The sequence below is a fragment of the Actinia tenebrosa genome, unplaced genomic scaffold (genome assembly GCF_029948245.1).
Source record: "Actinia tenebrosa isolate PJP-AT-01 unplaced genomic scaffold, QUT_ActTen_1.0 PGA_scaffold12__29_contigs__length_12842862, whole genome shotgun sequence".
Taxonomy (NCBI): Eukaryota; Metazoa; Cnidaria; class Anthozoa; order Actiniaria; family Actiniidae; genus Actinia; species Actinia tenebrosa.
Window position 1 is genome coordinate 509,648 of NW_028292572.1, and position 229,778 is coordinate 739,425.

A 229,778-nucleotide genomic window follows, 5' to 3' on the forward strand; every position below is an offset into this window, starting at 1 on the left:
AAGAAAGAAAGAAAGAAAGAAAGAAAGAAAAAGAAAGAAAGAAAGAAAGAAAGAAAGAAAGAAAGAAAGAAAGACTAATTACCGTTCACATTACGACCAAACCAGAGGTATAAATACCATCGACTGTGTCTCATTTTCTCACTGGACTCTGAAGATGACTTCCGCTCAGGTTGTCGAAACGTCAGTCACCACCAAGAACAGCCTTTCTCAAGACTACACTTACCCGGACGATCACATTTCACACATTTCACACACATTTTATCTGGAATTACATATTTACCGTTTACCCCTATTTCAAAAAATGTTATATCAGTGGGAGATCTGAAATTTCGAATCTGAGACCCATCGAGTAAACTCTATGACAAAATGTAATATATTGACAGTCGAACAACGTAGTTTTCTTTTAGATTGGAAAATAATAAAGCATGACCTTTGAGTTAAAAATGTGATTTTTCGTATTTTTCCCAGAAACTATTTTTAAAAAGCACAAAATTTCCGTACGTTCTCAGATCGCTTATTTCAGATCTCCAACCGACAACGTTTTTTGAAATAGGTGTAATTCGTATATAAGCTGAGGAGATCCACTTGAAGTTTTTCTGCGAAAAGATATAGAACACTATGATTCGATTAAAATTTGTTTAGAAATCGTCGAAGGAAAGGAAAAAGCTCGTGTAACATTTGTTTCCTAACCCTCCCCACCCTCCTTAAAGCCTGCAGTTCTACTCAATATACTAAAAACCCCTCCTTAAAGTCCTTGAATTTTCTCTACCAAGATGTATAGATCACTATGATTCGATTAGAATTTTTTTTTAGAAATCGTCAAAGGAAAGGAAAAAGGCTCGAGTAACATTTATTTTCTGACCCTCTCCACCCTCCTTAAATTCACACACCTATATCATCTGATCTCTATTATGTCACTTCCGGTTTTCAAATGATGCTCTAGCGTTCTGATACAGACTGATTTAACTTCTGTGTTATATTGCTTATACTGACGTAACGTCGACGGCTAGAAAGCAGTATGAAGAATTTATTGACTTTTCTTGTGTTTGTGACTTTAGCTGTATGTAGTTTGACTACAAATCCTGGGATTCGTCTTCGCTTGACAGATAAAGGGCTTTCTTATGGTATGTAAGGCGATTTAGCAACTTCATTTTAAGAATTATATAGGGGTAAAAATATAAGAATTTCTAATTTCAGTGGTTCATGAATCCAATCACTTTTCATATTTATAGAATTTGACAGGGTTTAGAGTCAAAAATAACCTATTTATGAAAGCGAAATCTGTTTGTCATGATTTTGCTCATTTGCCCGTTCCAAATCACTTCACACAACACGCGGCTCAAACAATGAAAGGCTAGCTACTCAACAATAAACTTTAGATAACAATTAGTAATTGAGGGACAACGGGGACTGCAATTTCATTGTATGGGTTTTAGTGTTTGGACATTATGAGTACTCTGCTCATTGCTTTAGATTTCGATAACAAATGGTTCGGTTTACCGGGTCAGGTTTGTGCAGATTTTCCGAATCTAGAAATCAAATGATTAAAGGGCTTTGTATTTGCCAGGACACGTTGAAATAAATCTTTAACGAAAAATTAAATATAGATATAGGATACTTAATATTTTAAGTGCGTTAAAGGAATAGAAAAGAATAAAATAGATTTTTCTGAGCCAGACGTTGTTCCAATCTTCTTTCATATAATATTTTAAGTGTTAGTTATTTTTGTAAGAGTGGTTTTCCATATTATTTTATTTTCCAATGCATTTAAAAACATTTTTGTAATTTTTTTCCTACAAACGTAAACATGACTCGAAACCGTAAGTTTATAGTATGGAAAGCATACGTTTTACGATAACTTACAAATTGGGGATGGGAGTTAGGACCACCCTAGATATAAACTCTCCTAACATTTTATTGATGCCGAGTCTAGGAATCTAACTCAAACTGGCGCATAGGTGAGATGTGCCGGATGCTTTACCGCTACCGCTACACCACCCCTGGTTCTCTTTTTTAGCTCTCCAAAATGTCTAAATATCACATTTTATTTTTTCAGTTGCGAAAATAGCTGTTGAGGTCTTGAATGAAAAACTCAAGACTATTAAGATTCCAGACGTTTCAGGCGATGAAGACACACCCGTGGGACATATCAGCTACTCCTTATCAAGGTTGGTAGGTTTGAATACTTCTACATGCTTGGCCCACTACTAGAAGCACCCATTTCCCATACTGGGTATATGAGCCAGCATATTACCAGATCAAGAGCCCATTACTATAGCAGCATCCATCTCCCATTCTGGGTCTGAGAGCCCAAATATTCCCAAATCAGGAGCCCATTACTAGGAGCATCCTCCTCCCATACTGGGCCTGTATGCCATCATATTCCCAAATCAGGAGCCCATCACTAGGAGCATTCATCTCCCATACTCTTTCTGTAAGTCATCATATTACCAGATTAGGAGCCCATTACTAGGAGCATACATCTCCCATACTGGGTCTCTGAGCCAGCATATTCCCAGATCAGGAGCCCATCACAAGGGGCATTCTAGTCCAGTTGCTTAGGCCCAAAAAATGCTAAAATCGTGACCGAGGTGACTAAAGCACCAAACTTGGCAAAGAACTTCGTTTTGATGTAACAAACGATTTCAGAAGGGGTGCCCAGTGAAACGAGGTCGGGGGGTCTGATTTCACTCCAAACGGGGGAGGGGTGGGGTATTTCTCTTAAACTCGCTATATAAAGTAGTAAATATATAAATAAAAGCCATACGGTAATGATAAAGTTGATGAATAGTCTTCCTCATTAAAATAAACAATTTAAAAGGGATATCCAGTGGTTTGGGGATGGGAGGGAAGGGGTAATGGCTTTTTGGGGGAAGGGGTGGGAGAGTTTCTTCAGGAAGGGTTTCGTATAAGTACTGCTAAAGAATATTTATTTTTACAGTAATTTCTCTTAGAATACATCAAGCTATTAAATGTTTTCTTGGAAAAAAAGCCTTAAAAATTATACTGCAAATTAAAGTTATGAGTATTTTTCATCAAATAATGTGAAGCTGCAGTAAACTGGTCAGCAGAGTTTCTCTACAAATCACAAACTAAGGCGGCCATTTTGTCTTTTTAACTGATCGTGATCGTCACTACACAGACTGTAAAGTTTCAAAATTAACCTTGAAAAATTGCTCGTGTTAGAGCATTATTTTCATTAAACAATCTCTTATTTACTTCTAAGGTAAGATACATAATTTTTGGTTGACTCGTTTAAGAATTTGACATTATTTTTTTGGTCAGACTACTTTTAGCAGACGAACTTGAAAATATTTTTTTGCACCTGATTGCATTTGCCTAGTTAAATAAGGTAGAGTGATTGCACTTAACCTCTTAAATAATAATTGATTATTAGTGTGTAATAGCTTAGTGTAATCACTCTAAATGAATAGTTCCAAGTTAATGCTGACAAACCAGCAGAATTATTATAATTTATTGATATTTTATCCAGCAATTCATGCCTGTATGGACTGGTCATTGTGTTGCATATGTCAAGAAAAACGGCCTTCAGAGCCACTACGATGCCCTCTTAATAGCTTTCATGATGGCACTGCTTTGAATGCATATGAAACATTTCTGTATACCGTATCTCAGTTTAGAGAAGCCAATTCCTTACCTATAAAATTGGCATTCAAAGACGATGATGAGAATGCCCAATGCCTTATTAACAACAAAGCCAGTTGGCACAAATCATGTCATTTAAAGTTTTCAAAAACAAAGCTGGATAAAGCTTTGTCAGCACAGAAAAGAAAAAGTGACGATGGTGGCGCCGAAACTGACAGAAGAGCGTCAAAACGTCATGCTTGTGACAAGGATGTCTGTATCTTCTGTGGAGATGGAAATGAAGACCTCCATCAAGTGACGACTTTTACAGTAGATGAGACAGTGAAAATGATGGCCACAGAGCTTGAGGACGTCGAGCTGTTATCCAAATTGGCTGGCACAGATATGATTGCAAGCGAAGCGAAATATCACCGAAATTGCATGAGGTCTTTCAAGAACCGATACAGGTCGCTGCTGCAAAAGGGTACTGCTGAAAATTCCTCTGGTGAAAGCGAATTAATTGCTGAAGCACGAGCATTCTCGGAACTGATATCATATATGGAATATTCAGCAGAAAATGGCGTTCGTATCTTTAAGCTTTCTGACCTCCATCAGCTCTATGTTAAGCGTCTGCAGGCATTCGACATCGTCAAGACTGTAAACAAGACCCGTCTGAAGAATCAAATTCTTGGACACTTTTGTGAAGATCTCAAGGAGCAGTCAGATGGTAGAAATGTTATCTTAATTTTCAGTGACGCTCTAAAATCACTTTTGAAAAGGGAGCTAGAATCACGAGACTTTCAGTCAGAGGCCCTGGATTTCACGAGTGTGGCAAAACTAATCAGAAGAGAAATGTTTGAAAATGATGGTTTTCAGTTCTCAGGGACCTTCACGCAAGGATGTCAATTTGACAGCGTACCACCCAACTTGTCATATTTTGTATCCCTGCTCTTAAATGGGCCTAACATCCAAGATCAACCCTCAGATGTTTCACAAGCATGTCTAACAATTGCGCAGATGATAATTTTTAATTCCAAGAAAGGCGCCTCTCAAGCAAGTAAAAAGAAACGCCATTCCAGATCACGAGAACCGCCACTCCCTATATATGTGGGTTTGAATATTCATACTCTTACCAGAAGTAGAATGCTGGTTGATAGCCTGTACCAATTAGGCCTAAGTGTTTCCTACGACAGGGTTACAGAGATTATAAATGGATTAGCATCATCAGTTTGTAGACAGTTTAGAGCTGAAAACATTGTTTGCCCCTCAAATCTACGTCATGGACTTTACACAGTTGGGGCACTTGACAATATCGATCACAACCCTTCTTCGACCACATCGCAAGGTTCTTTTCATGGCACTGCTTTAAGCGTGTTTCAATTTCCAACTGAGGGTAAACCAGGGATATCGAGACCTGCAGTATCTCTGTCAGAAGAAGATCTTGAAAAAGATTTTACACTTCCTGACAACTATGCGACGGTGCCAGCAGTTAATATCAATACTTCCAAAATTACTCTTAACACCAGAAATAACAATCCACATGAAACCAATGGAAACCTCATTGGTGAAGTTCAACAAGAAAAGTGCTGGATTGAACAAAGTATTTCTCTCTTAGAAAGCAATCTTGTCAAGGGTAGCTTTGTATCATGGTCAGGCTATCACGCTGCGCTAATAGAGTCAAGCAAAGAACACCCTGCTATATCTAGTCTTCTACCAATGTTCAATGAAAAAGCCGCATCGGTATCAATGATAAAGCATGGTATGGATCTCTTGCGTAACACAACATCGTTTCTTAATCCAGACCAGGTTCCTGTACTGACAATTGATCAACCACTTTACGCCATTTCAAAGTATATTCAGTGGCAATGGCCGGACAGATATGGCGAAAATATGTATGTAACAATGCTAGGCGGCCTTCACATTGAAATGGCTCTGTGGGCCCTATGCGGCGATCTACTCGATGGGTCTGGTTGGACCAGTGCGCTAACAGAAGCCGGAGTTGCGTCGTCTGGAACGTCAGAATCCTTCTTAAAAGTGTCTCACCTAGCACGAACGAGACATGCTCATCAGGTCACAGTGGTTGCTCTTTTCAAGCTGCAGAGAGATGCATTTCGATCAGCAGAAGATTTTGATGATGAAGATTCATTTGCGTCATGGAGGTCCAATATGATGAAGAAGAGTCCTACCTTTCAGTTCTGGGATATTATAATGCAACTGGAAATCAAGATCCTGGTGTTTATAAAAGCTCACCGCGAAAGGAAGTTTGATCTTTTTGTAGAAGTACTGGAGGCATTAACCCCGTGGTTTTTTGCGTTAGACCATGTGAACTATTCCCGATGGGTGCCCGTCTTCATTCAAGATATGAAGTTATTGCCAGATGAAATCAAGCAGCAGCTGTCACAGTTTTGGGTTATCCAGAAAACTGCGAAGAAGTTCTCTTCCATTCCAGTTGACCAAGCACACGAGCAAAATAATGCTCTTGTTAAGGGTTCTGGGGGAGCCGTTGGGTTGACAGAAAACCCTGGAGCCTTTGCCAGATGGATGGTTTCAGGTCCTGAGCTGGCTAGACTTCTCAAGGAGTTTGAAGTAGACCTGCCTTATTACGATGATAATGAAGAAGAAAGTAGCTACGCCCATCATGATCAAGGCCTCTCCTCGCAGAAACTTTTTCAAAAGCAAGTGAAAAACCTCTCTGCCACTATCTCTGAAATGGGTAATCCCTTCATCGATGATTCTCCTGAACTTATCGCTTTAGACTCTCGCGACTGTGCAAACGAATCTGTTGCGATAACTGTGCGCACAATCGAAGATATCGGATCCGCGAAATACAAGGATTATGTCCACAATGTGATCGTAGAGAAGAAGGTGTCTATAAACGACCCGATCAAGAAGAATTCCTTACCTTTGTTCAAGCGCCAGAAACCAAAAACCTCCTCCAAAACATTGAAGGAATTGTCTGTACTTAAAAGCGATTGTAGCTTGTTCAGTCGACTATATATTGCCAGTCAGAACCGGGATGGAGACCTTGAAGATTTCTTCAAACACGAGAACCAGCCATATCCACCATCATTGTCTCAGTTTGGTAAAATGCGCTTCGGCAAGAAGTCAGATCTTCTAAAATGCCTTGAAGTACCATCACAGCAAGACCCGCCAGCCAGTTATGATACAAAAATCTTTGATGGTGCTGCTCTTGTCCATGCATTGCTACCTGGGCCGGCGTCTACGTTTTCACAGTATGTCGAAAGAGTATTTTTACCTTTCTTAACTCGGGAGCTTCATTCGTCAAAGCGAGTTGATGTCGTTTGGGATGAGTACCGTTCTGATAGTTTAAAAGAGGCCACACGAGAGAAACGAGGTCAAGGCAGAAGAAAGAAAGTTGGAGGGAATACCAAACTTCCTCGAGACTGGAAAAACTTTCTTCTTGATTCGACAAATAAGGAAGAACTCTTTGCACTTTTGTCAGAGCGAGTTGGAAGCTTTGTTTGCCCATATGAAGGCAAGAAGATCTATATCACCTCAGGAGTGAATGTCACGTCAGGTGGGGAGAGTGTCATGCAGGTGTGTGACCAGGAAGAAGCTGACACGAGGATAGTTGTACACATCCTGGACGCCCTAAGAAACGGCGAGAAATCCATTTTTGTTCGCACAGTCGATACTGATGTTATCGTAATCATTGCTGGACATTTTTATCAGTTGATGAGAAGTTATGGCCCTCTTGATATTTGGGTTGGCTTTGGCATGGGAAAGTACTATCGGTGCTACCATATTAATGCTATCTGCGAGAAGCTTGGTGAGAGAAAGGCTAATGCCCTACCACTCTTCCATGCCTTTACAGGCTGTGATACGACTTCATCGTTTTCTGGTAGGGGGAAGCAGACTGCTTGGGGGGCTTGGAAATCATATGAAGAAGCAACCGATGCATTCATTCATATTAAGGAGAATCCATTTGATGCCATCGACATAATGTCACCCCATTTCAAGACTCTTGAACGTCTCACTGTGGTCATGTATGACAAATCAAGCTCAACCAGTTGTGTCAATGAATCACGGCGTCACCTGTTCACCAAGCAAAACCGAAACTTGGAACATATTCCACCAACACAGGTAAGAAGACAAGTACAAGAGGTTTTGCTGCTCGTAACTGACTAGCTGCATTAGTTTTTGAGAAATACATCACTTGGTCTTAAATAATTAATTTGACTTTTAATCATATTAAGGAAGCGTTGTTACAGCACACACGAAGAGCTATTTACCAGGGAGGGATTTGGACAACTTGTATGGAGGCCCAGCAGAACATTCCCCCGCCAGAAGGCTGGGGGTGGACCATGAAGAAGACTTGGGATCCTGTTTGGAGTGCACTGCCCGATGCGTCAAAAGCCTGCGCCGAGCTGCTGAGATGTGGATGCAAAAAAGGCTGCAGTAACCGATGCAAATGTGTGAAGTCGAATCTCTCGTGCACAGAGCTTTGTTATTGCTCCGCTGGGTGCACCAATACTAGCTAACCTGTAATATGATGAGGTAAGCTTTCCTTCTCGATCTAACAGGTCCAGATCATATCCCTCCAGCCATGCAGCATGTCCCGAATGCTTCACAGCAAATAACATTGAGTGATATGTAAGACCCAAAACTATCTTGCGTTGAAAAGATATCTTAATTAGTAGATTGAAAAGGTATATTTCAAGAAGAAAATGTCTCATACCCTCCCCTCTAAAAAACATTCCCCTCCACTCCCATCCCAAAACCAATGGATATCCCTTTTAAATTGTTTATTTTAATGAGGAGCTATTCATCAACTTTATCATTACCGTATGGCTTTTATTTATATTTTTACTACTTTATATAGACAGTTTTAGGAAATACCCTCAAACTTTTGGAGTGAAATCAGCCCCCCCCCCCCCCCCCCGACCTCATATAACTAATCAGTCCTTTGTAAATCGTTTCTTAGATCAAAACGAAGCTCTGTACATGGAGTTGAGTGCTTAAATTACTATTTCAAAGAATTTAATATATTCAATTTACTTTATATAGCAAGTTTAAGAGAAATACCCCACCCCTCCCCCTTTTGGAGTGAAATCAGACCCCACGACCTCGTTTCACTGGGCACCCCTTCTGAAATCGTTTGTTACATCAAAACGAAGTTCTGTGCCAAATTTGGTGCTTTAGTCACCTCGGTCACGATTTAAGCATTAAGCTACTGGACTATTCCTCTCCAATACTCTTTCTGTAAGCCATCATATTATCGGATTAGGAGCCCATTACTAGGAGCATACATCTCCCATACTGGGTCTCTGAGCCAGCATATTCCCAGATCTGGAGCCCATGATTAGGAGCATCCGTCTCCTTACTGGGTATGTGAGCCAGCATATTCCCAGATCAGAAGCCCATTCCTAGGAACATCCATATCCTATACTGGGTTTGTGAGCCAGAATAATCCCATATCAGGAGCTTATTACTAGCCGTTCTGTCTCCCATACTGGGTCTGTGAGTCAGCATTTTCCCAGATAAGGAGCACATCATCAACAGCAGTCAAATTGTCCGTATTCGTATTAACAGGGTAGAGTTGATTTATAGATGTATATATTACTGGGAAACGAAAAACAAGCGTCCGATAGCGGGCGATGTCCCTTTAAGGGAGTAACTGTTGTTTGTGTGGTTCGACGGTATTTTTCCTTTCCTTAGCATTGAAGTGAGCAGCCTCTCAATACCGACGTACTCCCTCAAGACCAAGGTTAATGTTGGGCTCGAGATGTCTGTATCAAGCGTGTCTATGAGTATGAGTGGACACTGGCATTACCGAGAAGACCACTGGTAAACTTTAAACTTGTTCTTAATACTCGGATTTCGTGTTGACTGTGACGGCCTAAACCTTAACCTTATTTATTTCTCTGGAATATAGAGTGGCAGAGTGGCAGAGTGGCAGAGTGGCAGAGTGGTAGAGTGGCAGAGTGGCAGAGTGGCAGAGTGGCAGAGTGGCAGAGTGGCAGAGTGGCAGAGTGGCAGAGTGGCAGAGTGGCAGAGTGGCAGAGTGGCAGAGTGGCAGAGTGGTAGAGTGGTAGAGTGGTAGAGTGGTAGAGTTAAAAAATCTATTAAATTAGTAAAAAGGGGAAAATCGCAAAAATCTCCAAGTAGTAGATAAACAAATGTATATTTGTCTTTGAAGAAAAAGTTTGCAAAAGTTAGAGTTAAATGCAGGGAAACCATTAAAGCATGGTTCTGCCGTTAAAAGAAAAAACCACAATGCTTAATTTGCTCATTTAATAGGCATTTTTACGGTACACGAGGAGTAAGACTTAGAAGACTCAAATGTATGGCCGGAAATATGGACTAGGTTTCACGTCCACGAATAAGATTTTCACTTGCTGTCGCCGTAGCCTGCCTCGCTATATGCCTATGTTAAAAAGGCTAATGATAGACAACGGGGCCAGCCAATATGATCTAACCTTCGTTTCAATTTCAGGCCTCATATAAGTGACAGTGGAAGCTTTACGTTATCAGCAAGTGGTATTTCTTTTGATGTTTCTATTAAGATCGGTAAGCACCCCCCCCCCCCCCCCCTATCTGATGCTCTTCTAATATAGCATCCATTCCTATGAGAATAAAAACTAAGAAGTGACTAAGAAGTGGGTGCTGTATTCGTTGACATTACAAAAGAAACCAAGACCATTTTTGAGATAGCGATCATAGAGCGCTTAGTTTCATTTTCTGGTATATTTTCCAGGAGCCACGTCTGACGGACACCCAACCATCGCAGCTGCAGGCTGTTCAGCAAGTATTGGAGGAGTCAGCATTCACTTTTCTGGTGGAGCAAGGTAAACGCAACTTACGACCCCTGTTATTCTAACTTCGCATGCTCGACGAAATGAGAGAGACTCTATATGGGAAACCCTAGCGCGAGGTTACGACAAATGTCCTGACTTGATATGTAATGCGCATGAGTTAGAATTTTAGCTAGAGAGCGCTAACCCTTAATTGGCGTTTGTTTATTTATGTTATTAATAGATTATTCTATTTTATCGACCCTTAAGGCAATTTTGTATTGCAAGGGCACTTGCTTTTGCTAGCGCGGTTTTTCCATCAATATCGTATCGATATCCAAAAATATCGTAGCTAATCACAGCTTTTGAAATCCTGAAGTTTCCCAGCGTCTTTTAAATTTCGTCGAGCATGCGCAGTAAGAATGACAGAGCCCTGAGGTCGAGAGTGAGTGAAGTTAAGCTGTTTTTGCCATATTTTTCCGGCTTCGTATTCAATATATTGTAATTCCAATAGGACATTTGCATGATTGCGTCATTTGACTCTCACTACCAGGATGCTTCGCGAATTTTCTTTCTTATATAAATTTGTATTGCTTCGTGAGAATAGTGGTGCTAATTAATGATTCCCGTAGCCATCATACAAACGTCCTATTCGATTGTAGAATCAAAGGTAATGCAATATACAGTACTGGAATTTTAACTGTTTGTATTTTTGTTCATGGCTTTAGCTGGTTGTACAATTTATTTTCAAGTAAGATCGAAGGCGTTATCAAAAGTTCTCTTAATTCTGAGGTAATTAGCAAAATATTTTGACTTCTATATTTTAATTTTTACTCCAAATTAGCGTTGATTATTTTCTAAAATGTATCCCACATGGAAAGGAGTGCTTAGCCATTCAGCGCCTAAGAAGTCACGGCTAAAAATGCCTACTTTCAATGTTACTGCAAGATTTGCAAGAAAGGAAAGTATGGATGGAGTGCACTGTAAATGCGTCGCCTCTTATCAATACATCACGGTTCGAGTCCTGCCGGTCTCGGTGTCGTGAGTAGAGATGTTTGCTGGACCTCTCCCGTGCTTTGATGGTTTTCTCCGGGCTCTCCGATTTTCCTCTCTCTAAAATCAACTTTTAGATTCCAATTCGATCTCTGGGCTTTCACCTAATTTGGAGCCTAGCTCGGTCGTGACTGTCCCACGCTGTGATACAACAGCTAAAGCTTAATATGCTTTTTTAAACATTTCTAGTTTTATGGGACAATAAAATTTATTTTACATTATACATATTATACATTATTTTTTAGCTGTTTCATCATTTTTTCTCTACAGCTGTGCAAAGCTGCAACTTCAGCTATCAATGATCAAGGCGCCAAAGCTGTGGCTAAATTTCCTGGTATAATATTTTCGGTAGTTTTTCATGTTAATAAGACATGGTAACTTATCTATGTAGCATGGAGCATTATTTATATTAGGTGATGCACAAACTAAAGCACTGTGGGAATTGCAACAGCATTGTGCAATTGATTGTGTAAATATTGTCATTGATTGATAAGACAGACCTCATCACGTTATTTTCAAAATCTTCTCGACTTAGGAGAATATATTGGACTCGAAACATATTGGGGAAAAGCAAGCTAGTAATATTAAACAATATACTTCTTTACCTTGGATGAAATGTTTTCCCAGTCATGTTATCGCTATTCACCATCGCAAGTACCTCCTTTTTTCGTTTCCTAGAGTATCATTTTTTGTTTAACGAATGTGCATGAGAAGACACAAAACTATGGATAGGACTTAAACAACGAATCTTATTCTCAAGAGAATGACACGTGTTCTGAAATGAGAAAACATTACGCCCAAGGTAAAGAGGTCTATTCCAGCCATGAAACTTGCGCATTAAAACTCAAGCAAACAAATGTTCGTTTTTTTTATTTCTAGTTAAGAAACAGCTTGACAAGTACTCCTTGATAGACTACGCTCTTGTTAAGACACCAAACTCCTCCTTTTCTTTCCTGGATGTCTTCGTTAAGGTTTGTAGAGAACTCGCGCTTTTGCGTAAAATGATTATAATCCTCCAAGGTTTTACTACTTTACTTCCGTGTTTAAAAAACTCTCAATATAGTTCCTTTCACAGTTCCCTGCGCCATCTTGATAGATTTTTGTTAACATATTGGACAATTATTTATAATATCTCTATCATTGTAAGCTCACCTTTTGTCTCGCTTCGATGCAAAGGCACGGATACCTTTCAAAATGGCGCAGGGAACTGTGAAGGGGACTATTGACATTTTACAATCAATTCACCTTTTGCCTGAGGCCCAGCTTTGGTTGTGGCATTTTTTTCTTTCCAACAGATTGATTTTTTCAGTGGATCAATGCTTCGTCTACGTGTAAATTATTTCCATATATCCAAGTTTTCGGCTCATTCAGCCATTATTAGGGAATGGTTGCAAAAATGAACGACGACTGTTTACAAATGAGATGTTACCATAACGAAAAACAAACAGAGTGATCTAACCAATAGTGTAAGGCGTGAGCGAAGTTCGTTAGCTCGCTCTGTTTGATTTTCGTTATGGTAACAAAGACACATTCAATTCAAGATCGATTTTATTTCTTAATTTCTTTTAGGGCGAGTTCGAATCGGTGGCTCATCCGAGTGAGGCACCTTTCACTCCAGTCTCTCTTCCAGTAGACTCTGAATCAAGCAGTATGGTATACGCGTGGATCACTGATTACGTACTCAATTCCGCCAGCTTTGTTTATATGCAAGCTGGTTTCATGAACCGGACAGTGACAAACGATGATGTAAGTAATATCCATGCATCCATGCATCTATCCAGCTGACTCTGAAATAGTGACACACCGAAATGAGTTCAATGCAAAACCGAAGTGTCATGAAGCCTGCAAAAATTGATGACCGAAAAACGAAAACATTCTCGCCATTGTAATACAAATATAAAACTCATGAATTATTGTGTCACTGCCGTAAGGTGCGTATTAGCAACGTTAAATTTTTCATTTGGTGGCATAGAAATCCCCGATTTCAAGAGGAAAAATGACACCTAACTTTTGCAAATTTTCACGAAATTCTGACTTTCTAACATTTTTTCTCAGATCAGCTGGGTGCTTCTATCAATCCATACGTCTATCGATCCATGCATCAGTATCCATCCATGCATCAACCCATCCTTTCACTGGCTTATTTTGTCGTATTTATAAAATATAAAATGACTAACAAATTTACCTTTTTATTTTAGCTTCCGAAAAACTTTTCTTATGCCCTGAACACGAAGACCTTCAAGCTTCTTATTCCACTGGTATGGTAAAAAAATCTTACTGTCGGAAAAGCCTGATTATAAAATGAAAAATAGATAACACTGAATTAATGTTTATTTTTCAGCTGTATTACAAGTACCCAGATCGCCCAATGAAGCTCAAAGTCTATCCAACAGAAATCCCAACCGTGTCTTCACTTGCTGCTGGCATTGATCTATCGATTATTGGAAATATTGAGATGTATGTGGATTTGGCTAATGGATCTTCTGTGTACGCGTTGACCCTTGGACTGGTAAGTTTATGATGGTAATTATTAGCTTTCCCGTATTTTTGATAATATCTTTTAAAATATATTCAATTTTCCAATAGAAAATCTCAAGTTCAGTGAAGATTGCGGTCAGAGAGACGAACCTAACTGTGCATTCAGACTTTGTCAAGTATGTATTGTTTGGAAAGAAAGAACTTTAACTGCTTGATCCCCTTTTATTTAAGAAAATTCTGTGACTAGAGCCTCTTTATTTATTTATTTTAAAATTGATTGATGCTAAATGTCTGTTAAATAATGTTTGTATTGCTTCCTTTTAGACTTAAGGCAAGGCTTATAGACTCTGCCATCGGTAATATCTTGGTAAGTTGTATTAATATATATACATGGTTGATCACGTGCAGATGTCACAATGGTTGTAGTTCGTCACATTAAGGCGAGGTGCACGTAACCATGATGCATAGTTGATCACGTGTTGGTAACCATGGTGAATGGTTGATAATGTGCACGTAAACATGATGGATAGTTAATCAGGTGTTGGTAACCATGGTGAATGGTTGATCGCGTCAACGTAACCATGATGGATAGTTGGTGACGTGTAGGTAACCATGGTAAATTGCAGTATTTTTACACTAACTACACTGAGTTTTATTTCTTTTAGCTTAACATCAAATTGCTACAGGTGTTTCTTGACGTCTTTGTTGACAAGCTGGTCATCAAAGAAATCAACGGTAAGGATCCTCTAGCACACTGTCTATCTGTCTGTCTCCACAGGTATTTTTATAATTTCAAAATAACTAAGTTCTTTACGCGCGCTCTTAGTAAGCACCATTTCAGACCTTCGTTGTTTAATTCGAGGTTATCGAAAATACCCACGTTTTTCTTCTACCAACATACGGCCAACGAAGAAATACAAATACATATAATTTTATTTTTTGTTACGCGATTTACCATAATTTTTAAAGTCACTCTTAATAAATCAAAACTGTAATGTAACTTTATCTAAAGCTTACTAGTGGAAACAAAAGCGAAAGGAAACATAGCTTTAGTGAAATACTTTTAAATTTCAGATAAAATGTGAAATGTTTAGGAATCGTAGCCAAAATTTCCTTTTTACTCAATATGCCTAACGAATGATTCAGACATTTTTTTGATATCATAAAAAATCATAAGAAAGAAAATACTTTTAAGTTTCTTTGAAAACCATGTAGCGAAAACAAAATTATGAAATTAGCGAAAGTACGTTTTGGCGAAATCTTGGAACTCATTAATAAAGAATACGTGCTTCATATTAAGAATAAATGCATTTTTAAAAGCCTTTTATATTTTCTGTTTAGAATTTGGTGACAAAGGATTTCCTTTACCAGTAATTGATGGAGTGTCCTTGGAAAATCCAAAAATTAGTAATGGAAAGGTTGGTTTGAATCCCTATATACTTAATGGAGTAGATTTACCAACGTGATAGCTGATTAATAATATCCAGCAGCGTTTATTTGTCGCAGTTAGGCAGATAAAGAATTCTTTCCGAACAATAATAACGGCGAGAACTAAAATCCCACTCAGTTGTGGCTGTGAGGGCGTATTGGCGCCAACATTTCCGCTTAATTCACAGCCACTTTGTGAATATTAGACATCAGTATGTTCAATTAGCCACTTAGGGATTAACAGCTATCCCAAGTGTGGAATAAAGTAGGTTTTCTCAGTGTAAGTCCGTCCTAAGTGACTAGACTAAATACTATTTAAACCTTATCCAGTTGCACTTCCCTATGAGTTCCCAGTAATTTAGTGGCAAGAGCACTTGCAGTAGCAGTATTAGCACTTGACCGGCAACGAGAGGGGGATTCGGAATTTTTCCCGAGCATATTTACATATTTAATAAATTCAAGCACTAGCTAACGCCTTTCGGTATCCTTCCTGGCAAATTCAAAATAATTTTGAAAATTTTAATTAGTTTATCGATTGGATTAGCGTTTAGGAACAGGTGAATACAGGCTTTTTGCATTATTCTACTTCAATCCTTTTTTGTTTTGAAAATCTTTAGCAATGTTGCAGCGTTTGAATGCAAAGCTACCCCAGCTTGTCATCACTGAAATCTGAAAAAAAAAAAGAATAATTGATTTTATACTGGTTTTATACAGATTTTTACTACTGCTACTGCTACTGCTACTGCTACTGCTACTGCTACTGCTACTGCTACTGCTACTGCTACTGCTACTGCTACTGCTACTGCTACTGCTACTGCTACTGCTACTGCTACTGCTACTGCTACTGCTACTGCATTTATATATTCTCGATTTTTCCCAGTCTTTTACTCTAGTTTCTGCCGATGTGAGCTACAAGCCGAATAATAAAGAAGATGAAGCTCATAAACGATATCTTCAGCATGAAAACCAAGCACCCAGGAAATCAATTCGAATCGTCTAAAATCATAAAAAGGGAGAACTATTATGATAATAATAATAATATGACCATCAAAAATTCTCGATTGTGATTGGCCTGCTATACCAGTTGATTTTTTTGACATCACTATGCAAAGATTGATGTAAAACAATTTTTTTTTTTGAAAATTTAAAGATTTTCAAGAATTATATCTTTTCGTGTTTTGTGATTATTTTCAGGATATTTTCAGTCTAAGGTAGAAAATATGATTTTGAATTGGAAGGTTCATGTCAGATTTATATTTTACGCATCTTGTAATATTTACCTCTAATTTTTGAAAAATTCAACTGAAAGGGAAATCATTTGGAAGGGCTCAAAATCCACCTCTTCTAGACAGGAAATTTGCATAGGCAATCGTGTGAAATTAAGAAAGATATGATGACACAAAACGAATTGTAATTTCCTGACCTTTACTTCAAACAAATTGTTCTCGTTCAATTATGATCTGATCTTAAATCTGAGAAAACAAGGTCATGCAGGTATGTGTATCCTCAGCATGAATAGTGATGAGGAATTCTTAGTAGTCTGTATATCTATAATGATTATATTCATGACAAATTATTTGGCTGAATTCCATTCGTGAAATTTTATCCAGAAGCATGTTAGCGGTTAAACGTCCCTCGGCAAACAATACCTCCCAAGGTGATTATGTAATAATTTTCTAGAATTTATATTATCAATGGTCTTGATATTTTCGTTCGTGTCTTCTGTTTGTGTACTGATGACCTGTTTGTCATGTGTATTCAGTTCATATAAAAACTTAAAATCACAATACGTCTCGTTTGTTTTAATGGGACGGGGAAAAGCCTTTTCTTTTAAAGCTCACAAACCAAAGAAAGTCCAGGAAAAGAAGCTGCTGTCATGCTTAACGTATTTTAGTTTATGTAAACCCTAAAAACCACACAATAAGGCTCGTCTTGTCTTCATGGGACGGGTGAAAAAATTGCTTTAAAACACTCTGTTATAAGCCATATATAAATCTCACAAAGAAGCTGCTGTCATGCTTTTAATACAATACGGCTCTTCTGTCTTAATGGGACGGCGAAGGAACGCTCACAATCCATTCACATGGAAAATGCATGAAATGCAGCTGCAAGCGTTTTAAAAGCAGTAACAAAAAAGGGTTTAAGAACTTTGGTTCACAATAGGTAGGGGATGCACCTTGCCCTTCCCAATAAATCTAAATTAGTTCATGTGTTGATAATTTCCCGGGCGAAATCGAAAATAGGAAATTACTAAGACAAAAACGGGCTTGTCAGTTCGGCAACGGAAACGTGGAACATTTTTTTGAAACAAGAAACATCATATTTTAGAACTATTCTTCTAACAACGGCAAACTTCTTCGTTCACTAGCAGTCGTGGTCTTCCTCCATTCGCCGCAAAGAATTTTCAGTTCACATTTGAAACTTCTGCGTATCTTTCAGTGAAAAATGAGCTCTGAAATATGTGATTCAGATATTTTAAGCAGCATGCATGAGTACATTCCACAGAAATTTCTTCCATTGGTAGTACTTTTTATTTTAGCTTCATTATCAGGGAGTGTTCTAAATCTTCTAATCATGGCAACAGTCTATAAAACTCCTTCCCTACATACGCCATCCAAGATTCTTCTATGTTCTCTCTCGTTAACAGACTTGATCACTGGTCTTGTCTTCCAACCAGCCATGGCCGTTTTTCTCCTATCATCAGCATTCAACAACTGGCCCAATGTGCATTGCTTTTCATGGGCTGTCATATATCGAGTTGGATACACGATCGTTTATGTTTCCTTCATGATGCTGGCAATAATGAGCGTGGACAGATGTCTGGCCGTCAAGTTGAAAAACAAGTATAAATTCGTGGTTACCCGAAAAAGAGCATTTACGTTGGTTTTGATCTTGTGGCTGTTCGGGATTTTTCTTGTAAACGTTGGATTCAAATTCCTTAATGAAACTGCACAGCGTTATTTCATTATTATATTTGTTCTAGCGCTTCTGTCAACCATTGTTGCATCGTTCTTGACAGCTTATTGCTCTCTGAAGAATGTTCCTCTGCAAGCATCCTGTTCAAGACAGCCGATTTTCGTTGAAGGAACTAGTCGAGAAAACCTGCCAGCATTCATCTATCGACCATCAATACGAGAATCACAATTATGCCAAGAGCAAGTGACATCCATTCAAACAAAACCAACAGAAAATCCAAGGGATCACCAAGTGAGACCGAATACCATTTCACACAAAACAACAGAAGAAAAACAGTCATGGCAAGAGCAAGTGACATCCATCCAACCAGAAACGACTGAAGATCCGAGGGCTGGCCAAGCTCGAAAGATATCTGTATCACCAGCAACAACTGAAGAACCCCAGCCATGCAAATCCCAGATATCATACATCCAACCAGGAACAACTAAAAATCCAAGGTCTGGCCAAATAAGATCGATATCCATCTTATCAGCAACAACAGAAGATTCACAGTCATGCCAATCCCAAATAACATCAATCCCATCAACATCAACACAAGAGCCAAAGAACAACCAGTTACAGGCAACACCCATCCAACCAGCAACAACAAAAGAACCCCAATCAGAACAAACATCCTTCCAACAAGCCTTAGCTACAGTTCCACCAGTCGAGCTTCCCGGGGTGTCCAAATACAGGCATTCCCTTAACACTCTTGTTTTGGTCCTAGTTTTAAACGTCCTAGTTTACTTTCCATTGGTCTGTTATATTATCGTACGACTTGTAACTCAGATACCACATTACTATGTTTTAGTAGTCCATCAGTACAATTCTTTGTTTATAACTTTAAATTCGACGATCAATCCCATCTTTTATTTGTGGAGAATGAAGCATTTGCGTAAAGCGGACAAAAACCCTATTAGGGTCTTAGATCTTTGTTGTTTGAGAAATCAAGGGAGGTTTGGTGGTAGTGTATATAAATTTAAATATATAAATAAATAAATAAATATAAATATAAATATATATATATATATATTCGTCGGAGTAAAAGAGCGACTTTTCCTCTTTTACTCCGACGAAAGACTAGCGTCAATAAGTTTTTTTTTATCTTTTCACGGTGTAAAATATACCCTTTTATCATTACTGTTTCATTAGAAACACCGACGCAGCTAACACTAGTTTTTAACTAGTTATCTCCTCTCTCTCTTTCTCTCTCTCTCTCTCTCTCTATAATTTGATAAAGTATGACAGTAAAGCTTGCATTGTAAATACACGACTTGCACTAAGAGGTCACGTGATGAAATCCGCCATTGTGGTTGGTATTCTACAGGATTTTAGGTATGTGAGAATGTAAACAAAGATGGCGGACTCGGGTAGTTTTTTTTGGTGATAATAAAAGCACTTCTCGAGAGTTGACAAATATTTGACAATTTTTGACAAGAAGTCGCTGTTTTTAGGTTCATGAAGCCGGCGAAACAAGATCATTGAACATGACTGCGTAGTTCATCACATATCATCGCAAAAAATACCACATTTGTTTTCTCCTCTTGGCGAGTTAATAGCAAAAAACTTCATTTTTATTATTGAACAGCTTAAATATGTTCATGGGAAAAAAAATCCAACGTCAGATATTTTTAAGATTTTGCATGATGAAAGTACATCATACTAGAAGTAGAATAAGCAGATACAAATGGGGGGCTACCGACATCATTTACTTGTCAGATTGCATGGAATTTCACTTTTTTGAACTGTAGAAATAAGCGAACATACGAGGCAAGCATTGAAAGTTGTCAAAAATAAGTCATTTTTAACTGAAAAAAATCTAATGATTACTTTGCATTTAAAAATTGTATTGAAAACTCGAAATGTGAAATGTTATTGAGCTACACTTGAAGTGTGGACTTGAAGCCTTCGCCTTACGTGAAATTCTTTTCTAATTATCCACAAAGCATGTGATTTCGATTTCAGATTTTTCATCATCAGATATTTCCACTAAGTTAAATATTATGACTATGGCATTCATGGAGCTCCCCTTTGTAAAGGCGATCATGTATTTTACGCTTAGTATAGAAAGAAATTGATTAAAATTTATCCCCTTTAAAATCCTGGATTGGTAACAGCCTTTGGTCCAAAAAGAGCGCTATGAATAGTATTTGTGGTATGGTGAATTCGCTTGTGTTTCCTTTTTCCTAGAACGATGCATAGCACAATGTATCTAATACGTCCTTTAAGTGATTGAATTGTCATCATTATTTAACTAGTCGTCATGAATGATATTATTAAATATGTTTTAAAACCAAATCTTTGGTTCGAATTGTGAGTTTGAATATATTGTTGTTACCGTTTGAATATATTGTTGTTACCGTTGTCACCTGCATAGACTCTTTAAATTTCGATAACCGGAGGAAATTAAGTATTTTTTCACAAGACCTTGAAATATCCAAATAGACGTTTTTACTGATACGGCATCCACCTTATAGTATGAGATGCTCAGGGAGCAAATGTAAAAATATTTACAAAGCTTAGAGTGGCGAAGTTACTTTATCAAATGACTTTGGTGTTTGGTGTGTTTTACACATCGCTCCAACTACCTGTAAATTCAATTGGCTTTTAGATGTATTTCACATTGGATGACGTCAAGTTATATCAAAGACACTTTCACAGCTGTGCTGTTCATAAATGTTCCAACATTGTCTCCCTCAGCATCCCATAATCTCTTACTGAAAACAATAGAATTCAAGATGGTCGCCGTATCAGTAACAAGGTCTATTAGGGCGCTCTATAGATAACAAAAAACAATAACCGCCAATCACTATCGCATCCTCGGGAATTCAGGGATAAAGCTCCCAGAAAAAAATAGCCCTGGGCATGAATTCTGAGAGAGCTTGTTCCAGAAGTCCAAATTCAAAATAACGCCATAACATGTTTGATTACGAATACTTGATGCTTATTGTTGGTCGACCGCAGCGGGTTAACCAATCAGTAAAGAGATTAATTCGGACTTCCGAAACGATCTCTAACAGACTTCGTGTCCAGGGGTATTTTTCTGGGAATGTGAAACCCCTGGGTTAGGATGTCGCTATTAATGCGCGCATCATCGGTCAGGCGGTGGTCCCCATCGGTCTCAGTAGCTTTTCGGTGACGTTATTTTAATAAATATATGCATCTAATTGCAAAGAGGTTGTGATGTAAAAAAGTAAATTACAAATTGCAAATTAGGATATTAGCAATGTAGACTTTATCTTGCATATTATATTCATCTCCAACTACTCAGCCGTAAAATAAAAGCTCCCCTGAGCAATTTGCAATCCAAGGCTGTACACGATTAATATGTCTAACAAGAGTTATCAATTTTATTTATATGAAGATATAAATTGATTCTTATTTGATATTTTAGTATGATTTTGCTAATTCCATCTGACAAAGTTCTTGCAAAGAGATGTGTGGGAATGTGAACGAGGTACAGACACAGAGGATTTATGCACAGAGCGCCAATGCGCACGCGTGACGAGAGATTAAGCTGCCGAAGCGGCGTTTAAAAGGTTAGGAATCTTTCAGAATGCCGCCCTGAACGTAACATCTGCTACAACTAAGCTGTATGTAATACTCAAAAATAAAAGTAGTTACGAGATAAAAAAAAGTTCTGTAGTTGATCTTCAATTCTCGGTTAGATTGGAGATGCCCATGCTCAAATAAAGCACTCTTTTGATTATCAACCATGTAGCGGCGCTTACACATGACATGCATTACATTGCTCCTACCAGCAAAATCTTCCTTTTACACAAACGTGACTGTAATAGCGCGGTGGCGTTACAAGCAGAGAAGGTGTAATTACTATACCACGTACGTAGTCACTGAACTCACTCTATGTTTGGACGAGAAAACGTCACGTAAAGGACACCAGAACTTCACGACTCCAACGACTAACCCTTTCAAAATTATCAGGGATGCCAAAGAACAGGGCCTGGAAGAGGGGGTTCCAGATTCCGAATCACGCACTATCTTTCCCGAAATCTCGCGTTCCGCAGCATTTTGCCATCGACGACTACATTTAACATATTCAAAGGCGTTTGAATTTTTATTTTAATTATTGTTTCCACGTTTTTGCCGAAAATCAGAAAGCAAAATACCTTGAGTGATTTCCGGTTATTACAGAATATCTTAAAATAATGTTACAGATATTCTGAAAGAATAGGTTCGGGTCAACTGAGTAGTTAGACTAACCGAGAAGATGGCCCTTTGGAAACCACATCCCGGACATTGAATCCAGCAATTCCCGAGTCATGGCCGATGCCAATATCTCGAATCAAGTGTGTAAGAAATTTTTCTAGTTTCACGGATCCCGCGCTATATTTTATCCGTTTCCTGGCTCCTGCGAAAAACCTTTCAGACTACTCTGAAAGAAATTCTCGATGGAATTTTTGCCATGTTGGGGTGACAAACTTCGCGGTTGCTCTAGATCAGATCCTGATCCTTTAAATTGTGGGAAAAGTTTGGCGGGCGCCACCATGTTTTTTCTGTACTCCGTTGTATGTGTTGTATGATGGCATTAGTGAATATATTTTGATGTTCGCACGAAGCTACCGATCAAGAAACACCAGCGGCACTTTGGCAAATTGCCTAATTGTTGTTGGCAATTAATTTGTGCCAAATTCAAATTATTTCAAGTAATTACTCTAACAGAAAAGCAAAGTAAATCAGGGAAAATATGAATAAAGCGAGCAAAACAGAAATTGCAAAATTTTTATTCGATTTTTTTGGATTTTATTTCTAATGAAAAGCTAAAGAAACAAAAATGAACTTGTTTGTAATTAAAAATTGGCAAATTATAAGGTTGAAAATGAAACAAAATTAATAATAGTAAGGGAAAAAAGAAATAACGTAAAAAAAATGACAGGCAGACATGGCTTGAAGAAGGGAAGCAAGCAAGCAATTGCTAGCAAGCACTGAGCAGAGAAAGAAGGAAGATAGGACGAAAGGAAGAAATCAATGGAGGAAGGAAAGAATGTGAAGCATATAACTTACAGTGTTGAATTGTAGCTTTTGTACTGAACCAAAGCTACAGGAAAACAACTATCGGGTAAATATTTGACTTTCATATGGTATGATCTCTTTTTGCTGATACCTAAACATCCCTTGATGGTCTGACTTATTGGTCGGTAACTTAAGACTACGGTACAAGGATTTAAAACCGTATGCAAAGACAATAAAGTATAGCTTGTTTTAACGATATCAATGCTAAATGACATCGGGATACGTACGCAAATGAAAGTAATAAATACAGCCAGTATTGAGAGTTGCAGCAGCACGGAAAAAGCTATTCGTTTGGTTAAGGATGTAGTTCCATTTAAAGCTTTTACAGGGTTGTTAAATGTGAACATGTTTGTGTCTTTTACGACGCGAAGATTTTTTAGTATCAGTAGACTGGTAACTAGGGTGACCAATATTGGGAGTAGGACAACGATGATGAAATATCGTTTGACTGGAAAGTTTAGAGAAGAAATGAAGATATAGCTTGGAGGGCAGTTTGTCGTTGAAAACTTTCTTGTCAGAGTAATAGCATCTGGTATTGAGAGGAGTACGCAAATCATCCAAATTCCAATTGCTATTGCTTTTAAAACCGCAGTCTTAGCAACGCGGAGCGGGAAAATCATGCACCAGTAGCGTTCCACTGTTGTGAATGCAATCTGATAAAAACTAACCAGCATTGAAAACTGGAGGACTATGCAAGCGCTTAGAGATATAATAGCCGCTCCAGAAGTACCATACAACATGTAAAAATTCATTCCCATGAGACTTGAACTTTCCACTGCATTGGAGATCGAATGGTGGATTATGAATACGTAGGTAATGGAGTGAGAGCGCACCAAGGACCTTACTGTATAAGGTGTGCTTCGTCTTCCCTTGGCTTGTCTCTGTGCTTTGTTATTCAGCCTAAGGGCTGCAAATCCTACCACGATGTTTAAAACTGTTGCAGCGATACCAAGAAGTATTCCAATATAGCTTGGTACGATGGTTGTGCCACTATTGGAATTACAGCGAGAACTATTATGCATGGACTTATTGGTCATGGTTTCGCCTGCAAGAATCAAAGAGAATTATGACTTCCAAGAAATAAAGTATATTTTAAATAGTAAATTCAGATGCTGTAGATCCGTTCTCAAATCTACGGTTGTTTTATTCAGGTTTAGATTCAGCTTTTTCTCCAGATCATGCTAAGAAAAAGCGGCTTACTTCGTGGCTATGCAAAGAAATCAAAATTGTTTGAAATATAAAGTTAGCTTCAAATGGCAAAGCGGCAGAGGAATGAATGACTGACCTTTTGATCCAGGCAAAATCGATGCTTTGCTTGTTCGATCGATGTTGTTACTGTCGGCATTTAAACAACTGCACTTTCATCCCTTGCAAACTCCATATAATAATTAGACGTCACTACATCCGTATTATTTTTTAACTAGCTTCGTTTAAGACAATGACGCATTAATTGGTAAACTAATTGCGTCAAGAGCACTAATTCAGCAGTTTTTTTTAAAATTGTTATTTGAGTATTTTCTTTTTCATTTCTCTATTTTTTTAAATCAAATGTAACAACATTCCAACATTTCGAAGTTAGCCTGTGTTTATAATTTGATTTTTCCCGAAATTCCTTTGCATAAATTTTTTTATTGATTATTCTATGTCATGTAATCACAAGTAATTAAGAAAAGCAGTAAAAAGGGGCCGATCGACTAGTCAGGCGTGTTTGTATCTGCCGATCTGTTAGATGCATTTGTATTTGCCCTAGCAACCCAATTTTGTATATTTTTTTGCCCGCTAATCCATGCGTGAAATTTTCAAAGCATGAAAGGCTGAACCAAGTGTCTTACTTAATTCCATTAAGATGTTGCATGGTTATGCCATGCCAGGAACTCCATTCCTCAACCCAGAACACAATGAAAAAAGGATTATAATAAAAACACACAAATAATAAAACATAAATTGAAATAAACATTGCTTGGAATCTTCATTCTGTTCCAAAATCCTAGCCAAGTACATTCAGATTTCGTTGCCAGGACAACAAGATAAATCAACACTAAGTGATCGTTAAATGGGTAAGTTTTAAAGCTTAAATTAGTGCGATGTGTTACCAAGCAAAGAATGCCAAGAATGGTTTGGTTTGATTTTGTTTCCTCTTTTTTCTCTTCATCAACAGCATCATCATCATCATTATCGTCATCATCATCATCATCATTAATATCATCATTAATATCATCTTCATCATTATCATCATCATCATCACCATCATAATCATCATCATCATCTTCATCATCATCCTCATCCTCATCATCATTATCATTATGATAATCTAGAGAAAATGCCTTACTACACACTTATTACTTATTATTTACTTCAAGCGAAAAGACACGACTTTAAGAATGGCAATAAATGTCGCCGCTAAATTTTTAAAACAATGTTAGTCGCCCAAAATATATGTGAAAGCAAAGGCGAAGACGAAAACGATATTTAATATTTTTTTATTTAAAGAGGGGATAATATTTTTTGGGGGAATTAGTTTTTACCTCCACGGCTCCGCTCTCTATGAGCATGCGCCCGTGCAAATTTAAATTTAAAGAAACTAAGCATTTGACGCAACTTTAACTAATTCAAACGATTTATCGACGGTCTTGGGTAGTCTTCCTTGATTTTGACCAATCAAATACCTGAAAATGTCCCTTTTTATGGCATGTTCACCTGCTTAGTGACCTTTCGGAAAAGAACACAGCTACAACCAGAACAATTTGACGCACTTTAATGAATAATGTATTTGAAGACCTACAAGGCTACACAGCCAAGTCTGATAAAAAACGAACAAGCCGGAATATAAACAGCCACCTTCAAAAAAATCGCTCTTATTTTTTTAATTTAATGGCAAGAACAATTGAGGTTGATTTCCTACTTATATCATAATAGGTAAGCCATGAAAAATTTACTAAGTTATATTTATAATTCAGCCCTTTTTGTTTTGGTTTCAAGGACACTTGCAATTTCAATTGGCACCTTTTATTTGGATATATTATCACATTTGTTCGTCTAACAGTAGAATTTGGAAAAAAAAAAAGATTCTATTTCGATACCAGTTACGTCAGGGCGTTCCAAATCAAAAATATGAAATTGGAGAATAAATCAATGTCAAGGCCTTATCAGGCATCCTAGAAAAAATACTTATTTTCAACATACACGACATTAATTTCATAATCAAATATATCATGTCAAATACCTCGCAAAGGATAGAGTGCAAACCATACATCAACGAAATAGTACAAACTAATTAGTGCAAAATAGCACCAATGAAACAATTGAAAACAAAAGAAATAGATTTATTAAATAGATAGCGATTAAATAGATAGCGATGAAATACCAGGTTTTCTCTAGTGTCGAAAACTTGATATCTTTCACCGGTGTAAGATATCATATCTTTCACACGTGAAGATATCGCTGTTGAATCGGCTTGCTATTTTAATAAAGAATTTTTCTGCTTTTGTTTTATTTAAGTTTCATCGATATCTATATAATAAACAGAACATTACATGGCCGCTTGGAGATACGAATTTTATCTATATTTTATCTTCGCTGCGCTCACTCGTGAGATATCAATTGAACACTCGAAGATAAAATTCGTATCTCCGCGCGCCCATGTAATATCCTCTATGTGTTTAAGGTGGCTGACTACTTTTCAACATTCGATTTGAGCCCACGATGTGCGCGCTCAAAAACCGTTGACTAATCTTCACGATTTTATTGAAGAACCATACACGTTTTGAACCTCAAGAGGACAAAACCCTCAAATTTTGCACGGAACCATAATGCTATTTAGTTTTTATTCTATTTTACGGATATATGGATTGCACTCTAGGTCGTAGAGCAGCTTTCGCATGACTGTGAAGAGCTCAGTGCCGTAAGCTTGCAGTAAACGTGATGTTTCCTAGAATATGAATTGGCTGATTTTTTTCTCGTGCAATTTGATTGCTCTGGCAGTGCCGTGACCTTGGTGTGATCGTGTCCGCGCCGTGCTCATTTCGTGTTTCGGGTATTGGATTGGATATAGAGTAATTCTCGAGCATTTTGATTGTTCTGGCGTATCCCTTGCCGTTTCACTGCCGTGTTCGTGCCTCCGTCTTTTCAAAGTCATACGAAAATTCTCTAAGTTAGTCATCGTACGATATATAGTTAGTCTATTGGCTGGATATTATGTCATGATTTAGCAATAGAAAACGAGCTCTTTTTTCCTCTCCTCTGACATAAAGAATCTGAATGCTGGAGTAAGAGTTTGGGTGTTAAACTGAAGACTGTTCTTATTGATATACTGTTTTCTGATTGTCTAAAAAACAGTAAACAACCAAAACATTAAAACCCACACCAATAAACGCCGTTAAGGTTTTCCTCATTTCCTTCTAAACTCCGGTGGAATACAGGAAGAGAGATTGTTTTGTGACGACCCCAGTAGAGATATTCCAGATTGTCCTAGACTTTGATTAAAGCCTAGGATTCGTTTAGGGATCTCTTTATTTCTTCGGGCTTGCCAAATGAAACGCGGATTCTTAGTGATGGTACTGCAGCTACTGTGGGCTTAAACATGCGCTTTAATGATCATGATACACTAATACAAGCATGTTGACATGGGGGCTTAGATATTTCGAAGAAACGAAAGAATTACATTCATAATTATACAGTTTCTCATTAATCCCATATAGGTAACTGTCCAATTATTTTCTTTATAGTACACTCAACAAAATTACTCGACTCTGATTGGTCGAGAGGAGTACAATTATAGCGTTAATTGTACTCCGTAGGAGTACCGAATTAAGTCGCTATGGCAACAAGGCCAAAACAATGTCAAAACAATTATTTTCTATCATTTTGTACTTAAAAAACATAAATAAAATTTTAAAGCCGTAAGAACTAATCTTTTTTATGCATTTCAGTTGCACGATGGACTGAAAATCGGCCGCCAAATAGACAAAGATGAACGGCGTCGCTTCGAATTTTTTACTGAAATTTTGTTGAGTGAACTATAAACAAAAAATCACACGATCTTCTCGTACAATTTGGAATTAATAGACACTCGTATTGTTTTGAAAGTTCTTTAATTGCACTCGCCTAAAGGCTCATGCAATTATAAGAACTTTCAAAACATTACTCGTGTCTATTAATTTCCAAATTGTACGAGAAGATCGTGTGATTTCCTATACTAATTGGACAGGTCTTGTTGATATGGGATTAATCAGGCAGCTATATAATCAACAGGTAATGGGATTTCATGCTCTCCAATCAAGAAATAGTTAGACTCGAAAAATCCCTCTGAATGCCAAATTAGTGGACTCGGCCTACAACCTCATCCAATTTTGTCCGGTCCTCGGAATTTTCCTCGTCCAATTATTTCTTAATTGGACAACATGGAGTCTTATTACATATACTAAACAATATTTTTTTAATATCAAAAATTGTACCTTTGAGTACCTTTAAAACATCTTTTATTTTATCGATATCCTGAATGAAGCAGGCTCTACTCCCGCCACGCCACCCTTGAATCTACGCATGTACAAGTAAGACAACCTATATCTCTGAAAACAGAAACAGCAACCTAGATTAATTTAAATTCATCCGTTAGCTTCCTAACGCTTCAATATAAACGATCGATTTCCTGGAAAAAAGCTTTGGTCTGATCCATGTCAGGGCACAACTAACTTACAGATGGAAGAAGGAAGGCTGAAAATAAAAAACCACCAAAAAAAAAGAGATCAATGAAGAGACCCAAAAATCTCCACTGTCATGTAATGCAGACCCATGTAATAAAGACCCAGAGAGTGGCGAGTGTGCATGTACTACCGCTACACGACCTTTGTACAAGTAAGACACACACCCCCTGAAAACTATATACCAGCCTACATTTACGGCACTTCATGGGACAGTTTCGCATCGCTTTTTCATAGCTAATGGTGGTATTTAATTTCATTTTACATCTCAACATAATTGTTTTACATTTTACTTTAGAGTGGTTCCACTTGAGTTTTGAGCACTTTAATACGTCGTCTATGATCAATAAGAGGACCGACAATGGAAATCTATTAGTGCTTTGTTATTTACACACGTGCCACTTATAGACCTCATAGATAATTTCCTCCCACACCCGGCTGAAGGAAAAAACAGGAATCGACTGTCAAGAGTCCCAGTTCACATGTTAGTGTTGTTTCTCAAGACATTCAGTTCTTTCTTCTTTTTGTCTTTCAGGGTTTGGTTTTCATTACATCTATCATCAATTATTTTCTAGTTGAGTTAAACAATGTTATTTATTATCATCGTTAATCTGTTCCTGTCGTTCTTCTCATTCGGTAAGTGAATTACGATTTTGGTTCCTTGATCTTTAGAGAAATTTCACGAGAGCAATGTTATAGGCCAGAAATAAACTCGATGTTTCTTAAAAATCATTTTTCAAAGAACGGGAAATATCTGTTGCTTTGTCCTTTAAAATCGCGGCGAAACCTCTGGATACTGGATTATTGTTAAAAAAAGATATTTTATCAATGACGGTATCAAAGTAAGTTTTAAGTCACTTTTGCATAAGTTAATGAGGGGTTGGTCCATGAGACTGACTGGAGCAAATGGCCCATTGCTTGATATTAATCACCTGAACGTAATGAATTTCATGAAAAGAAATACCAACCCACATTTTAACGGCAAATACTGCTCTCAATCATCCATGTGCATTTATATGATGAGTTTGCCTTTTAGCCGGTAAAAATTTAACACGAGACCGAATTAAAATGACAGCTATTAATAGCAACATATTTGCTATTTCAAGTTTAATTGAAAAAACTGGATCGAGTTGGCATTGCAGCGCATTGTAGGACTGTTTTAACTCAAACCAATGCCTAATATCATAGTACTAGTCGTGCAATCTGTCACTGACTATTGCATTTTTTTCACAGCTAGCTGCCAGGATGGTTTTGACACAAATTGCCTAGATGCCCACAATGAATATCGTAAAAAGCATGGATCTCCACCACTGAAATGGTCGGCATCCTTAGCCGCTGATGCCCAAAAGTGGGCAGACCAGTTAGCGAAAGAGGACAAATTTGAGCACGATATGAAGTCGGTGACGTCGAAAAACCAAGGCGAAAATCTGGCTTATTTTTCTCCTCCCAAGAAGAAATGCATGGGGGCTAAAAAAGATGATTGTGTTCAGTGTTCAGAGATGGTAGCCGATTGGTACAATGAAGTCAACGATTATGATTTTAATACGGGGAAAGCTAAAGCTGGAGGAAAAGTATACCTTCATTTCACGCAGGTACTGTTGAAATACATCGGGACTTTAGAATTTCGGTCAGCTCTAGCAGTTTTAGATATTTTCAAATCGAAAAAAAGAACGAAAACTCGAGTAAAAAAATTGATGAGGTCAGCCATCAACTCGACTCGACTTCAGTAGTATTTTGAATACCCATTTTTTCCCACTGGGCCACGGTTCCAATGAATTGGTTCAAATTAGAAGCGAAAAGAGAGCACCGGATATAAAGATTATGTTCCACTTTAGTTCGAAGTCGAAATTGCGGGATAAGTGGCAGGTGCGGTCTGGGGGCCAACTAGTCTCTCCCCTTATGCTTTCGGGATAGATCATTATCCTGCATAATCCGTGCGCTCAAATGCTGTCTGAGAGCAATTTACAAGCTATGAGGTCTCTCAGCTCTGCAATATCTCTCCATTTTGTTTCACGTCATCTGTATGTTAATGGCTGTCTACCCAGTGTTACCCAGACTCCGTGTGACAAATGTGTGCCCAAACCTCACTCATTTCTTTCAAGGGATATCCGAAAGTTTTTATTATTTTTTAGGTTGTATGGAAGGCGTCAGTAGAGTTGGGTGTTGGCGTTGGAATCAGCCAGACGTATGGGTTTATCACAGTTGCTCGATACAGTCCCCGAGGCAATATGGGCAGCGCAGAAGATTTTAAAAAGAATGTATTACCAGAAGGTTAGTATTTTCTAAACAGACTCTCAGTTTGTGGCTAAATAACAAAGATTAAAGAGTGCAGAAGAACTATTAACAATACAATAGCCCTTTTTCCAATACTGCTGTGACCCTCAATTACAGAGTCATTCGCACAAGTTTAGTCTCTCGATAGCCTCGTTTTTAAAGAGCCCGGAAAAGAATGTGCAGCTCGAACAATACCAATGTTTTGAAATCTCAATGCCTTTTAATAGTATTTATTAATAGCTGAATTATGAACGAGGCCTAACCTGTGCAAATGGGTCTGTTGCTCATCAAAACGAGCAACAGCCAGCCAGCTCACAGTTTGGTAGACTCCAGCCTTGCTTGGTTTTCTAATCCAATCAGTGGCTTGTGTTTATGTTTGTGGGCGACCCTTCTGGTATAAATCTTCAAAGTGTCGTGCTTCGATATGATTCAGCGTTGGCCCTAAACGAAAAAATATTAAAAATCATTATCAGTGTGGGTGTTTGTCATGATTCGAAAGTTTTAACTACTTCAGCAACCCCCAACGCACTTTCTCTTTTCATCTTTAATGTATCATTTGTATAACTAAAACTTATAGTTTGTAATTCTTATCTAAGTACCATGTAAATTAATTAATATGTGTAAATAATAAAGAATCTTAAGTCTAAAAGTTTAAGAGTCACCAATCCTACAATTAGCTGGATCTTCTTTCCACAGGAGCAGTTCCTTCTAGCGGACCAGGCACCACTCCTCCAACTACGCCCAGTATGACAAAAACCCCTTCTGGTGCAACAGGTACGATATCATGCTAATTTTAACCTCACATAATTTACGTCATATCATGATCACGCGTCACATGGCTGCCATCTTGGTAAAAAGATTCGTTGCTTTTTGTTAAAGCAATCTTAAATGGGCCACAATAACAAACCATGAAAACAAATGCAGTTCTTTCAAGTTCAGTTTTTTAATCAACCTTAGTCCAAAATTTGAAAGATTAAAAGTAAATTGAGTATTGATGCCAAAAACGTCATATTCAGATCCTTGAATGCATCTCATGTGACAATGTTAGACTCGGATGTTGCTATTGCTTTAAAGTCTGTGCCAACTTCAACTCCAATTCCAATTTTCCAATATTAACTGATTTTGTAGTCTAGAAAGAAATGAGGCACTGAAAACGATCCTACGATGATTACATCGCTACCCAATGATGTCTCGATAGTCAGTAATTTTGACGTGATTTCTGCAAACGGTTTTCATAAAAGCATGTGCGTCTGTGCGGACTGGTTACAGTAGGAAACAAATCCCATAATTTGTAAATGTTTTCTCGGACAGGAGGAATGACATCATCAACTCCCGCAGGAACAACTCTTTCAACGACTTCAAGCACAATACCAAGCACATCTTCATCCAAGAAGCTAGGTAATTCAGGAGATAAAACGAAGAGACGAAAGGGAGAAGTCATATAGCTTAAAAATAGATTCAATAAAAGAATGGAATGGAAGTGGAATTATGGAAAAAGAAGGAAGAAAGGTTTGATGGATGAAAGATGCATGGATCGAAGGCAGATGAATGGATGGAAGGATTGATTAAAGGGTGGATGGGTAGAGGGATAGATGGACGAAGGGAGACAGAGATGGGGGGAGGGATCTATTGAGGAAGAGACATGGATGGATGGAGATAGGGAGGGAGGGAGAAAGCGACGGAGAATAGTAGGATAGATAAAGATGATGGCTTTTTTAAGAAAGCATTTGCTATTGTATTTCTCATCGAAGGAAGCAGTAATTGTGAATATTTAATAATAACAACAGTAACCAAGCAACAGAAGATCATTCAGAGTAAGTTGCAAGATTATATTCTGTAATATACAAACTTACACAAAATAGAAGGCTTGACAGTTGTAAAGGCATGGCTGGAGTTGAGCTTTTGTGAGATGGTTAAAAAACCCATGGCCTTTACGCTGCTATCCCTTAATCTTGTATCCCATTATCGTCTTAAGGCGCGATTATATGGAGCAATTTTCTCTGCAACTTGTCTTGCAAAAAGAGTGTACGCGGAGAAACCATCGTTGCCAAAAGTAGAAGCGAATTCTACTTCTTGTAACGATTGCGCAGTAGGATACACGTTGCAATGCTCCAAGCAACTTGTGTTGCAACGCGAAACAATTTGCAGAGACAAATTGCTCCGTGCAATCGCTCCTTTAGAATCAATGTCATCTCGTAACATACACTTGATGAATTTCGTGCATTCCTTAACCTCTTTAACAATGTTTTCACAGAGTGCAATGGAAAACCAAACGTGACTTTCGTTCCTTTATCAACAGGTATATTATTCTCTGCATTAATGCTAAATTCCTTTGATCGTGATCCCGTTTTTCAAACTTCCGTTCAATCTAATTACGTTCACATATTTTTACCCCACACTATCGTGTATACTTTGCAATAAGACCTGTTTACTCACTTCACTGATAGATTAGAAATAAAACCAAAGTTTGAAAAACAAAGGATTGTGATGAATAAATAAAATAAAATCGACTTTATTTATAATGGGGGTGACAAGTAACACTAGCAACTGATAAACTTGTGGCCCTCTACTTTCAACGTTTTTGGATGGGACGGCATCGCCATTTTAAGTAATAATGCAAGCCACATGAGGTTTTGACCATTAAAACTAATTTTTAGAACGAAGGCAGCAGCTTCTACTCAGTTATTTTAAGACCCTGAGATGTTACAAGCAGCGAGGCTTAAGCCACGATCTTCCGCACAATAGTCCGGTTCCCAGCAAGTATACAAGTAATTTCACAATAATAACTTCACAATAATAACTTAATCGTATTTGTTATATCTTAACTGATCAGCTGTAGGTGTTCCTCACCCTCCAACATCTCGAAGTACTTCGAGGCTTCCCACAACGGCTCCAGCACCCAACGCTACATCATCAACCAACTCGCCAAACACAGTTCAAACAAATGCCACAACAGCACTTGAATCGACTGCTTCACCAACTAAAATCCCAACAGGGGGGTCAACCGGTCCAACCACACCAACCCAATCAGTAGCATCTTCGGGTTCAACTACACTTACCCCGACAGGGGGAACGAAAGGACCATCAGCAACATCATCTGGTTCAACTACACTTACTCCGACAGGACCAACAGTATCCACAACAGGTCAGTTTGCCACACATTACTGTTTCTTAACTTATATTGATTCTAAGGATTCGGTTCTCTTACGTTCTGTACGTACGAATGATTTAAATAACTAATCATTATATTTCAGGTCCCACAATTCCATCCCAGAAGCCTAATAAAGTGGACAAAGACCAACATGACAAATCTCTCATGCTGATAAACCTTTATAGAGCAATGCATGGCTCAGCGCCATTATTCTGGAACGAACAACTGGCAAATGAATCCCAAGCTTGGGCAGAGAAGCTTGCTCAGAAAGGAACACTTGACCACGATACGTCAATGACAGACGGAGAGAACATTGCTAAGCTACCAGCAAGTAACAGTGATGTGATGAACGCGATAGATGCTTGGTATGAAGAGGAAAAAATGTTTGACTATAAAAACCCTGCATTTAGTAAGGCAACTGGACACTTTACTCAGGTAAACAGTTAGTACAGCTACAAAATCTAAAGCCTGCTCGAATAAAACTTTCATAGTTGGAAAGCACGCTGATAATGCGCCGTCCCTCAGCACTGTAGTTAGTGTTACTTGTTGGTTCTCTAACTGTGCTTCAAGGTGTTGCTCTCTAAGTTTTTCTCCTAACTTTAAAAAATAAATCCTTCTAAATTTCCAACCCGTTTATAGAACTAGGACCGGGGGTTTGTGAGTCACCCTCATAAAAGAAAGACAGTTTATTTTTATAAAATAACTGAGCCCTAACGCGCGAGCTGATTGGTCAACAATTAATGCCATTTTAGATAAGTGTATCTAAAAAGCTTACGCCTTTTTTTCATAAGAAAAATAAAACAGCATTTTTCGTTGATTTATGTGCTTGATATTACATGAAAGAGACATAAAACCGTTGTATATTTCTAAAATAAATTTTGTTAATATGTATTCCCCAATACAATGACAGATGCAGTTACAATGGTCATTCAATTTGAAATTTACTTGCAGCTTGTGTGGAAAGGTTCGAAAGAAATGGGACTTGGAATCGCTCCATCAAAAGACAATTCTGAGTATTATATCGTGGCACGGTTCAGACCATCAGGCAACGTACAAGGAAAATTTGCTGTGAATGTTGGACCCAAAGTATTGATGTGAACTGGGAAGAAATTAAGAATATTATTTCTTGTAGATACAGCAGTTGTTGTTGTACTTTTTGTACTGTATGGTTTTAAAATGAGCCTGGTAGTTGTAGTGTTGCCGCCGTGCAATATACTAATATACTTTGTTAATAAAATTGAAATAAATTGAAAAGAGTATGCAATTCACTTATTTTAAATCACTGTTGTTGCTTAACCAACAACCAATGGAGGAAACAGACAGACAGACAGTCAGGTTGGCAGGAAAACAAACAGACGAGATGGACTACTCGATAAATACGTTTGCAACGTAAATGCTTATAATAAAATACTAGCTAATCACATTTGAAAGTAATTTGTGGCCAGAGTTCTACATGCAACAATCCTTATTATCCCATCCAAAGACTACTAATTAAGTGCAATTATTTTAATAGCTTTTTGTAATATAGATAGTGTTTGATGATTGAGTACTGTATGGTTTCAAAAATATTATTTAGATACACTGAACAGATATGTGATATGTGCCGCAAGATGATCATGTGTTTTTCTTTCGTCGCTTAGATAACGCTTTAATAATTGATAAACATTTCTAAGAAATCCACAAACGAGTCAAAACGAATATGACATGACTTCCGGGAAATGTTCTTAATGTTAAAGGGGACTTCTTGTCGGGTTAACCTCAATCAGTAGAAATTTGCTGCGTTCGATGTGAAAAAATAAAATAAATATTAAGAGAAAAATATCATACGCCCACTACACTACAAGCACGTTGGAAATGCGTACGGTCACTGAATTATATAAGGAAACAGTCATTTTGAAATTGTTATTAAGGAAGAGGCTTCTTTACTTCGACTTTTTATTATAAGGTGTTCAAGCTCCTTATATACATTCCCGTCAATTATTTATGCTTTATACACAGAAGCAGCTCAAACAAGTTTACTTTCACGTTTTTAATTCCTCTTAAGAAATATGATATCTTTTTTCCCGTACGACTCCGTAGTATGTATGAAACGATGAAAGGATAAGCTTTCAACTATTAATGCTGTAAAGGTAACGTGTAGCTTAAGGCATAGAAAAAACTGAGCTATTTGGAAAACAAAGGAGGTGTTTGCTGCTAATGCGCTGCTTCTTACCGCTATTCATGGTCATGGCCTCGATCGATCGATCCACGAACACGCCATCATATTTGAACCTCTTTGGGTAGAGTTGACTGTTGCACGATGGCTTTCCGGTTCCCATATTTGCGAAAATCAACTCAACTTCTAAGTTTTAATCCGGCCGAGGCGTCTAACACTTTAGGCATGAGCCTCTGGATCGAGAGACGCAGGAAATCTATTTTGATTATGTCTTCCTCTTCTTGCTAAATTACGGATCAGAATAGACAGCCCTTGCATGTTCCGTTCTCAGGTAGAACACTTTTGAACCAATCAGAGCGTGATTATATAATAATATAAAAATAGTCATGGATTATAGCATCATAATGATTATTTTTATAATTTTTATGGGCGGAAGACAAAACAGATACGACAGGCCACTGCACTAGGTAAATCTACACCTACAGTTCCTTACAACAGATATATTTTCTAACGATTATTTTGCTAGGGCGTTGTTTCGGAGACCAACAGGAATGCAACGGATGCATAAGAAGTATTCAATAATGTGTGTTACTTATGTTGCGCCATTTTCCATTCATAATATGATCAAATGATCAGTTTATCATATATACCAATAAAACGTTGGTACATATTTTGAAGTAATAGACCCCTTGCAGCACGTCGGAATGCAGCTTAATTTGGAGGGCATAACAATATGTTTCCAATTCTCATGAGATTGAAATTCTTTTGCTTTGTCCTCAAAATTGAGCTGCTTTGAGGTCACATGCAAGGGGTTTATAATAAACCTCTTTACCTTGGACGTACTGTTGTTCATTTCAGACCACGAGTAATTTTTTTTTCTGGAATGAGATTCCCATGCGCAAACGTCAAGCAAGGGACAACACTCATCATAGTAAAGAGGTCTATTCTTGCTACTCGCAAAATGCAGGGAAACTGTCATAGCAATGAAGGAGATACCACTTCCTTTAATTCTGTATGAGTGCAATAGTCTAGTCTAAAAATAACTTGAGTATTCGGTAGGCGAATAGCGTAATCAGAGTTTCCTTTCATTTGATACTGATACATATACATATTAACCATCATGGTGATGAACAATTCTTATGAAGGGTGAAAAGACGGGAAAATCCTAAACAATAAACAATAAACCAATAAACCAATCAATATCGCAGCGTGTGTTGAAAGGCGAACATTCTGCGTTCTTGTTTTATAGTTCCTGGAAGAGGTGTTTGTTATGAAAAGAAAGGCGCTTCTCACTTGTGGTAAGGTGGGTGGAGGTGACCCTTTTAACGAATGGTACCCGAATTTGCCATGATAACAGACATTTTGCATGATGGCGACATTTTACTACCACTAGCAGAATGCTTCAGGAATATTATTATTCATGAGAATGCAAAGACAATTTATGCTAATAATAAAAAATAAAAATAAATAAATAAATAAACAAAAAAAAAAAAAAAAAAAAAAAAAAAAAGGAAGAAGGAAGATATAATACAGGGGTATCTGTGATTGGTGATGTTAAATGATAACCGTTTTCATGCATACCATGTTTATTATTAGAAAAATTACATGTAACCAAAAAAATGAAGTTCGAGTTTCTTCTAGAATTTCCTAGAATTCAAATCAAACCATTATGGTGTCGGTTAATCCAGAGATGGATCAGGCTAGCGTCGTACAAACATGCCTCTCTCAATCTACGACACCCTAGGGTAATTACGTCATCACATTACCATAGTAACATCACACGTGATATATGGCCATAGGTTGTTTTTCTGAAGGTTTCATAGATAAATAAAGATTTTTATCTTCCCTATGTAATCATTCCTCTTGTGTATCTAGTTACTGTTCAAGTATTCAGTATTTTAAAATTACTAGTCAAAATGCCTTCCTTATTACAAATATTACTGTTTTTGCGAGCCTATTTTGGAACCCATGCAGTTTACATTTCCTGCTTCAAAAACACCAAAGGAAAATCATTTCCTAATAGTTTCATAGATAGTTTTAAGCCTGGTAAAATGGGAATTGCAACTTGGTTATTTTTGCAAGATGGAATTGATCCACTCAGAAGGGAACCACTGCAAAAATGTGGCCCATTTTCTTACCAGTTCAAAACTCTGAAGAATTAAAGAAAATCAAGTTAATTAGAAAAAGCATTCTAGTCACTTGCTGGGACTAATTTCGTGTGGATTCCTAGTCAGCTAATCTAAACATGTGAATTAAATTGTGATCAAAAGACATGAATTTTGCTCAGTAAAACCTACACGAAAATGGTCAGGGATTTCGACCATTCTTAACTTCCTCCCTAAGATGAAGGGGTTTGTGTAAGTGTGGAGAGGTGGCGGACTAAACTCGAAAAAGAAAATTCAAATATTCCGGATGGGAAATTATAAAAAGAATCGAAGATGGAGTTGAAAAGAACAGAATTCTGATTTTAAATTTTAATGGCAGTATTTCGAAGTAACCTGATCAATCGCAATTGGATTCAAGGGTCATTGTCGCTTAATTTTAACAGAGAATAAATTTTCAAAAATCTTGTCTTTACTTTGCTGCCCAAAAAAACGAAGAGCCGGACTATTTCCCAAAAGTGTTTCTGGAACAAGTAAAACACATCTTAACACAATTAAATTTCATTACTGGTTTGTATAAAAAGAAGCGGAAGGGTTGACGTATGTAATTATGACAGACGAAAAATAATAAGGCCAAAGTTAAGGGGTTTAACTGCATGGCACGTGCATAAGTACCACCAAATTGATGTCTGCACGGGCTGTGTGTGTGTTCTAAACAAACGATCATTTCTTCATCACGTACACTATACTCCAACGTCCTTAACACTGAGAACAAAGGTCAAAGCTAATCGCTGTCTCATAGTCTATCAGAGATCATCCGAGATATCGGAGTTATTAAAAAACAATCTGATTTTTGAAAGTGAGCTGCAAACTAAAAAAGGGGTATCTTGCATGCGATTTTGAGGAAAGGAAGTAAGAAGAATCCAGATTAAGACATTTTCTTGCGTTTTGGTAATGAAAAGAATATTTTGAGATGTTTTGTAAGTAAACATAATTGAGGACAAAATCCTCGATTGACGTCATCATGAAATTATGATGACTTTCTAATTTGTCAAAGTTTCATCAAATTTTATAAAAGTTTAGCGGAAGCTAATCTATTATGCGAATATTTTCCCCCCGATCTCTTTCTTAAATTTACTTAACTTCCGTTCAATAAAATGTATCAAAAAATTCTTATTCGCTTTGACTGCTGAATCTCAGTTTGAGACAACCAGAACAAAGCAAAGCTCCCACTTTTCGAGACAAATCAAAAAGCTGTATTGGAAGTTAATGTTTGTGGAGCAAGGAAACTCTACTCACATATGAACATATGATGGCTCCAAGCCCGAGAAATAACATTAGCAGTGCACACAATCCGTACCAGAAGCTATAAAACGGTCTTGCTTTGACTAGAATTCTGTTTGTTCTGATATGACCAAACTTAAAAGTAATAGATATGTATATGTGCATGCCACTAGTACATTTTATCCATTATCCACACTGACTACCAAACATACATTAGATCAGTGATGCTTTGATTACACTGCACAGGTCAGTGGTATGTCGATTACTTGGGGAAGAAAAAGGAATGTAACGAAAAGATGAAAAGAAAAACTGCAATCGTCTTGCATTATATCATATACTCTCAACAAATATGCTACGATCAGTGTCTTAGTGTAGTAGGAAGGACAACAAAAAACAAATGACACTAAAGGATAGATTGTTTATGAGCAATGTAAACTAAAAATCTGTATTATTCCAGTTTGATCCCTGACATGATGTTTGTAATGAACAAGGATAATAAAATCTATATGAACTGCTCGGTGTAAAGATAACATATAAAAACCATGAATGTTTAGTACCTTAGAGGAAAAACGTACTTAACCTACTGACGTTTCGGAACTTGTGTATATTTATAGGCTTTGGTTGAGGTCGGCGAAGGCTAAAAAAATGATAAAAAGCACCCCTAACTCTAAAACAAAATTGCCGGTTATTTTTGATGCCTTATTGGACGTATGAGTCCTTCAATGGAGCAAAAACTTATAAACCCCTTATGAGTTTCTGATATTAGATAATGTTTTATTTGTATACCAAAATATACACAATGCAACGAGTACAAAGTCACAATATTTGGCATATAATCTTACAAGAAATATTATGCAGCACACATTTGACCCTCTAATTCTAGTTATAATAAATAGACAGTATACAACGACCGGCAAATCACTAAACAGTTTTGTGAAGTAAATTGTAATACTAATTCATGTGTCCTTCTAGCATGAAATAGAACTAACCTCTGTAGCACAACATTTCAATTTTGGAGGACAAAACAATAACATTTTACTCATGAGAAATAAAATTTATTGTATAGTTTTTGATATTGAGTTGATGCGGAGATTGTTTCAAAGGGCCCACCATATCAGATGTACTGTCTTTAGGCAAGAAAAACTACATTTCACTATAATAATCTGCAGCTTTATTTCCTTCTTTGACTGAAGATGTAGAGAAATTATGGCAATGATGGCTCTTCTTTTCCACACTTTTGAAGGAAAATCTCCAGGATTTGCTGTAAACTTCCCAAGTTACCGAGGCACAGGACATTCTTGTATTGTTAAATATGAAAAAAAATGATTTTATTGAGCTCTTTTTACTGAGAGTAGAGTTGAGTATCGTTGAGTATAATACCAATGTAATGAAAGAGTAGTAAAATCACTAAAAACTGATGCGGTAACAACATGAAAAAGAATGCTGTGGACGTTGTTGCATACTCAAAAAATGAGGAAATTCTGAAATTCTGGAAAAAGAACAAAATATCTAAAGTATGCCAAACAAGAATTAAGATGTGAATTACAAAGCACTGCCGAAGCCTCGCCCTTGAACTGTATTTACTGAAAAAACAGACATCAAATGTTTGACTATAGGCTCGGATGCCAAGAGAAGAAGTATAATGTGCTATTCTTAACCGCCGCAAGTATGGCATACTAAGAGTTAACGATATAACGACCGTTTAATGACCTAAAGTGGGATGGCGCTTTAACTCTTAAACTTAAAGAGTGGAAATAGAAATATTTTTTAAACTATGAAAAATCTTAATTTACTGTTAATCCATGAATAAAATCAAGAAAATTCATTTAGAGGTTGTTTGACTCTGAAAGTTCTAGTTCCTTTTTCAACGGCACCCCATGGAGGGGGAATTTTTTGACATGTCAAAAATCGTGGAAAAATCGATGAATAATTATTCCTTAACTCTGAGAAGGGAGTGTATATGATATTGTGTTAATCAAGTCGTCACGATGAAGGAAATAGAAATTCATGGAATGAAATAGCCAAATTTCAACATCCCAGAGTTTTTATCCGCTTTGCTATGGTTTTTATTTTAAGACTTTTACGCCATGAAAAAAGCAACTGCAATCCCAGGCGTAGAAAAAAGAAGAGTATATAAACTGAACAACGAAATGGAGAGAAAAGTAGCATTCAGCCAGAGCTAAGAAGAAGCCAGGAGTAACCCCTCAAACAACCTGTAAAATCTCTACCAGACGATTATACCTGACACACCAACTCTAGGTAAGCAATAGATTACCGTCTTCAATCTGATTAAGCTACTCTGATTTCTTGAAAAATATTTAACTATCATTACCGCTGTATTTATTGTTGAATATTTCAGCTAACTTGTCTGTACAAGTTTTGAACCTGTGCCAATTTTAAGCACCTTTTTCTTCTGAGGAAGGAAATGTTTTTAGTTTAAGAGTTGATAAATCTCAGTTCATATACTTTGTAAATTTCAAGCTAGGAAAATAATTCTAACCTCTTGCTTCATATGTTATTAATTTTGCTAACAAAACAATGTGAGATATTGAAACGTTTTTAACAGCAGTGCATACTAGTCTAGATCTCGGTTGATTGGTCTATACTCTGGCCCTATAACTTTTCTATTGTTTATCGTTGTTTCCTATAATTGAAAGATTCTTTTTTTATGTCCCTGTAACTCGTTTTGATATCACTGGTAATTTTTGGGGAAATATCTCTAAATGTTTTCGATCGAACCTATGTCCACATTGGAGCACTTTGTCCTCATCGGACCACTTCCTTGAAATACGTTGCTGGCTTTTGCTATGCCTTAATGGAGCACTTGTTGCTTTATTCCTTCCTACGAAGCAAAATATGTGATACAAGGACAGAAAAAACTCGCAGATTTTAAATTTTTTAACGATTCTTTCTCAAAATAAGGCCCAACCGTTGCTTTGTTTTATAAATCTATTAAGCTTTAGCTGTTGTATCACAGCGTGTTATCGATCACAGAAAGGGCACTCTTTACTTTTTAGTTTCTTACTTTAACCTGGAAAATCAACTTCCAACGTCGACACAGTGTCGTCATACAAGCTACTTGAGAAGAAAAATCAAGCATCGACCTGAGATAGAGCAAAGATGCTCAGTAACAAAATCATGTAAACAGCCTGGACTGCGCATGCTTCTTATAAACATATATAATCTTGTTATGCTTGGGCGTTTTCGGGATTCCAATTTCGAAAAGCAAATTTCTTTTAAGGTTTTATCGAAGATCATATCTTTTTGGTAAAAAGGAGACATGGCTAAAAAAGGAAAACTAAGAACGTGAGTCTTTAACAGAATTAAGAAAAATAATGATGAGATCTTTTATTGAGAATTTGTATGTACATTTCGATCTCATTGCAATGTCGTATTTTGAAAACATGCCATTATAATGTCCAAGAATTAAACTTGTGAAGTTTGCAGTACAAAAGTACTGCAAAATGCCAAAACTTTTCTCTTACTCTTAATATTTTCCCCCGTTTTTCCTAGAACTTAAAACCAACGCATCCTTAATGGCTTTCCATCACGAGGCAACTTTCTTTTGACAAAAAAGCGAACGTTAATCATAACAAATGATTTTTGTTTCTTAGAGAAATGGAATTGAAGAAAGTTCTTGTTTTCATGGTGATGGGCATCGTGCTTACAACGGTCATTGCTGCACCAACAACGCGTCAGACTGTAGTGACTGCGTCACAAAATCAAACCAGTACCAATGCTGTTTTGGTCAATCATTCTGGTGTCCCTCTAGGCCGCATGATGGTGAGGACAACTGGTTTTCAATTGCAATTCAGATTGATGTTGGACAATGCGAAAACAGCAAAAACTTTGGTGGGTACTAGAAAGTGAAATCTTTTGTGAATTAACATAATTAATCCTAATGCATAAATTCTATTTAAGAACTCGTGATTCTTGGACAACTAAGGCAATATTAATATAAACATTAGTTGAGGTTGGCGAAAACCAAATTCCATACATTAAACCACGGAAAAAAGCACAGGCCATGCACGATGCTATTCACCATTTATTGCTTGCCTGCAAGAAACCAAACTTTGGTTGTTTGCAGTTACTGGGATCTTTTTAAACTATCTTGCTTATTGGCTTTGGCCTAGCTCTTGAAATCAACATTTCCTTCTCGATTTCGTGTGTTGGAAAAAAGCCAGTACCGCGAATTTTCCATAAATTGCTTGAAGTTTGATAATGGAAGGTGGCCATAAGGCATTTAGTTAGTCCGTAACAATTTTTGAAAACGGGATGGGAAACTAAAACTTGGTGAGGCAGCGAGGAAAATGTATTGCTGCTTGTGGTGTTTGTTTGGTATGTACTAGAAAGTGAAATCTTTTGTGAATTAATAACATAGATAATTAATCCTAATGCGTCAGTTCTATTTAAGAACTCGTGATTCTTGGACAACTAAGGCAATATTAATATAAACATTAGTTGAGGTTGGCGAAAACCAAATTCCATACATTAAACCACGGAAAAAAGCCACCCTCCCTTTCACAGGCCATGCACGATGCTATTCACCATTTATTGCTTGGCTGCAAGAAACCAAACCGTAGTTGTTTGCAGTTACTGGAATCTTTTAAAACTATCTTGCTTATTGGCTTTGGCCTAGCTCTTGAAATCAACATTTCCTTCTTGATTTCGTGTGTTGGAGAAAAGCCAGTACCGCGAATTTTCCATAAATTGCTTGAAGTTTGATAATGGAAGGTGGCCATAAGGCATTTAGTTAGTCAGTAACAATATTTGAAAACGGCATGGGATACTAAAGCTTAGTGAGGCAGCGAGGAAAATGTATTGCTGCTTGTGGTGTTTAAGATAAACTCCTCATGATGTGCCTTTGAAACGGAAGGAGAATATAGGAAACCGGCGGAGGAAATATTCTCTTTCACTGATTCAAAAATTGTCGGTCTCAAAACACGGTTGGAGTATACCCATTTTAATTAAGCAGGATGTTTCAATAAGGAATTACCTATATTGACATCATATACAAGGAACTTAGTTCATTCCAGTGAGATACATAGATTCAAATTCAATACAACAAACAAGAATAAAGGAAACTAAGTTCTATAAATTTCCTGCCGGACTGAACAAATGATAAAGAGGCAATGTTCGATCCCCAAAGAGAATTCGGTATCTATACAAGGCAAAGTACTTAGGAAAGAAAGAGCAAATCTATAAGAGTGAAAAATCATGCAGAATATCATTCATGATTAACAATTTTTATTTACTCAAAAAATGCCCCCTTTTCTTTTCCTCGTTGGGAGAGAGCTATCCAAAACATGGACCTGAATCGTTTGCACTAATGTTATGCAGCAACTGACAGTGTATTTGCCAAGTCCAATTTTGGTTGCGATACAATCATTTATGAATCATTATCTATGGCAACTAAACAATTTCAGTTCTGTGATGTTTTACACTACACCACAGCCGTTTTTACTAACTAAAACTGTTGCATTTCTTAATTCAACAGCTTCTACAAAAGTATCCATTCATAAACAGGCAACATCTGAACCCTCCCATTTACCAGCTGCGTTTGATAACTCTTTCCTCGAAGGTTCGTCTTTGTCCTGATAAATCGGTGAGTATATTCACGTATTATTGTAGACGTAAGAGTTTCGATTTTAATAATTTCGTGTTATTACTGCCTAGATTTCCTTTCTTTTGGCTAGCCCTTAATAGTAGCTGTGCCAGAATAATGATCTAGCTATAGTGCCTTAATAGGACAGTATATCATGCATAAAATTGTAATGGCAGTTCAAATGTAATACTTCGCCGTATAACTACTAGACAAGTAACAACTCAATACTAGTGCATTTTTGTAAGATGCTCCCTAAACGTGACATTAATAGAGAGTTAGACTTTTCTAGTTTTGTTCCAAGTGAACTTGCGATAGCAATTTGGCTCAGCTTCTGAGCCAAAAAAATGGCTCGAACGCAACGCTTAGATATTTTTTAGGGCTTAAAAAGTTTCACGCATGATGCTTGAAGGAATCTTACTTGGCTTCTTGATTTGACAGCAATGTGACAGCGATCCAGTAATTTACGAGAGATTTAATGCGACTGAATTAACTTTGCTTTTCCTTTCCTCCACTGGAAAACTTCACAATTTTGTTTTGAACTCCTGCATAGCCGTTGTAAACCAGGAATAGTTTCTCTTCATATGAATTTATTTCCTGTAAAATACCAATGTTTTGCAACTCAAGGCTTCCAACTGTGCAATACGAGAGTTTCATATTACAAGCTTGTTTTGTCCACTCTTGCGAGTTTTTCAATTCTTGGAAGTCAGTCTAATATTGGTATTGCATTCGGATATCAAACAGGAAACTCAACCCCAGATTTTGGGAATTCCCCTCAAGTTTATACAGATTAAAGTCGGTTGAGAGAAGATTTAGTTGAATTTTCTGGATTTTCAGGTACCTTACTTTTTCTGGTTCGCACTTTTACTTTTTTTTAACTTATTGACGTCGTTAAGTACTTTTAAACTCTCATTAATCTATCCAATCCATTAGCAATTACCATATACTTTGAAAGCAATACGATCGATCAGTGCATTTCTAGTTAGCTTCCTCGGAAAATCACCTTTCAAAAATTAGATGGAATACCCCGGATTGATCAAATTTAAAATTATCTTCTCTTTCTTGCTACTGCCCTGTTTGTACAAAACGGCTGCCTGATGAAACGTGTCATGTCGCAGTCTGATTGCCATATTTTTTAAAACTTTTCCTAAACGGAGGTCTGTATTTTTGTTTCAGATGAATTTCAAGCTTGCAATCCTTCATCCTCAGCTCGCTACGTTCCAATATCCCTTCGACCTAGTCTACAAATACGAACTCAATCAAAGCCCCCAAAATACTAAGCTGGTTCGTGAGTTGTACAGTGGCAAGAGCCATGTTGATGAACTTGTGGCACGCATTCGTAGGGTAAGAGAATGTCAAATTGTGCTAATATTCTAGAACAAGCAAAATACGCCCATCAAAAGCGCATAATTAAAAATAAACCAAAATATTACATCGTGAAATCACTCGTTTGTTGATGGAGGAAAGAGAGGACCTAGAGAGCCCAGCTGTACATGAACAAATAAATCAATAAAGTACTCTGGCTTTCCTGTGTTGAGATTCGAAAAAAGACGCTGAAGCGTTGAATTTCCAGTAATCGTACTAACACCAACTTGAGTGACCTTGTAATGACGTGAGACGTGAATAATTGTCCAAGGTGTTAAATTCTATCAATGCGAGCTCACCGTTCGTCTCGCTTCGATGCAAAGGCACGGCTACTTTTCAAGATGGCGCAGGGAACTGTGAAGGGGACTATTGCTTCTCAAATATAAATTTGATCAGGCAATTGAAGATTATAAAACAATCGGTGCTTTTTTAACGTTCGACCTTCATGGAATACAGATACATGCACACGGAAACTATACGGATATAAAGAAATATTTAAAAAGGAAACATCGATCAATAATTTATTTACTATTCTTAAACAATGTTTCCGCGGCTCATCTGATCCTATTTTTAAAGTCAGTTCAGCTTATGACAGTTTTTTTTATGTAGGCATATCCGAAAAGTCTGACACTTCCAATGGGCAGGAAGTTGAATGAAAGTGAACTAGACGACCAAGCGAAGACGTTACTTACTACGGTCCAACATCTCACGGTATTTACCCTTTTAATTAAAGTTGTTTTCAAAAGACTTTTCAAGCACACTAAACTTAATACTGTAAGCGGATCCCTAGCGGATCTATAGTGTTTTGGGAGTGAGTCAGTCCAATGGTGAAACAGATGTTGCACGTAATAGGGTGCAATATTTTAGAGATGAAGAGGCACTTCCCGCATTTTAGAGACATTCCCGAGACCGGGACAGTAGGAGGGATACAGCGGCGGCTCCAGGGGTGGTTCCGTGGGCGGCTCCATGGAAGCCCCCCTTTGGTAAAATCTTAACCAGCTTTTGTGTGATTCTTATCAGCTTTTTCTGTGTGGCAGCCATTTTGGAATCCCCCCCCCCCCCCCCATCCCCCCATCTTTTTAAAATCCTGGAATAAATACCCATTATGACATCTCTTCCCCTAGGTTCGTAGGTTTGGATTTGCTTGATATGAATTTGACCGTCTACTCATGTTCTCTTTCAGCATGTGGCTCCCACTCCTGCTAATGTCAAGATCTACCGAAACTTTGTCATCGTCAACGTGTTTATAGAAGCCATCCGAATGATAGATCCCTGTATCCCATGAATGGATGATTACAACCAAACGGCAGCACAAAAAATGACACAAGAAATTGCTTCGACTTAAAGACGTTTGTCATATAAAACTGCAGGATTTTCGGATCTCTTCTGATGTATCGGGCATAGTGTATTTCTCTTAATACAGCATATTTAGATGTCACAGTTACCGGATTATTAACACTGGCAAAACTTGCAGGCTGATGCATGTGGCTTTGGCAAATACTAATTTTAGATGAAAGTGCTTCAGTGCTTCAAAGGGGGTAAGACTATCTAGTTTTCGCTGTAGCACAAGCACCAGCATAAGAATCAAAGCAACTTCAGTTCCTTTGCAGATGGGAGAAAAGACAACTGGCTTTAGTTATGACCAATGAATTGTTTCTGTGCATGTTACCAAATTATTCTTGTGCTTGTGTTCCAAGTGAAAACTGGACAAAATAGCTCATTGTAGTTCATTTTTAAAAATAATTTTATGCAATTGTATGCAACACTAAAAAACTAGTTCATTTCTTAGAAAAGACCGTAAACAGTCGACCACTCCCCTCTCTTTCCCTTGGTCATTGTTCGATATTTGTATTTTCCTTTCGCCACTTTCCACGCCCCTCCCCTGGGGATATTAGACTAGCTATAGTAATCCTCACTCGGCCAAATCAACCAAAGCAAATACCAAGCAATGAGTCAGCGCCAAGGGAAATATAGGGACTGTTCGCAGTCTAGTCTACGAATATTAGGATGCACCTATCCCCAAAAAGGATCCATTTTTTGAGTCAAATGAGATTGGAGATTGAAGAACGAATAACAAAAAGTGCTAAAAATGGCTTTACCCTGAATTCAATCATTCCCAGAGGAGTGAAATAACAAAAAAAAAAAAAAAAAAGGCGGCTATGTTGGATGATATAACATAGACAAATCTTTTTTTTAATTCAACCAAGATGGTGGCTATGAAGTCATGTGCAAACGACGAATAGCGCAGATGATGTAACGAATTTACGCAGAACAATCCTATTGGGTAGAATAATCCACTATGCAATCTTCCATAGTTTCGTTAGGTTCAGAGAACCTTTTTTGGAATAGGTGTATATATAAAAGTCAAGTTATAATCCCAAGGTTTTGATTGACGTGCCTTTTGCAAAGGCGATAATTTAACGCTACTGAATTCTCATTCCGTTTAGCACTGTAAAAAGTTATTGCATGCTTTAATATGTTAGAAGCAAAAGGTAGGCTGAAACAGCCGAGTTCCGGGGGATCCTCTCATTAATACCCCGCAGTACAACAGCGAGACAAGTTGCATGGAACATTGCAGCGTGTAACCTACAACGCAATTTGAAAAAAAAATTACACTCTGTTTATGTGCATGATACTTAGAAATTATGGACATTATATTTAGCAATTTTTTCCCGCGGAAACAAAGGAATAGAAGCATCTTAATATCGAATAGTTAAATAACAAGTTATTTCATGAGAATTTTCTGATTTTTGATGTTCCCTTACGTGTTGGGATCACACTATATTTTTAAGATTTTAAAGGGTATAAAAGATTGAGTAAAATTCTATTTTACTATAAAAATATTTTTGTAGATTATTTAATATATAAGCTTTATTTTATTGTTGTAATGATAAGGGTGTCTAGAAATAAAGGCTGTTTCTAAAAACTCGTTGAAATGTTTCTTCTTCGAAGTACTTGGCTGTTACAAGACATTCGAGAGGGAAGAGGGGGGTTGGCAACACATCCCAAATTTTCAGCTTGATGGACCCAAATGCAAATAACTCAAAAAACTTCGTACTAATAACGGTTTGAGCATTCGCATTATCAGCCACTTATTTTTTGGAGGACGTACCAGATATCCCTAGATAACAGAGACCACAAGGGAGAAATTGGAATGAGTATACCATGATTATATAGAATACTACTGATATGTTGCTTCCTTAAAAAATCCTTTTTCGTTTTGAGAGAGAGAAATGGCAAAAAGAAAAGAAAAAAAAATTGGAGATATTGCATTTGAAAATAGCTTTCGTCTAAAGGAAAGCAATTTTTAGCTCGTTATCTCGTTAGTTGACTCAGACAATAGCAAAGGCACCTTTCATTAGACGTTTTACCAGTTGAGTTAAAATCCTGTCCCACAAACCACATAGTATCTATTTTAAAGAGCACTACAAGGGTTACGAGGCAATTTTCTTTTATTTTCACAGATTTGAGTACTGTCCTGTCCTAACTATGAATTTGTTGAGCTTGTGTGACATAGCAACGGTAACTAAGGGGATTCCGAGCAACGAATTCTTTTTCAGTAATGTGGTTCTTTTTTAAAGAGAGAAAGAGAGGCAAAGAAAGAGAAAGTGAATATTCACACAGGCTAAGCCAAACAGGCCATCAACAGGGTTTAAGATCAAACACCTAATCCATCAGTCAGACATGGATGATTTAACTTGTCACATTCAATATATCCAATATAAATATCCTCTCGTCAAATGGCATTAAAACAGCCAACGTGCATATTTACATTATCTATGATTTTGAATTATATAAATAATATAATATCTGAAGGGTGATTTATTTTGACTTCACAAACCAAATCGTGTGCAATATGTTTTTGTTGTTGTAAGAATTCAAAAACCCTAATTTGGAATGCCCATAATTATTTATATCAGTCCGTTGAATTTCATGTATGAATCTACACGACGAAAAAAAATTTAGGCAAGCTGCTTTTAAAATCATAAGCTGCTCAAAAATTAATAATGATAGAGAAGAAGAAAAAAATTGGGAAAATTTTTGAGGCTTCGTAGGCTTTCACACGAAAATTTCCATTGAACGATAACAGGTTTTTGACATTGATAAAACTTCTTTATACTCTTTGATTCTGTTCGCTGCATACTCAGCAAAGTTAGCTCCAGCCTCTATTAGTAAGATAGCACACTTCCATTTCCCTTTACGTATCGCTGCATGTAAGGGACCCCATCCACGACAATCCTTTATGTTGGGATCCGCTCCGTGTTCAAGCAACAGCTGAACGCATTTTAAGTCCGCGTTTCCAGCTGCTATATGAATTAACGTCTGACCGCTTGGGGTTTGCACATTAACATTGATATCGCAGTCGGATTCTAATATCGACTTCGCCTCTTCGTAAGACTTTTCTGTAACAGCCGCAAATAAAAGTGTATTCGGACTGAATGAAATCCTTTTTCGAGACTTTAAAGGCTTTAGAGTTTCTTGTGACGACAAACTTTCATCTCCAGAGCTCTCCCCAATAGAATTCAAAGGAGAATTTGTTAATCCTATTGGAAGTCTTTGACATATGAAGGATCCATTTGGATAGCGTTGTCTGAGCCATACAATAATTTTCATGAGCATAACGACAGTTTTCGTCACTTCCACATCAAGGTCGATAGTAAATCCACTTGCAGTATGTACAGTAATAGTATTAATCCTTGAAGGACTACTACTGCTCGAGTCGCCGTGAATAATTTGTTGATAGACGTAAAGATTAGTATCCGAGTCGCTAGAAGATGTGTTTAGGGACTGAACATCAGACTCTCGGGAAAGGTCAGAAGATTGCGAATAAGCAGAATCTGAATGTGAATCGGTAGAGTCGTCAAACTGTGAAAATTTCTCTTGACTTAACCGATAAATTTTATTATTTCTGTATACTGTTCCTTCTTGTCTTCTAGCTCCTCTGTCCTTATCGATGCTGCTTATTTTCCCCCAAACAAATAACTTGTCCTTCAGATCTGTCTCTGACCTCGTAAAAGAAGGTACAAGAGCTTTGTTATTGTTGACCGTTTTGTGGTTTGTATCGTAGGAAGAAAGTCTTAAAGCATCAAGCATTTTAATCACTGAAGAGGTTTTTTGTTGTCCATCGATTTTCTTGCCTAAGCCATGCTTCTTTTTGTTTAAAGATTCATTTTCCTCTCGTGGAGAATAGAAATAATCTAATTTCGAGTGATCAAACTTTCGCTCATTCGACATAATACATTCGTGCAGTTTCACAAAACTTCATCAAAGAAATACAAGCTTTTTTGTCCCAAAGACTGAAACCCGGACGTTAATAATTGCCCAACGACTTGCTAGAAATCGGCTGTAGACCTTGACAATATCTTTAACACCAACTGCACGAACTCGTTCAACGAATTATCACTGGATCAAACAGAATCTTCAGATGTTTTGAATGCCAAGAATAAGTACTTTCATCCTGAGTATCTAGATGAAAAACGGTTTAGAGAATGACCTAACAACGGTCAGTCGCGCAGTAGGAACCAAGTTACACGTCTTTATTCCACGAACGTATAAACAACTTCTAAATTGTTTAATTTATATGTAAATTATTTGTTATTACGTCTTGTCTTGTGCCTATTGTTCTGTAACTGTGAAGCTTTTGTTTCTTTATGGAGCGTGCATAAATCTATAAATGTTATTCTTGGTAAGAGATATATACTTAAAAGTCCCCCTATGTTTAGTTATGACAAACCCAAAAATCTTCATTTAGTTTCCTTTGGATTAGCTGATTGGGTATTTTTCCTTCTCGACATAACCAAGCCAAGAGATCATCAAGTTTTTCTCCACTTAGAGTCGAAGTCCGGCTTCAGTGAGTCAGACTGGCCGACGTTTAATTTCTTCCCTGCCAAAAATTCCCAAAATATATTCGTTATATCAAACACGTTTCGTTTCGAATATCTAGTGAAGCAATTCCGATTATCGAGTAAGTGCAATACAAATATATTTTCTGAAATATCTGTCAAAAAAGATCACCTTAGGTATATATGTATTTATACAACTGCGTTGAGGTTCAAGGTCATATAGCGTGACGTTAACGACAAGAGGTTGACTCGATGCTCAAGTACTCTCTACCGTGCATGCTTTTTATTACGCGTGTTAAAGATAATTTAATTAGGGCACGTTTTTAGCCACCAGAAGAGAGATCACAAATGTACAAGCCTGGAAGCGAACACGAAGCTCTGGAACTCTGTTGTCTTGGCAACGATAAAAGATGAAAATGGTTCAAATCTCTTTATCTTAATATACGTGGGCTCGATAATTTTAGATACGGATTAGTTTATTTTGTTATAATTTGAAAACAGGGAGTTATTGCTCCGTTTCCTGAGCCAGAGGCTTATGACTAAAGCTCTCAAAGCCACATTGAATGCGAAGTTGATTTTCGCAGAAGAAGCCCACGAAGCTCGAAGCACAGAAGACAGGCAACGAGAAAGTTTTTTAACATATGAAGCCAGGACTGAGAACCGATGACCACATCGGCGAGTGAGGGAGCATTTGCAGTTGCCTGGTGTGACACAAGTTTAGACACGAGCAACAGTAGGACATCGAACAGAGTTTGAAGGCGAGTGAGGGAGCATTTGCAGTTGCCTGGTGACACAAGTTTAGACACGAGCAACAGTAGGACATCGAACAGAGTCTGAAGTCATAAACTAGGCCTGTGTGTGTTATAACATTCAAGGGTAAAAGTAAAAAATCTGATAAAAAAAAACATTAAAAACATTTTTGAGTGCAAAATTTTCTTTTATTTCACCTAAAACTTAATTTTATTTCGTTCCTAACAAGCTTCGTAAACTTGTGTATGATTAAGAGCAGAAGTTTTTTCTGCATGAACAAACAAGATCTATAGACCATGACGTTTATAAATTTGGGCAAATATCGTAAATATTATTCCATACGATGGCCGGGACGAATGGAAAGAATAAGTTGGGACTGCGCATGCTCGTCGTTGTCCATTTGACAATAAAATTACTCAATCGTATTCAATTTTTTTTAGTGAATAGTTTTGGCTACGCTGTGATAGCCATCTTTGTCTAATAAAGCGTCTAAAGTCAAACAATGAAAACCACTCCTACAATAAGAAAATTCAATAAGAGACGCACAATCGCTGGTCTACTTATGGTACAATATAGTCGTGTTGTTATTCAAAAAAAAATAGAGGCTCCGGGAAAACGATAGAATAATTACGATAACATTTTTTTTCTCGAGCCGACTTGAAATGTTTTTGCGCTTGACCACTCAACTAGAAAATCGGAAGTTGACTATTATAAGCAATTTCGAGGATATTTGCACTTGAGAGTGAGTGTTACTGGACAAAAATATGCAATACGTACCTGTTATAATCATAAGCTATCTTTTGCTATTTTAATGATTGCCTTCACTCTATCGCAACTCGTAGTTTTGATTTGGAATTCAGATGGTCGAAGAGCTCCACCCATAAACACGTGACTATTTCTGTACTCCATGAGTGATGTAGACGATTCACGTGCAGAACAATGAAACTCCTCTACACCAGTTCCCTGTAGGATACGCTCTAAGTTACGTTCTGTTATTCCACCTCCTGGGAAAGAAAGTAAATATTGATACTCGCATATGTGATGTACTTTGAATGAAAGCACTAGGGAGAAGGAGGAGGAAGAGGAGAATAAGAAGGAGGAAGAGGAGTAGGAGGAGTAGAAGAAGGAGGAGGAGTAGGAGTAGGAGAAGAAGGAGTAAGAGAAGAAGGAGTAGGAGAAGGAGTAGGAGAAGAAGGAGTAAGAGAAGAAGGAGTAGGAGCAGTAGGAGTAGGAGTAGGAGAAGGAGTAGGAAAAGAAGGAGGAGTAGGAGGAGGAGGAGTAGGAGGAGGAAGAGAAGGAGGAGGAGAAGGAGTAGGAGAAGAAGGAGGAGGAGAAGAAGGAGGAGAAGGAGTAGGAGAAGAAGGAGGAGGAGAAGAAGGAGAAGGACAAGAAGGGGAAGGAGAAGGAGGAGAATAATTAAAAGGAGGAGAAGGAGAAGGAAGAATAGAGGAAAGAGGAGACATGACATACCTGGTACAATCGTTATTCTTTTATTTGCCTAAAAAGAGAGAGAATGAAAGGGATTACTATGGTTATCCAATTTAAAAAATTATCATGAAAGATGGGGGGGGGGGGGGGGGGGAATTTCCTCGCACCTGCGTATTTAGTTCTTTAATGACTGGCAGCCCATCTAAAACTGTCGAATCTAATCCACTTGTTAAAACCCTTTCAAATCCAATGTGTATCAGATCTTCAAGGCTTTCCTTTGGATCCTTCACCATGTCAAAAGCTACAAGACAAAATATAAACAACATGTTAACCGGTCTACACTTTAATCTGCATGATTGGGTGGTTCTGGTCAGCAAAGGAAGATATGGGCAGGCTAACCTGAGTATAGGGCTTTCCCCTTCCGCTCCCCCTCCCTTTTACCTTCTCCCCAGCCTACCCCCTCCTAGGCCTGATGCTCGGGTTATAGGCTGGCTAGCAGCATGGCACTTTCGTTTTCAGAGAGTCGCTTTCTGGATGGCTTTTGTATGAAGCCAATTGACCAGAGTTCGCTTAGTGGCGCATGTAAGTAGACTTGCTAGTTGATTCTTGAAGGTTTTCTCCGGGTTCTCCGGTTTTCCTCCCTCCGCACAAAAATAAACTTATTACATTCTAATTGGAATTTCAATGGAGAGAGAGCCACTCTGTCTGTGGAAAGCCACTGCTTGATCTCATTTACAGTCAAACCAACTCATGCATTCTTGTCAAGGTTCGAATATTCAGTTTATTATTCAAAGCCTGATTTCCATCTTGCTTTGAAGCTTGCATTAATGAAACTAACATTGGGAATTTGAATTCTGGGAAGGGATTCAAAGTATAATTAGTTCTTCACGGATCCGTGCAAAGCCAAAATTATTTCTACAATAGCGCAGCGCACTGATTCTAAAAATAGCTTAAAGATTCGGACAAACTTTGCATTCTGTTTAACCGCTACGAGGATTATACGAACCGATTTTATTATTTTTACTTAAAGTTACAATAATAACTCATGTAAACTAAGATCAACTGCGATCGGCTGTGAAAATTATCTGCTGAAAGTAAACTTGTAAGTTTGTTTGTCCGAATTTCCCCTTTGTCTTCGTTTTTATGAAGTCACGGCTGCGCTGCGCTATTGTAGCTACTTATAAACTGATCTGTGACGTGTGATGTTTTGTTCAAAAAGTTCTTTCACAATTTTGATGTTTTGAGGTAAAGACCGGGATTGAAATTTACGACATTAATTTCATTATTGTAAGTTTTAAAGCAAGATGGAAATCAACCTTCGAATAATATACTGAATCTTTGAACCTTGATAGGAACGCATGAGCTGGTTTGAATTTAAAAACAACGCATTAACATCCTAAGCCTCTTTTAAATGCATGATGATTGGAGGGTGTTCGTGCAATAATCATTAGGATGAAGTAGTATTTCAGCCTAAATTACCTCTATGGAAAGTAACAGGAAGAGGTCTTGATAGTTCTGCGGAAATAATAACAATAATAAGTGTATTGAATTTTGGGATCTGGCTGACCTTTCGTAAAAAGTGTTCACCTCTTGTATTCCTGGGGGGCATCGACCTGGAGCAAGTCTAAAAGTTCCGTAACACATTTCCTTAGCGTAGGCATTTTTTTATACCAAGCAAATGAGCCAGCGATTTCACCCAAACCGCCGGCTCACCCTTGTCCTTAGGGGCTCTCTTCGTACACGGTGTACGTAATTTCGTAATTCCAAGTCGGACTTTAAGGTAAACTTCCATGTTGACATAAAACAGTTTTCGTATGACTGTGAAGAGATCACAGCACGAACACAGTCGTGAAACGGCAAGGGGTACATCAGACCAATCACATTGCCTTGTAATTTACTCTCAAACCAATCAGATACCCGGAACACGCAAGAAACAAGGCGCGGACAAAGTCACACCAAGCTCACGGCATTGCCAGACCACATTGCACGACCAACATGGTAGCTATGACGTCACAGACACCTTAATCATTTTGATGTAAAGCCTCACTCGTAAAACCTTACATAACTTGGATAAGAGTCAAAACTGGGATCACTTACCTAGTAATTCTTTATTTCTTGAAACATCAATTTGACCTTTTCTGAGAAAAAGAAACCAGTAAATTATATTACAGTTTGTAAAACGATTTAGGTGCCATTATGGACCCCGAGCCACGTGAAGGTCTAACCATTTGCAGATGTAATTACAAAGGCAGCACCTTCTACTTCTCAATCATTTCAAGATCCTGAGTGTTGGTCCGGCCGGGGCTGTAAACACGACCTCCCACACAACAGACCGAGGCTCTAATAGCAGATATCGGGGTTACACTCTATTGCCTTCAGACACTTGTTACATTTGGGTCAGTTTCTATACATTTCATTGTATTGACCCAAATGACTCGTAATTTAAAAGAATTTGAATTTTTTACTGGTCAACTGACGTTTCACGTTTGCCGTGAACGTAAATCTAAAACTCTCTAATAGAGAGTTTTAGATTTACGTTCACGGCAAACCTGAAACGTCAGTTGACCAGTAAAAAAATTTTTTTAAATTACTGAAAAAGAATCGCAACAAAGTCCAGTAGTAGAAAAACAAAAGAGTATTTGCGCTTGGTGAGAAGGTTTGTAAAAGGTAAAGTAAAATAAAGGAAAACTATGAAAACGTGGTCACGTTTGCCGTTTGCGGGGAGGGAAAAAAGTCAATCTAAAACTCTCTATTATCTTGAACTTTTCCCTAGCGAGAGTATATAAGAACTAGCAACCTCTAGGATCTAAGCTTAAGATTAAACTTAGATATAAAGGTGGAGCTTTGGAAAAGTTAACAGTAATGTCATAATCATTAGCTGTCGCAGCGCCATGAGTCGCAAAAGGCCTTAACCTTCTTTATGCAATAGACCTTTGTCGAGTTCCAAATTACCGCTGTGGCTCATAATAGTGTAAAACGCAGGGTTAGCCTCTAATCAGTGTATGACAACCAGGTGATCTTACGCACGCACTTCCGGTTACTATTAACCAATCAGAAGCATTTTTGTTGTATCGCCAAAAGTTCCATGTTGAATTTCAAAATGGAGTCATATCTCGAGTTAACTTTCTCAAAATACGTCCTGAAATATAACTTTGCATCGAAAAATCCTGTTACATGGACCACAAAAGCTCCCTCTTGAACTATCAGCAATAAAAAATATGAAAACAAAGCATAAATGTAATAAAAATAAGCAAAATGAACGTTAATGTTGTTGTGTTAATTTTGATTACCGTGAGATATTATGAAATAGGAAACTGGGTATAAGAAACTGTTCGCTTTGACAAAAAATCCTTTGCGCGCTTTGATGCGAGAGATCACCTGGAAATACCAAAGGTAAAGTTAAGAATGCTCAACTTGAAAAATAAAAACACGTTGTAAATACGCGGACCACCCTTGGTAGCAGCGATACAAGAGCATACAAAAGTAGACTAGGAACCTTTTTAGCCATGTTTCATAGAATCATAAAGGAAAAATGAAGCAAATTTGAAATAAGTATACATAAAACTTTAAAAATATATATACTCACTCATTGAGGATTCCAAAGACAATTCCATCAGCTCCATGTTTTTTCAAGCATTTTAAATCCTCTTTCATCACATTGAACTCTTGCTGTGAGTAAAGATAGTCTCCTCCCCTGGGTCTTATCATGACAAACACTGGTATTGAAACATTTTGTTTAATAACTGCAAGCATTCCTGAATAAAAAGAGGCCATACACTAAGAAACTGACCAATGATTGTTTTCATGGGAGGGGGGTCTTGGGTTCAATTCCTTGAACTAGAATCACACTTAAAAAGAGTTTTTTTAAGGTCACTTGCTTGATTCAAGGGCCTTATTCCCCCAAGTAATTAAGTTACTTGCTCCCTCTTGAAAACCCAACAATATGCTAAAATGATATATGCACTATAGCTGTACTCTGATTAGTCATAGGCTCTTGTAAAAAACTGAAAATAGTTTTTGTTGTTAATAAACAGTTTATTTGCATGGGTAGCATGGATGGTGTTTGTGGCTTACTTGTCATTTTTCACATCTGTGAGTCCAGTGGATTGGGTTGCTGGTTCGAGCCCTGCGGTTACCACATGTGAATTGAGTTTGTTTGATATGTTGTTCTCTCCTATGCTACGAGGGTTTCCTCTGGGCTCTCTGGTTTCCTCACTCCGTAAAAATCATACAATATTGAATGAAGTGGTAGTGCATGTGAGCGAAAAGTGTCCCTAATTAGTGCGAAAGTGCTAGAACGACTAGACTTTTATTTAGATATTTATTTATTTATTTTAACCACAGGCATGTTTGACCAGCCAAAATCAAAGTACAGTGTGACCTGACAAATAATTGCCAAGTGGTAATTAATTACACTAGACTTTTGTTCAATAATATAATTATTTTCCCTGCTAGCAGAGCCTATTTTCCTTTTGTTTTGGTTGAGAGTGAAAAATAGACTCTGCCGATGTAGGACGTTATTTCTGTCGCTCATGCATGGCTGAACTTAGCAATGTTGTCATGGTTTTGACAGCCGTTCTCATCAAACAATGTTTGGCACCACAGTGTGTTACAATTGCTCATGCGCACTACATGCAATCGGTTAAAGGCAAGGCAAAGGTAAGGTAATAGTTTTAAAACTCTACATTGGCAGAGTCTCCTTCCTCCCGCCTGAAAGAAGGGAGAGAAAGAGAAGAGAGACTCTGCTAGCAGGAAAATAATTATCACTCTCTGTATTTTACCTGGGGTGGGAGTGGTACCACCTTCCATCAAATTACCACACAACTCCAGTCTTTGGGCACCTGCATGTAGAAACTCAGATTATATGTACAGATTGGGTAGCATGGGTGGTGTTTGTGGCTAACAAGTAGTCTTTCACCGCTGTGAGCCCAACGGGTCACTGGTTCGAGCCCTGCGGTCCCCACATGTGAATTGAGTTTGATGTGTTGTTCTCTCCTATGCTACGAGGGTTTTCTCTGGGTTCTCCGGTTTCCTCCCTCCGTAAAAATCAACATGTGAGTTGAGAGTTGTGTGTATAAAATATTCAAATGTAGTAGGGATTGTGTATGGAGGATACACGGCCCCACAAGCTCTTAGCTTTAATGCCTACTGTGTATAAATAAAAATTATATATATTTCTTATTTAAATTTATTTTATTATACATGCTGATTAGTGTTTTGTTCTACTGTACACTTTACACTTTACACTGTCAGTTTAAAAATGAGTTGAAAATAGGGTAGCTCTTGGAGTGAAAAGTAATCTACACTGTGCAAATCACTGAGGTTGCTCATCGATCCACTCTTGTTATGTGAGGCTAATTGTTATTCCACGAGAAATCACTTCATGCTGGTGGGATACATGGGTGGGCAGGAACCATTAAAACTTTTTTTCTAAATTATAGGTGTTCTGAATATATACAACACGAAATAAAAAGAAACTTAAACAAAGAGTAAAATAGTTGGTAACTGGTGTCGGACAAACGCAGACCACAGACTGCAGACCGCAGACCGCAGACTGCAGACTGCAGACTAGATATATTTGATAATAATTATCGTTTTGAATTTGTATCAATTTGTATTGTATTTTCCCCCCCTTACAAACCTATTATATGGCAAATTATATAATAAAAATATAAAAGTATATAAAGATACCGAACTATTTGTGTGATTGAACACTGTCGCCACTGTTGTCTCGTTCAGCGCGTTACAATGAAAATAGTCGTAAGTATACATCTCTAAAATACATGTTCATTATATCATGTTCTATATACTAGTAAAGATGTTTATATATTTTCTTCTTTGCCTGGCGATATGGCTTATGATTTAGCCATTGTTATGTGGTGACTTCCGGTGCTTGTATGCAGGTAATGGGTCTGGTTTGTGTGGTATGATTTGTTTTACCATATAAATTTGAGTTCAATTGACCTTATAAAGGTCATGTCATTAAGAAAGATAATAATTATTGTAATTGACCGTACGAATTGTCAACGAAAAGCAATATACTATCTCTTTGCTTTTCCTAAGTATACACCTTTATATAGTACATGTTCATAGTCTTGGTGATTATTTTCTATACTTGGATTTGCCTGGCAAAATGGCTTGTGGATTTACTTAATTCAGTAAATCCATTACAAAAAAATACGTGTGATTAACTCGATCCAAAGGTATTGGTGGTGTCTAATGTGTAACTGAACTTACAACCGTAGTAAAACTCACAGCCGTCAGAGCTACCGAGAGCGTTGTCACTACGCTAGTATATCAAATAACAGCTGACAAAGTAACAGATCAAACATAAACCAGACCCATTACCTGAATTAAGTAAATCCACAAGCCATTTTGCCAGGCAAATCCAAGTAATGAACGAGACAACAGTGGCGACAGTGTTCAATCACACAAATAGTTCGGTACCTTTATATACTTTTATATTTTTATTATATAATTTGCCATATAATAGGTTTGTAAGGGGAAAAAAATACAATACAAATTGATACAAATTCAAAACGATAATTATTATCAAATATATCTAGTCTGCAGTCTGCAGTCTGCGGTCTGCAGTCTGCGGTCTGCAGTCTGCGGTCTGCAGTCTGCGGTCTGCAGTCTGCGGTCTGCAGTCTGCGGTCTGCAGTCTGCGGTCTGCATTTGTCCGACACCGGTTAGCAACTGTTCAGATGTTTGGGTGTTAAAAGACCTTCGTCGGAATGAGGTTTTTATACGCTGTTTTTATACGTCCCACTGCCGCACGAATAGCAAATACGAGTCGGCGTACGGCTACCGTACGAATAGCCACAAAAAAATCCATTTGAATCCATTCATTTAGAATTCATAAAGTGGAACGATACTGAACAGTCGTGTGATATTTTCCTCAAAAATATCCTCTAAGAACGTAAAACTTACCACCCTTTTCTGCATTCATGGCAGATTCAACAGAATCTACGCAAACCTCCATTAACACCATCTTCATGGATATCTTTGGCGCTAAAAACTGAAATATTATCAGAAAACACGTTTTGAGCAGGCGTTCCAAACCAAAGCAGAGAAGGACTGTTATGGGTCAGTGGTCGCCTCGTGGGCTCAAATCCAAGATGGCGGCCTTGAGTGCTGCTGCAAGATTGACAAGAAGACTCTATGGATTTCGAGTTTCTTTTGCAGCCATTAAGTAATATTTGCTTTTACTGGACTTCTTTAGGTTATAAGGAGTTTGTAGGTGCAGTTAGAATGAAGATATTTGGTACCTTTTGGTAGACACGTGCATTCAAAGCCAATACAGTTTTGTACACGTGAGGCCGTACCAACTCAGGAACCTTCAAATATCGATACTTTGTAACAACCTCTGGTCTGAACAAAGAAAGTTGGGGTTGGCTCAGAAGGCCTAAAATTAATTAATCCACCAGAGCTATCAGCCCAGTGTTTTTTTCGGTGTAAAAAATGTAGTTGGGGGGAGGGGGTGGTGTGTTTAGACCAGCTATGCTGAATAGAATTAGCACAATTGAGGCATTTTTATCATCCCAGTATTGTCTCAAAATTTATTATCATTGGAATTAATTTAATATAGGTGTGTTGCTACAAACTCTAAGATGTATGCAAGTGACGAGCAAAACGTAACTGAAGGTAATAGCCGAAATATTCAAAGCAAAGGTTTCAACATGCAGTTACAGGTTGTGTTTTCACTATAAATGTTAACTTGCATAAAAATCCCTGGAGGTGTTTTAATCCGACGCCTACCTTTCAAGAATAACACTGTCTTTGGCCAATTTATTTGGTAGGACAACTTTAAAAAAAAGAAGAAAAAAAAAGAAAAAAGAAAAAAAAAGCCATTTTGCTAGGTAGTTTAACTTTGCCTTACTTCCGGTGTTGTATTTAAGCTAGTTTAAATTGCCCTAGTGAAAACACAGCCACAGTACTTCTCATTATTTTGTTACTTAAAAAAGCTTACCCACAGACACACACATAAGGTTAACTATAAACGATATTTACAATGATAATAATAATAATATGATGATGACCATGGTAGTGGCAATGACATTAGCTCATAAAGCTAATGATGTTTATAATGAAGGTCAGATAATGAGAAGGATGATGATAATGATATAAAATATATAATTAATTTGTAGTATAAACAAGCTACATTTAGTTGCTTGTTGGATGCCATCATTCTGATTGGCAGCTACTCATTGTCTATTTCTCATAATGTTTTTCATTTTGATTTTTCCGTTCAGATGGAGAGAAATCAACAAAAAGGTAAAAAATATCATGACAAATCATTAATCATTGCAAGTGAATAAGCACAGGCCTACAGTAGTATGTTGGGGTGGTGGTAAAATGCTTGTCTCATATCTTTTGAGTTTAAGGCTTTAAAACCTAGTTGCCCAATGTGAGAGTGGCGCTGGCTGTTTTTTTCTAACTCCAAGGGTCTTTGCGCTCTTTGGTTTTCCTCTCTCTCTCTCAATCGACCCTAACTACTTTAAATTAGTTAGAGCTGTGCCCCGGGTTCATATGGGCTGTAATAGCTGCTGCCAAAAGCACCTTCTCATTGCTTCCCATAAAGCTGCGCCAATTGCTATACTTGCAGTATTGCATAAGTGTTGGCCGCTGCAGATATGCCTTCTTATTACTCCCAGTGCTACCCTCATTGAGCTGCACCACTGCTGTACTTGCAGATGGTGAATAGCAATAATTTTTTTACCAGGAAAGTCCATGGAAATGTGCAACTATTTTACAAAATGAATAATTTGAATATTCTAATTAGTGATTTGTTGATTAAATTTAACACCATTTCTTTGCCCGTTATTTTATCTTTAGGGACCCTTTAACAGTACTAAAAGTCTTGGCCGGCACAGTACAACCAGTAAGTAAGACTACTATCAGTGACTCAAAGTCAAGCCAAAAGCACAGGGTGACCATGCCAATTTAACCTGACCAAAGCTCATTAGCAGTAGATAATTGCCTTGAGCTCGTTGCACTTTTTTTTAGTTTGAAAAACATGGTACATTGTGGTCTAGCTTGTGTGGAGACCACAACACATAAGTTCCATATCACAACATGATGAAGAAGAGATGTTTGCACCCAAGATAGACCACGATGCACGGTTTTCAATCTCTGAAAGCATAAATGCATTTTCTAGGTACAACTCTCAATTCAATCTTGGGGATAGGTACACATTTTGGTATTAATATGAGTTATGGGTGGTCATGCAAGCCAAAAATTGATCAAGCCAAAATTTATTCATTCAGGAGTAGACATTTAACGTGAAGTAACAGTGGATTTGACAGTCTAGTAGCTCTTCATCCATGGGATTTCAATTTGGAATTTAGAAGTTGGTTTTTATGGAGGGAGGAAAATTGGAGAACCCAGAGAAAAACCCTCAAAGCACAGGAGAGAACCAACAAGCAACTCTTACTCACATACTACATCAAGCCTAGCAGGACTTGCCATGGGGTCTGCATATGCAATTCTCCCTGAGGGGCTCCTTCATGTCCAAGGCAAATTTAAGAAACGCCTTTAGGTTATGCTGCTCATGTTTATGTTTATGACTGATTTTTTCCCCTGTTTGGAAACCTAGACAGCACTAGCACCACCTAGAGAACTTTTTGAAGATTTTGGTCTATACCTCAAGTCGCCAAGGAAAAGGGTAAGATATTGATATTGTTACATTGATGTAAGAACACTTTCTATCGAAACCTCAAAGTGAAGGCCAAAAGTTAGATAACTCACTGGGTTAATACATCACCCTCTTTAAATAAGGTTTGTTGATTGATTGATTGATTGATTGTCAATATCACTTATATACAGATCCACTACTCATATCGTATATCACTTACTAATGATGCTGGTTTTATTTGTTGTATAGGAAGAATGTAAAATAGCCCGAACTTCAGGGTTCAAAGCAGCAGACTTTATCCTGCACAAATATCCACAGTTGTTTCCCATGAGAAAGGCTGAACCAGTAAGTATTTGTGAGTTAAGAGTTGTGTTCAATAAATGCCAAGCTCATTAATTCTTTTTACTTGTTTTTACCACTCTTTTCGTTGCTTTGCGCTGACCGAGACAGCAGCCGCAACAGGGAAATTGAGCAATACACTTCCGTAAATCAAATAAATTTGTTGGTACCTTTATAGTATGTTCTCTGATTGGCGGCAGTGTATTGCCCTATTTTTCTGTTACGACTGTTGTCTTGATCGGCACGTAGCAGTGAAAAAAGTGGTACTGTAAGAATGGCATAATAGTTCCACAGAGTGGATCTTTATTCATTGAATTGCAATTAGAATTTAGAAGTTGATTTTATTTGTGGTGGGAGGTAAACTGGAGAACCCAGAGAAAACACAGCACGAAGCACACAGAGAAACAACAAGCAACTCTTTTCACATTATGACTGTCAGAGATGGAAGAGTGAAAATATACGAGAAGGTTTCGTTTTGACACTGTAGATAATAGAAAATGCTTGGAAATTTTTACTGTGACCAGTTAACGATGCATCAAATCCAAATCATTGGTAGTGCCCTAGAGCAGTAGAGGCAATGTATTTCTGAATATATATAACTTAATAAAAATTAATCAAATAAGATAAATTTGAAAAAAAGGATGCATGTGCCTAACAAAGATGAAAATTTCATTTGAATTAAAAAGCCTTTCTTCTGAAAAAAAAACCCGACTTAATATACGATTAAACTGTATGAATTATTACAGTACTTTCGCTACCATTACTTTCAATACCATATTACGTTCACTATCAATCATGGTACTTTTACTAACACCATGCCGAAGTCTGTTTGCATAAGGAATTACAAACCAACAACATAAGAAACTTATTACACTGTAATATAACAGGTGTGTGTCTGACATTTGTAGGACTGGCCAGATATGAACCAGGGTGGAGCAATAGAAACAGAACAGGATCTAAAAGGTATTTTTTATCATGTCATGAATACAGGTATATATTTTTTTCAACTGTCTCATTTATCCTATGGCTACTACACTGGTTAGTACCAACCTCTGTCTAGTTCGTGTGATATAGTGTCTGTTATGAATTCTGTTATAAACTGATATATTTATAATAGCTGTTATAAATCTTGTTTTGTGATTGACTGGTAGCACATGCTTTATGAGAGCACACAGTATACACACACACTTTTATTGCATCATTCGCATGTAAAATAATGGTTGTCATTTGTATTTTATAAACGAAAATAATAAAAAACTTGCTTGCTGTGCTAAACAGAGTTTTAAAGCACTTGGAGATTGGCAGACGATCCAGAAGTGTGAAGAAGCACTCCACGACATGTTGTGCTTCTCCTTCTTACACTTCTCTCATGTTCTGCCAATCTCCCCATGCTTTATAACTGCACACAACACACACACATGTTTATTTCTTCATTTTATTGCAAATATGGTACTACATGTAAATAAAGATTGATTGATATGTATACATGTATGGAAATTACAGTACAAGAATGAAGGAAGGAAATAGGGAAAAAGGGAGGAAGCGAGAGAGCTTGGATGAAAGGCAAGGCTTTAGGAAGTTGGTTATTGGGGGTAGGGGAGTAGGGGGGTAGGGAGCAAACGGTAAGTGTACTGCTGAGTAAATGGATAGACAAAAACTTTTTTCTCTGTTGTAGACATCATTGCAGAAATGAAGCCACAAGAAGCAATCACTGGTTATGAAAAGCTCCTTAAAGATGGTAAGCTATAAACAAAGCACACTTACACTACAGTATTCACAGGAGTCTCTGTTCTTTTATTACTTTGTTGTGCTTAGGATCCCTGTGTAATAAATGAGGGGGGTTGGTAAAAAAAAAGAGAGTAACCCACCACAGGTAGCCCACCAAAGAAACAATTAAAAAAAAAGGTGCATAGTGCTGAGAGCGCTTGCCTCTCACCAATGCAACCCGGGTTTGTTTCTTGTACTCTTTGTATGTGAGTAGAGTTGTTTGATGGTTCTCTCCTGTGCTTCAAGGGTTTTTCTGCAGGTTCTCCGTTTTTCCACCTTCCAAGAAAATCAACTTCTAAGTTCTAATTTGATCTAGAAATTAAGAGCCTGGACAAAAATTAATTTTTGTAGAATTCAAGTTAACCCATTACATTGTGAAGTTTTTTTTATTGATTATATTAAAAGTTAGTCTGAAAGATTTTATATTCAATATATTTTCTCAGGAGTCCCTGTTTCACTTCAAACTAGAAATGATTTGTTGGATCTGGTTGGTTACTATGGTACTATTAGTGCTGCCGAACCTGTAGATACTGTGGTAGGTAATAATTGGCGTCGAATTGAGAGTAGGGTTTATGCATAGCATAAGGCAATGCTATGATATGGAATTAATGAAGTTGTTTAAACCAATAAGTCAGTAAAGTCACTACTGACCATAATAATGTTTAGGAACCAAATTTGATTAGTTGGGTGATCATGAGTCTTTACAATGATTGAAAATGGTTGTTGTCATCGTCATTGCCCTCATCATCATCATGATTATCAATAATGTTATCAATAATTATAATTGTATTCAATTTTATCTAGTAAAAATGTTTAACTAGAAGCCTTCTGTGTTTATTTTATCAGAAAAGTGGCAGCTTAGAAGGGGAGAGTTCTTCAAGTGAATCTTCCGATGAGAGTTCTTCTGATGAGGAAGAGGTGAATACTTATATCCTCTTTTGTTATGTATTTACATGAGATCTTTCCCATTTATTTTCCCATTTTTTCTCCCTTCCTTTCACTTTCAAACCCTCTCTCTTTCATCTACGTCATCTCTTTTTCTCTCGCACTACCCCTGTTCCCTTTTTTCTTTTTTAAACTCCATTCTAGATTCTCTCCCATTTCATTTCATTCCATCTCTCTCTTTCTTTTTTATTTCCTTCTTTCTTTCCCTCTCTTCCATTCCTCTCATATTCATCAACTCTTCCACCCTTTACGTTGTCTATCTTTCATCCATTCATTCAGTTCATCTTTCCATTTACTTCTCTTACTATTAACCAATTATTACGACAAACCATTCATTCCCCTGCCCTTCCCCCCCTTTTCTTAATCTCAACCCCACGATACTGGCAAGGTTCAGGAAAATCGTTATATTTTTGCATAATCATTTCAGGTAGAGAATGTGAGGCACAAGAGGACATGGAGGTACAGTTAGTAATGGATCATTTTTTCATTATAAGTTGAAGTATTTTGTGCACATTTTATGTTTTATGCAGAAGAGGGGATGGGGGGTTGTTTCCCACTACTTCCCCTAGATTCCCCAGTGATGGCCCAACTAATCTTATATTGTAATAATTTTGCTATCAGTATGGATAATTATGCAGAGAAGTTATTCAAAAGTATGGAAGACAAAAACTCAAGATCTTATGATGCTATGATTCTTGCTTTACTGAAGGTAAGTCCGTGTGTGTTCAAGGATCACAGAAATATTTACTGAATGAGATGAGAAACTGTAAATCGGTTTCATATGACGTGACAGCTACCTTATTGGTGTACCTTCGACAATGATAACTTTGTCATTAGTTTCTTTTGTTAGGTACATGTACACCAAATGTAGCCGCCATCTTGTCAGTTAACTTTCTAGGGGCCGAGTTATTAACGGTGTATTGTATTTGATATTTTGATGAAGAAATGAATGAATGGTTGAATGAATGACTGAGCGAGTGCGTGTCAGAATAAAAAAATGGATGAATGAATGTTTAAATGAATAGACCTTATTCGTGGTGTGACAATGTTTTCCCATTTGAACGTGACAAGCCTCTAGGGGAATGAACAGCTATTGTTTTGAAACTCTTCAGGATATCATCGTTATTCCTTTCGTATCCTTCAGGATACTCACAAATTTTTTTAAAGAATAAGAACAAAAGAAAATGAATCTCCTAGAGATTTCTCACGCTGAAAACATTGTCACACCAGGAATAAGGTCTACAAATGCAGAATGGATAGATGAAAATACTAAATGATATAATGATATATCCATTGTCAAATTAATTAAACAAATCTATTCCCTTGTTTAGCACAATTATCATGAAAGAGCATTTGAATTATTTGAAGATATGAGAGAACAGAATTTTCAAGGTACTGGAAGTTCTAGAATCCATAAGGCAAAAGTATAGCGTGAAATATTCCAGGAGCACTTGATGTATTGTCTGTGTTTACCTCACCTAAAGTATGCACTTGCCTTATTGCAAAAGTTGAAATTTTATGTTATTTAGAAGGAAAAAAAGAAGTGAATAATCTTTAAATTTTCCTTTTTCAAATGCCATAAAAAAAAGTAAAAAACAACAACAACAACAACAAACAAACAAAAAAGAAAGAGAAAGGTACAAAACTGAAGAACCCTGAAAAAGCCATGGCTTGTGACAAGGGATAGAACAAACATCAAAAAAATTCTAATCACAGGTGTTTTATTGCAATCTATATGTCTACATAGTGGTAAGAAACAGAGCCATTTATTGCAGTGCTTGCCACCTTATACTTTTGCTTTGTTGTTTAATTCTAATTGTCAGTGTTTTCTGTGTGTCTAACTTGCACCTTTTTTGTTATTTCACTACAGCTTCTATTTATACGTACAATGGATTAATCAACAAAAGCTATGTATTTTATGGATATGGAGAAAAATTGTGGAGTGCTGTATTGGTAAGTCATCAATTCCTGATGCATTGCTTAAGAATCATAATTTCATCTTTTTTTCAAACATTATCTACCTGTGAGGCTTCAGTTTTGTTTTGTGCCAGTGTGTTAAAGTAAATAATTTATATTATTGTTTCTGTCTTTTTACTTTTCGTGTGCATTCTTCATTCTTGTACTGCATTCATTCTTGTACTGCATATCGTCAAGTCATAAACAAAATTTTAAAAAGATTTTAGCATAAAAGGTTTTGCCAGGGGGAGGAAAACCAGATAACCCAGGGAAAAAAATCCAATCAAGGGAGAGTTCGGACAAAGTCTATTTATTGTGTTGGGTCCAGGAATCAAACCTGAGATCCCAGAGGTAAGGAAGTGCAGGAATATGCTAGCACTACCACTGCACTAACCTTCAGTTTATTCCCATCAGCATTTGTTGTGCTGTCTTGATACTTGTGCCCTCATGTTTTGGCATTTTTCACTAGAACTTGATTGAACACATGAAGCAAGAACCTGTTGTTCTTCCAGATCTCTGTAAGTGTTCTTTGAATACTCTAGTTTTTAGTTCTCTGTTGCTTCCCTACTAGCAGAGCTTCCTTCGTTGGCTTCACAGGTCCGTATTATTTTGTAGTGTTTTAAATTGGTATTTGTGAATATCTAGACACTGACACAAGGCTTATGCTCATTAAACGAGTCTAGTCATCAAGGAAAAAAGCGGTATTGTACAAATTCAAAAACGATCTATTCTGACTTTGTACTCCCAAAGGCACCATGGGCTTGTCAGTGGTAACCAAATAAAATGATCAAATATAGACACTTCTACGACAATAATTATTAACTTCATTTAGAGAGGGTAATGTGTGACAGTCTCAACTGATAAACTTGTGGCACTCTACATTGTATGTTTGATGTCTCTAAGTGAGAATGGACTGCCATTTCATAAGGTCATCCAAACAACGGCAAAGGTCTAATCATGTGGTTTCATGGTTCATGCATGGAGAAAGCAAGAGGTATAACTAGAGTGCCTGGGCCAATAGACTTGCTACAAATTTTTAGTTTAAAAGTAAAGCTTCAATTATAGTCTACTCTGAAAGAACCACTGCATTGACATTTATAATTTAATTCAGTTAGGCTTAATAAAGAAGAGAAGTTACAATTCATTGAATTTATACATCCTCAGATACTTATAATGAGATTTTAAAGCTGTGTGCTCTTATTCCTAATGGTTCTGACAAGGCTCTTGAAGTGTTTAGAGATATGTGCAGTAAAGGAATTGGTAAGACAAATTATAATATTATAACTAGAATGAAAAGTATAGAAAGCACAGCCACGATATATATTTGATTAATAAATTGATTTACATCCTTTCATTCGACATGTAGCCACCAATCTATCCTTGCCTTCTTTCTTTTTTCTATCTATCCATTCAACAATCAATTTTCCATCCATCCATCAACTGTCCATCCTTCAATCCATCCACTGTCCATCCATCCATCCATCCATCCATCCATCCATCCATCCATCCATCCACCCACCCACCCACCCACCCATCCATCCATCCATCCATTCATCCATCCAAACATCCATCCATTCATTCTGTTCAATCTTTCATGTACATGTAATTACAAGTTAATAAGTAATTTCCAATTTCAGAGCCATCCTTAGCTACATTTAGTCGTGTTCTCAGAGCTGAATACTACAGAGACAGGAGCATGGCACTGTATGAAAATGGTGAGTTCATTAAAAGCATCTCCATTTGGGCACACTTAATTAATGGTCTTGCTTAGTTGTGTGACCCTCACCATACATTTAACACCCTTTTTTAGTTTATTGTCTTTTATTTTAGTACAAGTTGGAAGTTATTAAAATAAGTAAACAAACAAACAAACAAAAAAACAAACATACATACAAATGAACAAACAAATGAAAAAACAAAGAAACAAATGAATCATCCTTTTCTAGTTTATTGTCTTTTATCTTTCATGTAGTACATGGTTGAAGTTATTAGATAAATAAACAAAGAACAAACAAACAAACAACTGAACAAACAAACAAACAAATTGATAAACTAATAAATCAAAATAGCGTCAATTAAACTCCATGGTCTAAATCTTGATTTTTTATCAGAAGATGAGGGAGATTTAAAACTTAAACAAAATACCAACAACAGTGTCCTTCAAGCCATTATCAGCCACTTGGAAACATATGACAAGCTACCAGGATTGAAGCATTCATCTGATAGTATGTATTTTAATACTCCAGATTTGAATTCCTTGTTGCTCAGGGTTACCCTCGACTTGTGTAGAATATTCATGTCTTCCAGGTCTATGGAATGTAATGGAAATGCATTGATTGATGTCCATCAAAACCTACTTTGTCACGATGGCAAATTGTATGATTTCACTTGTGTGATTGAGAAGCACTGTAAAAGTTGTACATTCTTTACCTTGCTGTTGAGTATTAATTTTGTGAATATTTATACACTGGTATGAGGCTAAGCCTGAGCAATTAAGTCGATAATCAAAGAACACAGTGGTAACTTGCAACTCAAAAAAGGTCTGTTATCATCATACCATGAGTCGGGGGGGGGGGGGGGGGGGGGGAGAATACAGTGCATGTACAATGTGGTGGAGGGAGGGGAGGGAAGGAGAGGGAAGAACAAGAAAGAAATGGAGAGGGGAGGCATGAGTTGTCGAAATGAATGGCAAAGAAAGTTCTAAAAATTAATGTGATGTCAGGAAAAAGATAGATGGGAGAATGTGTTGTAATGGTAAGTGAAGGGAGTAAGGAGATTGGAGTCAACAGAGATTTCACACAAGAATTATAGAGTCATGTGAACACTTCATATGCAAGTTAGGCATGCTGTTTATTAAGTAAACAAACACTTACGCAAAAACCTTCACCGCTTTCTTTCTTTTCATTTTTCAGTCAAATTTTTCAACACTGCCATGGGATCAGTAAGTTTAACTACGAAACAAAATGTTGGTTGGAGATCTGAAACCTAAACCTGGTGGCATATTTAGCTATTGCTTGTTGGAAGTACTAATTTTTAAATAAATTGTTAAGACCTTCCTTCATATCTAAATTCACAGCTCACAGCCCAAAACTCATTAATTTCAGTCTCAGATTTCAAATCTCTGACAAAAGCATTTTTTGAAATAGGACTGGTGTAGTTTCTTCAGTTGACATCGTTCTCTAGATTTATGAATCAGCCTTCACAATTTTGATTTGTTCTTATCATTCTGTTTATAGGCACTTTTTTGCCAAGATGCTAATGCAGCTCACAGACTCTATGCGTTGGCAGAGACCAATGACAAAACTCTGCTAGGACAAAAAAGAGGATTATTCTAGTAAGTATGTTAGAATAATTGCTTGATTCTGGCTCAAATTAACCATGAAACCTCTCTTCCCCCTACTAAATAGACCCCTTGCAACTCAATGCAGCTCAATTTGGGGGGCAAAACAATAGGCTTTCAATTATCTGGTGATTGAAATTCTTTTGTTTTTTCCTCTGAACTGAATCCCTTTAACGTCAAGTGCAAGGGGTCTATACATTCCAGTTTTTAAGTAGGTTTTCTGTTGCTCAAGATTGTGTGGAATTTCAAAGTAATGCTGACGTTGTGCATTTTCATGAGCAATGTACTCAAGGATCACAGTATTACTTACTAAATTTGAGCAGTGACTTTTTTCTGTTTCTCATTTCCATCTCATTTTCTCTCATCAGTGCAACGTTTTTAGTAACATTAGCCCAGTCAGAGAAAAGTGCTGAGATTGTCTATCACATGTACAAGGAGCTTGTTCCTGCGGTAAGTTAAACTTTCCACTCATTTTTCCATTTCTGAAAATTTGTTTTGCACCACGACATGGCTGACGTACATACTGTATGCGGTCAGCAATACACTGTGTTGTTGCCTTTTCCATCAAACTAAGATGCAAACAAGTTTTGAATTAAATTTCAAGTTAATGTTTTCATTTTCAAAGCTTGTGGCACTTTGCTACTATTAGGCTATAACGTATAGCTTAGTAGTAGCTCATCCAATCAGAACGCAGCATTGATAGACCACTAGTTGGATTTGACGAAAATATAAATTAAGTATATCATTTCATCAACAGAAACTCATCCCACAAAGCTGGGTCTACAGTGAACTATTTAGAATGGTAGAAAGAGAAAAGATGCCCAGACTTGTTCCAAAACTTTATCAAGGTAATGTTAAAGCTGTACAAATGAGAGTTTAGTCATAAAACACACCATTATTTTACTGATTGAGAAAAAGCTTAAAGGACTATTGAATCGAATTTAGCATTATCATGGGATTATTGCAGGGGGACCAGAAAACCCTGTGTAAACCTCAATGGTGATGAGGAATCCAGGAATGTAACTCAAGACCCCAGAGGAGAGGGGTCAAGTGCAGTTACCACTAGTCTTGTCTTGATTCTGCTTCAAAAATCCTGCCTAGGGTTAAACCTCGATTTTATGTATAAGATTGAATAATTCTTTTGTTTCAGTGAAGGTCTGTGTTCAAAGTTCAACTGTCGATATCTGTAATTTTATTTGAAATGAGGGTGACCTCAAGTAAGGGGATATTTTATGAATTTAAAAAAAAGTCTATTTACTTCAATGCAGTTTTTTTATCCATCCCAGACATGAAGCGTTATAGAGTACCAATCAATGAACAAACTTGCAGAGGAATATTTTCAGCTTTAGCAAGAAGAACATCTCCCAAGGTATGACAGAGTACTGACAGTAGATTGAACCTCTTTTAAGCAGCCACAGTACTTGGCAAATAGTCTACTCAGATTGTCAATGAAAAGTAATAATTGGGTTGACATACTGTATTTGAGGTATAAATTACTGCAAATACCCTCTTTGTGGGTTTGATTAGTGGCTGCTAAAAAGAGTTGGTTCAAATAGAGGGCGTTAGTTAGTAAATAGTCACCCATTTTGGGGAAAAATGGCTGCTTTAAAATTTAGAATCTAAGCACTTCTATTAGTTAAATTAATTAATATGTAAAACCAATATTTATACCTTTATATTTTTCATTATTTCAGAATCACAAGCAGTATATAGAAATTATGACCGATGTGTTTTTCTGGATGAAAAAATTTAATATACCGTAAGTAGGCTACTCTAACTTATATTATTATAAGTTTTTTAACTGCAATAAAATCTAACAATGATCATAGAATCAGTACTCTGCTGCAGGGAGCTCGGCTCAGAGATGTTACACATATTTTTTTCATTTGCAATCAATCAATCAATCAATATTTATTTAGTACATCATTCTGACATCTCCACCATGTTGTTATTAATACTACCAACATGGCCACCATATCTTTTACCATTTTCATGTTATATCATTCTGACATCTCCACCATGTTGTTATTAATACCACCAACATGGCCACCATATCTTTTACCATTTGCATGTTATATCATTCTGACATCTCCACCATGTTGTTATTAATACCACCAACATGACAACCATATCTTTTACCATTTGCATGTTACATCATTCTGATATCTCCACCATGTTGTTATTAATACCACCAACATGGCCACCATATCTTTTACCATTTGCATGTTACATCATTCTGACATATCCACCATATTGTCATTAATACCACCAACATGGCCACCATATCTTTTACCATTTGCATTCTATATCATTCTGACATATCCACCATGTTGATATTAATACCACCACCATGGCCAACATATTTTTTACCATTTGCATTCTATATCATTCTGACATCTCCACCATGTTGTTATTAATACCACCAACATGGCCACCATATCTTTTACCATTTGCATGTTACATCATTCTGACATCTCCACCATGTTGTTATTAATACCACCAACATGGCCACCATATCTTTTACCATTTGCATTCTACATCATTCTGACATATACACCATGTTGATATTAATACCACCACCATGGCCACCATATTTTTTACCATTTGCATTCTATATCATTCTGACATCTCCACCATGTTGTTATTAATACCACCAACATGGCCACCATATCTTTTACCATTTGCATGTTACATCATTCTGACATCTCCACCATGTTGTTATTAATACTACCAACATGGCCACCATATCTTTTACCATTTGCATTCTACATCATTCTGACATCTCCACCATGTTGTTATTAATACCACCAACATGGCCACCATATCTTTTAAAAATGCCATGTACATCACTACAGATTATGTAAGACAGTCAATAGTAATGCTTCCCTTTATTCCTGAGTTACAATCATATTACATCATGACAGCGTACAACTTACTGCGTTTTGACTAAATCAATAAGCCCCCCCTCTCAATTAAGCCCCCTCTCTCCAATAAGCCCTCCCTCAAACTTGCCTGAAATAATTAAGCCCCCCGGGGGCTAAATAGAGGATTTACGGTATGTTAAGTTTATTACAGCTCATGTTTTTAGTCAGGCATTCCTGTAGTGATGATTGGTTAATTAGTCTGTATGCAAACACTGCTTTGCCCAGAAACTTCCTACTTTTAACTGAACTAAAATTTTCTTTGTTCAGAATATCTCCCTATATGATTGGTCAATTAGTACGGCAGTACTGTGCTGGAGGACACCTGAAACAGGCTTGGTAGGTACAACCTTGTATCAAAAAATAAAAGTGCTGATAATGATCACTGTCTTTCAATACAGTGAGAGCTGAGGCAGTAGCAAAGGTAGTGCATGGTCGTCAAACTAGATGTCCATGGTTTAATCCTCAGGATCTCCATGTCTTTTTCAACCTCTCTCTAATCTGTGTACAGTAGCTCTAGCTTTAAATACTCTTAAGACAGAACACTGGTGGAGAGAGAGAGAGGGGAAGGTAAAGTGTGCATTGTCAGCTCCTTGGAGGACCAGTTACCAGCAGAAGGAACACTGACATTAAATAAGGCCTTTACCTTTTAATTTATTGTGAGAGTTCTATACTCAGATCTGTTAGTAGGGAGTTGAGTATAAATCTCCACTTTTCGTGACCAGTAACTTCTCTAGTGCGATTGGGTAGGCAAGGGGGAGAGGGGGGGCAGGGGTAACACTCGACATACTCTCTCCATTAAGGCATTTTATACCAATTATGTGTACTCTTGATATTCTCAAAGAACTTCAGTCTTGTTTAGCTATTACTGACATTAATTTTATTTGAAAATAAACTTGGTTTCTTATTCTCTAGGAAAGCAATGGAAATGTTTGATGAATACAATTTCCACCCAACGTGAGTGATAAAAATATTTAAAATAAAACTCTCTTTACTTGTGTCTGACTAGTCATTCTACATTTAGCGCTTTCGCATTAATTGCAGACACTTTTCACTCGCACACACTACCACTACATTTGATGTTCTTGGCTGAGATTGTGATTGGCTGAGGTCTCTATACAATAGAAATTTTGCTTCTCCTGATTGGCCAAAAAATATTTTATCTCAAATTTTGTTCAAGTGGTACAAGTTAGTGTGTCTGCATAATAATGGAGTAGAGTTTTGACCATGAAATGACATGGAATGGTACGAAAATGATGACCTCCTGTTAACCAATCTCAACACATGAAATAAGTCACTAATTATTCATAATAAAAATGCTAGTACACCGTCCCAGTCATGTCTCAGCATGTCTCAGCACCTTCCATTATTATTTTTTACTTTCACAGTTGTCTGATGCTCTAAGAAACCAATTGAAAGTTTTTTGGTTCTTAACTCTTTGTGTGCTTTTCTTCAGATACGTGGCATTAATGCAACTTCTTGAATGCTGCAGCGTGAATAAAGATCGTGAACAGGCTATGGTATGCTCAACTTACAATATTATAACTAGTATACTTTCAGAAGCTAGACTGTCGGTATTTAAATTCACATTTTAAAGAATCGTTTGTGTTGAAGGTTTTGTGCGATAAAATGACCAGAAAACCTCTGTTGACCCCTCATACAACTTATATTGAGATCAAAGTCAGGGCACTGAAACAACCTCTGGGCTGATCAGTCAGGTCATGGCTAACTCACGGATCCAACCCTGAAACAACCTCTGTGCTGATCAAAGTCAGGTCACGGCTAACTTACAGATCAAACCCTGAAACAACCTCTGGGCTGATCTAAGTCAGGTCACGGCTAACTTACAGATCCAACCCTGAAACAACCTCTGGGCTGATCAAAGTCTGGGCATGGCTAAATCTCACAATGTATCAAATTTGTCTTTATTTGCAGAAAGTATTTGAGATCTTGGCCAAGTATGGCTATGTTATTTCTAAGAGAAAGCAAAGCAGTATATTTGATAATACACAGATGCCATTATCCCATAGGTAAGCTTAGGCCATGGCTAAACGGGGAAACATGTTTTTTTCGCGCACGTTTCCTCGATGTTTCCCAGTTTAGCCATATGTGAAACATTGCTGTGTGCAACAAATTTTGCTTCCAAGACGCAAAAAAAAAATTTTTTTTGCTGTGCGGCAGAAACCTTTCATGTTTTTAAGACACATGGAAACATTGTTTCCCAATGTTCCCTGACAGTTTTGCCACCTTAAGAAACATTTAGGGAAACATGTTTCCTCATTTAGCCAGGGCCTTAGAAATATGAACATATCCAGCCTCTCAGCCCCATCCACAGCCCACAGCAGAGACGGCAGAACCCCACTTTTTGTGAAATTTTAATACATTTTCACTAAACTCAGCCCCTCCACCTTGCCATACAATGTCACTATTGAGCCCCCCCAATCAAAAAACTGCTCCGCTGTACCTGCACAGTGGAGGTACAGTAAAAACACCAAAGAGTCAATAAGCAGATTTAATTAATTCACTGTTAAGGACTTTACTGATAAAGACATTGCAAGCAACTTGAACACTTGAAGAGATTAGCCAAGGATATAATTATTATGTTGCTAGATTTGCTACCTGAGAACATTGTTTCTAAATTATTGTTAATTCAAGTTATATCTAAGAAACTTGTTGGGGGATGTAGTATTATAGGTATAGACCCCAGACCCTAACCAGCTGAGCTGTGAATTTTGTTTTTGCCAATCACAGCACATTTAGCTGTTTTGCCGCTGGCCCTTATTTCCAAGGTTCTTCTTACCCAACTTTTGTGTATTTTTCTGTTTTCTTCTGACTAAAATATGATAATTATATACATGCCTACTTGCAAGAAGGTTGTCATACGATGTTAGAACACTAGTAATTTAGTGAGAAAGGAATACATTAAAAGACAAAAGAAAAAGTTCAGCTTCAGTAATCTTCTTTTGTTTTTTAATATAATTCCTATCCCACTAAATCACTAATGTAGTTCTATTTTCGTATGACAACGTTCTTGCGAGTAGGTGTACATGCCTACAAGAAGCAGAAATATGGAAAGGAAGAATAAAAACAATTTCACTTTACTGCCATGTTTTCTTCTTTCAAGCTTAGGGCTGGTCATTTTGTCCAATCATGCTTTGCGCGCTGTGTTCACAGCTCAGCTGGGAGATGCCCATTGACAGCTTGTAGATTTTACCTCAACCTTGTGTTGTTGAATAAAGGAGCCGACAATCTCATTCCAGTAACCTTTCCATTCCATATAGAACCTCTAGAGCAGGTGCATGTTACATCATAACCGCCATCTTGGTTGACGATAACAAAGCATTCCTCATTAGCTTCTCTTATTAGATCAACCAACATGGCGGCTGTTTCATTTTATTTATATCTCAAAGGATTTTGAGTCACATGGTTGCACACACTCTATAGTCATGGTTTAATAATCACCTTGTTGTTATTTGCCATAGGTTGTACATAAATGGTTTGTTTAAAAATGCTGAGGAACTTGGTAAGTAATAATGGTGGAAAAATCTTTTTTCTTTCTTCTTTCATTCTTCCCTCCTGTCTCCCTTCCTTTTCTTTTTTGCTTCTTTAATTCATAACACTTCTTTTGAGTATTTCCTTTTTTTTATCCATTCTCATTTTTATTTCTTTACCTCCCTCCTTTCTTTGTTCCTGTCTGCCTGTCTCGATCCAAGTGTTTCTGTTTTCAAGAATTATTGTTTATATTAAGTCTTGCAAAGGATTAGAGTGCAAACAATACAACCGTGAAACTTTAGTAATACTAAATAGCACAATTTCATGCAAATTCCATTGTTTTCTATTGTTTAACTAGCACTATTTTGTACTATTTAGTATAGTGTTCCACGGATTCAATTGTTTGCACTCTAGTATTACAACTTCAGTTATTATTCATACTATTTTTAACTGTTTGAATAACAGATAAGCGAAGGGCTAAATACAACATGCCAAAGCAGCCAGAAGTTTCCAAGGTACCATATAATTATTTTTTAGAAGGGTATATTGGTGTCTTTTTTAAACATGATTCTAGATTTGCCAAATTTGGCCAATTATAAAATTGCAACCAAATTATATTTCCTTATTTGTTTAGAGCTGCTTTCTTACTAAGAAACTGTAATTATGCAAATTAATTACTTCAATCATAGGATTTACACTCAAGCACTAGCTATGAAATTTCAAGTACATCTGTAGCTTGCAACTTGTAACATACCTTGCGATTTTTGTCTCACTTGTATAACTTCAGCTTAACGAATCAATGTAGTAAATATATATTCTTTATTTTGTTTGATAGAATGAAGAGATGGAGAACTTGTAAAAATTTGTCAATGGCAGCAAACAGAGGGGGGAAATGGCAGATACACACTTCAGTTAGTTTTTGATTGACAAACTCGGACAGACTGTAGAGCTATTATGTTGTGAACTTGCACAGTCATTACATGACATGAGGTGAAATATTATGACGTTCCCCAACAGGGCCCGGTAGATTTAAGGATAGAGTGGTATATCCGACAGATTTATCCAATGAATAAGTCAATGTAGTTATCCAATCAATTTCTCCACTTTTATCTGTTGAATAGACTGCTATCTGTAGACCCTTTATATGACTAGGCACAGTTGTTAATCTGTCACTGGACTGCCGCAAAAAACAGTTGCACTATGTATCTTAGCTTTTGAAAGCTAGATTGTTATTTAACAGAATAAAACAAAATTAATACAATGGTAAAGAGTTCTGAAACTGTTTAGCACTTCATATACTGTAGGGTAAAATGATTTTAGAATAGACCCCTTACAGCACTTTGGAATGCAGCTCAATCTGGGGGACAAAACGATAGGTTCCAATTATCAGGAGAATGGAATTCTTTTGGGGTCTATAGGAATAGAGAAGCAAGGTTGGTGAGTGCATTGCCTCTCAGGAGGCTCAAGGATTTTTCTTCAGGTTTCTGGTATTATTAACTCCACAAATTTCATTATACCTCTTTAGTTTGGGTGTAATGGTTTCCCATTTCCTACCATATGTCATTCATAGATGCATGATTGGTTTTGTTACTTTTTATTCATGACAAGGATTTTTATCCAAAGTTCTAATATTGTTTCAGGTGGAGATTAAATCATTGAGAACATTTTTCCTTCATTTTTAATTAGTGGTTTATTATGAGCGGTCCACAGGCAGCCCAAACAAGGTTCCTGTGTATGGTTGATAAACAGTTCTGGCGAAGTTTCAGCGTGATTTGAGATTTTATTGATGGTTTTTTTTAGAGGAGCGGATTTTGGAGAAACCCACTAAACGGCCTCAAATCGCGCTGAAACTTTTCCAGAAGACTGAACAAAGTAAAAGAAACAACTGCAGCAAGTTTTGAGGCAAATTGTTGATTGAAATATTTTATTGTCATGACTTCATCATAACTCCCATACATTCCCTCATAAACCATACACAGGAACCTTGTTTGGGCTGCCTGTGAGGGGTCATACCCAGAAATACGTCACAACTAAAAGACTCTATATGTATAATAAGGATAGAATTGAAAACATTGCCCAGGCTAAAAATAGGTTCATTTGTGCTACAAGTTACCCAATCTGCTTCCACTCAGCTAGCTCAAACATTTCCTTCAAAATTAGTTAGCTAAAATCTTGGTATAAATTTTTAAGTATTATTTACTACATTATACGTTATATACATGTACATACATTAGGGAATAATAATTATTGTAATTTCTATGGGTTATTGATAATTACACACTTCCTATTGGCCCATATCAAAATCTAGCCTGGTATTTATCACAGACTGTAAAAACAAATTGAAATGAGATCTACTAACCAAGATGGACTATAGCAATAATTGAAAGCATTTTTTCTAAGTTTTCTTGTGGATAGAGAATCTCTGGTAAACAAGGGTGGTGTTTATTGGCAGATCAAGAACAATTTCAAGGGGGTAACTGTTACCTAGAAGGGCATCGCATAGCACCCTATTTAGATCTTATTATAATCATTATTTTTATTTTACTAATGTTTTCAACTCCAAGGAGGGATAACAACTCACCCAATAGATGACTTATTAGTAGGGTAACTGAGCTCATAATAAGTGAAAAAGAAGAAATGGCATTAAAAATAAATTTCAATGTTTTGTAAGGATGTGTATGGGGAAATGTGCTGGATGGCAAGAAGTTGCCACCCAACACTTCTCCCATACAAATCCTCATAAAATGTCTGATTTTATATTTAATGCCATTTCTCCTATACTGTAGTTTGCATTATGAGCTGAAACTTTGCCCTCTTACTAATGTTGAGCTGCTCTTTTTATTTGTAAAGTTCATTTTCACACAACTGCTGGTTTTAATGGAGGTACTACAGGTCACCTGACCTGTTAGTGCAAGTTGTCTATTCACTCCCCTGGATCTGCCCTTGAGTGTAGTAATAGTTAACTTGCCTTGCCCATGGACGTAGTATTATTATGTGCTGGTTAGATTAGTAGTATAGGGAATGGGGGTTCCAGCGCAATCTCAACACGGGCAAGACCCGTGTCAAAAATCCACCTACGGAAACAACCCACTCCAAGTGTGGTTGGGGGCAACAGCGCAAATATGTTAGTCTATATATGGAGTGCGAAGATTGTAAAGAGTTTGTTTATGATTTCTGTGTAAAGTGCTTGAAACCCAAGTTTGTACCTACTAAACCAAATAAGTATATTTGTTGTGGTAAGAAAATGCAAATAGAAGACGACACGTCAGCACAGTGTTACGAGTGCGGTAAAAATATTCGTAATGCCGTGCCTTGTGCTACCAGGGAACAATATTATTCCAACGGAGGTCGTAAGAAGACGCCATACAAAAGAATAAAATACTTTAGGGACTGGATGAGTCATATCCAAGGTTATCGACCGGTATATTTAGACAACGAAGTAAAGAAGAAAATCATAGACCATTTAGAAGAGCCAACCCCACAAAGTCTACGGAAGACATTGAAAAAATTAAAACTAGGGAAATATTACAAAGCTATTCCCTATCTTTTGTCTGAAATTACCGGTAAGTCTATTCCCGAGGTTTCTGATATGACAAAAGCCGAGTGGATGTTTTGTCGGCTGAATAAGGATATTCCTTATTATCCTGATGTAATTTACGAAATATTTTACAAAATAGACCCCAACCACCCCCTGTTAGGATGGATTCCGAGAAAATAAAAATGCAAAACTGGCGTTTATTTTGCCAGAAACCCCACTGGGGAATGCATCGCGCAGAACACCAAGCTATCCCCAGTGGGGTTTTTTGCATTTTGGGCTTACGGGGCTTATTTCATCCCGCGCCAGAGGCCCTCTAGTACGTACACATATATCTTTCTTACGACCCACCAGAGGGTGAACTCCGGACAGCGTCCCGAGACACCCCCTGACTTTTCCAACTTTTCCTCACGAAACCCCCCATCGCGGGGTTGAATCGCACTTTCTACCCCTCCCCCCACGGTTGCTGTGAGTGTGGGGAGGCTTTTTTTCCACTCACAGCAACCGGTCCAAATGCGTCTACAGCGAGGCTCGAACTCGGGACTTTAGGCCTCCCCAGCTCCAAAGTCCCACGATCACGAGCGAACGCCAGACACATCTGGACGCTTATGTATGTGAAAATTATTATATTTAATCTGCATAATTTCTAGACTGACGTTCGATATGTAAATAGAATCCCGTCACGCTCTTTTCGAAGCAGATGTTTACTGAGCAAGCTTTCTTTGAAGCTCTTCTTTCGCTTCTTGATAGATCTTTTTGCGAGATTCCTCGGAAAGATCTCTTACGACTGTTTTTTTATTCCTTATGTCAGTCTTTAATTTCTCGTACTTTTCCTCTTCGGCTAAGATAAGCGAGAATTCTACGTCGTCTATCTTTCTGTCACGCAAAGCCTTTGAGACAAGGTCAGTGATCGTATTTACTTTAGCCCTTGACAGAGCTATTGTTGTATCGTGTTTTGATATTTTGCTTGACAACTGTTTCATGATGCCCGTAGCAACAGCCGAGATAATACCACAGGCTGCCCCAACGCCGGCCAAAGGAACTCCAACGATTATTCCCGGCCCAGTAAGCGAAGTAGCAACGCCAGAGCCCGTTAACACAACAGATATGGATCCTGAAGTTATCGCAATCTTATGTAGCGTACTCCGGGCTCTAACGTACTTTTTTCTAACTTTTTCATAGTGTTTTGCCTGCCCTTCCAAGTAAGCCAGGATTAAGTTCGCTTTATTCAGACGAAAGTTTTCGGCGTTTAGTTCATTAGGTGTAGTATAGGGAACATCTGGGTACAACTGAGGTGCTGATGGTATAACATCCATTATATATACTAATGTACGACGCTTTTGGGAATGATATTGAGGAGCAGCCACATCATGACAACCGGGATTACTGGAATTGGAGAGCATTTAGGAAGATGTTTCCACATGCAGACCCTAGTAAGTTCGAAAGAAGACCCGATGGGATTTACTATAACGGCTCCAGAATGTACAGCAATGCAGACTTGGAGCAAGTAGGTGATCAGGTGCAGCGATTGACGATTGTACGCCCCGTTCATAAAGAAAGGCCACCAAAACCCGAGCATAAAGCACCTAATTTTCCTAGAAACTTATTGTTAACCACGGAAGATTACCCATTTTACGATGCTGAAGGTGGTGTAAACAACTTCGAAAAGCTGGTAACGCACCTGAAGATTTCAGTGGGTAAACAATCATTTAACGTAATACTAAGAAATATCTATAAGAATACGATGTTGAAGCATACGTTGGGTAAAGAGGCCAGGGAATGGTTAGCAGGGCCCAATATGCGGTATTGGCCGCAGCAGTTAGACTTTGCTATTTGGGCTGCCACTAAAGGTTGTGGTGTTGCCGCGGACATGTTTCACATTCCAATTATGCAGTTTCACGTTGCCTTTACGGTAAGGAGGTTGTTGAAGGAGCTTAACGCACCCCTACCAGGAGATGGAGCATTTAATCCAATGAATAACCGATATGACGCCGCAGCCCTGGAAAGGTTAATTAATGAGTTCAAACCACAGCAAAAAGACTTTCGTTATAAGGAGGGTAAGACGCATGGGCTGGGTATAGTTTACGTTTGGGGTGCCAATGGTGAGAAGCCGGCTGACTACGGACATCAGGAATACCCAAGTAATGAGTTAGAGTTCGGTGATATGGGCGGCGATAAGGGTAATAATTCATTAATTACTAGAATTCAAATAAACTACCCCGGCACTTGGGATCCGTTCGTGTTAATGAAAGGAAAAGGTTTAAGGAACCTAGCCAGGATTAACCGTAGCATTGAAGCATTCGTGTACTGCATCCTGGGAGCGCAGGTAAATACCCGCAACCCCATTGTTGGATCCCAAGGCGCTTCACAGGAAACGCAACAAGAATTCCTAACTTTATTTGAGTCTGCAATAATAGAGAACAACATATCCAAGTCGGTGCAGAGATATCAATTAGCGGTGCAGCAGTCTAAAGTGCGACTGGATTACGCTTTGTCGCCTGGTTGTTGGTTAATGCCAAGTAATTTAGTTATTAACGCCAATTCCGTTGTGGGTTATAACAACAAGCTGCAGCGAGCTACTAAGGATATGAAGTTTGGGGTGAACGACGTGAACTCTGACACTCTTAGGAACATTCCTCACTTCGTAGAGAAGCCAAAAAAGTCACACGAAGCGAAGCTACCCGTAGTTAAGAAACCATCGAAGAAGGCCCATGTTATGCCTACGATACCCGAGGAATACGACCATAACTTACTAAAAGCCAGCTTAGCAGCCGCGGGTGTTGGTCTGAGTTATTATATATGGCGATGAACAACCCCTACGTAGCTGGAGTAGATTGTGTTTATACGACTTACACAGGTGAGAAAAAATACACCCAAGCATCTTGGGTTGATGTCACGGGCATGTCCGTAGACCTGAACTATTCAGGAAAGAAGTTAATCCTTTGTAGCATTTGCCTTGGCTCCGCGAGTCATGCTAACATTGGGTTTCGATTTTGTGATGTTAACGGCGCACTACGGCCAATGCGCGCGAAGACGAACAACAGGGAGCCAGCACACTTTTCCGCAGAACCACCGACGAGTAGCGCTGAAAATTTATCGGTTTGGACTTTACACATGGTTGCCGATTGCCATGGGGAGGTAAAGCTGCAGATACGCGTAGACGACACCGGGAGCGTTTGCATAAATAGCATAGAAGATCAGAGAAATAAGGCTTATAATCACATGACAATTAGCACTCTTACGGTGCTTAGCCTTTAAATATATGAATCCACATTTAAGCGAAATGCGTTACCTCCACTACCTAGGGTCAGAGAGTTACAACAAACATGAGTGGTTCGATGTGGGGATGTGGGCTGAAGTTGGAGGTCCTGCGTTAGTCGTTTGCACCGTTAACGTCGGTACGTTGGTAAGCGCAAACGTGGGGTTTAGGCTTGTTGATGAGAATAACGAGCCTTTAACTCCCTATCGAACTTCCTCGAGCAATAGGAGAGTAGCTCACTTTTCGATGGAGCCAAACAAGTTTAGCGGTGAAAACCTAACACCAGTTACGTTTCACGTGGTAGTTAACTGTAAGTATGCTAAGCTGCAGGTGTTTCCTGACGACGTTACCAGCGACGGATCAAACTTTGGTTATGTAGTGATAAATGGTGTGTATAAAAACGACGATGCCGCCTGGAACCACAAACCCATTAGCACCATGAGCGTGCTGCCGTTAGTCCCGCATTATCGAGGCGGCGCGAATACTATCTTTACTTATCCCAAGCCGAGAACACCTCGGGTACCCGACAAGGATAAGCCCCCAGTAACGTACCCAGATAAGGTTAACCCTGAATCTTCTTCAGGAGTACCACTCCAATAGCGACGACCAAGATCCAAACGTTATTCCCCACGAACTTTAGCAGTTCTCCGCCGGCCCTAAGTGCCAAGGAAACAACCGAACCCAGCAGCCCAGGAAGACCGGCTGCCATCTTTTTTCCCAAGCCCGTTAGTCCATTGCCTAATTTCTTTACGCCCGCGCCTGTAGCCTTAAGCGCGGATAGGATAACTCCTACTACGCTCGAAATAGCGACCGCAAACGCCAGCGGAATACCATACTTCAAAAGGGCTCTTTTTATTTTTTCCTTGGTAGTAAGCCCCAGCTCCTTTTCCAGGTTTTCCTTTTGAGCCCGCAATTCCGCAAGGCGTATTTCAAGGGCCTCCACCTCCTTTTGAGCTGCTTCCCTCTCCTCTTCGGGGCGAGTTTGGTCATCGATTATTTCCTGCTGCCGCTCTATTTGCCCCTCCAGGTCTTCAATAGCCTGATCTCTTTGCCGGATTTGTTCTTCCTTAGTGTTGATTTCGGCAACCAACTGCCGCCGTTCCTCTAAAGAGCCGGTTATGATGATATGCAAGTTTTTAGCTTCCTCTTTTGTCAGGTCTAGCTCCTGTGAGGCGAGGTCGAAAGCCCTTTGGGCTTGGTCTCTATCGCGTAGGGCATTGTCTCTTTGTCCTCTAATTTCTATTATTCTTTGGGTTTTGTCGTTAAGTTCTCTCTTTTGAGCATCGAGAAGTAGTCGGTTTTGCCTCATGTATTCTGCCTCCCTTTCTTCCAACGTTTCTTGCAGTTCCTCGACGCGTTTTTCTAACGCAACCCTTTCATTTATGTTTTCCAATCTTTCTAACATGCTTCTAGTGGCACGCTGGAAGCCTTTTAATCTTGCTACGTCACCCCTAACTTCACCATTGTCGCCGAAAAGGGGCTGCGGTTTTGTCCAGCGGTCTTTATCAGGAAATCTCAGGTCTTGAACGCTTATGAGGACTTTGTTTCCGCGTTCTGTGAGCCTTACGTCGTCAGCATCGAAGTGGGAATAGCGCTGCGTTAGCTCTTGCGTTGCCCACTCTACAGTTTCCCGCGCGGCTGCCTCAGGCTGCTCTATGTTTTGAAGCTCCAAGTACTCAGGGACGGGGCTGCCGTGGTTTTTTGATTGCCACATGCGATTCAAGGCGGCCTTGAAGCTTTTCCATCTATTACCATACTTGTTTTCTAGAGCCATATCGTAGATTAGGGGGTCGGTTTCCGCGCCTTTAGTCCATGCGTCGTATTCTTCGTCGTTAATGTCTACTTGACCTTCTTCGGTGGTGGGGCCAAAATCCGTTCCTTCTACTTCCATTATATATGATAAGCTCAAAGTTAAACCCCAACATATTACCTAAGCAGGTTGGCGGACTGAAAGCAGAACGCACCTTTCACCGGGTCACCTTTACCCCCAGCAGCGCTAGACCTGGGGAAACCCTGTACGTAGGCGTACCCCGCCTAACGGATAACCTAGTGTTGGTTCCTGGCACCCTAGCGCTAAGGTTTGACCTAGCGGTGCAGCCAAGCACTACGGATGAAAGGTGTTGCGTCAATAACGTCGGCCGTAACCTCGTCTCTAAGATGAGAATCAAGTTTGCCGGGGAATCACTTTTGGATCTAAATAGGTACGATCTGTATACCACCTATAAGGACCTATGGTTGACAGCCTTCGACCGCGCGCAAAGGATAGAACAAGGAATTGGTAGTCTTATCCTGCGTAAAGTCCGCACGCCTGTTAAGACACAGCCCACGGACTCCAGCGGAGAAACCGCAGTAGCAGATGCGAAGCGAATAAAGACGGCCTATGGTAGTAAGTATATCATCCCGTTGGACTTCGAAGTGATTACGAGTCATGGCGCGTATTACCCGAGGCAGTTAAGTGAGTTACAGTTCGAAGTAACCTTGGCCGATACGACCAACATCCTTGGAGAGATGTCCACCGCAATTAGTGGAGCCGTTCACCCATACTCTATTACCAACTTAGAGCTACAATACGAAACGGTATACAGTGAAGAGCTGGCCCGTAGCGCCGGCATGGAATACAGCTCCGGAAAGGCGTTCCTTTACGACCACGTAGTGATGTATAAGACATTTAGCTTCTTGGATAAGACGGATGAGGTTATCAATCAAAGCATTAACCTCCCCCGAAGAAGTCTCACGGGGTTAATGCTGGTGTTTGCTAAGCCCTATGAGGCTGGTAAGCGCGACTCCGAGGCCTTTCACAACCCCAACATTACTAACGTCGGCGTGAATATTAACGGCGTTCCAAACAAGGTCTACTCCCAGGGGATAAGGCCCGCAGACGTGTACAGAGAGGCCATGCGTAAGTTTGGTGACCAAATTAGCCCTGAGGAATTCTTCAATGATAAGTATGCGCTGTGGATTGACATGCGCACCATTAACGACGAAGATCTACATGGCCAGGGTTTACGGTTGGTAAATACGCAGGATGGCATAACATTGGAGATCAAACGCACCAAGAACACCAGTGCCGGCGACAGCGATAAAATAAACTGCTACGTCTTCGTCGTGTCTGACGCGCAACTGAGTGTAGAAATGAATCAGCTAAAAAGCGTTGCCTACTAGGCTCGCGAAAGGATAAAAAAAAAATATCCCTTACGTATAATATGCTCCGCGTATTCGAAAACAACGAAACTAAACTGCAATGCATAGTGCAAGGCGATAAGCTGTACTTTAAAGCAAAGGAGGTAGCAAAGGCATTAGGTTACGCAGACACCAAAGATGCTATTAAAGTCCACGTGCGGGATAAGCATAAGAAGAGGCTTAGCGAATTTAGAATAGAGGTGAATCGCCTCCCTTCTGGTTCGCACCCACAATCCCTGTACGTGACGGAGTCTGGTTTGTATCAATTGATATTCAGCTCCAAACTGTCAACGGCAGAGGCATTTCAAGATTGGGTCTTCGAGGATGTCCTACCAACGTTAAGGAAGACAGGAAAGTACTCGTTGGATGGTCCAAACAAGTTAGTCTTCAAGATCGAGAACGAGTTCGACCTGCACAAGAAAGTCGTAGATTACATGCGTCGGTTTCACCCTACGCTGTTATTAGCACCTGGACTCGGGGAATTGCAAGATACCACCAGTAAAAGGATAACGTGCTGGCAAAAGGGCTACCAGGCAGGTCAACCCGACATCCTAATTCTTAACTCCCATAAAAAATACAATGGGTTATGTCTGGAACTGAAGACGCCAAAGGGTAACGGCGTATTGTCCGACAAGCAAAAAGCGGTATTGACGCAATATGAAATGAATGGTTATCTTACGATGGTAAGCAACGAGTACGATCTGATCTGCAGGGAAATCGACCGTTACGTCGACGGCATTCGCATACCTTGTCCTGACTGCGTTAAGGCTTTCAAGTCACAGGAGACGCTACAAACGCACCGAAAGATATTTCATAAATATAATGATAGTTGAACAAACTTACTGGCGCGAATTAATACAAGGCATTTCATACAAAATAAAAAATTACGTCGTCTTCGAGGACATTAACCGCTTAAGGTTAGTCCTCTTAGACGGCAGCCAAGAGTACAGTTTATGGGCTCCTGACTGCGTACGGTACGTACTGCAAGGCGAAGAGTACACTCACATACGTAGCTATGGTAAAGTCAACGGCCGATGGAAGTTCGACGTTGAAAGAAAGGCGGAGGCTAATCCATTGTGTGATTAGTCATCCTCATGGGCTTCTAGGTATTGGTCTGCTACGTCGGACCTCATTTTTTCCGACATGAAATCAATCGATATCGTAATCAAGGCTCCTCCTGTGAACGCTGCGATGTAAGGTAACATCATATATTAGACCATTCTTTTCGTATTGCAAGGTAATGGTCTAAAGGCTTGGGACCTTCGTACAGGCAACACCAAATATGTTGACCGCTGCGTTGACAACCACATTTATCGCAGATGCCGTCCCAGTGTTCTCGGTTCTCCCATCTTACTCCTTCGTAGTCGTCAAAGCATACGAAATCTTGGTCTATTTCTTTTTTACGCAGCACTAAAGCCCGGCTGGTTTCAAGGGGGCAACATCGCTCTGCTAAATCGCCGTGGGTCTCGCAGACCACATCTGTGAGGTCATAGCGACGGCAGCGGTACTTATGCCAGTTTTCTTCGAAGAGGGGTTCATCGCATCGGCGGCAATGACCTTTAAGGCAGACTCTATGCTCGCGGTGATATCGTAGGGTCTGTACTGTGGACAGTTCCTTACCGCAGTCACCGCAAACAGTGCTGATGGTCTTCTGACAGACTTTCTTGGAAAGATGGTATTGCAGTCGCTGCTTGCTACTAAAAGCTCTATCACATTGCACGCACTTCATTATATATACCTTATTTTTTATTGTTAAATTGTTAAACCCTGTAAGAGGGTTTTAGGATAAGGTCTATTATTTCTTGTTATTTTGTTAAGCCCCCATTAAAAGATGAGGTATCATTCTTTCTCATCGTTGAAACCAGCAAAAAGATAATCATGTTAACCATTCTTCGATTACGATGATTTAACAAAATAACAATAAAAAATAGGTCCTTACTTGAGACCTCTTTGCAGCATTTAACAAAATAACAATAAAAAAGAAAGACCTATGCTAATTCCCCTTGCCGGGGCTTAGTAAGATCTTCTTTGCGACCTCTTACTCTTCTCGAGCGTCGTCTAAAGTCCTTTGTGCTTTAGTATCCGCGGGACACCAATGTCCAACGAAGTCTTCTTCAGAGAATACCTTATTACAGTGACGGCAGGTGTATTTTTTACACGGTTTGGGTATCGGTGTTTTGGGGGGGATTATGCAGTCAGCAGGTAGTTCGCACGTAATGCAGTCCATATATCTATGGGGGATATCGAATGAAGTCCTTAATGGACTCCTTAGCCCACGTCGCCATTGTCAAAAGCGCACCAAACCGTTCCGCGCGCTTCAGACCACACATTTCATCGTACAATTCCTGTACGCGCTCTTTTAACCGGTCTATCTCCTCCCTTTGCATTTCTATGGTGTCTTTTTTATCCTTTGCGTCGGCGATGATCTTTTGCACTGCTTCCACTGGTTCCATCTATATATGAACCCAGATCACATGCCTTGTAACGCTCTGATAGTAGGACCCACCGGCTGCGGAAAGACCCAGTTCGTGGTAGAGCAGCTATTAGGACCCTTTAGATACCGCTTCGACTACATAGTGCTATTATGCCCCACCTACGTGAATAACCGCACCTGGGCGGGTATAGGAGTGAAAGATGACGACTTCTTCGTAGATATTTTAGACCCTAACGAGTTATCCAGCCATTTGAAGTTCTGGCACAAGCAATTCCCTAAAGATACGCAGACACTCCTCATACTGGATGACATCGCCTGCGGGGACGACGTAAAAAGACGCACCTCCGAATTAGTGAAGCTCGCTTTCAGCGGCAGACACGACAATATCAGCGTTTGGTTGCTTTCCCAGCAGCTTACCAGTGTCTCTAAACCCTTTAGGGAAAACATAGGCTCTCTCGTAGTATTTTATACACCCAGTAAGTCTGATCTGGAAACCATCTTAAGCGACTACGGTGGTGAGATAAGCAAGGAACAGTTGCATGAATACATGCGGCATTTAAAGACGCACCAACATTCCAAGATGATCTTCTCTTTGAGGTTTCCGTACGAGGTTGGAATCTATGATTCCTAATGTATATGGACATTGAGCAGTTGATAGATGAAGTCCCCACACAGTTAGATGAAAGTAACCTCAAGGAACAACTTAACATCCTTGTGTCTTCTGGGAAGTGCAAAGAAATGATTGGTAAGGAACTTACCCATGAGCAGGTTAATAAGTTGTCAGAAGAGGAGGTTAAGAAGTTCCATAAGAGGTACGAGGCTGCCCTCGCAAGTAAGACCACGGACGCCGTAGCAGACTCCGCTATCCGACTTGCGACTAAATTGCTTGGACTTGCACTGCCCATAGACGACGTGGAGCAACTACAGAAGGACATAAGAGATGACTATGTCATCGCCCAAGAACTTAAGATAACCTGTGGGTGGTTGTCTTTGAAGTGCGGTAAGTTAATGGCAGTCGCCTCTGCGGCTTTGCACGTGGCTCAGCACGTCGACTTGAAGGAAGTACTAGGTTCCTTAGGAACATCTTGGAAGGACTTCAAGAAGGACAGAGAAGTCGAAAAGGTATTCAAGGTGGCACTTGCTGAGGTACCTAGTCAAGTACCTGCAAGTGACTTATCAAGTACTTAGTCAAGTCGTTCGCGGGAATTACCCAGGTCGCCTCAAGTACCTAGTTAAGTACTTATCAATTCCTTCAAGTCCTTAGATATAAATGAGTGAAGCTGAATCGAAGGCGGAGGAAACCCCTCAAGTAGAGGAGCAACGAATCACCAAGGCTAAATCTCCAGGCAGAGTTGCTGCCGGTAAGAAGCTCGCGGAGATGAACAGGAAGAACAAAGCAAAGAAAGAAGAAAAGGTGGAGGAAGAGGAATCCTTCATTAATCCTGGGTACGTCATTGGCGCGTTAGGAGTCGCTATAGCAGCAGGCAGCTTTTACTTACAATGGCGGGTAACGAAAAAGGTAGAACCACCAACGTATCACACACCTGTGGAGGTTAGAAAAAGTAAGATCCCTGAAATGGAGTAATAACCTTCTCGCTTTGTAATATAATGTCAACCGCGTTGTTGAAAACTGTTGAAGAAGCAGCTATCATTACTTCCATCGTTGCGGGTATTGGTTGGGTAGGTAAGAAAGTGCTCAAAGAAGACTTTACTGAAGACCCAAGCAAGAGCTTCGCTAATTTTGCTAAGATGACCGCTGCCGTTGGCGGGGCTATCATGCTAAAGGATTACCTACGAAAGGAAAAGTACCTGCCTACGGCGTAATATATAATGGCTAGCTTAGTCGCAGGTGGAGTCATTGCAGCTTTAGCATTCACTGGAGCTAATTATGGTGGTCAATATTTAGATAGATTAGTTAGAGGCGACAAAAGCGGAGATTTAGCCGCTGAGAGGAAGAGACACGACTTAGCGCTGGAGAAATATCAAAGGGACGTGGCGGCTTGGAATGAAAAAAGGCAAGCTTACAGGGATTGGTTGGACAAGAACTACCAAGACAAAATGCAGGCGGATAAGAACTTTGAAAATACAGACTACGCCTTTAAGCTCTATGCACAAGCACACCCCGCGGCATTAACGGGGTTGAGAAAGCCTCAGTTTAAGAATTACTACCAGCCTTCTAAGAAACAAAAAGATAGCGAGTTGGTATTCGTGGGAGTTGCAGGGCTGGCGGGAGGCGTAGCCTTGGCGTATCTGCTCTAACGAAGGGGACTTGTCCCCTGTAATATATGATCGTCTTTTTGGAAAGCGACAAGAATAACTTTACCACTTATCTGAATCCCCCCATCAAAGCCTGTAAGGTTCGGCTGGTTAGTTGCTCTTTGTATAATTCTTGGTATAATTTAATTAATGGCTTTGTCATCGGAACTTCCGGCACCAAACCAAAAATACCAGATTCCCATTACACCCCAATAACACTGGCTAAGGAGCTAGCGAAGCATGGATACACTCTTACCACAGGATTGCCCCATGAAATGACATTCAAGAAAAATAATGGGAGCGCTAATTTAAAGGACAGTTCATTGGTAGAACTCCTGGGCCTTACTAGTACCACAATAAATAGCGGCAATACATATGATGTGAAATGGAAAGTCGCATCCTCTTACGAAGTCTATTGCGACTTGGTTCATAGTTACAACAATGGAGAAAAGTCTTCTCTTATGTCCAAGTTTCTGCCCCAAGGTAATCCATTTGACCCAGTAGAATACACTCCCATTTCTTTGAGCTATGACTTGTCTAATTTGGTAGAAAGCATAAACATCACCATTAAAGTGGACGGAAAGACGGTGGATTTTAACGGACGTAAGATCAATCTTGTTTTGGAATTCATATAATGGGCCGCGTAGAGGACAAACTTAAAAGGATTTACTATGGGCCGGAAGGCTATTGGAGAGGAGCGTCAGCTATCAAGAAACTCGCGACCGCGGCCAGGGTATCAGACGAAACGGCTAAGAACTGGTTGAAAAAACAAACCCTCTGGCAGGTTTATCTTCCCGTGCCTAAGTACATTCCCAGGCCCAGCTTCACCGTAAATACCCCCAATGAAGTTCATCAGGCGGATTTGCTTTTCTTGCCGCACGATAAGGTGAGAAAGAAGACCTATAGGTACGCTTTGACCGTAGTTGATATCGCAAGCAGATATAAGGACGCCGAACCTATAACCAGCAAGGATTCTGGGGAAGTCGCAGAAGCCCTAGGTAGGGTTTATAAGCGCGTCTTGAAATGGCCTAAGCTGCTGCAAGTGGATGCGGGGACGGAGTTTATGGGCGTGGTTACCAAGACCCTGAAAGACCACGACACTAAAATTAGAAGAGCTAAAGCAGAGTACCACAGGGGTCAAAGCATTGTCGAAAGATTCAATAAGACCCTGGCCGAGCGTCTCTTTGGATACCAGTATTGGAAAGAGCTGGAAGATCCCTCCAAACGCAATAGGGAATGGGCTCAGAGGCTCCCCCAGGTCGTCGCAGCTTCGAACAACGAGGCGGCCAGGGCTACGGGAATGAAACCCAGGGATGCCATAAAAAAGAAACACGTGGAACACAAGTCCTTCATCAGAAGTTCGAGGGCGGTCTTCCCCCATGAAAAGAAATTAGGTAATGTCACGGTTCGATATCTCTATGAGCCGGGTGAATTAGAAGGAGGATCCAAAAGAGCTACGGATCCTAATTGGTCTTTGGAAACTTACCAGATCCGAAGTGCGATAGCTAAGAAGGGTCAGCCCATCTTGTATTATCTTCATGATGGTCCCACGCGTGGGTTCGTCAAAGAAGAACTGCTTATCGTGTGATGTCCGAATGCTATCGTATGCACTCCGTCATCACACATCCATCGCTTACCGTCAAATGCAGACAGCGACACCTTCTCCTGCGTGACGTTATGTATCTGATGACCATAGCTGCGCAGGCTGTTCATCTTATGCCGCTGTTCCTTCCGTGTTCGTAATACGTTGAGGTAGGACTCGTGCGTAATGTCCTTCTTAACCACGTACTTTTTTACGCCTTTAGCTTTCTTTTCTACACCGTCTAACTTTAGCACGCTGTACATCTTTGGTTTCAGACCCACGTATTCCACGATGGGTTTTCCTAACATTTCGTCTTTCATCTTCCCAATTACCTTCTTATTCTTCGCAGAGTAAAGGAAGTGCTCCTTCGGGTAACCGCTGGTGTCGTACTCGTCTATGTCGGGGAGGCAGTCTTTGTAAACGTCTTCCGTTTGCACTTCTAGAATTAGGGAGTCGGTGTCTGTGTACAGGAGGCGACAGCGGTCTCCGTACTTTGGCTTAAGCTTATCGTAGTAGAACTCGTACATAAGCAGCTTCGATAGATCCAGCACCGTAAAGCCTGTGTAAACGGGCTTGTTTAGTAAGAGGTTTGCCCTTTTCATGTGAATCACGTAGAAGTTCAGCATTTCTACGTATCTAACGAAGCCTGGCTGTGACACGTATGCTTCTGCTTCCTCTTTGGTGCTGACTATTTTTACGCTTACGCGCTTGCGGATGTTCTCCATTGTCTTTCCGAACACGCTGTTGTTCATCAGTTTGAAGAGGTTTTTCTCGAAGTCATTTTTCGCTGCGGTACGCTTTTGCGTGTTAAAGTCAATGTAGGGGCGCATCCAGGGTTCCTGCGTGAATTTTAGGACTCTGTGGATCTTCTCTACGCGCATTCCGTGTCGCACGTAGAACTGCAGGTTGCGGTAATGTACCACATACTTCTTCTTATCCATCAGGTTCATAGTTAGTTTCCTGTACGGTTTGTAACCAGGGCACATTTGCTTTTGCAGCGGACTTAGCTGCTTAAATGGTATCTCTATCGCTTCTGGTGCTAAGGGGAACTCATTGTGTTCGTCGTGCAGGCGCTCTGGGTACTCCAGATCCACTTCTAAAACGTAACCCTTGTCTTCCTCCTTTCCTACCTGCATGTAGAAGTCTATCGGCTTCACTGGATCCCATTCGAAGTCTCTCACAGGTAGGTACTGTGACATTGCCCAACCATAAAGGTTATTCGCATCCAGGTAGTAAATGTATGTGGTTGGTTTCTCTGGGTCGTGCTCTACTAAGGGGTTGTTTGCGCGGGCGTAACGTCGGCTGGGCCCGCATACGCCGCCGCGGATACCGTCTTCCATAAAGCGGTACATGTCGTATTCCGTTAGGAGATCCAACTGCGCATTTGTCTTCTTTAACAAAGCACTCCAGCTGAGCCCAGGAGCCGTGTAGAAATTAGCGGGATCCAATCCGTAATATTCCATGGCCATCTTTCTGAAGCTTTGGAAAACATCTGCAAGCAGCACTACGTCAGACCTTAGGTAGATGTCGTGGTAGTCCCCCATGTTCTCACAGGAGTACTTTTCCCACACGTCTAACGCATGCTGGTACTCCTCATCCTTTATGCCGGACTCGTTTAGGGTGCTGTAGAAGCGATCTTTGGGTGGTAGGGGTTCTTCGAATCGATCCCAGGAGTCCATGTACTCGTATGGGTACACTCCTTTCCTTTCCGCGCCGTATTGGCTGGAAATGGGAAAGTTGGTGTTATACTTTACGAGGTTTGCTAAGGAGTCCGCCATAAACTGCTGCGAATCTAAGAACTTTAGCTTACCCACAGTTACGGACATGTAGCGCTCTTTGTTATTGGGTATGCATTTGACGTCGGAGCCGTCTGTTCCTTGTAGTAGCAAATGGGAGTCGTAACCGCGGAGGTTGTGAAAGAACACCGGAATCTCCATGTCTGGATTTACTTTGAAGTTTATATTGCATTTCCAATGAGCCGCTCCTCTGTATTTACCCGTGATGTGGCAGTGATCCCTAACCTTATCCACATAGAAATCCTCAACAAATGCTTTGTGGCAGTGAATGCAGTGCGTGGAGGGCTTTCCCGGCTTCTCACCTTTCTTAGCATACTTCCCGCATTTAAAATGAGCTTCTCCTAGATACTTTCCATCTTCATCCCACGCTTTCTTGGCTCGTCTTCCAAACTGAAGAAGCGTATGTTGACAAATGTGGCATTTTTTTGCCTTGTTAAAAGCCTCCTGGTTCTCTTTGGTAAATTCCATCTTCTTTGGACATCTTAATTGTTCTCTAATCTCTCCCTCCTCTTCTCGCAATGCTTCTAGAAACTCATTAGCTGCGTTCTTACCTCGGTAAATCACAGGAGGGTTTGCTTTACCGTCTGATCTGACTACTATGTAACCAAAGGAGCAGATCTCGTGTAATCCTACCTTATTCGTGGCGCCACGTTTCTGCTCTTCCTTAGTTATCAACGCTTCGAAGTCTGCATATATCACGTAAGGCACTTGCATCTGCTTTTGATGGTCTGCGTATGAAAGCTCTTTGTTGGTGGGCATCTGGATCCGTTGTGCCACTTCTTCGACTCCGCGGCAGATCTCATCGTGTTTCTTTAGGGTATTTAAGGATGTAAATGACAGCAAGCAGCAGTCACAGAAGTACTTTTTGCCTTTGTGCTTAGTATGTCTGTAGAATAGTCTGCTAATGTGTTTAACCCATGAGTAGTGTCCGCCGTGGTAGAATAAATGTACGCGCTCTCCTTTACTTTTTGACAGAACTAACGGTACTATCGTCTGCTCTCTGACTCCGTAAACGTTAATTGCTAGATCGTTTATTTCCTCAAATATGGGGATGTCTATCAACTGCATGGGAAATTCCACACCATCCCACTCTAAATCATCTGTGGGATACTTACTTGTCCTACAGGGATCCTTCTCTGCTGGATACAGTGCAGACCTGATTGCCCACATAAAGCATCGATTGTCTTCATTCTTCACGTTTACAATAGCCTTCTTCCTTTCTACCCACGTTGGTAGCGGTACGTAACTCCCCCCTCGTATGGGTACGTACCTGGCCATACTTATCTCTATTCCTTCAACCTCCTCTACTGTCCAACCCGATCCTTCTTTCGTGTAGTTAGACAGCGACTCCATTATTGCTTCTAAGGCTTCACTGAGTGACCTATCCAGATTCGTGGATTCTAATATCACTAACGACTTTGATCGCAACATTGCTGTCGTCATTACCTCGTCTTTTGACAAACTTACTTCTACCATTATGCTCGCTTTCAGGGCTCCTAATTCTTCTATACCTTTTCGGAGAGTCCTTTTAACCTTCCTTTCTGACTGACGCCAAAACTGTCTAACGTCAATCTCACCGTTACCGGGTATTGACACCGTGCTGAAGTTGCTTTGGGATTCCATCTATATAATAGGAAATATTTTATACCTAATACCAAGCACTTTTTAAGTCGTCGTAGTCGTACTCACAGTCCTGACAATGCCAAAACAATTTAACCTTAGTCTCAAACTTCTTACCACATCCACAATCATAACTGCTCATACACTTCGTCTTCATTTTCAAATGCTTTTTCAAATCCGCTTCTTTCTTAAAAGTTCTCTTACATTCTTCGCACTCCATATATAGACTAACATATTTGCGCTGTTGCCCCCAACCACACTTGGAGTGGGTTGTTTCCGTAGGTGGATTTTTGACACGGGTCTTGCCCGTGTTGAGATTGCGCTGGAACCCCCATTCCCTATACTACTTAGATTTCAATGCTATACTAGTGCTATATGTACACTGTGACCCTAGAAGGCCCCACCAGGGCTAAAATAATGTCTTGTCATTCGCTGGCCATGATTACTGGCCAAATTAGTTTTCAGCTCAATTTTCACCTTATTTGTTTCTGGATCAATGTTACTGGTCATGACCAGCAAGGCAAAGATCTGGCCAGGCAAGTATCAGTTCTGACTGAGCATTGGCTGATGACTGGCTGTTACAGTATTTACATTTGTCAACTCTACTGTAATAGGAGTATATATCAACAAATGTGCAGCAAGTTTTTACATTTCTTCAAAGAAGTCACTGTATACAACCTCCTGTGCAGATTGACAGTCCTTAACCTGGTTGAAAAAGCTGCGTAACCAGGCCTTCATCTTCCTGTCAAGTGGATATTTCTTGTTTTTGATCTTGTCAGTTAGGTAGTGCAGCCATTGGACATTAGTCGCTGGAGTAAATTTCTCCCAGTCATCTCTGAAAAACAATACATTGTAACATTAGAAGCATAAGTAAAGTACCAGTGGTAGAGAAGACATCTAACCTGCGCAACACCCATGCCTGCCATTTTGCAAGAAAAATACAGAATCAAAATGACTGCGATTTTGGATTTTCTACAAACTTGGTAGTTATGAGCTGCAAGCGGAAATTTGGTTTTTGCTGCCATCAGTCAAAAATAATTGGTACCTTTTATGTTCTTGACTGGATTCAGTGAAAAAAAAAAACAATTTCACAACAAGCTGTTGAAAAGTCTGAGTTCACAGAATATTGAAAATTGCAGCAATTATTGTTACTTTAATCAAGTGATTATTAATTACACTTTTATTTCATTTAATGGTTGCCTGGAAATCCATAATTTCAAGAGGAAAATTGGCACCTCACTTTTGCAAATTTACAATTCTGATTGGCTAACATTTATCAGATCAGCTGCATGTGATTGGACGAGGTCCCTATGCTATTGACTGTACTCTCTCCCAATTGGCTGCAGTTTTCACAGTACAGTACATATGATGATGGGTTAAATGTAAGAGTCGGAATAATACAAGAATTAAATCAATGCGAAGGACACAAGTTTCTACTTACTCATTTATCTCTCGCATTTGACGATATATTTCAAACTGGTAATCCCCTTTACCAGTGAAGAGTGACTCATCTTCAGAAAGATTACAAAATACAGTGACATCATCTATGAGGGATATATCTTTAGTTAGTAATAGACCTATGTCAAGACCATGAGACATGAGCCATTTCAGACCATGAGTGATTCCCTAATGTATCATTAATGGTTATGCAAGACATGAATATGGATACGTGAACTTAAATGAAGGATCTGGAGAGAATGATACATGGTCTGATATGGAAAAACATAATTTAAGCTAAAAGTATAATCTTATTCATTATGAATTTAAAGGAAAAACCTGCACAAATTTACATGGTCCTTGCAAAGTGTTTGATTGGATTTCATAAAATTCCAAAAAGTAAACTTAAGAAAAAGAAATCAGCACCTTACTACAATCATGTAGATTCATTAACAGTGATTTTGTGAATTTGTACTTATGGACTTTTAAAATGCCGACATTCAAACATACTTGCCTTTTCTCAGCCGTGACAGTGTGAAATCAATAATGCTGACATGCACCCCATAACTGTTTATTTTTATTGCTTGTCCATTTAGACAATAGTTTACTTCTTGTGTGTCATTGCGAATGATTAAGACATTCCCCCAGTGTAAGTCTCGATGTTCAAATTCAAGACTGCTTTCAGCTACGGCAAGGGATAGGGTTATCTGTTGTAACACACTGATGGCTTCAGAACAGGAATTGAATTCAAAGTGTTCCAAGTCTTGTCCTCCATTAGCAAATTCAAACACTAGGAAAAACTGGTCAGAAGGGAATATATCTGTAAAGAAATCAAGATAAAGGGATGAGCCTTGCCAGATTATCAATAAATATACATGTTTACAGTAATATCATTATAGCTACACTTTCTAATAACTGCTGCAAAATATATCTTTTGGGAGAAGACCAGAATTTAAAATGACTTTCTTATTTACTTCTGAAACAGATCATATTAAATAGTTTAGGATACAAGAACTTTGCATGTCAAGTACTGAGCAATCAAAAACATGCTGTAAACCTCTTGCACTGAGTCCCGAGAGGAATTGCTCTGGGGGGGCAAAGCAATAGGCCATCTTTTCTTATGCAAAAAAATGCATTGTTTTGTCTCCCAGAACAAATTCTCAGGGACTCAGTGCAAGGTGTCTACAGACATGTGACTACAATGAGATTACCAGGTTTATCATTTTCTGATTGGTTATTTTTGTCCCATTTAATCCATTCTCTGATCAGGTGAGCTGGATACTTGTCTTGCACCAAACTAACTCTGAATTAATGAATAAAAAAACATTATCCACAACAAGTGTTAGAACATGTACCTTAAAATACAAATAATAATACAAATTGATAAAAATCCATTTTGCTATAACTTGATCAGTAACATAGATATGAGTATTGTTATTGGGCTTCCTGTGGATAACACAGATAACCCAACTGTACATTTTGAAGATATACCTGTTTACATCTATGAAATTTGGAGTTGAATTTTCTTGTAATTCTTCCTAAAATTAAATTTCAGTTATTAATTAACCAATAGTAATTTATAAAACTAAAATTGCTGTATATTTTTTCAAGCACAGCAACAGAGATGGGAATATAAATTAAAGTAAAATCATAATTCAATACTAAAATACAGAACTTACAGAATACTTCAAAGCACTCAGCTCCCTAGAAGATCAAAGAATATGAATTTAGATTTATTGACTAGAAAAAGCATTTTGATAAAATAAAATTTAAAAAATGTTAAATATTAGACATTGGATGTTGTTGTATGGTGAGTTTTGTTATGGCAATATAGAGAAAATTGAAAAAGATTTGTGAATATCAAAAAATAAATTGTTGCTTCATATATATTAGTAACTGTGCAGCTTCTGGGATATGACTGCCTTATAATGTTATATCATAATCATTTGTTAATTTTGTTTCATTCTTCAGTTGTTAATAATCAGCCATATTCCCTTGCAATTGCTTTACATTTTCATAATTATTTTAGTTCCTTTACTATTACCATTTTATCTTGTAACTAATGATGACAGAGGCACTCTGTCAAAACATACTTTTTGATAATAAATTTTGATAATAAACGATACAATATGTATTAACATATAAACTTACTTGGATATTATTATTTCAGGGAGGATTTCTTCTGAAGATTTTTGAGGCTCTCCATTTACCTCAAAGTCACCGTTTATAGGGATAATCTACAAGAAACATTCAAATTACTATAAATGTTTGCTATTAATATGGTTTTTGGCAACTTGAACAGGTCTGCAGATTTTTCTCAAATAATTGTAAATACTTATAAATTGTGTGTGTTTAATATCTATTTTTTATATTATTTTCTGTAGTTTTGAGTTTTTTTCTTCGTGTACTGACATAAAGATTATGTACACATATCGCTTTGTATTGTATTGTATTTTATCATATGACACACTCAATTTCCTTTGTATTACTAACAACCATTTTTTTGAGTGCAATTACAGAGCAATAATACACGGTCTGTGAACTGGTTTTGAATGAGTTTTTTTGCTGATGTCAGTGATTATAGCCAGACACTTGTGAAGCTGTATTTTTTCTCGCTAGAGGGCTCGAAAACATATGGCTGCTTTCACTAGTAAAATTATCCAGCTGTAATTTACAGTACTGTAACAGTGCAATAACCTTTTTTGTAATGCATTGTATTGTAAGGTGTAGGCAAGTGGTCAATTTATATGTACTGTTTTCCAAATCTCTTCATAACATAAATTACATGATATGATATGTATTTATTATGATATGTATACATATAATAAGATAAGTAATATAATACAGTATGTAATATGTGTAGTACATTGTAGTAACTGACCCTTCTTGTTAGTACTGTACAATTACCTTTAGAGCTACAGTCTGTTTGTATTTATTGATTGTCTTGAACACCTCACCATAGACACCTTCTCCAATCTTGACACATTTTTTCATCAAACTAAGGAAGAATATAATCATGGACAAAGACTGTATTAGAACCTTGATTGTACTTGATCATGTCATGGGTACCATGCAGATTACGGTATTACACAGCACTGCTAATCAAGCAGCAAAATATGGTTAATCTGATAAGCTGGAAACCTAACTTCAACATTTTTTCAATTACTATTAAAATATCAATCACTTTCGGCACAATTTTTCATTTTCGGCCTTATAGGAAAAAGCGTTTTATGAATAAAAAAAGTTTGTTATTGGTCTCAAGAATTTAACTTGAGCAGCACTGCATAATTACAGCAATGAAACAGCATCAAGTTGGCATTGTGTACCTTGGTTTAAGATATTCACTAAATTTCATAGGTGCATCCTGTTCACATTCCAGCAAGAGTTTCTGGTAGGCAGACAGTTCTATTGCAGATGGACTTATTTTTGCAGGAGTCAGCGCTTCCTATAATGATAAACCAAAAGACATTAATTAGATGTGTAGCTTGAGCCTTGTTTCTACATCATAATGCAGCTATTTCAAAATAAAGCTTGTTGAAGGTTTTGTTACATACTCTACATATTGCTTTCCAAGCTTAAGAATAAAATATGCAGACAAAGTTTGGGAAAATTCCACGTCGTTGTGACTTTTCACTGATGGTATTCACATCGCCCATAGTGCATTTTGAACTTGGTATGCAATATTCATCATCAAAAATGCGACATGAAACAAATTATTCATTAATTTTTTATGTGGTTAAATTTAAGCAAAGTTAACTGGGAGTGGAGTGCTGGCCAGCGGTGTGAGACTTGCGCATGCGCAGTTGCTGCCTAAGGCCTCGTGGTTGCTGTAGCTGAGTTGCTGTTAGCCATTGCCTTCATATCGCGGTTTTGCCCCGCCCACCCTCCTCTGGTTGGACAAGGTAAGTAGTTTACTTCCACTGTGTAAGCAGTGTGACAGGTGCCGAGGTTGACCCGTGGCTTGGTTGCCATGGTTACCTCTTGCCAGCTAGTTGCCATCGCCTACCGCTTTGCCAGGCACCTACTCTCCATCGTAACGACAAGTTAATTTGTAATAGCTGTATTTTACAAAAAAAAAAAAAAAAAAAAAAAAAAAATTCCATGTATTTTAATGATACACATGATTTATTGTGTTCAAAAATGAAAATAATGTTGGTGACAGAGAATTCAGAACTGTAACACACTAATTATCCTTTTCTTTGGAACACTGACAACTTTTCTTTAGAAAGAGTAGCAATATGTCTGATAAACTTGCAAAAGCTAAAATAGCTCTCATTGCATTAGTATAGGAAATTGTACAGGGGCGGAGTATAATCAAAGATTTATTTCATGCATGAACTAATAAGAAAAAGGGAAATTAATCCTCAATTTCACAAAAAACCATACTTTGTTTATGTCACAAAGCGAAAAAGGGCAATTTCAAAGCTTCAAAAACACTAAACCATATGATTACCCGTTTATCATATACCCGGCAAAATTCAACGAAAAAACCCTTGACTTTAAGAAAACAATATGTAGAGCCCTGGCTTGCATGTAAATCATCCTGAACTATTATATTAAATGGATGGTTCCAAAGAATTTCATTCAGAGTTAAAATTAGTTTCTTCACTACACTGTGCTCTTTTCTATCAAAACTTTGGACAATAATAATACTTCGAGATTTCATTTTCTAGTAATTCAGCCCTGAATTACAGAAAAAAGCCCTTCTTTATTAGCCAATCAGCATCTAGTATTCAATTTTGCCCTGTACTTATGAAAAAAATTCACATGCTTGCACATATAATTGCAGATCAACATTTTCAGCCTTATAATCTAATAGCTGTGTTAATTGCTAGAGTGCATATTATTTGAAACCCATCTCCCTTGTCTTCCCAAACCTTTTTTTTTAATGCAATCACCAATGTCCATACATTGCTTCACTGGTCATACAAAAAGCATTCACTTGAAGCTACAAGCTAAGGTAGTTTCAAAGGACTAATATTCAAATTTCAACCTTGCAGAAAACTGATGCATGGAAAATGGTGAATAAACCGTCAGCCCCTGTTAAAACTAAACAACAAATATATAAACTCAGTTAAGAAATATGGTAAGTTAATTGTTTCTTACCACAAAAGACATGCGTGAAGCTTGTTTTCTGGGTGGAGTTGAAGGCATGAACAGGTCATCTGATGAAGCGCTAGCATAGCTACTGTTGCATGAAACACTGAAAGTCCCAATTGGTCGTTTTCTTCCCTCTTGTCCAATCAAAGGAGAAAGTTTTAATTTTTCTAATGAAACTACACAATCTCTAACCATTACATTTGTGCTTCCACTACTTGAAGAAATTCTTGGATTTTTTTTAGTTTCTTGAATTTCACTTTCAAAATTTGGTGCATCACTGATTTTCGACAGATCAGATTCAGGAGACCCCTTGGTTGAATAAACAGTAAAATAACTGCTTGTTGATGTATTATTATGATTCTCAAGGGATAATCTAGCTGCTTGGTACTGTTCTGGAGTGAGTTTCATTGGCTGCACAAAGACCTGACAGTCTGAGAGTGAAAAATCACTGTTTGGATTGGAAAAATATTGTTGCTTTTTTTGGCCTCTTAGAGTCACTAGCTGAGAGTTCTGCGAGTTAGCTCTGATTATTGGAGTACTAGTCGAACAAGATGGATCACTGCTAAAACTATTACTTGTTACTTGTGAAGCTCGTAATGGTTTTTTGGCAGAAGATAAACACGTATTAGACCCAAAGGACGAATAAAGTGGAGACACACTGCTTTCAGTCTTTAAAATACTGCTTTTGCTTAACTTTATACTTGAATTGGTTAAGCTCTTTCGAGACAACTTGGAATTTTGGTAAAAATAACTGGAATATTCTTCAGAAGGAGTATTTGTACCATTTTCTTGATTGACTGTAATCAATTCGGGAGTTTCAGGAATGAAAGATTTTGGTGCATTGCTTGAATGTTTCTGAAGAATAACATAGGATTCTTCATCTACACTCAAATCCTCTGGTGAAGAGGTCGATAGGCTTGAAAAGAACCCTGCTGAGGCATGCTTTTGTTGCAGGATAGTTGGCGTGGAATGAGAGTTCTTTTTTGAAATATTTGAAATGATCTTCCCTTCTTTATTCTGTTCATTTATTGGGGCATTTTCTTTGTCATCATTTGAGGGGATTTTGTGTTTTGGAATATTCCAGTGTGATTTGGGAAGATTTGTAAAGGTTGTTATAGCAGTTTTTCTGAAAGAAAGAAAGGAATTTTATAAATGTTAAAATTTAGTAATTGATGGTTTTCACAGATGTCATGTTGGTTTAATTTAAAGTGTATATGACATGAAAACATTTCATCGTTTAAAATGTATAGTTTGTTAGTAATAATATATCGTAATGAAATTTGTTCCTAAAGCTTATTTCTTGAGATATGTGAGAAAATTAAGCCCAATTTGTGACGTCATTTTGTTGACACGTACTCTAGATTGGGTAGTATTAAATGCACTAAAATTAATATAAATTGTAATTCGTATAAAATAACGACAAAAGGCATATTCCATTCCGCTTCATTTGATAGCTTACGTAGTACTCTCCAAATGTTGGGAAACTGAAAACTGTACTACCTGAAATTAAGATTCTACATTCAAACATATTTCGTGTATTTGGAACTAAAACTGGAGGCTTGTAAACAAAATGACGTCACAACTTGTGCTAAGTTTTCTTGAATTTCTAGAGAAATACGTTTTTAAAACGAATTTAACTGTGATATTCTTACTAATGCCAATAAAATACATATTTTTAACATTAATTTTTTTTCGTGTCATATGCATTTTAACAAAAGACTTAGTCTTAGTCTCTTTCGTTATATCATCCAACATGGCCGCCTTGTCTTTTGTTATCTCATTCTCTTTGGAATGATTAAAAGCAAGCAATTTGTAACTTACATTAAAACTTGATTGTTTTTTTAAAATTCATAGATGATAAATAAAAGTATATTGAAAATTTACTGAATTTTTTAACTGTAAGACCGCCTCGTTAGAGTTAAACTTACAGTATAAGCTTACTATAATCTTATCTAGACGTTTTTATCATTTTGTTAAGCTTGTTGTTTATAACACTAAAAATAAAGATTTATTGGCTACAGTATACTCTTAGGACTGTTAAGAGAACTAAACTGGTAATGAAACGTAATAATAAAATCGTTTTGCACTAAATTTACGTCTTACCGAATAGTCGTTGGAGTTTCAAAGCTTTTTTCTTTCTTCGAAACTGGTGAACGAAAAACATCCTCTGGAGAAACCCAAGGCGCTGTTCTCACCGTTCTGAACTTATGACGGCCATAAGTTTTGATTAACCCAGCCTTACGAGGCATTTTGGTTACGGAAACTAAAAAAAGGATGCTTTTTGGAGCCTTTTTCGTGTTAACTGAGCTACCGCCATTTTGTTTCTTGTTCTATTTTCGAATTTACCACCGTTTGCCATATTTGGAAAGTTCGTACTCAGGCTTCCTCTTTTAGGAACGAAGCATTAGAAAAGTGATGGGGGGGGGGGGGGGGGGGGGGCAAAAGCAAAAAATAAATTGAATTATTTGTTCGTCCCTTATGAAGCGTCGTATAAAGTTTCGTTATATTATTGTGATAATTTCGTAGTGTCATTGAGTTATCGTGTTATTTTCGTCTTAGTATCGGAAGGGGTATTTTTAAGTCGAGAAATCAACTTAACTCCAAGGTTTATACTACTCACCACCACTGCACACTTTATTAATTGTAATCTGTTTCATGCTGTGGGCAATGTAATGATAGCTAATGCACTGATTGCAACTGGTGGGGGCTAATGTAAAATGAAGGCATAAGAGAGATTAAACTCTCGAGCAATATGATAGGTCGGGCGATTCCCTTGCCGTGTCACGACGAGCTTTTCGACAGTCATACGAAAACTGCTCTAGTGATCGATACGTAGGAAGTATGCTCACGTGGTCCGTGATGAAAGTAGTTCTAGCGCGCGAGTGACACATGTCAAATCCCTTTTGAAATTCTAGAAACTACTAATCCATGAGCTCCAAAACAAAAGGAAAATAGGCTCTGCTAGCAGGGAACATCCAAACTAAACTATATTCTCGAAGAGTCAAACCTCTCGTTTGCCGAAAATATTTGGATTTTCGTGCTTAACTTTGAAGCCAAAAAGATGCCATTAACCATATTAAGACGAATATTAATACGTTACGTTCTCGTTTTTTAAAAACCAATACTTGGTCTCCTCTTACAAATTATTCACTAACTTATATTCTCGAAGAGTTATGGCTCGTTTGACAAATATTTGGATTTTCGTTCTTAATTTGAAGCCAGAAAGATTCCATGTTTAAAGGAATAATACGTTAATTAAGTTCTCGTGTTTGGAGAACCAAAACTTGGCCTCTTCATAGAAATCATTCACCTTCAAAGATGGATGCAGAAGGTCAACGAAGCATTGAAAGTCTCAAATTAGCCGACGTTTCATCAAGCGATGAAAGGTGAAATTTGTTAATGTACATAGATATTTTTGAAACTGATTTCTATTATTGTAAGTATGTTTTTAAGAATCTTTAATAAAATTATTATAATATTATTAATATTATAAAAATAATAATGTTATTAATATTGTCATTGTCATTGTCATGATAATAATAATAATAATAATAATAATAATGATAATAACAGCAACAACAAAAGCAACAGCAACAGTAACAATAACAACACTAATAATACTTATAACATTAATTATACAAATACTACTAATAATTATTATCATTATTCAGTTGATGATGATGTGAAAAGTTAGGATTTATATTTTATGCCCCCCTTTATGTATTAACTTTATTCAAATATTTATCAATAAGAGAAATAATTTGGAAATTGTATTCAAGTGATTAAAAACTGTAAGATCCCAACTCTTGTGTGCTTTGTGTGATTTACAAAGGATTATCGATGACAACTATTTTATTATATCAACTAGAATGACCACCGTGTCTTTTGTTATTTCACTGCTTTGGGAATGATTGAAAACCAGCAAGAGGGTGTCTTGTTACCTAAGTGGCGTCTAGACTAGGTACTCGGTTGGGGGTATCACCAGTCACAAAAGTTTACTAGGGCTACTTATAGACTTCGCTCCAATAAAGAAAACTCCTCGGGAGACAAGAGAGGTGGACTTGGAGCAATTCTTGGCTACCTATTATGAACTAGGCAAAATATTCTAACGAAGTCTTGTTCCGTTGTGAATCAAAATGAATATTTTTAATTGTTGTAATATATTCCGTGATGAAAATAGCCCGAGTAAATGTCAATTGGGTTGTTTTCAACTTTAAAAATAAAAATAAGTACTCTCACAACTATTTTCGCTCAAGGCTGCTTGTCATTATTCAAGCTTGACTTCCGTGTTATTCCTTGTCGGTGTGCTGTTAGTTGTGAGCGTACTTATTTTCATTTGACTGCCTTAAAAGAATATTTGTAAAAGATACATCTTTCAGTGACTTCATTTAGAAAAAAATCGTTCGACGATTTTTTGAATGCCGCTTTCATTGATATTTTCTATCGCTTTTGACAACAAATGGGGTCATTTAGCTTCATATCAAAAAATCCATAACGTTAGAAAGAAAGTCACAATTTGATTCATACTCAATAAGGACAGTGTCTATATCCGTACCTACATTCTAGCTACTAAAAATATTTTTTCCCGATTTTGAGGGTATAAATTTGACACGCTGGAAATAATAGTAAAAGTCCATGAAAATATTCACCGCGTAATATTTGGAAAACGCTTTCATACATTTTTTTCATATTGCAATATGTTAGGTGCCTTGATGAATACTATCGACTGGTGCAAGTCGCTTTGAAAGTTTAGGTCTAGTTTTCGAGAAAATAAGCGGTAAACGATTTCTATGATGTCATCATTACGTCATAATGAAAAGGCCGCTTTAAATTAATTTATCATTTTTGAAACCTTTAATCCTTTCCTGGCATTGTGTGAAAAGCGCTTGCAGATCGAGTTATTCAAGACGAAGTTGTAGCCGTTTCAATGTGGCTAGGTGTGCCATACCAAAACTACCCAGAGCCTCGCTCCTTAAAAATCGTTCATGAAGCGACGTTGCTGACATGCTTCGTGTAGCACAAACACTGCAATTCGTTTTTTGCGATAAATTCTTTCTAGATATTGCAAATACCTGAAAGCACTTTAATTAAACAACACTTGACGCATTCCACGAAACCTGTGTGCCTTAAGCTTGTTCCAAAAAACAGATAAAATTCACTACAAAAATGGGTGCGATTTACCTCGTAGAAATCACTGAACCCTCTACCGAATCATGGTTTGAAAACGTTGGTCAAACGTTTCCCAGACCATAATATACATTTAGGCACTGCCTAAAAGTGGAGCTCCCGATACGAAATTAGGGAGCCGGGGAGCCCAAATTGAATGAATCTGAAAGGTATTTTACGATTTTACCAGTTTTCATCTGTTTTCATGTGTGAGAAAGATACGGAAATCACGAACGACAAGAGTTTTTTTCAAAGAGTTTATATGGGGAACAAAACGGGAACTTCAAAAGGTGATCGATCGCATACGGGAGATGGTCGCTACGAGAGTGGTCGTTCAAAGTGAGTCGACTGTATATTTTTCGCTAGTTAAATAGGACATGAAGTATATCTCGGCACACTGGATGGCATAGTGTCTACTGCTTATTAATATGCAGTAGACACAAAAAACAATGCGAGGAGATTCTAAAAATAGGATATTACACAACCGATTTTATTATTTTCACTTAAAGTTAGAACAATAATGCAATTAAACTAAGATCTACTCCGATCTCCTATGAAAATTATCAAGTTATATAAGAAACGAGTGAAAAACTAAGAACGATTGCAAAGAAGTTATGATCAATCTTATTGAAAAAGTATTTCCATGACAAGAAAGGGTTGTATCGTCGTGTACGGGAATTGTCAGGGGAATTCTATTCAAATTCAAATTTCGAGTAATCGGCTAGTAGTCGTACCCTACGATAGCATAAATTAAACTATATTAAATATTTATGTACACATGCTGATGATACATCGTTTAAATATGACTAAAAAATGAGACCACCCAACCGAATTCGCTTCGTGGTCTAGGGGTTAGGTTTAGGGTTAGGGTTGGGGTTGGCATTGTAGTAGTTCTTTGGTGCCGAAGGTACCGAGTTCGATTCTTGGTGTCTTCACTTAATTTTTTTTCTAAGTGAGGAGAAGCAAAATTTCTAAGTCACACTCGTGTGTTCGGAAACCTATGACGTACTTCGTTAATCCGTACACGACGATAGTACCCAAGAAAGAGCACATCAAAATTAACAGGTTTCAGCAGTACGTATGGCTTCGATTGCCATTTCTTTGTAATTTTTGAGATGTTTGGGAGGTTAATCGTTGCTACACCAAAGATATGAAATCGAGCATCTTGAAACTCCAGAAATTTACTATTTAAATTTAGATGATTTCTTGTTAAAAACTCGTTCCCAGTCTTATGACGTCATTCTTATGACGTGTTGCATTATCAGTAGAATTCCAAATATAGGTCGAAGCTTCTCGAAGCACAGGTAGCCCAAGCTTGGTTTCTGTGGTGTCCTGTTATAAGGAAATGTATGGGGAATCATCAAAAATTTCAATAAAATCATCAAAACGTGAAATAAAGCCTCGAAATTTTACCCTATCATTGAGAAATAGCGCTTCTTTCGCTCTGCGTGGTTATTTTTTGAATTTAGCCCGTTTTAAGATTTCTTACTGGTGGGGGAAAAAATTCTTAAAACGGGCTAAATTCAAAAAATAACCACGCAGAGCGAAAGAAGTGCTATTTCTCAATAATAGGGTAAAATTTCAAGGCTTTATTTCACGTTTTGATGATTTTATTGAAATTTTTGATGATTCCCCATACATTTCCTTATAACAGGACACCACAGAAACCAAGCTTGGGCTACCTGTGCTCGAAGCCATGAACTTTGTTTGTGAAAGCTAAAAGCGTTCAGTTACATTTACGTTTGAATAGACAACGCTTTCGCATCAACTCTAACCATGAAACGACGAAAGATTCGCTAACTATAGTTTGAAGAATCGAATCCTCGCTTCTTTGTGGTTTCAAGATGCATCGAAGACACAAAGGATCGAAGGCGGAAATACGCATAATCAAGCTTATAATGTTAAGAAAGAAGCGATCTTAAAAACCAGTATATACGATGGAGGCTTGGCAGAGCATTAACAAACATAAGAAAGACAGTACAACTGAGTCGAAAGAAAGTATCGATCTTAGGGAATTGTCTCGTCTCAAATCACGAATGCAGGCTCGAGAAAGCACTGAGAAACATGAGCAACACAGCACAACTGAGTCGGAAACAAGTATGAAACCTTTCAAATCGATCAATCCCAAAGCAATCAAGCATGATGTTAACAATTCATCAAGTGACGCATACGAAGAAGGCTTACTTGCTAGTGATAGCTCATCTGGTACATCTACAAGTTCAAGTTCTAGAATTGTCATCAAGTTATCTGCCGAACGTTTAATTTCGCAAAAAGGATTGAGGAAAGACTACCTTAAGGAATGCTATACTAAATATAACGGCTTTGAACTTCAAACTTCGTGCTTGGAATTTCGTGTGGATTTAAGTGAGCTCGAGCACGAGTTTGGTAAAAAAGTAGCAAGGCAAAAAACAAGTATTTCAGAATATTCTTTCAGTCACATTCGCCAGTCACTGCTAATAGGACGATCATTTACTTTTTCTCTCATGGTAACACATACTGAAAGAAAATGTTCGGTTTCTGATTGGACCATAAAAACGTTAAGTGAGTTATTATACCATTTGAGTGAATTAGCTCACCTCGAAAGCGTAAATGTCTCTAATTGTACATTACCGACTCAAATTTCTTTACTGCCTAGATTATTATCAGCATATGACATGAAGATGTCTTGCGTGAAAGTTATCTGCAAATTTTCTAACGATTTTTTGTATTTAAAACAAGACGAATTTATGGTTATTGTAATGCTGGCAAAGCCATTGGTCGAAAAAGGTGCAGTATCAAAAGAGCAATTCCAAGATCTAATTAATTTTAGTTTCATGTTACTGCAGGGCCGTGTATACAATGAAAAGTTAATCTACTATGCAATAATTGAAGTTGGTGCTGATGTCAACAAAACTGATAAGGATGGCAAAACAGCTTTGTTCTATGCTCTATCGAATGATCATGAAAAGGTAGCCCATGCACTGATTGAATCTGGTGCTGATGTCAACATAACTGACAAGGATGGCAAAACAGCTTTGTTCTATGCTCTATCGAATGATCATGAAAAGGTAGCCCATGCAATGATTGAAGCTGGTGCCAGTGTAAACAAGGTTGACAAGGATGGCAAAACAGCTTTGTTCTATGCTAAATGGAATGAAAAGGTAACCCATGCACTGATTGAAGCTGATGCTGATGTCAATATAACTGATAAAGATGGCAAAACAGCTTTGTTCTGTTCCATATACAATGAAAAGGTAACCCATGCACTGATTGAAGCTGGTGCTGATGTCAATATAGCTGACAAGGATGGCAAAACAGCTTTGCTCTATTCTGTATGCAATGAAAAGGTAACCCATGCACTGATTAAAGCTGGTGCTGATGTCAGCAAGACTGATAAGAATGGCAAAACAGCTTTGTTCTGTTCCATATACAATGAAAAGGTAACCCATGCACTGATTGAAGCTGGTGCTGATGTCAATATAGCTGACAAGGATGGCAAAACAGCTTTGCTCTATTCTGTATGCAATGAAAAGGTAACCCATGCACTGATTGAAGCTGGTGCTGATGTCAACATAACTGATAAGGATGGCAAAACAGCTCTGTTCTATTCATTATACAATGAAAAGGTAACCCATGCACTGATTGAAGCTGGTACTGATGTCAACATAACTGATAAGGATGGCAAAACAGCTTTGTTTTATGCTAAATGGAAAGAAAAGGTAATCCATGCACTGATTGAAGCTGGTGCTGATGTGAACATAACTGATAAGGATGGTGAAACAGTTTTGTTTCATGCTGTACGGAATCATCATGAAAAGATAGCCCATGCACTGATTGAAGCGCGTGCTGATGTCAACATAACTGATAAGGATGGCAAAACAGTTTTGTTTCATGCTGTACGGAATCATCATGAAAAGTTAGCGCATGCACTAATTGAAGCGCATGCTGATGTCAACATAACTGATAAGGATGGCAAAACAGTTTTGTTTCATGCTGTACGGAATCATCATGAAAAGTTAGCGCATGCACTAATTGAAGCACATGCTGATGTCAACATAACTGATAAGGATGGCGAAACAGTTTTGTTTCATGCTGTACGGAATCATCATGAAGAGGTAGCCCATGCACTGATTGAAGCGCATGCTGATGTCAACATAACTGATAATGATGGCGAAACAGTTTTGTTTCATGCTGTACGGAATCATCATGAAAAGGTAGCCCATGCACTGATTGAAGTGCATGCTGATGTCAATATAGCTGACAAGGATGGCAAAACAGCTTTGTTTCATGCTGTATGGAATGAAAAGGTAACCCATGCACTGATTGAAGCTGGTGCTGATGTCAACATAACTGATAAGGATAGCAAAACAGTTTTGTTTCATGCTGTATGGAATGAAAAGGTAACCCATGCACTGATTGAAGCTGGTGCTGATGTCAACATAACTGATAAGGATAGCAAAACAGTTTTGTTCTATTCTGTATACAATGAAAAGGTAACACATGCACTGATTGAAGCTGGTGCTGATGTCAACAAGACCGATAAGGATGGCAAAACAGCTTTGTTCTATTCCGATTGGAACGAAAAGGTAACCCATGCACTGATTGAAGCTGGTGCTGATGTCAACATAACTGATAAGGATGGCAAAACAGCTTTGTTCAATGCTAAATGGAATGAAAAGGTAATCCATGCACTGATTGAAGCTGGTGCTGATGTCAATATAACTGATAAGGATGACAAAACAGCTTTGTTCTATTCTGTATCAAAATACAATGAAAAGATAACCCATGCACTGATTAAAGCTCGTGCTGATGTCAACATAACTGATAAGGATGGCAAAACAGCTTTGTTCTATGCTAAATGGAATGAAAAGGTAATCCATGCACTGATTGAAGCTGGTGCTGATGTCAACATAATTGATAAGGATGGCAAAACCGCTTTGTTCTATGCTGTGGACAATGAAGAGGTAACACATGCACTGATTAAAGCTGGTGCTGATGTCAACATAACTGATAAGGATGGCAAAACAGCTTTGTTTCATGCTGTACGGAATGAAAAGGTAACCCATGCACTGATTGAAGCTGGTGCTGATGTCAACAAAACTGATAAGGATGGCAAAACAGCTTTGTTCAATGCTGTGGACAATGAAGAGGTAACACATGTACTGATTGAAGCTGGTGCTGATGTCAATATAGCTGACAAGGATGGCAAAACAGCTTTGTTCAATGCTAAATGGAATGAAAAGGTAATCCATGCACTGATTGAAGCTGGTGCTGATGTCAACAAAACTGATAAGGATGGCAAAACAGCTTTGTTCAATGCTGTGGACAATGAAGAGGTAACACATGTACTGATTGAAGCTGGTGCTGATGTCAATATAGCTGACAAGGATGGCAAAACAGCTTTGTTCAATGCTAAATGGAATGAAAAGGTAATCCATGCACTGATTGAAGCTGGTGCTGATGTCAACATAACTGATAAGGATGGCAAAACAGCTTTGTTCTTCTGTGTATGGAATGAAAAGGTAACCCATGCACTGATTGAAGCTGGTGCTGATGTCAATATAACTGACAAGGATGGCAAAACAGCTTTGTTCAATGCTAAATGGAATGAAAAGGTAATCCATGCACTGATTGAAGCTGGTGCTGATGTCAACATAACTGATAAGGATGGCAAAACAGCTTTGTTCTTCTCTGTACGGAATGAAAAGGTAATCCATGCACTGATTGAAGCTGGTGCTGATGTCAACATAACTGATAAGGATGGCAAAACAGCTTTGTTCTTCTCTGTACGGAATGAAAAGGTAACCCATGCACTGATTAAAGCTCGTGCTGATGTCAACATAACTGATAAGGATGGCAAAACAGCTTTGTTTCATGCTGTACGGAATGAAAAGGTAACCCATGCACTGATTGAAGCTGGTGCTGATGTCAACATAACTGACAAGGATGGCAAAACAGTCCTTTTGCATGTTTTTGGTGAAGAGATTTTAAACAAATTTATTCAGACCAACGCAACAGTACATTTCATACATCTAATCAAGTTGCTCTTGGTAAATGGAGCAAGCTTATGTGACACAACAATGGAAGAAGATTCTGTTTTCCATTTTATTCTGAAACTTTACCAACAAACTCTTTCAACTGCAGATAAAAATCCCAAACAATCTATATTGCTTGAACTGGTGGAAATTTTGAAACTGTTTTCCCAATCAAGAAAGAGTGAGGTGGCTGTGAATAAAAGAGACAGCCAATTAAATTCACCACTCCATCATTGGGCATCACTTGAATTGGTACTGTCCAACAGGTATCAGGAAAATGTGTGTGATGGCTACAGTTTTGAAAACCTATTAAAAGAGATCCTTGATTTGCTTCTCGAGTGTGGAGTGATACTGGATGATATCAATGAAAACAAACAGACACCTCTACACATGTGCAGTACGTGGACAGCTGTCAAACTCTTGTTAGATGCTGGAGCAGAGCCAGATGTAAAAGATTCATCAGGGTGCTCGCCTCTTCTTGCCGCTGCAAAGAGGAACCCTTGCCTCAAAAATGGTTCAGAACATTTCTATCCTGATGTTGATCAAATCCGGGCCAAGGAGTTCTGGCAAGAAGTGCTTAACAAAAGACTTGATCCATGGACTGCTGATGATAATGGAGATTCAATTCTGAGCATTCTGATCCAAAAAGAAGCTAACTGCCTTGCTGAAGCCCTGATCGAAGTCGCTTGTGAGCTGAAGTTTGTACACTCGGATACAATTGGAGTAGCTCTTCTCATTACTGTTTGCAGAGACAAGTCCATGGAGAAAGTAGGGAAAGTTAAACTCGTTAAGACATTGTTAAGATATCGAATTAGTCTTGCACAAGAAAGCTTGAGCACCAAAGACACTGCTTTGCATTTTAGTTTCAGGAACATGATCAAATTATCTGAAGAAAGTGTTAAGACGTCTGTGCATTGGACAATTGCTCAGCATCTAATTTTGTGCGGAGCTGATGTTGAATTCGCTGATAAGGAGGGCAAATCCTGTTTGGACATAGCAAAAAGCTGTCCAGTTCTCAAAGACCTTTTGTCAATGCCTGTCAAGATCGAAGAAGTGCCTCCTCTGATTGACTTATGGAAGGCAGTTTCAGAGAAGCATCAAGGCCAATTAGTAAAGGTTTCAAGAGGCTTTAAGTGTCAGCAAACGGAGACAGTTTATTATTTCAAGGAATCCTTAGACAGTGGCACGTTTGGTCTAGTATTTGTGGGAATCAACGCACACGATGGAAAAGAAGTTGCTGTTAAGCGTGTTGAAACATTGAGGGTAGATAAGGAAAACATCACAAAAGAGATTGAAGATCTTAAAACGCTGAGCTGCAATAAAGTTATTCAGTGCTTGTTATGTACCAACGATAAAGATTTTTTGTATGTGATCTTGGAGCTGATGGAAGGGAATCTTGATGATCTACTCTCTGAGGAGTACAATTTTGGCATCACCAATCAACAAACAGAGTTTTGTAGAGATATTTGCACAGGACTAGACTATTTGCACAACCATGGCATCATACACAGGTGTATAAAACCAAGTAACATTCTCTACCAAGTGCTTGATTCAGGAATAAACCTGAAGCTTGCTTTCTTTGGTTTAAGAAGCCAGATGTGTAAGGAGCAGCATAACTTTACTTTTATGGATACATATGAATATCTAACTAAGGTGAGATGCTGGATGGCACCAGAAGTGTTGCAGTCACAGAGTCATTCGAAGTCTTCTGATGTTTTCTCATGTGGACTTGTGATCCATTATCTGCTTAGCAACAAAAAGCATCCTTTCGCCCCTGGTGGGTCCAGCAAAGAAAGCCCACTAGCAGTAAGTATTGAAACCGTTGATAACATTGCCCAATATAAGATAGGACTTGAAGGAACAATCTCTTCTGATGCAATTAACCTTCTCCAAGGAATGCTTGATCATGACACAACCAAACGTATCAGTATTTCATATGCATTGGAACATCGGTTCTTCCAGTCAAAGTCAGGAAATGTTTATCAGTAAATTCTAAATCTAAATTTTTAATCGGTAAAGGTTTGCCATCACTACAGATATATTACTACACACGTAAATAAATTCATAGATAAATTAAAGAGGGGGGGGGGGGGGGCATTCCAAGACATTATAAGATGAAATTACTCTTGAAATACAGAAAGGAGCTGAGATAGGATGAGTGTAAAGGATTGTACAAATGCCTCATATATCTGCTATTTAGCGCCTATTTTGAATATTGATATATGCCTATTATTATTGTTATTATAGATTTTTTTTGTTGATCTTGTTAAGTGCCTCATTACATCCTTGTGACTAAATAAGGAATTACTAGTAAATCTGAATAAAAAAGTTGCAGTATAAAAAGGATTTTAAAAATCCATTGATTCAGGAAAAAAGCGTTGGATGTTTACCAGGAACTAAGCTAAAAAGTAATAATCATGGAGTTGAACTGGCCAACATTTACCAGAGGCGAATATAATTATTACAAAATTTACCAAAAAAATACACATTTTAAAATTTGCAATCAGGATTCATATTATCAATGGTATTTGTTTCTTGGGTTGGGAGGGGGGGGGGGGGGGGAGGGTTGAGGAGGTATTTCAACATGCTGTTTTCTTTCACTACAGATACTATTGATAGAAAAACATGTTATTACTACATCAATTTTCCTTTTTTAAATACGTGATTTTTAAAACTAAAAAAAAAAGATTAATAATTTAAAATGGCTGTTAATCATTTTGATAGTGCACACAGGCTGTAGCCAGGGAATCTTTAGAGAAAAAAACATTCAAAGTAGTTGATTCCTCATAGTTGACAAAAAGTTATGTAACATTGGCCTGTTTTGATAAGTAAATGTCTTAATGACTACTTGTACTCAAAAACATGCAAGTAAAAAAAACTTGAGCTCAAGATTATATATAGCATTATAGATAGATTTGTTTTTATGGAATCATTGGAGCAACATTAATTTAAAGCAATGAAGTCCAAAACTTGAATGAACTGGATATTACTTACAAGTATTAGATGGGTAGATATTAACCACAAATCTATTCTTGACTATCTTATTAGTGAAAATAAAATTTGAATATATGATTGTACTTAATTTTTTTCAATTTTTAATTGTGTCACAAGATGATGTGCTTCAGTAAAAATAAACCTGCCATTTAATGTGTCAAAGTAATCATGACTTTTATTCTGGCTTTTGCTAATACTAAGCTAGCACTTATACTTTGTAAATATTCAGTTGTAAAATATACTTATAAAATAACTGTTCCAAATCTTGCGTTCTTATTGCTTGGAAGCAAGTGCTTTATGAGAGCACACAGCATGGGCGCACACCTTCAGTTTTATCATTCCTCTAATTTGTATTTTATATAAAAAAAACTTGCTTGATGTGCTGTTTGGAGTTATAAAGCAGTTGGGGTTTGGCAGAACACTTGAGAAGTGTTGAGAAGCACTCCACCACGCGTTGTGCTTCTCCTAACACTTCTCTCATCTTCTGCCAACCCGTGGGTGCTTTATAACTGCCATATATAATTTTTGGGGGTGAATTGTGAATGGGGACTTCTATGGGTGCAAGATTCATATAGCCACATCCAGGAATCAAGGTGCCTATATTATGAAACTACAGAATGAAACCATCCTTTTCCTCAATTTTCTCGGCTATTGCAAACCGTACAGTTGACTGCAACAATTAAGGTAACAATAAAGAGGTTATAAAGAATTGGCGTTTTGAGGATATTTGTATACTTTACAAGGTTACAAGGTTTTTTATTTCCACTTACAACAATAAACCATAATCCAATTTTACATGGGGCAAAGAAAGATGTCTATTTGATTCAGAGCAAGTATTGTAGCTGTGAGAAAACTGGAGTTTTTTAAAGTAGTATTTGAAAATGTCGGGCAATTGTTGATTTACATGCCTATATGCAATTTCACAGAGCTGAAACTTAACTATATCTCAAAGATGTTTAAAATTCCCAGTTTTGTAAAAAGGTGCCTACTGGAAGTTCTTGGGCTTGAGAAAGTAATTATAGGAAGGACTTGTTTTGGTAAAATATGAATAGGCAGTACTTTTGTTTTATAATTACTTCCCCATATTAATGCGCCATATTATAAATACAAATAAATAAAACTATAGTACAAACTTTTCAAGATATCAAGATTGATATGGTGTCTGCATTTATACAAGATTCCAATTGATTTAGCAATTTTCCTTGAGATATACTTAATGTGTGAATCCCACGACAAGTGTTTGTCTAACAACAGCCCTAAAAAACTTTGTGCTACTGGTTCTACCAATAGATTGCATATTTTTGAAATGCAATAAGTCTTAGACATTGCAAGTCATAATACTCTTAAATTTTTGGCGAGAACCAAATATGAGATATTTTGTTTTTGTTTTGTTGACCGTTAGTTTATTATAAGCCTGAAACCAATCAAAAAGGAGAAAGAGAATTTTGAAAATGCTATCAGTTTGGACAAAAACAGCCAGAGGTTTCATGGTTTGAAGGTGCCTATATTATGAAACTACAGAATGAAACCATCCTTTTCCTCAATTACTCAGCTATTGCAAACTCTGCATGCAGTTGACTGCAACAAGGTAACAATAAATGTAAGAGGTTATAAAGAATTAGCGTTTTGGGGATATTGTTATACTTTGTGAAAAAGAGTTTTGAAAATGCTATCAGTTTGGACAAAAACAGCCAGAGGTTACATGGTATATTTTAAGAAAATGGAGGAGGGGGGGGGGGGGGGGGGGGGCTGGGGTGGAAGTCATAATAGTATTGTGACCGGCTATTAGAGTTATGTAAAAGCTTATATTTTGCTCACCTCTTTTTAACCAGTTTTCAAGGCATTTTTCATTTTGGGGGACATTATGTTCATCTCGAATTTAAAATATTAATATTAATATTTGAACACCCTCCCCCCCCTCCCCAATGTTATTTTCATCTTACAGTTTTATCTAAATTGGGCTTCCTGTTACTATTGGAGGCTCCACTTTTAGTTATTGTGTCATTGAAGAGGTTAGAGATCCACAGGGAACAGTTGTTAGTGAAGGGGAAAAAATGACAACAGCGGCTGAGAAAACAAATGGGAATGTTTTGTTTCCTTGTACATTTCAAAAACATAGGAGTGGAATGGGGATTTTATATTTCTAAGCTAGTCCCAACCTTGAGAATGGATTGGGAATTCACTTCGGATACAAAGTACCACAGATCGAACTTGTGCCATATTTAAACTATGGAGAAAGAAATTAAATAACTACCTCCAAACTATCCAGTCACCACCTAAAATTTTTATTTACAACTGTATATGACGAGTTTACTAGAATATTGTAAATATTGTATTCATGTACAAATAAAGTTGTTGTTGTAGTTATTGTTGATACTAAATGAGTGCCAGAATTGGAAATGTTACCTCGAGGTTTAACTGTGAAAAATGGAGACATGGTTTTAAAATATGAAATCTGCTTTTAAATACTACTTTTAAAAGAATAATGCTATTTTCAAAGCTTTTTATTTCCAAATCATCATGGCCAGAAATTCCGAATGGTACTGCGCAGTAGGTCTACTAGAACTTGAAAGACAAGCTTATGAATAAATACAGAAAATATGTAGGTACTCACAGGTTTTGCAGTTTTTTCTCGATGCTCAAGATCTTAAACTTCTCATATGCATGTCATTTGGCACAAACCTTTGTCCATCGAAGAGTATTATTTTATTGATTTTGTGCTAAGTAAATCCCTTTGTACGCGTATGCATGTCATTCCCGACTGACAGTTCAGTATCTTGTCCCCAGGGGGGGGGGGGGGGGGGTACTCTCCTATATTTACTATACGGGTATGTGCCGCCCTATTAGGGTATGGTTTTTCGGCTTTTGGGTCTGGGGTAGGGTATAATTTTTTGACATTTTGTCTGGGCTAGGGTGTCATTTTAGTCTATGATAGGGTTAACGATTTGGTCGTTTTTGTCTGACGAATAGGCTACGCTTTCTGCCGACACAAAAACAGGAGGCAGTAGCCACAAAAATGTTAGTAAATATTGATTGCAATCGATCGTAAAACCGTATTTTCCGTCTTTTAGTCTGGGATAGGTTGTACAATTCTTAGTTTTAGTCTAGGGTAGGGTATGTAAAATCAAAATTTTAGGTCTGGGATAGGGTCAGGGTTTTGAGGTCCTGGCGGCACACCCCTACCCAAGTTGGGGTGGTAGTACCCTCCCCCCCCGGGGGTCTTGTCCACATTTTCTCCAAATATTACTCCAAAAATCAAAAGATTTCTTTCGGTTTTACAATCCTCAACTAAAGCTATCTTTTATTAGCACTTTTATTAAGCTTCAGCTTTCTGACAACGAAAAAGAGAACCTGAAAACTTCATTAAAACTTTCCTTCTTTACGCCTTTTCAAGAATATGAACTAAGAAGTACATTTTCTCTTGATTCGATTGATCTGCGAAAGATAACCAAGAGCTTTGAGATTTAGAACAATCGGACATTCGGTTTTTGGAAAGTTGCAAATCGCATTTCGCGCGAATTTTACCCGGTTTTCGCTCTTTCGTTACCAGGCTGGTATCTGCCATATGCAAGAACGCCTTGAACAATTGAGTAGGATAGAAATGGCGTAAAGAAGGAAAGTTTTATTGATAAGTTTCCAGGTTCTTCTCCACCAGTAAGAAAAAATCTTTAAAAGGGCTAAATTCAAAAAAATAACCACGCAGAGCGAAAGAAGTGCTATTTCTCAATGATCGGATAAAATTTCGAGGCTTTACTTCACGTTTTAATGATTCTATTGAAATTTTTGATGAATCCCCATACATTTCCTTATAACATGACACCACAGAAACCAAGCTTGGGCTACCTGTGTAAAAATTAGAGAACTGGAAACAGATGATTATACAAAAAAATTAAAGCAATCAAATTAACGATCGATTTGTGTGTTACTAGCCTGCGTTCAGCCGGTATAAATTATACGCAGGCTATGTGCTACCAGAGTCTTCCGTGATTTATCCGCAACTTATCAGTCTCTTTACCTCATAATTTTTTCACTTCCGTTCTTATTTTACTAGCGGCAATATATTTTTTGTTGGTAAACTGTTTAGCACGCTAGAGTGCAAACAATATACACCTAATTGAAAAAACGTAGTCGGGTTCGAGAAGGTCATATCAAAGAAGCTAAGACCGAAAAGGATTTTGGGTACTCCGAAATGTGTATTATATTTGCATATAGACAAGAAAAATGCAAAGTAGAGCGAAAGTCGGTCGACCTAGATTAACAACATGCCAAATCCATGATACATGAGATGTGCACAGGAAGGGAAAACTGAAAAACGCATGAAATTAGCAAAATTGTTTGTCTTCCCATGCTCCCCTTCGGTCTTAGCTTTGATGATATAACCTTTTTTTGAACACGACAACGTTTTTCAAATAGGTGTATACGTGAAATATTAGTAATACTAACTTACACTATTTTATGCTAATTATATTGTTTTCTTTTGTTCAACTAGCACTATTTTGAACAATTTAGTAATTAGTTTTTCACGGATATATTGTTTGCACTCTATATAGAAACATTTTTCTCCTATTTTTCCTTTTGCCATTTTGAAAATTGCAAATCGAGAAAAGTAATTGAGCCAATAAGAATACAGATATCAAAATATAATGATTGACGTTAGTAACTTGATGACGTACTAAGCTCCTCCTATAGTGATTCGGAATTTCCGGCCATGGCTTGGATTTTGTGATCGAGTGTTAGTAAGTTTTTCTTTACTTGAATAACCAATGAATCTATCTGGAAAGAGTTGGTGCAAAATTAAAAACTCGTAAATTCTAAACTTTTCCGGGACTTTCACACCACGAAAAGTACAACCATGCCAGGCGTTCCTTCGAATTGATCGCGTAAGACTGAAGTGAGGAAGAAGCGATTACTTTCACTTTGGCGTTGTTTTCGTTTGCTTCCTAAGAACGGCGCCATATAATTTCATAATTTTCATGCCGTTTTGAACATCTGTTTGCTCATAATGAAGTACCTCGTCTTTGTGACTTCCTACGACTTTGCTAGATCGTCGGAAATATTGTCAAACCCTGCGTAAATGCACCTGAATACCAGGCTGAAAGTGGAGTGCTTCCTGTTTGCTGTGTTTGGCATTCATCGTCGTGCTCTGTCCCTTGGAAGACTACAAGAGATAAGTACACACAAGTTATATTTAATCTTAGCAAAAAAAGATGAATTAGATCCACTGCAATTTATCTGAAGCAACGAAGTGCTGTGAAATCAATTAATGGTCATGTCTATCTTTGATGTTGATCTAGCTACTCTGCATAATGACTGCAACATAAGGCACACATTAATCTCGCTGCCCAACGTCACGCTGTCTCCGAATGCCCTCAAAAATCTTTTGGAAGAAGATTGCTTATGCACCTTGAGGGAAATAATATTTCAGTCAGATTTGGAAAGCATAGACATTACACACTGTAATAAAGAAACCCAGCTTCTATTTTTCACACGGTTGGCGTCTGAGCGCTTCATCTCGACATGCTTTACTGACTATAATAATACGATTTGCATAAAATGCTCGATGACTCCTGACCTCGAAGTTGATATTTCAAATTGGAATGTCGAAACGCTTAAAGAATGCGCTTCCACATTTATGAATGAAGCAAGTCAAATTCCTGTTGATATGAAACTGCATCTTGCTTGCCTTGCGAAAGACCCTCAATGTGTCGATGGTTTACTAAAAGAAAAACATTCTACATATCCCAAGAAAAAGAAAAAGAATTGGTTATTCTATGGTATTTCCTGTTTAGAGATCGTAGATGTTCTGATCAAGAGTGGTGTCGATGTCAATGTAAGAGATGCTCGCGGAAGAACCCCTTTATTTTATGCCTTTATAAGCTCCTTGGACTCGGCGAAGAAGCTCCTTGACAATGGTGCCTCGGTGACTAAAACAGACGATCGTCGTGTAAGTGTCCTAACATTTTTTACAGATTATATGATAAAAAACCATTTGCCAGCCGATGTCAAATATGAAGGAATAAAGCTTTTTTCTGAGAAATTAACTCGAGATCAGATGGCCAAACAAGTTGTAAACTTGATTTTGTGCAAGTTTATCCAAGTTCTTGGTACTATGCAACATGCGTCGAATCCACATAGTAATTATATTAATCCCGACAAACTGTGCGAAATCCTCAAGTTGATTTGGAGTCACACAAACGATGACACACACGATGATAACAGAAACAGCCTAATTAGCCAGCTTCAAAGTATGCAAGAACGCGTTACTCCAGACGACTTTGCTGTATCTGATGTGCTCCAAACCTTTTATGACCTTGGCGCAGAATCTTCAGCTCCAGATTCGGAAGGAAACACTTGTCTTCACTATGCAACCCAATTGCTGTTCTATGGTGTGCCTGAAGAAACAGTGACTAAGCTTTGTCGTGTGCTCATAGAACACGATGCAAAATTGGACAGGAAAAATCACAAGGAGGAGACACCGCTTTTGTTTTGCTTGTCATCCAAACATCTGATAGCGTCCACGGCAGCACGTAATTGGTCCGGATGTCTGCAGAAGGTTTGCGAAGTTCTTATGGAAAATGGGTCAAAGTTGCGTGACACAAATCATAAAGAAGAATCTGCATTTCATCTGATTATCAAAATTTTCCAATACGCCATTCTTTTACAAGATAAGCACCAAAAACTTCGTATTTTTGAAGAAATGTTTGAAATATTGTCAGGGTTTACTCTAACCGACCAAAAACAAACTGCTGTTGGTAAAAGAGATAATCATCATCACTCCTCGCTTCACCTTTTGGCATCACTGGCTCTCAAGCCATCCGATCTTTACAATGAAAATGTGTGTGATGGCTACAGCTTTGCAAATCTCTTGGAAAAGATCCTTGATTTGCTTCTCGAGTGTGGAGTGATACTGGATGAAAACAATAAAACAAACCAGACACCTCTACACATGTGCAGAACCTGGACAGCTGTCAAGCTCTTGTTAGATGCTGGAGCACAGCCAGATGTAAAAGATTCATCAGGATGCTCACCTCTTCTTGCTGCTGCGAAGAGGAACACATGCCTCGAGAATGATTCAGAACATTTCTATCCTGATGTTGATCAAATCCGGGCAAGGGAGTTCTGGCTAGAAGTACTCAAAAGAAAACTTGATCCATGGACTGCTGACAAGGAGGGAAATTCAGTTCTCAGCATTCTAATAAAAAAAGAAGCTAACTGCCTTGCCAAAGCCTTAGTTGAAATTGCCTGTGACCTAGTATCACAGATAGACACAATTGGTATTCCTCTCCTGAATGCTGTCTGTAAAGACCAATCGAGCGAAAACCACTGGAAATTGGACCTAGTAAAGTTATTGGTAAATTCAAGGAGAAGTCTCGCACACAGTACTCTGAGGGGCAGCAATGACACAGCCCTTCATTTCAGCTGTAGGAACATTCTAGAGTTACCAGATAGCAGTGTTGAAACGTCTGTGCATTGGAAGATTGTCCAGTATCTTCTGTTGTGTGGAGCTGATATCAACGCTTCTGGAGAAGCTGGCGAATCCTGTCTTGCTTTGTCAGATAATTGTGCTGTTCTCAAAGATCTACTATCAGCTTCAGTGGACCACAGTGCACTTCCTTTAGTTCTTGACTGGACACAGTCTTCCCAGATTCACGCCCAGAAACTGTCACTGGTTGCAAGAATGGTCAAATGTCGACAAGTCGGAAGTATATATTTACACCAAGAGCCTTTAGACGAAGAAAAGGGATCAGGCGGTTTTGTCTTTGCTGGCATCGACAAGGAAGGAAGAGAAGTAGCTGTCAAGCGCATACCTATGTCAAACACGAAATGTTCGGAAAGTGTTCTTGTGCCATCAGCGCAATGCAAGCAGATTGTTCGTGATTACCGTTGCTTAGAAGAGGGAAACTTTCATTATATTACTTTTGAATTGATGGAAGGGAATCTCGAGCATTACCTTGATATGGCCAGTAGCGCAGGCGATTCCACCAAGCTTTGCAAAGACTTATTAATGGGCTTGGACGTTTTTACAATCTCAAGGTATAGTTCATGGCAATATCAATCCAAGAACCGTGTTTTACCAAGCTAAACCAAGCTTATGCCTTAAGATTGGAAACTGCAAGACAAATAGCCTAATAATAGGATGGGTTGCATCAGAAGTCTTGAAAGATGGAATTCCCTTTTCCAAGCAGTCTGATATCTTTTCCTGTGGGCTCGTGCTTCACTATCTTTTGTCAGGCAAAAAACACCCATTTGCTCCTGCAGACTACGCAACGAAAACACCACAGGAAGTCCTCAACGAAACATACAGAAACATTTGTAATGGCAATATTGTGGAGATTGATGAAGCTACCCTCTCTCCTGAAGCTACTCATCTTGTACATCTGATGCTTGACAGTGATCCCAGACATCGGCCCTCTGCAGTCGATGCGTTGGTTCATCCTTTCTTCTGGGATAACGAAACAAAGAAGAAGTTCCTTCATGTTGTAGGAAATGAGCCAGAGATTGCAATGAACAAAAGACCACTTCGTATAAATGCGTTTGAGAGTGAACTACAGGGGCAATTCAATGTCATTGTATCCAGAGGTACAACATGGAAGGATTCGCCACCGTACGACAACATGGGGAATACTTTGGATGAAATGAAAAGAAAAAATTACGACTTCAAGACCGTTGCTGGATTAATTCGCTTCATTCGTAATGCCTACGAACACATTGATGAACTGCCAGAAAACATTCAAGAATTGTGGGAAGATGATTTTGTTCTAAATGATTATTTCCCAAAATTGGTGATTGAAGTTTACAAGGCTTTGACGACAAGCGAGTTCCATCAATTGCACAAGGAAAGGAAAGGCATCAAGAAATTCTTTAGCAATCTAAAGTGACAAATGCAAATAAGGTCTGTAGATTATTTAATGAGCTTTAAGGATAGATAGAAACGGAAACATTAGTCACAATGCCATATAATTATTATGTCCCATGTCATGCAAAGGATTTCCTCAGAAAATTAACATGCAACAGAACCTGGGGTGCCTATTATTTAAACCAATCCTTCCGGTTGGAAATTCGTTTGCTAATAGAGTAAAAGAGCTGGAAACTTTGATTTGAGGTAAATGCATGCGTCTAGTGAAAGAACGAAAATAAAGGGAAAAGTGAATTACTTCAATCGGAAGACCGAGTTTTCCTTAACTTTCTGTTCGGAATAAAAAATATTTGTTTTCCAACCGGAATTTCCCGTTTTTGCTTTTGGGTAAATGATAAGCACCCTGGTTGCGCATCTGTTATCTGGATCTGAACAAAAAGACGGCCAAATTCCATGGGTGCCGGATTCTTTCGCTTTTGGGGGGATTTCAGGCCCGTAGCAAGGTCTGGATATACATGTATGACCAAAAATATCATTGTCATTTTGCGGTTGTGTGACTGATTATGTTGGTGTTGATGTTATGTAAAAAACATTGGCCCCCAGCCCCTCCTCTTGCTACGGGACTGGATTCTTGATGTGAACATTTACAAGTAGAAAAGGGGGTTATGGGGACAGCCCCAACCTAATATACTTTGGTCACAGTGTTATTTTTATGATTAACTTGTATACTAAGCCCGTGAGCAAAGTGCGCAAAAAGGCTCTTTATCAATAAATAGTATCTATTTAGGACTTTAGAACTCATTTGGGACCTTTCAATTCAATTCTTAATTTTCCTAGAATAACTAATAAAATAGGTATTTTTTAAGTCTAGAATTTGAATCACAATTCATAGATTAGCTTAGTGCAACAGGAGATCACATGTTATTTCAGATATCTTAAAGGCCACACCCCTTTTATGATACTTTATGTTCTGTATACAATCGATACCAGTATTATCGTCGTCACGCATCTTTCACTACCCACAGTTGGGCGTGCTGCGTAGCAGAATATACCAGCACGAAGTCATATCAAAGTTATATATTCATTTACAAGGGCGGATCCAGCCAAAATTTTAGGGGGGGGGGGGGGGGGGGGGGGACTAATTGAGTCTCGTCCGTCAACACAACGGAAAACAATAAAAAAAAAGTATCTAGTTCTTCAGTGTTGTTATTTTGTGGTTTTTTTTTCTGCTGAAGGGGGGCTAAAGCCCAGCTTTGCCCCCCATGGATCCGCCCTTGATCTAAGTATCTTGAAGTATATTTAAGAAGAAGGCTCTGAGAAGAAGGGATTAAAAGCCTGAGTAGTATAAGTTTCAGACAGGTAATGGACCCCTCTAAAAAGTGTCGTGGATGCGAGGCTACATGAAAAAATCACAATTTTTCTCGATGGAATTTGTGATATATATTTTTTTAATTCGAGGTTACCCTTGCGTTCAAGACAATATTTAGAAGGGCTTATTGCTTTTTACTTGGTACTACAATAATTGTTCATGCTGCCCAAAGGGGCGTTTCCCAACCCCGTTTCTTTCAAGGGCTATTGCTGGCTTTCACTTGACGTCATTTCCTGACTCGTGCGGAATGTTCATCAGGTGAATCACAAGTTTTCAATAGAATTCTTTCTGGCTGAAAGCACATGGTGGTCAGTGTTTGACTACTATGTGGAGCAGATAATAAGATTTAATAACTTTTATTAGCTGAGTGAAAGCCAGCAACGTATTGTTATTAATACAAACCATTGTTCTAAAAATCTGAAACACTGAGTTGAAAAACGGGGGAAAAGTAAATACCTCATGTAAGTATTAAAGACTGAGTACTTATAGTATATATCATTCCCTAGTCTATTTTTTTCTTATTTAGTATATAAATAAGCGGAAAACCAGAGTCGCGCGACAAATTTCGACCGCACTGACCCTGCCAAAAGAGCCAATCAGAACGCAAGAAATTATAACAATTAATTTCGATGATTCTACACACAATACAAACTGATACGCAAACATAATATTTGCAGAGTTCAGAATGCCTTTTTGACCTCTATATTTAAAAATGAACCTTAATATCGGATTTTAACAAATAATTTCGAGGTCTCTACACATAATGGTAGTACTGATTTCATTATGCCTATTGCATATTGACGTCCACATTTAACAAACGATTTCGAAATATAACGACTGATAGGTTTGGATGTCATCTGTGGAAAAGCACTCGTACATGCAGCCACTAGGTCACTAAACAATGTTTTCTTCTCATACACTTCTAGAAAGTCGACTCGAGGGCTTTGATCAACTAATGACGTTGCATCGTTGACGTCATTCTTTGGTATTCAATAGCCCTTCTATATTTTAGCCTTTGATATTACTTGTCTTTGAACTGAACTAGCAGCATTCTCGTATATGGTCTGCGAAAATAGATTGAGATGAAAGGGGTTAGTTTATAAGTGGTCATATTGATCGGTATTTCTCTCACATCTACTGCTTGTAAAGGAAAGGTAAGACTTGCTAACTAGTTTATCTTGCATATGTTTTAGAAAACATTTTCTAGACGTTTTTTTCCCGTTGCATAACATCTGAAATACTGCCAACACGTTTCCCTGCTAGCAGAGTCTTCCTCGCTGGCGATTCCTAGCAGAGAAAACTCTCTGCCACGAATCGCCAACCAGGGTCATTCTGCTAGCAGGAAAGCAACACGCATGTGTTCGTGTGAGAAATATCGATGATATCCTAAATATTTGAGAGATATCTTGTCCAAGCGCTTGTCCGAGGCTATTGTGACAAATGTAATGAGACCAACAAACATTCTGTTTGACTTGCAAGCGGATCCAGGATGATAGAAATCCTGTGAGATGCTGTAAACACCTGTCCATAGAACTGCACGTGGATTATGAGGATTTATTCATCTTGGAAAGGTTACTACAAATGACTCCACTAGCCACACTAAATGAAGCTTTATGCGAGTAGACTATTATATTTCAAATATGCATTTTTTTGTTCGTAAAAAGGCCTGGTCCGAGGCAGGACGGCGGCTTCTTTGAAAACTTAGTGTCCCGCAAGACTTACGCACATTGATCGCCACTATACTGAGGCAAATGATGACAATTCTGTCAGATTTTAAGCTTTAAGGGCGAAGATTGGCAAAAGATCTCATCGTCAATTTTTCTTCAAATTTTGCATGATGAAAGTACATCATGCTAGAATAACTGAAAATGAGCAAATAAAAATGGGAGTAAACGGCTTCGTTCGAATCGTATGAAGGTATAGGGCAACCCAAAGCGCAAACCCCTTTATTTTTGTTGTCCCCTGAGGAAAGCGCAATTGAATGGCAAACCTGTCCCTAGCACCAAAATTATCCTACATTCATGCAAATGGAACCTTATAATTAAATTCTGTACTGTTTCTCGAAAAGCACCAAAAAAGAATGCCGGTAGTCCGTTGACCACACATGTTCTGGACACTTCTGCCGGGATTCCCGCGAGACAGTTACCAATCAAAGTCTTTATGAAGTGGTACAAAATGGCACCAGTACATGGAAACCTCTTGCTTCTAAGTAAGTTGTAGTCTATCTATTAGACGAATAAGTGTTTCAGAGGTAAAGGGAGGTGAAGTAGCAGATCTTCCTTTCCTTATTGATTTGTTCGTTCGTTATCTTCCTGCCTTCCATCCCTTCTTCCTTCCCGCCTTCCTTCCCTCCTTCCATCCCTTCTTCCTTCCCGCCTTCCATCCCTTCTTCCTTCCCGCCTTCCATCCCTTCTTCCTTCCCGCCTTCCTTCCCTCTCTTCTTCCTTCCCTTCATCCATCCCGCCTTCCATCCCGCCTTCCTTGCGCCTTCCTTCCCGCCTTCATTCCCGCCTTCCTTAAATTTATTTTTAGCTTTAATCTTATACGATTTAATCTTGAGTTGGACTAAAAATTAAGGAAACAACTCATAAATAAAATGAAGACACATACGTACCAAAACAAAAACCAGGTGGATTGGGGAATGTGCGATGTACCTAGGGATCGACACCCCCTTGATCCGCCCCTGACAATTCTTTGAAGATTATCTTTGAAGCGATGAAAGCGCTAAAGAAATGGGACGAATCTCATCCAGGATGAACGTGATTTTTTTAACATACTTTCCTGTTAGCCTCACAGCTCGCTTTATTTAAAGGGGTTGCAAGAGTGAGAGAAATTGCAGAACGTATAATTTCTCACAAAAGCACGGGGAAACTTAACTTGGAACGTAACATTTTGGAATTTGTATTCGTACTGAATTTGCACAAAATCTAAAATTTATTAAATGTATCAAAAGCTTATGTTCGAGCAAAATCCCAGTTTCCCTGCTGTGATAACATTTAGAGAGATTCGAATTTCATGTTAGTGTATTTATAAGTGCATCTAGTTCTTTTATTTCTATTAAAAGAAACGTCATATTTTCCTCTTTACTGCGCATGGTTAACTACATGCAAGAGCATACGCAGGGCACATAATTTTAGGGGCTCATCATTTCTACGTTATTTTATTTGTCTCGGGCGACTACCTGAAGCCGTCGAGCGATGTCAATCAAAACAAAGGAAGCTCAAGCAATTAGGTACTCTCTTACTCATAGGCCTTACTAACACGGCAGATAGTCATCTTTATTCTTGCAAGAAAATAAAGACCTTATAGCCATCGTCATCTTTAGCCATCGTCATCTTTAGTCATCTTTACTCTCGCACCCCCTCTCGAGGCAAATAGTCATCTTTATTCTTGCAAGAAAATAAAGACCTTATAGTTTAGCTTCCATTGATTCATTCTCATACATTTGAATGCCAGCCAGTACGCGTGGGAAACTCTATTGTTCCATTTATACATGGCTGCCGTGTGAGTAAGGCCTAACGAGATTGTCAAGTGTAGTAACTATATTTACATGTTTTCTTTTCCAGGTCGTTTTCATTATCAATGACCCTTCTCAGCACTATCATGTACCACTACTTCTGAGCCCATTTGGGTATTCCACTTACCGAGGAAGCTAGGCGATATATAGAGCGATCGATGTCGTGGAGTCATACATGACAATACTATCATGATATGTTGAAACAGTTTTTCTTGACTCTCTTTTTTTTATTGACTCTCTTAAATTATGATTTTAGCAAATTAAAATGTATGGAAATACATTCTTTTTTTGTGGATTTTTTCTTAGTGTGGCCAATAGACATCGGCTCGTGCGAAATGTTTTCCCAGTGTCATTCCTTTGAGAATAAGATTCTTTGTTCGAGTTGTATCCATGTTCATGTGTCTTCTCGTGCTCAACCGAGCGCAAACTGTTAAACAAAGAAACGATACTCTAGGGAATGATAAGTGGTCTGAAATGGGAAACTTTACGCTCGAGCAGAGAAGGTCTATGTGTATGTAGTCTGCGCCGTGCTATACCCCATCGTTAACACCGTTGAAACAACTCACTGCATTATGGAGTGGAAAGGATTGTTAAGCGGGTAATCGTACATCACGTACATTGACGATCGATAGTAAGCAGTGGACTTCAGATCAACTTCATAGCCGGAAGCTACCGTCATTCACTTAATTGCTATATTATTTATTAGTTTCCTCTTATCGAGGAAATACCTTTTCAATAGTAAGTTACATGTCGCATTTCTTTAATTCATGTCGTTACATGCAGCCACGAGTCCTACTTTGTGGTTTTTCTGGTAATGAAGAGGTTTCCGAGATTGGGGTCGATGTAAGATGACTTCTCAATAGGTCAATTATTGTGCACGAATTGTTAGAACTCTGTCTCTTTCTTTCATGAAGGGACATTGCACAAACCAAGCTTAGGAATGCCGGTGTTTCCTTGCCTAAGGTCTACCTTTATATTTGAAAACCTTGATATTTTATCCATATTCTAAGAAAACCTCTGGGTTATCAAAATCAGGGCACGACTTATTACAGACCGAATTGGAATTACCTTGTTATGTTTAAGGAGAAGGCGGAAAACCGGAGAACCTACAGAAAAAACCTCGAATCAAGGGAGAGACACAGCAATTTCTACGATACTTACATGTGATATTCCGAGTCCAGGAATCAAACCCGAGACCACACCACGCTAAACCTCCCTGGACTTATAATAAAATATTAATACTAGACTATGCGCGAAGAAGTTGGGACTATTCATGATTGTTGGCATATTTTCAACGATTGGTGTAAAGATTTTTGGTGGCATTTTTTTTGTTGTCTAAATCAAACTTAGGAATTTTATCTGATAAGATTGTACACCGTAACAGGAAAACAGTTTGTTGAGAACAATGCTATCGAAAACTCGACCAGATTTTGAGATATTTCCTATGGGAAGTTCTGTGTCGGTTATGCAACGAATTGTCTGGAGTAAATGACGGGGAATTTCAAAGGAAACTCCAGAGACATCATTCCTACAAAAATTTCCATTTTCATGAGAGTAAGGATCATCTAATTTTAAAACAATTGTTATCTTACGAAAACAGATTTAGATAAGATTGAAGGGGAGGGGGGTTACATGAGTACCCATCACCTCTGGAAGTGAAATCCTGGAAATTGTCCACAAATAACTCTGAAACTAAAAGTCATCATATAAAGTATTGTATCGTTTTTTATCGTTTTCATCGCAGAATAAAAAGTACTGTTTGATTGTATGTTTGTTAAATAATACATGTTTGTATAGGGGGAAACAGTCACTACGCACGCCTAGTATTTCAACAATTATCCAAGCGGGCAGAAGAGGGGACCCTACTCCTACTGTAAACTCGGTAAACTCTATTCGCACTTAATTAGCGCAAGCCGACGCAAGCAGAAGCGACTCTTACTATGAAAAGAAGCAACGCAAGCGCAAGAGAACGAATGATTAATGTTTTGCGCTCGTGTTTATGCTTGTGTCGGTTTGCGTCGCTAGTGACAAAAGGCTTGAGAGTGCCTCGTAGTATTTTTCATGGTCAGCACACTGACCAAATTCAATAATGATTATTTCCTATAAACTTAGCTGAATTAGTTTCCACTTGAGGAAAAATTAACGCGGTTTGAAACACTCCCAAAATTGAAGAAACCATGTTAACTATAAAACAAATTTCGAATTTACTAAAACAGTTTTCAAAACTTTTTTAACCCCATGGTGTAATTCTACGTTACACGACTATTTCTGGTATACATAGACCGCGAGCAGTCTTCTTGGATTAGGGCCAAACCCCCGAGAACCGAAGGGAGTCTATTTCTAGCACAATCGTGGCATCAAACCCGTTAATAAATATATATCGAACATGCAGTTTATAGGTTACATTTCAAAATTATCTTCGATGCTAGCAAGGCTAACAGGAAAATACCAAAGAAATGGAACAAGCCCCTTCGTGTGATTCCTTTCGTATTTTTCGTATGCCTCGCATTCAAAATATAATCTCGAAACGGTTCTCTATCTATAGAACCCTTGCAGCATGTCGGAATGCAGCTCAATCTGGGGGACAAAACAATAGGCTTCAATCGTCTCAGGATATTGGAATTCTTTTGTTTTCCCCCCGCCAGATTGAGCTGCTTTGACGTCACATGCAAGGGGCCTCGTCACGTCAATTCTTTACCATCTTCATCACTACCTATAACTATCAATGTATCTCCGTCCGGCTCATTATTTGTTGAGGATTAGCTTGAATGTATAAACATCCGGCGGACATTTTTACTTGTATGTCTAAATAACGAGACGACGGTGTGGTAATGGGCCACGTTCCTGTGGTCTATTAATGGAGGGGGATTAGCGAAGGAGGCCGATAGGATAAACTTCCGGCGGATCTCTCTGGTTAACTGAGGTTTTGTTAGCGGTAAGATTACAAATTCTCACATATTTTGTTAATGTTATGTCGCGCGCACAATATGCGTAATTCACCGGAGAAACGTGGTTTGAACTGATGTGAACGACATTATTACGCCCATCGACCAAAACGGTCTGAAACCAGAAACACATTATCGCTCACTGCAAGTCCCTGTCCCTCGGTCTAATTGCATACTACCAGAATCCCCTTCGAATTATTATATTTTCAACTCTTTCGCTGATGTACACTGAATTAGAACACATATTGTTCTGCAGTGACCAGCGAATGACTACGGCCTCTCATACACGTGAAAAAGGTTTTATGTCTCTTCGTGAACACGAGGCTAGTCAGTCTCTAGTCAGTGCTGAACAATAATCAGTCATTTAAATTATGGTTGCCATATTTCCATTCGGTGTATAGTCGCAAGATAATGTTGTTAATTAGGCTAAGAAAACAAACTTCTTAAAGGTTTCCTTTACTTAGTGGTATGAAGATTAATGTAATAATGGTGACTTAAAATTGACTTTGTATAAATATGTTAAATTATGTTGTGTATATTAATGGGAGCGGGGGAGGGGGGCGTTATGAGAGTATGGTAGATGTAGACTGTACCAGTCAGAGATCTCCCGCACGAGAAACGAGTCATGTTCCCCTCTCTGTCTTCTCTCTGGGGCGTCCTCTGAATTCACCGTTCATCTCCATTGATTTAGCGAGTGCGACTCGGCGCGCGCATATTTGACGTAACAGAACTGACCCCCACACTAACGACTAACTGAACATTCGATATGAACACTTCGAATAGTAAAGGCTGCTTTAGTATTTTATCTAGAGATGGATCTTTAGGGGGTAAAACCCCAGGAATGATACAATTAAAAGGGGTCCTAGGAGTTTCTAGAGTAATGCCCCCATTGAGTTTACGATTTCTGGTACACGTGGATTTTCGATTAGCAAGCAATAATAGTCACGATAGAATACTAATTATAGATTCTTCAAAGCGCGTTGAACGAGAGTCTCTGTATATGCTCGTTACAATAACAACTTTTAGTCTTATGCAAATTCGACTTATTTAACTATCTATATAGGTAAAAATAATCAGTTAGAATAATGGTACAATGTTGGTCTACTTCCCACTAGGAGCGCTCGAACCAAACATGGAGAAGAAGAAGAAAGAGTGCAGAATGCACGTGAATAGAGTTTGTTTGATGTGGTGTTCTGTCCCTTGCCAAGAGTTCTCTGGCTTTCCTTTCTTTAAGTCTTCCATAACGTATATAACTTAAAGAAACTGTGAGTTGTAGAAAGAAGATAGATAGATAGAAGTCTACACTTAGTAATTTATATTTTAACGAAAATGGTTAAAATATTCCATATTCCATATTCCAAGTAGAGTATCTGCTTATTCCCTTCCTTCCTTAATACCAAAGAAAAATGAACTTTGTTGAGGGGATGGCTACTGAACACACAAGCACTTCTGTTTGCATGATTGTAGTCACAGGCGGCACAACCCTTTTTCCACCCCCTACCCCACCCCACCCACCCATGAATATAGCAGGCGTTACTGCACAAAATCAGGGAAATTAAACTTTTCCAATAAATCAATTTACATCATACAATTTGTTTTTACAACGGATATGTGAAGCAAAATAGGCATATACAGAAAGAGTGGAAGATTTTTAAATCAAAACTCCCCTAGAGACTTTTGAATGGAGAGACGACACGTGCAGAGGCATGTAATGACATGGGTTGTCTAGCACAGTGTAATTTGCGATCGATCTGTGAATTGAGTTGGTTTGTTTGATATGTTGTTCTCACCCTTGCCGAGAGTTTTTTTTAGGGTTCTCCGGATTTCCTTCCTCCGTAAAAATCAACATGTAATTTGAGTGTTGTAAATAATGAATGCAGTGGTAGTGCGCTTGGAGCGAAGCTCTGGGAAGAGCCCTTCACGTGGAATGGTGTCATAAACTATAGATATGAATTCAAAGTGCGAACAATGCTCCACAATAGAATAAATAGTGTTCTGCCTATTTTTAATTGCTACGCAAGGCTGCATATTGAATAGATTATGTATCGAGGCACTGATCTCGATTTCAAAATGGTGTGCGTTCTTTTGGTGAGATAAAGACAGAAATTCGAGCCCGATCGCGCCGGCATTCGAAATCGCGAGATCCTTATCCGGATACAACCTCCTACATTGAAAAACCTGTAGTGATGAGAGCTATGTGATTGAGTCGGCAGAATTAAGTAATTTGATCGATAAATTGACGAAATATAGTATGCCGGAACTAGATCTTTTAGGAACACACATACCCATGTACAAATGTCTTCAATTCTCGTTTACCAAAAAAAAAAAATTTTTTAACATGTTGCTGTTTAGGATATAGAAGGGTGGTCTGTTTTTAAACTGAATGATACAAAGGAAAGGAAATAGGAGGTAAAAAAAAAATAGCAGTTAGTTATAGCGCGAGTCAAGCTGAGACTACATTCATTTATTACGTACCGAGAGGATCAGACACGCCACAAAACTCTTTACTTCATAGGATAGGAGAAATATCGTTGATGGTCGATACTCGCAATTCAAGTATAGAAATATTGAGGTACGAAATGTTTCGCAACAATAAATCCTAATTTTAGTACCCTGGGCTGCAACGTACCGCCGGGGATATCGTGTACCGCAAAGCGGCGGCCGAACCGTTTGATGGGTGGCCTGACTAACACTTGAAATATTTGATACACCCCAGACGTAATTACAACTTACAAGGTTACACCAATTATGAATTACTTATAAAGAAATCCAAATCAAATTCTAAAAAAATATTAAAAAATCATCAATAAAAATAATAATAATCAATACATTGAAAAATTGTGTCAGGAGAAAATGAGTAAATCTGCCGATAACTCGTAGAGATGTCACTGGTTTGAATCTAGGAATTATAAAGGCTGCCAAACGCCTCACGGCTAACTAACCAAACTTCGTACCTCTACAGACTAGATATCTACCAGTGCCAGACTTTTGGCCCAATTCGTTCAAACGGTTTACGAGATCTAGAAAATGAATCGTACGATTAATCACTTCCTGCATGATCTGAAAATGTCGGCTACTCAGAGGAGGGTTGTCAAAGGCGCGTGGAGCATTGTGGGTTAAAAGTTTCATAACGCTTCATTTGCGTCTGACCGTCGTTGTGCGAACATCTCCTGGCGAGAAAGTATTATGAATGCCAAATATGTCTCACCGGTTTGGTGTGGATTTTCTTGCAGTTGGTGATTTCCTATATCTACACTGTGTAGTTTTTCAATTTCTATATACTTGTACAGTAAAGTCTCTGTCATTTATGTCGATGAAACTAGTTGGGGCCATGTTAGCTTCATTGACATCCCTCGCGAACGAAGGATTGTTTTGTTTCCTGACTGCCAAAAAATCCGAGAACAAAATTAGGAAAGCTGGCCTTTGACCATAAAAACTGTTATTTGCTGCAAAATAGTGCTAAGTAGCGGATATTTAATTTGATAATTTTATTTAAGCGCCATTGATTGGGAATTAGAACATCGAGCATCCAAACAACCGATCCTTTTGAAATCACATACCCGGTGACTAAGATGACAAAGCTTGAACCGATTTTTCTCATTAAAAAAAAAAACACCTTAAAACCATTCATTTGATTACCAACATTCATTTTGATTATTTCTTGTCAAGCTGAGGTTCTTATCATTGAAAGTTTTTTGTTTGGAATAATTATAAAGCTTCTTGTTGTTTGGGGTCAATATTGAAGTGTAAAAGTCGAATGTTTATGGATTTTGCACCTCTTTTGAAGGTTATGATAAACTGATAAACTTTGCATTGTAAATTTAATAGTTTAGTTAGTTTCCATTATAGTTATATTCCGCGAACATGACAGTATTTTCCCCTTACATTTTATATTTCCACGGACTAAAACAGGAAAACTTTGACTATTTGGAACTTTGACTGATTGAAGATCAGACTGACTGCTTTACCGCCACTGACTGAATATTAGGGGTCTGATCCACACGCTGAAGTGCCTTGGTTGGACATTAGAAATTGTAACTGCAATTGTTCTAAGTTTCCAGAAAGAGGAACAATTCCTCAAAATTGAGACAGACACAGTGAACGAAAATGTAGATGAAGATAGTAACAGCACACAAAGTAACGCATTTGAACAACGGCTGACTTGTGAGGTCGATGACAAGTCTCAGATTCTGACAATTCTCAGTATTCTGCCGATACATTTTCCAATTAAATCAATAAAAAATCAATAAAATAAAATTATAGCAAAATTACGATTTCATGTCTTTAACGATTTAGTGGTACTGTTTTCATGTGAATGAGGATAGTAGCGTTACGCGGGTAATTCCCGCCATCTTGACAAGATATGCTTGATAGGTGACAGTACCATGCACAACATTCAGAATAACTCGGAAAAAGTAAGAGGTTCACCTCGATATTTTTGATCATTAGGAATTAAAGCTTCAGAATATCTATAAATACAGACATATTATCGATCGTAAAACCAGATGACAAGCGTTAAAGATGCACGATATTTCACCGTTAAGTGTCAGCGTAAGAAAGCCAATCACCTCGTAATGTTATTTATAAATTTACATAGAAATATGGCTTATCTGGGAACGTTGTTGTACAGGAATTTCTGTCATTAATCCATGCCACAGTTAAAAAATATGAGGTTATGATAAGTAACATGAGGAGAAAGTAATGATTATTTACGACGACTATGAAATTCTTGTGATATTTTTTGTTGCCTGTGATCGTGATTGTGATTGGTCGATTAGGTCACGTGCCACTGGTCAACCTCCTCTGGCACAACATAGTAAATCGATCAAACAAGCAAACTCTCAGATAACGATTAGCATCTGACGCGTCACGATCACTAAAGTTCAGTCAAGACAAGTTGCTAAGAACACTTAGCAATACTCATAGTAGAATGACTCTAACTATATTTCAAATAATAGTTTTCTTTTCTTTTCTTTTGGTTCTAACGCATGGCCGGCCAGCTCAGCCAAGTACTCGACAGACCGGGCTCTCAGAGTCCCTCAAACGAGCAATAGTAAGTTAAAAAGTTCATTCATTCAGTTAGTAGATGTATAAATATGTTCCAACACTTCACTCTCGTAGATAAGATCTAGAGTAAACTAGACAGACTTGTCATCATTCGATGACCGGCTTTAGGGCACGTACGACTAATCGCCAAAACAGAACTTTTTCTAAATGATCATGTCTTTTCTTGTAGAATTATTTAACGAAGTACGGCTATCTAAAGCCTAAGAAGACTCCTAACACTGTAGGTGTGAAATCACAGAACCCTGACAAAATCCACTCTGGATTGCCTGAGAATTATTTAACCGACATTAATAATCTTTTTGACGAAGTTTTTACTGATAAAATCCAACGCGAGGAAAGATCGCTGGCAGGTTTTTCCCAAGACGAAATCGAAAAAGCCTTATTTAAACTACAGTCCTTTAGCCAAGTAAAATTGACCGGTCGATTAGATGTTGACACAAAACAGGTGATGACAAAACCGCGCTGTGGGCTCAAGGACATGGACGTTCACAGAGACGAACTCATGACGCAAATTGCACGAAAAATGAGTGTGAGAGTTCATAAACGAGTGAGGCGTTACGTGCATCAAGGCAGTAAATGGAACAAGTTCATCATCAAATGGAGTATTCCCACTAACAAATGGAGTACCAAGATGACGTCTGCTCTTGTCAAGTCTACGCTGGCAGCTGCTTTTAGATCTTGGGCAGAAGTGTCTCCTTTGGTCTTCCGATATGAGTCTAATTCAGCGTTGGCTGATATTACGATCCTATTTGCTCAAGGTTAGTTCTAAAGATATTATATTAAGACATCATTAAAATAAATATATTCTATTTCTGTGTTGCGCGCCTTACAAATACACTCATCTTCGTGTGTAGTACAAATTAATACAGTAGGTGGGTTTGTTTTTGCCATTCGGAATTTTACACAGCTCTGTTGTGAAATATGATTTGTGTTGTGTTGGAGCATGTAACATCAGGCTCACACCACGAGGTCCTACGGCCCGCCAGGTACGATACAACCACGCCACTTTCAAAGGTGTAATACTGAATGCCGAAAAGCATGCAATTCATTTCACAATATCCGTTAAAACCATGCGTTAAAATATAGTAAATTGATAAGATAAGAAAAAAATGCGCAACTTTCTTAACGATCATCATTATGGGGGAATAAAATGCATTCTTTCATTGCACTCATCCATTGAATTCCTGCGATATCTACTAGCTAGCGTAACCTTTGCCGTTATCGCAGCAGTTGCTTTGAAGCCAGCGCTCACGACTAAGCTCACTATATCGACGTCATCTCTAACTGGTACAGACTCTCCGCTCGGTGAAGGACCCTTAGCTTTGTCGGAATGTTTGTAAATCTTACACTACACATTCTAATTAACTAATTCAGTTAACTGTCCTCATAAATATCTTTTATCTTCGTTTTCAATTATCTATTTTTATTAAGTTTGAAGCATTTTATATTACTGACATTGTTTTTTCTGGAATAAATTGTATGCACTGTAATCAGGTTCCAAACACATAGTAAAATCAAAGCAAATACTTCAAATATTCGGCCATAAAATACACACATTTAACTAAAATCATGTGAAATTTTTATAGCTTAAAATGCCCGTGAAAGTTTGGTAAAGTTTGTTTACTTGAGCGGCATATTTTGCAGAAATATTTTGAACTGTTTCTGCAGTTTAATACTTTATATTTTGCTTTAAAATACCAGGAAAATAGCAACAGTAACAAAACTACGTGGCGTTTCTTTTTAAAGCGATGATACGAATTTCCAGTCGATTTATTATAAAAACTTAAAGGTGGGGCCAATTAAGGTAATCTAATTTGGCCGAAACTACGACCCCCACAATGTACATTTTACGGAATTTCACCGTTCATTTATTTTTTATTGCAACCGCGTTTATATATCCTGAATTGTACTGTAATTTTAGTATTGGTTGTTTACGAAGGTTTTCTTTCATAATATCATGCACATCATTCACAAATGCAGTGGATTCCTCAGGTTATTGGGCATAAAGTAATTATTGCTATTATGATTCCAATTCACGAAGTATCAAATATTGAAATCATTCAAGGAAGAGTTTATGATTTTAGGTCAAAGACTGATAAATGCATTGACCGTCAGTATTCTTGAAATATTTGATTGAAAAGGGGCTTAGAAGACTGGTGAAAGAAATTCGTTAACGGAAGGCCACAGATTTGTTAGCAGACTGAACTTATGAAGTGCTACAAGTGAAGTGCTACTGTTAGTATACAAGGAATATTTATTTCATTTCTTTTTCAAGAAGGTATGAGTAGAATTCAAACAATCTGTAGAATCCAACTTTATTTCTTAATTACACCTACTCCAAGAGCCAAAAAATATTTAGCAGCAAAAAATAAAAACGCACTTTTTTGCCAAAGAAAGGCCATCGAGCCGTCGAGGCTTTTCGCGAATCTCATTGGTCGCTTGATTAAATTTTCACGTGCTTGTAAAACCAAATACACTCAAGCCTTTTAACTTAACTTTTTCTAACCAATTCAAAAAGAAAAAAAACATCCAAATTTAAGGGCATTACCCATAGACAGAGAAAACATTTTAAGTAATCTTTTTTTCGAAACAAAAGTAAATTTTTTTCTCTGCCAAATTTGTATAATTTTTTTTTGCCAAAGAAGTTCATTTCCGCGCTAAGGCGCCGCGTTGTAAACTCTCACGAAAATGGCCGACAAAAGGCGGACGATTTTATTGTTTTTAACGTGATTTTTGACCGCAACATTTCCCTACATTGTGGTTCATACGATTACAATTACGTCTGGACTTCATGCCAAGGGCTTGTTTCCAACATTATATTTTTACTATTGTATTGTTCTACATTCATCTCTGCGGTTTTGGCTCGTTGTCCGCCATTATTGCCAAAACCAAGATATTTCCTATTGTTTTAAACAGCATGGACGCCAAGAAAACCTAATATATTCTGAACAATAGATTAGAACTTTATACCAACATTTATAAGCCGCCATGACATGCTCAAATAGAACTCAAAATAGCTCATAACTAAAGTTATAATGAAAAGTTTGTTCTAGAACTTTATAGCAGTGGTTTAATTTATGTCGGAGCCGTTTTCAATGACTTTTGTCTCAATTGGATTAGCAAGTTGCAGTCGCTAACGACGTCCGCTAAAAAATCTAATTAAATTTGCGTTGAAAATTAACGAATTCAGTAAATCATTTCATTTGTATTGTAGTGTAATGAATTTAAGGATTTTTAAAACTCAAGTGTGAAATCCGGTCAAAGCGAAAGAATATCTTTGTTTTACGCGGTGTTCTTTGCTGAATGACATCAAAATCCGGTGTAACGTATAGAACTTCCTTCGCTATTCCTTGTATATCCGTATTATAAAGCTTTAAATTTTTGTCATATCCGAGACGGTTTTCCGGATTCTTACCAAAATCCGCTTTTATTAAGTTATCACTTCTTGTATACCAGAAAAGATTATTCGAACAAGATCGGTATTTCTCGTAATCAAAACGAGAAACAGCCTGCGTTCCTTGGCGGTCAGCGATTCACCCCTCCCAGTCGCCAATCACGGAACAACTTATTTGGGATCTAGGCGCACAATGCATGGTTAGTCACAGCGAAATTTTCATTATGTTTTGTCAACACGAGATATTTTCCACCAACAGCAACGAAACATACTATTTCTAAAAGATGTTTGGTGAATATTTCTGCGGATAAGTTTTGTTTTCTTTAATTTCGAGTAAACGCTGTTGTTTATCGAGCTGAAAACCTGGAACTAGGAAATATTGAGCTAGGAACAAAATGTTCGCTGATTGGCTAATTCGGTCGGGCTGAGAGAAGCAAAATCACTTGCTGTATTTTACTTCTTCTTATTCATTTTAAAAAAAGAATTGATTCGCTTGTTTTTTTTGTTGTCATTGAAGATCAATGATAGCAATTCTTGTAATATTTCTTGTATGATAAGGAACTAATTATACTAATACTAAGGTGTTGATTTAACATTTGATGAAGACACCTTGGACTAATTTGGCATATAAAAGTAGTCAGTTGTAGGAACTGTACTGAACCTGAAATTACTCCAAACGTACTCCAGTATTCTGACGAGTATCTTTACAATCTCGAAAGAATTTACAAATAGATACCGCTAAAAGGAATGACACAAACTCTACTTAAGTACAATTGATTTTGCAGTTTCGAAAATATTAAATTTAGCTGTTTAAGTGAAAAAATGTCATATCTCAGTCGCAATGCCCCCTGGGATACTAGTGGGGTCCTCCTCTGTGTTATCCCAACTTTACTGAATTCGTACTTAGCCCCTCACGATATGAAATCCCGCATTGACTTAAGATACTGTTTGTTTAGGTTACCATGGCGACTTCAAAGCGTTTGATGGAGCAGGAAACGAGCTTGCGCATGCGTATTATCCACAATACGGCGGTGACATACATTTTGATGACGCAGAGCCCTGGACCCCAAGAACAAGCGATAGCACCCACCGGAGTCTGTTCAAGGTTGCTATTCACGAAATTGGCCACAGCCTTGGTTTGTATCACTCGTCTGTAGCAGGATCCATCATGAATCCTGTATATTCCACCTTGGGGGATAACCTAGGCGATGATGATATCAGTGGCATGCAAGCTATCTATGGTGAGTCTAGTTTGTTTTCTCTTACACAAGCATTTGAAACATAGCTTCGCTTCCCAATCTTCGACAGACCGTTTTCGAATTCATACGTCACCGCTGTCCTCTTTGATTACAGACTCATTTACTCAGGTTTAAGCAGCATTACAGTGTCAAAATATTCACAAATACCAACGATAAAATAAACATTAAGGCTAGCGCTGAGCAACTAAGAGCTCGAAACCAGCAGAGCAGTACGATGTGTTTTTAAACCCTCTCTCGATCCCTATCACTGGTGGATCCTAACTTTAGAATGGAGTAGAATGTTATGTTCTGATAATTTTTTCCTGGTATCGTGGCATGCACCAAGACGCATTTCGCCGTAAAGTCGCAACAAACATTTCCAAGCATCTGTATATAGAGATACAAATACTACTTCTGTGTAGTGCTAACACTACTAAAACCTACGATGGCCTCTATGATCGTTATATTTTTCGGTTTCCAAGAGAGAAGATTTCGATAGACCCCTTGCACTGAATCCCTATTTGAAGTCTAAAATAAAATAAAACATTTCAATCCTCAAGCGAGAGGAAGTTTTTTTTTTTCTCCCAAATTGGCAATTAGTAGTGCAAGGTGACTATATGTGTGGGAAAAATACCTTATCTTATAGTAAGTATAGTATCTTATAGTAACCATATCCACGCATTGCAATTGTCCAGAGGTTGTTTCTGGGTTCAATCTGTAAGTTAACCTTACCCTTACCTGGATCATCTCATAGTTTGTTACAGGGTGTCAATAAAAATGTATTTCACATCTCATCACTTCTTTATAAACAGCTTAACACACGACCCGTGAAGGCATAAATAGTCATTTGCAGTATCGGTGGGGCTTTTAGGCAACGTGTGTGGTTTGACCATGCATTTAAGGAATATACTTGATGTACGTATGTACTGAAGGCCCATGCATCTACTTTTGAATGGGTAGCTATGACTGTGTCTTGATTAAAGACTATTAAATATATTATTTATCAAATCATATATGTGATGCAAGTGTCGGTCTCATACTGATTCAGTGGGAAAAACTGTCTTTTTATTTCACTTTTTTAGACGAATTTTTAGTGCCATGACCAAGCACTTGCACTTGCACAAAAATTGCTATTTTTTTAATAATATTTATTCCATCTCGAAAAATTACGTTTAACCGTTAACTATTTTAAAAAATGCGGAAAAAAAAAAAAAAAAGGAAATCTATCAACTATCAATATTTATTTCATCTCGGAAAAGGACGTTAAACCGTAGGCCCTGTCTCCCAAGTCTTCCTTTAACCAGTATTTGGGGATATTAAACATGTTGGACTATTTGTATAACAGTAGGAAATTGTCTCCCGATTGCCTATTCCTGTTGGAGGTATATACTGATTACTCATGATTGTTTGCTGCATGACAGACACTGAATAGTTTTCCACTGAAAATTTAAGATTCTAAATCGCATGAGACGTATGAAAAATGCTATGTAAGGCCCCGTCCACACTATGCCGGATAAATTTGAATCCGAACTTTTATTTATTCGGTTAGGCCTACCGTCCACACTAGTCCGGGCGAATCCGGAACAATTCTTCACCGAAAACTAATTTTCGAAATGGAACTGAATAAATAAAAATTCGGATTCAAATTTATCCGGCATAGTGTGGACGGGACCTAAGAACTTCCTAATATTATTTTAAATACGAATATAAAGAGGCTTGATTTAATGAAGGTACGCATTTGACAGTAGTTGACCTCTATTTAATTAGTGAATGAACTTCGCTGTTTGTTATGAAGGCAGTATGTGTAGCTCGATACGTGCATTGGTATAAATGTATTCTCGGTATGTCTCGATGGATGTCTTACTTAACGTGTTAAGTTACCAACTCGATGACAAGGTCGAGTGTATAGAATGTTATCGATATCGAACCACTGTAAGATCGGAGCGCTTTGCATACTTTGAGTAATAGGGGTGGAGGAGAAAGCATGAGGCGACATGAGAAAGTCAAGCACGCGGGGCCGCGTTTACACGCTAACCATTCTGGTGCAATTTTTACGATTTTTTTATATAACTGGGAGTGATAAGCCTTTCATTTGTTTCAGTTTTGCTCCAAAGTTGTGACAAAATCTTGTTGAACTAGATTAAAGCTACTTGGAGATATTCATGGCAATGTCAGTTCTGCTAATGTCATATCAGCTGATCAAAACATCAAATCTCCCAAAGTACGAGACATTATATTACGATACATTCAGGTTGCATGAGAGAGACACTCGGAAATCGCTACAATTCTCGCCAAAAAAACTGCGCACAATCTTTCCCCATTTCGGACCACGTGTCATTCCCTAGGGTATCATTTCTTTTTTCGGTTGCGCACGAAAAGACACATGAAGACTTATGACATAGCCGTAAGAGAATGACATCTTTTCTGAATTGGGAAAACCTTTCGTCCAAACTAAAGGTCGATTGATGAAAGTTTCAGTTTTTTTGCTCCAAAAAATTGGAAAATAATTTTGCTAAAGTTGTCACGTGTAACTGCATATCTAGGTCACTACAAAATATTCACTAGCTCGCGCGCTTAGCACAGCTTTTGAATTATAATAATAGTATGAAAATTCAGAACTAGCTGCTCATTCCGATTACATCATACCATCAAAGATTCTTTAAACGCCTACCTCCCCTCCTCCCCCTACCCCTCCCCCTCCCCAGATCCCCGACCTTGCTTCTAAAAATGACTATGCATTTTGATTATCGTTACAGGTCTATGCAATCCTCTCAGAATCCGAAGCATAGAGTCCTCAATGCGTTATGTCCAAACGTACATCTTCAAAGATAACAATTACTATAGATTCGACGGACTAAAGGACCGTGTCGCTACGGGATACCCGCAACCAATTTCTAAATGGTACGGGGTTCCTGACCAAATCGATGAAATGTTCCTCTGGGGTCATAACTGGAAAATCTACTTTTTTAAGGGAGCTTACTATTACCGCTACAATGAACAAGATGACAGAGTAGACACAGGATACCCAAGGCTGATTTCTATCGGGTGGCCAGGTGTACCAAATGACATCGATGCAGCCCTTACGTTAGACGACGATATCAGTTATTTCTTCAAGGGAGACTTGTGCTATAAGTTTGACAACAAGAATGATAAGGTTGCCACTGGTTACCCGAGGAAGATCTCGGTGGAATGGCCCGGTGTTCCGAACAACGTGGATACAGCGTTCCGATGGTTGGACAACGGGGTTTTCTACTTCTTTAAGGGCGAATACTTCTATGAATGGGACCCGAAAACAAATTATGCTAACGGCACGTTTCGGATCAAGCGTGGATGGAAGAATATCTGTGATGTGTAAGTAAGATAATAGATATGAACCTTTTCAGGATATGCGGTGTACTTAATAATGTGACCTGCAGTTTTTCGTTTTTCCTGGGCCCGCATTCATTTTGGCCACCGCCAAGAGTGTTCGAAGGAACAATGGCTAATGTAACAATGGGAAAAAATCTTTACCGACTGCCCATTCTGTAAAAGTTCATTAAATAATATAACTAAAAAGAAAATATTTATCACTGTCAATAATGTTATCCATTTATCCGTTATTTTAAACGCTAAAGACCGCAAGTGCATTTCAAATTAACCGCGTAATGCCAAAGTTTTTTACACCACGTGGTCGAAGTTCAAGTCTAGTTTTCATCACGCGGTGTAAAAATGAAAAAGAACTTGCCCACTTGGTATAACATTGGATCACGTGGTCGATTTGGAATGCGCTTGCGGTCTCTTGTGGTTAAAATAACAGACGCTGCGAAGGCGATACAAAATCACAACTGCCTCGGTCTTCTCTTCTGGGAAGAGTAGTATACAGTCTTTTGACTAAACCTTGTTGTTTGATCGGCAACATCCCTACGCGCCTAGACCAAACAGGATCATGGGGATAACTCATTCATAGTTGCTAGCTGCTTCATATGTTATCTAACACGTCTTGAGCTCGCTGTTTTCGATCCCATTTAATTTGCTAAAACTATGCTTTGAGCATATGGCGAAGATTTAAACTGGCGAGCAGTTTGGATGACGTAAGTTCTGGGTAATTTACCCGTTATCCTTTTCGGTCTATGCGTGTAGGGATGATCCGATCAACGACAACGTTTAGTCAAAGGACTGTATATACACTACCTTTTGGGAGGGGTGGGGGTTAAAATGACCAAACAGTTTTGCATATAGCTGTATGTTCATATATTTGTATATATCATATCATATTATATTGTAAATAGATTTTAACTGTTCGACAACACAGCAAACGCTGGGTGAGTTTTTTAAGACGATCGTTTTTCAAATTTAAGAGGTCTTATATTTCAATATCATTTCGTATGATTATTTTTAAAATTATATTATAATTATATATTTATCAAATCATGCTCGCTTTTGTATATTAATAATGAATAAGGAATGAGCAAGACACGTGTGACTCAATCACATGACCTAGTATATATATAGTCACGTGGTGCACTATGTCACACGGCACAACATAACGTGCGACACAACATACCGCGTCAATACGCTATTTGCATATTATTTGACATTGAAACACGTGAAGCTCGAGGTTTGTTGAACTGAACAAAAATTGACGTAACGAATAACGATAGCAAGCTGGTTTGCTTGAAAAAATAAGAAGCTGTATCAAAATTGAAAAGTTCTGCTTACGCTCGCCGACATTTAGAGGAAAACTGTTAACGATCTCGAAAAGGATTAGTCTCCCCCACAGCCGCTTTCAGTGTCGTCACGCAACGCTTTCTCCCCTGAGTGGGGAGAAAACGTTGCGTGACGACACTGAAAGCGGCTGTGGGTGACACTAGAAAAGGATAGGATTGTGAGACTGAATATATGATGAATATATATATTTTTAAAAAAATGAATAAAAGGTGGCATAGTGATAGTGCACCCGCGTATCACTGACCTCTGGGTTCTCGGGCCCAATTTCTGGAATCGGCATCACAAGTGAATATAGTTTGTTGAGTCTTGATTCGAAGGTTCAAATTTTTCCGGGTTATAAAGGCTTTCCACAACCACGTGATGGCAGCCATGACAAGAGGCAAACAATATTCTTTCCCCCCAGGGAAACTGAATTATTCCTCATTAAATCAGATTAGATCAGATTCAATTGTTCCTGTCTCCTGTCATGGCTGCCATTATGTGATGGTGCAAGACATCTATTACAATTTTTTCCCCTTCGGCTTTGCTCCCTTAAAAAAACCTACTGATCGGCTAGTAAGCCGTACTTTGACTAAAAGCTGTTTTACAGTATCAATAAAATGTAGATCTATTCAATACCACAATCCCATTCACCTTGACGTTGTTACCAGTCTTCTTCTGAGAAATAAGAATATAACCAATAGCATCGCTTCAAAATAAAATAATCAATTATGTAAATATACGATTAATCATTTCTTAAAAATAATGCTTATTTCGCTTAATATTATCTATTTAACTTACGCATTTTTTATTTTTCATATATCCTGCTATCGGAAAAATATTTTTATATATCCTATAAATATAGTGATTTTATTTAACTTAAAGTTATGATTGAAGAAGTTACAGTTATTTCCAATATCGCGCAATCTTATAGGTGCTAGTGAGGCTTTGCACCATCATGTGATGGCAGCCATGACAGGAGGCAGGAACAATTGAATCTGGTCTAATCTAATTTACATGAGAAACTTTAATTCAGTTTCCCCAGAACAACTCTATTGTTATGCCTCCTGTCTCTATAAACCGTTTTCTCAAGGTTGCGTGCGCATCCAACTTGACGGGCCACAAAACTAAAAAACGCAAATTCAGTAAAATTGAGAAGGCAGTTTTGTATTTAAAGATGAGAATAATCGATTTTATGAATTCTTATCGACCATTTATCCGTTACTTTAAACGCTAAAGACCGCAAGTGCATTTCAAATTAACCACGTAATGCCAAAGTTTTGTACACCACGTGGTCGAAGTTCAAGTCTAGTTTTCATCTATTTCTTGGAAAAAAAGACGTTTTCTTACCATGTTCTGGTATCGTGGCCCGTCAAGTTACGCGCTTAACCTTGAGAAAACGGTCTTTTGAACCTTTTTCGAGACGATGTTTCTGCTTGTATTTTAATTTATCGATTCTTGTAAATTGTTTTGAATAAGCTAATTTTGATCTGGGTAGATTGGACATTGAATTAATTATTAAGCTAGTGCAAATTACTTTATTATGTTTAGCAACTATTGTATAATTAATACGCAATATTATATGTATACTTATTTATTCTTGCAAAAAAGGCAAATGCCTTGCAAGAAGGTAAATAGGCCCAACCTGCCAAATACACAAACAACAGCAGCAATGTATCAACAACCAAAAAAAAAAAAAAAAAAGAACAAAAACAAAACAAAACAAAACAAAAAAAAAACAAAAAAAACCCCGATAAACAACCACAAAACAACAACAACAACAACAACAAAAAAAAAACCACAAACGGACGGAAGGATGGACAATAAAGATGCTGAACAACAACGACTTATTATTAGTTTCAAGTAAAGAAAAAAAAAATTAACTTTAAAAAAAAAATAGCACGTATCGAAAACATTATTCTTACCTATATTAAATTCTTAACGGACAGAATTAGTTTATATAGTCACTCTGTCGTATATTAAATATTATTCATATATAGTTATAATTTTCCTCTTATAGTATTCAAAACGTTTTGTTATCAAGTTTTTTTATCTGCGGACCTCTCTAGTTTTGTTTGGAAGTCATGTTTTCTCATTTCAGAAAACGAGCTATTTCAGTTCAGTTAACACTGAATTTATAGGATTCAAACAAAGAATATCTTCTGGGAATGACAATGGATGAAAAAGGAAATTATGACGCCAAATATATATTATATAATATATAATAGTCTATTATGTTTAAAGAAGTTCTGCTCTCTGAAAGGCGCGATTACACAAGGCTCAACATTTTATTCAAATTGTGCTGTAGGTTACACGCTGCAATGCTCAATGCAACTTGTGTCGCAACGCCGTTGCGAGAAAAGTCCAAAAGAAAGAATGCGTCGTGTAATCGTGCCTGGGTGACTCAATTCATGGCCATATCGTTTATTCCTAAAGCGGATTTCGTTTGAATGGGAAACGATACGACAATTTTGCAACAAAAATACAACTTTGCTATCATACTCATATTGTGTTGAGGCATTTCAATGTTACGGCATATGGTATCATGTATGTAATGCAAATCAGTGCCGTACGTTTCCCACGACATACGCGAGCGTGTTGTATACGATAGTTGTAGGCGAAAATCGTACCGTCTAAACCTGTCTTAACGGCTATAGGATTAAGCAACAACTTTTATGCGCAAATATCAAAACAAAATATTGCTTATTGTTGAATCATTGTCGTATTGCAAGTAATAAAGCATAGAAGATACGACCGGAGAGGTTTCTGGTTTCATATGTTAACTTATTGATTCATTTGGGTTCAATAGTCACCAAATGAATCAATAAGTTAACATATGAGTTTTATAGTCATCAGCATGGTACTGTTACACATTTGGCAGTCTTATGTTTTATCATTTACTGTAATTCGACATATCAACTAAGGTATAAGTCTCAAGGACCATACTTATGTTTTTGTTATATCGAAAATTTATGAACACTTGTATACTCAGAAAAGAGAAAAAATAAAATAATTATTGGAAAAAAGATGTTTCTGTTGACGAATCGGGTGCATGGGAACAAGGGGAAGGCATTTCAGTGTACCCCAGAATGTTACCCGCTTCTATGGAAACCATTCTGATTCAAAGCCATTTCTGTGTTACATCACATGTACCGTATCTTGTGCTGCCAGCTTCACAAGAAAAAAAAAAAAAAAAAAAAAAAAAAAAATGCGGAAAGACATAGAGACAAACTTACAACATATATACTAACATTTAAAAAAACATGTATCTTATGTCAAGGAGGCAAACGTACAGACAGACAGATGCGGAAACACCAATACAAGAAGATAAACAATTAGATGTTGCGATACTGCAAACTTTGGCATTTGTCCTCGATGCTAAAAATATCGAATGCTTACAAACATGTTTCAACCAGTTTCGGAAACTTAAAATCGGCAGGTTTTGTAGTAACAAGTGTCCTTGACCTTCTTGGCCACTTGAGGCTTTTCAGATATTTTAAGTATCCGTGCAAATTTAAGCCGCTTTGTGGATCTCTTAGAAGTGAAACTAGAGCTGTAGGATCGTTGCATTTTGTCAATAAGGTCATCAAATATGAGCGATTTTACCGACATTGCGAGCTACTGTGCATCTTGTTGGGCGAAATCCTGGGGTGGGGGGATCCGGGGTGAAACTATCGGGTATACTAATCAGAAATTTTCAAGAATACCTAAAGGTACCGGAATTTCTTTATAAAGGCATGGTTGAACGATTTTTAAACCCTCAAGAGATGCACTAAAAGATACCAAGAAATGCCGAAATTCTAAATTCCAATTTTAACACCCTAAAATATACAAATTCGCTGATTTTTACCCCTGAGAGATACGACGAGCATACCCGATACTCAGTTATCCCGGAGTCACCCCCTGGGATACATCTATTATACACCGATACGAATCTGAGCCTTATGCGCTCCTCGTACGATGGGCGGATGATGCCTTGCGAAGGATGGATAGCGCTATCCGACGGATAAGTCTTACCCAGTTGATAAATGTAATGGATAACAGCCGGCATCACTTTATCCACTGGATAAGGATTTATCCGTCGGATAGCGCAATTCATCCTTCACACACGCGGGCCTTGGTGCGGACAGCCTCAAGGCATCTAGCCGATTTGAATCAGATGAAAGTCAAGTTCTGTGCGAGAGCGTTCCGAGATAAGGAAGACTTGAACGCTTTTCTCTTGACGCAAGTTCAGGTGCAAAGTAAAGTAAAAGTTCCTTTTTAAATGATATTTTTTAACCCGGAAAGTTTCACTATACTAGCTAGTAATTTACTAGCTATCAAGCACTGATATATGTTTGATCACAAGCATGAATATTCTGCAAACTGGTATGCGATTCACACTTCATATCATAATTTTGAATCATTTCGAATACTGGTAGACCATCAAAAGTATAGGACCACCTGTGTGAGAAACAGTGTTATTCTACTGAGCATTTTTCACCCACATCGTGTTATCAGTGTGTGGTCAATATATTAGATCTCTAACGACACAGGGAGCCCGTGAGGTCATCAGGTCACCCCACGTGAAGCCAGACTACTGTTGTTTCCTTCCGCTGATTACAGTCAAACCACCTCAAGCGTAAACGCGTAGAGGTCATTAATGACTTTATTTTTGGATTCTTGATGTCATTATTCGATTCGAAAATTCATTATTAAAAACGAATCTTCAAAGCCTAGCATATACACAAAGCAAAGCATATACACGCAACTGAAATGCAAAAGCAAATTTTTTGTGACTTACCTTCTGTTTCCGCTATAAACAAGAGGTTGAGTCAAGTTAATCAGATTTTCAAACTATTATTTTTTAAATATTGAAGATTCATTTTGTTCAATAATGAATTTTTGAATCGAAAAATGAAATCAAGAATCCAAAAATAAATAATCCAAAAATAAAGTCATTAATGACCTCTACTTGTTTACGTTGGAGGTGGTTTGACTGTGAAGACTACCCAGGTTGTCGAGGTAGGTAGCAAAACATGGGGGAGGGGGTCAAATTCAATCGACGTAAATGATTTTTGAATTTTGAGGATAATATGACTCAATTACCTTAATCAAAACCAGATTATTGAATATTTATAGCCTGGGAGCCATTTGCAGTTAAGAAATTTTGGTTTACTGTAAAAGCGAGAAAAACAATAGGGTCAATTAAATGACGTCATACGTTTACTCACAATTTAGATGCTGAATAAAATTGATAATTTCTATCTGCCACTTTTTACTGTGAAGAAAATATGTTGCTTGGCTACTATTGGAGGCATGTTTAACCAAGTTTCAAGTCTCTTCCAATTTTCATCCAAGTTAAATTAAATTATTTTATTTGCCAAATAACATATTTAGAGCTTTGCCACAGGTACTACAAGCAAAGCAATTGTTCTTGTATTTTCGCAGTACAGCTTTTGCTCAAGTCAACCAACATAGCGGATGTGAGGTCACATGTACCCCCAAACGTTTGGAACAGAGCAAAAAGTAGATATAGAGCGTTTTCACGTGACGTCACAGCGGCCATTATGGGGTACCAAAACAATACATTTTCTATCCTCCGGGAATTGAGCTCTATTTTTATGCAAATACTGTGCAGAAAGTTTCTATTGTTTATGCCTGCCTTCTCACGTGAGTGAAAATGCTCAATTTGTATTGGAAATCCTACATTCAAATGGCCATATTTCAGCTGCTATGTAACCGATTCTCCTAGTAAAATTTGGTGTGTAAACGTCTTTTTGATTGTCTATCGAAATTCGAAATCGAAAATGATACCGCGAAAATTTTTTTTTGATGTCATTACTTGAATACTGTCTAGGTTCAACACTAAGAGAAGGTTGGTAATAATATGTTTTATTATATACAGTTAATCTTAAGCTCTTTACCATTCGTATTTCTTGTATGTCATACAACATTCGTTTTCTCTCACCATTCAAATCACTCGAAAATATTTTTACGTGACTACTGGTGTCTATAGTTATAATATACACTATACTTTTGGTAATAATTACTTATTGATTGCTTACAACGGGTTCACCTACCATCCAACATGCTGCCGCCAAGTGACGGAGCAAAAACCAATATATACCTCTATATATATCTGTATGTATGTTTGATAAGACAATTTTTCAATCATTCTTTCCTCCAAGCCCTCTCCGTCAGGTATAAAGGCCCAATGTAAAAAGACAAGGTAAGATAAGGAGATACCCAATTACAACTACAATTAACTACCTCTGACTACCTGTCTCTCCATCTTTGGGATTTTGAGTCTTTCCCTCTATTCCTACCGACGTCGACACTGCCACACCTATCTGTTTCATTTCCTCTTTTGTTTGCTTAACAACCTGTGGCGTCATCGGCTTGCTAGGTTGCCTCGATGCTTGACTTGTCACGTGATGCGCCTGAGTAACCCCTTGCACTGTTGACGTTGGGATGGACACCGATATAACAGTTCCTTTCAAAGGCGCCGAAGTCTTAGCAGTGACATTAGCAGCGGACGTGATTCCGGCGGTCGAACCAGTTGGCTTTGGTCCGACTACTTCAGTTTTCGGTCGGTTTGCAGGGTTCTGAACTTGTGTCAAAACATTCCCAACAACGTAGACATTCCCACTCCCATCACTTGAATTAGTCGTTATAAGCTTGGTCCCTTGAGGTAACCTCGCTAACAGAGACTGCATACTCACTACTGTACCTCCTTTCAGCATCACAGACGTTGGGGTTAGAGATTGCGTGACGTTACCTTGAGGCTTTGGGCTCCCTGTGGCGGATCTAGATGAAGACGGCAATACGTGGGTAACTGAAGTGATTCCAGGTTTATAAACTTGGGGTATGGATGATGAAGTACTTGTTTGCGGAGAAGAGGATCTTAGTGCAGTCGCTGAAGCAGTTGTCAGAACGTATGTCCTGGTCAATGCTCCCTTTCCGGGTAAAGATGTTGATGGACTAGCCCTCTGCTGCGCTGCGGTGCCTGGGGTACTCGCTGATATTGTCCTGATGGTGGACATCTGTTGCGATGTCAGTATCTGAGGGGATGCTTTAGCAACCGTTGCTACCTGTGAAACCGGTCTTCCCTGCAAATTCCCAGCTACTGTCCTGACGAAACTGCCCTGTGAGGAACCTTGAACTGTTCCCTGTAAAGAAGAGGCAGCTTGTGAAGTTGATGGCGAACCGACTATGTATCGAATCTGGGACGAGTTCCCAAGTACTCGTGAACCAGTCATCTGGACTGGTTTTGATACTTGACCCATTGAAGACATCTGAACAACCGATTGCTGGGATGTGTTGACAGTTGAACCTCTCACTTGTGAAACGTTTGTTGACTTAACTAAATTACTGTGAGCGGTTGAAGGGAGTTGATTAGCATTAATGTGGGATATACTTGAGGATGATGTGTTGGCCGCTGATGCCGAGGACAGTTGAGCCAAGGCATTCATACCTGACGAAGAGACCATGTGTTGGGGAAGGGAGGTGAGCACCTGCCCAACAAATTGCTTGCCTTGGTTTGCTCTTTTTGCTGCTTCCGACTGCTGACTTGTTGCTCCAGTATTGAGGACACGAGCTCCAGTAGTTGCTGCGGTGAAAGCCATTGATGGTGAAGAAACCACAGGCTTAGTGGCGGTAGTACTGGCAAGAGTAGCCCTTTGGGGGATCCCCTGGGCGTTATTTTGTCCTTTTAAGTTTAAGATAGGAGTGAATGGAGAGGTTGGGGACTGGGTGAGCAAAGTGTGTCTTATTCCTGAGTTGCTAACACTACTGGCAGGTTGAGTCACTGAAGACGTCGGTTGGTTTATAGCACCTGCCGTTGACATTCCTATTGGAACTGGCATATGCCGCTGGCTTTGAGGTTTAATGATGTACTGTACTGATCCAGCTCCTGTCTTAATAATGGACGGTGAACCAACCCCTGACATGGTCAAATATGATTGGCTGACAGTAGTAGGTTTGATCACGCCACTACCTTTAGCAGCCAATGAGATAAACCCTTGGCCTGCCGATGGAGTCATGGATGCAGAGACACTTGTAGCACTGATAGGAATCCCTTGATGAATAAATGCTCTTTGACTTGCTTGTATCGGGACACTGCTTACGTCAGTAGTCCTAGTCCCCCCACTCGCGTTTGTCTGGGTGTTAGCTTTCGACGACTTCGATTTACTTGTTCTTGGTTTTTTGGCTGGACTAGGTTGACTTAGACTTCGACTGACATTAGACAGGGCACCAAGTTGCCCTCCAACTGGTATCTTTATAACATTCTTTCCAGCATCAGACGAAGCAACTTTTTGGGATTTTTTAGGAGTCGCTGCTTGACTCGGAGATTTTCGTTTTCCACTCTTATTCATCTCAGAAGAAAGGTCACGTGATATGGAGCGTTTTCGTTTCTTCTTTTTAATGTCTGTTTCGTCAGCATCGGAGAGGTCACTGCGTTGTTGCATGTTATTGTTAGATGTTAGGACATTGCCAAGAAATTCTCCGATTTGATCCTGAAAATAGTTTTAAAGACAATTTCTATAAATGAGAAAGAGTCAATTTGCAAAGGGAAGAAAACCGTAGAACCCAGAGAAAAACTCTTTGATCTGTATAAAGCACCGATAAATTAAAATTAGAATTTAGAAGTTGATTTTTGTTGAGGGAAGAAAAACTGGACAAACCGGAGAAAAACCGTCGAAGCACAGGAGAGAACCAACAAACAACTCTACTCACATACGATATCAAGTCCAGCAGGGCTTGAACTCAGGTCGCATTAGTGAGAGTCGGCGCAACAGCAGCGCACGCCAATCGTGCTTCCCATAAATGAACCAAACTCCTAAAAACTTCAAAGCCATATTGGCCAAGCCTTACCATGATCAAACGATCCACCATGCTCTGGGTAAGTCCTTCTTGGTGCTTCTTTGCTCTTGTTAGTCGTAACTGAAAAAGAAAGAAACATTAAATAAAGCTCTAGGGCTAATGGACTAAAGAACTAGCACTTAACAGGCTAGCAGGCAACTGCACTTAAAATACTTCACCAGGCTAGACACCTTGATGAGCACACTTACTTGTTCATCTGCACCTCCAACAACGAGCAAACTTGTTTCTGCCTTCAAACGCTCTCTCATTTCCTAGTAAAAAAACACATACATTATGTTCAAAAGAGTTATTTTTCAAAGCAAAACAATACAAAAATAAGAAAAAAAGACAACAGAAAAACAAACAAACAAAACAAAAACAAAACAAAAAAAAAACAACAAAAAAACCAACAAAAAACAAAAAAAAAACAAAACAAAAAACAAAACAAAACTAAAAAAGCAAAAACAACAACAAACAAAAAACAAAAAAAAGACAAAAACGAAAAAACAAAACAAAACAAAAAAACAACAAGTATATCAATAATAATCCCCACCACTAGGTGCATAATTTTCTTAGTAAGCTTAATAGTATTCTAGGTTAGAGTTTTTGCTTTGCAGGGTATTGTTTAGCTCCAAATTCATTATTAATGGCCATTGTTTTATTGTCTTTATGCCTCAGGCCTTTGCAATAATTACCAGAGGAGATTAAGACTCATGAGAGTAAATTATATTCTATTGTTTGTGAGTTTCACAGCAGATTTGCTGCACAGGGTCTATAGACTCCTTGCATGTTTACAACAGAAGAGCTAAAATTGAACAAAAAAGGACAAAACGAAGAATTTCAGTAAGCCCTTTGCAGCTAACGGTCACGTTTCTGTACTGGAGACCAAAATTTAAAATTGTCTTTATTTTAACTTGGTAATTCTTTTTAGCTACTTGTAAAAAACTAAATGAAAAGATGTGTATCCAGTTTGTGACGAAATGTAGTTTTATTACGATCTCTCGAAACAGGTCGTAGAAATTTTGTTTTTCTCTACAGTAAATCTCACCCATGGGAATCAAGATGTTCATTCATTTGCTCTCAGGGAATTAATCACAACGTGATTGCTTAGCTGCAAAGGGCCTATTGGAAACCTATTGCTATGTCCTTCAAATAGACCTCTAGCTTGGCCATAATGTTTTTTACTATTTCATACCATGTGCCATTCTCTTGATCCATGTTTGCTTGTCTTTTCATGCATAACTATCAAAAAAGAAATGATACTCTAGGGAATGACACATGGTCTGAAAATGTGAGGGCATTATGCCCAAGATAAAGAGGTCTATGGAGCTGCATTCCAACATGCTGCAGAGGATCTATTCAGTTATTCTAGGAGCAAATGAAGGATACCTCGATGTCTTCTTGGGAGTTTAGGTTGGAATGTGAACCAATGACAAACAAGACAGGGGTCTTGAGCTCCATTAAGGGATCCTCAACATCCTGGAAAAGAAACACAGAGTATACTTAAAAAGAAATGCAAGGAAATGAGGATGCGGGCTAACGGGGATGAAAATGGAATGAAAAATTAGGTTAGAGACCACAATGAGTCTTATAAAGGTTATAAAGGTGTATATTTTTGACTGTGATGTCAAATTCAACAAACTTCTGATGGTTTTGCGTGGTATCTCCTCTTTTTTACCATGTTATGATGTCAATAGTTGGTCAAAAGGTTATGAACTCATGAGGCATAACTGATCAGTGGATACTTAACTAGATTTGACCAACTGTTGAAGTCATATCGTAGTAAATAAGAGGACACACCACAAAAAACTATCAGAAATTTTTTAACAAAAAAAAAAAAAAAAAAAAAAAAAAACATGGAAAAAGTTTGAAAGTAAAATAGCTTGTGTGCAAGCAATTAGTAATTTGTTGGTGTGTCCTCTTATTTACCACGACTATTGACCAATCAGAAAGTGAGAAAATTTACATTTGTTGTAAAACTACAAATTTTAACTTGTTCAAGCAAAAAGTATTATGACCATGACCATAATCATGGTTTACGCAATGTTTATTTTAAATTTGTTGTCTCATAATAGCCAATGTTAAGAATCACAGGTTAAACAAATACACCCAAATTCCCAGTATGACATCACACTCAAAACCATAAACCTTTAAGAATTAAAGATGCAACACCCAAATGAAGAAATATTTCACAACACTATTTATTTTATGAAGAATCAATAACAAAAGTACAGTTGTCTCAGGCATTAGGTGCATTGGATTCACACTTACCCCTCTCACACCATCAATACCAGCCAATGGAAAACCCAGACATACGACAGCACATACACTTTCCATCAGTGCTACCTAAAACACAAAATAAAAACATGTACGTTTAATATCTATTTATGAAAATAAGTACAATTGCCTCTAGTACAGTATAACCCCACTAAAATGCAAAAAAGGCACTAGATGGAATTTTTATTAGTTATTCCGAGGTTGAGGAAAAACTGGGTCAAGTAGGCATTGCAGTGCATTCTGGGACTGTTTATGGGAAGAACTTACATAGCATTCAGTTGATGCAATGTATTCAGAAAATATATTGTATTCTATTGTCGTTCTATATTCTATTGTCGTTCTATCTATTGTACTAGATATGATTCATTGCGTTTTTATGAATACATATCATTAATAACTGCCTGCTACGTAGGCTATCCCATGGGAAGAAATAGCTGTCATCTTGGGAGTATGTCCCCTCAAAAAGCCCCACAATACACTGCAAAGCTAACGCCACCCAGTTTTTTCCTCAAACTTGAAATGGCTGATATCAACAGCTGCACTGTACTGCAAGATATCATCATGCAGGTTGTAGTGCTTTTGATCATATGACAAAATCACACAATATGCCACTAAAACAACAGTGGGTTTTGAAGGAACTCAATCTTCTTGCTATATTAATGAGATTAATATACACAACTCGGGCTAGTCCATTGCTTGTTTCTACTTTGGCCACATATCACATACCTGACAAGAGACTAACGCACCAATGGACCAACCAATCAGAATGATAGGACGATTAGGAAAATGACTCCTCAGCTGAAAATAATCAGTAAACATAACCACATGTAAATAATTATATATTAGGTATTACTAACACAGAATAGTAGTTGCGACTTTAAGACTTGCTGCATCAATTGTGAGTGTCTATTACTATTCACTTTGGGGTTTTGTGTCTTCAAAGTCTGTCCTATATGTGGATGAGTGGACTATACTGACAGTGTTTTGAATGACATGGCCAATGAACAGAACCCCAAAGAAAATATATTTACCCTTATTGTTGACGTTGCTATGACAGATTTGGAAATCTTAAATTGTTAATACCCATCAGCAATGGTATTACAAACATCAATTAAAGTAAAAAATCTGTCTTGGGCCATGAGGCCCATATGGTCCGTGCTTCACTGGGTTTCTGTAGCATAAAGCGACTAGGAGTATTGCTACTCCCCCTGGATGGATGCTAGTCCATTGCAGGTTACCCCCCAACATGTTAGGTTCCCCTAACAATAATTTGTTGGTACCCATTCATACACCTTGGTGAAATGAGGCAAGGTGAAGGTAAGGCATCTTGCCAAAGGACACAACGCAACTGCCAGGGCCAGGAATCGAACCCATGCCTCTGAGTCTGATGCACTGACCACTTGGCCACCACGTCTTCCACTACAAACATCTAATATTAATATAAACAGTTTTCTTATGAGTAAAGAAGACATACCTCTAGCACTTTAGTTCTCACAGCCCCAATAATATGATCAAGACACTGACTAATAGTCACTCCACTACCACCGTTACTAGTATGCATAGTTACTGGTACCACTTTTCCCAGGACTGATAACTGGTTGTGCCAGAATCTGGTTCTTTTGGAGGATGTTCCTGATCCTGTGTTGGTGGTGGGTCCACTTGGGACAATCAGTAGTAATGGGGAACCTGGAAGCTTGCGCTGTAAAGGTCAATCATCAAAGTAAGTTTGTTTACATTGGCTAAAATGATAGAAATTTAGGCTAAATTAAAGCTTCATTCTCTTTTTTCGAGATATTTAGCGTATATTATTTAGTTATTCTTGCCTTAATTCACCAGCTCATAAACCAAATTTCATTGTGATTTAAGATGTATTGTTGTCATTCGATCCCCCCTCAGCGACCATGATACTTAGCGTTAAAACAATAGTTTGTTTCAATGATGTGACACGTCATTATGAGATAGGGCAATTCTCTGCACACGTTATTGATGTAAGGGGCTGTTTAAGTGATACTGGAGAGAGTTTCATTCCAGCACCCGAATTTTTTTTGTACTGTATTTGTTTACATGATACCAGAGCAAAGTTTCTTATCAGTATGAGTCATTCAGGCATACATACATTCTATGCCAAAACAGAGTAAACATAGTACAAAAACTAATTGTTCTGGAATAATAAAACTGCTCTCTGAGAAGACTGGAATGAGTGTACATACATACATGTACATATCAGCCATATATTAAGATGGTAATGCTATGTGATCAGAGCTGACCGCACGCTGGTGATTTATATCATGTAAACACCATAGGAAATTCCTTTTAATAATGGAAGGATCTAATTTGGGTATCACGTGAATGGCATGCAAAGTTGCTAGTTTTCTAGAGTTGTTAAGAATCTTTCCTCGATTACAGAAAACTAATTGATAACAATCATTTATTATAACTATAAAATAAATGATATTCTTCATTCTAATCCACAAATCTATTTGCAAATGGCAGAAATTTGGCCAGCAGAAATATTTATATTTCATTGTATGAAAACATCAGAACGTATGGCAGGGTTATTGAAGATTATGTTCAAAATAAGAATATACTGTTCAATATGCATTCAAATTAGACACAAACACACATATGAATATACAACAACAATATAACTTTATTGTGCCCAAAGAAAGTAAATTAAGTACCGTTTTATGTTGAGTAACCAAGCCATGCGAAGGATCCCAAGGTCTTTTTAAGAGCAGGCTTAATGCTTCGGCATTTGCTGCAGGTCCTCGTCTCTGGGAGGTGTGGTTGGAAACAATCCTATCTACCAAATTAGGTGCCTAAGGAAATTGAAAAATCCCAAACAGTCAATAACATACAATAAGGCCTTTAATAGTCTTTGTTATTCAATTTTTGATGATCACACAGGGTTTTCATTAAGATTTGAAATAACAGGAGAATATCAGGAACTGCCGGAGAGTTCTGCCGACCAAGTGAACATTTTATGAATTACTTCGCTATCAATGGTTGTCTAAGCTGGAGAATTTTGATTGGTTACTGGGGCATTGTTTAATCCCCAACTCTTAATAAACAGACTCATTTATTCAGGTTTGGCCTTGTTTTTAGGTCAGCTATTTATACCAGCTAAGCAGGGAATACTGCTGGTAAAGCATGAGTGGGCAAAGAGTTTTTGGAGTTTGAAAGAATTGAAGCAAACATGGCGGTAAAGTGGAATTGTTTTCATCCTTTCTTCCATTTTCTACTTCCTGTAGCTAAGTATGTTATATCTTAGTAAAAAAAACTAAAAAAATACACAAAAGTTGGGTTACAGTAGTCTGGGAATGAGGTTCGGCAGAAAAACGGCTAAACACGCTGTGATTGGCTGAAACAAAATGCAACACTCAGCTGGTAAATACACCCACAAAAAAAAAAAAAAAAAAAAAAAGTGGGAATTCAAGACTTTGGCATTTTTCAAGCTTCATGCTCATTGCATTACAGTTCAGGTTTACAATGATTTGTTTAAAAAAAAGGCTAAACTTGAGCATAAGGCAGTGTGAAGTCTGGTAGGGCTTGAACAGAGAAAAGGATTACAAATAAACTGAGCTCAAACACATGCTCTTATTGGTCTCGCATAAGGAGAAATAATTGCACTTTCATATGAAGAATAAAACAGTTTATTCCTTTTTATTTATTGTTGATATTCTTAAAAGAAATATAAAACTGAAAAGAATCATTTTTTCCTATACTTTACTTGTGTTTTCTCACCATCCTGTTATTATTATTAGATGAAAGCATTTTACAGAAATTGTTTTATGTTTGACTAGTTTGAAAATCAACATAATAGCCAGTCAATCTCTGGTCATTATCACCTTCCAATTTAGTTTTAACTTTGTCATACATTGTTTCTGGCTTAACCTTACTGGTCAAAAATGTCTAGCAAGGCAAAGATTTGATCTGACAAGTTCCAATTCTGACCGAACATTGTTCAATGACCAGCTGTCATTTTAAGACCTGAAAATGCATTTATTATGACAAGAGTAAACTAGGCATAAAGTTTGAGAAAGATACAAATTCTTTTTACCTTAGCTCTAAGTGTTTGTAGCACATCTAGGTAACATGCTAGCAGAGGGATACTTAGGCCATCAACTAGTGTCGTATGTAGCCAGGCAGTCAGTTTGGGATCCCATTCAATTGTAGACAGGATTTGTCTGAATCTTTTGGTTGCCTTGTCTGTGGCTATTCTTCTCTTTACAGGTTCATTGGGAGTCTAAGACACAAAACAATTTGTTTGTATGGGATCAATAGGTGGTTTCAATACTAAGGCATAATCCTCTTGCCAATTCAAGACTTTGGTGCAAGGGGTCTGTGGTCTGATCCCCACAAACAGAGCCTTGTATGAATGTGTTTGTGCTGTTTTCTTTTGCATGCCATAAGAGTTTTTTCACTTTTTCTTTCCCAGTGTTCTTACCAGGAATTTCTTTCAGGGGGTCAAAGGGACCATCAATCCAAAATTTAGGGGCCATTTAGAAAACTGGATGGGCCATTACCAAAATCTTAAAACAACGAATAATAATGTTTTTAGCCAGTAACTCTGTTGCAAATCTACAACAATGTAAGACAGTTTTATTAGTAATGACAACACAATAAAATTTCGCTGGGCAGCCATACTTGAGCCTTCAATAAACAAGGTCAGTTAACACAGACTAATCCCAGACGTCTTGGCGATGGCGGCTATGTTCGATTCGTGGCGTTTCATGTGGACTTTCACCTTGTTTATTGACAATATAATACGGCTTTTATTATTTCAAAAGTACTCTAAATCTTTTAAAACTATCAGGAAGTATTCTTTGGATAATTCATGCGCCCTTGGGGGCGCATAGAGTTGACATTTGTGCGCCATTCCTGATTTTTATGCGCGAATCCCGCAATGGCGAGGCCTGGTAAGAACACTGCTTTCCCTCCGCAAAAATAATCAACAATTCTAAATTCTAATTCGATTTCAGATGGCTGTATTTCAGACAGCTCATTGTGGATAACACATCTTTACCCTCTTAAAAAAAATTGGCTATTAATTTATCTAATTTATCAAAAGTTTGGATTTTTACAAGATTCCTTGTTAGCAATTCCAGGGACTTTACTGTGATTTTCGATATTCTGTGATCTTGGTAGTCACAAGCTGCAAGCTGAAACTTGGTTTTTCGCTGCTTTCAATCAAAAATAATCAGTTGGTACCTTTTTATTTTTATGTTCTTAACCGGTGGCAGCAAAAAAACCAATTTCACAATGAGCTGTTGGAATGTCTGAGTTTGCAGAATATTGAAAACCACAGTAAAGTATCAACCCTGTCAAGAATTATTATTTTTACGATGAACTGTTAAAATATTGACAAATAAGAAAGAATCAACTCCCAAGAGTGGCATCAAATGGTCTGACATGTGCACAAAAAGCAACAGAACCCAAATTTTCAAAGCCCAATTAGTGCTAATCCTGGGTGAACTCTTAATAAGACCTATAGAGTTAATCCTGGATTACCGCTAACCCAGCTTTGAACAACAGAGCTAAAAAGGTTCATCACACATTACCTGTTCAAATGCCAGCCTTGCAAGACGTAAAGTTGAAAGCACCTTGATAACTTTATCAAATAGAGAATTCTGCTTGGGTCCCCATCCAGTGCTATGTATGCAAGAATAAACATACATCATTAAGATACCTCATTTTTTTCTTAACGTTACTGGTCAAAATGACCAACAAGGCAAATATTTGACTGGACTACTTCCAGATCAAATGAATATGATTGAATATGATTGAAGATTCACTTAGAGCAAACTATTCAAATTGTTTTGCGATTTTGTTTTCCCTTTAAGTTTATTTTCATTGTGCATGTCGTGTTATTATGCATTGATATGTAATTAGTTTTTTCCTTCTCTACTTTAAAAACATTGTAAATTAAATCTGTGTAACCTTATATAATAAATAAGAATGGCCTTTACTTTCTTTTTGAAATCTCTTTTCGTTGCTGACATATTCAATATAGCAAACCACGAAATTGAATATCTAATAATTTATGGGTGGGATGGGTGGCGTAGTGGTTTACCGCTCGCCTTTCACCACTGTGGTGCGGGTTTGAGCCCCGACTCAGACTGGATCATATGTGAGTAAGTTTTGTCTGATGCGTTGTTCTCTCCCTTGCCACTAGGGTTTTCTCCGGAATCTCCAGTTTCCTCCATCCTTAAAAAGCAACATGTGAGTTGAGTGTTGTATGTTGTAAATATAGAATGTGTAGTGGTAGTGCGTGTGGAGGTAACATCACGGAAAAGCCCCGCATGGGGAGTGGAGGTTGTAAAATATACAAGTTTTATTTTTTTAATATGATGTCAACCCAGGATCCTTGTAAAAAGTCAATCATCAAATAGAAAATATCTCTGTGAAAATTAGCTCAAAATGACTGAAACTTTTGCAGTCATAGTGTACTATAACCAACATGAAAAAGTAAAGGTAATGAATATATAGAAAATGTGTCTGCGTGCCGTGTGCAGTCATAAGAAAGCACATGGGGGTTGGCAGAACACAAAAGAAGTGTTAGGAGAAGGGTGACTCGCAGCAGAGTGCTTTTCAACACTTCCCAAGTGTTCTGCCAATCCCAAAGTGCTCATAACTCAACACAGCACAGCACAGCAAGCAAGTTTTTTAATTTCTTTTATAAAATAAGAATAACAAAAACTGTTCTTTTAAATAGGAATACGCAACTGAAAAAGCGAGCGTGTGCTGTGTGCTTTCATAAAGCACATGCTTACAACCAATCAGAATGCGAGATTAATAACAGTTATTTTTTAATTTTATTTTTTTTATAAGGGCTTTGAAATCTGAAAGAGATCCTGTAGACATGATAGGCACTTTAATTTCCAGTCAGTACCTGGACAATTAATTCAATTATGAGCCAATCAAATATGTAATTTTTTTCTAATGATAATAAAGTTTTTTGCAATAAGCGATACATCGCAGTTAATGTTAATCATTTCATCATGACATAAAGATTTTTTTTTTTTGACTTTAACTTCAACATTGACAGCTTCAACATGAACCAAGTAGCTTGAACGTGCAAAGGTTCACCTTGAATTTCCGTTCAAAATACTCACCGACAAATGAGTTCTTCCCAAGTATCTGGAGTTCTTTTACTTGTGACAGTCGTTACATGCTTTTCGCATTCACACATGACAGTTTTAGCTTTAGTAGTGTCGTAAATTATCGTTGAATTGTTCGAAGGTTCGACTTCACAAACGTCGATCTCTTCATCTTCAACCTTCTTGCAAAGCGCTTTTTCATCATCTTTTGGCAGGAAAAGCGTCTTCATAGGCTTGGCCTTGCTTGCTTCTGGGTGTGCTGACCATGGTTTTGTGTAAGCGTGATCTGTGAGGATTATTTCGACTAAAGATTGAATATTGCGGACGAAAACTGCCCGACTTGGGTTAGCGAACGCCGCCATATTCGCCATGCTGTCGATCTCCGCATGTGTGGGGCCTTGATCAAGTGACGCATGGGTAAACCCGAACTCTCATCGACAAACCATAAACAATCGATATCATCTTCGTATAAACCTCGGAAAGAAATCGTAAACTTTGTCTGCCTGAAAAGATTTGTGGGGAAGACTCGAACTATTATTGACAGAAAAATAATCAGTCGATAATATTATCGTAAGAGCTTCGGTAGTTTTTGTTATAAACACGTTTCACGTTGTTTCTCAATCGTAAAATAAATTCAAGAACTTGCAATGATGTGGCAAAAGTGTAAATAAGACGCGATTTATAACTCGTGTGGAATGCTATGGTTTATATTTTGTTGATTTTTACGAGAAAATCTAGGATCGCATCGAAAATATATTATTGTGTATTAGGATCTGTCAAGTTTGTGCTCCACGTCGAACGTTCACACTTCACGAATCTCGTTCTAATTCAAATCACTATGCATTTCGTCTCAACAATTTTCAAAGTTTAATATGAATTCTTCAAATCAATCTACCAGAATTTCTTCATCAGAGAATAGCGATGACAATATTTTTGGTCCAAGAAATGATGGCAGGGTTTGCAATGGGACTTTGAAAAAAGGTAAGACTTGACTCTTATCTATGAATACTATTAAATTAAGCCTAAAGACTAAAAAGCTTATTATGAAATTTTAGAGCTTGGTTTGCGTTAACAGTTTACGTTACCAGTAGAGTAAAATAAGCACATTTGTTTAAAAACAGTATATGACGTTTAATATTAATGTGCATTATATGTTAGCTCAATTATGAATAATTAAGATTAAAATAAAAACATAAGTTTATGTGTATAGCTTTTACACAACAGGTATAAACATGGAACGCAGAACATGCAGCAGTCCAAATTTCCTTTAGAAAGAATTCTAGAAGCAATATAAATAAATTAGGTTATAAACTTGTTGTAAATTTATAAGATTACCTTGTTGCAAAAAGTTTTACAAAGTTTGTACTGAAAAAGAAAATTAATTCGGGATGGTATTTTTTGTGGAGACTTGCAGCTTGAATTTGAAAGTTTTCCAGGATTCTAACTGTAGGTATATACATATGCTATACTTATTACAACTATATGGAAGCATATTTATATATTTAAGAGAAGTAATGTTATTCTGTGCTAATTTTTCTTGGAAACATTCTTAATTATTTTGTGTGTGTCAAAAGGTTGAACCTGTCTGATCTGTTTATGTAATTTGGGTGGGGTTTAGATAACAAATAATTGTGGTATAGCTCAATTTTATTTATGTTTGTGAGAATATACTGCATTACTGTATATGAAATATATATTTGTACTGTGTGGTTGTAATGTGTATATCAAATTGAGCTGATCCTTGCAGTGTATATGAAGCAACTTATGCAGCTGCAAATTGAAAGACTCAGGAAAAATTCTGTGTCTTGAACAGGATTTGAACCCATGTATGTTTTGCACTATTTTTTGTTGATTATATATATATACAAAGATTCCATGCACTTCTCAGTTGTTGATGATTCGTATTAATATTAACAGCAAGGCTACCATGTTTTGGTTTGGATATTGGAGGAAGTTTGGTCAAACTGGTATACTTTGAACCTCTTGAATCAACCATCAAATCATCACGTCAAGAGCAAGCAGGACTTGAAGCACTAAGAGAGTTCATCATATCAAATGTCGAATACGGTGAAGAAGGCATAAGAGATGACAAACTAGAAATGAATGAATTGGTCATTGGAGGAAGGCAAGGGAACCTACATTTCATACGTTTCCCGACATGCCATATAGCATCTTTTCTTGACATTGCAGCAAGGTTAAATGCATCAGTTTTGGATAGAAAAGTTTGTGCTACTGGAGGGGGAGCTTTTAAATTTGAAAAGGATTTTAGAGAGGTAAGCTTTGTAAACCAGCTTGAGATGTACAGTGTAAGAGTGAATAAATACAGTCAACTCTCTCCTTGTGGACACCGCAATATGACAGATACCTTATTTTTGTGGACAGAAGTAAAACACCAGCGAAAAATACTAGTAAAGTCTTAACTCTGTTTAAAGGGAGGATTATAATCCAATGCTTCTATGGAAACTAAGACGCCACATAAAGAATGCCATTAATATTAAATACATTAGAAAAACCCTTATATATGATGATGTGAAATTACAAATATAAGGTTTGAATAACAGTTAAACTTATTAAGGTTAAAATCACACACATCTACATGACCATTGCATCTATTCAATGACAGCCATCCATCCATCCATCCATCCATCCATCCATCCATTCATTTTGGGTTTTTTTCCAATCTATTAAATAAATCCATTTAATTTTTTTGCTTTCCCAATAGGTTTTAGGAGTTCAATTAGTGAAATATGATGAACTAGACTGTTTAATTCATGGAATCCACTACATCAATAGTAATTTTATGCATGAATGTTATTATTGGAGCAACCCTCAATGTATAGCCGGAGCACAGCAAGTTTCTTATGACTTTGAAACGGATCCATACCCATATTTAGTGGTCAATATTGGCTCAGGAGTCAGTATACTTGCAGTTGAATCTGCAGAAAAATATGACAGGATCAGTGGAACAAGGTATACCTGTAATAATATATTAGTACAAAAATAAATGCAATTACATGTAAATTTAATCCTGTAGCCATAACAGTGGGGACACTTGAACCATGAGCACTAGTGAACCATGTAATATGCAAATCAATTGGAATAAGATGTATCTGAACTCAATGCTTCATGTATAGGGTTTAAAAAGGTAGAAAGTCCAGGAAATAATAATCTGGAGAAACCTTGAGGTGTTCATGGTTCAAGTATACTCACTGTAATTTACTCACACATACTTTACCATATTATAGAGCAGTTTTTGTATGACTGTGAAAAGCTCAGTGCCGTAAGCGTGACATGCTGTGACCGTGATGCTAATTTCTAGAATTTTAATTGGCTGATTTTTTTCACGCGCAATATGATTGGTCTTGCATTGCCTTGACCTTGGAGTGACCGTGTCCGAGCTGAGTTTATACTGTGTTCCAGGTATTTGATTGGATGGAGAGTAAAATTAATTCTCGTGCAATGTGATTGGTCTGGCATATCCCTTGCTGTGTCACGACCGTGTTTGTGCCGTAAACTTTCCACGGTCATACGAAAACTGCCCACCACACCATACCACACCACACCGCACCACAGCACTCCACTCCACTCCACATCACTCAACTCAACATCTATCTACACTACTTACATGTACCTACAAACTATATTAAATGATAAGTAATTAGTATGGCATACTGCTGTGGTGTGGTATATGGGGTGGTTTCGTATCCCAGTCATGTGAACTGATCATGAGTTGGTTGGTTCTCTTTCTGACTCCAAGGGGTTTTTCCAGCCCTCCAGTTTTTCCTCCCTACTCTTAAATCAACCCTAACTAATTCAAACTGGTTAAAGCTGTGCTCTGGTGTCATACATGGACTGTAATAGCAGCTGCCAGAGGCACCTTCATATGCTTTCAGTTCAACCCTGCTGAGCTGGGCCACTGCTGTACTTTGCAGTGGTGAATAATGATAACAATATTGTGTTGTGGTACTGTATTGTATTTAAGGTAACTGTGTGATCATCATGCACACTAAAGAATACTTTTTTCTTTCATTGCAGTCTTGGTGGAGGAACATTTCTGGGTCTGTGTAGTTTATTAACAGGTTGTAGTACATTTGAAGAAGCCATTGAATTAGCTGCGAAAGGTGATGGAAACAAAGTTGATAAATTAGTTAAAGATATCTATGGAGGAGATTACGGCAAGTTCAATCTCCCAGGAGACACTGTGGCAAGTAGGTAAGTTATTGTTAAATATTTTGTACCCTAATTGTTTGATGGTGCCAAAATGAAACTTGGCGGAGGGAAAGGAGGGGAGGCCTACCTATGTAGGACACCATAACTACTTTATTTTATACCAATATGATAAGTACGAAATAATAGGCTCAGTAATTAGCTATATGGTGTGGTTCAAAGGCTACATACACTATCAAAACCCGGACATTCTCAATTAGGATATTTTATAATTTTCTTTACCAAAGGCCTTTAGTTGGAAAATTTCTAATTTGATGATTTACCACTCCATGGTTTGGAAAGCCTAACACTGGTTTTAGGTTTAGGTCAGGTTTTGCAAATTTTTTCATGATAACCTTTTTTTTAGTTTTGGGAAGATGTGCTATGCTGACAAGAGAGAGCAGGCCAAGCCTGAAGATATCGCTAGAGCAACTCTCGTTACAATAACAAACAATATTGGTTCAATTGCACGTATGTGTGCAGTGAATGCTGTAAGTGTTGTACATGTACATATCAGGGCACGAAATTAACTTTTAAACCCACTAGCAAAACCTTGCTAGTAAGTTTTGTTCTCGATAGCAAACATTTCAAAGCCACTAGTGATCAGACACAGTGAATAACAGATGTTACTTGGTGCAGGTTCTAAACTTTTCAGTCCTTCAATTTCTGGACTTTGGTCATACTTGCAAAACTTGGCTCGTTAAATGTTTTGTCACTCACTATAAAATACAAAATTAAGCCCTGCATTTTGTGCCCTGCATTTTGTGCCCTGCATTTTGTGCCCTGCATATGCTATTGTTATGATACAGGGTCTGGAAGGGGTATTTGCAGGAGATGGGAAGTGAATAAAATATAGCAGGATGGGATTGGGGTAACTACGAAAGAATTTTACATGATTCAGGATATGGCATCGGCAATGAATCGGGAATTGCCGAATTTAATGGGGATGTGGGATTTTGTTTTCTGATTTTTGGGAAAAACATGAAAACATTTTTAATAAATTAAATAAAAATTCTTTTGCCTTTAAATAATGTTGAATTTGATTTTGGGAAAAAAATAGCACATGATTTGCAATTTGGACCCCATCTTCCAGACCCTGATGATATTGACTGCTAGTGGAGTTGTGAAATCTTGATCTAATGTCTTCACATTCTGGTCTCTTGACTCACAGACTTTTTCCTTCAGAAAATCGAAAGAGTTGTGTTTGTTGGTAACTTTCTACGTAAGAATGAAATATCCATGAAACTGCTGGCATCTGCTATGGACTACTGGTCTCAGAACACCATGAAGGCATTATTCCTGAGGCACGAGGTAAAAATGCAAAGAATATTTATTTTGCTATTAGCCATTCCAATTGATTAAAAGATTGGGTTGAGTTTGATTTGCATTGCATTTTGGAACTGTTTTAGGGGACAAAATAGCTGGGGGGGGGGGGGGGAGGGTTCTCCGCCAGAATTTGGGTAGGGGTGTTCCGATGGGATTCTGAAAGGGGTACCCTGTTTATGACAAAAAAACCTCAAATTTGTAGACCCTGTTTATGACAAAAGATATAATTTATTGCACTGAGTTCCTGTTACAATATCATTATCATGTCATCTCGCGTATCGTTTTCTTTACAACCATAATAACCAGTTTCGGTCAAAAAAATATGTCCCCTATTACATTTCTGCAATGCATTGCAATGCCAACTTGTTCCAGTTTCTTACTCAATGTTGGAATGGCTAATAGAAGGTTAACGTAGAATAATGCTTGCACAGGACTGTCCAAGAGGTGAGGGGACTCCAATTGGAAAAAAAATGGGGATGCCAGTTAAAGTTTTTAGGGTTGCAGATCTGTGATTTGGAAGAGAAACATGCTGCAGGAATAAATTCAGATTTGTGTAACAGTACTTCTCAAATTTTAATGTCCTATCTTTTGTCACTCACTCAGCTTGTTTTAGTTGTAGAAGTCATTATAAAAATATAATATATAAAAAGGTCACAGAAAAAATATTTTTCTTCTTAGGGCTATTTTGGAGCAGTGGGAGCACTATTGGAACTCATGACAAGTGCAAAAACATTCCAGAAGTAATCTTGGTTTTATATCATCCGTAAAAGGTTTCTTACCTGGATATACAACGTGAATCAAAATAATGATGAATTTTAATACAGTAATCTCTGTGTAACCAATCAGAATGCATGCAATATTTATGACACTTATTTTATAATGATTGGGTCATATCCCTAGAAAAAGACAACAGGGGCTGAAACTTAACTAGCAGCAGAATTGGAGTCAGAATCAGAATCAGGATCAAAGTTGGAAGCAGTTTGTGCAAAGAAATTGTGAGTGAAATCCGCTTGTCACATGTGTAAGCACAGGGCAATTGAGAAGAAATTTTTTGATTCTATTTTCTGATTCTATTTCATTTCTTATATTTAGAATTACACTCTATCTTTCAAAATGGAGATTAAAGTGCTACTCTGATGAAAATCACTCAAACTTGGATTCAGCTGAAACTTCCTAAGAATAATCTTTAAAGGTCCAATAATCACTGTATAAAGTGTTTTCTCGATATTCAGGACGAAAGTATGATATTTTTACGATTATATTTTGGAGTCTGTGACGTCATACACTCAACATCAAACATTGCTACATATATTTCTTTGTATATAAATCCTTAATTTATTTTATTCCTATGAAGCCCAAAGGGTGGCTAATGTGATAATTTCACATTACTTGTGACTATAATTTATATTTTGGGGTGTTTGGGTACTTCTTTCTCCCTTTACTACTGATATTTTGATCATAAACTACAAAGAAATGTATGGAGCAATGTTCGATGTTGAGTGTATGACGTCACAGACTCCAAAAAATAATCGTAACTATTATCGTACTTTTGTCCTGAATATCGAGAAAACGCTTCATACAGTGATTATTGGACCTTTAAAGAGTATTCTTAGGAAGTTTCAGCTGAATCCAAGTTTGAGCGACTTTCGTCAGAGTAGCACTTTAACATTTTTTTAGTATACAAGGTCAATTATGGCAACAACGCACAATTGATTTGTACGAATTGATTTAATTTACTTTCCAGTTAAAACTCAGGATGGACCCTCAGGATTAATGCGATTTTTAGAAGGTTGGGTGATTGTTACAGGGTGGGAAAATTTTGAAAGAATGGCATCTCAAATTGAGAGTCACTAAACCTGAGAAATAGATATAAGAGTGACAACAATATAACTGTGAAACTTTAGTAATGCTAAATAGCACAATTTCATGCAAATTCTATTGTTTAATTAGCACTATTTTTAAATATTTAGTAATTAGTATTTCGCGGTTTAATTGTTTGCACTCTTACTAGTTTATATATATTGGTAGGCCCTAATTCCATTGTTTTCTTTTTTGTCTGTTTGACTATTGCCTCTAATTGTGTTTTCCAGATAATATCCATAGCCCCACCATGGAGGGAATTAGGTAAAAGGACCACCCTACCCCAAAAACAATTTTCTTTCATACAAACTCTGTAATTTTGTACTTTCTGTGAACCCCCCTCCCCTCCAGAATTTCCGATTTCCTTCTTTGTTGGGATATTGATATTTTCTGGAACTTGTTAATAGTGCAACAAAAATTGAGGTGTTTTTATTGCTTTGAAAGATTAAAGATGTGATTTATATTTTATCAAATGAAGCAAATTGACATTTTTTTGCAAGAAAAATTTGCTAGATTATGAAAAACTGATTAACATATTTTAAAATAATAATCTACAGGGCAACTTGGGCTCTATTCAGGTTTCAAATGAAAAAATGTCTTCTTCCCTTTACTATTATGACTTAATTTGTTTATTAGCAATACTTTAAAGAATAGCATTAATTTGGCAGAGGGTAGTACTATGCAGGGCAAGTGCTGGTCCAGAAATTACAATATTTTCAGGTTTTTAAAAGGGGTAACACATTTTAATATACATTTTTTAAAGAATATTAATAGAGGTTTTGAGTCCATACATCGTCATATTCTGTACTTGTAAGCCCTTAGGGTTTATTTAATATGTAAGATTACATTTATTGCACTGTACTTAATTTACAATAATTATTTAAGATTGTATAGTTAACTGAAATTTATAACCATACCCCTTCCACCCTCAAAATAGATTCAGCTTAGATGACCCTGAAATAAGGTAAAAAACGTTTTGACCTTTGTCAAGATGTTGGGGAATAGCTTTTATTAATTTTACAATATACATTCATATGAATTTTACAAATGAAATGTTATGTAGTGAATAAGGTCATGGAAATGAACAATAAATGTTTTTCAATTGGTATTATTAATTAAGAGGTTTTTTAATACTCCAATTGTTGACTTTGTTTATAGATTATTGATATTATGTGACAGCAATGTTGGGAATTATGCTAACTTGCAATGCAAAGGACTCTAAGCTTTAGCTGTTGCATCAATCATGGTGGGACAGTCACAACAGAGCTCTAAGCTCCATCTTGTTGTTCACACAGCTGCTTGTGTTAAGGGAGGGCAGGGTCATGTGACCTGTTGGTGCCAGACTATATTATAGACTTCTGCATTAGCTTCCAGCTGAGCAGTGCGCAAAGCATGATTGGACAAAATGACCAACCCTAAGCTTAAAAGAGCAAGCAAACATGGCAAAAAAGTGAAATATTTTTTATTCTTCCTTTTCATATTTCTGCTTTCTGTCAAAAGAAAACAGAAAAACATGCAACAGTTTTACAGTAGCCTGGGAATATGGGTCAGCAGAAAAACAGCTAAATGTGCTGTGATTGGCTAAAACAAAATTCACCACTCAGCTAGTTCTGAGTAGTAAAGTTTTGCCATTTCAAACCATGTGTCATTTTCTTTGAGAATAAGATTCTTTTAGTTGTATCCATATTCAAGTGTCTCATCATGCACAACTGTTAAACATAGAAATGATAATATAGGGAATGACATGGTCTGAAATGGGAAATATCATGCCAAAGCTAAAGAGGTCTGTGTTGTACGAGAACTTGAATGTGTGCTTTGTATAATTCAGTTACTTCTTTTTGTACATTATTGCTTTTCTCTTAGCAATTTCGTCATCCCAATCTGGCCATGCTTGCTCCTTAATCCTTTGGCAATAACCTTCAATATTTTGAAAATCCTTTCTTATCATTGCATTGAGTGGAGATTCTGTGTCGTGCCATACAATGTTAGCTAACAAACCAAAGGCAGCTGTATCAACAAGTGTTGGTTTATCACCTAGAAGGAATGGGGCGTTGTCTAACATTGCTGATATACTTGCAAGATCACGCCATGCAATGGAATATATCTCGTCTTTGGTGTGTCTGCCAATTCCATGGCCATGCAGATAACTCTTTACTCTACGCTGACCTCCAAAGGCTATAAGTTTTTTCATCCATGGAGAAGCAGTTGGAAAAAGAAAGTTGGTAGTTTTGTGGGGAATCTCAATCCAACGATAATAGACTATAGTCCTGGAAAATACTTTAGAATTACTGAAAGTAAGTAAGAGATCTTTAAATAGTAAAGGGAGCCTTGTTATATAGTTTTGGCAGCTTCTGCATAAATCAGTGAGCAAGCAAAGTACTACTTGTGCTGTCTGTTTATTTAGGAGTGGGCAGAGGAAATTGAGGGTTTGAGAATGGGTAAAAAAAACCAACAAAAACTGGCTAACAAATTTCAAGTCCAATAGACCTATCCCGAATTCGCTTGACTGACCATGAAACAATGGTTTGAAGTCGAGATTGAACTTGATTCTTTTATTCATCAAGTTCAACCTCAACTTGAAACCATTGTTTCGTGACCAGTCAAGCGAATTCGAGATAGGTCTATAGGTGTTTAGAGTTGGCTCAACTTAAAGTGATACTTTTTAACAGTGCAGACAGAGTAATTGGTATCACTTTTACAAATCACCAACCACAATATAGAATGAAAACTGAAGCCAATTACAATTTAATTTCTGCAGGTATTCATAGCACCTTTGTCAGAAATATAGTCAGATCTAGGCTTTGTTACTTACTCCTGGTTGGGTTAAGTTTGGCTAGCCTTCGTTGTTCTGCTTTTATTCTATATTATTAATAACTGGTTGATTTTTTAAGCCATCCCAATAGCAGTTATTATGGATGCATGCAAATGAGATGCAAATGAGACAACAAGCACTGTATCATCCCAACAGCCTCACTCATATGATTCTTGAAACTAAAGAATATCTAATCGCAGGCTCAACTTTAATAACAGTTTTAGTGCTTGAATAATAAATAAATAATAGCCAGTAAATAAATATATAAATTTTATACTAGGATTAATGCATGTCCCTTTTATGTTAAAGCAATGAACCCTGTTTATTACCTAACCATGCGAATAAAAACCTTGTTTAAACCTGTATAACCTCATCCTGAAGCGCTTGAATGCGAGGCTACGCGGAAAAAATTCTTTGTTTCAGTCAACTTGGCTGCGACGTGAGATAATGATTAAAAAAACCTGTATTTTAAATTGGGATTCCTCTGGTTTTCTTACCAGTAAGTGTTTTCTTCCAACATCGTGAGTACAGCATGACCAACACCTTTCCCTTTTGCACTTAATCCTGCATCTAAATCCACAGAGAACTTCTCATTCAGGTACCTTATGCAGAAATTCGAATCAGCCACCTTATCGTCTTTGTACTCCATCCATGGTATTTTGCCTTTGGAAGAAAACGCTCTCCCAAAACGATTCTTATAAGGAATATTGGCCAGTCTTAAATATGTTTCTAACTTCAAAGGAAATGGCGAAACAGAAGGTACTGTAGTTGCAACAGCAGGTTGCCGAACTATTACGCTCTCTTGTGGATTAAATAGTTTGCTAGAAGTGTTTTTCGCTCGAGTAAAAGTACGCACAACTTTTGACCAACTTCGAGCCGCCATCTTGGATTGTCTCGTCTGCGCGTTACACAGGGACCCCAAATTAGAAGTTCCTGAATCCAAGTATGAAAAATATGGCTGTTCAAGGAGTCCCCAATATTCATGACGCTACATTATTTACAGCCAATACTTTCGGAATGAAACTGTTCTAGGTAAGTAGGCGAAACTCAAGCAAATCAGCATATCTATTTCATATTTTGAAAATAATTTCAGTTTTTAAGAACTGAGATTCTTCGTTTCTGATTTGTGTCTCGCCGTCGGGACTCTGGCACTCATTGGCAAAAACTTCTCATGAAAAAATTTCCAAGGGCATGAAACATGGTTGGAAATGAGAAAAAAACTTGGCAATCTAAGTACTGATGGGTCTTTCAATATTCAATTACCTAATTAACCGATCTAAGCCGCCTAATTATTTCATAATCTCGAAAAATCATCGTTTAGTCCGATTCAATAAAAGGTCACGTGATCTTTTCCCGCCATTTTGTCTTACAAATACCAGTTCACCAAAAAAGAGTGCACTTTCTTCAGCAAAAACTAAAAAAACTAAGTTAGTAGGCCTTATAGGGCATTCTACATAGCAAAACAAGCCTACGTGTACATATATCTACAAAAACTGATAGTGGCTCAATATTTGAAGTCATGACTCGTGTATGTAAAAACCGTTAAACTTTTCTTACGAATTCTTTGCCAGACGACTATAGAATATATTTTAAACAGTTAAGAGCCCATTTGGTATCTCTTTGTAGTGCATTTTCTTAGGAACACAAACAAACAAACAAACAAACAAACAAACAAAAACAACTACAAAAACACCTGTTTTAATAAAGTTAGTCACCAAAAACCTAGAAAGCTGAGATCACTGAGAATTATGGGAGATATTTCATATCCAACAACAAGTAAAACTTTTGACACAAACACACACACATATATGTATATATTTAATTTTTAAGTGGTATTTATACAAGTACTTTTTACAAGTAATTATCACCGTTAAAATTAAAAAAAGAAAGAAAAAATGACGACGTTTATGTAATTCATAAGCGGCATTCTTATATTTTTTCTGCGATTTTAAGTTGATCTTCTACGTATCTGGACTAGTTTTTCACTCAGTTTGTCATGAATTTTTGAATCATAAATTTTAAACTGGAATTGCAAGACATCAAATTTTCTCGTCACGTAACAATAGCGCAGCGCAACTGTGACGTCATGAAAACGAAGACAAAGGCGAAATTCGGACAAACAAACTTACAAGTTTACTTTCAGCAGATAATTTTCACAGCCGATCGCAGTTGATCTTAGTTTACATGGGTTATTATTGTAACTTCAAGTAAATATAATAAAATCGGTTCGTATAATCGTCGTAGCTGTTAAACAGAATGCAACTCTGTTTGTCCGAATCTTTAAGCTATTTTTAGAATCAGTGCGCTGCGCTCTTGAAAGTTAATTATCTAAAATATTTTCATTAAGTTAATTTTTTTTATTGAAAGAAAATAAACTGAAAAATATAAATTACTATGGGCTGATGGCATAAAAGTCAGTGATTTCAAGCAGCTATGTCAAAGGTTATCCTTTGGAAACCTGTGCTAAATACAAGTGGCAACATGAATAAATAATGATTCACCAGTTAATTTCATGTTTAGACTACTTAAGATTTCCCTGTTAAACAGCAAAAAAAGATATATAAACAAGCTTATGAAAAAACAGGCAAAACAAATGTATTGCTTGTCAATCAAACACTACAAACAATTTTCATTAAGAACTGTCTTAATTCTCGGATTTATTTTTTTGGTGTTTTTGTGGAAATCACTCGATATCTCAATTGAATTTGGAAAGCCTTTGATCAAAGGAGATTTGTATACTTCTGTAGTTCAAAAGAAGAGTTTACGATCGAACAATGAACGAACCGTGAAGTTAATTCTACTTTATACCAAGTTTTTTGGAGACTTCTGGAATGATCATCCATCTTTAGGCCCTCTTCGACCACCCATCCTTCCTGGAAGAGAAGCCTTTGATGACTGCGATTACAAATGTGAAATTACATACGAGCATGATCTATTACCATTGGCCGATGCAGTTGGATTTCATGGCCCTGATATTCATCTGTTATCGTCGAATTCATTGCCAAATCGAACCCGACCTGATCAAATTTGGTTTTACTACATCCTCGAGAATCCGACAAACTGTAATATTTCTTCTTCTCTTAATAGGATTTTTAACTGGACGATGTCTTATCGACAGAATTCAGAAATTTATATTCCATATGGGAAATATTCCTCTTTAGAACCTGGTGACATAGTGAAGGAGGTTGACTTGACGTACAAAGACTTGTTCGTTGCTTGGATGGCTAGTAATTGTAGAGAAACAGAGCGGAATACTTATGTCGGAGAGCTACAAAAATTTATACCAGTTGATGTATATGGACACTGCGGTAGATTTACCTGCCCTCTACCGAGACGCTCGTCTTCTTGTAGGCTACTTTTAAAGCGCTATAAATTTTATCTCGCATTTGAAAATGGTAATTGTCATGATTATATCACGGAGAAATATTGGGATAACGCTTTGGAAAATGATATTGTTCCTGTCGTTATGGGTGGAGCAGATTACTCGAGTCCCGCGCTGGCGATCCCGAACTCGTACATCGACGTGCGGGACTTTGATTCGCCTAAAGACCTCGCAGAATACCTCATTTATCTTAGTCAAAACGATTCGGCTTACATGGAATATTTCCAATGGAAAAAGAAGTATAAACTAGTCGCTCCAATGAGAGCGTGTCCAATGTGTACGGCGTTGTATAACCAAGAACTTTACGATCCTCCAAGAACTATAGTGGATTTGGGAAAAGCCTGGTCTAAGTCAGACTGTTGGTCGCTAAATCTTTTGAATAAATCAGAAACACAGACTAAAGGTATCAGTAGAACTAGTGAAAGCCCTATTTTTATAGAACCTTTGGATCCGACTGACACTGCGAATCGACGATGAGGTCACGTGGTCGATAATTCCAACCACTTTCTAACACAGGGATCCCAAGATTGCGAGAAACTTGACTCTAGCAAATAACTGGATACAAAAGAAAGCTAGCTTGCGTGCCGCAACCAAACGTTACTCTGTATTAATCAATGCTAGTAAAAATACACAGGTGATTATTGAAAATCTCGCGCGCTGATTGGTCGAGAAACTCACACTATCACAAGACAATCACCTCCAGCGATAATCCAAAATGGCGGCCATCCGCATCGTTGCTGTTACTGGAAAAAAAATGTCTTTTATCTTCTTTTTTTTCTTCTTTTTTTGAAAGAATCACCTGTGTATTAATACTAAAACAATTATTTGCCTCAACCTCAGGGAATATCGGGGACTCGCGTCTCGGTAAATAATCCCCGATATTAATTCACTTCGCCTTCGGCGAATAATTGTTAATTATAACACTGCTAGTTGTGTATTACAGCCGGAACAGTGAACTGGCGGCAATTTTTTTCCGAGCCCCGCAGCGACGAGAGAAAATACAACTTCAGGAGTAAAATTATCCCACCGGTAATGCCTAATTATAGCAGTGCAATAAATTGTTTAATGTACGACAAGCAAAGCTGAGAAAGAGTACATTAAAAACAACCATTTTTATTGTAATGAAGAAAACTTGCAAGTCACTAGCCGATCAATAGTCCCCTTCACAGTTCCCTGCGACATCTTGAAAGGTAGCCGTACCTTTGCATCGAAGCGAGACGAAAGGTGAGCTTACAATGATTAATTGTCCAAGGTGTTAAAAAGGGTCCCTATCATTGTAAGCTCACCGTTCGTCTCGCCTCGATGCAAAGACACGGCTACCTTTCAAGATGTCGCCGGGAACTGTGAAGGGGACTATTCAATGTAAACGTAACATGTCAAATCGGACATAATACCGAGAAATGATTGGCTAAGAAAGAGAGTCAACAATTTCTATTGGCCAACGCATCGCGCTGACGTCTGTAAAAAACGTTTTGTTCTCGACCACTCAGTCGGTCAGTCGCTCGGTTTGTCGGTTAATGAAATTTGACGTCATTTTGTAGGGAATAGGCCTTGCGACCAGTAGATCGATAAAAGAAAAAGAAAAACAAAGGAAGAAAGAAAGACAAAACAAAACAATTTAAACGAATCGAAATAAGAAGAGAAAGAAGAGAAAAGAAAACAATACATAAAGAGCGCAAAGGATTTTCGCTTAGTCAGATGTAGTGCACATGAAGGAAATAAAGATCTGCGGGTAGTTTCAATGCTATTTTCGAAAATAGTTCACCAAAGGGGATTTATTGGTGAAATAAAAAGAAATTCGATTTTTCGCGACTGTCCGGCGATTCTTGGCATTTACAGACAACGGCTCTTAATGAACGAAACAAGTTTCTAATCTACCGGATGATGTTGTCAAGATGACAACGAAACGTCGTCTGGTTTCATTAGTTTTCACATTAAACATGAATAATAATAATATTATAAGTGTGTTATATCAAATAAGATAAAAGAAAGAAAGAAAATAAATAAATAAATAAAGATAAATAAATAAATAAAATAAAAAAAAAAAGAAAGAAAAGAAAGAAAGAAAGAAAAGCAAGAGATGTAGATTCAAAGATAGATATAATCCGAATAAGAGAAGATGGACTAGCTACGAGAACGTTTATCAAGATTTTTCTCGCTTCCTTCCTTCCTCCACTATCAGAAACTAATACTCTTCTTAAATTCCCAGTCCTAATATTTGTTTATTGTTAATAATTCACGCCTTCTAAAGTTTACAGTTTACACTTAGTACAGAAACCCAAAACCTTAATGGCACTTTTTTGAGAATTGAACGGGAAGTCTAAATATAATTAGTTTTAGTAAAGTGCTATCTTACTCAGCCAACGCAAACGGTGCTCCAAAAACAGGAACAATTATCGCCACCTTTCACCAAAGGATATACTAAAATGCAATTTCAATTGCTACTTCAATGGTCTAACGTATTGTACATTAGTATTTGACCTTGAGAGCGTGTTTCTTGCTAAGGCAGAATCCCTTTCCTCGTGGCTTATTCCATCCGTTAATCGGAACATCGATGGTATAGGAACATCTGGAACTAGAACTCCAACGTCTTGTCGCCGCCATGAGACACCGACTACCATTTTAAGCGATTGTCTATAATGCGGTATTCGCCATGCATATAGTATCGGGTTTAGCGCACAGCTTAGCGACAATAAACAAACAGAAAAAACCCTAGCGATTGCTTTGCTTTCGTTACAATCCATGCTTTCTTCTTCCGCGTGGTCGTCGTCTTCATGAACATGGTGGGGTCCATCACATCCCTCTGAAACTTTTTCCACGATTAAATAGGGTATCAAAGACGCCAGAACTACGAGCATTATCAATAATATCGTCACTATGATTTTCTTTTCAAACTGGAGATTATGCATATGGATACGATTGGACCTGCTGTCGCTCTGATGAGCAAAGACAGCGTTTCTTGAATGCTTCCTGAAAGCCAAATACGTTGCGATAAAAATTATAAGTAACCCGGCGATAGGAACGGTTGTTTGTAAATGGAGGTCTATATCATGAAGAAATTTTTCAATGGATGGTGCGAAGTGAGTCGCTTCAAATGTAGCGATGGAAATCCAGATGAAAACATTCGTGGCTGCAGCACGCTTACGCGTTACGAAAGTGTTGTACTTCCACGGTAGTGTTATAGCTAAGAGACGGTCTACCGCTAGAACGACGAGAGTCAAGATAGAAATTTTCGTTCCCACATGAGAACCAATGGATACAATATTATCAAGGACTGAAACTTTATGTCCCGTTGCCTCAAGCAACAGAGTCAACGCGTATGTAGTTTGAATGAAACTTCCCGCCAAAAAGTCGCTTGTTGCCAAACCTTGAATGAAGACGGTGGTAGCTCGCCTTTGGAAACATTTCAACGGATCCTTGTGTAGAGTTAGCAGAAGAAGGATGTTTGAAATTGCAGATATTAATCCAAGAACGAGACTTAAAATAGCTGCAAAAATTTGCGCCCAAAACATAGGTTCGTCACCGTGGTCTTGGTGATCCTCTGTTTTATTCGCCACATCACTAAAGTTCATGTTGTAAAGTTAGAAGCTAGCAGTTCGAGATTGAATTGAAATATCTCTCCGACCGCTGAAGTGTACATACTGTCTATCTTACAGCACGTTCAACCAGTGGGACGAAGAGCTGGTTCCATTTGATTGGCTCTCACGTCTCCAGCTGCCTCGTTCAATAAGTTATACATGTAGGTTTGTTAATATGGTCCATAATGTCCAGCAAAGACGCAATGCAATTTTTTTTTCATTTTTGTGCCTTATTAATATTTTCTTAACTAATGCCATACACATTAATGTTTAAAATTGGAAGAAGTATTTAAATCAAAATCTTGCTCAAAATCCATGACAATTAAGTTATCTTCAGGAAAACATTCAGTTAATAGATGAGAATAAACTTTTCTTTCACCTAAAGCTGGCTAAAACGAAGGATATATAGAATGTTTACGTTAAGTTGATTATCGTCAATTTTTCATCTTTTTTTCCTTCTTTTTATATTTTTATATTTCTAATTTGTAACCTAAGCTATTTTTTCTTCCCAAAGATATATAAAATGTCAAATGTTTAATGAATATTGCCGCTTAATTATTGCCCTAAATTTTTGAGTCTTTTTTATTTTTCTTACCTTAGCTATTTTCGCTTCCCAAAAATGAAATTTAAACTGATGTTTAATGAATATCGCCGCTTAGTCATCGGTCTTAAATTTTGGGGCTCTATTTTTTATTTTTTTTACTTAAAGTAATTTTTCGCTTTCCAAAGATAAAATCATAATGTTAGAAATTTCAAAAAATGAATGTCATTATTATTATATTTTTTACAATTTTTATTTTGCTAATTAATAGCTATTCGTTTTTATTGAGAAGTTTTCTTCAAAACGGTTGTTTCAGCTTCAAAACTCTTCGCAATTTTGAATTTGTGTGTGTGTGTGTGCAAAACACTCGAATTTATGTCATTTTTTTGTAAAGTAAAAAGGTGTTTTGACATTCGCTGGTCACGATTGGACATCTAAGTTATTAATATCATCCGAATAAGATAAAAATAAACTTTATTTTGGCAATCCTCCTTTAGATTAAGGCGCTTTGGCTCTTAAAATTCGACATTCATGGAATTTTACCCTATTGACAAATGATTTGAGTCTAAGTTTCATTGGCCAGTAAGAAGAACCAATCAAATTCGATTGCATATTTTGGCTATTTACTAATTTTATGTGTTCTTAGCACTAATCATTAAGTTTCGAATATAATTATTACTGTAAATCTTGCAATTGGTTGACGGAACCGTAAGTGAGATGAGCTTGTTTAATTAATGAGTTGTTCTCTCTTGCCATGAGAGTTTTTCTACGTATTCAAAAAAATATGTTGTGGTACGCTTTTGAGATGAAAAAAAAAGTCTCGTTGCACTATTCACGAGCATGATTATTAAAGCTACAAAGCTAAAGGTCAATATTGTTTCAAAATACAACTTGTTCATGACATAATTATTTAATTTCTTATTCCAAATATTAAGAAAAAACCTGCTTCTGAATAATCTTTTGCTCATCTAATAAGCTATTAAGAAAACATTTTTTCCGCTTCTATAAAATGCCAAAGAACAGAGCGCGCTGTCATATTACCAAACTTACGGCTTTAAATGGATTCCACAGTCTCAACACTTTAATTATTGCAATATATATTTGTTTTTAAAAACGTAGGCAGATGTGGAGCATATAATGTTCAATTAGACCAAGCAGTTTTTTAAAGCCAATACTAATGTAACTTGGACAAGCTTTTGTTTGTTTTGAAAGTAATTTTCTTTCTTTCTTTCTTTCTTTCTTTCTTTCTTTCTTTCTTCTGTCTGTCTGTCTGTCTTTCTTTCTTTCTTCCTTTCTTTCTCTATTGTAAATATGTAAAGGCTGCAAAATCTTTATTTAACCCATAGAGTTTATCGTTTGCATCCTCCACATTTCAAGAGTTACTTTTGTAATTTATAGTTTACTGTTGCGATGTGTGGTAATAAATTAACATTTTCCATTTTTTCCTTGTTTTTCATTCAATCATTCATTCTTTCTTTCATCCTCTTTACCAGCTTATTCTTTCTCTTTGTATTTATTTGTTTTGATTTATTTATCCATTATTTTCTTCTATCTTTTTTATTTTCTTTTTTCAATTACATCTCATTCAATCGTTCTTTTTTTATCCATTCTTACAGTTTATTATTTATTTTTGTATTTGTATTTCTTTATTTTTTCGCTTCCATCACTTATTCCTTTCTTTCATATTTTCTTTTCTTTTTCCTTTACATTTTATTCAACCATACACTTTTCCTACATTATCTACATAAATACAATTTAATAAGTCTAGGCTTTTTTCCCTCAAGATTTTGCCTCTGTCCTTGCGGCGAGAATTGGCGGATATTAGAGAGTTTTAGATTGACTTTTTTTTCTCCCCGCAAACGGCAAACGTGACCACGTTTTCATAGTTTTCGTGTATTTTACTTTACCTTTTACAAACCTTCTCACCAAGCGCAAATACGTTTTTGTTTTTCTACTACTTGGACTTTTTTGCAATTCTTTTTCAGTAATTTAAAAGAATTTTTTACTGGTCAACTGACGTTTCACGTTTGCCGTGAACGTAAATCTAAAACTTTTTATTAACTTTCCTACGGGGCCCTGGAAGGGAATCCGGAGAATCCTCGAATCCGGCGCTTTCTCTTTTTTAGCTTTTATTTACCATTTCTTTCTTTCTTTTATTTTATTATTTTTCTTTTCGTGAGGGTCATATGATAAAATGCTTATTGACTGAGTTAGGTTGGCCTTACGGGAAAATATTTGGCTCGAGGTGATGCCGTACGGACCGAGCACAATATTTTCCCGTACGGACCGACCTAACTCAGTCAATAAGTACATAGTATTTTACATAAGCGGTTCTTGGTAATAATAATAATAATAATAATAATAATAATAATAATAATAATAATGATGATGATGATGATGATGATGATGATGATGATAATAATAATAGTGATGATGATGATGATGATGATGATAATGATAATAATTAATACAAGACCAAAACAACCCAGGGAGATGTAAGTTGTAGGCTGTGCGATAAAGAAGCAGAGACCCTTCCACACGTTCTGTCAGGATGTTCTACACTGGCTCAATCAAAGTACTTGGACCGACACAATGCTGCTCTGAAGATATTATTCTTTGAGAAGTGCAAAGATCTTAAATTAGTGGAAAGTGTTCCCCCTTGGTACTCACCTGTGACTCCAAAACCTATCTATGAGTCGGATGATGCTAAAGCTTTCCGGGCTGTACCGGTGTATGCTGAACACACCTACGTCAAAGCCAATAGGGTGGTTGTACGATTCGTGGACCACAAGGCAAAGCAAGTCTGGGCAGTAGAAATGAGCTGTCCCTGGATTGAGAATCGTGAAAAGAAAGTTGAGGAGAAGGCAATCAACTACGGTGCACTACTCTTGGAGTTAAAACAACAGCACCCTGGTTACAAGGTACAGCAATGCAATATCATAATTGATGTATTGGGAGGATGGTCAAAGAAGCTAGAGCAAACTATGAAGAAGCTTGTTGGTGCCCGATCAAAGTGTGTTTTGGAGAAGATGCAGAAAGCCATCATCTCTTACTCGCTCCATATAGCACGAACATTTAAAGCAACTTTTATATAAGCTTGAACTTTTTTTTATGATCTTAGGATACTGTTACAGATTTATAGAATATAGAGGGTTTTTTTTTGTTGTAAGAAATTTATTGTAGCTGATTGTATATATATATATATATATTTTTTTTTTTTTCCCCGAACCATTTTAAAGACAATGATTTTATAGGGACATCTATTTAAATTTATTGTAGTTAGTTTCCTTTTAGACTGTATAGTTTACGCTGTGCGCCCTATACAGGTCATAGATTTTTGCATCTATACGTTTTAGTACTGCACATAATAATAATAATAATATTAATAATAATAATAATAATAATAATAGTAGTAGTAGTAGTAGTAGTAGTAGTAGTAGTAGTAGTAATAATAATAATAATAATAATAATGATGATAATAATAATAATAATAAAAACCGAGATTTCCTTGATAGGCGTGTCAATCCCAGCAAAGCGAAATGTGCCCCTAAAACAAATAGAAAAACTCTCATAGTACAAATATCTAGAAATAGAAATTTAAAAAATGTGGGGTATGGAAACAAAAACCATACCTATTGTCATTGGAGGACTGGGTTTAATTCACAAAGGACTAGAACAATATGTCAACCATTTAAAAGGGGACATCTCTATCACAGAAGTACAGAACATTGCTCTCCTTGGAACTGCACACATCATTAGAAAAACTCTCATGGTTACTTGATTCTTGATTTCTTTTTTCCCTTTAAATTGATTTATTTTATTTTTTATTTCAATTCCACCTCGTATTGTAAATATATTCTTGTTTTCCCAAGTCCCATGGATTGGACTCGGTAAACTAAGGATTTTGTAAGCAAAATTGAAGCAAATTGTAAATAAAGATAATAATAATGATAATGATAATAATGATAATAATATAAAAAAATAAAAAAAATAATGATAATAATAATAATTATACAGCTTCTCATTAATCCCATATAGGTAACTGTCCAATTATTTTCTTAATTGGACAGGTCTTGTTGATATGGGATTAATTAGGCAGCTATATAATTAATAGGTAATGGGATTTAATGCTCCCTAATCAAGAAATAATTAGACTCGAAAAATTCCTCTGACTGCCAAATTGGACTCGGCCTACGGCCTCATCCAATTTTGTCAGTCCTCGTCGGAATTTTCCTCGTCAAATTATTTCTTAATTGGACAGCATGGAGTCCTATTACATATACTAATAATAATGATAATAATAATAATAATAATAATAATTTGATGAATTTTCGTAGCGTTATATATTACACTCTATAACGCTTTACAATGAATTTTCGAAACATAAAAAATATAGAAATATGTGTATATATATAGAAACCCTCGCATTCTGTCCAAGCCGGCCCATCCATTTACACTAACAACATGAATGGATACCGTTACACGAAATGATTTGATCGAGCAGTACTTTCGTTTGGGTTTGGGTCATATATACATTTTTGCTTTTCTAACTTGTTGTCATGCTGTATCACTAGTGCAGTTTTCGTATGACTGTGAAAAGCTCAGTGCCGTAAGCGTGAGGTGCCGTGACCGTGATGCTTTCTAGAATTTTTTAAAATCAACATTAAAATTGGCTGATTTTTTCACGCGCAATGTGATTGGTCTGGCATTGCCGTGACCTTAGCGTGACCGAGTCCGCGCCGTGTTTATGCCGTGTCTCGGGTATTTGATTGGATGGAGAGTAAATTCTCGTGCAATGTGATTGGTCTGGCGTATCCCTTGCCGTGTCATGGCCGTGTTCGTGCCGTGAATTTTTCACAGTCATACGAAAACTGCACTAAGCCAGATAATCACAGCTAAGGACAGGTAATCAGAGGTAATCAGAGGTAACGACAGGTAATCACAGGTAATCAGAAGTAATCAGAGGTAATCACAGGTAACGACAGGTAATCACAGGTAATCATACATAAGTACGGGTAATCATACGTAAGAACAGGCAATCATGCGTAAGTATAGGTAATCATATGTAATCAGTCCGGGATTCGCTCCAGATCTGGAGAGCGGTACACGTCACGTTTCTATTGTTTTCTGCTTCGATGTAAACATTGCAGTCACGTTACATAAGAGCTTCTCGAAATCCAATATTGGCGGACGAGTACAAGTGAACGATATCTCGAGTACTTTTTACGGTTCTGAGGGTTTATTTAAGTGCTGCAAATGAATGTAAGAGCAATTTTTAATCAAATATTCATGGCATTCTAATATAGATAGAACTAGAAGTCAAACTTCGAGGGTCGCACTTCAACGATAATGGCGGTAAAATGTGAAAAAATAGGCTGAATTTTTTAAACGTTTAATGTCTGTACTTTAAAGTAAGCTACAGTTTCTCTCATCGACCAAACCATAGATATGTTTTATTGTTTCAAACAAGTTTTAATTTTTTACGTTTTCATGTCTCTGTGACTGCCACAAGTCTAGACGTCTGCGTTTTTGATTTTATATCATCATCATCATCATTATCATCATCATCACTATTCATCATTTATCGGAAAGGAAGAGGGGACTGGGTGAGAAGATGGGGTCCTTGATGAGTTATTCATAAGGAGTACGTTAAAATGCTAGAAGCATACAGGGGCCGGTCGCGAAAAAATTCTGGTTATTCTAATGGGGATCGTAGAAAAATGCATTTTTTCTGTTTTCCTTTCTAAGCCCCTGCCTTAAATAATTAATCGTCCTGTGAAAGTAAATTTGATTGGCGGTAGCAAAAATACAAGAAAACTGGCATCTGAAGCTGCTTGGGTCGCAGAAACATGATACTAGTCTAAATATCATTATATTAGATTAGTTTTTATGGTCTTTTAACATAGGATTGTTCCAGTTTATTTTTGGTTTTCTTGAATAGTTTTCTCGATCCAGTCCCTATACATGCTGACACGTGCAAATATGGTGAAGTGATTGGACGAGTTACACGAAGGTCCACCCCAGCTTACCACGCCCTGCTGTACCCACTGACCAATGGCATTCCTATGACATGAAGACCAACTGGTTAGTATCAATATGCATCTCATATTTTCCCAAATCGTTGAAGATTTCAAAATTGCGCCAGGATACATGGTCACATTCAGAGTCACATTCGCAATACACCAGTTTCGCAATCGGTAGATTGCATACAGCTGCTTTTGAAGACCACGTACTCAACCACACAGGTTCATCCTCGTTTGTAAGTCAGCTATTCACTTATATCAATTAAAGTCCGTGGGATTTCAAGACATTGGTATTATTCAAGCTACACATTCTTTTGCAAATGATTTGCTCTTAAGCGAAACTGAGCCTCTGCTGATGAGTCTTTAGTCGTAAAACACAGCGGTATTTACCACCTTGGTATGGCGAATGAGAAAAGACACTTACAATTACGATTACAAACATAGAATAATAACATTTAGTATTTTTACACTAGTGAATATATTAAATCCGGCGGCGCGCTCATTGGTCACAATTTACGTCTTATGTTGCTATACTCACCTAGTAAAATTGAATATAACGCGCAAGCGCACGCTCGTTTGTCGATGTAAATATTCCCCGATATTTAATAATAATTGTTAAATAGAGTTTTACAAATCTTACCTGCACACGAACGGGCCTCCGCTGTCACCAAAGCAACCGCTGATCTTTGTTTTTCCTTTATCGCCGGCGCAGAGCATACCGGGAGTTATGACGTGCGCTTCGTTAAGAACGCCGGTTTGGCATAGAGTACTGGGCGCTACTGGCATGGGGGCTTGTTGGAGGACTGTGCTGGAGTTACCTGGGTGTGACGTCATACCCCAACCTACAAAAGGTAAGCAACCAATCAACAACGGAATAAAAATAGCCCTGCTTATCGGTCTAGTTTACTTAATAGACAAAAAATCTTACATCACAATCGAAAAAAAATTGCAGTATCTTGCAATCTGTTTTATACAATAAAAGGTAAGTTCTGTGACTGAGACCCGCCATCATGTTGACAAAGTTACTTGTTTGTCCCCTTCTGTGCTTTGAGAGTTTTCCTCTTTTCTCAAAAATTAATTTCTGAAATTCCAACTCGATCATGGAATGAGGGTGAGAAGCGGTTTGTTAGCTATTGAATATGAAGTGCTACCCTGTTAAAACAGGGAACAGTTTAATGCTAACTCACCTGTGATATAGCACTTGGTCTTAAGTGGTACCATTTCATGAGGACTCGGCAGACAAACCGTGTTCACCAATGCGTTGATCCTGGCTGGTTTTGACAGTTTGAGCAAAGTGACATCGTTGTTTATAGGAACAGGTTTGTCATAATTCTCATGTACAATTATCTTATCAACCTCAAAAATCTGCTCCGAACCCTCCTTTTTATTATGTTTGACGTCACCTAAATACACACGGTACATCGCGGGCTCGGGTTCTAGTATACAATGAGCAGCGGTCAGTACCCATCTCGGTGCAATGAGCGAACCTCCGCAGGTAAAACCAGTCTCTTTAATGTGTAACCAGGCCTGCCATGGCCACTCCCCTAGTGATGCATCTGTGCCGGCGATGACGCGGGAAGAAGCAACAATTGAACGACCACATGTTGCTATGGAAACGATGAAAAATATTTAGTGAAAGAAGCTTTCCAAAAGGACGTCGACATGATTCTATCAAATGACCAGTGAAGCTCAAACAAACTTGCATTGCTCCACGTAAAGACGCCACTGTAATGTTACGTTTTAACGTAAACATTACTAGCAACGTTGCGGAAAAGTAAAATCAAGATCTACTTCTGCAATATCTTGTCATGTCAAGGCTATGCTGTTTGGAGAACATTGAATTTGTACCAAGGTAGACCTGGGCTGATATATTTAAACTGCAAACTCGGGTGCCTCGCAGATGAAATCGGAATTTAGCATGTAAGATTTTGCAGAGGAGAAACTTACGAGCGTTTGTTTGTGAACTTGGAACAGTATTTCCTTTGGTTTCTTCCTCTGCAGAAGATAAAAACAGAAAAAAACAAATTTGTGGGCTGAACAAGAGAAAGTAGCTGTGCTACACTAATGTGGAAATGGCACTCGGTGCAATAAAAAATCCATTTGAAGTTTCAAAAAGGAATGGCATCTAGAAGAATACCCTTATTTTGCTGCTCCTGCTCCTGCTCCTGCTCCTGCTCCTGCTCTGTTTCTTCAATAAGCTTGTCGTCAGAACCTTTCTCGGCATCTAGAAATTTAAGTATCATCAATCAATTGAATATTAATCAAAAAGATTGCGATAATTTGTAAAATTCGCAAAAGATCAAGAGATAAAAGCATGCCGGCCATGTTGGTTGTATTTAATTGCCTATTGATGAAAGGTAATTATCGAAACCAATCATGCATACGAGAAAAAAACCATTCGTGGCTCAGTGAACGCCAGAGAGTCTGTGAAATGACATCTCGCCGATTAAATGGCCGAAAAGGGAGCATAGGAAAAACAACCAAATAATTAGCAATAATGTTTGTAAGATTAATTTTAGTTATTTTCAAGTAACGATTGGGAGGTGCTTATCCCAGTCTTGCTGAATCTTATGTAACTGAGCGCTGTCAGTAATCGACTGATAACCCCACCCACCTTGTAGGAGAGAAATCTCTGTTAATTTTGATTAATTGTTAAATTTTATCTTAGTACCTGCTAGGTAACTATGTAATCTAGTAACTGTTAAGTTGCTAAACTATTTCATGTAATATAAATGTTGTAGTTTTAGGATAGTTCAACCTCAGCCTCGTCAGCGTGTAATTATTCTTTAGAATTTGACTACAGTCCGCAGTAATGAAAGGAATTTACACATCAACGAACAATTGAAACACTTAGAAATTTCACAGGTTGTAGGCAATTTCTAAAGAATATATTACACGCTGACGAGGCTGAGGTTGAGTAACGGGATCCGTGAAATGGCCTATTCCTCTTAGGGAATTGGGAACTAGCTCATAAATATGCTTACTTATAGCTAGCCAATAGAAATGATTGTAAGAGATATCAGTAAAGCTTCTGCTTGATGTCATCTCATTAATATTATCACTACACCTTTTGCTGTTCATTAACAGAAAATGTACATTCATTTGTGCCAATAGACGTATCAATAACGTGTAATGTACTTTCATCAACACCACAAGTAACATCATTAGCGCGGATCAACTTTCAATAACGACAATTGAATATGCGTGTACATTCATAGGCATCAATGGACAATCAATAGCGCATTCGTACATTCATATGCGCGGAATGTATTTTCTTGTACGCGAAATTCAACTTCAATAGACCTTTTGCATATAAGACACGTGTCCGTTGTACCAAGACGTCCCACTTATCAAGCACCGTGATAAGATAATGAGGGTTCTAAAAGCATCATTATCACCCTATGAATACATGCCATTGTTGATGAGCAATCTTACTATGCAAATTAACGGTTCTTTTAATTGGGTGAGGTGGGAGGGAATATTCTTCTTTTGTTTTGTTTTAATGGACGAATGAATGGAGGAAGAATAGTGATGAGTTGGCGACTGATTGATTGGATTCGTTTTTATTCCTTGTCACAACGAAAGTTTCAATAATGTTAATTCATTAGAAATCTTCGTCTTCTATTTCGTATAGTAAGGCGTTGAATTCGCACTCGAGCAGCAGCATTACGACGTTGTAAGTTCAGTATCGGTATTCTTATCCTTATCACGATTTCTTCAAATGTTTCTATAGTTTCCCCGGTTAGATACCAAAATTCAGTATTCGTGGCGAGTTTATAAGGACACTGTAATAATCTCTGCCACCGTTCATTTCGGAACAAAAGACACCCATACAATCCAGGACGTCAAGTGGATATTCATCACGAGCCAAACCCTGAACGACTAACAATGCTATGAAACACTGAAGCCATGCTAAAAATTTCAAAGGAAAAAACCGGGTATTGTTTATAATTCAGAATTTAGTATAATGTCAGAACAATCACTGGAATTTGACCAAAGAAAAAAAGGAAACGGTGGTGGCATATCTTTGATAAATAAATAACAATGGTGACTGTGGTCACTCAAACTTTCCAGTACAAGAAGGACACCAAAAAGTCGAAGATTGATAGCGTCCTGGACATGCTTCCAGGCATGATGGACAGCGTCAAATCAGCCGCGACGCCCATAAGTAAGCTGTCGCTAAGTGGCAAAATCTTTCAGATTCTGAATAAGGTATCAGTAGACCTTACTAGTTTCTATTTCCTCTCGGTAAAATTTTGGAATACTATTCCATTTGGTAGCTTAAACTCCTGGTCATCTACATACTTAGGCTGGTTTCACGACTAGTCTGTTTATTGAAACCACTGGTCTATTGATAAAGGTCTACTGATACCTTTATACATGTTTCATTTGTTTTTTCGTTTTTCTATTTTTAAGATTTCTTTTCGAACGATATTTTATAGATACGGTTGGCGTATAAAAGACACTTAGTCGAGTATAGTTTAAATGAAACTGCACCATAAAGGAAGCTAAAATCGTGCATGTATTGCGTAAGAAAAATTAAAAGCAAAAGAAATTTTGATATTTTGTTACGAAGACATCAATGTTTAAAACAAAGATCTAGTAGAGTATTTCCATCATATCCGTAAAACTTTTCGTAAGGATTTTTACAAATTAGCTCGAGCTAGATAAAATGTAAATAACAATATAAATACCATAAGATTTTTTATAGTATTGGCGACCATTAGCATTCCATTCAACACAAATTAATGGTAAATGAAGAGACAAATTAACAACAATGAAGTGGAGGCACTTACAAATACACAAAACTTTCTTTATAACAGGCATCCGACCTTTTTGTTTCATGCTTTGCCCCTGGACACCCCATAATGCATTGCGATTGAAGGTGATCGCCTTATCACAAAAATGCAGGTTGTAAATGGTATTTGGGTATCATTTCACATTCATCTTGCAAATTCATATCCCAAAAACGTCTCTCGCGATGAATAAACCTTTCCCCAATTCGCTTGAAATGGAGGCGGTCCTTGATTCTTTTCTTTATCAAGGCCAGCCTCGACTTGAAACCATTTTGTGTTAGGGAAAGATCTATTGAATGCTAATCGACTCCATAACTGTAAAAACAGTCTTTTACGAGTTCCCCTTAACACAATGGCCGCAGTATCGTTGAAGTAGTCCATATTGTTTTTAATGATTGTTTCTGATAAATGAAACACGAAATACAAAACACATATTTTTCAGCGTGGGTATAAACTGAAGCAAAATTATGGCAGAAATGGAACATTAGAGCCGACATGAAGACCGCTAGTAAGAGGAATATACTCATTTCCACGTGCCTGAATAACAATGACAGGGTATAAGTGAGACATTTCGGGACACGGGACACATGTCTTATATGCAAAAGGTCTAATAACACCAAATGACAAACAATTGCATTTATGGACAATCATTTACCCAAAAGTGAAAATTCATTAGTGCTATTAGCATAATCATTGACAATCTATAACGCGCTTGGACAATCATGAGGGTCAACGTTATATTCTATAGCGTGGTTCGACAAACATTTGCATGATTCAAATGAACAAACTAATAAAACATATAAAAAACTCAGGAAACTGCCTCCATAATATCGGCTGCATAGGAGAATAGCAATTAGCTCACTTAAAGCAGCAATCAAAGCCGACATCAGCCGTCCAGAAATCCAACAACATACGAACGATCGGGCCTAGGCAAGACGACAAGGGATTGCTCTAGGTCTCTACAGAACGCAGTTGCTAATGGAAGGGTTCCAGAGAAATGAGGCAACTATCACTATCGCTAAATGTGGTCAGTGGTTCAGATATATGCAAACGTATTTGCCACGATGTATAAATGGCGAAGAAATTGAAGGCTAAAATTAAAAAAGAACATTTATTGGGTAAATGATTGTCCATAAATGCAATTGTTTGTCATTTGGTGTTATTGAAGTTGAATTTCGCGCACAAGAAAATACATTCCGCGCATATGAATGTACGAACGCGCTATTGATTGTCCATTGATGCCTATGAATGTACACGCATATTCAATTGTCGTTATTGAAAGTTGATCCGCGCTAATGATGTTACTTGTGGTGTTGATGAAAGTACATTACACGTTATTGATACGTCTATTGGCACAAATGAATGTACATTTTCTGTTAATGAACAGCAAAAGGTGTACTATTTAAGTGCATGCAGCACAGAATTTAGTGGTTAGTCGTTCATAGTTGTTCCTAATTGTTCTTAGTTGCTCTTCTGAAGCACTTTTTTGTAGTCGCAATCGAAATAAAGAAGAAGAGAGCCACAAAAGAAAAAAGAAATCCTATGTGTCTGAAAGGGAAGAAATATTCCCCCATTTCCCCTCGTGATGACACATATGACACATAACTCAATATTTGAGTACTGATTCTACATTAAGTGAATTAGAAATATAATGATAACATATGTTTGTATAATTAGAGTGAAGCATCTTGGAGATATTAAGGTTTGTACTTCCAATAACATTTTTGGCCGACTAACCCCACGTTCAAGCGATTCAGAATAAGTTTTAACGGTAGAAACAAAGGCTTTAATTTTCATGAAAATTGGCTTAATGCCGGTTCGCTTTTCTACCTCGGTCATCCACAGGAAGCCCGAGTAGGAAGTACTTACCACAGTATCCACACGTCCACGCACAGTTCATTTTCATCTCGTCGGTTGTTTCATGATTGTCACAATGTCCTTGATTCTTCATACGAGCGCATCTTGCGTTCCATATGCGATCACCGCATACCTCTATTTTTATGCAACAGTATATTAGTCACGGTGTATTTAATGTTTTCCCTTTGATAAGCAAAAAATGTCATATTTCCATAAGGTTTGGAATAGGATAACATTATGACCAGGGTAAAATAGGATGTACAGAATGGTATCTGTGGATAGCTGACTTATAAACAAGGCTCAGCTTGTGCAAATAAGACTGTGGTCTTCTTAAACAACAGTATGCTTCGAATGCGAAACTAGAGTTTTCTCAATTTTCCTTACTGTTTCTCGATGTCATCTCACATGTAGTGTTTTACGGGGGGAGGAAAATTAGAAAACCCAAAGAAAAATCCTCGTGTCAAGGTAGAGAACAACACGTAAAAAATCTAGTAAACAAAACATTAAATAAGCTCTATTCACATATGGCGCAGCATTCCAAACCGCGATCAGACCCGTAGGAATCGGAGGTGAAAGAAGAACTTTTATTTTTGACGCTTCATGACCTTTGCTAGTCCCTTTGCTACCATTCTTTTGCGATAAAAGGAGTTAAAACATTTGAATAAGAAAGCGAATCCGAAGAGGATTCTTGATATCCAGACAATCGGCTAACTTGAAAAGAAAACAGGAAAATGTGGTCTTAAATAGGAAACAGTATCTGCAAATTTTGTCAGTCTACAGAACAGCTGGTGTTGGAAACAAAATCTACATCTCGCCTTTCGGTATATTTACGGAATAGAAATTAAGACTTTGTTAAGTCTCTCGGCTAGTCTCTTCCTTTTCCTTGAAAGGTTTTTTTCTCTGGGTAATCCGCTGTTTTCGCCCAAATCTATAACGAGTTAATTTCCCGATTGATCTGTGAGTTCGGTGGCTGTGCCCTCACTTTGACAAAATAAATAAATAAATACAAAATGAATAAATAAATAAGTAAAAAATAAATAAATAAAGCATAAAAAATTATCTGTATCTCATTCTCTCAAGCAAGGATATTTAAGGGATATTTAATCCAAAAAATAAGAATTAAAAAAGCAAATATAAAAAAAGAATTAAAATAAATTAAAATAAAATAAGAGTAAGAAAGAAAATAAAAATAAATTATGCTAGAAACAAAATATTTGGAAAACAAACAGTATATAAAAAAAGTTAATATTCAATCTTCTATAAGAGAGTTAGTCGTAGCTATAAATAAAAAAACAGGCTTAATGAAGCGAAATTACTTTAAAACAGGCCTAACCAATATGTTCAGTTTATCATACCTCGCAAATAATCCTCCAATGACATCTCCGTATTTTAGTCACGTGGCGATCCATTATTTTGCGATATTGGGCAGCAAACTATTGGATTGCTAAAAAACTAGTTATTGCACTATACTAGTCTTTTTATTGCAAAAATTATTTGTTCGATATAATAAAACACCTATAGGATTCATCCTCGCCTATTATGACAAATATTTAAGTCTCAACTTCAATATCCTGCAATAATGAGCTTGGTAAGTTTTTTCATCTTTTCACGTGTATAATTTACCTTTTTATCATACTGATGGATGAATCCCTGATAAGAGAATAATAATATTGCCCGAATACATCGCACTGAGCTTTCATAAATAATTTAGAAGATAATGAAGATCTTCAATTCTTACCAATGGGGTTATCTTCACATGTAAAAAATATTATACGATATCTTTATTTGTGAAGATGTCACATTTTAGTAATAGAGAAAAGCAGATATTTCATTGATGGTTATATGCATAAAATAAAAATAAAAAAAAATCATTTTCCGGTATCACTTTTTGTTTAGGTTATTCGTTTTATGCAATATTTCTACAGGCAACCCTTTTTGAATAGGTGTGGTTTTCCGTTAGATGCGGGTAATGAATACCTTGCTTGAATGAATTATCACGCTCGCTTTCAAAAGACCAATCGTATATTCTGGTTTAGTGATCAAACACAAAAACAATTCGAGTTGAGGCTCCGGGGAAACAAAAGAATCACATGTTGTTTTACAGGAGCCTCGACGCAAGAACTATCAGGTGCTTGATCACTCATTCAGAATGTCGAAAGTTGCGTGTTGATCTTTTGAGAGCGAGCGTCTGTCAGACATGGTTATGATAATTTATTCAAATAAACGCTTCCTCTAAGAACTAAACACGAGAAGGTAATTGACCAGTGGCTTAACAAGGTGACAGATGGTTAAGGCCATCAAAAAAAAAAAAAAAAAAAAAAAAAAAAAAAAAAAAAAAAAAAAAAAAAAAAAAAAAAAAAAAAAAAAAAAAAAAAAAAAAAAAAAAAAAAAAAAAAAAAAAAAAAAAAAAAAAAAAAAAAAAAAAAAAAAAAAAAAAATTAAGAGGAAGAAGAAGAAAAAAGAAAAAATCGTAAAAATGACCAAAAAGAGAATTGATAGAAGCATTCATTTTCTCATTTCCCTTTGAAATCTTTCGTGTGTTGTGCTTGTGAATTCTCAAGTAGATTCAAATTATATTCCCTTCAAAGATCGATCCAGAGCCCTTTCGAGCATATGGATGGTCGATTAATGATTATTCATAAACATTATCTAGCTAGCAAGCAAACATATTAGTTTGTTTTGAATATTAGTAATACTTTTTATTGAATATTAATATTTCTAGAGCATGCTCGCGACTCTAAAATTTCAAAACGTTGCTGTTCAGATAAGCCACTATTCGCTCAAAATGTTGCGACAAACAGAATTAACTAATGAACCTTCAATACGACTTGAGATTGATAAACTAAGCATATTTAAACTATTGTCCTATTCTTACCGTCCTCGAATTCTCTTCCAAACCGTATTTCCCCAGAAACAACTTGGAAAAACAGGCAAAGAAACAAAAGGCGAAAAGCCATCGTAAGCTTCCGTCAGTCTTGAAGAGTCAAGTCCCCTTGTAATTCAAACATCGATAAACCCATTTCCTCTGCGTTTATTTGCTTCCTCATTTTGGTCGCCACGTGTCTATTTTAACCAATCAGGAAGCATGTCATGTCTATCTTAATTGAATACTCACCTGGTATGCCCATTTAGAAAGACTCGCGCATCTGCTACGTACGTAATATATTCAAATGTTATGAGCAACTGATCTGTAGGAAAAATAAAATATCTATCCATAGCAAAGAGCGTGTATCTCCCATACTTATATATCGAAAGGAGATGGGTTGGGGAGTGGTTACAATAGACATTAACGTGCGCAAGGCTTTGTCTTTTTTCAATAATTTATTGTATTATTTTATTTTGATTGTTAAGTAATGATGATTATTTTTAAATCTATTTATCTATCTATAGTAAAGAGCGTGTATCTTCCATATTTATATATCTAAAGGAGATGGGTTGGGGAGTGGTTACGATAGACATTAACGTGTGCAAGGCTTTGTCTTTTCTTAATAATTTATTGTATTATTTTATTTTGATTGTTAAGTAATCATGATTATTTTTAAATCAAGGCCTCTTCCTTGATTCCAGTGTTTTTCTCCGATTTCCCCGAATTTCGTCCATGAACAAAACCTTACATGCTGAATTAGATTTGATATGGTGTTGATCAGCTTATAGATTCAATTTAAGTAAAACACTGGAGGACCCGGCGAAAATCCTCAAATCTAGGGAAACGGACTTAATAAACTTTACTTCCATGTGGTGTATTCTACATTCATTCATAGCTAATATAATCATAAATTGTTTTCACACGTTTTACCTTAAGTTATTATTCCCTAAACTTTCTACTATGTTAAACCTAAAATGATGCATAGAGATGAAATGCACCCAGTGATCAAACTATTGAAATCTAATATTTCGAAACGAATTTGTCGATAATTTTGTTTTTAGAGTTAAAAAGTAAAAAAAAATTTAAATAAATAAATAAATAAAATAAAATAACCTCGAACAATTCACTGTAATTGCAAATATGATGAAAATAAAAGAAGGAATAGTATATAAATATATCATTGTCATTAGCAATAATGTCTTGCGGTAGACTTAAATAATGACTGATCCCTAAGTATCCTCTGATGTATTCATTTAAGATACACAATCAATATGAAACCTGTGTTTTAACAAAAAAAAGCCTCCCAGCTTTCTGTCAGTGTGCCGCTTTAATAGACCTCTTTGGCTTTTGAGAATTGTTCTTTTATGACAAACATGCCAAATTTACACATGAAAGAATCAACTCCCAAAAGTGGGCATCACATGATCTGAAATGTGCACAACAAACAACGATGCTAAAGAGGTCTATTTATGAACATCATTCGAGTTATATCATTAGATAGATCTAATAAACGTATTTCTCATGTACCATTTTGGCCTCAGCTTCTATGTTCTATGTTTTTGAATCCGATAATGATTTTGCAATTGAGTGCACATAAAATATATCCAAACACAAACTATATCTAAGAACCCCCAACAAGCAATAACTGGAAGCAAGGCTGAAGATCAACAGTTCCACAACAAAGTCGATGTAGTTTCCAAAATTCACTTCGAAATTGCTCATTCCTGAACGAAAATAAAATAGGATTGATGCAAGGATTGATACCCAAAAACGTTATACCAAAGGTGTTCCAAAATATGTGAAGAGTTGCATTGGAGATGTGGTCCTGGAAACCGTTAACAGCTGCAATCACGGCTAATGGAAGGATAAAGAAGAGAACATTGGTGAACATGATGAGTGCAATCCTGCGAGCTAAACGGTTTTCCCTTTGTAACTGTACGGTCTTCTGGTTAGTCTTTTGGAAATCCACATACATGTGGCCATATAAGGCAATTGAGATGACGTATAATAGGACTCCAATACCTCCTATGTAATAGAGCACTTGTTGACCGCGCATATTACGACTAGTAACACACATGCTGTCTGTTTGTGTTGAAAACTGTGGTGAAGTCATGAAGCTAACAGCCAGTGAAACTGAAATGCTCCAAATTATGGCTATGATGACGAATGACATTCTTCTGGTGATTCTGATGTGAGGTCTCATGCAGTATACAACAGCTAAATACCTTTCTATTGTCATTATAAACGACATGCCTGGACTTGAAAACTGACCAATTAAAAAAAAGAGACCAACAATCCTGCAGTAGTACGGTAGGTACATACTGAAATAGTTCTCAGCAGTCATGCTTTGTCTTGTTGATATAATGATGATCATGTAGAATGAAATCAACAGGTCTCCTACACTAATATTAGCCACAAGAACATGTGCAACAGACTGTCTTAGAACTCTGCTTCTTGAAGTCGTTGTGATAACGATAATGTTAAGAATCATTGCAAAAATGCCTTTAACTAACCCAATAAGTAGAATGTTATTTATTAAGTTCCAGCAGTAAGGCTTTAAGGTTTCTTTTAAGTAAAACCATTCCTTTTGTTGTGGTTGAGTAAAATTCGTCAATCTTTTGTGCTTTTCCAAGAGACTCTTCGGCTGAACCGTTTCACAGTGGAAATGAAAGCCACTTTTGTCTATAATGCCCCTATAATTGGGATCTTGAAAAATTAGCTCATCGAGCCAACAATTGTCAGGAATGTGTGTTATGAAGTCCGGCTCCACCTTTTCATGAATACTTTTTGGAAGCTGTTGGATAAATGTGGTGTTGTTTGTGTTGCTTATGTTTGCATTGTTTCTCGCTATGTGACAATGAAAATAAGAGCTAATTTCACTTTGCTTACGTGAAAGGAAAGCAAGCAATAAAAAGATGATCTTCAGATTTGGTATTGACAGGATTTGTTGGTCTGGTTTCCAATAAATATTTTGTGCAATATTCAGCATGAGGAGATTTGGTAGGTCTTGTTCAATCAACGTTGTGTCCCACTGTTTGATCATGTTGTCTTGGAGATTCCTAAGAGGCAATGACAATGACGATTACGATGACAGTGACCGTGACCGTGACCACGACAACGACAACGACAACGACAACGACAACGACAACGACAACGACAACGACAACGACAACGACAACGACAACGACAACGACAACGACAGCGACAACGACAACGACAATGACAAATGCAATGACAATGACAAAAACAATGACAAATGCAATGACAATGACAAAAGCAATGACAAATGCAATGACAATGACAAAAGCAATGACAATGACAAATGCAATGACAATGACAAATGCAATGACAATGACAAATGCAATGACAATGACAAATGCAATGACAATGACAAATGCAGTGACAATGACAAATGCAATGACAATGACAAATGCAATGACAATTCAAATTGCAATGGCAATTACAATTCACATGACAATTTTACTGATGAATTTTAAAGAACTATAGAATTATGGCAGGGTTAAGTTTCCATCTAACACCAAAGTAAATTTATATAAAAAGATACACTGCTGCAGTCTATAAATTTTAGTTGCCCCTCGGCATCCTATAATGTTCTACTTAAAGAGATGGAATTAAAGATGGCCGCCGTATCGGTTAAAAGGTCGATTGCAAAGGTATTGATAATATTCCATGAACTGACTTACAATTCTCGTAGTCTTGGCAGTCCATTGAACGCTCTTTTACTGATAATCTGTATTTTATTAGATGATAACGATCTATCACGAAAAAAAACGCACGTATATGAAATTGGTTTGCTATCAAGTTTGTTGATATTTGGGATAGATGGACGGACTGACGCACGCACGGACGGACGCACGGACGGACGGACGGATGATTGGATGCATGGATTAGAGGGTAAATAGATGGATTAACGATATACTACTATACATACACATATGCAGTAGAATGAATACATCATGAAATCATCAAACCCACAGCTACTTACAAATAAGTCAACTGCTCGTAGTCGGAAAATGAGTACGGAGGGATTTCTTTTATGTTGTTTCCAGACAAGTTTCTGAAATCAAATGTACAATGTGCTGACTGGATTCTTTCAACAAATGGTATATAGAAGTGATGCACAGGAGCGAAAGGTTCATAAGAAATTTAAAAAAAAAAAAAAAAAAAAACAGTTCTAAACAATACACGTCTTCTCTTCGAAGACCTTTGATTGTCTCAATACTTCACTCTAATATGAATAAATCAACCTTTGTTTTAGCAACTGCCGCTTTGATTATGTCATATATATCTTACAATCGAATTAAATCCTGGGGAATATTGATAATCGTCCTTATATCAGTCACGTGATCGAAGTGACATCTTGCAATGACATCAGTATAGGCGCCACTTGTACATTTACAGATGACTGAATGATCAGGGGATTCGCAGGTCGTCCAATTGGAAATATTGGTTGAACTGGATGTGGTTGAGGTTAGAAATAGTACAGCTACCCACCCATAGAAAGCCTGAAAAACACATAGTAGCAAAAGAACAACATATATTTCAGGAACCGCCTCAAACAACAACCTCTGTGTTGACCAAAGTAAAGCCTGGGCTAACTCACAGATCAAAACAGATCAAACCCTGAAACAACTTCTGGAGCTGTCTGGGCTGATCTATTTTAGTATATGGCTAACTCGCAGATCAAACTCTGAGACAACCCCTGAACTGTTTTACGTCAGGGTACGGCTAACTCATAGATCAAACGCTGAAACAACCTCGAGCTCTGAGCGGATCTAAGTCAAAAGACGTTTAACTTACAGCTTAGATCGGAGTTTTAGCATGCTGAGTTTTTGCAAAGAGATAAAAACTGGGGAAATTATAGAAAACTCCTTTGTGAATCAAGGGAAAGACCCGAGAAACTCTACGTAAGATAAGTAAATGCACTACCCCTTCGCCCTTTCTATAATGAATATATATAGTTGGTAAAACAATTTTTTTAACCACCCACAGAATTCGAGTGAGCAAGGAGTACCTTAACAGGTTTGGACATGCTTCAATTTTTCTTCAAAGGTTTTTTCCCCAGTATTTCGGCCTTTTTCCCTGAAAAGCGTGTCGTTTCGCTTTAACAACTCACTTGGTAAATAAATTCAATTAAAAAAAAAATAGATTATGTAAGTCGCTGACTTTTGAAAGTTCAACTGAGTTTTTAATTAAATATCAAGTTGCAGTAAAAGCAATATTTTAGTTCATAGAGAGAAGATGTCAATCAAAGAATTGAAAAACGTTCATTCGAAAAAAGAGTAAACTTCATACGAGGACAAAAAAAATTTCCTGTCAGGGGGCAAAGTAAATTAGAAACTCAAAATCAAATAAAGAGATTTCCTTTTATTGATTGAGCAGAGTGTTCTCGCAAATACAATTTGGTCACCAATAAAGAATTTGTTGAACATAAATATATCATATGTTTGCTTTTTTGACCGTATAGTAACAGTAACAAGCAATAGAATGCTCTCTGGTTGATAGCACAAGCGACAAAGTGTTTGACTGTCATTGAAGACTTGAAATGAGATTTATGAGATTCATTCAGCTGATTCCACCACCGAACTATAGAATAATCATTTGTTGATAGCGCTGTAAAGCATTATAAAGCTAGACCTCGTTGACCCGGCGTTTATTCAAACCCTGCGTTTGTTCAAGACCCAGCGTTTCGTAGAAAGTAAAATATACGTTTTCTGTGAATTTGCGAGTAGTTTTGCTTTGAAATCAAGCCGGCTCCTCGTGGTGTGTACATGGATGCCGGTACGTACGGACTCAAGTGACGTAGTCAGTAGTTTTGTGTCCTGCGAATAGAATAGAAAATTGCCTCGTAATCCTTGTAGTACTCTTTGAAACAGATATTGCATGATAGTTGTTTGTGGGACAAGAGTAATTCTTGGTTGATTGCCATGGCTCGCTATTGCCTGAGTCGGAACCATGAAGGGAAGCTTTCGAAAAACTGTTAAGTAAACTAGTGTAGAATGGTTCATTCATATGTTCCAATTTCAAAGTTTTCACTTGTGCTTGTCGATTTACTAACGTTTCATCAAAGCCAATGCTACGGCAAGAACAGAGATACCGACAACAAGAGCCGACCCCCCTGTTTTCCAAGAGCTCATAATCCAAGAGCTTTCTTTCTCTCCAAGCACATCTCGTTTTAAGTACTTAAGCACATCATCCTTCCAAAGCTCGACGCGCTTGTATTCTACGAAGTCAGGGTGGATATTTTCGATGACCTTAACGAGCGTTTCTGTGTCCTTCCTTGGAAATTTCTTGAAATCCTCCAAGTAGATCTGGTAGGTGCGAATACTAAAGACAATCGCTTTGCTCTTCTCGAGTTTTCGCAGTGTTTGATACTCGCTTCGGAAGGTAAACACACGGCCGGTTTTCTCGTCTTCATATAGTCGTACACCACCCCTGGCTGCGTTGTGATGCTCATATTCCTCTGGTATGTACAAATCGAGCGGGCCGTCAAGGTCATTGGAGACCGACCAGTTTCCGCGGTACACCGGCGCATCAGGAGCCATGGTTTTGAAGAGATTGTAAACAAGAGACTTGAGATGTTTGGTGAAGCCGTCAACTGGTTGATGGATATCTAGTATAAAACAGTGATTGTGACGGTGTTGATTATCATAAAAATGACAATAGCTTTGTGTTAGCATGATCGCCAATGAACTACTTTGACGATACGACGGCCATCTTGCGAAACAAAACAAAGATGACGGAAAATTTATAGAGTTTAGTGTGCTTTTTTATGGGTAAAGTAAATCGATGTGCCGTCTTAATTCATCTTTTGTTGTATTCTCTTGTGATGAGCTGTAAGTTTCAATCGACGTCATTATAATGTAACAACTTTTAATTGCCCCCTGGACGTACCGGAACGCATGGCGACCCAAGATGGCCCTTCGTATCGTCGAAGGCTGAGTCCATTGATTGCCAGTTGATTGCATCAAAGTAAATAGAGGGAAATCTTTTTATTCCCCTCTATAACTATGATTGCATGTAACAGCGCCATTTAACCTTCCAGAATACTTAAACACTGCATTTATTTGTAAAATTTCTCGTTTGCTGATTGGTCGAGAACCGTGGCAAATAATAGCGGAATCGTAATCCTCGCTTCGGCGCTCGTTGCTTTGTTGTTCTTAGGGTTACCAAGAAGGCCGCCATGTTTTCTGCTCTGAATGGTCTGGACATGAGCTCTGCCTTTGGTCAAAGCTTCTGATTCCGATTCTTATAAGCGAAGAAAAACTTTTAATCCTTTCGCTTCCTTCGCCTTTCTGCTTCCGATTCCGATTCCGATTATTGGTTCACACTACATCGCAAGCTTCTCATAAGATTTCGATTCCGTCGATAGTGTGAACCAGCTCTTTTTTACCTCGTTCTGCGCCATCTCATATAATCTCATCGTCAAAATTGTTTTTATAACATATTTGACGACTCGACATAAAAAGACAATAACTATCAACTTGTCATATACCTAACATTGGCAAGTTCCATTTCTCTCGGAGCGACCAGCGAGAGGGGAAGCACACAATACCTGTGACAAAGAAAATATTTTGTAAGCGCCTATTTCAAAAAAACTTTATCGGTTGGCTATCTGAAATCTGAAATCTAAGACTAAGTAATTAACGCGCTGCAAAATCAAGTATATTCACAGCCGAACAACGTAGTTTTCTAAGAAAATTAGTTAGAAATGTGACTTTTCGTATTTTAGCCAGAAAACATAAAAGCACAAATATAGTCTAAGATCGGCCATTTCGGATCTCCGAGCGCTAATAAAGATGTGATACGGCGAGTCGCTTTCCAGACTCCCTAGTCAATCTCTACACTGAATTATGACAATCTAATGACAATGACAATAACAACGACAATGACAGTGATAACGAAAATACGCAAATGGCAACCGCCACTAACTTGGTCAACCGAGCTACGTAAACGACTAATCTTATTGACAGTGTTTTACTTACCTGCAGTCAGGTAATAAGCCTGATGCTCGTCACTCCACTCCATTGTGCACCAGTCCTCCTGTGTCAGCCGCCCGCATTTGATAAGCGGGTCCTCCTCACCAGGCTCTTCCGAGGACGATATAAATTCCTGCAACATTTTGTTGTATACGCCTCCTTCTCTTGCTTCAAACTTGTCAGGAAATCGTTCTAAATAAAGAAAGATGTTGAATATTACGAAAATTAAAGAGAACATCTTTTTATCTCTAAATTCTTTAAATAATTCCAAAACCTCCCAGATCTTTGCTCGACGGTTGTTGAAATGCTAGTCGGCAAACGAGACATCAAACTTCCCGGGTCGCACTTCAACGATAGTAGATAGGTAGTAATGACTTTTAAGTCATTACTAAAATATTAAAATAATATATTAAAATAATAAAATAAAATAAAATAATAAATGTCCTTAAAATAATATATGTCATTGGCGGAACTCCAACCCACGTCTTCTAGTGAGATGAGTGTCGTTGACTCTACTTGACAGAATTTTCCTTAATTTACTCGCCTGACGAAAAGGAATATGTTAAATGCTTTCTTAATCTCTCACTAATAAATTAACTTACAACAGGTTTTAAACCCGTTAATACCAGTTTGACGCAGAAGTCGTTAATTTACAAACATGACGTTCTAATGTTTTCCACTCATATGATCAACAGAATATCGAGCAGATCCGTGCAGAGGTTTCCCCTTTCCTTCTCGTCAGAAGCTAGAGGGAAATAAGGAAATATCTGCCCTAAGCACGTTGGATCAAGCTAGTCTTACCTGGTAGATACTTGCACAGCATTTGTAGTAGTTCACTCTTCGCCAGCTTAGTCGACTCATCGTTATTGGTGACAAACACGTTGTCACGCAGCGTTTCCAATAGTCGCTCCTTTTCGTGTTGCTGCGATGCGTATGTTCGATCAATCTTTATCCAATCTTTTAGATCAAGCTTCATCGTCATCATCTTCACTTTATCTGAGAGGAAGAAAAATCGTATCAGTTGTCTTATATGACTCATAAAATGTGAGGCTGGTAAGGTTTCTCAGTCTTCTTGTTTCATTTCTCCTTTTTATTTTTTTAATTTTTTAAACTTTTTTTTATTTATTCATTAGTTTAAAAACAACTTTATTTGTATTATTAGTGTAAGATTAAATGAATAAATACAAAGTTAAGAAACGAGAAATTACATAAATATAATATAGAAAAGAGATAAAGATGGCAAACAAAGAGCACAGCTATGATTACCAAAAATAGCTAAAGAGCTAAACGGGTTCTCGCCCCTCTTCCATAGAGACTGGTACCCCGGTTGCAGACAAAAATATTAATAGAACAAACTGGATATTAGTCCTTTCACAGTTCCCTGCTGCACCATCTTGAAAGGCAGCCAAGACTTTGCATCCAAACGAGACGAACGGCGAGCTTGCAATGACAAAGACCTTTTTTAAAGCCTTCAACAATTATTCACATGTCTCTATCAAGGCCACCTTTCAAGATGGCGGAGGAAACTGTGAAGGGGACTATTCATAAAGTTTTGCAAACTGTAATTTTAATCCTCAAAGAACAACACAAAATAATAGTTTGAGATAATAATGTGATTTAAACACAGATGTGTACGTACTTGGTATTTCATGCTTGTAGGTGCCAAGATATGGTTTTCCATCCTCGAACGTTTCCCATTCAAATGCGTTTTCAACCGCTTCCACATTGATTGCCATTCGACTTTGTATGCTGTTCAACCTCTTTAAACCACGTAATCTAAGGAAAAAGGGTAAGCCAACCAGATTGCAAATAACTTTTCGGAAAATATCGATTTACAGCTTGCAATTCCACTGACTGCTTTCGGGAGATGGCACCTAGAAAGAAGAAGTAAAAGACTTAAGTACTTATGCTGACAGATTTAATTAGTTAACTAGACATCATCCCATGTCGAAAAATGGAATTCCAGCTCCTGACTAACATAAATAGCTTGTCAACTGTTTATTGGATAAGAGGTTTGTACGTGCTTGTATAAACTCCGAACGTTTCGCGTAACGTTCTTAAGCAGATAACGCAAGACGATTGATCAACGTTTAATTATTGATCTGCTAATATCTTAGTGAGCGAGTGAATGAGTGAGTTATTAGCATATTCAGACCCGTCACAAAAATCGCAGGCTTTTGTTTCGTTCCGTTTGATGCCTGTACAAAATCAAATGCACCATGGCAAACTCGTTTTATTTCGAATTACTTGCACTGTAATGGGTTACTTTTGCCCTTTCTTTCCGCGACACAATTACTAAATGTTAAAGCTGACCTGAGCTGACCTCACCTGAAGAGTCAAATCAGTGACCACAATCAAAAGTTCAAATCGATGACCACAATCAAAAGTTCAAATCGATGACCACAATATTATGTACTTATTGACTGAGTGGGAGGGCCGGACGGGAAAATATTTGGCTCGAGGTCATGTCAGGTCCGTACAAATGACCAAGAGCCAAATATTTTCCCGTCCGGCCCGACCCAACTCAGTCAATAAGTATTTTATCATATGACCCAATTTTTATCGTAAAAAAAGGCTGAAAGATCTTGCTAAACTTGATAAATACAGCGCGCGTAAACGAGAACCAATAGGAGAATTTCTTTTTATTTGATTGAAAAGAAGCCATTTAACAGTCACTGTAAACACGAGGCACATTTCAAGAAGTAAAATTGTTTTTAATACCATTGAAAGTTTTAATAAGTTTCCTACTACACTTCGGAAAAAGCTATTTGGTCAAAAGTCGGGAAAAAATAGCAGCTTGGGAACTCAAGAATGTCTATGTCAACTCTAAGTGTTTTCATGGACAAATTTCAACGTTTTCTTCATCTGACTCGATCATAAAACGACGTTTCTTGGGTTTGACCAGACATGAACTAGAGCTTTCTTCATGGCCTGGAAGAACAAGATTCTGAATGTTCAATACTCCAATGTTTGCTCCCCCCAAAAAAGAACCTGCAGCGGCAGTTGAACTTGTAGTCGGTTGCGCTGGGAGACATGATTGCTTGACTCAGTATCTTCGACATGTTTCGTTGTTGGCTCTCAGAGGCAACCGCATAACTGTCAAGGCTTTTAAGGCTCTTATGGCCACTCAATTAAGCGACAATGTTGTGTGGATCACCAGCATCCAGGAGTGTTGTGATACCAGTTTTACGTACGCAATGGTTGGTAATTTTACCGGCTTTTGACTTCGTGAACTTCAAATCTTTTGTTGCTTGAGACAGGAATTCGCCAATCTTGTTCTTTCCCATCGGTCTGTTTAGAAACCACACTTGATCATTTGGCCTTCTATGGTTTATAGCAAGAAAAAACAGACTTTCTGGACTTTTGGCTTCTTCGGGACGCCTGTAAACAAACTGCTTATAGCAGGCCACAGGACATTTCTTGTCGCGGCTCTCATAAGCCCTTGGTCGGAAAGCTCTCTGGTGTTAATTTTCATCGCCGTGTCTGGTTTTAGTTTCTCTTTCTTGGAACCACTCTACATACTCTTCGCCATTTATTTCATCTTTCTTCAAAAGTACGTCTCCAAACTTCAGCTGTCTCGCTTCGTGTCGTGCTCTATGACCAAAGTGCAAAGTAAGCAAGAACCACATAGTACGGGAAAGGATCTCTGGATCATGGACTCCAAACTCGTTTTCATTAAAAATAGCATCAATATCTTTGCTTGTCAGAGGAGCAGTAGCATTTGTCTTGTTTCCTTTGCCTTCCTTTGTTAATTCTCGTCGTCTGGACATCAAGGCTTGTCTGGAAAGCTTAAACTCTTCATCTTTTAAGATGTTTACTTTTAAGATGCGCTTTTAGGCAGTGCCTTAATATATATTATCAGTACTGTCAAAGATAATTCATTTTACGAACTCTTTGTCAAACAGCATGGACTACCAGTGGTTCGTAACACATTTGCATATTTCGATCCTTCACAATAACTCTTTTCTTTGTTTAGCGTATTCACGAATTAAAAAAGCACTCTTGCTCGTAATGAACAAAAATAATTATCTTAAGAGAGAATAATCTAAAGTTGATTAATCTTCGCGACTTCTGCATCACAAACGGAGGCAAAACCTTTCAGCATGGCCGACCAGAGAGGTATTTTGATACGAGCAAAGCTTCGAAAACGAATAGTTATAAATTGTTTATATTTGCTTCGTTAAGTATTATGCTCGGTGCCACAAAGCCATGAAAAATTGATCCTCGTCGATCATGGTATTATTACTTATAAGTATGGAAATATGATACTAAAAAGACAAGACACTTGTTTAAGATAACCAAAATGTAAAATTTGAATCCATTATGACGACCATGACGAGTAAAGACAATACTAGACAAGTTGTTGTGCATGTTGCCGATGTCACTGCATTGATTATAGAGAAAAACTAAGTCGGTTTTACTCAGTTTTAAAAGAAACTTTATTTGTGGTTCAAGCTTGGAACTCTTCCAGACATGTACTTCTGATGTCTTAAGACTAGAAGACTTAGATCAGCTTACACAAATTAGAATACAATTTCCAGAGTATTCAACGCTTCTAGCTTGAATACTACGATGAAATACACCAAATATATGAGCAACGTACATTAACCCCATTGCTTCCCTGCAAACATTCAATTTCCAATTTAACTTTATTTCCTTTGTTTTGTAAGTGTACATGTATGCATGATTTTGGCGATACTGAATGATATAAAAGTGGGCTTAGTACATACTGTACACTCACAATGAATTCGATATCTTCGAGGTTAACATGTGTTAAAACTCCAATCCTGAAAACTATAAATAACATAATCCAATAGGATCATCAATATAGTGCATCTTACCTCACTTTTAGATAAATGAGAATGTAGCTGCGCTTTTCAGTTGTTCTTGTTATACCTGTTAATATTCACACAAAACTGATTGTAACGCCTTAAATAAAGTTATTCTTATTAATCAGGGTCTCACTGGAAGTGTGTACCCGGGATCCGCGAAACGGATGAACCTATGGCGCGGGATCCGGGACGACTAAACTAAAAAAAAATCTTACGTGATTCGGGAGTCACGGCATTGCGGAATTCAAAGTCCGGGATGCAGGATGTTGCCTTTTGATTGTCGGGAAAAACGTTAAAAGAAATAATAATGAAATAAATAAAAATTCAAATGTCATTCAATATGTTGATAGTTATTAAGTACTTTAATGACAGGCCATTCTTTTCCAGCCAATCACTGAATCTATCTGCGTTAGTTTTTCTGATTAATTTAATCACTGAATGAACGCGGCTATTGTCTTTGCGTGTCCGGAGTTTAGTGGTGATAAGCATTGTCTTAGCATTTAGCTTGTCTTCATAGTGCTAGTTATTATTGTTCACTCACTCATATCCAATCACTTGTGAACACAGAAACTATTTTCTTAAAAGATCAAATATCAAATATGTTAACTTATATCCGTCCCGACAAATTTTCCACCCTCAATGCTTTTTTAAACGCATCAGCTATGTTACATTGTGATTGACAGGCGATTGTATTGGAGCATTTGCTCTTTGCTAAGCCAACATCACACACACAGAAGTCAGCTGAAAAGCGAAGCTAGATTCTCATTCACCTGAAGGCTTGGTAAGATGCAAAATGTTGATGATCGTACTTGATTGTGTTGTTTATAGTTTTCAGTATAATTGGAGCTCGAAGACCTGTAAACCTCGTAGATATCGCTGTTATTGTACCCTTATGTACTATTGTTTCCACTTTGATATTAATCACGCACTTTGCTAAAATCACGCATGCACAAAATGAAAACAGTTAAGTTAAATTCAGAATTAAATGTTTGCAGGAGAGAATGGGGCTAATTTTACTAATATATTTGGAGTATTTCATCGTAGTATTCAAGCTAGAAGCATCGAAGACTCTGGCAACTACTTTCCAATTTGGGTAGGTTGATCTCAGTCATACATTCTCACCGTTCTTGTCTTAAAACATTAGAAGTACATGTCTGGTCGAGTTCCAAGTTAATTTTTTGAAGCATAAATAACGTTTCTTTTAAAACTGAGTAAAATCGACTTAGTTTTGTATATAATCAACAATGCAGTGACATCTACTCTAACACGGTACGCAGCACAACAATTTGTCTAGCTTTGTCTTTACCCTTTATTGTCGTCATAGTGGATTCAAAGTTCATATTTTGGTTGTCTTTGACTAGTGTCTGATCTTAGTATCATATTTTCATACTTATAAGTTACTTGATAATACTATGTTCGACGAGAATCGGTTGGCTTTGGCATTGTAGCGACATTGTGGCATTGAGCATAATGCTTAACCAAGCAAGCAGTGTGGTCATGATTTGAGTCAACATAAACCATTTATAATTATTATTCCTTCGCTCGTATCAAAATAGCCCTCTGGTCGGACATGGCGACAGGTTTTGCTTTTCTTACTGATCAAGAAGTTGCGAGATTTAATCAAGTTAAATTTATATATTCTCTTTTAATATATTTCATTTTGTTCATTACGGGCCGGAGTGTCTTTTTACCTCGTGGATACGCGAAGCTATCGACTATATCGAAGTCGAAGTCGTCTTTAGTAATATTATCGTCATGACCCCCGCCACTGATTTGACTTTTAGGAGATGAATAGCGTTTTATGAAAAGCAATACAGTGCAATTAGTTCGACATAAAACCTGAGTATCAGGAGTTTGCCAGGGCGCATTTGATTTTGTACAGATTTCCAACGGAGCGAAACAAAAGGCTGCGGTTTTGAACTTTTTGAATCTGTCAGCATAAATACTCGAGATCTGTAGGCATTAGCATTACCAGCCCGTGCACTTTTAGTTAATGGTTAATATTCACTATTCGTCTATATTACTGGATGTATTGTTAATGTTCATAGATCGACTACCAGGAATTTGCTTTTTTTAGGAAAAAAAGGGAAATATTTACCTAGGACTGGGTGTCATCTCCCTGGAGCTGTAGGTGCCTATGACCCCTAACTCATTGTTTTCAGCATTGATTCTACATGAAGTTAAAAGTTAAATAGTAAAATATGTTTATGTTTTCCCTTGGCTAAATATTAATAACTATTAAAATGGCACAAACAATGTCGATTTTCTTGCAGCTTGTTTACTTCATTACAATTAAACATAAATATAATCTAATGATAAGCATCAAGGGAAAACATAAAATTCCTATTCGATTCCAAATATTCCCTTTATATGATTTGAGTGATGCATCTTGAAGATATTAGGGTTTATACTTCCAGTATGCTAATGAGTGTGATGTCATAGTAGGCATTATTGAATATACGAAAATTTACTGGGGTAGTAAAATATCCTGTATAAAACATAATTATCTTACTCAGGGTTTATAGAAAGGTTATTGCAAATTTGTTTCCTCATAGTAATCAGTGTTTTGATTTAAAAATGATGATAAATAAACCCAAATACCTACTATGACATCACACTCATTAGCATACTGGAAGTATAAACCTTGATATCTCCAAGATCATCACACAAATCATATAAAAATATTTTACTATTTAACTTTTAACTTCATGTAGAATCAATGCTGCAAATATTGAGTTAGGGGTCATAGGCACTTGTAGGATAGGCCATTTGTAGGAAATAATCACATCGCTGTTACTGGATGTCAAAAAATATATTCTCAATGTGACTGTTTTTAAGTTTTTCCTCAGATCACGTGGTTTAAAGAGGTTAAGCAGCATACAAAGTAAATATGGCAATCAATGTGGAAGCCGTTGAGAAGGCATTCGAATGGGAAACGTTCGAGGATGGAAAACCATATCTTGGCACCTACAAGCATGAAATACCTAGTACGTGCTCATCTCTCATTGGCCGATTAAGAAACGAGCAAGAGACTGGGACGAGCTTAGAATTTTAATCTTATTAGAGAAGGCAATTTGTTATTTAAGAAAGCATTTCAAGATTAGTAAGTCTGGCAAATTTGAACATGATAGGATAAAACGAACTAGAATTTTTTTCCTTTTTTTTTTTTTTTTTTGCAAGGAGTCGAACATTTACAAAAAATGTATGGGGCTACAGGGGACAAATGTCACCTGCAACCATGCATTCACTTTGTACATCACACTTTTGAAACTCCTTTTTTTTTAACAAAACGCGTTCAAATTCCACAGCACAAATATTGAGGTGCTTTATCAGATGACAAAACTCTTACTAATTAGATTGAAATTCAAAACTGGCCCCAGTCTTTTGCTCGTTTCTAAAGTGGGCAAGTACATCATATTATCATTATTAAATGCTCATTTTGTGTTAGACGTGTTCTTTGAGGAGAAAAAATACACTTTGCAAAATCTTAATGGATTATGCAGCTTAATATTTGTGGCTGTAGCTGGGTAGCAGTCTCAGCTAGTCTCTAAGCGAGAGGTGGGAGAACTCGTTTAGCTCTTTAGCTTTTTTTTAGATAGCTGTTTAGCTTAAGCTTTTTTTAGGTAGCCTTTTTTGACATATTTATATCATTTCTAATATTTTTATTTGTTTACGTAATTTTACTATAAAAGAGCAAATAAAGTTATTGTTGTTAGATTAAATATAAATAAAAAAGAATGAGAAATTGAAAAATAGCACTGACAAACAGACGAAGTCTATGATGGCATGTTCCAAGAAAATAAAACATCTGATACGACTTTTCTTTTTCTCAGATCGGGTAAGGATGATGACAATGAAGCTTGATCCAAAAGATTGGATAAAGATTGATCGAACATACGCATCGCAGCAACACGAAAAGGAGCGACTGTGGCAAACACTGCGTGACAAGGTGTTTGTCACCAACAACAATGAGTCGACTAAACTGGCGAAGAGTGAACTACTACAAATGATTTGCAAGTATCTACCAGGTAAGACTAGCTTGATCCAACGTGCTTGGGCAGAGGTTTCCTTATCTTTCTCCTCCAACCTCCACGGATCTGCTCGATATTCTGTTGAGCATGCGTGGAAAACATTAGAACGTCATGTTTGTAAATTATCGACTTCTCCGTCAAGCTGGTATTTATGGGTTTAAAACCGGTCGTGAAATAATTTATTTGTCCAAAGGTTTAGACGGCATTGGACAGATTCCTTCTTGGCAGACAAGAAAAACAAAGAAACGTCTGTCTAGCAGGGTCAGCAACACTCATATTTCACTAGATAACCGAAGACGTGGGTTGGAGTCCCGCCAATGATATATATATATATATAACTTTTTCCCCTCATTATTACCATTGTCGTCACTGAAGTGCGACCCGGGAAGTTTAATCTCTCATTCGTCGACTACCATTTCAACGACCATCGAGCAAAGATCTGCACTGCATTATAAAAAATGATATCCTGAGGGAGGTTTTGGAAGGAATTAAAGATTTTAGAGATAAAAAGATGTTCTCTTTAATTTTCGTAGTATTCAACATCTTTCTTTATTTAGAGCGATATCCTGACAAGTTTGAAGCAAGAGAAGGAGGCGTATACAACAAAATGTTGCAGGAATTTATATCGACATCGGAAGAGCCTGGTGAGGAGGACCCGCTTATCAAATGCGGGCGACTGACACAGGAGGACTGGTGCATAATGGAGTGGAGTGACGAGCATCAGGCTTATTGCCTGACTGCAGGTAAGTCAAACACTGTCAATATATTATATATATTCCAATTTCAAGGTAATAAGCCAATCAGCGTTCTAAAATTTGGTTAATTGATGCACCCTGAGACCCTGCAAAGACTTTTAATGTATTCATTTTTTTAGAAGTTGTTCTTAGAAATTATTTCAAGATATTATGGAACCGTTATATATTATATGACCCGTATCTGCCCGGGCGCGCGCTCTTCGGGAAAATGGCGTGAGCAGAGCCGCACGGCTTTGAGCGAGCAGGCCCGTACGAATCCACACGGCCCTGCTCGAATCCTGCGACCGTATTGACATTATTGCATAGGGTCATATCAAAGAGGGCTTATTGACTGAGTTAGGTCGGGCCGTACGGGAAAATATTTGGCTCTCGGTCATTTGTACGGACCTCGCTGCGCTCAGTCCGTACGGCATCACCTCGAGCCAAATATTTTCCCGTACGGCCCTCCCACTCAGAAAATAAGTACATATTATCATCATCATCATCATCATCATCATCATCATCATCATCATCATCATCATCATCATCATCATTATTATTATTATTATTATTATTTGTATTTGTATTTGCGTATGTGTCAATACGCTAGATTTGGAACATCCATGAAAAACGCCAAACAATAGACCATTACGTGGATAGAACTGCCGTTTTGAAATATATATGGAAACGAGGCTTAGGTTGAGCCAAGCAGATCGGCATTTTAACAGCAATCTGATTGTAAAATAGCCCCAAAATCCAGGTGATTTAGAAGACTTTGAAAGGGTTTTTGGAGATTGTACCATTATTTTCACTATTTACACGAAGTGACTCTTAAATAATCTAATATATTAATAAAAATATCAAAATATTTTTGTTTTTCACAGGAATGGTGTACTTCCCCATGCGTTGGTCGCTCCAAGAGAAATGGAACTTGCCGATGTTAGGTATATGACAAGTATTGATAGTAATTTATGAATCTTTTTACGACAGTCTTTTTATGAATTGTCAAACATGTTGTAACAACAATTTTGACGATGAGATTATTAGATGAGATGGCGCGAAACGTGGCAAATAATAATAATAATTTATTATTAATTTTTAAAATAAATGGCATACCGCAAGAAATTATCGTGAATTTTTTTATACCGTACAAAAGTAAAAAAAACAAAAACCAAAAGACTCATAATCATAATCATAATCATAATCATAATCATAATCATAATCATAATCATAATCATAACCATAATCATAATCATAACCATAATCATAATCATAATCATAATCATAATCATAATCATAATCATAACCATAATCATAATCATAACCATAATCATAATCATAACCATAACCATAACCATAATCATAATCATAATCATAATCATAATCATAATCATAATCATAATCATAATCATAATCATAATCATAATCATAATCATAATCATATTAAAAAAAACAAGAAAAAGGTTTAGAAGAAAAACCATATCAACCGAGCGCTGGCTCCATGCGCGGACCAATCGTAATTCGCTGTTGTATGAACTCTTATTTACCACAATTCAACCAATCAGCGCGCAAAAATATTATGTGCGTAAAAAAATTGTTTCTTCTGTATTAAGTCTATGATACACGAGGCAGGACTTTATGAAGCAGACCTTCCCAGTTTATCCACCATTTTAACTTTCCTAATGCAGCTTTTGAATTTTCTGGCAGGTTAAATAGCGCTATTAAAGTAATCAATTGGCACTCAATGGACTACTTCGACGGGGGGGAAATAAAGCTATGGGACAGTATTGAAATCGATTGATATTAACAGCTCACCACTAGAGAATACAACAAAACATGAATCAATACGGCACATCGATCACCTTTACCCGTAAAAGAAAGACAAACACACGAATTTCTATAGACCCCTCGCAGAATATTCCCAATACAGCACAATTCAAAGAAAATAACAATAGAATCTTACTCAAATGAGAACTGAAATTCATTGTTTTGTCCTCTGAGTCGCACGGCTCTGGTAATTGCCGAAACTGGTCTATATATTTTTCGTCATCTTTGTTTTGTTTCGCAAGATGGCCGTCGTATCGTCAAAGTAGTTCATTCTTGGCAACCATGCCAACATAAAGCTATTGTCATTTTGATTATCATTAACACCGTCACAATCACTGTTTTATACTAGATATCCATCAACCAGTTGACGGCTTCACCAAACATCTCAAGTCTCTCGTTTACAATCTCTTCAAAACCATGGCTCCTGATGCGCCGGTTTACCGTGGAAACTGGGCGGTCTTCAATGACCTTGAGGGCCCGCTCGATTTGTACACACCAGTGGGCCATGAGCACCGTAACGCAGCCATGGGTGGTGTACGACCATATGAAGGCGAGAAAACCGGCCGTGTGTTAACCTTCCGATGCGAGTATCAAACACTGCGAAAACTCGAGAAGAGCAAAGCTATTGTCTTTGGTATTCGCACCTACCAGATCTACTTGGAGGATTTCAAGAAATTTCCAAGGAAGGACACAGAAACGCTCGTTAAGGTCATCGAAAATATCCACCCTGACTTCGTTGAATACAAAGGCGCCAGGTTTTGGAAAGATGCTGCGCTTAAGTACTTAAGACGAGATGTGCTTGGAGAGAAAGAAAGCCCTGGGATAGTGAGCTTTTGGAAAAAGGGTTCGGCTCTTGTTGTCGGTGTCTCTGTTCTTGCTCTAGCAATCGCTTTGATGAAACGTTAGTAAATTCATGAGCACAAGTAAAACCTTAGAATATGGAACATCTTTTTGGGGATGAACCCATTCTACGCTAGCCTATACTTATCAGTTTTTCGTATCGGTTCGAAAGCTTCCCATCCCGCTTACGTTCCCTCAATCTAGCACTACATTTGTTTTCCATTGTCTGCAAATCACAGTTAACTAGCCATAATCTGATGTTGATACGAAAAGGTAGCAAACTTTTTACTAGAAAGACAAAACGTCACGCCAGTGTGCAAAGTAAATCGAAAACTTATTAAATCCAAGTTGGAAATTTCTCTTTATTCTTTTTATTCGTTTGTCGATATTATTTTTCGAATTATAGATCATTATTACCGCTGTTTTCCATATTCTGCGAACTCGGTAGTTACAAGCTGAACGCTGAAATTTGGTTTTTCGCTACTGTCAATCAAAAATAATCAGTCGCTACTTTTTATATTCTTGACTGACAGCAGTGAAAAACCATTTTCACAAACAGCTGTTGAATCGTCGGAGTCGCAGAATATGGAAAACCGACAAGGATCATGGTAGATACATTACGTATGTTTCTAAAACTTGATATCTTTTGATGGACTTGAGATGCTTTACCAGTTAATTTACTGACTTCCTGTAAGAATCCTCAATCTACATATCAAACAGAAGCTCTACTTGTTTGACATAAAATGTCATCATGATCCTTAGCGATCTCAGCTCTGTAGGTTTTGTAGTGACCAACTCCATTCAAATAGATATTTAATCCAAGGCGACCTCACAAAGCACGGAGGACTACATATATAGAACGAAAACCGCTTGAAAACTTAAAATGTTTCTTTCGAAAAGCGAGGTAAGTCTTTCTCGTTTGGTTTACGAGTATTGATAATCTTATTGCGCAGTTATTGATCGATTGACTCATATTCAAAAAAACATTAATAAACCACGGCGAAATTATTAAGATGATTACCAATGCTACCGATCGCGAACAATGCTAACAAAATTTATCGAACACGTCTCCCCTCTTAATCCTTCTTCTTTTTCTTGGTTCTCGTTAACATTTCATGTTTTTCTAATTTTCCGTTTTCATGACATTAGAACACGTTCGGAAGCGATTAAGGCTCCGTTTACGCAGGTACACGGACCCAGTTTTATTTGAAACCGTGTTATTTATCACCCGGTTAGGTCTTGTATTTACACGACCACGAATGAATATTTGAAGAAACAGTGATGTTTAAATTTTTTTGTTGTTGAAAACTTGTCCAAAGTGGAGAATTTTGAAAACGTTCCGGTTACTTTTCCGTGTTAACGGTGTAGCCATGTTATTTTCATTGTTTTGAAGGACTCCAAGAACGAGAACGAGAACGAGAACGAGAATGAAAATAAAAAATGAGAATGAAAATGACAAATAGACCGGGCGGTTTATCTTGCTCTTTCCAAATACTTTGGCAGCTGATTCTTGCTACACAAAACAGTTTTCCATACCCTTGACCATTACTCACAAGCTAAAGCACAGCACTTTCCACAGCCATTATTTGCACAATGGGTTGATTCATACCTTTTTTTACTGAGCATTCTTATTAAATATCCTTACATTTTTATTATAAAAAAACTCGCAAGATGATTGCCTCTCTTCCATCCACTTACATTTACTGATAGACGGATCTGAAGCTTTTACTTGGTAACACTTTCTTTTGTAGTACACTCAACATTCAGAATTATATTTTGTCAAAGTGAAGTCATTTAGCCGTCTCTTTGACCACTTTTTCCAAACAAAATTCTAATGAAAGACAATTCAAATACGGATGAAATGTTCTTTGTTGTTGTTGAATGGGTCCATGCCTTTGTGCCTCCCAACATGATAACCTCTTGTGCTAAGCATTCAATGCTGCTTTGATCGAGCTCGCTTACTGGGTACGGTGTGACAACAATCAATCACACCTATCACAGAGTTAAAGGCTTATGGCAAAATGGGAAGCCGCTTTTAAGGCCCGATTTCACGAAGGAATTTTCTCTGCCACTCGTCTCACAACCGCGTTGCGACACAAGTTGCAAGAGTGTCTACACAGTGCAATGGAGACGCAATCGTTGCCAAAAGTAGAACGAATTCTGCATTTCTGCTACTTGTCTCGCAACATTTTTCAAATTGCGCTGTAGGTTACAAGCTACAATGCTCCATGCAACTTGTGTCGCAACGCCGTTGCCGGACAAGTCGCACAGAAAATTCCTCCGCGTAATTGCAACTTTAATACAAAAAATTAGTTATTCATGATTAATAATGATTCAAGAATAGAAATCATAACACTAAACCATTTCAAGAACAAAACGCCCGACCAAAAAATGCAATCAAACAAATCGAGGAAAGGGGCGGGATGAACTCGTACATAGGAGGTCAAGTCAGAATAGAAATGCAGGAACAGGGCAAAAGAATATAAATTGTGTAGAAACCGCCATTATCCCCTGCGTATAACAATATGCACCAACCACAAATACCCAGATGTCACTTCATTCCTACTCGCAGCAATTTACTCGCAGTATGCAAGAGCTAGATTTAAGTCATTTATTTGACAACTTAATTCAAAATTAAAGAGGACAAGACATTTGCAATTACATAAAAGAGTACACTCGAGGTTCCATGAAATTTTAAGTTTTAAAGATTTACAAACAGGCACCTTCTCTTACTACTCAAGTACATTTACATAGCATTTTCAAAGTATGCCTTTCAAACTTTGTAATATCTTTTGGTTTAAGATTTTATTCAAAACAAAATTGACAGTCCTGATGTTTTTGTCATTGCAACTTAATGGCACGACCAAAGGAAACCCAGCGGACGTCCGCAACTGGACAACCTGTGAACCACGTGACTCTTCAGGCTGCCAATGTACAAGCGACAATACGACTGACGTAATTGCAAGATGCCAGTTTGATAACGTGACTGATCTAAAGTTGATCATTGGTGCTCCTCAAAATGTAGTTCGACTGTAAGTATGGTTTAATATTGGCTGGTTGGCTGGTTGGCTGGCTGGTTGGCTGTTTGGTTGGCTGGTCAGGGGCGGATCCAGGATTTTGTTCAGGGAGGGGTGCTGCGCACAAAGTTAACCCAGGGAGGGGGCACCCCTTAGAATCAAAGGGAAAAAACAGTATTGGTTGTCTTCGAAGTAGGGATACAAAGTGGAACCAGGGAGGGATGCGCACCCCCTGCACCCCTTCCCTGAATTCGCCCCTGCTGGTTTGCTGGTTGGCTGGCTGGCTGGCTATCTTATAAAATTTTATTTAATATTCCAGAAATCTCTTTGGCAACAACATCCAATACATTCCTCGTTTCTCCTTTCTTAACTTCACACAGATGATTTACTTAAGTAAGTAAGTAAACCGGGTGCTGAATCATACTTATTTGCTTACCTGAGTTGCTGATACTAGTAGTGATGGTGGTGGTGGTTGTAGTAGAGATATTATTATATTAATCGGTTTTCTAAGCTCTTGTTTCATCGTTTAAATTTCATGACTATCCTTATTTCGTTAGACTAAGCAAGACTAATTATATGATAATGTTCGATCAGTTAAATCCATTTTTTTAAATATTTCATTTTAGATCGTTGTCCTCTAACAACATACACACGATCAGTCAGGAAGCGTTCAGTGGACTAACGAGACTACGAGAGCTGTAAGCCAGTTTGTACAAGAGGGTGCATACTACAAAAATTACTGTGGAATAGACTCTAGTTTTCATGACATCCACGCCCATGAACTTCAATTCGCATGATTGCCCCAACCATTTTGATTGATAAATTCCAAACATTCCACATGTATATGATCGTTTTAGCCAAAATGTCACATACTAAAGACTACACGTGTAATGTTTGGATTTTACCGATGAAAATGCTGGGGCTACCATACAAAAGTGGCTGTCATAGGAAAATCTCGTACCTATTCCACAGTTTGGTGACTTTCTTAGTATTAGTTTTTTACCATTTTATTCTTGATTATAACTAGAATGGGATACTTAAAAAACATTCACAAAGAGTTACATGTTTCATCAAAGATCAAATGGCATACACTTATTTTCTTTAGGAATCTCCAAGACAACATGATCAAACAGTGGGACACAACGTTGATTGAACAAGATCTACCAAATCTCATCTTGTTGAATACTGCACAAAATATTTATTGGAAACCAGACCAACAAATCCTGTCACTACCAAATCTGAAGATTATTTACTTTTTTGAGCACCTCTATAAAAACGACAATTCAGTATGCCTTACTCTCCATTGTAATCTGATTCATAAGAATAAAACAAACAGCACCGAAAATTAACCGTTTATTAAAAAGTCAACAAGAATCATCCAGAAAAACGTAGACCTGAAAATGTTACCAGTCGTGCCTGGCATATGCTGGTACAAGAAACTAGTTATTTAGAACCCTACCTATTGCAAAGTCATCGATGATATAGGTTTCAGTGTTCATTGTGAAGTATCACAGTCCAGGTGTTTGTCGAACAACTATGACCACATAGAAAATGCAAATCTACTTTGGTTTTCATTTAAAAATTCCAGGATTAAACCCTATTGCTGGAACACTATCCAACGTATTCACATCATTACTTTGGTGGAAGGGGTTTGTGCAATGCTCCTCAACCTGATCGTTATTATCACGACTTTAAGAAGCAGAGTTCTAGGAGAGTCTGTAGCACATGTTCTTGTAGCTAATATCGCTGTAGGAGACTTGTTGATCTCATTCTATATGATCATCATCACATCAACAAGACAAAGCATGTCGGCTGAGAACTATTACAGCATGTACCTACCGTACTTCTGCAGGATTGTTGGTTTCTTTTTTTTAGCTGGACAGTTAACAAGCCCTTTCATGTCGTTTATCATGACATTAGAAAGGTATTTAGCTGTTGTATACTGCATGATACCATACATCAGGATCACCAGGAGAATGTCCTACGTTGCCATGGTTATAGTCTGGAGTTAATCTTTGTCTCTAGCAGTAAGTTTCATGGCGTCACCACAGTTTTCAATAAAAACAGACACGATGTGTCTCCCGTATATTAACATTGACAATCAGCAAGCTCAGATTTACGTAGGAAGTGGTGGAGTCGGATTATACGTCATCTCCATGGCCTTATATGGTCACATGTATGTGGATTTCCAAAAGTCCAACCAGAAGACCCTACATTTGCAAAGGGAAAACCGTTTAGCTCGCAGGATTTCACTCATCATGTTCACTAATGTGTTTTTTTTATTCTTCCATTGGTTGTGATCGCAACCGTTAACGGTTTCCAGGAACAGATATCCAATATAACTCTTTACATATTTTGGAAAACGTTCGGCTTAAGTTTTTTGGGTATCAATCCTTGCATCAACCCTGTTTTATTCTCGTTTAGAAATGGGCAATTTCGCAGAGAGCTTCGGAAATTCTGTAGACTTTTTCGTGGATCTGTTGCTCATCAGCCTTAATCCCTCATGAGCAAGATGGCGCCTGGACAGGACTGGCTAGGCTCGCAAAGGCCCGCGGAGCACCATACTTAACAAAATATGGTAAACCATCGAGTTGATTTTTCATGGCTTGGCTGACGTCACTTCCGTCCGTCTGTCCGTCCGTCCGTCTGTCCGTCCGTCCGTCCGTCCGTCCGTCCGTGTACACAACACAGGAATCCCGCTTGATGTCAAAGCAAAACTACTCACAAATGCGGCTCTCAAATGCACAGAAAATCGCTTTAGGCTAGAGTTCTAGACCAAAAACAATAAAGAAAAATACTTTCATGTAGTCAAAGATGGATCAAGAAATGTTCTTCAAGAATTCAGGTGTGTGTTTTTTAGCAAACAATCGCATATTATTATTTTTTGACAAGCATTTTTCTCGACGAATCGACAAATCAACGACTTTCTCTCAAAACTTTTTATATTTCTATCGATAAGCTTAATTCATTTTAATGCTGGAGGAAATATAACACGGAGAGCATATTACGACAACAAATATTCGTTCTCTATTTAGCGTTGTAAATCTTTATAACAATTCGGTTGTTTTTAACCAACTACCGTATGTTTTTCATTCAAGAAAAATGCAGCTTTGTTCGCCTTCTATTGCGGGGTCTCATCGGTAAAACAAAGAAGACTTTCATTCAATAATTTTATATCTTTCTACAGATAATTTATCTAATTATTGAATGAAATATAAATTTACACCAAATATTCAACTGTTTATTAAGCTGTTCGAGCAAGTATGATTATAAAAATGAGCTTAACTGATTTGTGTTGTTGAGAGATGTTATTGTACAAAGACCTAGACTTTCACTTTAAAAAGCTAAAAAATATTCAAAAACATTTACAAACGCCAATTTACTGAAAAAGAAATTCGTCATTTTGTATTTTGCATTGCCTTTTGCATTATTTTCTATTTTGTCTCAGTTGTTTTTGTCAAGTTTAAATGAATGTAAGCTTTGTTTTTGGAAAACTGTAAAATTAAGTAAGCATATTTTTTGCTCACCTTAACCAGTTTTAAAGTCTGTTTTTTGGTCTTGATTTGTCCTAAATCTCCAGATTTTCGATTTCAGTGAAAGACATCCGAGGTAAATTTCACTAAACTTGATATTGTATTGGATCATCTGTAGTTATCTTTCGTTTTTTTTCAAAGTAAAAGAGATTTAAAGCCCGAAAACTGTCGGCCTTGGAAAACTTTGTCGAAGAATCTTCAAAGAACAAAACTAGCCCCTGGAGGTGGTGGTGAGTTGTGTACAAAATTCCAAAAAAAAACCCAAAATGCCTAAACTATTAGAACGATTATTTGATTATTTAATTATTTATTAACTCGTTTATCACGAAATACCGTAATTTGATAGTGTCTCGCATTAATTATTTGCCTTATTGCTTGCTCGCCACTAAAAGTTCACGATATTTTACTCAACCTCGTCTAATAATTGCATATTATCATTCTACGGTTTCATCATTTGTTTCTTTACATGTTCATTATAATATGAATTTATTTAGTTCGTGACATAGCTATATGTGACATAGTATATCGTTAGTTAGTACTTTTGTACATTTTCATAAATGTTTGTAAATTAATTATATAAAACACCTTGGGCGTGAATTCAAAAAAAAATTGTATATAATTCTAAGATAGAGTGCTCACACTAAATCCGTGAAACAAATACTCTTTTTTAGCACTAAATAAAGATAATTAAACAATAGAAAACAAAGGATTCTGT

At 37.6% G+C, this 229,778-nt stretch overlaps 20 protein-coding genes and 1 long non-coding RNA gene across 29 annotated transcripts; 12 read left to right on the top strand and 9 right to left on the bottom strand.

Moving 5' to 3' along the window:
- Window positions 1-931: 931 nt before the first annotated feature.
- LOC116302037 (bactericidal permeability-increasing protein) lies at window positions 932-17,086 on the top strand. The gene is made up of 16 exons (XM_089028251.1): window positions 932-1,124; window positions 2,057-2,168; window positions 9,265-9,393; window positions 10,043-10,116; window positions 10,304-10,394; window positions 11,069-11,132; window positions 11,664-11,727; window positions 12,273-12,364; window positions 12,963-13,139; window positions 13,592-13,651; window positions 13,735-13,902; window positions 13,980-14,047; window positions 14,196-14,238; window positions 14,537-14,606; window positions 15,213-15,289; window positions 16,180-17,086. The coding sequence occupies exons 1-16, from the start codon at window positions 1,019-1,021 to the stop codon at window positions 16,297-16,299; spliced, it is 1,515 nt and encodes a 504-aa protein (XP_088884377.1). The 5' UTR covers window positions 932-1,018; the 3' UTR covers window positions 16,300-17,086.
- On the top strand, window positions 4,526-8,385 carry LOC148911898 (uncharacterized). Its single transcript, XM_089028248.1, has 2 exons — window positions 4,526-7,689; window positions 7,803-8,385. The coding sequence occupies exons 1-2, from the start codon at window positions 4,603-4,605 to the stop codon at window positions 8,085-8,087; spliced, it is 3,372 nt and encodes a 1,123-aa protein (XP_088884374.1). The 5' UTR covers window positions 4,526-4,602; the 3' UTR covers window positions 8,088-8,385.
- Window positions 15,286-61,981, bottom strand: LOC116302039 (copper homeostasis protein cutC homolog). Of its 4 annotated transcripts, none has more exons than XR_004197810.2 (10): window positions 61,872-61,981; window positions 59,720-59,779; window positions 58,525-58,693; window positions 57,036-57,076; window positions 56,418-56,453; window positions 55,106-55,239; window positions 54,981-55,008; window positions 54,288-54,514; window positions 31,522-31,699; window positions 15,286-15,968 (listed from the first exon to the last, which is right to left on the bottom strand). XR_004197810.2 is itself a non-coding variant. In XM_031711232.1 (9 exons), exons 1-8 carry the CDS (start codon window positions 61,936-61,938, stop codon window positions 54,297-54,299), a joined length of 753 nt encoding a protein of 250 aa, XP_031567092.1. In that variant the 5' UTR covers window positions 61,939-61,981; the 3' UTR covers window positions 31,398-31,699; window positions 54,288-54,296. The 4 variants fall into 4 exon arrangements, 2 of the variants coding, with proteins under 2 accessions (XP_031567092.1, XP_031567091.1); XR_004197809.1 differs by lacking the exon at window positions 15,286-15,968 and adding an exon at window positions 28,788-28,852; XM_031711232.1 differs by lacking the exon at window positions 15,286-15,968 and having other exon boundaries at window positions 31,398-31,699.
- Window positions 29,518-35,608, top strand: LOC116302035 (uncharacterized). 2 transcript variants are annotated; one of them, XM_031711225.2, is made up of 10 exons: window positions 29,518-29,620; window positions 30,218-30,576; window positions 31,117-31,255; window positions 31,955-32,032; window positions 32,570-32,656; window positions 33,010-33,072; window positions 33,513-33,557; window positions 34,092-34,403; window positions 34,513-34,844; window positions 35,361-35,608. In XM_031711225.2, the coding sequence occupies exons 1-10, from the start codon at window positions 29,572-29,574 to the stop codon at window positions 35,505-35,507; spliced, it is 1,611 nt and encodes a 536-aa protein (XP_031567085.1). In that variant the 5' UTR covers window positions 29,518-29,571; the 3' UTR covers window positions 35,508-35,608. The 2 variants fall into 2 exon arrangements, with proteins under 2 accessions (XP_031567085.1, XP_031567084.1); XM_031711224.1 differs by lacking the exon at window positions 29,518-29,620 and having other exon boundaries at window positions 30,114-30,576.
- LOC116302040 (uncharacterized) lies at window positions 45,221-49,737 on the top strand. Of its 2 annotated transcripts, none has more exons than XM_031711234.2 (4): window positions 45,221-45,555; window positions 46,729-46,896; window positions 47,527-47,628; window positions 48,101-49,737. In XM_031711234.2, exons 2-4 carry the CDS (start codon window positions 46,729-46,731, stop codon window positions 48,200-48,202), a joined length of 372 nt encoding a protein of 123 aa, XP_031567094.1. In that variant the 5' UTR covers window positions 45,221-45,555; the 3' UTR covers window positions 48,203-49,737. The 2 variants fall into 2 exon arrangements, with proteins under 2 accessions (XP_031567094.1, XP_031567093.1); XM_031711233.2 differs by lacking the exon at window positions 45,221-45,555 and adding an exon at window positions 46,232-46,389.
- On the bottom strand, window positions 50,352-52,855 carry LOC116302038 (uncharacterized). Its single transcript, XM_031711230.2, has one exon. It carries the CDS (start codon window positions 52,150-52,152, stop codon window positions 50,977-50,979), a length of 1,176 nt encoding a protein of 391 aa, XP_031567090.2. The 5' UTR covers window positions 52,153-52,855; the 3' UTR covers window positions 50,352-50,976.
- A 5-nt stretch (window positions 61,982-61,986) lies between the features above and the next one.
- On the top strand, window positions 61,987-80,596 carry LOC116302042 (small ribosomal subunit protein mS39). Of its 2 annotated transcripts, none has more exons than XM_089028249.1 (31): window positions 61,987-62,133; window positions 62,530-62,585; window positions 63,194-63,215; window positions 63,777-63,822; window positions 64,537-64,605; window positions 64,825-64,920; window positions 65,823-65,877; window positions 66,590-66,652; window positions 67,125-67,216; window positions 67,528-67,599; window positions 68,054-68,085; window positions 68,248-68,335; window positions 68,958-69,018; window positions 69,497-69,579; window positions 70,052-70,100; window positions 70,747-70,842; window positions 71,220-71,297; window positions 71,694-71,807; window positions 72,495-72,523; window positions 72,819-72,916; window positions 73,291-73,372; window positions 73,680-73,770; window positions 74,209-74,291; window positions 74,617-74,681; window positions 76,114-76,182; window positions 76,759-76,800; window positions 77,300-77,363; window positions 77,779-77,873; window positions 79,326-79,366; window positions 79,801-79,850; window positions 80,171-80,596. In XM_089028249.1, exons 1-31 carry the CDS (start codon window positions 62,024-62,026, stop codon window positions 80,192-80,194), a joined length of 2,115 nt encoding a protein of 704 aa, XP_088884375.1. In that variant the 5' UTR covers window positions 61,987-62,023; the 3' UTR covers window positions 80,195-80,596. The 2 variants fall into 2 exon arrangements, with proteins under 2 accessions (XP_088884375.1, XP_088884376.1); XM_089028250.1 differs by having other exon boundaries at window positions 71,697-71,807.
- Window positions 80,597-99,030: 18,434 nt separating this feature from the next.
- Window positions 99,031-107,856, bottom strand: LOC116302041 (uncharacterized). The gene is made up of 11 exons (XM_031711235.2): window positions 107,638-107,856; window positions 105,541-106,660; window positions 103,761-103,879; window positions 103,342-103,432; window positions 102,586-102,671; window positions 102,114-102,138; window positions 101,926-101,972; window positions 101,646-101,737; window positions 100,949-101,254; window positions 100,439-100,541; window positions 99,031-99,832 (listed from the first exon to the last, which is right to left on the bottom strand). Exons 1-11 carry the CDS (start codon window positions 107,781-107,783, stop codon window positions 99,643-99,645), a joined length of 2,325 nt encoding a protein of 774 aa, XP_031567095.1. The 5' UTR covers window positions 107,784-107,856; the 3' UTR covers window positions 99,031-99,642.
- A 4,548-nt stretch (window positions 107,857-112,404) lies between these two features.
- On the top strand, window positions 112,405-129,430 carry LOC116302047 (uncharacterized). Its single transcript, XM_089028345.1, has 4 exons — window positions 112,405-118,699; window positions 124,800-124,879; window positions 125,003-127,672; window positions 127,716-129,430. Exons 1-4 carry the CDS (start codon window positions 112,638-112,640, stop codon window positions 128,585-128,587), a joined length of 9,684 nt encoding a protein of 3,227 aa, XP_088884471.1. The 5' UTR covers window positions 112,405-112,637; the 3' UTR covers window positions 128,588-129,430.
- A 268-nt stretch (window positions 129,431-129,698) lies between these two features.
- LOC116302044 (uncharacterized) lies at window positions 129,699-133,747 on the top strand. The gene is made up of 3 exons (XR_004197811.2): window positions 129,699-131,088; window positions 132,003-132,143; window positions 133,501-133,747. It is a non-coding gene; the product is annotated as an uncharacterized LOC116302044 (long non-coding RNA).
- A 7,514-nt stretch (window positions 133,748-141,261) lies between these two features.
- Window positions 141,262-150,848, top strand: LOC116302034 (matrix metalloproteinase-14). The gene is made up of 4 exons (XM_031711223.2): window positions 141,262-141,449; window positions 141,633-142,221; window positions 145,814-146,098; window positions 148,852-150,848. Exons 1-4 carry the CDS (start codon window positions 141,327-141,329, stop codon window positions 149,448-149,450), a joined length of 1,596 nt encoding a protein of 531 aa, XP_031567083.2. The 5' UTR covers window positions 141,262-141,326; the 3' UTR covers window positions 149,451-150,848.
- Window positions 150,849-156,639: 5,791 nt separating this feature from the next.
- Window positions 156,640-169,382, bottom strand: LOC116308447 (uncharacterized). Its single transcript, XM_089028253.1, has 11 exons — window positions 169,018-169,382; window positions 167,464-167,554; window positions 165,963-166,148; window positions 164,584-164,721; window positions 163,377-163,601; window positions 162,629-162,700; window positions 161,897-161,971; window positions 161,015-161,104; window positions 159,835-159,897; window positions 159,638-159,706; window positions 156,640-159,279 (listed from the first exon to the last, which is right to left on the bottom strand). The coding sequence occupies exons 1-11, from the start codon at window positions 169,371-169,373 to the stop codon at window positions 157,030-157,032; spliced, it is 3,615 nt and encodes a 1,204-aa protein (XP_088884379.1). The 5' UTR covers window positions 169,374-169,382; the 3' UTR covers window positions 156,640-157,029.
- A 208-nt stretch (window positions 169,383-169,590) lies between these two features.
- On the top strand, window positions 169,591-175,709 carry LOC116308494 (pantothenate kinase 3). The gene is made up of 7 exons (XM_031718928.2): window positions 169,591-169,983; window positions 170,920-171,275; window positions 171,725-171,972; window positions 173,038-173,214; window positions 173,576-173,699; window positions 174,394-174,519; window positions 175,213-175,709. Exons 1-7 carry the CDS (start codon window positions 169,875-169,877, stop codon window positions 175,276-175,278), a joined length of 1,206 nt encoding a protein of 401 aa, XP_031574788.1. The 5' UTR covers window positions 169,591-169,874; the 3' UTR covers window positions 175,279-175,709.
- A 1,819-nt stretch (window positions 175,710-177,528) lies between these two features.
- On the bottom strand, window positions 177,529-180,099 carry LOC116308485 (failed axon connections homolog). 2 transcript variants are annotated; one of them, XM_031718916.2, is made up of 2 exons: window positions 179,704-180,099; window positions 177,529-178,661 (listed from the first exon to the last, which is right to left on the bottom strand). In XM_031718916.2, exons 1-2 carry the CDS (start codon window positions 180,087-180,089, stop codon window positions 178,223-178,225), a joined length of 825 nt encoding a protein of 274 aa, XP_031574776.2. In that variant the 5' UTR covers window positions 180,090-180,099; the 3' UTR covers window positions 177,529-178,222. The 2 variants fall into 2 exon arrangements, with proteins under 2 accessions (XP_031574776.2, XP_088884560.1); XM_089028434.1 differs by having other exon boundaries at window positions 177,529-178,682.
- Window positions 180,100-181,799: 1,700 nt separating this feature from the next.
- On the top strand, window positions 181,800-183,304 carry LOC116308437 (3-galactosyl-N-acetylglucosaminide 4-alpha-L-fucosyltransferase FUT3-like). Its single transcript, XM_031718857.2, has one exon. It carries the CDS (start codon window positions 181,800-181,802, stop codon window positions 183,063-183,065), a length of 1,266 nt encoding a protein of 421 aa, XP_031574717.2. The 3' UTR covers window positions 183,066-183,304.
- Window positions 183,305-184,681: 1,377 nt separating this feature from the next.
- On the bottom strand, window positions 184,682-186,332 carry LOC116308427 (uncharacterized). The gene has a single exon (XM_031718845.2). The coding sequence runs from the start codon at window positions 186,158-186,160 to the stop codon at window positions 185,030-185,032; it is 1,131 nt and encodes a 376-aa protein (XP_031574705.1). The 5' UTR covers window positions 186,161-186,332; the 3' UTR covers window positions 184,682-185,029.
- Window positions 186,333-187,547: 1,215 nt separating this feature from the next.
- LOC148911899 (uncharacterized) lies at window positions 187,548-189,850 on the top strand. Its single transcript, XM_089028346.1, has 2 exons — window positions 187,548-187,574; window positions 189,182-189,850. The coding sequence occupies exons 1-2, from the start codon at window positions 187,548-187,550 to the stop codon at window positions 189,800-189,802; spliced, it is 648 nt and encodes a 215-aa protein (XP_088884472.1). The 3' UTR covers window positions 189,803-189,850.
- Window positions 189,851-192,083: 2,233 nt separating this feature from the next.
- Window positions 192,084-202,419, bottom strand: LOC116308478 (chymotrypsinogen A). Its single transcript, XM_089028424.1, has 7 exons — window positions 202,259-202,419; window positions 199,396-199,518; window positions 194,868-194,954; window positions 194,678-194,725; window positions 193,918-194,337; window positions 193,371-193,572; window positions 192,084-192,770 (listed from the first exon to the last, which is right to left on the bottom strand). The coding sequence occupies exons 1-7, from the start codon at window positions 202,338-202,340 to the stop codon at window positions 192,626-192,628; spliced, it is 1,107 nt and encodes a 368-aa protein (XP_088884550.1). The 5' UTR covers window positions 202,341-202,419; the 3' UTR covers window positions 192,084-192,625.
- A 951-nt stretch (window positions 202,420-203,370) lies between these two features.
- LOC116308456 (neuropeptide receptor 22-like) lies at window positions 203,371-206,042 on the bottom strand. Its single transcript, XM_031718883.2, has 2 exons — window positions 205,954-206,042; window positions 203,371-205,308 (listed from the first exon to the last, which is right to left on the bottom strand). The coding sequence occupies exon 2, from the start codon at window positions 205,290-205,292 to the stop codon at window positions 203,871-203,873; it is 1,422 nt and encodes a 473-aa protein (XP_031574743.2). The 5' UTR covers window positions 205,293-205,308; window positions 205,954-206,042; the 3' UTR covers window positions 203,371-203,870.
- A 1,575-nt stretch (window positions 206,043-207,617) lies between these two features.
- LOC116308503 (uncharacterized) lies at window positions 207,618-215,252 on the bottom strand. The gene is made up of 6 exons (XM_089028233.1): window positions 215,091-215,252; window positions 211,889-212,123; window positions 211,051-211,245; window positions 210,256-210,441; window positions 209,766-209,825; window positions 207,618-208,883 (listed from the first exon to the last, which is right to left on the bottom strand). The coding sequence occupies exons 2-6, from the start codon at window positions 211,983-211,985 to the stop codon at window positions 208,324-208,326; spliced, it is 1,098 nt and encodes a 365-aa protein (XP_088884359.1). The 5' UTR covers window positions 211,986-212,123; window positions 215,091-215,252; the 3' UTR covers window positions 207,618-208,323.
- A 466-nt stretch (window positions 215,253-215,718) lies between these two features.
- On the top strand, window positions 215,719-222,878 carry LOC116290318 (uncharacterized). 2 transcript variants are annotated; one of them, XM_031697317.2, is made up of 7 exons: window positions 215,719-215,862; window positions 216,126-216,174; window positions 217,920-218,068; window positions 218,915-219,109; window positions 219,670-219,855; window positions 220,731-220,790; window positions 222,023-222,878. In XM_031697317.2, the coding sequence occupies exons 3-7, from the start codon at window positions 217,972-217,974 to the stop codon at window positions 222,577-222,579; spliced, it is 1,095 nt and encodes a 364-aa protein (XP_031553177.2). In that variant the 5' UTR covers window positions 215,719-215,862; window positions 216,126-216,174; window positions 217,920-217,971; the 3' UTR covers window positions 222,580-222,878. The 2 variants fall into 2 exon arrangements, with proteins under 2 accessions (XP_031553177.2, XP_031553178.2); XM_031697318.2 differs by having other exon boundaries at window positions 217,931-218,068.
- Window positions 222,879-229,778: the final 6,900 nt, after the last annotated feature.

Bases quoted from the DNA above. Each gene is read 5' to 3' on its own strand.
- LOC116302037 (XM_089028251.1), top strand. From the start codon at position 1,019: ATGAAGAATTTATTGACTTTTCTTGTGTTTGTGACTTTAGCTGTATGT. The intron at 9,394-10,042 runs GTAAACTTTAAA...TTTCAATTTCAG, and splicing joins CATTACCGAGAAGACCACTG to GCCTCATATAAGTGACAGTG. The intron at 11,133-11,663 runs GTAATTAGCAAA...TTTTCTCTACAG, and splicing joins AAAGTTCTCTTAATTCTGAG to CTGTGCAAAGCTGCAACTTC.
- LOC148911898 (XM_089028248.1), top strand. From the start codon at position 4,603: ATGATAATTTTTAATTCCAAGAAAGGCGCCTCTCAAGCAAGTAAAAAG. The intron at 7,690-7,802 runs GTAAGAAGACAA...AATCATATTAAG, and splicing joins AACATATTCCACCAACACAG to GAAGCGTTGTTACAGCACAC.
- LOC116302035 (XM_031711224.1), top strand. From the start codon at position 30,157: ATGCCTAATATCATAGTACTAGTCGTGCAATCTGTCACTGACTATTGC. The intron at 33,558-34,091 runs GTATATTATTCT...TTAACTGATCAG, and splicing joins TTTCGTTCCTTTATCAACAG to CTGTAGGTGTTCCTCACCCT. The intron at 34,845-35,360 runs GTAAACAGTTAG...ATTTACTTGCAG, and splicing joins CAACTGGACACTTTACTCAG to CTTGTGTGGAAAGGTTCGAA.
- LOC116302040 (XM_031711234.2), top strand. From the start codon at position 46,729: ATGAATTTCAAGCTTGCAATCCTTCATCCTCAGCTCGCTACGTTCCAA. The intron at 46,897-47,526 runs GTAAGAGAATGT...TTTTTTATGTAG, and splicing joins TTGTGGCACGCATTCGTAGG to GCATATCCGAAAAGTCTGAC. The intron at 47,629-48,100 runs GTATTTACCCTT...GTTCTCTTTCAG, and splicing joins CTACGGTCCAACATCTCACG to CATGTGGCTCCCACTCCTGC.
- LOC116302038 (XM_031711230.2), bottom strand. From the start codon at position 52,152: ATGTCGAATGAGCGAAAGTTTGATCACTCGAAATTAGATTATTTCTAT.
- LOC116302039 (XM_031711232.1), bottom strand. From the start codon at position 61,938: ATGAAGATGGTGTTAATGGAGGTTTGCGTAGATTCTGTTGAATCTGCC. The intron at 57,077-58,524 runs GTGAGTATATAT...TCTTTTTCTCAG, and splicing joins GTCTTTGGAATCCTCAATGA to AAAAGGTCAAATTGATGTTT. The intron at 54,515-54,980 runs GTATGTCATGTC...TTTCTTTCCCAG, and splicing joins AAGAATAACGATTGTACCAG to GAGGTGGAATAACAGAACGT.
- LOC116302042 (XM_089028249.1), top strand. From the start codon at position 62,024: ATGGGTCAGTGGTCGCCTCGTGGGCTCAAATCCAAGATGGCGGCCTTG. The intron at 66,653-67,124 runs GTAAGCTATAAA...ATATTTTCTCAG, and splicing joins TGAAAAGCTCCTTAAAGATG to GAGTCCCTGTTTCACTTCAA. The intron at 77,874-79,325 runs GTAAGCTTAGGC...TATTTGCCATAG, and splicing joins CAGATGCCATTATCCCATAG to GTTGTACATAAATGGTTTGT.
- LOC116302041 (XM_031711235.2), bottom strand. From the start codon at position 107,783: ATGCCTCGTAAGGCTGGGTTAATCAAAACTTATGGCCGTCATAAGTTC. The intron at 103,433-103,760 runs GTACACAATGCC...ATTCTTCCTTAG, and splicing joins AGTGAATATCTTAAACCAAG to TTTGATGAAAAAATGTGTCA. The intron at 101,973-102,113 runs GTAAGTTCTGTA...ATTTAATTTTAG, and splicing joins TGAGTGCTTTGAAGTATTCT to GAAGAATTACAAGAAAATTC.
- LOC116302047 (XM_089028345.1), top strand. From the start codon at position 112,638: ATGGAGGCTTGGCAGAGCATTAACAAACATAAGAAAGACAGTACAACT. The intron at 118,700-124,799 runs GTAAATTCTAAA...CCTGAATACCAG, and splicing joins AAGTCAGGAAATGTTTATCA to GCTGAAAGTGGAGTGCTTCC. The intron at 124,880-125,002 runs GTACACACAAGT...ATGTTGATCTAG, and splicing joins TGGAAGACTACAAGAGATAA to CTACTCTGCATAATGACTGC.
- LOC116302034 (XM_031711223.2), top strand. From the start codon at position 141,327: ATGACTCTAACTATATTTCAAATAATAGTTTTCTTTTCTTTTCTTTTG. The intron at 141,450-141,632 runs GTAAGTTAAAAA...CTTTTCTTGTAG, and splicing joins AGTCCCTCAAACGAGCAATA to AATTATTTAACGAAGTACGG. The intron at 146,099-148,851 runs GTGAGTCTAGTT...TTATCGTTACAG, and splicing joins TGGCATGCAAGCTATCTATG to GTCTATGCAATCCTCTCAGA.
- LOC116308447 (XM_089028253.1), bottom strand. From the start codon at position 169,373: ATGGCGAATATGGCGGCGTTCGCTAACCCAAGTCGGGCAGTTTTCGTC. The intron at 167,555-169,017 runs GTGAGTATTTTG...TTGCATACATAG, and splicing joins TGGGAAGAACTCATTTGTCG to CACTGGATGGGGACCCAAGC. The intron at 166,149-167,463 runs GTAATGTGTGAT...TTTGTGTCTTAG, and splicing joins CAAGGCTGGCATTTGAACAG to ACTCCCAATGAACCTGTAAA.
- LOC116308494 (XM_031718928.2), top strand. From the start codon at position 169,875: ATGAATTCTTCAAATCAATCTACCAGAATTTCTTCATCAGAGAATAGC. The intron at 173,215-173,575 runs GTAAGTTATTGT...CCTTTTTTTTAG, and splicing joins GGAGACACTGTGGCAAGTAG to TTTTGGGAAGATGTGCTATG. The intron at 174,520-175,212 runs GTAAAAATGCAA...TTTTCTTCTTAG, and splicing joins CATTATTCCTGAGGCACGAG to GGCTATTTTGGAGCAGTGGG.
- LOC116308485 (XM_089028434.1), bottom strand. From the start codon at position 180,089: ATGGCGGCTCGAAGTTGGTCAAAAGTTGTGCGTACTTTTACTCGAGCG. The intron at 178,683-179,703 runs GTAAGAAAACCA...ACTTACTTTCAG, and splicing joins TTGGAAGAAAACACTTACTG to TAATTCTAAAGTATTTTCCA.
- LOC116308437 (XM_031718857.2), top strand. From the start codon at position 181,800: ATGTATTGCTTGTCAATCAAACACTACAAACAATTTTCATTAAGAACT.
- LOC116308427 (XM_031718845.2), bottom strand. From the start codon at position 186,160: ATGAACTTTAGTGATGTGGCGAATAAAACAGAGGATCACCAAGACCAC.
- LOC148911899 (XM_089028346.1), top strand. From the start codon at position 187,548: ATGATTATTAAAGCTACAAAGCTAAAG. The intron at 187,575-189,181 runs GTCAATATTGTT...AATTAATACAAG, and splicing joins TTAAAGCTACAAAGCTAAAG to ACCAAAACAACCCAGGGAGA.
- LOC116308478 (XM_089028424.1), bottom strand. From the start codon at position 202,340: ATGGCTTTTCGCCTTTTGTTTCTTTGCCTGTTTTTCCAAGTTGTTTCT. The intron at 194,726-194,867 runs GTATTCTTCTAG...TATCTTCTGCAG, and splicing joins GCAGGAGCAGCAAAATAAGG to AGGAAGAAACCAAAGGAAAT. The intron at 192,771-193,370 runs GTAAGATTTGTA...TTCATGTCATAG, and splicing joins GGAGGCCCGTTCGTGTGCAG to GAATGCCATTGGTCAGTGGG.
- LOC116308456 (XM_031718883.2), bottom strand. From the start codon at position 205,292: ATGATCAAACAGTGGGACACAACGTTGATTGAACAAGACCTACCAAAT.
- LOC116308503 (XM_089028233.1), bottom strand. From the start codon at position 211,985: ATGGCAATCAATGTGGAAGCGGTTGAAAACGCATTTGAATGGGAAACG. The intron at 209,826-210,255 runs GTAAGTAAAACA...TCTTTGTCACAG, and splicing joins GGCTTATTACCTGACTGCAG to GTATTGTGTGCTTCCCCTCT. The intron at 208,884-209,765 runs GTATATGACAAG...GTTTTATACTAG, and splicing joins ATGGAACTTGCCAATGTTAG to ATATCCATCAACCAGTTGAC.
- LOC116290318 (XM_031697317.2), top strand. From the start codon at position 217,972: ATGGCAATCAATGTGGAAGCCGTTGAGAAGGCATTCGAATGGGAAACG. The intron at 219,110-219,669 runs GTAAGACTAGCT...TTCTTTATTTAG, and splicing joins GATTTGCAAGTATCTACCAG to AGCGATATCCTGACAAGTTT. The intron at 220,791-222,022 runs GTATATGACAAG...GTTTTATACTAG, and splicing joins ATGGAACTTGCCGATGTTAG to ATATCCATCAACCAGTTGAC.